The sequence below is a fragment of the Esox lucius genome, chromosome 10 (genome assembly GCF_011004845.1).
Source record: "Esox lucius isolate fEsoLuc1 chromosome 10, fEsoLuc1.pri, whole genome shotgun sequence".
NCBI classification, from domain to species: Eukaryota; Metazoa; Chordata; class Actinopteri; order Esociformes; family Esocidae; genus Esox; species Esox lucius.
The window spans coordinates 24,158,007-24,389,319 of NC_047578.1; the positions used below are offsets into that span (position 1 = coordinate 24,158,007).

Here is a 231,313-nt window from a genome sequence, read left to right on the forward strand (position 1 = left end):
AGATGTCATACAGTGTTGCTGTAACAAAAAAAGAAAAACCTTCAACTAAAATCATAGTCTTGAGGATAAAACCAGAAGATCTCTGTCACTGAAATATTTTGTTCTGTCTGAAAACATTTGTTGATTTGAGAAAGTGTCACTTTTCTTAACATTAATGAGTACTTTAAGGAAAAAATTATGGGTGCACTCACTTTTGTTGCCAGTGTTTTAGACATTAATGTGAGTTGTGTTATTTTGAGGGGACAGCAAATATACACTGTTATACAAGCTGTACAATCACTACTTTACTTTGTAGCAAAGTGTCATTTCTTCATTGTTGTCACAAGAAAAGATATAATCAAATATTTACAAAAATGTGTACTCAATTTTGTGAGATACCGTACACTCACCTAAAGGATTATTAGGAACACCTGTTCAATTTCTCATTAATGCAATTATCTTATCAACCAATCACATGGTAGTTGCTTGAATGCATTTAGGGGTGTGGTGCTGGTCAAGACAATCTCCTGAACTCCAAACTGAATGTCAGAATGGGAAAGAAAGGTGATTTAAGCAATTTTGAGCGTGGTATGGTTGTTGGTGCCAGACGGGCCGGTCTGAGTATTTCACAATTTGAAATTATTCGAGCTTTGTGACATGGTGTATTATCCTGCTGGAAGTAGCCATCAGAGGATGGGTACATGGTGGTCATAAAGGGATGGACATGGTCAGAAACAATGCTCAGGTAGGCCGTGGCATTTAAACTATGCCCAATTGGCACTAAGGGGCCTAAAGTGTGCCAAGAAAACATCCCCCACACCATTACACCACCACCAGCCTGCACAGTGGTAACAAGGCATGATGGATCCATGTTCTCATTCTGTTTACGCCAAATTCTGACTCTACCATCTGACTGTCTCAACAGAAATCGAGACCAGGCAACATTCTTCCAGTCTTCAACTGTCCAATTTTGGTGAGCTCGTGCAAATTGTAGCAGTAGGACTGCCGCATACTGGATGTTTTTCCCTTTTCACACCATTCTGTGTAAACCCTAGAAATGGTTGTGCATGAAAACCGCAGTAACTGAGCAGATTGTGAAATACTCAGACCGGCCCGTGCCACGCTCAAAATTGCTTAATTCACCTTTCTTTCCCATTCTGACATTCAGTTTGGAGTTCAGGAGATTGTCTTGACCAGGACCACACCCCTAAATGCATTGAAGCAACTGCCATGTGATTGGTTGATTAGATAATTGCATTAATGAGAAATTGAACAGGTGTTCCTAATAATCCTTTAGGTGAGTGTATGTATACAGGTGCTGGTCATAAAATTTGAATATCATCAAAAAGTTGATTTATTTCATGTCATCTGTTGGTGTTGTTTCACTGTGTTTTCTGAGGTCCAAAGTCAACGCAGCCGTCTACCAGGAAGTTTTAGAGCACTTCATGCTTCCTGCTGCTCACCAACTTTATGGAGATGCAGATTTCATTTTTCAACAGGACTTGGCACCTGCACACAGTGCCAAAGCTACCAGTACCTGGTTTAAGGACCATGGTATCCCTGTTCTTAATTGGCAAGCAAACTCGCCTGACCTTAACCCTATAGAAAATATTTGGGGTATTGTGAAGAGGATAATGCGATACGCCAAACCCAACAATGCAGAAGAGCTGAAGGCCACTATCAGAGCAACCTGGGCTCTCATTACACCTGAGCAGTGCCACTCCATGCCACGCCACATTGCTGCAGTAATCAGGGCAAAAGGAGCCCCAACTAAGTATTGTGTGCTGTACATGCTCATACTTTTCATGTTCATACTTTTCAGTTGGCCTACATTTCTAAAAATATTGTATTGTAATATTCAAATTTTCTGAGATACTGAATTTGGGATTTTCATTAGTTGTCAGTTATAATCATCACAATTAAAAGAAATAAACATTTGAAATATATCAGTCTGTGTGTAATGAATGAATATAATATGAAAGTTTCACTTTTTGAATGGAATTACTGAAATAAATCAACTTTTTGATGATATTCTAATTTTATGACCAGCACCTGTATATTACTCAGGTTTTGGTCACTTAATATTGATAGAAGGCATAGTTGGAATGTAAGAAAACATTTCATATTCTTACGTTCACTATGAATTGACACATGCACATGTATTCTCCCACTGAAAGTGCAAAAAAGAGAAAACGTGTAAACGTTGGCATATTAGGAGCAGGAAAACAAATTAGGCTCAAGGTTCTAAGAAAAAAAGAGTTAAAGGTTTTGTGCTTCAAGATTGTTAAAGGATGTTGAAAGTGACTGTGCTGCACAGTAATATCTCACAATACGCCACTCCCTTAATTCTTGTCCTTGCCCTTCTTAGGTCCCTGGTTCTTTTTGTTGAGGATTTTCATCAGGTTTTTGGACATGTAATATGGCTTCTGCACCGAACCGTCATGTCGCTCCAAGTCCTCCACTGTGAGAAAAGAATAAACGAGGGGATACAAAATCAAGGCAGGTGTGTTAATTTGAATGTGTGTAATGAATCGAGAACTGTAGCATTGTTAAGAACAAGTGTTCACTATATTCTGTATGGTCCGGTGTGTTGCTAATGCGTTAGTGTTTGCTATACACTTATGAATCAGACATAACATTATGACCACCTAATATTGTGTAGGTCCCCCTTTTACCGCCAAAACAGCCCTGACCGTCGAGGCATGGACTCCACTAGAGCTGAAGGTGTGCTGTGGTATCTGGCACCAAGACGTTAGCAGCAGATCCTATAAGTCCTGTAAGTTGCGAGGTGAGACCTCCATGGATCAGACCTGATTGTCTAGCACATCCCACAGATGCTCGATTGGATTGTGATCTGGGGAATTTGGAGGCCAAGTCAACACCTTGAACTCATTGTTGTGTTCCTCAAACCAATCCATGACCCATTTTTGCTTCATGGCAGGGCACATTATCCTGCTGAAAGAGGCCAATGCCATCAGGAAATACCGTTGCCATGAAAGGGTGCACATGGTCTGCAACAATGCTTAGGTAGGTGGTACGTGTCAAAGTAACATCCATATGAATGGCAGGACCCAAGGTTTCCCAGCAGAGAATTGCCTCCGCCGTCTTGCCTTCTTCCCATAGTGCATCCTGATGCCATGTGTTCTCCAGGTAAACGACGCACACGCACCTGGCCATCCATGTGATGTAAAAGGAAACATTATTCATCAGACCATTATTCTATTATTCCATTGCTCCATGGTCCAGTTCTGATGCTCATGTGCCCATTGTAGGCACTTTCGGCAGTGGACAGGGGTCAGCATGGGCACCCTGACTGGTCTGCGGCTACTCAGCCCCATACGCAACAAACCGATGCACTGTGTGTTCTGACACCTTTCTATCAGTACTAGCATGATATTTTTTTTAGCAATCTGAGCCACAGTAGCTTGTGTGTTGGATCGGACCACACGGGCCAGCCTTCATTCCCCATATGCATCAATAAGCCTTGGCCACCCATGACCCTGTTGCCAGTTCACCACTTTTCCTTCCTTGGACCACTTTTGATAGTTACTGACCACTGCAGACCAGGAACACCCCACAAGACCTGTAGTTTTGGAGATGCTCTGACCCAGTCGTCTAGCCATCACAATTTGGCCCTTGTCAAAGTCGCTCAGATCCTTACGTTTGCCCATTTTTTCTGCTTCTAACACATCAACTTTGAGGACAAAATGTTCACTTGCGGCCTAATATATCCCACCCACTGACAGGTGACACAATAACGAGATAATCAGTGTTATTCACTTCACCTGTCAGTGGTCATAATGTTATGGCTGATGGGTGTATCAGTGTTATTCACTTCACCTGTCAGTGGTCATAATGTTATGGCTGATGGGTGTATCAGTGTTATTCACTTCACCTGTCAGTGGTCATAATGTTACGGCTGATGGTGTATTCTCTATGCTACAGTGACGTGTGTTACTAATGCGTCAGTGTTCAGCGTGTTGTGTAATATAGTGGTGTATGTTGCTGGAGGGACCATACTCACAGAAGCAGAGGAAGAGCGTGTCCACACACATGTTGTACACACTGAAGAATCCATGAGCAATGAGGTACGCTCCCACAATAACAACCTGTCGTTACAAAGACATACACACACCACTATCAGTGTTGGCCTCCCCCCACACACACACACACATACAATTGTGGACAGCTTGGTATTCTCTTCCACTATGGAATGCCTGTATGTACACACACACACACACTTACAATAATGGGCATCCAGTAATAGTGAAGCATTTGCGGACGGAAACTGCTGCCAGGTAGAATTATTCTTCCCGAGAAGAAGAAGAAGGCCAGGACACCTGTGAGGTGGACCAGAATTGGATGTAGGTGAAATGCATTTAGACAGATAATCCAATCACACTTCTTGTCCACCAAATGCATGGCAGGAGCTGCCAATCCAAACTACGACAACACCTCCGCTGCCCTCTTACCGACTCCGCCCACCACTAGCAGCTTCCCGAAGAACAGCAGCAGGTCTGTGATTTTATCCAGGACCACCACCCTGAGGGGAGAAACATGGTCAGCGCGTCCCAGGGTCACACAGCGCACAATCAAATGCCACTTTCTAAATGGGTAAAAGCCTCCGTTTCCCAAGCTCAACAAACAGGCAATAGTGTACACACCTGACAATGTTCCTCATTAGAAGGAGGAAAGCATTTTTCGCAGAAACACAGAAGTTTTTCCCATAAACTGCAATCTGTGGGATTTTGAGGAATGTGTGTTAGATTATAGGAAAGTACGGCGCACTGGTCGAAACTGAGGGAGTTGGACTGACAGGGAGTTGTAGTTAACAGGACTTTGTGATGATGGCCGCGTAGCAGAGACTGACCATGATGTAAGCATTTCTGTTTAGGAACTTGATGAACTTCTCCAGGCACCAGAAGCAACACTTCAGACAGCAAAAAAGGAACCTAGCACAGGGGTTTTGAGCCGCTGGAGGAACAGAGACACAAGCCAAACATTACTGGTGTTCCTTCTGCACTGAATCAATTGAATTTGCCATAGGTGAACTGAAATCAAGTTTTAGAGAAATCTCACAGATGACCAAAGGCCACAGGATACATCAGAGCTCAATCTGGAGTGTAACTGGCAAAAGGGTCTGAATACTTGGAGTACAGTTAGAAGTCTGGACACACTTAACCATTCATGGAAATTATACATCAGTTTTGTTTTGACACATTTCTAAACCACATTTCTAAACCTAGTGAAAGCCATTATAGGGTATTTTGTACAGATTGATTGCAAAAAAAAAACATGAAACTTGCTTTGACAACTGGCATTCACTAGGAAATTAAAGTATTGGTTAAGACACCACATTAAGAGGTTCTGATGTTGTACTACAGGACAGTCAGCCTCACCTCTGGTCTTGTGGTCCAGGTACTCCAGGATGATACGGACCAGCTGGACAAGGGTTAGGATGAGCGCCCCGAACGCCAGGGAGCCGACATGATATCTAAAGGAAACAGACAGACAAGAGACAGACGAATGGAAAAGCTGCTTCAAACACGTTTTCATTAAAGCACAAACCGACAAATAGGCAGCACAGCACTTATCACGCAAACACACAAATGCGTTTGTCTAATGGAAACGCTAACAAAATACTAATTGCATTCTGGAATGATTAGTGCTTCCGGTACGTTGTTGGCGGACACTCTGGTGGGCATGGTTAGGGCACACATCCCCATCCCAACACGAAACCATCTCACCTTAGCGTGCGAATGAAGGCCTGCGACAGCGGGAAGGTGGGGATGTCCGAGGGCTTGCTGAAGGCCCAGTAGTAGGAGGCGAAGGCCCCGGCCAGGGTGCACTGACCCAGGGCGAGGACAAAGTTGATGCACCAGAGAAAGGCCACCACATTGTAGATCTGCAGGTTGAACATGTTCCTCTGCCATAGGCCCTGGGTGTTATACATGATGAAGACGCAGCGCGCTGATGGGCAACCCGGGTAGTCTGAAGAGTTGAACGTCTGAGGGGACGGTGAAAGAGGAAGGGAAGATTACAATTGAAATCACCATTATTTGCCAATTACGTTTAGACATACCTACAACTGCACTTGGTGGGAAGGTGCTGCGAGTAGACATCATATACACTCACCTAAAGGATTCTTAGGAACACCATACTAATACTGTGTTTGACCCCCTTTCGCCTTCAGAACTGCCTTAATTCTACGTGGCATTGATTCAACAAGGTGCTGAAAGCATTCTTTAGAAATGTTGGCCCATATTGATAGGATAGCATCTTGCAGTTGATGGAGATTTGTGGTATGCACATCCAGGGCACGAAGCTCCCATTCCACCACATCCTAAAGATGCTCTATTAGGTTGAGATCTGGTGACTGTGGGGGCCATTTCAGTACAGTGAACTCATTGTCATGTTCAAGAAACCAATTTGAAATGATTCGAGCTTTGTGACATGGTACATTATCCTGCTGGAAGTAGCCATCAGAGGATGGGTACATGGTGGTCATAAAGGGATGGACATGGTCAGAAACAATGCTCAGGTAGGCCGTGGCATTTAAACTATGCCCAAGGGGCCTAAAGTGTGCCAAGAAAACATCCCCCACACCATTACACCACCACCAGCAGCCTGCACAGTGGTAACAAGGCATGATGGATCCATGTTCTCATTCTGTTTACGCCAAATTCTGACTCTACCATCTGAATGTCAACAGAAATCGAGACTCATCAGACCAGGCAATATTCTTCCAGTCTTCAACTGTCCAATTTTGGTGAGCTCATGCAAATTGTAGCCTCTTTTTCCTATTTGTGGTGGAGATGAGTGGTACCCGGTGGGGTTTTATGCTGTTGTAGCCCATCCGCCTCAAGGTTGTCTGCTTGAATCAGTCGGCCCATTCTCCTCTGACCTCTAGCATCAACAAGGCATTTTTGCCCACAGGACTGCCGCATTCTGGATGTTTTTCCCTTTTCACACCATTCTTTGTGAACCCTAGAAATGGTTGTGCGTGAATATCCCAGTAACTGAGCAGATTGTGAAATACTCAGACCGGCCCGTCTGGCACCAACAACCATGCCACGCTCAAAATTGCTTAAATCACCTTTCTTTCCCATTCTGACAGTTCAGGAGATTGTCTTGACCAGGTCCACACCCCTAAATGCATTGAAGCAACTGCCATGTGATTGTTGATTAGATAATTGCATTAATGAGAAATTGAACAGGTGTTCCTAATAATCCTTTAGGTGAGTGTACATTGTACAGTACATACATAGTATAAAGAATAGTGTCTATATAAAATCGACTTGAGATCAACATATATGAACAATATGTTATGGATATGGACATTAGGTGTGAAGGAGATTTCAGAGCAGTGTACAGTTATTTCATTTGCAGTTAACAATTAGGACGTGTGTTGATGTGGCTAACTTTAGTCTTTGTGGGCCAGATAGCTGTTTGCTGAGAGACCACATCACAGGGGGAAAATACTGTTCAAGGGTTAATAAAATGTCCATGTTCTGTACAGGCCTGTACACAGGCTGGTGTAGGGGTTAACACTTCTGTGTCGCAGATACCCGTTCGATCCCTATATGTGCCTTAAGAGTCTTTGCTTCCTCTACTATGTCTCCCTGTTTCGCACTAGGGATGCAACGGTACAGTGGGCCCATGGTTCGGTAACCATCGTAGTTTGTGTGTCATGGTAACGGTACGGTTTCGTTATGAATGATGTCATCATGTTACAAGTGTTTCCACTCAAGTAGCCGACAGTGGCAAAGCAATGCTTGTAGACAGTAGTGGTTATGGTGTTCATATTGAACGCTGAATCCCAAATGTTCCCACAGAGCAAATTTGAAAGACGGCACTGCCTCTTCAAATTTGCTTTTCTTGGCCTCACTCGTGCTCAACATTGGAGCTGAGAGAATATTTGTTTTTAGTCTCCCCTGTCTTTATAGGGTGCATTTAGGGAGGTTTCCTACTGAGATGTCATTGTAAATCGTCCATTGGTTGTTTTAGGGGGAGGGGTTTGCCGTCACTGTGATTGCCACATTTTGAGACATTGCTGTGGAGTAAAGTTTCTCAGCCCTCAGGAGAGCTTCAACGGCCTGGGGTCCCAAGCAGTTGCCTGCCTTACCTGTTCACAAGCTGCTTGTCTGGTTCTGTGGATCTGAATCTACAACATGCTTGTAGTCTGCAGCGGAATATAAGCATGTTTAAGAAATTATAGGATAATTACCGACATTTTCGTAACTCTGCGGTTCAAGTGTGCGTATTGAACCATAGGGGGCATATCGAACGGTTCCATAACATACCATGTACCATTGTATCCCTAGTCCGCACATGTGCCTGTACTGTGCCTGAGTTTTAACGGAACTGCTCATTGGAAATTTGGTGGGGGTTTACCTGGGGGTCACAGGTCACGTTGCCCATGATTTGGCCACAGGTACCCTGAGTGGAGTTCAGGGCCACCACGTTGTACACCTGTGTGCCTGAAGTGGCAAGATACCTAAAGATTCTCTGTTAAGTGGAAATAACATAGTGTGGGGTCCAGAGAGTGCCGAGTACAAAACAGTACACAACAGCCAGAGATTTCTACACGACTGATAGAGGATACAGAGCAGTGATGCCCCAGTAGGCCACACACACCAGCAGGAGGATGAATGTGATGATGGGGTAGAACAGCGTAGACATCATGTGACTGATAGCCCTGGGGGAGAGGAAGTATTTCTCACAATACTGGTGTGTGTGTGTTTATGTAAAGGCCATGGTGTATGTATATTGGCTCATTTATTCCACTCACTTGCTCGACTCCTGGATGAGAGCGATGGCGATGAAGATTCTGGTCCGCAGAAAGATGAGGGTCAAGAGGAGAATGGCCTCCACCACAGATATTATTATCACTGAGATAGTGACAGAAACGAAACAGAACAGTGCAAAGTTGTCAGCAGAAAGGCTTGTGTGTCAGAGACTTTAAAGGAGCAGGCAGAATGTCACACTCACAGAAGGCCAGCCAGGTCTCCTTGACTTGCAGGTACACCCCGAAGTTGGTAGTGAAGCCTACAGTACTGATGGAGGCGTTCAACTTGTTGTAGTTGTCGTATTCCCACCAGCAGTGATATATTCCTACAAACAAAGACAGAAAGAGAGACATTTTCAACCACCTCGAAAAAGCTAAAACCAATGGCAACGTGTGAAAGAGAGAGAGAACTGCACACGTTAGTGGTGGACAGAAGTGGTAACAACGACTTACCATAGGCCCCTACTGCCAACACTCCCAGTATGAGGACCCAGACGATAACAGGAGCAATGAACCTCAACAGCAGGAGGAACAGAAAGCTGACCACCATGGCTATGACCAGAGCACTGAAGAGAGGAGTAAAAGACAGCCAATTAAAAGGCAGAAGAAAAGAGTGAGATTATAATTAAAAAGGTAGAGGAGAATGATACAAATGAATAGATAAAAAAATGAGACATCAATTAGAATTTAAATAGAAGGCGTGGAGGACAAGCCACCACAAGTGTCAGAGCCACAGATTCAAAAAAGATTTTAAGCAAAACACATACGCTATTGACACCAACCGGTTTGTCCTGATTTACAAAGAAGCTTGTAATTAAAAAAAATTATAGCATTCAGAGGTACGTCAGTCTCTTATGAATTAAACTGACTGTTTTAAAGTCCCCACGCAGTCTTTGGGATTGTATTTTTTTATAATTATTGTATGTCTAATATATTCCTGAGTGTTTATTGAATGAAATATGCTCAGAATACAGGGTATATGTACATTTGAACTCCACTGCAACCAAGTTGAAAGAGAATAATTGGCCAATACATGTACAACCCTCCTGAAATTGTGAACTGACAAGTAAGTGGCTGGTGTGATGTGAGCTGAGGCTGAGACAGAGAGACTCACGCGATAACCCACTGCCATGACGACGCAAAGTCCTCAAAGATTTTCACACCAATATCCCTGGCATTGAATCCATTAGTTATGTCACTACAAGGCACAGAGAGAAGACATTTTAACAAACCAAAGATTTTGAGAACACAGCAAGATAACCAAAGACTGTTACAGGATGAGAAAGCAGAGAAAATATAAGAGGGGATGAGAGGTACCAAGAGGGAAAGACATATGTGTTTTTAAATAATGGTAAAAATGCTGTGTTACACTTTTTAGTGCTCACTACAAAGGGTAATATTATGAGTTTGGGGTGACAACTGGTAGTGACTAGGAGATGTTACACAGATTATAGCGCAATGGTTCCCAGCCAGGGGTACTAGGATCCCAGCAGGTTCTTGGCCTATTCACTGAGGGTACTTGAGAAGACTTAATAGACCACAGGCTTACTGGTCAAGTGAACACATTGGTGTTTTTCAGGGGCATAGTTAAATTCAGTTGGTGCTACAGTGACAGAAAAAGGTTGGGAACCACTGAATTCTAGCGAAAGTTATTAAGAGATATTTAGCTTGTATAACAGTAGTACACAAACAGCTCCTTGGCTTATTTCTGTATCAAATACTAACAAGTGTCACTGATAAAACATGTGTTTTCTTTAGAGTACCTTTCAATGTTTTATTTGAAATAAAAAAAGATTGGAACCCTTTGTCTGGACTTCATTGTTATACATGTAAATAGTCTCCTCAAAATCAAACCAAGACTTTATTTACAAATTAATGCTGAAAGGAATGTTCTACTAGCCATGTGCCTGCTGAAGCTAGCCTCGTCTAAAACCAGCGTGACAATGACCTGTGTTTGTCAGTTACACAAGACACACACACACACACACATGTCTACCTGACATCAACAAATAAGCGCTAGTCTACTATATTGATAGGAGATCAATAACTCACTGAATTAGGGAGCTTCCACTAGCAGTGAAAGAGAGTGAGAAATATAGGTTATTAATATATGTATGTATGTATGTATGTGAGTGTGTGTGACAGAGTGTGCATTTAGGAACACCTCCTACCCAGTAGCATTCATGATGCCGCTGATTGTAACATTGATGTTTGATGGCAAGCCTGACACATTAGCAAAGGAAGGGGGAATGTCGTTGAAAGCCCCAACATCAGGCAAGCATCGTCCAAATACTAGAAAAAGGGAGAAATTACAAAAACCCAAGAAAAGCAAGTCATTTTAAGTGGTTTTGTAAAAGTTATAAATATCAATGCTCTGTATCAAGTAAACTCAGGAATGGCCCACTCACCAGAGACTGTAGGAGTGTAGAAGTACGGACATAGCTCCCGATCTACAATCTGTTTAACAGACTGAGACAGGCGAAGAACAAGAACTAACAGTGAATGTCAAACTTGGGCTACATGTCAAAACAATCAACCCTGTTGTTAAACCTAATGACAAAATACAGAATCCAAGGGCATTGAGGCATTGATAATAAAATAACCAAATAAAGAAAATACATTTAAAAAGCTCAATTTGGATGGGAGGGAACATACAAGATTAGTATTTTCCAGGTTTATTGTTGGCAAGCAGAGGGACTGGTTGAAGACATTTGCAGGTTTGACACCTGGAAGGTAGTCGGTAACACTCAAACCCCAGAATGTATTGGGGCACTGTTGTACACACACCTGCAGGGAGAACACATTTTCACTTTGTGACTCAAAACAGGACTGTTTCCCCAGATACACACCTACATATGAGATTTTATAAAATAGAGACCACGACAGAAAGGCCTCAAGGTAAAACCAAGACAGCTGGAATGAACCTCAACAGCCTGAAATTCAACACTACTGTTGTTTGCTCCTTGGGGTTTAAGGCTGGGTGTCTCTGTAAAGCACTTTGTGACAACTGCTGTTGTAAAAAGGGCTTTATAAATACATTTGATTGATTGATTGATTGGTGAAAACATTACGAATGCATTCAATTTGACTTAGGCACTAATTTGTCCATAAACACACCCTCCTACAAAGAATAGGACATTGAAGCTGTTCAAAAAGTTATAAATCTTAATGTTTAAAGGAAGTAGATATCTGGGATACACCTTTGGGTGGCCATACCTGTGTTGTGGGACATTGTAACCCGTTAAGTGTGGCAGCGATCACGTTTAAGGACGCGGCACATTTCAGTATGTTGTAGTAGAACACACTGGGTTGATCTCTGGGAAAAGGAAACGGCCACAGTTCAATGCCAGTGGTGAACTTGGAATGAGATGACAATTATAATTTATGTACACAGGTAAGCTAATTTAAAATGATCAACCCAAATTTGGCCAGATTTCTCAGTTGCGTCCATGGCCACAACCATATTATGTAGTCCTTAAGTGTCTAAACCAGATGAAAAAATGATATTAAATGATTGTTGCTCATTAGCGATTTAAACAAGACACAGAGACAGGCCCTTACTTATAAACGCCGATGCCACAGTACATTCCGGCAGAGTTCCGTGGGTAGAGGACCTGCCGGGGATCACCATAAAGCCAAGCTTGAGGAAATATGAAATGAAACCACGTCAACATCCAATGAAGACAGAATTTACCACATTTCAAGAAAACATGTATAACAAGTGACTCATATATTTAACATATAGAGCTTATGAACATGAAGTACTTAATTCGGTTTGTTTTGTATTCTACAGCCCACCGAACATTTAGTTTAAGATATTTATATTGGCTATACGTTAAATCTGGTTTATTATCAGGCTGCTGGATTGACTCTATATAAGTGATATGGGTTTTAAACTACAATAGTTCAATTTAGAAAAACGAAACTTGATGCCAGATTTGCATCAGAGAAACATTTGTTTACTGTGTAAACGGAAGAAAATGTAAATAGTCACGCGTCACCACCCCGCAGATACTGAAGTCTAAAGACGTTCCGCACAATGTGTTTTGCAGTCGGATGATCGGATGTAGGAAGTCTGGTTCTGTAAGTCCTTCCAGCTCCATAAAAATAATCGGATTTTGTTTGTTGGGAGGCAAATAAAAACCATCTCAAACTGGTGCCGAAAGAAGTCCACTATCACCAGTAAAAGCACTTGTTTGAAGGAGAGCGCCATGTTAGTTACCAGGAAACAACGTTGTGGTTGAGTTTGTACCTTCAGGTCAGTGTTCTGGACAAAGCTCTGCACGTTCATGTGTTTCACCTTACGATGCAGCGAGATAAACAAATTCCATTTACATTTGACGTTAACGTTATTTAAATGTGTTCATGACAATTGATATTGTCTATATAGCTGATGGAATTTACTTGATTAAAGCTAATGGTTGTCGAAGTCCTACTTTGTAACTGCTCTGGATTTGAGTCACACATGCAAGGTGGTCGCCCCGTTAATTACAGCAGCGGCAGTCTCCATCCCAATATAGTGCCGTTTTGACAAGCAGTTGAAATTGAGGCAGGGACAAGAGTGTTTATGTCATTGTTGTACTGTTCAGCCAGCATGGCCAGACAAGAGTTCTACCTGCTAGTACTACATTTGCATAAAGTATTATGGCAGGCTGTGGCATATCAAAGCATTAAAAAGGGATGTAGTCAGAGATTGACAGATAACCCCAGCAATCAAGCAGCATAACCTGGACAGAAAGAGACAAAAGCAATACACACACAACGAGCATGTGAGAGAAGGAGAAACAGGTATGTCCTCCCAGGCCTGTCTTACCCAAAATTCCAACCACCATGTAGCCAAGGATGACGAGCATGAACAGGACACAGCAGATGATGTCCGTGCAGCCTCTGCGGAAGAAGGGAGGGACAACATTACACAACCTGATATTGAGCATTGCTGTGTCAAAAATGGGCCCGGGCTAAGGAACCCAGTGGCACTACAGAAACCAAAGGCACTTAAGACATACAACTGCAACTATGCATACAGCAACAAGATGAAACTATGTTGAAGAGATAAGCTACCTTTTTCGAATGGGTCCATTAAAAGTGGGGTCATACTGAGCAGGTTCCCCTGAAAAGAGAAGGCGGAGAAGTGCATGGTCAATAAAATAATTCAAGAAGTATTTTCTAAAAGCATATTTCTTTCCAATTAATGTGTAACAATACACAACATGAACACAATTTTTTTTTTAAATGCTGATCTAATAAGTGCAGTTTAATATTTTTAGTCAGTCGCCTGTTTACATATAGTCAGATCAGGTAAGGTACATGGGGAAAAACAACACTTGGTGATGGTATTTTGGGTGGATCTCAACTGTAGGTGAGTCCATGGGGAGAAGAGGTTTGGTGTTGAGGACTGGAGTGTGTGTGTTGTTGCTTAGCACCGAGACTGGCCTTTGTTAGTAGGCAACTCATTGAGTTAATGAACAACAGTCTTCAACTCAAGGAGGAGGAAATGGAGCAAAACAATATGCTTTATAGGTCATATTACAGGCTGTACAGTATACTTAAACAGTGGAAAGGTATGTTCGTGACTGGAATTATATTGCTTCAAGTCACTTCCTGGAACACTAGAGCATCTCTTTGGAACTTTGTGAGAGATAGTTGTATATACAGTATCAGTAAAAATGATGGACACACCTACTCGTTCTAGGGTATTTATTAATTTTTATTGCTGTCCACATTGTAGAATAACAGTGAAGACATCAAAACTGAAATAATATGTACATGGAATCATGTAATAACCGTGTTAAATCAAAAATGCCTTGACAGCTCTGCACACTCTTGGCATTCTCTCAACCAGATTCATTCTCCTGCAGCAGAGTCCAAACATTTCTCAAAACATATCTCATCAGCCCTTCTACATTAAAAGTCTGTTTTCCAAAAGTTAATCTGGTGGTTTATGAAAATATTACTGAAATAAAGGTTGCCCCAATGATAAGGATCTGTATGTGAGAGAACAGAGAGTACTTTTTAAGGGAAGGCCCATTCAAGCTCTCACATTTGCCATTAGTAGTTTTAACTGAAAACATGCCGGTCATAGTCGCTCAGAATAGACAAGGTCCCTCTTAAGAACTTACCTTGGCTTGGCCAAAATCATGTTTGCAATTTAACTTCAGACAAATGAAAGTTATAGTTTTGATGACCAAAGAAGTGTCAATACAAGTCAAGATGTCCATCATGAGGAAGTTAAATCAGAACAAATCAAAGACATTAGCCAAAACATTATGACTGCCGAAATTAAGTGATAAGTATATTTTTTTTAAAAGTAAGCACTTGTGACCTCAGCAGTGGCAAACAACCTGGTAGAAGAAAGAAGACCTCTACAGTGGATTACCAAAAAATACAACCTTTCATGAGCTCAAATAAAATATCCCAGAAATGTTCTAGGACCTAATGGATTTATAAATTGACTGATTTCCTTACATTAACTGTAAAATCTCAGCCATTTCTGAATATTATGTTGATGTTTCTGTTAAGTGTAACCGCAGCAACAGGAGCTCTGAAGTGTACAGAAAACATAATGCCTCCTTAGATACAAGATTGCCTCCAAACTAATTTAATAGCAAAAGATCACGCAGCAACACAATGACCAAAACAATACTCCCACAGCTACAAATGATTTTTTTCAGGACTAAAAAGTGATTGACTGGCCAAGAAATGTACCCAATCCAAGTCCTATTTAGCATGCCTTTCACATGCTAAAGATATGAAGGGAAACAGGTCCAGAAACAAGCAGGAATATGAGATGGTTGCCATACAGGCTTTGCAGAGCATCACTAGGAAAGATATCTGGCATCTGGTGATGTCTGTGGTTCACAGACTTCAGGCGATCATTGCATGCAATGTATATACAAACAAGTACTAAACATTCTAACTTTATTATGCATTTTTGGATATGTATGTTTGGATGTGGCTACAAAATATACTGTATTATATTATACTGTATGTTTGGATTTGGCTACAAAATATGCTGTATTATATTATACTGTATGTTTGGATGTGGCTACAAAACAAGCCTTAGCCTGAAAGAAGTGAAGTGAGGCAGAATGTCTCATCCAACTAACAGAATACACATAACCTAATTATTTCATTACATATGCTCTAAATATGTTTTGTAAAAGCACTTTGTAAAAAGGGCTTTATAAATACATTTGATTGATTAAATCAGCTGTATAGTCTGTTAGGCTTAACCTGAGAGTATAGTCAGGTATAGTAAGAGAGAGAAGAAATGCAAGCACCAACCATAAAACCTGTTCCTCTGCCTCAGTGCCAGCTGTAAAGGAATATCAGATTGCAGTACACAAAGGGGACGGTTTTGAGCAAATAACACCCTGGAAATGGACTGGCAATGATTCTAACCAATGCTAGGTTTGTAGTGCCTGTATTCTCTCATAATGTCTGCTCTTAATCAGGATGTTTGGACACTACAAAACATTGACCCTATGATGTCAGGACACGTTTATTGCTTAAACAATGCATATTTCTTTAGCTTTAAGTCATCAGGCCTGACCTGGGACAGAGAGTGGTGTGAAGAGTTAACTATTAGAGGCATATAAGCAGAGGTATTTATTTATTTTGGGAGGGTATGTTAATCATTGTATACACAATAGGGAAGGTTGCATGCACATGTATTACAATACTTGTTAGAACCAGAAATCCTCAACAGTATAGTAGGATTAAACCAGCATGGTAATAAAGCAGTGGTTAGTTTAAAAATCAATTATGTAATTACATGATTTAACCATTATTTTAAAAATAAATAATTTCACTTGCACAAAAACATTTATAAAATTCTCAGCACATGCTATGGTTTCAAAATTAACTGTTATTAATAATTTGTTATTTATATTAAATAGATGTTAAAATGTGCTGCATGTTGTATCTAAAATTCTAAAGTTGAACAAAACGAATACATTTGAAATCATAAACCTATATGTGACCCCTATTCTAATCTGAAAGAAGGATTTGAATCCGGGTTTCACAATGGTTCAGCTAACTGGAAATACACTATATAAGTTGTTGCAAAAAGTATTGGCACCCATTCAAATAATGCACAATTTCTTCTAGAAACAGATGAAATTATGTTGGTATCCACAAAGTATTTTTTTGGTCTGCAGTGGAACAGAACCATAAAATCTATATAATTTCAATAATAAACGAATAGCTTATTCCACAAAGAAATCCTAAAATGGCCCATACAATATTATCGGCACCTTCTGGAAGATGTTCGAAATAATTAGATTTGAAGCAGGTTACTAATAATTAATCTTTCAATATTCTTTTAGCCATCTTAAATTTGATGTTTTTTATTTTATTTGCTTTGTCTTTAATGCTAAATGCAATTCTATTATTTCTGATGTAATGTGTTTTAACGTAAATCACTTTGAATTGTGCCTGTGTATGAAGTGTGAAATGAGATTCTCCATTACTTTGGAATTCAACTCACTTTTGGGAAGTTGCTGGTTCCAGACATATGAAAACGACAAATTCAACCCGTTTATATAGAAAGGAAGTCCCTCTCCTGATTTGTACCACTGTGTGAACCACAATGAGGGAAAATAAACCAGAGAACCGTCTGAAGAGGTCAGATACAAGCAAGAATAATCTCAAGGCTACATAATAAGACCACTATGATCTCCAGAGACCATAGTGGTCTTATTTTAATTATATTAATAATGTCACTGTAGCCTTGGACATGGCAGCAAGAGAAAACTTGATGGAAGAACACAGCAAAGGATTGAATGGTGGAAAAACCACCTTGATTGAATGCCAGACAGATTCAAGCTGACCTTCAAACAAAAGGTATGACAGTTTCAACTCACACAACCCATTGCCCAATCAATGAAAGTGTGTTGTATGGTAGGAAACCTACAGCGCTTTACCACTGCATGGTACCAGCTCGACTCAAGGGCAAATGTCTCTGAGTGAGTGAGTGAGTGAGTGAGTGAGTGAGTGAGTGAGTGAGTGAGTGAGTGAGTGAGTGAGTGAGTCAGACAGACAGACGTCAAATAGCGTAGTGGTTAGAGACGGGGGCTCTGGAACAACAGGTCCTGTGTTTGCCTCCCATAACACTCTAAATGCATTATGCAAATGTCTCTGAGTGAGTGAGTGACAGACGTCAAATAGCGTAGTGGTTAGAGACGGGGGCTCTGGAACAACAGGTCCCGTGTTCGCCTCCCATAACACTCTAAATGCATTATGCCTGAGGTTCAGGAAATAAAAAACTTCGCTGGTTACAACTTCACGTAGCTACGTAATAGGAAGCCTAAAATAAAACGGTTCTGGTGGATATTAGGATTTATTCTGGATAGACAAACATTTTGCTGGCTTCACGATTCTCTCGTCTTTTCACTTGACAAAAAAGTCAGTTATCGTTAGTGATGGCCATTCGAGGCTTCATTACCATTCTTCTGGCAGCAGGATATTATGCTAGCAATGCTAACTCAGATTTTCTTTTTCAAAATAAAAGCCATCATTGAACTATATAAGTTAATATACAGTATCTCACAAAAGTGAGTACACCCCTCACATTTTTGTAAATATTTGATTATATCTTTTCATGTGACAACACTGAAGAAATGACACTTTGCTACAATGTAAAGTAGTGAGTATAACAGTGTAAATTTGCTGTCCCCTTTAAATAACTCAACACACAGCCATTAATGTCTAAACTGCTGGCAACAAAAGTGAGTACACCCCTAAGTGAAAATGTCAAAAGTGTTAACTGTTTAACGCGAGTTAATGGTGCCTAACAAAATATTCTAACTTGCCGTGATGTTAATGAGTAATGGCGAACGACAATCCCTTTCACGTGGGCGACAGCAATGCAGACCAATTTGATGCAGTGTGCGGCGTATGGTCTGAGCACTGACAGGGTGACCCCCCCACCCCTACAACCTCTGCATCAATGCTGGCAGCACTCTTATGTCTATTTCCCAAAGACAACCCCTGGATATGACACTGAGCACGTGCACTCGACTTCTTTGGTCGACCATGGCGAGGCCTGTTCTGAGTGGAACCTGTCCTGTTAAACCGTTGTATGGTCTTGGCCACCATACTGCAGCTCAGTATCAGTGTCTTGGCAATCTTCTTATTGGCTAGGCCATTTTTATGTAGAGCAACAATTCTTTTTTTCAGATCCTCAGAGAGTTCTTTGCCATGAGGTGCCATGTTGAACTTCCAGTGACCAGTATGAGGGAGTGTGAGAGCGATGACACCAAATTTAACACACCTGAGACCTTGTAACACTAACGAGTCACATGACACCGGGGAGGGAAAATGGCAAATTGGGCCCAATATGGACATTTTCACTTAGGGGTGTACTCACTTTTGTTGCCAGCAGTTTAGACATTAATGGCTGTGTGTTGAGTTATTTTGAGGGGACAGCAAATTTACACTGTTATACAAGCTGTACACTCACTACTTTACATTGTAGCAAAGTGTAATTTCTTCAGTGTTTTCACATGAACAGATATAATCAAATATTTACATACTCACTTTTGTGATATACTGTAGTTAATCGTGCCTGCACATTTTATTTTTTTATGTTCCAATGTTATTCTTGTCTGTTCCTTTTCACAGACTAGATTGTTAACTATATTGCCTTATACATTTTTAATTATGGCTTTTATTGTGATAAAGAAAATCTAGGTGCTGCCAGCATAATATCCTGCTGCTAAAATAATGCTAATGAAGCCTCAAATGGCCATCACTGGTTATCGTCACCTATATTGATTGATACTGTATCTATGTCATTCACAAATGGCTAATTAGCTGTTAAAATGGCCAGGGATTTGTTCAGGATAGACAAAAACCTCGCTGGCTACAACCTTGAGTAGATACGTTATGGGAAGCCTAAAATGAAACGGTTTATTATATTGAGACTATTTCTGGTGGATTTACGAATTATGTCTCAGGATTTATTCAGGATAGACAAATACTTTGCTGGCTACACGATTCTCTCGTCTTTTCAATTGACAAAAAAGTAAGTTATCGTCACCTATATTGATAAAGTAGTTATTGTGTTAATGTCATTCACAAATGGCTAATAAGCTTTTAAAACAGCCAGTGGCAAAAGTCAAACAGTTCATATATACTATTTGTGGTGGAGGTAAACTTAATAAGAAACATTACACAGTTTAACGCCAGTTAATGGTGCCTAACAAAATATTCAAACTTGGTGTGATGTTAATGAGTAATGGTGAACGACAATCACTTTCACGTGGACAAACCGGGTTCGATTCTCGAGAGGGCAACCACGATTAATACATTTTATTGCGGTCCGGCTGAACTAGGCTTGCCTGGTTTCTTGTTTGTAAAGAACACCATCTCTATGTTTACAGAAAACAAACTGACGCCTTCAAAGAAAAGCACACCTTCCCTAGGGTCAAACTTGGAGGATGTTCAGTATTGTTTTAGGGTTGCTTTGCTGCCTCTGGTACTGGGTGCCTCAAATGTGTGCATGGCATCATTAATCAGTAGAATACCAAGCCATCTTGGACTGCAATGTTGAACTCAACAATTGTGGGGACCAAATACTTTGGTGAACAACTTCTTTTAAGAGACTATGTTTTTTTTGACATGAGTGCAAGGGTGCCAATACATATGCCCACAGCTATAAATAAGATTGTTGTGGTATCTCAAAAGAAATTTAATACATTTTGGTCCCGTGTGTGTGTGTGTGTCTCTGTGTGTGTGTGTGTGTGTGGACATGCGTTTACGTGTATAAGCATGTGTAGACCTGTGAGACCAGCAGAAGTAAACTAATTTAGTGGTAAATGTTTTACTACACCCTACCCTCTTACGAACTGCTGGCTTTTGTTTACTGGCATTGAGCCTTCAGAGGATAAGAGTGCAGGCGACCTAGGAGACATTTGTTGTTCCAGCAGCATCTCAAATGACTAAAAGCCAGGCCAAGACCAGAGCCAATTATGAGTAACAGAAAGCGTGTCAATGTCCAACAAGGCTGAGAAATCACTGTGATCCATTTTCAATGAAATCATTGGCTTTTAAACATGGTATTGCCATGATGTTCTACGGTGTTGGCCTAGCACATATAAATAGCTTAACAGGTCAATGATTAGCAGCATAGCGAAAGACTTTTCAGCTTTAACCCCAACACAATTATGTACCTCACATGACATCAGTTTACAAAAGCCTACTGACGTCAAGGGCTGCTGACCAGGAAGAACATCACTCAATAACATACAAATCTTTCACAAGGAAACAGACCAACGCAGCTATCAGAGGTTGTTCAGAACTTGTAGGGATACATGTTTGCTTTCTCATAAGAAAACAAAGGTACACAGGATCCTGGCCTAAACGGTAGGGAGAACCCCTGTGAATTTAGTTTCTTAATGGAAAACAAAATGGACAGATTGCCTCTGTCTGCTGATGCTCCCAACTGCAATATTTAAGTGATGGTTGAATTTTGGGGTTTGTTGAAGTCTACCAGGCTCGGGTTTTGGTGTAGCTGCTGTTAATTGTCTTATTACATTTAGATCCATGTCTCCTATTTGTCAATGCAGAATTTGTTTGCACTAGCATCCAGGTACAGTTTGAGAACTCCCATATTGTCAACAGACTCCACTCCACTCCACATGCAAACAAGCCTGTAGGTCCTGGTCAGAGTAGTGCCCTATATAGGAAATATCATGACACTGAGACTCATTCTTGAAAAAGGTGGGGAGGTAAGGCACACATTAAGACAGTAAGCCGGAACATACTACACAAGAACACCCAGAAATAGACATGCAAAACATGGCTCTGTAAGGACAATGTCCGTCAAACAACACAGCCTATTTTCCCAAAAATATACAGGCCTACATCCTCTTTCATCATTTGCCTTATGCTAAAACCTTAAAAAAATATACTTTAATGCTAAGTGAGAATGTGATATAACCTTACAGAGATTGAAATGGGATTGGAAGGCTTTTGTTGCATAAGTATAAATACACAAATAATATATTTATAGTTTAATTTATGCAATATCCTAATGTAGGTGTCTGTATTACCTTTGTCAAATACCTTTGTTATTTTTATATATATATATATTTATATATTTCATGAGGCATTTTCAGAGTCTGGCAAATTAAATGTTATCTTTGCCTTTGAATGTTATCTTTGACTGGTACTGGAAATGTAAAAATGATATTTACAGTACCAGCCAAAAGTTTGGACACACCCTTATTAATTGTATAATAACGAATAAAATAAAAAAAAATCACAAATTGTTACTATTAGACTACTGTACTTACATGTTGTCAAATTCGCACAATTGCCACAAATATAATAAGAACGCACCACTAATAAGGAACTGCCTGTGTTATCACTTGAAAAAGTAAGTAGTCTGGAGAATAACTGCAGAAACAGCACTCGGTTTCATAAAAACTGCCCAAGTAACAGGTGATGTAAAATAAACTCACCATATTCCGACTCCGCGACCGAGCTCTCTTCCTTTTTGTTACCCATTTCCTCTTTCATCCAATTATCCTAAGGCTATATTCGTCTAAAATAGGTTTAACGTTAATCAAATCGAAGTTAAAAAGCTGAAAACAAAAAAAAATACTTCATAAAAAGTGTCTCCACATCCGGCATAGACATTATAAGTAAAGTTCCTTGGAAGAAAATCTCTCTCTTGCGCTCCAGTAACCAGGGTGTGACGTCACGGGGCACCTGTTATGAGATGCGCACCTGCGTTACACCCTCTGCCTTCCACGCCCTTTGGCCTCCCTCTAATAAGTGCCCCCTGCTGTTTGAAAATTGAAATGCCAAATTTTTCCAGTAATTTTCTATTTGGCAAAAATTCATCACAAATTTGAGCTGAACAAAACAAGGAGGGGCATATCAAAATGTGTCCTGTAGAAAAAGTTGGACTAAACGTTTAAACCTAAAATAATTACTCTGCACAGCTCCAACACAGGCAACTCAAATCATCATGGACTTAAACCAGAGGCCATAGACTATTCACACTTCTACATTCCTGAAGTGATGCTTCAGGAGTACCTTGACCAGATCATAGACTTAAAAAAGGTTTTAAAAACCCAGACCATCAGTGTGATGTTGCCCCGCACCCTGATCTGCACATTTCCACACTCCACATACACAACTGCATATGCACAACGTCCTGTTGCACAATGTGCATACGGAACCCTGATCATTTTTTATTAATCTAGTTATGAATTTCTGCAAGTTGAATTCATTTTTCTTGATTTATACTGGATAACTTAAATCAAAACATGCATTTCAAAGGAGCAAGTGAAACAGTACATTCTTAGGCTGGGAAAAAAAGAGAAATCCATCAGAGAGATAGCAGGAACATTAGGAGTGTCAAACAAACAGTTACATTCTAAGAAAAAAGAATGCACTGATGTGCTCTGCAACACAAAAAAGACTGACGTCCACAGAAGACAACCCTGGTGGATAATCGTAGGATCCTTTCCATGGTAAAGAAAAGCCCCTTCACAACATCCAGCCAAGTGATCATCATCTGTAAAACACAGTGGAGGCAGTGTGATGGCATGGGCATGCATGGCTTCCAATGGCACTGGGTCACTAATGTTCATTGATGATGTGACAGAAGACAGAAGCAAATTCAGCGGAGTTGATTGGACAGCACTTCACTTTACATATGGACAATGACCCAAAACACACTGCGAAAGCAACCCAGGAGTTTTTTAAGGCAAAGTGGAATGTTCTGCAATGGCTGAGTCAATCAACTGATCTCAACTCACTCAAGCATGCATTTCACTTGCTGAAGACAAAACTTAATGCAGAAAGACCCACAAACAAATAACAACTGAAGACAGCTGCAGTGAAGGCCTGGCAAAGCATCACAATGGAGGAAACCCAGTGTTTGGTGATGTCCATTCGTTCCAGACTTCAAGCAGTCATTGCCTGCAAAGGATTCTCAGCAAAGTATTAAAAATGAACATTTTATTTATGATTGTGTTAATTTGTCCAATTACATTTGAGCCCCTGAAAAAAGGGAACCGTGTATGAAAATGGTTCTAATTCCTAAACGTTTCATGATATTTTTGTTCAACCCCTCGAATTAAAGCTGAATGTTTGCAATTCAATTGCATCTCAGTTGTTTCATTTCAAATCTATTGTGGTGGTGTACATTGCCAAAAATATGAAAATTGTGTCAGTGTGCAAACATTTCCAGACTTAACTGTATACATTTCCCAAGAACTCACGAATCAGTGGATCCAATAATACATTTTTTTAATCAAATTTGTGAAATGACAACCTAAAAAATGTACTTGTAGAAAAAAACTAAACATGAAACCAACTGACGTTGATACAACCGCAATACCACAGTATTTCAACATCAATGCTTCACGACAGAAGAAGGCCTCATCACGGCAGTGTAATCTGAAGTGAATTGAACAGTATATATTTGGAACAAGTGGAGAGCAACTACGATGTCACTGTGTGTTCTGGTGCCAGATGTGTGATCTCAGGGCAAACCAATATTATATATATATAAAAAAAAGGTATTTTATGAAAGGTCCTATGTAGAATTTTTTTTACCCCAGTCTGTAACAAGTAAAAGCATGAAATCTTGTCTGTCGCACTGAAACAATAACTCATAGCAAATTCAAAACCAAATTAAGGACAGAGACACATGCAAAAGCCCTCAGCGGAAGACTAGGAATTTCCTAGCAAGGCAAGTCCAGGATCAGTCCCTGATTCTGGACAGGCCTCCAGACGAGCGAGCCGGCTCTGCTCCAAGGCGATAGCCTCCGCGGAGTGTTTGCATTTTTCTGATCCACACTGGCAGGTGAAGTATTTACTCTTGATATCCCAGAAACGGTCTCCATAATCAAACCTGTACACACCGATAGAACATCTGTCAGATTTTCAGCATGGAACTCCACATCAACATCCTAATTATAGTGGTGTGAACAAACATGCCATATACATGCGTTACTCAAAAAGAGGTGCTCAAACTAAGGCAGTTAAACAAACGCTACACTGGTCGTTCACACTGTGTCGAAGGGTCTGTCTCTCACCCTAGCTCCTGTCCCGTGAGGATGTCTCGAGAACTGAAGAAGGCGATGCGTGGGAAGCGCAGGTCCTGGTGCAGCATGAACACACGCACAGGGATGATGTTGGGGTCGCACAGGTGGTTGATGAAGCGGCTGATGTTGCCATAGTAACGCGCGTCGATGCAGTACACCTCCCCGTCCTTTGGCAGGGGAAGAAAGCGACGGGAGAACACAAACATTTGAAATGGACCCAACCAACTATTAATGGAGTGAATTTCTTGTTATATTTCTTGTGGAATCCCTATGAGAAGAAAAACGATTTACCTTGTTGTCCAGGTCAAAAAGATAGGAGTCGTCTTCTCTTACGTCTGCCTCTGCATCAGAGATTAGTTCTCCTACGTATCTGTGACCATAGATTATCACACAATTATCAACTGACTAATGTGCTAATGGATACAACCACTTTAAGAATTTAAACAACCACAGACACTGGCATCAATTGTGAGGACCACAAGCTGATTTTATCCATTAAAATTACATGGCATATACACACATATATACACTGCGTGCACAATTATTAGGCAAATCGTACTCCTCAAGATTTATTTTATTGTTGAACAAACACAATGCTCTCAGTCAATCCAAAATATAATTGAACCTCAAACCTGAATGTTTAACAAAGGTAAAATGTGTTTTGATCTTTCTCAGGGGAATACATAAGTGTGCACAATTATTAGGCAACAATTAGTTTCTTGTTTATTCTCAATTTTTTGAGTAAGTGCAACAAAGAAGTAACACAAAGAAAATGAAATAAAATCTCCATCCATGCAGTCTGTCAGTTTCTTGATCTGTTCATGATCAACTTTCACTTAAGCAGCAATCACAGCTTCACAAATGCTGTTTAAAGAGGTGTATTGTCTTCCCTGACTGTAAATCTCACATTTGCAAAGGGTCCACAAGTTCTCATAAGGATTTAAGTCAGGTAAGGAAGGGGGCCAGGTCATTATTTGGGCATCTTTGAGGCCCTTGCTTGCTAGCCAAGCAGTGGAGTACTTGGATGCATGTGATGGAGCATTATCCTGCATAAAGAACATGTCTTTCTACTTCCTGTACCACTGCTTGAAGAAAGTATCTTCCAGAAACTGTCTTCAGGTATTTCTTTGCCCAATCTATATACTTCAACATGTCAATCTTATTCAGTCGTGGTCTTCTTTTAACCTTCTTGACCTTGGCCATGTCTCCGAGCACTTGACACATTTTACTTCTGGACACTCCAGGTAAGTTGCAATTCTGGAATATGGTGGCAATGGAGGATGATGGATTCCTAATGGGTAGCTTCACGTTTAATTCTTCTCAAGTCTTTTGCAGGTAATTTGCATCTTTTCTTCTCCATACATTTTTTGCACCCAAGTGTCCGGTGGTCACACTTCAATAGTTTTGCTATTTCAAGAGTGTTACATCAGTTTTAAAGGCATTTTACAATTTATGACTAAATACAATGAGCATTCAAGTTTATATGGTTTGGAGTTGGAAAATAATAAAACGATCAGAATACTCACTTGCCTAATAATTGTGCAACCACTGTGTATACACACACACACACACACACACACACACACACACACACACACACACACACACACACACACACACACACACACACACACACACACACACACACACACACACACACACACACACACACACACACACACACACACACACACACACACACACACACACACACACACACACACACACACACACACACACACACACACACACACACACACACACACACACACACACACAAAAGTTTGGAAACACCTACTCAATGGTATTTCATAATTTTCACTTATTTCCACATTGGAGAATAATGGTAAAGACATCAAAACTATGAAATAACATGTCGAATCATGAAGCAACTACAAAAGCTTTAAACAGAATAAAATACATAGCCAATTGTAGATTTTTCAAAGTAGCCACCCTTTGCCTTGTTGACAGCTTTGCATACTTCATATTCTCTCAAAATCATAATTAAAAGTATATTTGTGGAATTTCTTAATGCATTTCAGCTAATCAGTTGTGCTGTGACAAGGTAGGGTTGGTATACAGAAGATCATCATCATCATGTCTGTGCTGTAGTAGACCATATTATTGCAAGAACAGCTCAAAAAAACTAAGAGAAACAAAAATCCATCATTACGTTAATACATGAAGGTCAGTCAATACGGAAAATGTCAAGAACTTTGGATAAGTTGGAACGCAGAGTTAAGGAATAGCAGCCAAATACTCAGCCCATGTGGGAACTCTTTCAAGACTGTAGAAAAATCTTTCCAGGTTGCTACCTCATGAAGCTGGTTGAGAGAATGCCAAGAATGTGCAAAGCTGTCATCAAGGCTGAGGGTGGCTACTTTGACAGATCTAAAATATGCATATTTTTATTTGGTTACTGCATGGTTCCATGTGTTATTTCATTGTTTTGATGTCTTTATAATTCTCCAATGTGGAAAATTATGAAAATATAGATATCTTTGAATGAGAAGGTGTATCCAAACTTTTGATTGGTGCCGTGTATATTTTATATAATCTATATTTCCGCTTGGCCTCATCTCAAAACCTAATCCCTATTCCAAATTGTTAACTACTAAGCCTAAAATTGACTTTTTTGTAAAGAAAAGGGTCATTAATTTGCCTCATTTGCCTAAGTTGATTATCCTTGTGCAGTTTCTCACAAGTATTGAAAAAACACCCCCCCCCTCCAACCTACTCGCAGATGAAGCTCCCCTGGGGTATGTCTTGCAGGGCCCTCACTCCCCATCCCATCTTCTCTGTCCGGTACAGCTGGAGACGCACCCTGACAGAGAGACATTCAGCTGTTAGTCCAGCATTCTAGTAGTCGGATGTTAAACGTGCAACCGTGTTTTAGTGCACATGCGTGCATGCGCGTGGATCTCACTTGATGCCTGCCTGCACAACTCGATTCTTGCATGTGCGGTAGCAGGAGCACGCCAGGTTGCACTCGAAGATGAGAGGGGGTTCGATCTTATTGAACTCCTGCAGCAACCGGTGGTCCTGATCAACAAAGTGAACACAATGGAAAGTGGATGACAGGATAAGAGGATGTCCCTTTGTGAAGGAAGGTTAGGGTAAAGTCTATGTCTTTAGTTAACTTTGAAAAAAAATATCAAGGCTATGTTTCAAACTATTTTTACCTTTTTACAAATCTTTAGTTCTTCAGGCAAGAAACGGCTAACACCACAGAAGCGAACATTGTCCGAATACGTTCATATCAAAATTAAGTGCAAAGTCAAATGAATAGATACTAACCTTGTCGTACCAGCAACGTATACTTAGCTGTCCACACAGACAGTTGCTGGAGGAGCAGTCGTCCGTGCAGCTGCAGTGCTGAGGGCAGAGAGACGGGCACAGGTTGTTGGAAAAGGCCGGACATCCCTAGCTGGCTTGCCACTCCGTCCACTATCATTTTATTACCACAGGTGTAGGAATGCATGGCACAAGCTAAGGTACCCTCGGAAAAGTCTGTATTTACCTGTAAGTGTGTGATGTTGCGGTCGATGTTCATGGCTGACGTCTCACAGTTCTCCGAGACGTATTTGTAGTCAGAGGGACATCCCTCATCGTCCACGGCGTTCACACAGGGGATGGGCACGTTCTCATAGCCCTGGGCTACGTCACTGGACAACAGAAGCGGAGGGATAAAAGTAATAAGATGTTCTACTGGACACGGAGCACAAAGACCTCCAGTACAAAAAAGCAATAGTAAATGTTACGTAATATAAGTCTGAACCTGGAGATTATCTTTTCTGTCCGAAGAATGCGATTGGCTATCCCCCGCCGCAGCTTCCTGTTGATCTGGAGTGACACCCACACGGGCGAATCTGAACGTGCTAGAGAAAGAGGCGTGTCACCTTCCCTGTTCATGATGTCAATGTCCGCACCCCTGGAGAGGAACAGTCTATAGGGAGAGAAGGTGATAAGCAAACAAACAGGTGAACAGGTTGCCCATAGGCACAGACCGCCATTTCCTAATCATAAAGCAAAAACACCATACCTTTTCCAAACTAACAGCCAATAGCACAGCCTTATGTATATAGACGACAGAGGTTGGGGTGACTCACGTTACACACTCGAAGAAGCCCTCCCTGGCGGCGATGTGGAGGGGCGTGTCCCCGTGCATGTTAACAGAGGACAGGGGGCAGCCGGCGTTTAGCACCATCTCGGCAATCTCAGCGCAGCCAGCGAAAGATGCCCAATGAAGACAAACATTCATCTCCTAACAGACAGAGCAAATGAGAGAAAATAAATTAGCATGAAAACTTCACCATCCCAGAGGGATTCTGATCTCACAGCCATTTTGATTAACTACAACCAAAATGACCCCACTTTCTACAAGTAAATGTTGTCGATTTAATGGTTCGGAACAAGGTGGGCCTATGATTCTGAAGAAGGATGTGTGGGATTTAGTGTGGTCACAGCACGTCCAAATCTCGGACTGAAGGACTAACCTTGTCCTTGAGCGTGACGTCGGCCCCTCTGTTGAGCAGGGCTCTGATGACCTGTATGTGCTTGTGCTCTGCGGCCCAGATGATAGGAGTCCAGCCTCCACTATCCTGAGAGGAAGACACAGCACATAGGGTCAGAGGGTACGGCGGGGTGGGTTACACAACAGTAACCTAGGACTAGAGTTCGGTATATTACGTGGAACAGATTGACAGATTAAAGCAGGCTGCAGACTAATACAAACAATGGTTAACTCTGTTGATTGACTAGATACCGCTTATGAATTATAGTTAATTTACACTATCAAGTGACATGATACAGATAAGGTGTAGAATTGAAATCTAACATACAGTGGATATAAAAAGTCTACACAACCCTGTTAAAATGCCAGATTTTTGGTGATGTATAAGAATGAGAAAACGATAAATCATGTCCGAACTTTATCCAATTTTTATGTGACCTATAATGTCAACAATTCAATTGAAAAACAAACTGAAATCTTTGAGGGGGAAAAATGGAAAATAAAAACCTTATAATAACCTGGTTGCATAAGTGTGCACACCCTCTTATAACTGGGGATGTGGCTGAGTTCAGAATTAACCAATCACATTCAAATTCATGTTAAATAGAAGTCATTACACACACGCCATCATTTAAAGTGACTCTGATTAATCACAAATAAGGTAAAGCTGTTCTAGTAGGATTTTCCTGACATTTTCTTAGTCGCATCTCAGAGCAAAAGCCATGGACCGCAAAGAGCTTCCAAAGCATTAGAGGGATCTCATTGTTGAAAGATATCAGTCAGGAGAAGGGTACAAAAGAATTTCAACAAGCATTAGATATACCATGGAACAAAGTGAAGACAGTCATCATCAAGTGGATAAAATATGGCACAACAGAGACATTACCACAAACTGGACACCCTTCCAAAATTGATGAAAAGACGAGGAGAAAACTGGTCAGGTAGGCTCCCAAGAGGCCTACAGCAACATTAAAGGAACTGCAGGAATTTCTGGCAAGTACTGGCCGTGTGCTACACGTGACAACAATCTCCCGTATTCTACATATGAATGGCCTATAGGGTTGGGTGGTAAGATGGGAAGCCTTTTCTTACAAAGAAAAACATCCAAGCCCAGCTGAAGTTTGCAAAAACAAACATCAAGTCTCCCAAAAGCATGTGGGAAAATGTGCTATGGTCTGATGAAACCAAGGTTGAACTCTTTGGCCATAATTCCAAAAGGTATGTTTGGCGCAAAAACAAAAACTGCACATCACCCAAAGAACACCATACCCACAGTGAAGCATGGTGGTGGCAGCATCATGCTTTGGGGCTGTTTTCCTTCAGCTGGAACCGGGGCCTTATTCAGTCCCAAATACCAGGCAATTTTGGCACAAAAACTTTAAAAAATGAAGATGAACAGGAAGTTCACCTCTCAGCATGACAATGACACCCCAAAAGCATGTCTCCACCAGAAGAAGAATAATGTTTTGGAATGGCCCAGCCAGGGCCCAGACCTGAATCCAATTGAACATCTGTGGGGTGATCTGAAGAGGGCTGTGCACAGGAGATATCCTCGCAATCTGACAGATTTGGAGCGCTTTTGCAAAGAAGAGTGGGCAAATATTGCCATGTCAAGATGTGACATGCTAATAGACTCCTACCCAAAGACTGAGTGCTGTAATAAAATCAAAAGGTGCTTCAACAAAGTATTAGTTTAAGGGTGTGCACACTTATGCAACCAGGTTATTGTGAGTTTTTTATTTTTCGCCCTCAAAGATGTCATTTATTTTTTTCAATTGAATTGTTCACATTATAAGGTGGAAAAAGTTCTGGGTGGGGGGGGGGGGGGTATACTTCAAGTGAAAAAAAACCTAAAACATTGGTCTTCAAGCCAAATGCTTTATAAACAGCACTAGGCAGGAGTAAATGTATCCACAAAGCTACTTCCTCGTAAATTGTGACTTATCTAAGAGTGTTCTCAGACATGTTGTCATTGTAAATGATGCAGTGTGGAGCATACACAGTCTAGAGTACATTCACTAAGACCGTGAGAAAACACACACACTGACTTGTTGGTTGCTGCCACCCTGTCTAGAGCCCAAGAGTGTTCCTCTCTTGCTCTTCCCCACCTGTGCGTTGATGTCCACCTGTCCAGTCTCCAACAAAAGGGTGACAATTTCTAGGTTGCCCAGTTTGGACGCATGGTGGAGACCGGTGTAGCCATCTTCCTCCTGGATAAGCACAGGAGTGGGAGAGAGGAACAGAAAATGGATACAATATGTGGGGGGAAAACAGTATGGAGAAAGAAGACAAATGGACAGGGGCAGGGTTTATATTTTCATTAAGTTAGTTTAATTATTTAATATTGTTTTTAAATATCTTGGGGCATATTTATTATTTTGAGAAAAAGTGGGAATGACAGAGAGTTTGTGCTCAAACAGTTGTGGGCCAGAATCAAACCCATGCTGCCGCGGTATAGACTAGCATTCGAACTTGGACTAGCAAACGCAACGTGCCATTGGAACAAAGGACTGATGGGCCTCTGTATGCCTGTATTAGAGCTTTCTAAGTGACCTCAAATGTTTGAACGGTACTGTACGTGCACCAGAGACAGCAGCTTAGACCGCTAGACCACCACAGACCACGCATTTTCACATTTTTATACTGTCAGACATGAAGGTTTTATTACCACACAGGTTTTACTAATACACAGGTCTTAGCTAGTTTATTCTAGAAAATAATCGGTTGACTTTCCAAGTCTAATTCTTCAAGGTTCATATCCTTAAAATGCTTACATCATTAGAGCCGCTTACTAGTAGTATCCGTTAGCAACGTTAACAGGTCTGCTTTGCAATAAGACAGTTGACCAGACACTTACCGTTTGATAAACACAGGCTCCACTTTGGACCAGGTACTTGGTCACATCCACATGGTTGTTGACAATAGCCTCCAGGAGAGGAGTCCTCATTGATTTGTCTTGGACATCCAATTTAGCGCCTGCCTGAAAAATAATCAAGAAATGCAGTGCGGCACAGTGGTGAAAACCAGAAAAGGAAACAGGCAAGCCTAGTTCAGCCGGCCTGCAATTAAAAGTGATACATGTTGTTACCCTCACTGGATTCGAACCAGGGTCTGTGTCTTTAACTACTAACCATGGTGCTATAAGTTTGCCCAGTGTCGGTATAGCATCTCGACATTAGATCATTTTGTCACACATTAACATCACGCCAAGTTTGAATAATTCACTAGACACCATTAAGCATTGTATTAAACTGACTAACGCTTCTTATTAAGTTTACCTCCACCACAAATAGCATCTATGAACTCTATGGCTTTTGCCATTGGCCGTTTTAACAGCTTAATAGCCAGTAATAGGCTTACTTGTATCAAACTTACTACTTGGAATAGTCATAAGGATTGAGCAATTGCTAGCAAGATTGAATATGAACTTGACAAAGCCAAAGCTATTTCATGGCACAAAAACTTTTGTTTTTCTTTCATTCGTGAATGAAACTGATACAATAACTATCAATATAGGTGACAATAACTGACTTTTTTGTCAACTCTTCTACTGCCCAAGGGGTTTTGATCTAGCCTATATTACCCCAAAAATAATGCACGGATGCGTACTTTAAAAATCCACCAGAAATAGTTGCAATATAACCGTGATCAGTTTTATTTAAGGCTTACTATAACGCAGCTACCGGTTGCAGGTCCGTGTCTCTCAACACTACACCATTTAACAAGGCTTGCTCACATACTCACTCACTGTAAGAGACATTTGCACAAATGAGGGATCCATATTGGCGTTTTAAGGAGTCACTTCCATAATTTCATAGGCATATAGATCAAGAGACATCATTCACGAGGGTATAAAACATCGGAAATAAAGAAAACACATTTGCGATATAAACTGTCATTTGTCACTGGACCTATTCATCTAGTCCCTCACTGAGTTGGATTTTTTCTGTTGGCTGCCTAATGAATATCCTTTAGTAGTGAGGATTCAAGTGAAACTGGTTGTTCACCTGCACCAGCATGTAGCAGACCTCCAGCAGGCCTCTCTGGGCAGCAGCGTGAAGAGCACTCCGTCTGTTCTGGGATTCAGCCTGGTAGGTTGGGTCTATGCCCTCCACTGGGCCACGTGGGCAGAGAGAGTGGAACAGAGGGGTGAATATCAAGACCAATCACTTGCATTTATGTGAAATAGAAGAACATGAGCTTTTCAAGCAGAGGAATGACAAAAGATGCAATCAGATGAAGAATGTCCAGTTGTACTAAACAGTAAAACACAAACTCAAGTCCTAATAAGACTTACTGAGCATGAGCAGAACTCGCTGCACCTCGCCCTGCTTGGCGGCAGGGTAAAGCTGGCGGGGGTGGAACCTCAGCTTCTTCCTCCTGACCAATGAAGAATCCCCAATATTATTGCTGGCATGACTACAGGAAGATTGTATTCTCAGAACCCATTGGAGAAAGTGAAACAAGGATTTCTAATGCATCGGGTTTAGAGAAGGAGGCAAGGAGAGAGGATGCAAGGAGCATGAAACTGATCATCCCAGGCTGTGTGCAGCTTCCAAGGCCTTTTTAAATACCAATAAAATTAATCACAACGTCCTACATTCCTTGGAATAATATCATATCTGACACCCAAAAATGCATCTCCTTTCAGTAGCTTTCCCGAATTCGATCATCACATATTTTCGGTTAAGGAAATATTGTTGTATTTTCCAAGCAGCCAAACAGGGCCCATGTCTTCCAGTAAACAAATTCCTGTCAGTCTTTGATTTGCAGTAAAAAATCCCATTCTCTTAGACTCTGGTCTTGTACACTGTCTCACCTCTCAGTGTCCTGGGTGAGAATGGCCTTCTGCAACGCCACCCTGCTGGGCCCTGGGGGAAGCGCACTGGGGCTTATTGGCTTCCCATTGGGCAGGCAGAGGGAGGGGCCCACACTGTCCACACCCTCCTCCCCTGGGTGGGGTGTGTCGACAGGCGCTCCTACCACAGTGGCTTGGGGGGGCTGCTCGGCCTCCCTCTTCACCAACCCTCGCCCACGCATCCTCGCACTGATAAACAGAGAGAAGGCGGAAATTAGCAAAGCTTCGGCAATCACTATTCCATACAGCTCCAACCGTAAAGACAGGAACAGTAAGGATTTATTTTTATTTGGGCTCAATACTCCCAAGTTTGGATTTTCATCAAACAATTACAATAAGGTTAAAGTTTAGATTCTAATTTTATTTGAGGAGTTGTGTGTTCATGTTGATTTTAGCATTCACTTTTGAAACGCTTTTATACACAGTTCCCTTATTTCAGGGCACCAGAAATACTGGGACAGTTTAATATAATATTCAAATAAAGCTGTTACGTTTAGTATGTGGTCCCATATCCTTTGCATAAAACAAATGCCTGAAGTCCATGACACATTAACCCCAAGAGACACTGGCAGTCTTCTCTGGTGATGCTTGTCTGTTTTGATGTACTTTTGCCATAACTAAACTAAACTCAACTAAATCAAATGTAAGTAATTTCCAATTAGATATAGTTAATGTCTTATTTAATCTAGCCTAATAAACTGCATGCATTACTGTATTGTAGTGATTGAGCTGCAAAACAGATCATATGACTCCAGATTACATTCGATATGATGGTTACTCTATTAAGAGTTGTGGATCAGAATCACCTTTATTCAATGCCTTTTGACACTGCACTGTTCTTAGCCCAGGGCTATCTTAGACCCATGCGCATCCTGACACACACACAGATCACCTTTCGAGCTTGACCGGACCCTCTGGCTTCTTCCCGTTCTCCGGTGCCCCTGTGGAGGCCGCCTGGGAGGGGGGAGAGGGAACGGACGGGGGGAGAGACGGTGTGGTGGTCGAGGAGGCCGAAGTCGTGACCACGGTAGCTGTCGACGACGCCGAGGGTGGGATGGTGACCTCCTGGGCCTCCGAGGCGTCCTCGCCGCAGTGGGGGCAGAAAAGCAAGCCCCTGCCCCGCCCGGCCCCGAGCACTGTAACGCAGCCCCGGTGGAAACGGTGTGCGATGCGCTGGTCTGGACAGCACTCCAGAAAAGTGCCCTGGAAGAACAGAACGAGGGGCAGGTTTAGTGTCAAGACTCAGTCGGGTCTCCATCCATGTTTACAGACCAGTCGGGTCTCCTTCCATGTTTACAGACCAGTCGGGTCTCCATCCATGTTTACAGACCAGTCGGGTCTCCATCCATGTTTACAGACCAGTCGGGTCTCCATCCATGTTTACAGACCAGTCGGGTCTCCATCCATGTTTACAGACCAGTCGGGTCTCCATCCATGTTTACAGACCAGTCGGGTCTCCATCCATGTTTACAGACCAGTCGGGTCTCCATCCATGTTTACAGACCAGTCGGGTCTCCATCCATGTTTACAGACCAGTCGGGTCTCCATCCATGTTTACAGACCAGTCGGGTCTCCATCCATGTTTACAGACCAGTCGGGTCTCCATCCATGTTTACAGACCTGAGAACACAGGAACATGAAACCAACATGAGGGTTTTTTCCACTCCTAACAGGCGCTGCGCAAAACCTTACCGTGATACAGAAGTAACCACATCCAGGGCAGCAGTGATGTTTGACCATGTGGGAGCGATGGTTCTCACACAGCACCATGAGGGAAACCCGACTGGACGGCCGCATGGTCTCCCCCTTCTGAATGATACTGGTACAGCTCACCAACTGTGGGACAGAGAGAGAAAGAGGAAGAGCACAAAGTAAAACATTCAGACGGGTAAGGGAATGGCGATTCCAACCATAGGCTCTGTCGATTCCAGCCGAGACGCCCCACGGACGCGCACCTCTCCGTTGACGCTCTCGGTGGCCATGCACAGTCTGTCGGGACGTCCGCTGGCACTGTCCACCCGGGGCGCCTCCATCCGGCAGCTACACAGAGGCAGCTCCTCCAGGCGCTCCGTCTCGCCGGCGTCGCTGCCTTCTAAAGAGACATACAACATGCAGATCTCCTCGGGTTACATGGTGCTACCCACAATTGTTGTTTGCATTTTGTGCCTCTGGTTTTGGACCTCATTTCACAGTGTGTGGGTCTCTCTTCCTAATATAAGCCCAATTGTGACACCTGAAAGTGAAACTAGTTGTTAGAAAACAGGATCTTTCATAGCCTTGGTCTATTCCTATTGTCCACGGTAACACAATCAGTGCGGTTCATCCAGGAAAGGGCAGCTTCTGTGATCCACGCAAACTGTGTGTTTGCAAGACATCCATTGGAGTGAATGCTACAGGAAGCGTACACCAAGATAGCGTTTGAACCTTTTGACCATGAGAGACCTCAGAGAGGGACGGGGAGACATTTGTGTGAACACGCCATCTACACACCGTGTTGAGGTGACAGTGTCAAGCCGTCTGCAGCGGTGATGTCCAGGGAGCCCAAGGCCACTTCTGTGTATTCACTGGACCCGCCTTGAGGAGGTGCTGTCGACATGGCTGGGAATTTAGACAGAAAACAGTCCGTCAACCAATCAACAGCAGACATTTTTCAAAAGTTATTTCCGTGGATTTGGCTATCGTGAGAGGATTAATTAATGACACATGATCATTTGGCTGGGGATTGGAATCGGCTGATACTTGCTTCAAACAGGCGATGGGTAAATCAGCTGATCTCCTTTTCTAATGTCTAATTTGGAGAACTGATAGCTGACAGAAAGCAGGCAAAACTGTTGACTTTTTTCATATAAATGACTCAACCAAGTAAGGATGCCTAATTATTTTCCTGTGCCCACTTCATTATACAATTCTGTTTTTATACAGTAATGAATCTTCTCCCCCCACATTATTTCTTTATTTTTTAAGTTACTAATTATTATAAAAACAGTCAGATTTTGGCAACTAAAAATAGTTGAGTGCAGGTTATTCATTTATTTCTGCAGCAATCTGGGCAGGCAGAGATGCGCTTTAAGCACTATGTTCATCTGCAGCTATAGGTTGTGAAAGCGCCGGACCAACTTAAGTGCACAACACTTATTTTTATGGATAGATCTATCAAAGTTAGAAATACTCAAGTTCATGTTTATTTAGTCACAAATCGTCAATTCTCTACACCACAAAAAGTGACAAATAAAATTACATTATCAACTTCTATTCCATTAAATGTAGTTCTATGGATTGTTTCCAATCCGAAATGCATAATCCATGTGGACAAACCTTTAAAACCAGCCCCCAGCTGACACCGACAATAAAATGCTTTGTTTCCCCTTGGTCAGTTGGCCTCTCACCTCCACCTGCCTCCATGCCGTCAGCTTTCTCTCTCCCTTTCCCCCGCCCTGGGCGGGTCCAGGGCGACTCGTTCCTCCCTTTGCTCCGCTGGCCTGGCCTCTGTGGATCCGACTCAGAGCTCTGAGGTTAAAGGGGGCATAGAAATGTTCATACATAAAATGTTTTCCCATCCGGAGATTGACGCCTGGTGACCGATTTATCTTACAAGTTCTGACAAAAAAATAAAAATTACTCACGTTATCGGACATGTTGGCCGACTCTTCTGCATCTCTTTCATGAAGCCTATCCTCGATTCCACCATCTTCAGACTGCAACATTTTAAAAGGTTGGTATACATATGTTAAAGAGCAGCAACATAGATCCAATACTAACTGGATCTGTTTGTAAATAATACTCCAACCTTGCTGTCTGAATAGGCTGCGTCCGCTTCGTCCCTAGCATAGGGGTTGTAGAGCAGAAAATCGTCCTCGTCTGCACCCTCATCCAAATCCTTCAGCCAGCTGCTGCGCCTTTTTGCCTCCTCGAGGAGAATGCGATCCGTCTGAAATGAAAACAAGAAAAAGGATGAGTAACAACTAAAAGTCTATATAACTCAAAATCTTAATAACTCACTGTGCTATAACTCAATATCTCAACATGAGATTTGTTAGCAACTATAATCTCCATGGCACTAGTCATTTGTTTTATGTACAAAGACGGGCATTATAAAGAACTGACCAGGCCCGCTAAACCCAACGTACCTTCTTCTCTGCTCCTATCGTGCTCTCTGCCTTCTCAGGTGTAATGTCAAGGCCCAGCTTTCTCCGCTTTGCCACTACTGAGAAAGAGACACAAGCAATGAAATGGATCATAGTTCCCACTGAGGGGGAAATCTCATTTGCATTAAGTCGATCTAAACTGCGCGCGATATGCGGACACTGACCAGATTCGGCGTCTGTCGTGAAGGTTGCTGTGGCTTCTGTGGGTATGACTGGCACAATGGCCGACTCAATGCACCTCACCTGAAAGGCAAGTAGTGAATTGGCTAATTTAAAAAAAGAAAAACCAATATAAAGAAAGACGAGAGGTAAAACACTCTCTTGACATAATGGTCTATATACGTATAAAATAAAGACGTACAGTAATGTGATGTCATACCCATGGTATAACCTCACATCGGGTTTATAAGAGGCCGTATAGCACGAGTATGACATCACATCTATTTGTACTGCTCTGTTGGTAACTGGTTTGTAAGAGCAATAAGGCATCTCCACAATAGATGCGGTAGATTGGCCATAAACCACAGCCCCCCGTGCCATTACTTACAACCCTGTTTCCAAAAAAGTTGGGATGATGTGTAAAATGCTAATGAAAACAGAATGCCATGATGTGCCAATCATTTAAAACCTCCATTTAATAGAAAAAGTACAAAGTTCAAAGACAACATATTAAACTACTACGAGCCATTGTCTTAAGCAGACTCACCTGTGTTGGGGGCGGTCTGTTCATGGTCTTGCGAGCGCGATGTATCTTTACAGCCTGGCCAGGGATTGGATGGGAAGAGGATGGGGACAGAGGCGACATGTGAGGTTTGCTTCCTGGTCCAGAGACACTCATTTTTGCTCTTCCAGAAGGAGAGGAAGCAGAGGTAGAGGGGGGGGAGAGGGAAGGGGAGGACGTGTGTGGAAGGCTCTTGGCTGCATGTCCTGGTGGTCAGTGAAGGAATCACAGATTAAATGAGAGAATGAAAACCATACAGCAGAAAGAGAAGTGACAGTGAAATTGAGATGAACACGACATACATCAATTCGGTCTTGTAACCATAGATACTAAATTGAATAATCTTATGAACCTGTGAGGGCTCTGCCTGACACAGAGGAAGACGTTGTTGCGAGTCTTTCGGTTTCCTCTCTGTTTTTCAAACCATCCTTTGGAATCTGCTGGACTGGCTGTGACAGCATAGGCTCAGTGTCCTTAGTAACCACTGGTGTGGCAGGTCTCTCAGGACCTAGGTGATATTCAAAGCATTTGGATCAGAACCAAAACACATTTTCATAAAAGCTGTGCATACTGTGTATTTACTATCCACCTATATGTTGACACCTGCAATCTTCTTTGTTCTGTTTCACAAATAAAAAAGATCTTCTCTATTTGGTGCCACCTCAATTTATCATACAGCAGGATATGTTTTTACTGTTTTGACACGTCAAATAGGGAAAACGGTATGAATTCCAACAGAAAATGTTGTGATGAAACATAATTCCAAACAAAACTGGAAATAGTTACAGCTGGCACACTATTATAAGGGTCGGTCATATAATGGTCTCAATATTGTTTTATACATACAGTGCTTTGAAAGTATTCAGTCAATGGTTTTATGTTGGGAAATATTTGTAAGAAAAATAAACAAACTTTAATGAAAAAATTGGTATGTATACATTTGCAAGGCACTCTGTCTGCAGCTTGCACATTAACTGTTTTCTACATTTGTCATATGACAAAGCTTAAACTGAAGTTCACACTAATCCCACAGTAATATAAAATATTTGGTGTCCTATGGTGCAAATCAGTGTACAATTAAATGTTTTATATTATAAATGACAAGCCTAATAGTGGAGATTAAAGACACTGATAATGTTATCTAATTTGCATAGCGAGGTAAATAGAAGAGCAGTAATGAGAGACATTGTAAAATGTATAACAAACTGATATTTTGAGTTCTCCATAGGTACAACAGTTAAACTACGCCAATGAGAAATTTTAATAATTTACCTCAAGAATCAATGAATAAATATAATTATCGGTCCAAAAATGAATGTAGCAACTTCAGAATGCCCCTTACAATGTTCACTTATTAGCTGATATTTTCAAGCCAACCACTATATTCAGCATTCAGGATTTATTGGAGACGGTCACCATGGTTATGACATTACATAACTAATTACTGCTTCATTACGTTGGTAATCAGTTAATGCACACAATAATCTTGGATGTTTGTGATATATTATACCAGGGCTTAGTGCTTTGTCCAGGCAATCCGCCGTGCCTCATGCCTAAGAACAGCTCTTAGTCATGGTATTGGTCCCCAGGTGATTATCACAATAAGGCTCCTTACAATATGTAAATAATTTACATTTCTTCATGTGAATTATCAGGAATGTGTTTTGGGAGACATATTATAGATATAATAAAGCACATTATACTGGTTATTTAGGTATGAGGTACTCATTTAAACACAATTTCAAATGCCAACTGTCACTAGTTCACATACAAAATCTGGGAAAGGCTAAAAAAACTGTTTTAATTATTAAATTTTTACGCTGGTAAAACGTGTCAATTATCATACATACCGTCATCCGACTGGCTTGAGAGTCTCACTTCAAGATTCGTTTCCAATGCATCACTCTCAGACGCCTCCTAGAGCATCCAAAAAAAGTTGAGTTCTAAAACCAAATTGCCCTTTTGAAATCCAAATACCCAAGCACGGAATTCCTTAATGTAGGCAACAACTTGCCGTTCACTTCCCAAAACAAATGAATAAAAAAATATATGCATGAATGCAACTTAAACAGGCATACGATGGATCTATCTAGGACAACAATATCTAAATATTTTAACATTACAATAGCTGAGAAAATAACTTCAACAAGTATGTGAAGTATGCACCATTTAGACAAAGATTTTACCGAAAGGTGTTATGGAAAGGCTTGATTACATAATGTACAGGTAGAAATGCATTATAGTGACTTCATTTCACACAACTATTAAGTTTGCTTTGCTATCAAACTGATGCACACATTTCTTCGGATGTTGACATAGCGGAGTGACACTGAAAAACACAAACACGCGCAAAACCATTTCTATTTATACTGGGGCTCAGGGCAATTTCAAATAAAATAAAAAACGCGTAGTCTATACACATTCATTTCAGAATAAAGGCATAGTTGTTATTAACGTTTAATTAATCTTTTACTTATTTCTTCCAGATCCATATTCCAGCTATGTGGCTAGGTTGCTAGCCAATTGTTCACGGGGGCTGCCTTTATACTAGCAGAAACAAGACTGTGCAAGAAAACGACAATCAACTTGTGTAAAGATAAAATGTTTGGTATGCATGTTCGAAGTGTTGAATAACTTGTCTAATTTGCAATAAAGTGACCGTTGTAAACTAGCAAAATATAGCTAACAATTATTTACCTTGGTCGTTTTCTCAGATGCCGACATGATACCAATGACTAGTACTCTTCCAGCAGCACTAACGATGACGTCATACTCATATTGTAATTAGGAAATCTTCAGAATAAAAGCGCGAATTAAAATATATTGCAGTGTATAATTCGTTCTAAAGATGGTTAAGTGTAAAGATAGGACATTTTTGACAAGTTTTCTAATTAATGCAAAGAGAAAATAATAGAAGAATGACATAGGTTTATAATAAAATAATTTAAACCACAATATTATAGCTTAAACTGTGCAAGAGTCTTTATAATTGCCTTATAAAAAAAAACTGTGCCGTGGAATATGGCATTCAGGAACTACTCACGAGGGTATAAAGAATCCATATAGAGGGTCAATTCATGGGAGTAAATACAGGGTATAGCCAGCAGCACTTTCTTAGCCACCCAATCCATTGGCTCCAATTCAATACACTATACCTGAATTTGGCTTATGCAAATTACCTTATTAGAAAAACTAGACGTTGTGCACATTTAGAATTTAGTACTTGCTTTTCTTTTTTTCAGATGTTACACGCACATGCTCATTGCTGTAGTCTGTGCATTTCAGTTGCACAGACTACCTTACACCTCCAACTTGCTCAGTTGCATAGTCAGAATTGTCATTTGCCTCATCACACAACTATTAATTCCCACTTGTACATACATATGCAAAATACTTTAATAACTTAAATAATAATTTGTACATTTTCTGCCCTGACCTAATTTAGAATTGCCATTTTGAACTGTATTTCCCCTCATTGTACATCTATACATTCCACTTGTAAAATTTGCCTTGTAAATTGCCATGTAAATTGCCTTCGAATACAATTCACAATTTGTTTTACCGAATTAGCACATTGCAATGCATTTCAATTATGGATTTTATTTTGATAAAAGAAATCTGAGTATGTGTTGCCAGAATAATATCCTGCTGCTAGGAGAACGGTAATATTGCAATGAAAGCATACGTATTTGACTTGGTGTGCGTAAACTTGCATTCTCCGCCCCTTGGCTTTTTTCTGTATGATGTTCATCAGCGGTTGGCATCCGATGTTAATGCTTCGTGACCGTCCCCTACTGTACTGGAGTGTGATCACAAAAAAGTCATAACGCTTCCTGCAATGGCTACCCATTTTCATAACTACTGTTTCTCTTAAAAAATACAAACGCCCTTAGGCATTATTCATTGTTGCGAGGCAAAGTAGCTACGTCTCTGACTGAATTGCTTCCCAAATCAATTTGCAAGCTAGTAGTAGTTGTGTTGATTGTAGTGTAAGGAAAAACGAGTGGCACACCGATATAGCTAGGATATGTTCAATAAGCTAGCTAGTTAATTACAAAACGCCTTAAGAGCTAATGTAATTTTCGAAGAAACTGTCGGTTGTTTCATTAACAAATAATGTGACAACTGTATGTTGAGGATACAGATTAAGCCTTCTAGCCATTGACCACTTACTACGTTGGTTGGCCAGTTATTTCGGAACATGGCTGGTTGTAGACATCTATTATTGTGTCTTCCCCTTTAAAACATTGAGTGGTCACCTTGTTGTCACGGGAAGCAGTGGTCCACTCTCGTTGAAAACAAGCTAACGTTAGCTAGCTAGCGAAACATAGCTCGCTAGCTAGCAAATATATTAGCAATACATTGAGTTACAACGAATGGCCGGTTATTGGGATGTTTGTTACTCCACACCACTATAATATCAACAGGGAATAGTTTATAGAAGTAGCTAAAGTAGCAGGTAAGGTAACACTAAACTATCGTTGAATTCACTGACTCAGTATAGTGCTAGCAGCCAGGTTGTTAAGGAACGACGGCTTAATAACGTTAGCTAACATTAGTTCATAGTATTGGCCTAGACGGGCTAAGGGAGCAACGACATAGCTAGCTACGAGAGGTTGTCAAAATAAATGTACTCTATGTCTATCGTAAAACCACGTTGTTTAGCTAGCGACCATTTACATTAGCTAAGTAGCTAGTATAGTAACCATTGCTACTACGTTAACGTTTGAAGCTATATGGAATAATTAATCTAGCTTGCTAGTGAAGGCCTACTCCTGCCTAATAAGCCTGGAAAAGAAAACTAGTGAAGAATGACCTGACCTAGTCTGTCCAGCATGATCATCAATTAAAAATCACAGGAAAGGTTGGTTGTCGAGGTATGCTTTCTGCTATTGAAAAGAACAAGATAGAGACTACCATACTTTGTTTTGTACAGTATTGTAGACTGACACTTGGGTGGAGAGGACACCCTAGTGTCAGCCTGGCCAGTATGATTGCAGTTGGAACACTGTTCAGAGTATAAGTCTATACATTATAAAATGCCAAGTTTCCCATAAATGAATTGATCCGGAAGATGGATGCTTTATGTATACATAATTACAGAATTACAAGTGTCCTCTCCATGTCTCTCTTAGGCGACTTCCAAGACAGGTAAGATGGAAGTGCTGTGTTTCCGGTTGCCGGGTCATGGTGATGCAACCCTCAAAAGTATGAACTCCCTGAGGTCCAAGCAGCAGTTCTGTGACATCACCATTGTGGCCAGCGGCAGACAGACATTCCGGGGACACAAAGTTGTCCTGGCAGCCTGCTCCCCTTTTCTGAGAGACCAGTTCCTGCTCAACCCTTCTTCTGAACTGCAGGTGGGTGCCAGCGAACACCTCCATGTGGGTTATGTTTGCAAAATGTTGAGCCTCATCTCAGCAAAGCAACACACAGTAAGTCATACATCTGAGTATTTAACATGGAGATGGGTATAAATAGGGTAGTTAGCCTGTAATACAAGGGATGATTTTCAACATAGAAGGGAAAAAATGATTGCCCCCTTGAGTTTGTTGAGGGTATCACATTGTCAATCGGTCCGCTGATCCAAATATGAAATCATCATCATCATCTATGCATGAGAAGTGTAGACACCTTGATGGCTTACTTACCTATTCAATAATACATAACTGTTTGTAATGTGTGATGGCAATTTCATCAATCAGAACTCTTAAATGAGGAAGTACAGGGCCAAAATTCCCTTGGCACAATTTAATAGTGTATTTGTAAATAGAGAGCCGCGTCCAGCTCTTACAAACATAATAATCCGAGGAGTCTCTAACTTAATACATGAACAGTTCGTATTTAAAGAGGAAAAAGGGGTGTGGTAAGTTGCTGCCCATCTGTCTTGTCAATAAAACACATTCCCCTTGTTCCATCACATATCCTGGGCTTCAAAAAAGGGACAGGCTGTCCTCCCTCACATGGGTAACCTTCTCAATTCTTGAGGAGTCACAATGTCTGGACAAACAACAGATAGACACTAAGGGGTATACAGATTTACTGATATACGAGTAACCCTCTAATCTGCTGGTGCCCGTCAAGGATGCCCCCTAGGCAAACACCAGATCCCTCTCTACCACGTTCCTTTTCTTATCCAAACATGGGGGCTTGCCGTCTTTAACTAGTAACCCATTATACATGTATAGGACCAAGTATACATCAGTTCAAGAATTTCCACAACAAATGTTCTGTTCCTACTTTGCCACCTAGGTTTCGGTCCTTCACAGCTCCTCTGTGGTGTGTGAGCTTCTCCAGTCCTGTTACACCGGGGTGCTCCAGTTCAGTCCCAAGGAGATAGTGAATTACCTGACGGCCGCTAGCTACCTGCAGATGGAGCATGTTGTGGAGAAGTGCCGGGGAGCCCTGGGCAAGTACATGCAGCCAAGGAACCCCACTTCATCAAAGGTTGGTTACCTGTTCCTTGGAGGCCACCTATTGTGACGTTGATTTGTCCGACCGTTTATTATTTTTTTTAAAGGCAAATGTTTACAAAACCTGACAATGTGATTTCACCAAGGCTTCCAAGTGGACCAAGTCGTATTGTTCTTACGTTTTAACAAATTCAACCCGCCAGTCTTCATTGTTTGTCATTTTGCTGCTTGCTTTTAGATCAAGTCAGAGGAGAGCAACACGATGCCAGTGATAGTCAGCGGCAGCAGTCACTCACTCTTGTCATCCTCTGCGGACCATTCTCCCTCCCAGCAGCCTCCAAGCCCTGGACAATCACAAGATGACGACCAGACAGACTCAAACACACAGACGGACATACGGCACGATGACGACACACTGGACGAGATTAAGGTAAACGGATTGTGGGTCGACACCTACGGGTGCCTCCGTCTCTAGATGAATCAGCGGGAGAGAATCAAGCGCTCCACAACAGCAGTTTACTGGTTGTTTGTTTGAATTGCTGGCAAGGTAAAAGTCTGTTGATCTGTTCTTGAGAAATAAACATAACCAGCGTTTGCTCCAGGGTGCCTTGGGAAGTTGGTATATGAAACTATACCCCCCCCCCCCCCCCCATACTGAACCATACTGAATTTCAGCCTCAATGTTTTTCCAGGTGAAGGTCACAGAAGAGGACGAGGGCAGGGAGGATTATGACGTTTTCCGAATCTGCATTGAAGATGAACAGGAGCCGGCGGAGCGTCAAGAGGGAGAGGAGGGCGCTGAGGAAGCCACAGAGGGGCTCCAGGGAGGCCGTTACACAGGAACGGACAGTGTCATCGGGGTGGAGGGCGAGGGAGATGACGTGACCCCAGCCGAAATGGCCCAGCGAGTGGGTGGCTTTGAGAGGGAGGGGCTGCGCGCCTGGAGGCGGAGACTCACTGACTCACCCAAGGTGGGACGCGGGAGGGGTAGGGGGAGGGGCTTCAAGAGGAAGCGGGCCTCTTACCGCGAGAGGGAGAGGCGGCCTCTGGGCATGCAGTATCAGGAAGCGTGGCGCCTGCCCACTGGGGCAGAGCTGATGCAGGGATTCGGCCTGGACTTCGGCCAGGAAGCCATGAGGTCAGGGTTCCTTTCAGAGGGTGAGCTCCCAAGACTGGACTATGGGATGGGGATGGCGGAGGGCCAGGGAGATGACCTGGGCCCCAGGGATGGGAACAGTCTGCCCCATTACAGCCTGGATGACCCCAGTGGGGATGGAGGGGAGGGCAGTATGGGGATGGGGACTGTCCCAGCTGGGGTCGACGAGGCGGGGGATGAGTCGGTGGCGGTGGTGGGCTCAACCTCCAGCACATCAGGGCCGGTGGCGTGCGAGCACTGCGGCCTCTCTTTCCCCTCAGCCCAGTCCCTGGCAGTGCACTCGCGTGCCACCCACCTGCTATATGTGTGCCCCTGCTGCGGACAGCACTTCAACCACTCCAGCAACCTGAACCGCCACATGGCCGTGCACCGCGGCGCCAAAGTGCACAGCTGCCCATTGTGCCACAAGACGTTCACACAGAAGTCCACGCTGTGCGACCACATGAACCTGCACAGTGGCGAGCGGCCCCACTGCTGCGCCTACTGCCACTCGCGCTTCGCCCACAAGCCGGCGCTACGGCGCCACCTTAAGGAACAGCACGGTAAGACCACCGGTCAGAACAGTCTGGAGGCGCAGGCCAAGATGGAGAGAGCGGTTCCTGGGGGAGGAGAGGAAGGACCCACGGGACAAATTTGACTTTCGGCAGGAACACTAATACAAGGTGAAGGGTGAGGAGAATGTCTTCCTTTAACCCACCACTCGGCCAAAGTGTACACTCGTCGAATTTGGATCAAGTGTTACAGATTGCGGTTTGAGGTAAAGAAATTCAAATAAAATTAAAGTTACGATATGGGTCAAGCAAGTGGCTGTGTAACTGCTTTCCAATGAGTGGCATGGAGCATGCCTTCATATTTAAAGGTTGGAAAAAGACAGTGTGTGTACTGGATGGACTTGCTAAGGTGAAGGGAAAAGCACTTGTTTTAGATGTAAGGTGCACAGGTCCAGTTCTTTTTATGGGAGGTAGAGTGTGCTGCACTGGCTCTGACTGAAAATGTTAAGGTGCTCCTCCACAGAGATAACATTTTGCTGTTTGAACTTAGTATCTTTCTTAATATTTTTTTGGAGTGATGACATTGATCTAGCAACTGTATATTGGGGAAACACTGTGGACTGATAATTTATCTTTCAACAATTCAACACTTTGGGAAAGTGACTGACAATTGGACAGTATGACTGAAGTTCCATGTTCCAAGTTTAGAAATTGTTTAATTTTTAACTCACCGGCCAACCAATAAAACATTTTCATTTGTGTATTTATTTAACAGGATGACCTTAAAATCTGGTTGTTGACCGGTTGTGAAGTTCAGGTTCTTTGTGACATTGTGTGTCAACTACAATTCTTACACAGTCTACAGCATTTTTAGGGGATTCCAGAATAATTGGAAATAAAGTATTCAGATGCCTTTACTTTTTCATGTTGTTGTTACAGCCGTTTTCTAAAATGAATAGATCTTTTGTCTCAGCAATCTACTCAAAATACCTCAATGACCAGGTAAAACTGCTTTTTAGAAAGCTACAGAAAATACACTGGTGCTTCCTGTCTTGATTTCCATGATCAAGGCCCTTCTCTCCTAATTGGTAAGTTTGTCTGGACTGACTGCTCAAGGTAAAGCGTTGGTGGTTCCAAACCTCCATTTAAGAATGATTGTGTGCTAGGATCTTCAATGCTGCAGGAAGGTTTTGAAACCCTTCCCATAATCTGTGCCTTGACACAATCCAGTCTCAGAGCTCTATAGACAACTCCTTCGACCTCATGGCTTGGTTTTTGCTCTGACATGCACTTTCAACTATGGGATTTTCGATAGACAGGTGTGTTCTTTTCCAAATCACATCCAATCAATTGAATTTGCACAGGTGGACTCAAGTTGTAGAAACAGGTTAAGGATGATCAATAGAAACAGGATTCCTCAGAATTTCATGTCATAGCAAAGGGTTGAATACTTGTTATATTTCTGTTTTTCATAAATTGTCAAAAAACACATTTTGCTTTGTCATTCTGAGGTATTAACTGTAGATTGATGTGGAAAAAATTCAAATTAATAGATTTTAGAACAAGGCTGTAATGGAAAAGTTGTCGGAATACCTTTTGAATGTGCTGTATTAGTGTAGCATAATCATATTCAATACAAAGGAAACTTTGTAAGAAACTTACACCATGTGAGATAACTTTAACTTATGTACTCGTGCACAAAAATAACAAATTGACTTGTTATGCGCAGGTGAAATAAGTACCTTTCTATCTTGAGCTAGCTGCCACACTATTGTCATGTGCTATTTGAATGGAACCAGACAATGGATGCATGTGGGTTTCATCCTACGCCAGACTGAAGAAGAGATACTATTGTGCTTTTATATTGTGTTATTATATTAAGTTATTATTAAACAAAATGGGTCCCATTCTATTCAAAGCAAGGCCCCATCAAACCACAGGACGGGAAACATTGACATGGTTTCTTGTGCTCCAGAACAAAGCAACCAGGCCACCATACCAACACACACAACCACTGCTCACATGGTTGTTGCCATTTAAACTTTAATGGAAATGTAGCATCAACTTCCAACAATAATAAGTGACCGTGTCATATTAGGCATTGAAAAACAATACCCAAAACTACAGCATTGAAAACACACAAAGCTAACTCATTAATTCAGACTGTTTCAAATTAATTAATCTCCAATGCGGCGAGCATCTTGGCTCATAGGAAATCCTCACTGTACACCACCTGGTTCCTCTTGTCACGATACGAGCCTTTGGCGCTGTTCTGCACAGCTGTTAGAGGGACGAAGAGACAAATGAATTAGTAGAGAATTGATACTGTCAGATACTGCTTGCTAGTCTGAAGCTGTTTGACTATTTACCCAGAGTGGCCCAGACTGATTTGCCGGTGGCTGCCTCCAGCATGGGCTGCTTCCTGGCAATGCTGACTTTGATGGGGACATCTCCCACCGTAGTTTCATTTAACTAAGAGAAGGGAGCCAATACATTTACAGGTTTTGCATTTTAAGAAGTTTATCCGTATATCTCAGCACGGTTTTCAAAGTGGCGTTGACAGAGGTGGTTGGTCTGTTCCTCAGGAATTATTTTTGTGGCATAAAAAATTATATTTACCCCGAAACATCTTTGCTTGTAGTGATAATGTTATTTGGATAGTAAATTGGATTCACTCTGATATTTCTGGATTTCAATTTATTTGGAATTATTTTTAGGACATGCTACTGTACTGCTGGGAATTACTAAGATGAGCATTGGGTGGCTTCTGCTATAACATCTGCTCAAAAGTTTAGGCAACCAATTAACTTCAAAGTTTGATCGGGGGAATGAGAATTGAGCTGGAGCTAAACTTACCTCAGCTACAGCCTGGTCTGCAGATTCTATCTTCTCAAAAGTGATGAATGCGCAGCTAAAAACAAAGAGAGGGAGATGAGAAGTAAACAAACTAAAACAAGGCAGGGAAATAACAATAACACAGAGTCATTCCTTTAAATCTGAAATGCTGTAGTCACTTCGCCATACTTGCGTGGGCTGTCCATGGACAGGTCAATGATAGTGCCATGTTGGCTGAAGGCCGAGCGCAAGCTTTCCTCCACCAGGCCATTTCCATTCACATACACCGTGTTTCCCTTCCTCATACCCCTCCGCTCCGGATACGAGTCTGATCCTGAGGGAGCGAAGGTTGAAGAGATACCTGTCATCCCTACATGAGCCTGTATTTCGAGAGGTACCTTTAAAATGCCAGTGATGAAAGATGCATCAAAGACAGAGAAGTCTGATAAAAGAACACTGACGTCTGAAAGGACCGTCTCGCTCCCTCGACTCTCGGTCTCCTCCCCTGTCCCGGTCGCTATCTCCATCCCGACTCCTGTCTCGCTCGCTCCTGTCGCGGTCTCGCGGCTCTCTGTCTCTGCCCCGTTCTCTCTCCCTGTCCCGTTCTCGCTCTCTGTCGCGCTCCCTCTCTCTATCCATCTCTCGGTCGCCCCGGTCTCTCTCTCGCTCCGCATCTCTGCTGGTGGACAGGGCGCCTCCCCCCTCCTCCTCGTCACGAGCCGCCCGGTCGCCTGGTGTGACGAAGCTGAGTCACAAAGGGGGAGATTTTTAACTGCCGAACACAGTATATAAAACATGATTATAAATTAATTAAAAGCTTTTAGGCTTACCTCTCATACAGAGATTTCCTGTGGGCTCTTTTACCAGACTGGAGTGGAGATTGGAGTAGAGTACCAGAATCAGTTATACACAATTAAAATGTAGATTTTAAAGAGTAACATTTGAATGTTTCCTGTGATATTAGTAAAAGGATGCATTAGTAAAAGGATGCATTTTTTAAGGTAGAGATGTGGGACCTTAATTTGACCAAATATACACTGCTCAAAAAAATTAAGGGAACACTTAAATCACACATCAGGTCTCGATGAAGGAAATATATTAAAGATCAAAATCTTTACTGTACATTGTGTAATTCATTGAGAACAAAATGATGTAACAATGGTCAATGGAAACCAAAATCACCAACCGATTGAGGGCTGGATTCAAAGTCACACTGAAAATCTGAGTAAACAATTAAAATCACAGGCTGCTCATAATGTGACTCATTAGTATGGCCCCACGTGCCAGTATGCACTCCTGACAATATCTGGGCATGCTCCTGATGAGACGTCTGGGCATGCTCCTCTCAGATCTGAATCAGGGCATCAGTGACCTCTTGGACAGTATGTGGTGCTACTTGGCGGCATCAGATGCACTGATACATAACGTTCTCAATTGGATTCAGGGGAATGTGAGTGCCAGTCAAGGTCATCCATGAACTGCCTACACAAACTGGCCACATGAGGCCGGCCAATACTGGTGTTCTCTGGCAAATGCCAATCAAGCTGCATGGTGCTGGGCCCTCATGCCACCCTCATGAAGTCTGTTTCCGACAGTTTGGTCAGAAACATGCACAACTGTAGCCCGCTTTAGGTCATATTGTAGGTCTCTGGCAGTGTTCCTCCTCACGCAAAGGAGCATCTGCAAAACCATTCCCTTTTTGGGGGTTGTCTTGCTGTTGGCTCTCCAGTGCACCTGTTGTCACTTTCATTTGGACCAAAACTGGTGACATTGATACACAATCGCTTATGCTTCTTAACTGGACAGACTGATATCCCTGAAGTTTAACTGACTTGGTGTTAAACTGTGATGATTATGTGTTTCCTTAATTTTTCTGAGCAGTTTATATCAGCAACCTGTGTAAGACTTACAAGGTAGAACCAAATAACCTATGATATAAGCTGGAATTAGGTCCAAAAAGGGGCAGGATAGGCAGTTTGCAGACACAATAGAACCCACATCCGGGGCCCACCCTTGAGGTTTGTGAAGAATAGTGGGCGTAGTTAACCTGAAATATAAGTGTGCACCTAGCAAGAGGCTGTGTTTCTGTAACAAACATGCGTCGGAAGTCTATTTAAAAAATAAACAGGTGAAAAGTGATACAGCATTCTTGCCAAGCAAGCATAGGCTATTCTGATCAGCCAGGAGCACACATTATCTATCTCAGGGGTGTCCAAACTGTTCCACGGAGGGTCGACTCGGTCGAGTGTCTGCAGGTTTTTGGTTTTTCCTATAAATTGGTTCCCAGTTCACACCTAAACAACCAGGTGAAGGTAGAAACTAACCAATTAGTGACATAATCAATCAAAACCTGCAGACACTCGGCCCTCCATGGACCCGATTTGACACCCCTGATCTATCTGTAAAGCACATCTACATTAGCATCATTTCGACTCTGTTTATTTTTATATTTTTAATGCACACTTACAACTGCAAACCAACCCAGAACTACCATGGACAGCGCTGACCACTGCACCACGAGCCACAGAAGGCACCAGGACCCACAACCCAGGACAAATATATTAGGCTGTGAGTTGGTGGTAAGCCAGAGTAAAGGGGGACTCTAACTTGCCTAACCCTAACCCTTACCCTAACCCTAAACACTCTAACCCTGCAAAAATAAGCCTGTACCTTTGTTCCCTTGGACATCACAGGCCTGCATAGCAGTGTTCCTCCACATTAATATATTTCATTATATTAATCTTCTTTATCCTCCTGAGACCATTTGTCTGCATATGAGGACACTATGTTTAGGCTTCCTGCACCATGTACTTCATTCTGCTTCACTAAAACCTATTGTCCTTATTAGAGGAATGTGGTCTGCATCATGCTTAGATATTATACTTATCAGGTCCTACTAATCCCAAATAGCTAAGATAAATTAAAAATGCATACATTATCAAAGCTCAGGTCTTAGGAGGTTATTCATGGTCGTCTTTATTGATCACACTGTAGTTGTGTGTGTGCATACCTATGTACGTACAAATGTAGTTTGGCAAACCAGCCCTCTTCTCTGGGCACATTCCCAGCCCTGCATACGGGACTGTAGGAGGCCATGTTTCACCCCTTGAATCCTTAGGGACACCATTTCCACATCATTGTGTCATTTGATGCAAGGTCCTCCTGTGCTTGACATTGAATGGCCAACCAAGACCACAAAGCTACAGCCAGCACCATCCGTGAGCATACACGCACCCACACACACACACAGATGAGCCATAACATTATGACCACCGACAGGTGAAGTGAATAACACTGATAATCTTTTTATCATGGCACCTGTCAGTGGGTGGGATATGTTAGGCATCAAGTGAACACTCTGTCCTCAAAGTTGATGTGTTAGAAGCAGGAAAAATGCCCAAGTGTGAGGATCTGAGCGATTTTGACAAGGGCCAAACTGTGATGGCTAGAAGACATCTGAGCCAAGGCTCATTGATGCACGTTGGGAGCGAAGGCTGGCCTGTGAGTTCTGATCCAACTGACGAGCTACTGTAGCTCAAATTTATGAAAACGTTCATGCTGGAACTGATAGAAAGGTGTCAGAACACATAGTGCATCACTCTTTGTTGTGTATGGGGCTGTGTAGCCACAGACCAGTCAGGGTGCCCATGCCGACCTCAGTCCACTGCTGATAGCACCTACAATGGGCACTTGAGCATTAGAACTGGACCACGGAGCAATGGAAGAAGGTGGCCTGGTCTGATGAATCACATTTTCTTTTACATCACATGGATGGCCAGGTGCATGTGCATCGCTTACCTGGAGAACACACAGCACCAGGATGCACTATGGGAAGAAGGCAAGCCAGCGGAGGCAGCTTGATGCTTTGGGCAATGTTCTGCTGGGAAACCTTGGATCCTGCCATTCATGTGGATGTTACTTTGACACATACCACCTACTTCAGCATTGTTGCAGACCATGTGCACCCTTTCATGGCAACGATATTCCCTGATGGCATTGGCCTCTTTCAGTAGGATAATGCATCCTGCCACAAAGCAAAAAAGGTTCAGGAATGGTTTGAGGAACACAACAACGAGTTCAAGGTGTTGACTTGGCCTCCAAATTCCCCAGACCTCAATCCAATCAAGCATCTGTGGGATGTGCTGGACAAACAGGTCAGATCCATTGAGACTTATAGGATCTGCTGCTAACTTGGTGCCAGATACCACAGCACACCTTCACAGGTCTAGTGGAATCCATGCCTCGACAGGTCAGGGCTGTTTTAGTGGCAAAAGGGGGACCTACACAATATTAGGCAGGGGGTCAAATATATATAAAATATACACACCCAGATGACATACATATCCATACAATGATTTACATACAAGCATACTCAGTGTGAACTCAACCGCATCCCACATATTTGCATCGCACCAACGCCCCCAAAAGAAACAACTGCTACTTTCTGGAAAATTCCAGAAGCTACCGGCTGGACCAGCCCCGCTCCTACACACCTGCCTGCTCTTGGGACCTTGTCAGAGGAGGCATTCAAGGGCTCTAAGGGAGTAGTTCGGGCAGAGGGGGGTAGCAGAACAGCATGGAGAAGGATGGCCAGGAGATGCAGGGTACAGGAGCATTTACTTGAGCAACAGGGTTAAATTAAGATCTGACACATGTACAGTACATCATTTAATTGGATGATATAATGTTATTCACCTCAGAAAGCTCCTCATCAGTGGAGATGCTCCTCTGGAATGGTTGGAAAGCCACTGGGCCTGGGACTTTTTCTGGATCCTAGTAAATATAGACAAACAAAAATTCCAAGCATAGGCCAGCATTATATATATTACTATGATGTATTAAGAATGGATTCCCTGATCCATTTCCATTACTGTGGTGTACGTCCTTGCATGGTCATTCTTACCTTGAGTTTGATCTCTAGTGTTCTCGATCGTTTGAAGCCAGAGTTTTTGTTCTCTGACTTGATGGCACTAATGGCACCAGACTTGATAAGCATCTTCGCCTGCTCTGTGGCTGTCGCTGTGTCTAGCACAGGCTGGTCCGACAAAGCTAGGGAATGGAAAGAGTACATGTAACTGAAAACAAACATCTTATCAGTATTAGCTTCAAAGACTGAGCTTTTTAAAGTGATTACAATGCCACTTACTGCGTTTCAATCCACTCTGATTGGTCTGGCTGGTTGAACTCTGCTTCTTCAAAGCCATCAAGGCCTTTTTCTGGAGGTGTGAGAATGTGAAGTGGGTGAATAAGAATAGCAGTAGACAGTAATGACTGCATTTCCAGTTCATGCAATAATGACATTAACACTTCAATATTGTTAGTGTGAGAGTGATGGCAGAGAAAGTGGAAAACACAGGACAGTGTGATGGACAGAGTGTGGGGAATTCTAGTGGGCCAAAACCAATGCTGATTTGGTATGTGTACTGGAGGGAGCAGCTTAAACCTCCCTAGGCCACATAAAGGCTTACTTCTGAATGTTTATCTGTAAATGTGGGCAGTGGCACATTGTCGTCAGCTCCAAAGATAGCGATACACACAGTTGCTGGATATAGAGTTATCTCAAGTCAAGTGGAGAGTCAGGGGATTACCTTCTTTTTAAGTTTGGCATATTTCTTCTGCAGAGACTCCTCTTCCTCTGTCAACGAGTTTGGGAACATCACCATGTTGGACCCAACTGTAAAGAATTTGGAAAACTATTGATACAACGACAACATTGCAGTGGTCCCATTTACGCAACACAAGGTCAATATAAACTATTAGCTACACAGGGATTGTACTAGTAGACATGTCGCTATTGTAACGGCAAGGGCAATATATCTTTACGTTGACTAAATATATAGTATTCTGTTGTAACTGAATAGTACTTACCACACTAATAGCTAAGCGTTAGCTAGCTAACTATATACTATGCGCTACATATGTCAGTAAAAATAAACCCCTTAAAAGACATGTATCTTGCAGCTTTTAATATTTTGACTGACGCCACTGTATTTAGAAATGTAGATTTACCTGGCTTTATAGCTCGCTACAGTAGTTATCTACTGCTTTTAATTTATTTCAGTCACTCTTTCACGAACACAAAAACATAGACGCATGAATATGACGTATACTGTTGTTAGGTTGAATGAAAAAATAAATAAAAACGTATTTCTGTTAAAATTCTGAAGAATGTAAATTCTGAATAATGTATGCAATATGTATTTTTGTAAAATAAGAATTAATGTTAACATTAATTAATTTAATCTACTTCCGCCCTATCGATTTTAGCAATTTCCGAAGCGACGTGTTAAACAGTTGCCTGGACCAACTCCCAACTTTCATCTGCGGTAAAAATGGAAAGAATAGGTACCTAAGAAGATTAAAAACATTAAGATAATGTTTGCATGTGCGGTTAATATATTACGCATACATTTAATCACATTTTCGTAATTTTTGTGTAACTTGCATTAAACATGATAGCCTTAGCATGCAAGACAGACCGTTTACTTTCGAATAGCTGCAACAGTATTACAGTAATGATAACTTGGGACAGGTTATGTTTCCTACATTCTAAGGTTAAATAGACTGCTCTGCTGTCTTATAGGTTTGGTCTTGGCATATTTTGATGCGAGTTATTGGCAGAAGTCTATATGCTATTGCAAGAAATTATGACATAATTATATTGATTAATTCGATTTATTTATGTATGTTTATATGTATTTGTGTGCAGTGCTTTTCTTCTCAATCAGTCCCATGTCTTTCTGGCTAGATCTGCCCCCTGTGGGCCCCTCAGACCTCCCTTTGTCCCTGCTGGAGATGGGTTGCTCAGGCAGATTTGAGCTCATCACGCATCCACAGCCCAATGACCAGCCCCTGCCCCAACAAAGCACGGTCAGTATAACAGTCAGTGGTTAAATTGTTCTGAGAACTCAATCTCCATTTCCCAAATATACAAATGGAGTACTCAGATAATAAGAGCAATAGGATATTGCTCCATTTATCACTAATATCTTTCACTAAATCTTTTACCAGAGTTCTCACCTACCTACGTACCTACCTACACACACACATATCCGGGTCCTTTAGAGCCACAAAGTCCCTTGTCGTCACTTTAAGAGGAAAGGCTTTCAATTCCAGATATTTATACATCTCACTCTGATCTGTATAGCTTCCCCATGGACTCCCTCCCACCAGCGTGAGCCTGGAGACTGAGGTAGAGAACCAATTTCTACACGATCCGGCCTGGCTCCCCATACACGACCCCGACGCTGCCTTCCACAGGTTTCTCAAGTGAGTCTGCATACATTTTTTCTTTGTCCTCTTGTTTTGGCTTGGTTTGATGCGAGGTAAATCTATTGTAGAAACTATTGTTTATATAAATGTATTTCAGTGATTGATAGTAGAAATGTGGCTTTTCACCTGTACTGAACTTCTGCTGTTCTATTACATTGTCATGGAATGTCTTTGCATTGACATATTTGTTCTTCACCAGGCTGGCAGAGAGAGATGTTAATGTGGAGTCACTTCTCCATTGTGCTCTGTCTCCTCTGCACTCTGGCATTTCTGTAATCAGAGACCCAACCACAGGAATGCTCTTGGACTTCACTGAGGTATAAAACACTTCACACTGCTTAGACTTTGTATAACTTAATAGCCTATGTGCTTTGTTAACAGTGGTTTCAACTAAAGCTAGTCCAACTCAAGCCTGACTTGAACTTTATTGACTTAGACTGAGATTCACCTGTTATTTGTGATGCGGTCTGCTTGTGTATTTGAATTTGGACTGTATTAAACAGAATGCAAGCAGCATTCAGTGGATAGGCAATGCGGCTCATGTTATCTAGCTAGTACACCAGCCTATATCAGCTAGTGTGCTGTAGGAAAAAACAACTTTGGGGGAGGTGGGTAGGCAGGCTCATATCCACTTTGGGTCAGCCTCCGACTGGCTTCATATACACATCGCACAACACTTCCCCTTCATCACTAGTCACAAACATACTGTTTAATTTTGCTCAGGTAAGAAACACAAACTGCACTGCATATAGCCAAATACTAGTATTAATGTTTTTCTCTCACTTGGAACCTATAGAAAACTAAGCACTATTTGTAGTTGTCATTTTGCTCTCTAATTATACAGAAATTTTTAATTGCTTCAAAATGTAATTACTGAATGAACTATTGAACATTCCGTGTAAATACATACTTTATGTTGGTGAGTCCGTATATAAATTACCATTGTAATATCGCACAATTTATTGTATTCTATCAAATCACTCAGGCTAATAACTAACGGTGCAACTGCGCAAATAGTAAAGGACCAACATCAAGCATTCAAACAGTGGTAGCTAACAATGTTGGAAGAACCCAGAATCATTTGGATTGTTTTAGTTTTTCAGTAGATTGTGCATAGTGTCACACAATGTTGAGAATACATAAATACCAACAAGAATTCCCTGCCCACTTTCTTGTAGAGAGGTGCTGTCTGTGCCAACCTCCGGTGCCCCTCTTGAGAGGGTCTTTAGTCATGGGAGCATCGTTATGAGGGCTCACAGAGCCAGGCTAATGCAGAACAGTCTTATGTTTGGGACTGAAACCAATTTAATTGTTATTAAAATTATTGTCTGGGTAACAAATGTGCTGACTTTTGAAAGTTTTTCTATTTAATTTGTGGCTGTTTCAGATTCTAACAAAAAGATACTGGCCCAGATACTATAGTTCCTCTTAGAAAATAATGTAAGTGAGGAAACTAAATTCATGTGGAAACTAAATTCATTGCAAAAACAACATTCAAACCCTCTCTTCCCTATCCAGCAAGTATGTTTTATAAAGGACATTTGCGGGATATTTGGTTTCTCTGTTTATGGAAATTGACAAGAGAAACAATATATTCACTAAAGCTCCATTGTCAAATTAACTTGCAAATAAAGCAGTGGTAATGTGGTATACAGTAATTCTTTGGTAATCTCAGACTCTGTGACTAGACCTTTGGAACAGTGACTTGTCACTTACAAAAGGGTTCTCGGACTCCACTCAAACATAGCTGTAGTGACTTGTCTTGGGCTTCAGCACACAGTACTTGGGACACAACTCTGACTTTAGACTTATTGACTGGACTACAACAATGGTGTCTTCAAGTGGAATATATAAGCACTCTGCACTAATAATTAGGGCCCATACAATAACACTATTTCTCAAGTTATTAGTATTGTGTCAAGCAAACAAACAATTGTTTTGTTCTCCAGTCACATGAGTCTGTTTTCCAAGCTATAGCACATATATGTTACACACTGCAGGTTTAAAAAAAAAAAAAGCCTGAATTGGGTCTGCTTATTCTTTGTTTTATTGGATATTGAGATATTGGTATCACTATCAACCATTGTGGTGGTATCCTATTCAAAATTCCTCCCACTTTGTCCAGGTGTTGCTTGAGGACACAGGCATCTCTGCTAAGAATTCTATGTCTCTGCAACGCCCACCTAACCCTAACCCCTCTGAGAGCCTCAGAGGAAGCAACACCAACTACCCCTTTTTGCCTGGTGAGTCAGACACACACACATTCACAAGCCAAGTGTTATTCATTGTGTTGAATTAAAGTTTTTTTTACCTTATATATTTCTTATACAGGAGGCATGGAGGAGCTGACACTAGAGCAAATCAAAGAGAAATCAGATCTGGAGGAGGACATAGACTTTGAGAATGGTGATTTGACTTTTATTTTACAGATTTGAGGTGCGGGGGGGCAGTGGTATTTGATTAAAACGCAGTAAGCGGGGGTTATTGTTAGGGGAGTGCTTTCCCTACAGTAAAATTCAAACCGAGATGACATTTGAACTAACGTCTTCCCCTTTACCGCAGGGTTACTTACAGTGCCACCTGGTCTTAAAGTTGGGATGGACTTCAGTGACAAAGGTTTGAGTGGAAAAACTCCCTAATGGTTACAATTTTGGCTTGGGCTTATTAACCCAATGAGTTCAATACATAATCAGTGGGCCTCCTCTTCAAACTTTTTCTCCCAAGATGCCAAAACCACAAAAAGAGAAGTCAACCTCATGTCCCTCCTGTCCACCTTTGATGACATTATTGACTGCCGGGCTGAGATAGAGGAGGAGAAAGGCCAGGGAGGTGGAGATGCTCCCAAACTACCCAGGACTAACAGCCTAGAAGACCTTGGCATCAAGGTATCAAAGAAAGGCTTTTTATTTCATTTGTGGAAGCATAACCTTAAAATCAAACAACATTTACGTCATAACTTTTGTGGACATTCACGTTCGTATCACGTTCATATCATGTTCATATCGGATGACAGGTTGTTTAATTCCTCCTGTAGGATTCCCCCTCTACGCCTGCAACCACTTCAGCAGATAAAAAAGATGGTAAGACGTCCAAACCAGTAGAGGGCCAGGAGGAAAAAAAGAGATGGGCTATTCCAGTAGACATCACCTCCCCCTGTGATGACTTCTACAAGCGCATCCCCAACCCAGCCTTTAAGGTAGTGCACTGTAATGACAAGCTAGCATGTTGGTTTGATAAATTATGTAGAGAAAATCGCTGCCAACAATTGGGTTATAAATGGCCTACTTCCCTGACTTTTGACAATGAACAAATCCAAACAAACAACAATAAAATACATTTTCCTCACAGAACCCAGTTCATTGTGCAGTATTAATGATTTCCCCCAAATCTTCCTCATCTCTGGTAGTATCCCTTTGAGCTGGACGTCTTCCAGAAGCAGGCGGTGTTGAGGCTGGAGGCCCACGAGTCGGTGTTTGTGGCGGCTCACACTTCAGCCGGCAAAACTGTGGTGGCCGAATATGCCATTGCACTTTCACAGAAACACATGACACGGTATTATTTAAACTGGTTCCTTAAAATCAAAAATCCAACAAGTTAAAATAAAACAATTGTTCATCCAAAAGTATTTGTGAAATGTACAGCTCCGGAAAAAATTAAGAGGACATTGCACTTTTTTCTTTCCCAAAAAAGTTGAAAAGGAATGTTTTGAGTGAGGAACAGAAGCGTTCTATTTGCAGTGGACTCATAATTTTAACTCTTCTGTTCCTCACTCAAAACCTTCCTTTTCGACTTAATTGGAAAGGAACAGAAAGGAAAGAAAAACGTGCAGTGGTCTCTTAATTGTTTCCGGAGCTGTATTATTAACATTGACTGCTTGTTTAATTTTTTCCTGTTATGCCAATCATCAATACGAGTGTGGTGTAACCCAACCTCTTCACCCTGATAGGACCATTTACACATCCCCGATCAAAGCGCTGTCCAATCAGAAGTTCCGTGACTTCAAGACCACCTTTGGGGATGTGGGGCTGCTTACTGGGGACGTTCAGCTGAGTCCTGAAGCCTCCTGTCTCATCATGACCACTGAGATATTGAGGTGACATAACATTTGCGTTCCATATCCATTTTGTTATAAGATTACACATCACATTCTAACTCCACACTCCCAGTACCTATGGAACACTGCTTATACTGTCTAACACTCAGGAGCACATACTGATGTTTATAACTAAAAACTTTTATTAAATGCTTTAATTATATTGCCCCCTGTGCATTTTAATAGGCAGCTTAGTTTTTGCAAGTCTCGTCTGCAATGGATTTGTTATCATAATTTTTTTACATAAAGAAAATAGAAGCCTGGCTCGTGAAAGAAAATAGAAGCCTGGCTCGTGTCACACGTGTACACTGTCTCAAACAAATAAAGGCCTGGGTTTTTATAGACATTTTGTGGAATGACAAACATTTATGCTTATAAGCCTCCACATCCTTTTACGAAATTAATGGAACTCTGACTGATGCTTCGTGTTTACTGGCTGACTGAGACATTCTCTCTGTGTCTGTCTGCCTGTGTCTCTCTGTGTGTCTGTCTGTCTGTCTGTCTGTCTGTCTGCCTGTGTCTGTCTGTCTGTCTGCCTGTGTCTGTCTGCCTGTGTCTCTGTCTGTCTGCCTGTGTCTCTCTGTCTGTCTGTCTGTCTGCCTGTGTCTCTCTCTCTGTCTGTCTGTCTGTCTGCCTGTGTCTCTGTCTATCTGTCTGCCTGTGTCTCTGTCTATCTGTCTGCCTGTGTCTCTGTCTATCTGTCTGCCTGTGTCTCTGTCTGTCTGCCTGTGTCTCTGTCTGTCTGTCTGCCTGTGTCTCTGTCTGTCTGTCTGCCTGTGTCTCTGTCTGTCTGTCTGCCTGTGTCTCTGTCTGTCTGCCTGTGTCTCTGTCTCTGTCTCTCTCATAGGTCCATGCTCTATAACGGTTCAGAGGTCATACGTGATTTAGAGTGGGTGATCTTTGACGAAGTTCACTACATCAATGACGCTGAGGTAAGGGGTTGGCATCTCTTCAAAGTTTCTCACCTCACCGTTGTCAGAAAACATGTTTCTGAATCCCCTCCTGTGTTTTTATATGTAGAGAGGAGTGGTGTGGGAGGAGGTTCTCATCATGTTGCCTGATCACGTCAGCATTATTCTGCTGAGTGCCACTGTTCCCAATTCCGTGGAGTTCAGCGAGTGGATCGGGTACATTGTTTACTTTTGACCAGAGTTCTTCTGTTTTTCCTGAAAATCTTTTGTTTAACCTATTCTGACCCTTTGAATATCTGGCCTTTCTTATGACCATGTGACATGTGAAGGAATCACTCTTGGCCCTGTGACGAACACAATTTCACCTTTTTATTTTTCATTTTTACTTTGTATTATAAGACTTAGTTTTTCAGGCAGTTTTGCTTTATTGGACAGAAAAGTGGTGATAGATTGCGAGAGCGTTTGCTGAAAGAGCAGTAGGTCGGCCTCAAACCCACGCCACAGCAGTACTTCAGAACAGCAGTCTAGACGGGCAACTTCTTTTGTCTTTTTACTAACCTGGTTAGGAGAAAAGCATTCTCCTAACCAGCGTTATCAATTCTGTTTGAAGCTTCGTGACAAATTCTCATCCTTATTCTAGGTAGAGTATTACCTGGTCAAGTCACACCATTCGGAAAACCTCAACTTAGTTGCAACGCATAATAACCATTGCTTAAGGCTGTCATTTCTGATATGTTGAACTTGTCCTCTGGTAGCTTAAGAATGGATGACTGTCTTTGACGTGTGACTGGTTTGCTTCAGTTCCTCTCGTCCTCTCCCCTGTCCAGGCGCATCAAGAAGAAGCACATCTATGTGATCAGCACGGTGAAGAGGCCTGTCCCTCTGGAACACTATCTGTACACGGGAAACAGCACCAAGACTCAGAAAGAGATGTTTCTATTGCTGGACGCTGCCGGCAACTTACAAACCAAAGGGTACCTGCTATCACATATTCTCCCATTCCCCCTAAACATTGTCCTTGTGTGGTGATGTAGTGATCTTTGTATCTATTTTGTTTTTAAGGTATTATGCTGCAATAGATGCCAAAAAGGAACGTACCAGTAAGCACGCCCAGTCCTTTGGGACAAAAAATGCATCGCAGAACACTACACCAAACCAGGTAGAAACAATTTATTTTGTGCTATCTTTCTTTCCACCTTTTTTTGCTCTTTCATTCTTTCCTTTATTCACTGACTCACTCGCTCAGGGAACAGTAATGAGGGTTTGGTTTTAATGATGGACGTTTTTGGAAACTTTGAGCGTTAAAGGATAATTCTAGGGTCTTTATATTTCAATTTTACTGTCAATTCACAAGGTAGATGTGCCTGAGCATTGTTATTTGTAAAACCAACTGGACCGATTTGCAGGTTTTTTTTTGTAAAGATGGTTGACTCAAACCAGCCTCTTGCTGCTCTCTCACCATCACTGAAGCTTGCTTATTCCCATGGCAACAAAAGACTGTAAGAACATCTCTTTTCTGCATTGCTTTGTGGATGGAGTGTTTTGTGAGAGAGAAAGAAAAACAAAATCTAATCTCTGTAATATTATATTTTTCTCCCCTACACACTTTCTCCTCCATCTCTGCACCAGGACCGGGCAGTGTGGCTTTCGCTCCTCCACTTCCTGTCCCAGCGCCAGCTGACCCCTGTGGTGGCATTCACTTTCTCCAGGACGCGCTGTGATGACAATGCTCGTTCATTGGCCACCATGGACCTGACCAGCTCGACCGAGAAGAGCGAGATCCACTCCTTCTTCCAGAAAAGCCTGAGCCGGCTCAGGGGAGGGGACCGCCAGTTGCCCCAGGTAGGGTGCACTCTGGTTGGGTCTAGTTCAGTTGCACTGTCTGGGAGAAATAACACAGTATAAACAGTTGGACATCTAGCCAAGAAATGGTTGTCAGCAGTCTGATTTCTGATGTAGATCGTGTTGATGAGGGACCTGCTGAAGAGGGGGATCGGCGTACATCACAGCGGCATCCTGCCAATCCTGAAGGAGGTCATTGAGATGCTGTTCTCCCGGGGGCTAGTAAAGGTGACTCAATGTGGCAATTGATCAGTATCCTGAAACAAAAATGCTAATTCATGTTCTCTACCTCTTTCATCAAAGGAAACCTTAATTTATTTAAAGTGCTTTTAACTTTTTAACACACATTGATTCTTTATAAAACCTGGACAAAAATTTCAACCAAATGTAGTCCAAATAAGTGTTTAGAGTAAGGATCTAGGGGAATATAGTATCTGACCAGTAACCAAAATGTTGCTTCAATGAACCACACATCCTGGAAACATCTCCTGTTCTATCCTTGAGCAAAACCCTTGACCCGTAATTGCTTTTGTAAATTGGTGTAGATTAGTGTGTTTACAAATTTCTTTAACGTATTTTATTTTTATTTTATTCTTAACATTAACTGGACACTTATCTAAAAGCATATTCATTTTGGACTTCCCAGACCTCTTTTCAGACCTCTTCATATTTTATTGTGTTATATTTAAAATAAGTTTAAAATATTGTGTTTATTGTGTTATATTTAAAAATAAGACTGAGTTGTATTTAAAATAAGTATATATACACTACCATTCAAAAGTTTGGGGTCACTTTAGAGATGTCCTTGTTTTCAAAAGATAAGCAAAACAGTGGGGAGAACAAGTATCTGATTCAGTGCTGATTTTGCAGGTTTTCCCACTTACAAAGCATGTAGGAGTCATAGGTACTCTTCAACTGTGAGTGACGGAATCTAAAACAAAAATCCAGAAAATCACATTGTATGATTTTTAAGTAATTAATTTGTCTTTTATTGCATGACATAAGTAGAAAAACCAGAACTTAATATTTGGTACAGAAACCTCTGTTTTCAATTACAGAGATCATATACATTTCCTGTAGTTCTTGACCAGGTTTGCACACACTACAGCAAGGATTTTGGCCCACTCCTCCATACAGACGACCTCTAGATTCTTCAGGTTTCGGGGCTGTCGCTGGGCAATACAGACTTTCAGCTCCCTCCAAAGATTTTCTATTGGGTTCAGGTCTGGAGACTGGCTAGGCCACTCCAGGACCTTGAGATGCTTCTTACGGAGCCACTCCTTGGTTGCCCTGGCTGTGTGTTTTGGGTCGTAGTCATGCTGGAAGACCCAGCCACGACCCATCTTCAATGCTCTTACTGAGAAAAGGAGGTTGTTGGCCAAGATCTCGCGATACAAGGCCCCATCCATCCTCCCCTCAATATGGTGCAGTCGTCCTGTCCCCTTTGCAGAAAAGCATCCCCAAAAAGGATGTTTCCAACTCCATGCTTCACGGTTGGGATAGTGTTCTTGGGGTTGTACTCATCCTTCTTCTTCCTCCAAACAGAGCGAGTGGAGTTTAGACCAAAAAGCTCTATTTTTGTCTCATCAGACCACATGACCTTCTCCCATTCCTCCTCTGGATCATCCAGATGGTCATTGGCAAACTTCAGACAGGCCTGGACATGCGCAGGCTTGAGCTGGGGGACCTTGGTGCGCTGCAGGATTTTTTAATCCATGTTACTAATGGTTTTCTTTGAGACTATGGTCCCAGCTCTCTTCAGGTCATTGACCAGGTCCTGCCATGTAGTTATGGGCTGATCCTTCACCTTCCTCATGATCATTGATACCCCACGAGGTGAGATCTTGCATGGAGCCCCAGACCAAGGGAGATTGACCATCATCTTGAACTTCTTCCATTTTCTAACAATTGCGCCAACAGTTGTTGCCTTCTCACCAAGGTGCTTGCCTATTGTCCTGTAGCCCATCCCAGCCTTGTGCAGGTCTACAATTTGATCCCTGATGTTCTTACACAGCTCTCTGGTCTTGGCCATTGTGGAGAGGTTGGAGTCTGTTTGATTGTGTGTGGCAGGTGTCTCTTATACAGGTAACGAGTTCAAACAGGGGCAGTTAATACAGGTAATGAGTGGAGAACAGGAGGGCTTCTTAAAGAAAAACTAACAGGTCTGTGAGTGCCAGAATTCTTGCAAAATGCAAAGAAATTATTAAAAAATGTGAAATTCTGGATTTTTGTTTTAGATTCTGCCTCTCACAGTTGAAGTGTACCTATGATACAAATTACAGACTTCTACATGCTTTGTAAATGGGAAATCCTGCAAAATCGGCAGTGTATCAAATACTTGTTCTCTCCACTGTAACATCAAATTGTTTAGAAATACAGTGTAGACATTGTTAATGTTGTAAATTACTATTGTACCTGGAAACGGCAGATTATTTATGGAATATCTACATAGCCATACAGAGGCCCATTACCAGCAACCATCACTCCTGTGTTCTAATGGCACTTTGCAATTATGTTAGTCCAGCTGAAAACTGTTGTGCTGATTAAAAAAGCTATAAAACTGGCTTCCTTTAGACTAGTTCAGTATCTGAAGCATTAGCAATTGTGTGTTAGATTACAGGCTCAAAAATGACAGAAACAAAGAACTTTCTTCTGAAACTAGCTAGTCTATTCCTGTTCTGAGATATGAAGGCTATTCTATGCGAGTAATTACCAAGAAACTGAAGATCAGTCGTCCAACATTGTGTACTACTCCCTTTACAGAACAGCGCAAACTGGCTCTAACCAGAATAGAAAGAGGAGTTGGATGCCCCTGTGCACAACTGAGCAAGAGGACAAATACATTAGAGTGTCAGGTCCTCAACAGACAGCTTCATTTTATAGTACCCGCAAAACACCGGTCTCAAGGTCAACAGTGAAGAAGCGACTCCAGGTGCCAGCGTTCTAGATAGAGTTCTTTCTCTGTCCACTGTCTGTGTTCTTTTGCCCATCTTAAACTTTTCTTTTTATTGGCAAGTCTGAGATGGCAAGGCTTTTTCTTTGCAACTTTGCCTAGAAGGCCAGCATCCCAGAGTCACCTATTCACTGTTGATGGGGGTGCTTCACAGCATCACAGACTGAGAGACTTGTCAGGATTGAGGGAAAGATGAACAGAGCAATATACAAAGACCTGATCCAGAGCGCACAGAACCTCAGACTTGGTGGAATTTCAATCTTTCAGCATGACAATGACTGAAGTACACAGCCAAGACATTCTTGATTGGCTTTGGAACTAATCTGCGAATGTCCTTGAATGGCCCTGCCAAAGCCTGGAGTTAAATCAACTTGAACATTTGTTGGGGACCTGGATATTGTAGTTCACTGATGCTCCCATTCAATCTGATGGAGCCCCAGCAGATCCGCAATGAAGGAATCCAGTCGTGCAAAGCTAGTAGGGGTGTTTCCAAGAAGACTCAAAGCTAGTAGAGATGTATCCAAGAAGACTCAAAGCTAGTAGAGGTGTACCCAAGAAGACTCAAAGCTAGTGAAGGTGTACCCAAGAAGACTCAAAGCTAGTGAAGGTGTACCCAAGAAGACTCAAAGCTAGTAAAGGTGTACCCAAGAAGACTCAAAGCTAGTAAAGGTGTACCCAAGAAGACTCAAAGCTAGTAGAGGTGTACCCAAGAAGACTCAAAGCTGTGATCACTGCAAAAAGTGTGATGGACATTCCATGTATCGTCACTCTTAAAGGAGTAAGAAACAGAGACAAAGTTCTCTTGGAACAGTTTTATTAACTATTATACAAATATGAGAGACGCGTCAATCATCCGAGGAGTCTCTAACTCCATACATGAACAATCCGTATTTATTACATAGAAAAAGGGGTGTGGTAAGATGCTGCCATCGGTCTTGTCACAAGAGTTTACCCAAAGGGCGGGCTGTCCCCCCACCTTATCCTTCTCAACACCTGAGGAGACACAATGTCTGAATAGTCAACAGAGACACTAAAGGGTTATACAGATTTACGAGTACCCCTCTAATCCACCTGTGCCGGTCAAGGATGTCTCCTATTCAAACACCAGACCCCTCTCGGCATCTTTAACTAGTAACTCATTCATACATGTATATGGCGACAAAGAATACATCCTTCTTCTAGGCAGGAGGACATGGCCCAAATACCTAATAATCCTCTGATATTATACAGACATGTGTGTCACAATCAAAGTACAGATTTACATATCAGCCAATGGAAATACAGACATTTCTCAAATGCACCTTAGTTCAAAATTTCCATAACAAAAGTCATTCTACAAAGTACTGAAGAAAAGGTCTGAATACTTATGTACATTACATATTTCAGTTTTTTTATTTTCAGTAAATTGTTACCAAGTTCTAATAACAGTTTTCACTTTTTCATTATGGGGTATTTTGTGTGAGCTGATGGCAAAATAATAAATCAGTCTGTAAGACAACAAAATGTGGCACTCAGGCACTAAGTCATATTCATATTTTTTTTGCTCTGTCTTTTTTCTTGCTCTATGGATTTGATTTAGTAAAAATCCCATATCTTTTTGTCCTGGTTTGTTATAGAACCATTCCTGACATATTCCTTGTCTTTTAGGTTCTGTTTGCCACTGAGACATTTGCAATGGGAGTGAACATGCCAGCCAGGACAGTAGTGTTTGACAGCATTCGGAAACACGATGGCACTGGCTTTAGAAACCTGCTGCCCGGTAGGTTCCTTTGCTCCACTCCCTTTCTTTTTCCGTGCAAACATTGTCAAACGTGATCCATTTCATTTAAAGGAGTTTCAGTCTTAGTCATCAATCTGAAACCTCCTTCCCTCTAAAAAGACTTACCTTCCCAAAAAATAATTGGTCTTCGAAGACAAATTGAGACAGACCATTGATTCTGGCACATTGAAGCAGACTGGGCAGTGCATTCCCCTCCTCAAATGACCTGCTGCTCACCTGCACCTCATCCTGATTGGGATTACTAATTAGTAGGCATTTATCTGATTGTTACACAAGGTGAGATCTTTTTTTAAGGATAGAAGGAGTTTGTGGCAGAGCTGGGCCATTTGATTGAGGTAATCATGTGTGTCTGTATCACTTTCACTGTCTCTGTCTGTATCGCTGTATATCTTTTTGTATTCATTTCTTACCTTCAGTGGAAGCAAACCGTAAACCAACACTTATTACAGCAAAAGGAATTTCAAAGAAATACCCACAGGCTTTGTAGTATTGTAGGCATTCTTGAATTAGAGAGGCAGTCTGTGTTTCTTGCCACTCTTTGCAGAATTGGCATTGTTAAAGGTGTCAAGCATCCCAGACATTTCATCTATGTGCCAATTTGTGCCCCATGTCATCTTAACCACTTGCTTTAAAATTTGGAATTTCATGGCTCACTGAGAATATGATAGTGATTCAAATGATAAATTATGCACATATAAACAACATATTACACATCCAGTCCATTTTTATAATTGCAAAGGTCCCAGACTGCATCTTTAACAGCCAATTCACACATACATTCAAATGAGGAGAATTTGAAATGGATAGAAAAGGACAGCATGGGAACTTACAGGAAGTCTTTGAATCTGATGTCACTTCAATTTCTCTCATCTCAATTTTTCTCTTTGATGTTTTAGAGGAGACAAGAAAATCGTTTTTTGGCTTGGGTTCTGACAATTTCTTTTCTCTGTCTGTCTCTCCCTGGCTGTCTATCTCTCTGTGTTTTTCTGTCTGTCTGTCTCTCCCTGGCTGTCTGTCTCTCTGTGTTTCTCTGTCTGTCTGTCTCTCCCTGGCTGTCTGTCTCTCTGTGTTTCTCTGTCTGTCTGTCTCTCCCTGGCTGTCTATCTCTCTGTGTTTCTCTCTTTCTCTTTTCCTCTCCCCCTCCTCCCTCAGGTGAATACATCCAAATGGCTGGTAGAGCGGGGAGGAGAGGTCTAGACGCCACAGGCACCGTCATCATCCTCTGCAAGTCCGGTGTGCATAACATGGGGGACCTTCACGTCATGATGCTGGTGAGAATTTCACTGCTTCGTAGAGTTCTCATTCTACTCAATATGCAAATCACAACTTGGGAACTATCTTTTTACAAGGGTGTTACTTGGCTTACCTTTCTCAAGGGTGAGAGGATAACTCATCAAATTAAAAAGGGGTCTCTGTTCTACCAAGGGTATAATTATGAAAATCCCATATTTTCGTATTTCAATTTCAAAGTCCCTAAACAGGCTGCTTCCAGCTCACTCTCTCAGTGCTCCTTCATCGTGACGAGCCTATTGTGTTTCCTGAATGGAGCCCTATTCCCACACTACACTGAATCTCAATAGTCTACATCGTTATTGAAAATGTAGCTTTCGTTGATGTAAAGAATAAAATCAAGACAAATTATGTTTGACCTTCTTTCGCCTTCAATAAGATCTTGTGACCAGCAATGATTAAATGAAAAACAAGTGGATCATTTGTCAATGACTTGGTTTCCATAAGTGTGCACACCCAACAACTTCCATTTTGTGGAAAGCACCTTTTGCTTGGGTTATAGCTGTATGTCTGTTTGAATAGTTCTCTATTAACAAAGCACACATGGATTATTTCAGTGAAATGGTTAGGGGATATCCAGTGCATAGACCTCTAGGTCAGTGCACAGATCTTCTGTAGAATTGAGGTCCAGCCATTGACCTTGTGTACTTGGGGTTATGGACTGTTTTCTCATTACTTCAAACATGCGAAACATCCTTTGGAATTAAGGCCAAAAGTTTTTTGGTCTCATCAGACCACATGGAAATGTATACAGGCTTGGATGTTCTTTATTGTGAATAATGGCTTCTGTCCTGACATCTACCTCACTGCACAGCTTAAACTTGTGGTGAATATTCCTTTGGCCTCTTGGGAGCTTCCCTGATGAGCTTTCTTCTTAGCCTGTCATAAATTTTGGTGTGACGTCTTGATCTATACAATCTTCACTAATGATAGTCTTGAGTGTTCCCTGGGTGTGAAGACTAATGCACCAATCTTTCAGCTAAATGATCCATTGTTTTTTCACCAAAATATTGTTGGCTACAAGGTCTTATTGAAGGGAAGAAAAAAGGTCTGACGTGATTTTTCTTGAGTTCAGCCTTTTTATCATCATAAAATGCTTTCTCAATAAGGGATTGAGAATAGGGTTCAGTTTAAGAAATTGACCACCTAGGTTGCCTTGTTAAATGGATGAGGGCCTTGTCTTATTTTTAACCAACCTCTTTAATATGGCACTTTATGGTGGACTATTCCATACAAAACCCTTCCTGGATCAAGAGAAGAATCTTCTATACTGTGGGGTACAAAAGCAGATCATCTCTCTGCTCACTGCCATTTTGGATCAGTTGTTTTTCGTTCAAGCAGTTCTTTGAGCCGAACACTAACTGCCATTGCTCAATAGCAGTTTTAGGCAATGGCTGTTCCTATATAACTGTGGTCCAGGGTTTGGAAGGGTTAATAATGGAATACGGTTGGCTTCCCTCACTGAAAAGCCACTGTTTTGAATCCCCAAGCTTTGGATTAGGCCATCTGCAAAATTTCTAAAATGTACATTTTGAATGACCCTTCCAGGGGAAACCCACACTGCTACAGTCCCAGTTCAGGCTGACCTACACCATGATCCTCAACCTGCTGCGTGTGGAGGCCCTCCAAGTCACCGACATGATGAGGAGGAGCTTCTCAGAGAGCCACAGGGACACACAGGTACCATACTACATTACCCATGAGCACCTGGGACACAAGACGAGAGATGGATGACACAGCAGCAATTGATTACGTTTTCCAACTTTTGGTTTTCCAAGTCTAGCGCCTTCACCTAACCCCAACTTAGATTTGGCTCATAATTTCAGGAGCAACTTTGGGACTGTGGTGAGCTGCATTGTGGGCTAACTGTGTCAGCTAGTTTATTAAAAAAAATCTAAATTACTGTGTAACATGTCAAATGTGCTCATGCTTTCTGATCCTCTACATTCATCTCCATTTCTTTCCTGGATAATGACCTAAGTTTTTCTTTCTATTTCTATGTCTCTCTTTCTATTTGTTGCTTTCTGTCTTTTTCTGTTGGTCTCTCTGTCTCTCAGGCTCATGAGAAGCAGATAAGTCGTCTGAAACAGACTCTGTCTTCCCTCCCTCCCCTGGACACTGAGGGTCAGCTGTCTGATCTGCTGCCATACTACTACATCGTCACGGAGCTCCGCATCACCACAGAGGCCCTGCAGGTATACACACACGCACATTTGCGCCATATCCGAAGTATATTGTCTGATATTCACACAGCTGGAATGTGGCTTCATCCAATCAGCATTAAGTACCTTAACTATGTTATTTTTTATATTTATAAATATGCAGGGGCGTGTGTACAGACACATGATTTCAGACACAACCACAACAATGGGACTAAAACACAGGCCATATACACTACATATACCTACAATGGAACTCACAACAGTTGATTCCACATGGATTCCACAAGTGTTATGTTTTTGGTATACCATTACTGAGACTATCTCTCAATTGTCTGTCTTGTTTTTAGTGTGCAGTGCTGGGGTCAGTGAATGGCTTGAAAGCTCTGTCTGTGGGACGAGTGGTGGTGGTCAACAACAAACAGCACTTCAACGCCCTTGGAGTCATCTTGCAGGTGTGTGTGGGCTTGCGCACATTTGGGCTTCAGAATGTTTTTGGATGTAAGACAGAATTTTCCAACGCACAACTCAGATGTATATTATGTTATTTGACTATTTCAGTCAGATACTGTTTTCTGATATGTATGTTAAATGTCTGGGAGTCTGTTTGAAATACGCTGTAAATGTTTTTACAAAAATACATTCCAATATTCAGCTATCTGTCTTTTAAACAGAATAGTCACTGCGGATCCAACTTTCTTTTTTAATGTTTAGTCCACCAGACCAAGACATCCGCTGCTTCCTGTGTTTTAATATTTTTTATTCTTTCGGGCTCTCGTTTTCAAATTGTGCTTTTTAAATAAAGTTAGATCAAATCTTAATCAATGTCTTCTACACCATATTCTTCATAACAGAACTGAATATATTAAGAAAATATTCAGAATCCTTTAAAATGTATGTGAAAGAGTTTGAGATTGAAATTGTATTTGTGGCTTGGCGTGTCTTACACACTCCATATGTAAATCTTTCTCGTTTTCACTCCTTTCATTTTTCTCTTAGGTGTCGAATGATTCAGTAAATCGTACTTTTACAACTCTAATAATCTGTGAGAAGAACAACGAGGAAGGAGGAGGAGATGGCCCCAACGCCAGTGCTTTCCCTCACCTCTACAACACTGCCCTCTTCATACCCGAGGGTCAGTTGGTGCACAGATTGTTTCATGTAAACACACGCACACACGTCTCTTTAAATGCACATTTTTGCACAGAATCAATGTACACTGCTCTAAAAAGAATGAAGGGAACACTTAAATCACACATTGGGTCTCAATGAACTAAATATATTAAAGATCTAAATCTTTACGGTACATTGTGTAATTGTTTTAGCACAAAATGACATAACAGCGATCAATGGAAACCAAATTCACCAACTGATTGAGGGATGGATTCAAACTCACACCGAAAATCAAAGTATACAGTTGAAATCAGTCTGTTCCAACTTGTGTGAATTTCATCACAGCAACTCATAATGTGACTCAGTAGTGTGTATGGCCCCCACGTGCCTGTATGCACTACCGACAATGTCTGGGCATGCTTCTGATGAGACGGCAGAAGGTGTCCTGGGGGTTCTCCTCCCAGACCTGGATCAAGGCATCAGTGAACCTGGACAGTCTGTGGCACTACTTGGCGGCGTCTGATCCACCAATACATAACGTCCCAGAGGTTCTCAATTGGATTCAGGTCTGTGGAACGTGAGCACCAGTCAATGTCATCAATGCCTTCATCATCCTGGAACTGCCTACACACTCTGGCCACATGAGGCCAGGCATTGTCCTGCACCAGGAGGAAACCAGGGCCAATGCACCAGCGTTGGGTCTGACCATGAGAATTTCATCCCGGTACCTAACAGCAGTCAGGGTACCATTGACTAGCACGTGAATGTCTGTGCGACCTTCCAAGGATATGCCTCCCCAGACCATCACTGACCCACTGCCAAAACCGGTCATGCTGGATGATGTTGCAGGCAGCATAACATTCACCATGACATCTCCAGACTCTTTCACATCTGTCACGTGCTCAGCGTTAACCTGCTCTCATCTGTGAAGAGAACGGGGCGCCAGTGGCGGACCTGCCAATTCTGGTGTTCTCTGGCGAATGCCAGTTGTGCTGCATAGTGCAGGGCTGTGAGGACAGGTCCCACTAGAGGATGTCAGGCACTCATGCCACCCTCATGGAGTCTGTTTCTGACAGTTGGGTCAGAAACACACACACCAGTAGCCCGCTGGAGGTAATTTTGTAGGGCTCTTGCAGTGCTCCTCCTGTTCCTCCTTGCGCAAAGGAGCAGATACCGGTCCTGCTGCTGGGTTGATGCCCTTCTATGGCCCTGTCCAGTTCTCCTCGTGTAACGGCCCATCTCCTGGTATCTCCTCCATGCTCTTGAGACTGTTCTGGGAGACACAGCAAACATTTTGATGGCACGTATGGATGTACCATCCTGGAGGAGCTGGATTGCCTGTGCAACCTGAATGGGTTGCAGGTAACAAGGACACTAGCAAAAGGACACTAGCAAAATGCAAATCTAGAGAAGAATCAGTCAGTAAGGATAAGGAGAGCGCAATTGTCTTTGGACACCACCTGCAAAACCATTCCCTTTTTGGGGGTTGTCTTGCAGTTGCCTCTCCAGTGCAGTTGTTGTCACTTTCATTTGCAACAAACTGGTGACATTGATTCACAATCGCTTATTCTTCCTTACTAGACAGATCCCTGGAGTTGAATTGAGTTGGTGTTGTACTTTGACGATTATGTGATCCCTTAATTTTTTGGAGCAATGTATAATTGATGGATTACATACAATTTTGTCCTATACAAGCAGAGAGAAATTTTATATTAAACCATTCTGGGGTTAGTATTGGAATGTTTTCGCCTTGCCTCCTCGAGTTCTGTCTACTCCTTGTGGTTTCTTGCCATCCTTTGAGGCCAATAAAGTTGAAGGCAGAAGTGTGCGTTTCTTGAGGAGCGTAAAGGATTCCGGTATAGATTCATGGTTGGACAGGCATCAGATGTGCTTCAGGTGACACGTCAACATCGATTGTCCTGAGTCAGCTGGCAGAGCAGAGCCTCTATCACAAATTAGATGCTGTGAAAAATAAACCATATATAGAAATAACCAATAAGGGTTGTGTTTGTTGTGTACGATCCAATAGGTCCCTGCAGTCACACAGTCCAGAAGCTAAAGCTACAGGACATATCTGCCATCACAGTCAAGACGCTGAAGGTCATCCCAGAACGAATCATCGACAACTACAACAAGAGGCAGCAGCCACGCTTTAGGTGTGTGGGCAACTTTGTTTGACTGTTCTTGTCAGTTTTCTGTTTTATTCATTGTTTTGCATGGTCCCCGGGAAGTCTAGCTGATGCTTCGACAAGAACGAATAGTTAACCAAATGAATAAATAAATACAATTTAGACAAAGCCAATGATCGTACGTGCGCAATGTCTCCATGACCACAAAAATGTCCATACACCAAGTTACCTGAATTGCAGAAATATCATTTGACGCAAAGAGAAAATGTACTCGTAACAATTTTTTTATTATAATATTTGTTATTCTTTTTATATATATATGCATATGCATGCACCGGTCAGCAATAACATTATGACCACTGACAGGTGAAGTGAATAACACTGATGATATCATTATCATGGCACCTGTCACTGGGTGGGATATATTAGGCAACAAGTGGACATTCTGTTCTCAAAGTTGATGTGTTTGAAGCTGGAAAAATGGGCGAGCGTCAGTATCTGAGCGACTTTGACAAGGGCCAAATTGTGATGGCTAGAAGACTGGGTCAGAGCATCTCCAAAACTTCCGACCTTGTGGTGTTTTCCCAGTCTGCAGTGGCCAGTACCTATCAAAAGTGGTCCAAGGAAGGAAAAGCGGTAAACTGGGTCATGGCGGCACAGCTCATTGATGCACGTAGGGGTGGTCCGATCCAACAGATGATCTACTGTAGCTGAAATTGCTGGAAAAGTTAATGCTGGTACTGATAGAAAGGTGTCAGAAAACACAGTGCTTCACAGTTTGTTGCGTGTGGGGCTGCGTAGCCATAGACCAGTCAGGATTCCCATGCGGACCCCTGTTGCCGAGATTGCCTACAATGGGCACATGAGCATCAGAACTGGACCACGGAGCAATGGAAGAAGGTGGCCTGGTCTGATGAATCACATTTTCTTTCGGGTGTGTGTGCGCGTCGCGTACCTGGAGAACACATGGCACCAGAATGCGCTATGGGAAGAAGGCAAGCTGGCGGAGGCAGTGTGATGCTTTGGACAATGTTCTGCTGGGAAACCTTGGGTCCTGCCATTCATGCGGATGTTACTTTGACACGTACGACCTACCTGAGCATTGTTGCAAACCATGTGCACCCTTTCATGGCAACGGTATTCCCTGATGGCATTGGCCTGTCTCAGCAGGATAATACGCCCTGCCACAAAGCAAAAATGTCCTCTATGGTTTGAGGAAAACAACAACGAGATCAAGGTGTTGATTTGGCCTCCAAATTCCACAGATCTCAGTCCAATCAAGCATCTGTGGGATGTGCTGGACAAACAGGTCCGATCCATGGAGGCCACACCTCGCAACTTACAGGACTTCATCTGCTGCTAACTTGGTGCCAGATGCCACAGCACACCTTCAGAGGTCTAGTGGAGTCCATGCCTCGACGGGTCAGGGCTGTTTTGGTGGCAAAAGGGGGACCTTCACAATATAATACAATAGGTGGTCATAATGTTACGGCTGATCGGTGTAAATTTATATTTAGATTCCTTATCCCGTTCTAACTCCTTTTCCTTCTGTCAGGCTTGATCCACCAGGCCAAGCCATCTCCACGGCGACACAGGAGCTTCTGCGATTAGCGGAGGCCAACCCGGACGGGGTTGCAAGCCTCGACCCGGTGAACGACCTCCAGCTGAAGAGCGTAGACGTGGTGGAGGGCACCATGAGGGTGCGCGCGTTGAAGGACACCCTCAAAGACTTCAGCTGCAGCCACTCACCAACCTTCTCAGAACAGGTGTGGGACATGGGCTTGGAGAGTGTGTGGTTCACTGAACTGACCGTGGAGTAATGATGTTGGAGCACTTGTTTAACAAACAGGAATGTCTGACAGACTCTCACCACACACACCCCACACCTGGGTTCTGCTCCGTCCTCTTTTCTCTCCCTCATTTATTTTCCACTAAGGTTTCTTTAACTTTCTTTTTTTGTTTCAGTCTTTCCTTCGGGACCTGTATTAACAAGAGCGGTATTGAGCTAGGATCTGTTGGCTTCTATATAACAATTGAGGTTATATGGAGAGGCTCCAACTGATTCTAGATCAACACTGCTTCTGAGAGATGCTTAGTGATTAATATCTTTTTCCACTTTCTATGGGGATTTGTCACAGTAACGTGTCAGACTAGAATTTTTGGCATTCTTAAGTCAGCCTTATTGCCTAGTTTTAAGTTTGTCTTAGTAGGATTAATCGCTACTTTGGACATACAGTATGTAGTTTTAAGATAGTCTTTGTAGGTTTAACCTTGTGGCGTGCGTTATGCAGTATTCATGATCATGTTTATTTTGCTGTTGGGTCATTTGTTTGTTACTATATTTCAATACAATCTAATCATGTTAAACCCTATTACTCAACTTATGTTGATAAAGGAAGAAAAATATACAATATGTCTTATTTTAAGTATACTTACGTGTCAACTGTAATTTATAATACTCGTTCCACCAGAAAGATTAGTTCTTAACCGTTCTAGAACTGTGCTGCGTTAAAATTTCTTTTTCTCAGGAATTGTTTTCATGTGCCTCATGAAAATGTATACATTTTCCTGTCATTATCTATTTAGGGTGGAATCTACATTTAATTCTACTAGCCTATTTAGCCCAGTCATAACTTACCCCTTTAATGTACTTTAAAAGCCTACCGGTATTTAGTGTCAAGCCCATTTCCAATCCTTGTTAGATATTTAGTTTCCTTGTTCGAGAGGCAGGATGAGAGGAGAACAGCAGAGCAGGCGGGTTCTATAATTACCCGTGCAAAGAGAGCAGAGTCACACATCACCGCTGTGTGGCTCGTCAAGGGGATGCATTAGGACTGCATATCATTAAATCCATCAGTCAGAACGACAGTGGGCTCTGTTCTGCTGCTGGGTTATAATTGCTTTGGGAGATAGTGATTGAATGAGTGCGAGCAAGGCCCTTCTTTCTGTGAACATAGTGCCTAAGTTGTGCCTTTTGTAAACTGAGACAACAAAGTTTGATGGTTGTTGTTAGTTATTTAAAAGGTTATTAATGGTTGTTCCAATGGTTATTTAAATCACGTCTGTTTTCTTTTGTTGCATACATAGTTTAGCTGATGTTTTTACAGGTGCAGAGTATTGTTGGTATTCACATATCCCTTGGCGCAGAGAAAATGAAGAGGCAACATTGTTCACTTGACCTCTATCTACATCTATCTGGCCTGGATATGTTATATGTGGGAAGTGATGGCTGGGTGGAGCAAGTGTCTAGTTCAAGTCTTCACCCTTTCACACAAGATTTCTTTCTACTAAAAAAATCCTTGCCCAACCTAGCCAGCATTTCCAAAGTTAAAGAAAATGTAATTGATGGACAGCAATATTCAAAGCTTGCAACTCTGATTTTAAGATTATCCAAAATAGAGGGACTTTGTTCAAAACATAATGTTATTTCTAAATGGTTAATCCAATATGGATAAAAAATACCCACAGTCTGTAATTGTACCCCTTCTGCATTATATAATTTAAAATTGAATGTGCTGGAGTACAGGTCCAAAACAACAGAACTGTCCAAATGATTAATAATTATGCATTGCACTATTGCTGCCAACTGAGCTTGTAGCCTTTTTAGAAAAACTGGTTTTAAAAAATGATGCAGTGTATCTGCATTGACTTTCTCCAATTTTCTTCCTCTGTAAGTTTTTACGGGTGCAGGAGAGGATGAAGGTTCAGGAGGAATTGGACCAACTGCTCTACCTCACCTCGGACCAGTCCCTGTCTTTGCTACCAGAGTACAATCAGAGAATCAAGGTATATTTTTAACTCCTGTTGTCTCCAATGTGCATCCAGTGCCTGTCCCCCCATAGCTCTGTTTGTTGCCCATGGTGTTCACAAGCCTTGGCTAGTATGTGCAATTCATGGGACCTGTTATTGTCTCAGGGTTCATACAGAATTGACTAAATCCAATTCAAAATATTTTCAAGGCACCATTCTCTTATTTTTAAGGACTTCACCTAACCGGAGTAATATCACCAGATATTGTTTATTAACTTTAAAACATTGATATTAACCACATACTATATATCAAGTATTATCTCTGTACTTAAGTATCCAGAAAGTAAACCAGACCCATGTATTCACACACTCATGTGCTGAAGTTCTCTTTCATTGCTTTTACTTCACCCATTAAACTATACATTTATTTAAAGTTAATGAAGATAGCCTAATTCAATAGAGGATTGCATCAGAAAAACAACAGTCCAAAACGTCTCTACCATACATAGTTTAAAAGCTGTAGACTATTTACTATGATAATTTAGCAGTATTAGAGTGACAACAATGTCGTTATTGCCATGACAAAAAAGTGGTAACCCCTCAATGGAATTCTGTAGTATAAGTTAGCCTTTCCTCTCGGTGGAACTAGAATACATGTGAATGAATGAAAAAAAATGGTCATGAGATATGGTCAAGAGATATCAATGGGTCTTTGTAGAAAATTAGAGGAATTCCCCATGCAACGCTATCTTTGTTATGGCCAAGTATATATGATTTGGAACATAGGGTGTTGTTTTTGGCTGAATATAGAAATCAACTGCTGCCTTACCTGCTTTGAGCCAGAACACTTTCAGGTACTTTAATTTTAGGAAAAACATTTGGCAAAGTTATAAATAGAAAAAAAACGACATGTTGTCCTTTAGAAATGTCCTGGATTAATAACTTTGTTAAAAGTCAAACATGGGTCAGTCAAGGAATAATATCAGAAGACAGACAGCTAGCTGGCTAACAAATATATGCTATTTAAAGATAATTGTACATAATAGTTATTGGTAGGTAAACAAAAACCAAGATGTGCAGTACAGTAGCACCCCTGAAGTGAATTGAAAAGACCAGTGTGTTTTCAGCTTCTAAACTAGGAACGGTCACAACAAACAAACGTTTGTTGTCGATATGAATATGGAGTCAATAATAATATTATTCACCTTTAGCGAAACCTAGTACTTGTAAATATGAATTTCCATTGCTGGATTAACCTTCACCTGCGTTTTTGACAGAGTAATTGCTGCAGTGAGGGAGGGAGAACATGACAACGGGAGACAAGTGGCTAAATCACTTTGAGATTTAGAGCAAGGGAGGAAATTATGCTCTGATAAGAGATATATTAATTTCAATGCCTTTTCAAGCACTTTGTCAAAAAAAAAAGGCTAATTTCCCAGGTAATCCAGTATTGAAATGACTGAGACAGCAGTGATTGGAATAGAGAGCATTTTTATTGAGCCTGATCCTGAGCACATTTCTGTTTACTGTGAAGACTGAGACTTTAATTTAGCATTTTAGACCGTAACAAATAGGCTATTGTGGTTATTTAATCATTATGTAGGCATATCAGAGTGCTCTACCAACAAACCTATGGAGCTTATTCTGTTTATTTTTACATAGAAATAGCTTTTGATTACTAGGACATTCAGTGCCCATTCAGGTCTCCATTCCATGTGAGCTTGGAATTTTCACTTGGTCTGGCTCTGCTTAAATCTAAATCTGTTATAATTTGTTTTGCTTTGTTTGTTTTGAAAAAGGACTGATACTAAACAATCTGTTACATATAGTGCAGACTAATAAGGCAAATTGATTAATCTTGTGCTTCTGTGTGACAGTCCTGGAGGAGGTGCGTTTCTGTGAATGTGCACAGTTCATAGGGAACATTCCCCAAAGTGCCTAAAGATCTACCCTAAATCATGGTTAAATCAAGCAACCTCTAATATAACGCCTTAAAAGGTACTTGCCATTATTTCAGATTACAAACATTTACCTGAACAAATTATGAGAAGGCCTGGGATAAAAAGTAACCTAAACAAAATGCATGGCATGTGGACCAGAATAACTTTCTAAGACCTGAGCTTTGATAGTGTGTGCAGTTTGTGAAAAACCCATCACCAACTGCAGTAATACAGTCAATGTACTCCAATCCCAGGTGCTTGAGGAACTGAAGTATGTGGACAAGAGCCGCGCGGTGCAGCTGAAAGGTCGCGTGGCCTGCCAGATCAGTAGCCATGAGCTGCTCCTCACTGAGCTGCTGTTCGAGAACGCACTGAGTCCCCTGGCCCCGGAGGAAAGCGCTGCGCTGCTGTCCTGTCTGGTCTTTCAACAGAAGACCCAGGTGGAGCCCCACATTACCAACACCCTGCAGGAGGTATGAGAATAGAGGGCTGGGGGCAGGGAATGTGTGTGGACTCCACAAAGATAGTAAAACCTGACAAGTTGGTGCCCACAAGTTGTTTTGTTTTTAGGCAGTCCTAATAGGAGAAAAAAAAGCTATTTCTGTGGTGTGCATTTGTGGTTAGTATTACAAATATTAATTTTTGGTTTAAGTATTACAGCGTTATAAAGCGTTAGGGCTAGGTTATTTTCCGGCATAAAGGTTTGGTTACTGATGTTAATTTAGGTTAAGGGTTAGGGGATTGGTAATATATGTTTCTGGTTTTCTGGTACCAACAAGGATGGTAAAACAAATATGTTTTTGTTTGTGTTTGTGTTTTGCATCTGTTCCCTATGTCAGATTGGTGGAATTATGCAAGAACTCTTAATATGTCACTGGATATAGACTGGACGTGAGACAGGCATACTAGAAATTAAATACAAATATACATTGAATAACACATACAGTTAAGTGTGTCACAGGATTGTGGCATGATTATGTTAATTCACTGGTTAACCAAACTTTTTGCGAACTGCCTTGTTCCTCTGTCTGCTCTGGGATTTGATCTAGCAGGCTTTCAGTTCCTGGCCAAATGTTTCTAACTGCTAGGCTACCTGGCACCATAACCACTGAGCTAGACACCTGCGGCTATTTTACCCTCCTGCAAGGACACGCACCGGACATAAATGTGTCTTGTTGAGCAGCCATGAAACATAAAAGTGCTCTAAAGAGGCCTGAATTAGTGATGACCGTGGAAGAGAGTCCTGTCTGGAGTGTTTTGTAGGGGTGCCATCCCAGGTGCAAGTGGCACCGAACAGAGAAACAATGACGTGGAACATGTTCGCCGAACGCAGGTGACAGTGCATTCTGGGTAGGATTTCTGACAACGTGCAGCTCTACACTTGAGAGTTGCTGAGGTTTGAGTCGGGGGGAAAAGTAGGACAGATGTGATTGGAATGGGTTATGTGTATGAGGGCTCTTTGTAAATCTGATTTGTGTCTGTCTGCCTTTCGTCTGTCCTTTCACAATCTCTCTTTCCTGCTGTCATCCTTTTTTTTTTTCTTCTGTCGCCAATCTTTTTCTCTTTTTCTTTCCCTCTCCCCTTTTCTGTTTTTCCCTCTCTTCCCTTGTCCTCTCTCTTTTCCCCCTTTTATCATTCTTCTCTATTTATATCCATTTCCCTCTCATTCATCACGCCGGCCCTCCTTCTCTTCATCTTCTTTCTTCTGCCCCTACATATATTACCCAACTCAGTGACTTCCTTCAATCAATTCATCCCTACTTCTCTTACACACAGGGCATCGAGAGAGTGCTAGCGGTGGCTCAGCGTATTGGCGAGCTCCAGAGGGAATGTGGGATAGCACAGACGGCTGAGGAGTTTGTGAGCCAATTCAAGTTTGGTCTCACCGAGGTGGTCTACTGCTGGGCCAGAGGCATGGTGAGTGACGTGTTAGGAAACCCATATTAATGCCGCTCCAATCATTCTATGTGCCAAGCTATTTTCAATCATCTTTTCCGGACACAGATTGAGCATGTTTATTTAGAAGTTCTTCGACGACCGGAATTAGGTCTATCACATAATGCTTTCTCTCAAGCGTCTCACTGTCTCTCGAGTTCACGCTAACTGACACTTTTGCTTTAGTTAAGTAGAAGGGACCACGGCCTCTACTGTCCTTTCCCACCATGGAACTGTGACTGAACTAACTGGTCTCCCTACTTCCTTTCCCAGCCATTTGCGGAGATCGCCCAGCTGACAGACGTCCAGGAGGGGACCGTGGTGCGTTGCATCCAGAGGCTGGACGAGGTGCTGAAGGAGGTACGCCAGGCGGCCCGCATCGTGGGCGACTCTGTCCTGGGCAGCAAGATGGAGAAGGCCTCCCTGGCCATCCGCAGGGACATCGTGTTCACCGCCTCGCTGTACACACATTGAGATGGGGCGTAGCGTTCATGTAGCAGGTCGAGAGGGGACGTGCCGTCCTAGTGGATGGCTGGAACGGAAGGGGACGTAGATTGCTTTTGTACTGCAGGCGAGATTGAAAGGTGCCCCGCTGCCTAAGCCAAGTGAGATGCTGGAACGTTCTGTGTGGTGTTTGAGGGTGTGTCTGCGTGAGGGTATGGGTATGAATGCACATGCTATTGTTTACAGTCTTGATGAAATTCCTGGACATGGGCTGCTCTTAAACAATATAGACCAAAGGGGAATTGCTAGATGTGGACATGAACTGTTGATTGTAATTTATTGTACAGTAATAAAACATAGCCTGTACAAAGTTGGAGTGCCTTTGCTTTTTGTTCCCTAAGGTTTTTGGTGTGGATGAGACTTAGTGCTTTTATACATGGTACAGTAAAATATATAATTTACGTTTATACCTGATCAAAATCAACAACCTTGCTACAGTCATGCTCATGTCCAGCAAAGTGTTAATCTACATCACCACATCAAGCTGCTTCACACTGAGTGAATGACTGTCAGCTTTCAAATCCAATGTTGGTGTCCCTTTTTATTCGGTTTGTTGCAGGCGTTCCACACCATATTTCCCAGTCTCGGCTGTCTCTTTAAGACAACGATAGCTGTGTCTGATTAATTCAATGTAACCGGATTCGTTAGTGGAGAACCTATTTTCCACTGTTGGATTTAGGCTACCAGCTAGAGAGGGCAAAAACGTAAATTCTTTCGTAATTTGACTTTATTATTGGATAATCCAATTGGCAGTTATATAATAAAGTTATCAGGTGTTTCTATTTTTAGGCCACCGATGCAGAGATAAAAAAAAAATATGGATTTTAATTAGCTGGAATTATCTTTTCGTGAGATCATTTATCAAAAGTCGTATTTTCGGAATACGAATATTTACATTCAATTGTAAAGAGGGGAGTTTTTTCTTACTATACGAAATGTCGGAAAAACACGGTAAGCAATTTTTCTTCTTGTTCTGTTGCGTCTTTTATGTTACCACAGTAATTGATAAATGAACCTATTCTTCCCCCTCCCCCTCTTTTAGGTCTTATTTGCTATGGCTTTGTGTGAAATGTGTACATTTTGAACAACTGTGTAGTATTATGGTGTTTTGGTGGTGCATTACAACACTAACCATTTGCTACGTGACGCACGATATCTGTTTTCATCTCAATTTAACTCCCGATGTCAATCTGCGACAAACTCATCCATTATATTTATCTGCATCTGGTAAGCAGTTTTTTTTAATTGCCTACGCAAACGGAACCGCACCTTTTAATCTGCTACCATGCACAATTAATTTGTAAGACTAAATTAAATAATGTGCGCGCGCGTCTGTTTTCTCAGTGCGCAGATGTGTTTGTACAGTAGGGTATCAAGTCGAATGGACTAGAATTGTGCGCTCGGTTGTGATATTCTCATAATATGCTTTTCTTCATTTTTCCCTTAAACTTCCGTGGATTCACTATATGATAGGAGGTTACCAAGGTAAGCGAGATGGTACTGAGCGATGCCTTCCTTGCTCTGAAAAAAAGGTTAGAAAAGCCCTGCTTGTATAGGCCTACAGTGCATGTGCTCAAATAGTTCAGCTAAATGAATGACAGTTACAGGCTTGTACTGCCTGAGAATGTGTTGGACTCACACACCCAAGGCCATATCTAGCACACCAGAAATCCTGAGGTCTAAGTCCACAGCCTCCAACCCCCCAGAGAGCAAATCAGTTTAGGGTTTTATAATCAATTTGAAAGTATTTTAGTTGAAAATATATTTTAATGAAAGATTATCTATAATGCTTTATAGACTTTATTAGATTAGATTCAACTTACAGTACAAGTACAGCACAACGAAATGCAGTTAGCATCTAACCAGAAGTGCAAATAGAGGGCAGAAAAGTATTTACAAGTATTTAGTATATGTATATTACAAGTGGGGTTGCAATGAAGGCAAATACAGTGCAAATAGCAATACTAAATGTGCAATTAAGGCAAAAAGAAGAGGGCAGAAAGTTTAGTATTAGGTATAGTGTATGTTACAAGTGGGATAACAGTTTGGGTACGAATCACAGTTTCTAAATGGCATTCTAGATGTGCAAACGAGCCAAATAAAGGAGTAATGTAGTAGGGTAGCAAGGGCAACCCTACTATGCTTTGCCTGTTAAATTTAGACCCTGAAAATATACTTCTGTTCTTTGATCCCTTGAATTAATACAAAAAACAACCAAGATAAACATTGAATTGTTCATCACAATGGTGAGATATACACACAAGTATACTGATATTTCAAAGCTATGGCACCCTTTGTCTATAAAGCCCTTTCCCCCAAATTCCCATACTAATACCTCTTTATATAAAAGCAGTTCCAACCAAGATCATTGTATTTGCAAAACCTAGTGGTCTCTTCATTTTCCACTGATCTTCCTTGGCAGTATCTGCTATTTCTCTATCCTCCATGACCTTCCCTTATCTCCTTCTTTTTCTGTGTCTGTCCTGTGTGTCTTGCTTTACCAAAGTTTTGGTGTATCGTTCCATTTTCTTTTGTGTATTCAGTGTGTGGTCAGTCACTGTATTGATATAAAGGGAGGTATTTCAAAAGATATAATTTTACCTATGTAATCTACTGGCATACAGTCAATAACAGGAGCAGGGGTAGCTGGGAGGGGAGTGTCGGAGGCATGTCCCCAAATGAAGACGGTAAATTGGTTCCCCCAATAGTAACAATCATTTGCAAAACAAATTGAATTTTCCCCCTCCCAATATCAAACTTACTATTAAGTAAGTGCATTAAACAGTAATGCATTTGATTAAGGCTCAATGTAAATATAAATGTGTTTACACTAAAAGGTAGCTAGTTTATTAGCACCACTATCAACTCTAGCTAGATTTGGGCTGCTTAGATATTGGCCAGGGTCTTAATCACTTTGATATTAGCACATTAGCGTGTTTTCAATAAAACCAATTGTGTTCAAGGTGTTACTGTACAATTGGCACATCAGCTACCCAGCAAACCAGTCTGCCAAGTAAGTTTAGATTATATCTACAGATGAATGATATTTGGCTGGTTACACCACAGTTATTGTGAAATAAGTAAAAGTCTTAGATTTCTCAAACTGCTACACAACGTCTGCATACAGCAGCTACAACTCTTCGTCACCAAGGGAAACATTGGTAAGGACCTTTATGCGACCCCTTTGCTAAAGGAAAGATTTTATGAAACTATGACCACTAGTTATCTGCCTGGCTTCACTTATAACAGTCGTCATGGCAATCCAGTGGTAATCATGCAACCAGGTGGTGAACAAAATACTTGCTTTAAAATTTATTTTTTAATTCACTGTTTTTATTCTGTATGTTAAAAAAAAACATTGAAAAAAATACTGAGGACATAACCTCAGTGTCCTCAGTGCTAGATATGGGCCTGCACACACCTCCATGATGTCTGAGGTTAAGTTGTGTATCATTCAGAAGCAGAATAACCTTGTTATCAAATATGTAGGACCAGATGAAAACAAGTGTTTTTATCACAGAGATATGGTAACAGGTCTACAGCCCTAATCGTTCTTTGAATGAAACCTAACCATCTTTTTTGTAGGCATGTCCAATGGAATCATATCACGATTTGCCAATAGATATATTGAAACAAGGTCACCATTACAATACAGAGTAGCATAGAGGATACAGTACAAATCCAAAGGAGTGGATACACAAACTGGCTGAAATTCCGCTTTTGTTGTTTAAAAAGGCAGAAAAACCTCCAATAAGATATTGTAGCCAGTAATATTTCACAAATGGATTATTTCTCTGAAGAAAATCTTAATGCCTTGGTTCAGACGGAAGACGCGTCCAAATGACACACCCCACAAATAATAATTTCTGGAAGTGTCTTTTGCTTGCATAAAAGTAGTAAGTCTGTTAAATCTATCATCTAGCATACTTGGATTTTGCCATTTCTTCAGAAGCATTCAAATTCAGTCAAATTACTAGGGGATTTCTTGCATGTCCAATTAACCTATGAGCACAGATTTTCTGTGCAATTCAATGTTTCTTGTGAGTAATGGCTTCCATATTGCCTCCTTACCCACAGCTGCAAAATGGTTCCCAGTTCCTGACAGAAATTCCTGCAGCTTCTAAATGGTTGCAGTTGGCCTATTGCTAGCCTCCATAAGGAGCTTTCACCTTCCCTGTCATTATTTTTGGAGGAACTTCCTGATCTTTTCAATGTCCTGATGGTGCCATCTTACCTTCACTTCTTAATGATGGTCTTCAGTGTTCCATGATATGTGAAACCTTAGAAATTATTGCGATCACTCCCCTGATCTTTAACTTTCAATAATTAGATCCCATAGATCTTTTGTTAGCTACTTGTGAACCATGGCTATCTCTGCAGTATGCATCAATGAAACCTTAAAGGAAATTCTACAGAAATACCTGGTTTTATTTAGGGCTAATCACTTCAGTTGATATCAGGTGACAGTAAGTTACCTTTCTACATAATTTAGAATGTAATTGGTTAACCTTGACATTGAACACAGCAACCTCGGCATTTACTTTTTTTAATCTTAATTTCCGGAGAAATTATCCATTTGTTTTCTGCTTACACTCAACTGAAGAAGTATTGACATCATTCATGAAATGGAGCAAAGTGAATGCAAATAATACCCAGAAACAACACCAACAATAAATCATATTCTGGACTCAAATTTAAGGGAAAGCTGTATACTTTCATTACGACACAATCATTCTGTAACACCAACATTTTGAAGGATCTTTGACCCTCTATGCAGGACATTTAAGGCTCCTTGATAGTCTTAGGTTTGCACTTGTGGACTGCCCTTTTCAATTCAGACCACAGGTTTCCAATTTGATTAAAGTCCAGGGAATGATATGGCCATTGAAAACATAACCATTTCTATGTGAGAATTTCTGTGGGAATGAGGACATAACCTCGGTGTCCTCAGTGGTAGATATGGGCCTGCACACCTGCAAATATTGCTGGTTACAAGACATTATTCAAACTGAAAAAAGGTCTGACATGATCTATCTTAATATGATGGGGCATTTACATTAACAAAAGCTGCATTTACAAGGATGTGTAAATATCTGCTGTATCTCACTAAATGCACAGCAGCCATGTTTGCCCTTGTCTTGTTCATCCAGACAATGAAATATCTGGCTTATGTAATCTCTCACAGGGAGACTACATAACAATTAAGACATCAGACCGTTGCGCACGGTTTTGGTCAACCAAGAAAGTGTGCTCCTTGAATATGACTTCATTCAGACAGGATATTGGTTGGACCTGATATCCTCCATCTATTCACTATTCCCTTTGTTGTCTTCACTCTTTTCCCCTCTCCTTCCCAAATTGACACCCTCCCACCGCATCCTATCAATCACGTCTCCATCCTCTCATTCTGTGCCAGTTGTGTGTCATGTATCCTTTAATAAAAGCTGTCCCTCCCTTGTCAGTGTCAGCGTCCAATCCCCTTTCTCTGTGTCTGAGTGGTCTTTACTCCGGCGGCCGTCATGATGTATGTTATGCAATGCATGTGTGTTAGTCCCCGGGCGCTGCTCGTCCCTCGTCACTCACACACCACGCTTCTGTCTGCCTCGTCGTTGGCTGTACAGTGCCAGTCAGCATGACGTGTATTACTGTACTTTGTCAACCTGGTTACTGTGCGAGCGTGACAGTATAATCAGTGTGATTATTAGCTTTCTGGGCCTGGGTTTCATGTTGTTTTCAGATGTTTTGGCCATGCTACGTTGTGAGTTCATAATGTTGTCGTGTGTGGGGTATACATGCCGTTCGGCGTCGACTCGGTGGTGCTTTTAACACGTAGGCCGACCACAGTATGTTGGAGAGTGAAAAGGCTGATTAGATAACGTGTCTGCCTACTCTCTCTCTCCCTCCTTCTTTCTCTCTATCCCTTCCTCCCTCGCTTGACCCCCCTCCCCCGCCCCACGAACACACCACCTACACACGTGCCTCAGGTCTTGAGGATTCCAACCGTCAGACAATGTCCCAACCACAGCAAATGCAGCCCCCTCCGTACCTCCCCTCCCAGGAAGCCAACATGGGCCAGCATCCCAACATGAGCCAGCATCCCAACATGGGCCAGCATCCCAACATGGGCCAGCATCCCAACATGGGCCAGCACCCCAACCTGCAGCACCCCAATATGGCCCCGCCGCCCGGTTGTGGCCCCCAGCCCAACTACCCCCCACCACCCCCACCCCCTGGTACCGAAGGCTACCAGGAGACCCAGTTCCACAACGGCACTTACGGACACCCAGGGCAGGGCTACACGGTGCAGACCCAGGGCCAGGGAGGGGGAGTCCCGCATGCGCCTGTGGGCTACTTCCAACCAGGATATCCACTCCAGCTCCAGCCCTGCACCGCCTATGTGCCGGTCTACCCCGTGGCATCCGTGAGTCAGCGTCTTCAATAAAACATGTTTCCATTGCTGCATGATTGGTGATAGACGCTTGACGTCATCGCACTGCACACCGTTTTGTGTTTGCCGAGAAGCTTACTAGGGTGACATGAATTTCGAAGCCGTAATAAAGCTGGTGTTGGGTGGGCAAAAATGGTGCAAGAATGGAAAAACCTGCATTTGCGTATAATGATGCTCACCAGTGATTTGCTCCTGCATTGTGATACATTACCTTTATTATCATCATGCAGTAAGAAACACTGACTGCACAGCAATATAATCTACAGGCGTTGCCTTTCTAAAAGGGGCAATCTGCATTTGCCTCATCCATTTTGGGGCTTCATTCTTTTTGATACATTTTTAAGTTATTTAACCAGGCATGTGTTAGAAAGACAACGTTTTTACCTTGGGTGATTTGGGACACTAGTAAGATGCCCTAACCACTAGGCCACCTTGCCACCCCCAAAAGGAAATGAAGAATAAAATTGAAGAATTATTGAAGAATAAAATATGAAAATGTCTCATGAACTTAGTTCAGCTATCAAACCTCATCTGAACCCCCAATATAAGCTTCTTTCACTCCAATGTGTGTTGACAAAGTAAATCCATAGTTCTGTCTATGAATTTCAGAATGGTTCCATTTCTCCATCTACCATTCAGTTTTTGACCTAGACAGGAATGGGAGAGCTCTATTCATTTTAATGCCAATTCTTGCCATCTTTAATAGAATACAGAAAAAGCCACAACCACTAAGCCAGTTTCAAAACATTGGTTTTATAACTTGAGGTACAGGTGCCTGGAGACATCTTAATTGGGGAAGAAAGGCCAACTGTAATGGATTAACAAATGACTTTAAAAAAATATTACATTCCATTTACACCATTACAGCTAATGTGATGAGTCGTCCTCCCCACACCACCTTTCTTGAGGGTACAGGGAAATCTGAAAGGCTTTTCCTAGGTACAGTAGCAAACCAGCCAGAGAGATCAGTCTTCTTAATGTAGGAATGTTCATTCTGGATCGCTTTTGGTTTCTAGATCACAGTAATAAGGTGACGTGAACATGGTGGGACCTGATTCTACACTGCTAGAAAAAAAGGGAACACATAATTATCACAGTATAACACCAAGTCAATTAAACTTCAGGGATATCAATCTGTCCAGCTAGGAAGCATAAGTGATTGTGAGTCAATGTCACCTGTTTTGGTACAAATGAAAGTGATAACAGGTGCACTGAAGAGGCAACAGCAAGACAACCCCCAAAAAGGGAATGGTTTTGGAGGTGGTGGCCACAGTTATTTGCTCTCTCCTTATCCTTCCTGACTAATTCTTCTCTAGTTTTGCATTTTGCTAGTGTCCTTGTCGCTACTGGTAGCATGAGGCGATACCTGCAGCCCATTCAGGTTGCACACATAGTCCAGCTCCTCCAGGATGGCACATCCATACATGCCATCGTAAGGTTTTCTGTGTCTCCCAGTATAGTCTCAAGAGCATGGAGGAGATACCTGGAGACGGGCTGTTACACAAGGAGAGCTGGACAGGGCCGTAGAAGGGCATCAACCCAGCAGAAGGATTAGTTTCTGCTCCTTTGTGCGAGGAGGAGCACTGTCAGAGCCCTACAAAATGACCTAAAGCAGGCTACTGGTGTGCATGTTTCTGACCAAACTGTCAGAAACAGACTCCATGAGGGTGGCATTGAAATCCTCTAGTGGGACTTTTCCTCACAGCCCTGTACTATGCAGCTCAAATGGTATTCGCCAGAGAACACCAGAAGTGGCACGTCCGCCATTGGCTCTGCAATCTCTTCACAGATGAGAGCAGGTTCACACTGGGCACATGTGACGGACGTTGAAGAGTCATGCTGCCTGCAACATCATCCAGCATGACCGGTTTGGCGGTGGGTCAGTGATGGTCTTTGGAGTCATATACTTGGAGGGGTGCAACGGTACACTGACTGCCATTAGGTACCGGGATGAAATCCTCAGACCCATCGTCAGACCTCATGCTGGTGTACTGGTCCCTGGGTTCCTCCTGGTGTAGGACAATACCCAGCCTCATGTGGTCAGTTGTGTAGGCAGTTCCAGGATGATGAAGGCATTAATGCTATTGACTGGCCCTCAAGTTCCCCAGACCTGAATCCAGTTGGGAACCTCTGGGACGTTATGTATCAGTGCATCTGACGCCGCCATGTAGGGCCACAGACTGTCCAGGAGCTCACTGATGCCCTGATCCAGGTCTGGGAGGAGAACCCCCAGGACACAATCCGCCGTCTCATCAGAAGCATGCCCAGACGTTGTCGAGAGTGCATACAGGCACATGGGGGCCATACACACTACTGAGTTACATTTTGAGTTGCTGTGATGAAATTCACATTGGAACAGCCTGTGATTTCAATTGTTTACTTTGATTTTGGGTGTGAGTTTGAATCCAGCCCTGAATCGGTTGGTGATTTTGGTTTCCATTGACCGTTGTTAGGTGATTTACACAATGTACAGTAAAGATTTTGATCTGTAATATATTTTATTCATCAAGACCCGATGTGTGATTTGAGTGTTCCTTACATTTTTTGGAGCAGTGTTTATCAGCACTCCGACTCTCAAGACGCTTGTTACCTGCAGCCACAGGGATCAGAAAACATCTGGGAAAGTAATGTGTAATGCAATACCTCTGTGTCCCTCACTCTTCTCAGGGACAGCCCTACCAGGGCATGTCTCAGGGCCAGATGGGCATGCAGATTCCCCATGGCATCGCCCTAATGGAACCCAGACGTCCACCTCACGACTATCTGCCCATCGCCGTGCTCACCACTGTCTGCTGCTTCTGGCCCACAGGAATCATAGCCATCATAAAGGCAGTACAGGTTGGTATCAGACCATTACTTCATTATTTAGATCAGCAGAAGGGGCATTGGCATCCTGGGAACCAGATGTCCCGTCCGACTTTGCCATTTACTTAAAGGAACTCCACAAAAGGATGCAGTTTTGTTTATTTGAATTAAATCTATGAACGATCTATAGACATGGACCAGAAAAATCACTCACTGTGTTAGTTCATTAAGTACTCCAAAAATAATGGCCATGCTAAAACAAATCAATGTTAGCTAAGTTCCTCCCAGTTAGACATGTGTTAACAATGTATCCAATTTTGGTTTATCCTTGTTGGTTTAGATATTTGTTTTGTTATTATTTTACACCAATTTTCAACCCTCGGCATGATGTCCAAATTAGCAATACCTTTAGCTATGATTTTCAGCTATGATTTCGAATATTTGAGGTGTGGTTACTCAGATCCAGTGTGCTCCTAGAATCAAGCACTGATGTCTGTTGTTTATTTGTATGCTTTTTTCGGATAGCCTGTTCCCCATGTACAACACCCTACATTATGTAATTGCACCATTGTTTACACAGTCTCAAATTGATTTTTGCTCTAGGCTCGCTTCAATGTGTTTGAGTTGAGCCAAGCTGACAACTAGGCTTAGAACTTAAAGGGGAACTTTCATTTGTCTAAAATTAGTCACTGCAAAGGTGTCTAGAATTGGTTCAGGTTTTGTTTAGTCTGGACATCAGTGAATGAAGAATTACTGGGATCAATGTTTTTTCTGTTGGCAACAGAGCAGAGTGTCCTTAAATAGACCACAATGTACCACATTGGGTCAATCATTATGATCATAAAACATTAAATTATTCTATTTGGTATGTAATAAATATGTTATTATCCATTTATTATCCATTTACTGTAGGTGAAATGTTTGTATACATAAATTTTGCGCAACAAATATAGGTTTCATGTATGGGATATGGCTTACATGCAATTTGTTTAGGCTACAAAGAAAGACAGTGAAAGAGAAAAATGACTAATGATACAAGGTCTAATGTTGCTTTGGCTGATGTGTCAGACATATTTAGACAACTGCTGCTGTGTTTGGGAGCAGTTTCAATGATCTGTGTTGTTGCCATCAGTAAGGAGGACATCACGCATGACCCATGTTGCTTCACGGACAGAAAGAAAATCAATTTTTTTTTATGAATGTTGTATTCCACAACATGTGGGACGGAGGGGTGCCTAGCCTGTTGATGCAGCTCGCACTTCACCTTGCAATCTCTAAATGTGTCAGGGTCACACTTCTGAGAAATAAGGTTGTTCCTCTGTCAACCATCAATATGGTTGATTAAAAGAAAGCCTTATATTGTGTATACGGGCTTTTTGTGTTATGGGCTGTTGTTTGCACTGCACTGCATCTTTCTCTCAATTTACTTAAGTTCCAGGGTAGCCTGCTTCATTGACATGATGCATATTTTGTTAAGACTCTGATAGCAACATAGTATGAGGCGTAAGACTTCTGTTTCCCTCCCTCCGTCAGGTGCGTACAGCAGTGGCCAGGGGGGACATGGTGATGGCAGAGATAGCGTCCCGTGAGGCTCGTAACTTCTCCTTCATCAGCCTAGCGGTGGGAATTGCCTCCATCGTCCTGTGTACAATCCTCACCGTGGTGGTCATAATAGCCTCCCAGCACCACGACGACGACTGGGAACCTTAATATCTGCAGGGTGGGATCCTGGGATAAGTAGTTTTATGTGGAGACACTCTAATACCGGTATGTTATATTGGGAGTATATATGTGTACAAATATGAACCCTGAGTTTATACTGCTCTATTGGGGTTTATATACACCCTGTGAACTGTATATACAGTTTTGACCTACTGACAACTAATGGGTTGACAACCAATCACAGCTAATATTCAAACACCAAAACAAATAGCAACTCATTATGGGCTAGTATTACTTACCAATGTAACCATTTACACTCTGATATAATAGCGCTCCATAGCGCTCATAGGGAAAATGCATTCACAGAAGCATTAAATATTAAGAATGAATGAATTACTGACTCATTTTTGATCCCTTCAAACCTAGCAAGACCAAAAATGGTTCATATTTAAGCCTTCACAAAACTGCCAAATAGATCACAAATCATAACGAACATTATTTAAATATGTAATTTATATATAACCTGCCCAATAAAGTTGATTTAGATTATTTCTAATATAAAATACTTTTATTCAATTTTGTCATCATTCATAGGTTTCGATGTTTTGTGATGTTCAAAAACACCTGCCATGTAATGATAGTATTTTTTTGATTTACTTGAAAGGGAGGATTTATTACAGAATAACAGAAATAGATAAAAGGGGAGTCCGATTGTTACTGCGTTGGGTCAGTACCTTCAAATCCCTAAACTGAGGTGGATATGTAAATTTGTAATTCAGTATAGTATTTCATCTTAATTGCTCATGATCTGGATAAGAGCATTTGCTAAAGGATTAAGATGTACATCTAAATTACATGTATACATTTTACACAACCTCAAATGTAAGTCAGTGAAGTTATGAAATAGGATCTATGTAAAGTTGTATTGATGCAGGAATACATCATAGGATATAATGTGTACCTTTTCCCCATGCCTTTTTAGCTGCTGATAACTTTGAGTTACACAGATTCATTGTTGCACTAGACTGTTTATATGTGTTGGCCTCTTTCATCTATATGCATTGATTTGTCTATATCTTTTTATTTATTTTGTATTCATGTACTATGTTTTAGCTTTATAGCATGTCACTGTTATGTTTTAGTTGATATCAATAGTTTATCAGCCTACACACCCTGAAACTATGTTTTTGATGATTTGCACTTACCAGCATTGACATAGCACAGAAGCTGATATTGTTGCTTTGTCCACTATTGCTAGTATCAGTAGATTTCTTATGGTTCCTACTTAGGTTTTTATAAAATTCAAAGAACATTTTAGACATAGACACATTTAGAACAAACATTGTTTGACTAATTGAAGTGGTTGACCCATTTCTATTGTCATTGGGTATTGTACTACTGTACTACAACAACAATAAAAATACATTTGATGCAAAATGCTTGGAAAGGCTCAAGATTAAAAAGGGTATTATACTGTACGTATAGGCCAAGAGTAGTGTAAATCTGAGAAATTGCTGCTTTTTCAAATGTTGGTTTTGCAAGTCCTGAATAAAGACTTCAGAATTATCTTAGAATTGTATTTCTTCTGTTGAGAATTTTTATTCTAGGCAAATAATTTATGCAATAGACAAATCTCTGTAGTGCATGCCATTGCCAATGTGAGCCATTATTTTAGTTCTGTCAGCTCAGGTTCTCTAATTGTCTTGGTTGATAATAAAGGTTGTGCCAAACGAATTTTGTCTCTAATCAAGTCTAGTGATATAAACTGAAGTGACCTGAGATGGAATCAGTGGAGCAGAACGACTGATGGTAGCACTAAAATAAAACAAATGTCTCTGAAGAGAGTGAGTGAGAAAAAACAATGCTTAATATATTTTATATTGTAGCATTTTCCAACAGTTGTCAACAAATACCTTTTATTACCCTAAGCCGCTACTCTATCTCTGTCATTCTTCTGCTGACATTCTTTCTGCTGTCCAACATTGGGACCATGATTGTTGACATATCTCTATTTTCTTTCCTATTTTCAATTCTTAAAATACCGATTTGAAAATTTAAAATTTTTTTAAAAATGTATTGTTTCTCACAAAGGACCATGATTACGGATTTTGTACAAGGGTGTATACAGTTTCATTCAGAAAGTGTTATTATTGCATCGTTAGTATTTCTATGGTGATTCATATTCTGTTTGGTGGTAATCACTTTTGCATTTGATTATCACTGTTGTATTTATAATGTACATACATTGTATTTGAAGAATGTGTTCTTACTGTACTTTGATGACAGTATTGTAGAAATATGTTGAAAGAAAAGTCAGCACAGTATCGGTAGTGCTACAAACCTCTTTAAGAGAAGTATTGGTATGGAATGTGTGTGTATGCTTTTTAGACTTACTCCTAGCATATCTAGTTGTTTTTAGATCCACACGTGAATCACATCCTTGTTTTCTAAGATTCTACGTTATTGCAAATTACTAAAGCTGGGCAAATGCAAATGCTTCTTTGCAGTAATAAATTACCTTTCTGTAAGCTTGAGCCTGTAAATGTGAACCTAATTGCCGTGTTCAAGGTGGCTGGCAACATCACAGTGTATATATGTGCTTTTGGGGATTATTTCTGTTCATGGATGTTACACATGCATTTGTTGTGTATGAATTCCTTGGTTTGAATAAAATCTGTTTTGATTGTGCAAGACTAGGTGATATTGACTGTATTCATCTCTTTCTCACTGTCTTGTTTCTGTCTTTCTCTCTAGTGTTCTCTCTGGCCTTTCCTCTCCATTCGTCTCTCAGGTGCTATTTATAGTTGGCCCGGATTTCTCCATCCCTGTATCTCTCTTTCACTCCCTGTCAGAAAATGAAGTATCTTTCAATATCTAGGGCTTAATCACATACCCTTAATGATATTGCCCTCTGTCTGGGTGTCAGTGTCACCCCGTTTAAAAAATATATATTTATTTTCATTTCTTTTCATTTTTTAATCATATGACTGAACCTCATTATAATATATGACAACAAATCTCAACCACGCCAACAATCCAGTATTACACTGGCTGACTGCACATTCAAAGTGTGTGTGTGTGTGCGTGCGTGTGTGTGTCTAGGCCAGACTGTGTCTGCGTGATCACAGATGGTCGTTTAGCCTCCCAGAGAGAGACCCGGCATCGCTGCGATCGTGAAACTCGGACTGGCACGGCGTGCTTCACGTGTTCCACTACACATCCCCTCCTCCCGTGAGCTGACCTGCGCCGTTTCTGCGTGTATTTGTGTCGTCGCACCGAGCATGTTGAGACTGATTAACGACCCGTTGGTGATGAACGAATCTGTGTACCACGTGCACCTTCCAGTACAGCCAGCCAAGACTAACAATTCAGGTCCGCCAATGAACTTAATCCATCAGTGAATTAGTCCTCTTCTGCTCCTTTTATCTATTATATTCTCCCCTTCTCTAAATCCCGTCATACTCCCCCCTACAGTACCTTTCAACATAACTAATTAAGACTAGGACACAGCTCTAAAATAAGAAATATTTATTTTCTACAGTTCAATTGTAATTTACACAAAATAATGTTTTATACATTAATCTTTACATTATCAGTTCTATTATAACATTTTCTACAGCAACACGTTTATAATGAAATAAATGAGCTTTTCTGTGTTCCAGCCCTATGATTGTAAAACCTTAGTTCCGACGTACTGACAGAGGCACAGGGAGGCAGCGGTGCAGTGATTCCTTCTCAGTCGTAGGTGTTGGGTGCAGTTCGGCAGCTTTTCAGACATTAACAGCTTGACATACACAGCACCATATGTCAGTAAAAGTTGGAGTGCTTTGGTCTGCAAAAAGGATCATTTTGGAAAATATGAACAATAAAAGAAAAGTTGTGACACAGCATTAAATACATGTCAACTAATCTGTATCTAAAACAGTTCTGTCTGAAGTCCGTAGTTCTTTTTTCTGAAAGAAACAAAGTATGTGTTTCGGAAAATATTAGTGATATGGTGTATTTAAGCAGTAAGGCAGGAGAGTGTGGGGTGTTGTTATATAGCCAATATACCATGGCTTACCACAATGCAAATTACAGAGTTTTTTGACACAGCACTTATACATGGATTGGCAATATTCCATAAACTCCCGAGATTCCTTTTATAATTACATACCATTCACCAACGCAAATATAGCAGTGCAAGGTTGTGATATCACACCCAGAGTACACAGTCTCATATACCACAGCTGTCAATCAATCAGAATTCAAGATTCAAACTAACTGGTTTGTAATTCTAGTTAATAGTGTATATGAATCATCCATATACTAGTAATTATATTATACACTGCGTGCACAATTATTAGGCAAATCGAATTCCTCCAGATTTATTTTATTGTTGAACAAACTCAATGCTCTCAGTCAATCCAAAATATAAGTGAACCTCAAACCTGAATGTTTAACAAAGTTTAATATATATATATATATTTATATCTTTCTCAGGGGAATACATAAGTGGGCACAATTATTAGGCTAAATTAAAAGAAACTGAGTAACTGCAACAAATAAGTAACATTTCTGGCCTTTCAAAAATATGCAGTGACCGATATTGCCACCCTTCTTTTCAATAACTGCCATGAGCCTTCCATCCATGGAGTCTGTCAGTTTCTTGATCTGTCCACGATCAACTTTCACTGAAGCAGCAACCACAGCCTCCCTAATGCTGTTCAAAGAGATGTATTGTATTCTCTGACTGTAAATCTCACATTTGAGAAGATCCACAAGTTCTCAATAGGATTTGAGTCAGGAAAGGAAGAGGGCCAAGTCATTATTCGGGCATCTTTGAGGCCCTTTCTTGCGAGCCAAGCAGTGGAGTACTTGGATGCATGTTATGGAGCATTGTCCTGACTAAAGAACATGGCCTTCTTGAATGCTGAGGACCGCTTCCTGCTTGAAGAAAGTGTCTGCCAGAAACTAGCAGTAGGTATGGGAGTTGAGTTGGACCTTTTTAACACGAAAGGGTCCAACTACCTCATTTACGTCTTTTCTTCCCCATACATTTTTTGTATGGAGACTATTCGCAAAAAAGTATTTGATTGTCCGGTGGTCACGCCTCATTAGTTTAGTTATTTCAAGAGTGTTGCATCCGTCTGAAAAGCATTTTACAATTTATGACTTTTCAGTGTCAGTAAAATTAATTTTATGGCTCATTTTACCTGAGGTCATGAAGCTGCCTAATAATTATGCACACCTTGATATAAGGTGTTATTCACTGTTGCCACACCCTCCCTCATTACACAAATACAAATCACCTGAACATGATTCAATCCAATGAGGATTCAAGTTTATATGGTTTGGAGTTGGAAAATGTGCATGGAAATAATAATATGATCAGAATACTCACTTGCCTTGTGCACACAGTGTATAAATATTATCAATAGACCACATATATAATACAGTACGTTCCTATGGCAGGACATCCAGAAAAATTCCACAATTATCTGATCATCTGAAATAAACATTATTATTTGCTTAAAGGGTGATTTTGTTCAACATAGTGCGCTATAGGAAAATACTGTACTTAGGACAGCAGTCCACAGAAGCTAAGATTAAAAATGTTACTGAAAATTTTCTCTGACCTCTACTGGTAATATTTGATCTGGTACCAGATTGTAGTTAGTAGTGAGTTTGGTATCCTCCCTCTGGCTGGTTGTGGTACTGCCCGCAGTCTCTTCATTGTTCACCAACAAGGGCCTTTCCTCATCCGAACCTTCATTAACACTTGACCCCAACACAACAGGTTCGAAGGTCATGGCCTCTGCGACCAAGATAAGGTGGGACATTCTCTTTTTGAGTCTCTTCTAGAGAGGGAGTGACAAGTGACCTGTTAGATGGCATTATCTGGTAGCATGACACAGAACTGCTGCAGGGTAGTCGTCAATACAAATCAGTATATCATATTCATATTAGGGCAAACATGGTGACATCATTCATAATGTCCCTACCTGAGCCGCATCTCCAGCAAAGCTCCTCTCCTCTAGAGTTTCAGTCAGTGCCTTCACACAGTGGGCTATGTCCCAGTACACAATGAATAGCTGAGAATATGTGTGTGTGTGTGTGTGTGTGTGTGTATGTGAGAGGAGAGAGAGAGGAGAAAGTCAAAGAGATCAACTGAAATGCCCTTACATACATGCTTGGAGGAAACCCCTGACTTAAGCCAATTTGTCCCACCCTCTGCAGAGCTCTTGGCCACAGTGACGCAGCTGTACTAGGAGGCAGAAACTATTGATGAAATGGTTGGAAACAAAATATCTGCCCTCTTTCAAATTATGCTCACTACATGCGCAGGTTACGGTACCCTACCTGCAGTGTTCCAGTGCAGTTCTGCACCCAATCAGCCACACCCACTAACAGCTTGTGTCTGCTCAGCCTCTCATTCACCTGAATGAGTCGCACATCTATGTTCATGTTTATCTAAGGGAAGACATTTAATGATTCAGGCTCTTTAAAGTGGTTGCAGTAGCAATAGCTAAAATATTATTAACTAAAACATTAAATTATTCTATTAAACATTCAATTATTGGCTTTCAGCAAGAAATCACATTGGATTTAAAATGACTACAATATCACATCAAATCACTTGTGTAGCGAACCTATGTACAGTATCTCACAAAATTGAGTAATTGATATTTGATTATATATTTTCATGTGACTGAAGAAATGACACTTTGCTACAACGTAAACTAGTGAGTGTACAGCTTGTATAACAGTGTAAATTTGCTGTCCCCTCAAAATAACTCAACACACAGCCATTAATGTCTAAACTGCTGGCAACAAAAGTGAGTACACCCCTAAGTAAAAATTTCCAAAGTTCATCAGAGCTTCACAGGTTGCCACTGGAGTCCTCTTCCACATCTCCATGACGACATCATGGGGCTGGTGGAAGTTAGAGACCTTGCGCTCCTCCACCTTCCGTTTGAGGATGCCCCACAGATGCTCAATGGGTTTTAGGTCTGGAGACATACTTGGCCAGTCCATCACCTTTACCCTCAGCTTCTTTAGTAAGGCAGTGGTCGTCTTGTAGGTGTGTTTGTGGTTGTTATCATGTTGGAATACTGCCCTGTGGCAGTCGTCCCAGAAGAGGCTTCCTTCTGGGACGACAGCCATGCAGACCAATTTGATGCAGTGTATGGCATATGGTCTGAGCACTGACAGGCTGACCCCCCACCTCTTCAACTTTTGCAGCAAGGCTGGCAGCACTCATACGTCTATATCCCAAAGACAACCTCTGGATGTGACGCTGAGCACATGCACTCAACTTCTTTGGTCGACCATGGCGAGGCCTGTTCTGAGTGGAACATGTCCTGTTAAACTGCTGTATGGTCTTGGCCACCGTGCTGCAGCTCAGTTTCAGGGTCTTGGCAATCTTCTTATAGCCTAGGCCATCTTTAGGTAGAGCAACAATTCTTTTTTTCAGATCCTCATAGAGTTCTTTGCCATGAGGAGCCATGTTGAACTTCCAGTGACCAGTATGAGGGAGTGTGAGAGCGATAACACCAAATTTAACACACATGCTCCCCATTCACACCTGAAACCTTAACGAGTAACACTAATGAGTCACATGACACTGGGGAGGGAAAATGGCAAATTGGGCACAATTTGGACATTTTCACTTAGGGGTGTACTCACCACTACTTTACACTGTAGCAACGTGTCATTTCTTCACTGTTGTCACATGAAAAAATATAATCAAATAATTGCAAAAATGTGGGGGGTGTACTCACTTTTGTGAGATACTGTATATTACTATTCTCTTTCAACGTCATTTTAACCACCGGAAAGGCATATTTTCAATGTCTTTTCAACTTTTCTTGCTCATAGGGAAGTGCTCTAAGACTGATAAACACCCACCTCCTTGTTACTGTAGTTAAGGATGACGAGGATGGCTGTGGTGAGAAAGATAGAGACCAGACTGACAGAGAGGCATAGCAACCAGTATTCAGTAACGAAGAGGTAGAGGTGAAGAGTCGAGAATCCGGCACACCATATCACTATGTATATAATCTGAGGGATAAAAAGATGCCCTGTGTAAATTTACATATAACATACAAATACAGTGAGTGAAAAAATCCCCTGCTGCTTTTGTACGTTTGCCCACTGACAAAGAAATGATCAGTCTACAATTTTAATGGTAGGTTTATTTGAACAGTGAGAGACAGAATAACATTAGCAGCACTCTTAAAGGGAGTGGTCCTAATCTCAGCTTGTTACCTGTATAAAAGACACCTGTCCACAAAAGCAATCAATCAATCAGATTCCAAACTCTTCACCATGGCCAAGACCAAAGAGCTGTCCAAGGATGTCAGGGACAAGATTGTAGACCTACACAAGGCCATCTACACAAGACCATCTACACAAGACCATTGCAAAGCAGCTTAGTGAGAAGGTGACAACAGTTGGTGCGATTATTCGCAAATGGAAGAAACACAAAATAACTGTAAATATCCTGGGTCTTGGGCTCCATGCAAGATCTCACCTTGTGGAGTTGCAATGATCATGAGAACGGTGAGGAAATAGCCCAGAACTACACGGGTGGATCTTGTCAATGATCTCAAGGCAGCTGGGTATTCCAGCATGACAATGACCCAAAACACACGCCAAAGGCAACAAAGGGGTGGCTCAAGAAGAAGCACATTAAGGCCCTGTAGTGGCCTAGCCAGTCCCCAGACCTTAATCCCATAGAAAATCTGTGGAGGGAGCTGAAGGTTCGAGTTGTCAAACATCAGCCTCGAAACCTTAATGACTTGGAGAAGATCTGCAAAGAGGAGTGGGACAAAGTCCCTCCTGAGATGTGTGAAAACCTGGTGGTCAACTACAAGAAACGTCTGACCTCTGTGATTGCCAACAAGGGTTTTGCAACGAAGTACTAAGTCATGTTTTGCAGAGGGGTCGAATACTTATTTCACTCATTAAAATGCAAATCAATTTATAAAATTTTTGACATGCAAAAATGATCATTTCATTTCTTTGTCTGTGGGCAAACGTACAAAATCAGCAGGGGATCAAATAATTTAACTCTTCACACGGATTTGTAATTTATGTTTTGGGTTTTCTGTGGACCCCAGGAAGAGTAGCTACTGCTTCAGCAGGAACTAATGAGAATCCAAATAACCAAATAGCTACCAAATCTATTAATACACTAATGAGCCAAAACATTATGACCACCTGCCTTATATGTTGTTGGTGCTCCACGTGGCGCAAAAACAACACCGACTCGCCAAGGCATGGACTCTACAAGACACCTGAAGGTGTCCTGTGGTATCTGGAATCCAGAAATTAGCAGCAGATCCTTCAAGTCCTGTAAGTTGCGTGTTGGAGCTGCCGTGGATCAGACTTGTCGGTCCAGCACATCCAACAGATGCTCAAATGGATTGAAATCTGGGGAATAAGGAGGCCAGGGCAACACCCTGAACTCTTCAACATGTTCCTCAAACCATTCCAGCACAATGTGTGCAGTGTGGCAGGGCGCATTATGCCACTGAAACAGGCCATTGCTTTTAGGGAATACCATTCATATGAAGAGGTGTACATGGTCTACAATGATGTTTACGTAGGTGGAACGTTGCATCATTGCATTGCATTGCATCATCTTCCGCTTATCCAGGGCCGGGTCGCGGGGGCAGCAGTCTAAGCAGGGATGCCCAGACTTCCCTCTCCCCAGACACTTCCTCCAGCTCTTCCGGGGGGACACCGAGGCGTTCCCAGGCCAGCCGGGAGACATAGTCCCTCCAGCGTGTCCTAGGTCTTCCCCGGGGTCTCTTCCCGGTGGGACGGGACCGGAACACCTTCCCAGGAAGGCGTTCCGGAGGCATCCGAAACAGATGCCCAAGCCACCTCAGCTGACCCCTCTCGATGTGGAGGAGCAGCGGCTCTACTCTGAGCTCCTCCCGGGTGACCGAGCTTCTCACCCTATCTCTAAGGGATCGCCCAGCCACCCTGCGGAGAAAGCTCATTTCGGCCGCCTGTATCCGGGATCTTGTCCTTTCGGTCATGACCCAAAGCTCATGACCATAGGTGAGAGTAGGAACGTAGATTGACCGGTAAATCGAGAGCTTCGCCTTGCGGCTCAGCTCTTTCTTCACCACGACAGACCGATACATCGACCGCATTACTGCAGAAGCTGCACCGATCCGTCTGTCAATCTCCCGTTCCATCCTTCCCTCACTCGTGAACAGGATCCCTAGATACTTAAACTCCTCCACTTGAGGCAGGCACTCTCCACCAACCTGAAGTGGGCAAGCCACCCTTTTCCGACTGAGGACCATGGCCTCGGATTTGGAGGTACTGATTTTCATCCCCACCGCTTCACACTCGGCTGCAAACCGTCCAAGTGCATGCTGAAGGTCCTGGCTTGAAGGGGCCAACACGACAACATCATCCGCAAAGAGCAGAGACGAAATCGTGTGGTCCCCAAACCTGACACCCTCCGGCCCCTGGCTGCGCCTAGAAATTCTGTCCATAAAAATTACGAACAGAACCGGTGACAAAGGGCAGCCCTGCCGGAGTCCAACATGCACAGGGAACAAGTCTGACTTACTGCCGGCAATGCGGACCAAGCTCCTGCTTCGGTCGTACAGGGACCTGACAGCCCTTAGCAAAGGACCCAGGACCCCATATTCCCGAAGCACTCTCCACAGGATGCCGCGAGGGACACAGTCGAATGCCTTCTCCAAATCCACAAAACACATGTGGACTGGTTGGGCAAACTCCCATGAACCCTCCATCACCCTGTAGAGGGTATAGAGCTGGTCCAGTGTTCCACGGCCTGGACGAAAACCACACTGTTCCTCCTGAATCCGAGGTTCTACTATCGGCCGTATTCTCCTCTCCAGAACCCTGGCATAGACTTTCCCGGGGAGGCTGAGAAGTGTGATCCCCCTATAGTTGGAACACACCCTCCGGTCCCCCTTCTTATAAAGAGGGACCACCACCCCGGTCTGCCATCCCAGAGGCACTGTCCCCGACTGCCACGCGATGTTGCACAGGCGTGTCAGCCAAGACAGCCCCACAACATCCAGAGACTTGAGGTACTCAGGGCGGATCTCATCCACCCCCGGTGCCTTGCCACCGAGGAGTTTCTTGACCACCTCTGTGACTTCAGCCCGGGTGATGGACGAGTCCACCTCTGAGCCTTCATCCTCTGCTTCCTCAATGGAAGACGTGACGGCGGGATTGAGGAGATCCTCGAAGTACTCCTTCCACCGCCCGACGACATCCCCAGTTGAGGTCAACAGCTGCCCACCTCTACTGTAAACAGCGTTGGTAGGGCACTGTTTCCCTCTCCTGAGGCGCCGGATGGTTTGCCAGAATCTCTTCGAGGCCAGCCGATAGTCCTTCTCCATGGCCTCACCGAACTCCTCCCAGGCCCGAGTTTTTGCCTCCACAACCACCCGGGCTGCAGTCCGCTTGGCCTGTCGGTACCCGTCAGCTGCCTCTGGAGTCCCACAAGCCAACCAGGCCTGATAGGACTCCTTCTTCAGCTTGACAGCATCCCTTACTTCCGGTGTCCACCACCGGGTTCGGGGATTGCCGCCTCGACAGGCACCGGAGACCTTACGGCCACAGCTCCGAGCGGCCGCTTCAACAATGGCGGTGGAGAACATGGTCCACTCGGACTCAATATCTCCAACCTCCCTCGGGATCCAGTCAAAGCTCTGCCGGAGGTGGGAGTTAAAGATCTCTCTGACAGGAGACTCGGCCAGACGTTCCCAGCAGACCCTTACAGTACGCTTGGGCCTGCCGAGTCTGTCCAGCTTCCTCCCCCGCCATCGGATCCAACTCACAACCAGGTGGTGATCAGTTGACAGCTCCGCCCCTCTCTTCACCCGAGTGTCCAAGACATATGGCCGCAGGTCAGATGAAACGACAACAAAGTTGATCATCGACCTGCGGCCTAGGGTGTCCTGGTGCCACGTGCACTGATGGACACCCTTATGCTTGAACATGGTGTTCGTTATGGACAAACTGTGACTAGCACAGAAGTCCAATAACTGAACACCGCTCGGGTTCAGATCAGGGGGGCCGTTCCTCCCAATCACGCCCCTCCAGGTGTCACTGTCGTTGCCCACGTGGGCGTTGAAGTCCCCCAGTAGAACGATAGAGTCCCCAGTCGGAGCACTTTCCAGCACCCCTCCCAGAGACTCCAAGAAGGTCGGGTACTCTACACTGCCGTTCGGCCCGTAGGCACAAACAACAGTGAGAGACCTATCCCCGACCCGTAGGCGCAGGGAAACGACCCTCTCGTTCACCGGGGTAAACTCCAACACATGGCGGCAGAGCTGGGGAGCTATAAGCAAACCCACACCAGCCCGCCGCCTCTCACCATGGGCAACTCCAGAGTGGTGAAGAGTCCATCCTCTCTCAAGGAGTGTGGTTCCAGAGCCCAAGCCGTGCGTAGAGGTGATACCAACTACCTATAGTCGGAACCTCTCAACCTCACGCACCATCTCAGGCTCCTTCCCCGCCAGCGAGGTGACATTCCACGTCCCTAGAGCTAGTTTCCGTGTCCGGGGATCGGGTTGTCTAGGCCCCCGCCTTCGACTGCCGCCCGATCCTCTCTGCACCGGCCCCTTATGGTCCCTCCTAGGTGGAACGTGTCAAATTGATGTCCACATGAATGCCCAGAGTTTCACAGCAGAACATTACCCAGAGCATCACACTCCCTCCACCGGCATGTTGTCTTCCCACAGTGCATCCTGGTGCCATCACGTCCCCAGGAAAATGGTGTACACGTACACGGCCATCCACGTAATGTAAAAGAAAATGTGACTCATTGGAATAGAGGTCCAGTTCTGATGCTCGTGTGTCCATTGCAGGTGTTTCAACAGTGGACAGAGGTCATCATGGGCACTCTGACCGGTCTGTGGCTACGCAGCCCCATATGCAGCAGGGTGTGATGCACTGTGTGACACATTCCTCCCGTAACCATCATTGACATTTTCTGTGACTTGTTGGAGGGTGATGTCCAAATAAGGCTTCATCAGCGTTATTTTAGCAGCATGATATTATGCTGGGACCACGCAGATTTTCTTTATGTCAATAAAAGCCATCATTGAAATGTATTCGGCAATATAGGTAACAATATATTTTGTAAAAAAGAACAGACACGAACAATACTGGAATGGACATTAAACATAAAATGTACAGACTAGATTGCTAACTATATTGCCTTATACATTTCAATGATGGCTTTTATTTTGAAATAGAAAATCTGAGTTAGCACTGCTAGCATAATATCCTGCTGCTAGCAGGAGGCACATGCCTTCAACACTTTGAGTACGAGAGCTGATTGTTTGCTTACCATCTAATCTATTAAGACCTTGACATGTGCCCTTGTTAGGAGACGATCAACATTATTCGCTTCACCTGTGAGTGGTCATGTTTTGGCTCATCAGTGTATGTTAATAAGACATACAATAACATTGCGAATTTGGTTGATACTGTATAAAAATTACAGATATATAATATATCCTAGATTAAATGTATACAGTGGATATAAAAAGTCTACACACCCCTGTGAAAATGCCAGCTTTTTGTGATGTAAAAGAATGAGACAAAGATAAATCATGTCAGACCTTTTTCCACTTTTAATGTGACCTATAATGTGAACAATCTAATTGAAAAACAAACTGAAATTTTCAAGGGGGAAAAATGAAAAAATCAAAATTTTACAATAACCTGGTTACACAAGTGTGCACACCCTCTTATAACTGGCGATGTGGCTGTGTTCAGAATTAACCAATCACATTCAACTAAATTTAATTCATTACACACTTGCCATCATTTAAAGTGACTCTGATTAATCAGAAATAAAGTTCAGCGGTTCTACTAAGATTTTCCTGACATTTTCTCAGAGCAAAAACCATGGTCCGCAGAAATCTTCCAAAGCATCAAAGGGATCTCATTGTTGAAAGATATTAGTCAGATGAAGGGTACAAAATAATTCCCAAAGCATTAGATATACCATGGAACACAGTGAAGACATTCCTCATCAAGTGGAGAAAATATGGCACAACATAAACATTCCCAAGAACTGGACATCCCTCCAAAATGTATGAAAAGACAAAAAGAAAACTGGTCAGGGAGGCTTCCAAGAGTCCTACAGCAACATTAAAGGAATTTGTGGCAAGTACTGTCTGTGTGCAACATGTGACAACAATCACCCATATTCTTCATATGAATGGGCTATGGGGTAGGGTGGTAAGACGGAGAAAAACATCCAAGCCCGGAAAAAGTCCCACGAAAGCACGTTGGAATATGTGTTATGGTCTGATGAAACCGAGGTTTAACTTTTTGGCCATAACTCCAAAAGGTATGTTTGGCGCAAAAACAACACTGCACATCACCCAGAGAACACCATACCCACAGTGAAGCATGGTGGTGGCAGCCTCATGCTTTGGGGCTGTTTTTCTTCAGCTGGAACCGGGGCCTTAGTCAGGGTGGAGGGAATTATGAACAGTTCCAAATACCAGGCTATTTTGAAAGTCCGTTAGAAAGCTGAAGATGAAGAGGAAGTTCACCTTTCAGCACGACAACAACCAAAAGCACACATCCAAATCCACAAAAGCATGGCTTCACCAGAAGAATATTAACATTTTGGAATGACCCAGCCAAAGCCCTGACCTGAATCCAATTGAACATCCAATTTAATCCAAATGAACAGAACCTGGTTGCACTTGCGAGTGCAACCAGGTTATTGTGAGTTTTCTTTTGTGTGTAGACTTATATCCACTGTTGATATTAAACAAAACCAGCCTACCGGTGCCATGATGAAGTGGAAAAGGGAGGAGTTGAACAAAAGGTATCTCCTGACAGAGGGAACATCCAATGCTATTTCCAGAGGGTCCTCGAATTCTGCTACAGGAATCTATAATAGGGAAACCATAAGAACCAGATAAGAAACCTGAATCGATTGTGTTCAAGGAGATCACTAAAATGATTGAAATGCTAGATTTTATAGATATTTGCAGGAATTAATATCTGAATGGAGCTTGGATACATCCCTTTAGGAAGGCTAATGAAGCTAGCAGGATTTTACCATTTTCTGATATCAGTCTTTGCCTCACCAAGAGATCTAGTGAAATATTTTCAAGAAATATTATCTTGGTATGATCTTCCAACCTCACTTAAAAACTATTTAGGTGATTTCAGTCTACCAAAACATTGTATTATACTATCAGAGGCACAACAAATAGTCAAGTGTAGGCATAATCACACAGCAGGAACTGCTGCTTGCAAATGACACCTTTGAGACCAGAAAAACCCTTAATTGTATTCCAATAGAAGTTCTGTATATCTGGCTATTTATTTTCATAAACAGCAAACCACCTGACACGCAAAGAGAGCATCTGATCTCCTTCCTATTGAAGCTGGAGCCTGGGGGGACAGTATAAAGTGGAGGCCTTTCACCCTTCAATATTGTGCAAAGATATCTAGATATTTTGACCTAATATTAATAAGGTCATACCAGACATTATTCATTAATCAATCAAACAGGCTTTTCTACAAAAAAAACAATACAGTAGTTAACACTGGTGTGAGTAAACATGACACAAGCTACACTACAAACTAAAGAAAATTAACAGCATACAGTCAAACCAGTTAAAACCTTAATAGCACATGTTGAAACAGCCTTGGATAAGGTGGATAAAAGTAATGTACAGCATGCCACTATCTAAAAACTTTGAACTATCAAGGGATATAAAACAAGGATGACCCTTAATACTATACCACCAACAACCAAAACTATTTATTATGACTAGCCATAAAGGAGAAAGCTGTCAATTGGTAACTTGCAACACATTTTTTAGTATCTCAATGAGCTATTCAATGTTAAAATGTGTATTACAGCATTTTTAACATTTATTTGAAAGAAACAGTGGGGACAGATACGGTGTTGTAGAGCAGGATTATTTATTATCACATACTGTATATTGTCAGTGGTTCACTAGAAGTTTATAATACATATATGCAGTGCATATCATATGAGACAATAAACATAAATGTGATTAAAAAGATAGATTTAAAATTGTATTTTTTATGAATTTGGTGTCCAGCCCAAATTAACAATTTTTGTGAGGAATGACCTGATGCGGATTTTACGTAATGTTTAGTAAAGTACACTAGAATGTCAAGAAAATAACTCAAATTATTCAGTTTAAAAATATCATACTCTTTTATTTATATTCATGATTGTTTCTCTTAACACAATTGCACCGAGGAGTTTCCAGTTTACACACCTACTTTTACCACCACACATTGTTAAATATATGCGGATTCTCCTATATTTGTTTTTAACTAAAATATACACTAACGGTCAGTAGCTTTAGAACAACCCCAAATAATGTGCATGTCAGAGTCATAGATTTTATATTTCTGGGAACCAAGAAGGGGTTAACAACTTACATCTGTTCTGTAGCAATGGAAGTATATTTAGCCTTGAAAGTGGATACTAACAATTCCTACACATTCCAAATTTTACTGATTACTTACAAACACTCTGTCTCTATAAAAGCGGTGTTGGAACAGACTGTGTTACTGTGTAACCCTCTTGCGCATTATTTTGGACAGTGTTGTACTGCAGGAAGTAGTATATTGATATCATAATAGCACGAAAAAAGGCAATTAACAAAGGAAGACAGACCCTACAAATTGTATGTCTTTCCTTCAGAGAAATTGCAAAAAAAGCCTTCAGTGAGTACATTTTTTTACACCATTCAAAAGGAACTTGGAAACAGGAGGAATCTCTGACAGGTCTGGCAGTAAGAAAGGTCTGGCAGATCAGAATACATTTTTCTGAGAGTCAATAGGTTGTGTGATAGATGGCTCACAGGACATTTGTTTCAAGCACCGCTTAACACTGGTCAAAGTAAGCAAGTCTCAGTTTGATTTGCAAGTTTGACAGGTTGAGTGGCATGTAAGAAAGGCATTACTAAGATGGTTCATTAAAACTTTGGTTCATCACACAGGGTTTTTGTACACCACTGAGTAGGCAAAAGGATGGTTCCTCAGTGTGTGACACCAACAATCAAACATGGAGGAGTGTGATGGCCTGGGGCTCTTTTCTGGATATGGAGACTAAAACTTGCACAGAGTGAGTGGCACCCTGAACCAAAATTGCTAACACACCATTATGCAGCACCATATAATACCCTCTGGTTTCCGTCTAGTTGGTCAGAGTTTCATCCTACAGCAAGATATTGACCTAAAAAATACTTCCAGGCTATGTCAGAACTATATTAGAAGAAAAAAGCAAGACATATGCCTCAAATCATGGAATGGCCAGCACAGTTTCCAGACATAAACACAATGCAGCTGGTTTGGGATGAACTTCATAAAATTTCGTTGATTTCTTTCAATTCCATGATTTCTTTTTTGTCTCCAATTGTTTATCCAGAGTACATTAAGACATTAAACTGTGTGAATTTCAACAGAAACTGGAACAAAGGTAGGTGTTACAAATGTAACCGTTGACAGGTTGTGTATATCATTCAGATTTTTGCCTCCAGTATTTTACTGCAAGTGCTACAAGGAATACTGAATGAAGAGGTTCTCCATCTCTTGAGCCTGTCTAGAAATGCATCTTAAAGAGGACTCAATTATTTTGTTTTATTCAGTTTTGTTTATGGTTTTGAATAGAGTAATTTTTTTAAGTAAATGGTAATTAAGGTCCTCCCAGATTAAATGTATTACAGGAGGAAATAAACAAGATTTACAGGAGAATGTTGTTGTGGATGCACTGACTACTAAAATCCTGGATCATTTCCAGACCATGGATAGTGGTTAGTATCAAGCATTGTTTCAATGCTTTAAAGATGTACTTTTGTATATCCTGGATTCAAGTCTGTTTAATTTAAATTCTACCCTTCTACAGAATGTAATTTGACAGATGTATGTGCACATAGTAAATGGAATTGTGTACTACTTCTGTATGTTCCCTTTTTCCCCTCTTCCTAATAGCTTATGTGGAAAAACTCTACCCGGTGGGTGCCTACTGGTAAATCATAGCAGAGCTGGCACCAATGGTAGCAAATATTCTTTAGAGAGCACACTAGAGGGAAATGAAGCAGCACTGCCAAAATATTCAAGCACTCTACCTGTAGAGGTTTATGAAGAATGTTTTTAGGATAAAGGAGTTATTAGTAGAACCCTTTAGAGAAAATTCAAACCCATCATTGTTGAAGCAGTTCCTTGAAGTACCCTATGTAGAGGGTTCTAGAAAGAACCCTTCAATCAGGGTTCTATGTAAACGTTTTTAAGAATGAAAGGGTTCTTGTTGCACCCATCAGACATGTCATCAGAGGTAAACTACCGCCACCATATCAGTGAACAATGGATGTTAAAATAGTGGTTAACTACTGATACCATACCAGAGAATAATGGATGTCAGAGGTTAACTACTGTCACCGTACCAGACAACAATGGATGTCAACAGAGGATAACTACTGACACCGCACCAGACAACAATGGATGTCAACAGAGGTTAACTACTGACACCGCACCAGACAATAATGAACTTCAACTGAGATTAACTACTGACACCGTACCAGACAACAATGGATGTCAACAGATGTTAACAACTGTCACCGTACCAGACAATAACAGATGTCAACAGAGGTTACCTACTGACACCATACCAGACAATAATGGATGTCAACAGAGGTTAACTACTGACACCGTACCAGACAATAATGGACGTCAACAGAGGATAACTACTGACACCGTACCAGACAATAATGGACGTCAACAGAGGTTAATTTAACTACTGACACCGTACTAGACAACAATGGATGTCAACAGAAGTTAACAACTGTCACCGTACCAGACAATAACAGATGTCAACAGAGGTTACCTACTGACACCACACCAGACAATAATGGATGTCAACAGAGGTTAACTACTGACACCGTACCAGACAATAATGGACGTCAACAGAGGATAACTACTGACACCGTACCAGACAATAATGGACGTCAACAGAGGTTAATTTAACTACTGTCACTGTACCAGACAATAATGGATGTCAACAGAAGTTAACTACTGACACTGTACCAGACAATAATGGATGTCAACAGAGGTTAACTACTGACACTGTACCAGACAATAATGGATGTCAACAGAGGTTAACTACTGACACCGTACCAAACAACAATGGACATCAACAGAGGTTAACTACTGACACCGTACCAGACAATAATGGATGTCAACAGAGGTTAACTACTGACACCGTACCAAACAACAATGGACATCAACAGAGGTTAACTACTGACACCGTACCAGACAATAATGGATGTCAACAGAGGTTAACTACTGACACCGCACCAGACAATAATGAACGTCAACAGAGATTAACTACTGACACCGTACCAGACAACAATGGATGTCAACAAAAGTTAACAACTGTCACCGTACCAGACAATAACAGATGTCAACAGAGGTTACCTACTGACACCATACCAGACAATAATGGATGTCAACAGAGGGTTAACTACTGACACCGTACCAGACAATAATGGACGTCAACAGAGGATAACTACTGACACCATACCAGACAATAATGGACGTCAACAGAGGTTAATTTAACTACTGACACCGTACTAGACAACAATGGATGTCAACAGAAGTTAACAACTGTCACCGTACCAGACAATAACAGATGTCAACAGAGGTTACCTACTGACACCATACCAGACAATAATGGATGTCAACAGAGGTTAACTACTGACACCGTACCAGACAATAATGGACGTCAACAGAGGATAACTACTGACACCGTACCAGACAATAATGGACGTCAACAGAGGTTAATTTAACTACTGACACCGTACTAGACAACAATGGATGTCAACAGAAGTTAACAACTGTCACTGTACCAGACAATAATGGATGTCAACAGAAGTTAACTACTGACACTGCACCAGACAATAATGGATGTCAACAGAGGTTAACTACTGACACTGTACCAGACAATAATGGATGTCAACAGAGGTTAACTACTGACACCGTACCAAACAACAATGGACATCAACAGAGGTTAACTACTGACACCATACCAGACAATAATGGATGTCAACAGAGGTTAACTACTGACACCGTACCAAACAACAATGGACATCAACAGAGGTTAACTACTGACACCGTACCAGACAATAATGGATGTCAACAGAGGTTAACTACTGACACCGTACCAGACAATAATGGATGTCAACAGAGGTTAACAACTGTCACTGTACCAGACAATAATGGACGTCAACAGAGATTAACTACAGACACCGTACCAGACAATAATGGACGTCAACAGAGGTTAACTACTGACACCGTACCAGACAATAATGGATGTCAACAGAGGTTAACTACTGACACCGTACCTGATAATAATGGACGTCAACAGAGGTTAACTACTGACACCGTACCAGACAATAAGGGATGTCAACAGAGGTTAACAACTGTCACTGTACCAGACAATAACGGATGTTAACAGAGATTAACTACTGACACCATACCAGACAATAATGGATGTCAACAGAGGTTAACTACTGACACCGTACCAGACAATAATGGACGTCAACAGAGGATAACTACTGACACCGTACCAGACAATAATGGATGTCAACAGAAGTTAACTACTGACACTGCACCAGACAATAATGGATGTCAACAGAGGTTAACTACTGACACTGTACCAGACAATAATGGATGTCAACAGAGGTTAACTACTGACACCGTACCAAACAACAATGGACATCAACAGAGGTTAACTACTGACACCATACCAGACAATAATGGATGTCAACAGAGGTTAACTACTGACACCGTACCAAACAACAATGGACATCAACAGAGGTTAACTACTGACACCGTACCAGACAATAATGGATGTCAACAGAGGTTAACTACTGACACCGTACCAGACAATAATGGATGTCAACAGAGGTTAACAACTGTCACTGTACCAGACAATAATGGACGTCAACAGAGATTAACTACAGACACCGTACCAGACAATAATGGACGTCAACAGAGGTTAACTACTGACACCGTACCAGACAATAATGGATGTCAACAGAGGTTAACTACTGACACCGTACCTGAAAATAATGGACGTCAACAGAGGTTAACTACTGACACCGTACCAGACAATAAGGGATGTCAACAGAGGTTAACAACTGTCACTGTACCAGACAATAACGGATGTTAACAGAGATTAACTACTGACACCATACCAGACAATAATGGATGTCAACAGAGGTTAACTACTGACACCGTACCAGACAATAATGGACGTCAACAGAGGATAACTACTGACACCGTACCAGACAATAATGGACGTCAACAGAGGTTAATTTAACTACTGACACCGTACTAGACAACAATGGATGTCAACAGAAGTTAACAACTGTCACCGTACCAGACAATAACAGATGTCAACAGAGGTTACCTACTGACACCACACCAGACAATAATGGATGTCAACAGAGGTTAACTACTGACACCGTACCAGACAATAATGGACGTCAACAGAGGATAACTACTGACACCGTACCAGACAATAATGGACGTCAACAGAGGTTAATTTAACTACTGACACCGTACTAGACAACAATGGATGTCAACAGAGGTTAACAACTGTCACTGTACCAGACAATAATGGATGTCAACAGAAGTTAACTACTGACACTGTACCAGACAATAATGGATGTCAACAGAGGTTAACTACTGACACTGTACCAGACAATAATGGATGTCAACAGAGGTTAACTACTGACACCGTACCAAACAACAATGGACATCAACAGAGGTTAACTACTGACACCGTACCAGACAATAATGGATGTCAACAGAGGTTAACTACTGACACCGTACCAAACAACAATGGACATCAACAGAGGTTAACTACTGACACCGTACCAGACAATAATGGATGTCAACAGAGGTTAACTACTGACACCGCACCAGACAATAATGAACGTCTACAGAGATTAACTACTGACACCGTACCAGACAACAATGGATGTCAACAGAAGTTAACAACTGTCACCGTACCAGACAATAACAGATGTCAACAGAGGTTACCTACTGACACCATACCAGACAATAATGGATGTCAACAGAGGTTAACTACTGACACCGTACCAGACAATAATGGACGTCAACAAAGGATAACTACTGACACCGTACCAGACAATAATGGACGTCAACAGAGGTTAATTTAACTACTGACACCGTACTAGACAACAATGGATGTCAACAGAAGTTAACAACTGTCACCGTACCAGACAATAACAGATGTCAACAGAGGTTACCTACTGACACCATACCAGACAATAATGGATGTCAACAGAGGTTAACTACTGACACCGTACCAGACAATAATGGACGTCAACAGAGGATAACTACTGACACCGTACCAGACAATAATGGACGTCAACAGAGGTTAATTTAACTACTGACACCGTACTAGACAACAATGGATGTCAACAGAAGTTAACAACTGTCACTGTACCAGACAATAATGGATGTCAACAGAAGTTAACTACTGACACTGCACCAGACAATAATGGATGTCAACAGAGGTTAACTACTGACACTGTACCAGACAATAATGGATGTCAACAGAGGTTAACTACTGACACCGTACCAAACAACAATGGACATCAACAGAGGTTAACTACTGACACCGTACCAGACAATAATGGATGTCAACAGAGGTTAACTACTGACACCGTACCAGACAATAATGGATGTCAACAGAGGTTAACAACTGTCACTGTACCAGACAATAATGGACGTCAACAGAGATTAACTACAGACACCGTACCAGACAATAATGGATGTAAACAGAGGTTAACAACTGTCACTGTACCAGACAATAATGGACGTCAACAGAGGTTAACTACTGACACCGTACCAGACAATAATGGATGTCAACAGAGGTTAACTACTAACACCGTACCTGATAATAATGGACGTCAACAGAGGTTAACAACTGTCACCGTACCAGACAATAATGGATGTCAACAGAAGTTAACAACTGTCACCGTACCAGACAATAACGGATGTCAACAGAGGTTAACTACTGACACCGTACCAAACAACAATGGACATCAACAGAGGTTAACTACTGACACCGTACCAGACAATAATGGATGTCAACAGAGGTTAACTACTGACACCGTACCAAACAACAATGGACATCAACAGAGGTTAACTACTGACACCGTACCAGATAATAATGGATGTCAACAGAGGTTAACTACTGACACCGTACCAGACAATAATGGATGTCAACAGAGGTTAACAACTGTCACTGTACCAGACAATAATGGACGTCAACAGAGATTAACTACAGACACCGTACCAGACAATAATGGATGTAAACAGAGGTTAACAACTGTCACTGTACCAGACAATAATGGACGTCAACAGAGGTTAACAACTGACACCGTACCAGACAATAATGGATGTCAACAGAGGTTAACTACTGACACCGTACCTGATAATAATGGACGTCAACAGAGGTTAACTACTGTCACCGTACCAGACAATAATGGATGTCAACAGAAGTTAACAACTGTCACCGTACCAGACAATAACGGATGTTAACAGAGATTAACTACTGACACCGTACCAGACAATAAGGGATGTCAACAGAGGTTAACAACTGTCACTGTACCAGACAATAACGGATGTTAACAGAGATTAACTACTGACACCATACCAGACAATAATGGATGTCAACAGAGGTTAACTACTGACACCGTACCAGACAATAATGGACGTCAACAGAGGATAACTACTGACACCGTACCAGACAATAATGGACGTCAACAGAGGTTAATTTAACTACTGACACCGTACTAGACAACAATGGATGTCAACAGAAGTTAACAACTGTCACTGTACCAGACAATAATGGATGTCAACAGAAGTTAACTACTGACACTGTACCAGACAATAATGGATGTCAACAGAGGTTAACTACTGACACTGTACCAGACAATAATGGATGTCAACAGAGGTTAACTACTGACACCGTACCAAACAACAATGGACATCAACAGAGGTTAACTACTGACACCGTACCAGACAATAATGGATGTCAACAGAGGTTAACTACTGACACCGTACCAAACAACAATGGACATCAACAGAGGTTAACTACTGACACCGTACCAGACAATAATGGATGTCAACAGAGGTTAACTACTGACACCGCACCAGACAATAATGAACGTCAACAGAGATTAACTACTGACACCGTACCAGACAACAATGGATGTCAACAGAAGTTAACAACTGTCACCGTACCAGACAATAACAGATGTCAACAGAGGTTACCTACTGACACCATACCAGACAATAATGGATGTCAACAGAGGTTAACTACTGACACCGTACCAGACAATAATGGACGTCAACAGAGGATAACTACTGACACCGTACCAGACAATAATGGACGTCAACAGAGGTTAATTTAACTACTGACACCGTACTAGACAACAATGGATGTCAACAGAAGTTAACAACTGTCACCGTACCAGACAATAACAGATGTCAACAGAGGTTACCTACTGACACCATACCAGACAATAATGGATGTCAACAGAGGTTAACTACTGACACCGTACCAGACAATAATGGACGTCAACAGAGGATAACTACTGACACCGTACCAGACAATAATGGACGTCAACAGAGGTTAATTTAACTACTGACACCGTACTAGACAACAATGGATGTCAACAGAAGTTAACAACTGTCACTGTACCAGACAATAATGGATGTCAACAGAAGTTAACTACTGACACTGCACCAGACAATAATGGACGTCAACAGAGGATAACTACTGACACCGTACCAGACAATAATGGACGTCAACAGAGGTTAATTTAACTACTGACACCGTACTAGACAACAATGGATGTCAACAGAAGTTAACAACTGTCACCGTACCAGACAATAACAGATGTCAACAGAGGTTACCTACTGACACCATACCAGACAATAATGGATGTCAACAGAGGTTAACTACTGACACCGTACCAGACAATAATGGACGTCAACAGAGGATAACTACTGACACCGTACCAGACAATAATGGACGTCAACAGAGGTTAATTTAACTACTGACACCGTACTAGACAACAATGGATGTCAACAGAAGTTAACAACTGTCACCGTACCAGACAATAACAGATGTCAACAGAGGTTACCTACTGACACCGTACTAGACAACAATGGATGTCAACAGAGGTTAACTACTGTCACCGTACCAGACAATAATGGACGTCAACAGAGGATAACTACTGACACCGTACCAGACAATAATGGACGTCAACAGAGGTTAATTTAACTACTGACACCGTACTAGACAACAATGGATGTCAACAGAAGTTAACAACTGTCACTGTACCAGACAATAATGGATGTCAACAGAAGTTAACTACTGACACTGCACCAGACAATAATGGATGTCAACAGAGGTTAACTACTGACACTGTACCAGACAATAATGGATGTCAACAGAGGTTAACTACTGACACCGTACCAAACAACAATGGACATCAACAGAGGTTAACTACTGACACCGTACCAGACAATAATGGATGTCAACAGAGGTTAACTACTGACACCGTACCAAACAACAATGGACATCAACAGAGGTTAACGACTGACACCGTACCAGACAATAATGGATGTCAACAGAGGTTAACTACTGACACCGTACCAGACAATAATGGATGTCAACAGAGGTTAACAACTGTCACTGTACCAGACAATAATGGACGTCAACAGAGATTAACTACAGACACCGTACCAGACAATAATGGATGTAAACAGAGGTTAACAACTGTCACTGTACCAGACAATAATGGACGTCAACAGAGGTTAACTACTGACACCGTACCAGACAATAATGGATGTCAACAGAGGTTAACTACTGACACCGTACCTGATAATAATGGACGTCAACAGAGGTTAACAACTGTCACCGTACCAGACAATAATGGATGTCAACAGAAGTTAACAACTGTCACCGTACCAGACAATAACGGATGTTAACAGAGATTAACTACTGACACCGTACCAGACAATAAGGGATGTCAACAGAGGTTAACAACTGTCACTGTACCAGACAATAACGGATGTTAACAGAGATTAACTACTGACACCATACCAGACAATAATGGATGTCAACAGAGGTTAACTACTGACACCGTACCAGACAATAATGGACGTCAACAGAGGTTAACTTAACTACTGACACCGTACCAGACAACAATGGATGTCAACAGAAGTTAACAACTGTCACTGTACCAGACAATAATGGATGTCAACAGAGGTTAACTACTGACACTGTACCAGACAATAATGGATGTCAACAGAGGTTAACTACTGACACCGTACCAAACAACAATGGACATCAACAGAGGTTAACTACTGACACCGTACCAGACAATAATGGATGTCAACAGAGGTTAACTACTGACACCGTACCAGACAATAATGGATGTCAACAGAGGTTAACAACTGTCACTGTACCAGACAATAATGGACGTCAACAGAGATTAACTACAGACACCGTACCAGACAATAATGGATGTAAACAGAGGTTAACAACTGTCACTGTACCAGACAATAATGGACGTCAACAGAGGTTAACTACTGACACCGTACCAGACAATAATGGATGTCAACAGAGGTTAACTACTGATACCATACTAGTGAACAATGGCTTTTTGACAGTTCAGCTACTGACACCAGTGTTAACTACTGACACCAGTGAACAATGGCTGTCAACAGAGGTTAACTACTAGCACCATAAAAACACTGAAAAACACTGGTTAGAGAGGTTTTGTTCTAATAAGGCAGCATAGTATTACAGATTTTTGTAAAAAATACATACATTTCTTATTCTTCAAAACCCAACAGACCCAGTTTCTTATTAGAAATCTGAGACATGCACATGAATAAAATATACTTTTTTATGCACAGGACACAATAATTTTCAGATGTTGGAAAAAAAATAGCATTCAACTGGTTGACTCAATTTACATTTCCAACCAGTAAGTGGGCCGAGGTGCATTGCAAATGGGCTATCCTTGGGCTCATGTGGAAAAATGCAGAGTAACCGCTGCACTAATCCACAGCCTTTGACTACTGTAGGATTGTTGGTTAAAGTTTTGACTCGCTCCACCATCAGGGTCGGACCCATACCAGTCGGTTTAGTACACCTCCTCCTCCCCTTCAGACAACCCAGTGCAGTTGTCTGTCTCTGCACGGTCAAAAGTCTTGAACAGAGAGAGGTTTCAGAGGAAGGTTTGCTCTCTGAGACACACTGTACCGTTCGTTACCGTTCACTTGCATTACTGACTTGTTTAAAGTTTCCCAAGTTGATTATCCAGGACCTACACTACTGCCTAACGTTGGAGTTGGTGGTCAAGTCTGATTTTGACCAGTCGCTGAAAACTCCCACTTTGTAAACCACTTTGCAAAATCGCTGAACTAGACGTCATTAAGAGAGACAACAAATTCTAGTCTACTGAAACATAGAGAGACATTCATTTGACTGGAGTGACTGTTCAAAAGTCATCCAGGCCCAAGGGGCGAGAGTTTTTTAAAAAGCTCTTCAGCCTGTTAATGTATGGGAGTGTTGTGTTCAAATTCCAACAGACCCACAATAACCAACATTTCGTCTGTAAACAAAAACCATACTTAAACAAAAAAAGGGGCAAAAGAAGATGTAATTTCTCTTGTAAGTAACTCTGGATAAGAACATATGCTAAATGACTATCATGTAAAGACAATGAAATTAGGAAATGATAAAGATTCTGAAAGTTCTTACTTCCCTTGCTGACTCCTGCTCTTCCAGATTAAGGGAAGTTCCACATACAACAGTGGTCATGTTTAATCTGCAACTGTATTATTTTAGCAGACAACTTGTTTTCTAACTTAAAAGTTGCGATATCTGCTATAGTTCAAATTCTTTATATACAGTTATATACGCATATTTATTTTAATATAACTTATTATCAAAATACATAGTAGTCTAAACTCGTCATAACCCTACTTATAAACATTGTTAATGTTGTTTTGTAATTTAAGTGTTTGTAAATGAACAATGTAGGCTAGTCAGTGTCTTCAAAATGTGAAATGTTTGTTTCATGGCCTTTTATTCAAATATCTTGAAAGCAGCTTAGACAGTGAAACAATCTGTAGGTACGTTTCAATAAGGTAGTTTACCTCCACAGAAATGCGTACAATGGACAGCTTAAAATATTCAGGCACAACTGATTTGCCAATGGGCACTCAGAGACAAAGTTGATGTGTGAGTTTTTGTGTGTGTATGAGCGTATCTGCATACAGGCTGGCATGCTGCGTACTCACCTGGAAGCCTTCCCTCTCCAACAGCGCCCTGCAGACCGACAAATCAAAACTGGGGTTCAGCATGGAGGAGGTGGGTACTGCTAGCACACACTGACCTGGAGAACACAGAACAGCAGAGTGAGAGAGAAATTGAGGTAGAAGATGGGAGGGAGAGGCAGAGAGGAGAGGGGAGTGTTAGAAGGAGAGACAGGAAGAATTTATATTGTAAGAGGGAGAAAGGAAAGGGAGGGGGAATGGGAAAAGTGTTAAGCTTGACAATAACACATTCTGACAGAGAAACACCCCATGAAGTAAAGAGGGAGACAGTTCAAACACACAATAAAAAAGGTACGGAGGGAAAAACAAAGGTGAAAGCAGGACATCACAAAAACTGTTTGTTTACCTGCTCTGAAAAAGCCAAAAGATAAGAAAATGAAGAGAAACCAAACAAGAACAGTGATTTGCAAAGAACAGGTCACGTGATCTGGCTTTCACCCACATTTTGAAAGCGGCATTGCTACGCACCATTCTTCCATCTTGATGTTCTTCTGTTTTCTATTTGGCCTTTAGATGATCGTCTTAGATCCACTTCCACATCACTCTCGTCTGAAAACACAGAAGTCTTATCTTCCACCTGATCCATGATGTCAAGACCCTAAATGAGCAGACACATATCGTTGGATCCAAATTCCTATAACCATAATTTCCAGAAAATGAGGAGGAGTGTTTATATTTAGCCCTAGCTGTCAAGAGTGGTAAACCACAGCAATGCAGTTCTGTTAGCCTGGTCCCAGATCTGTTTGTGCTTTTTTGCAAACATAAAGAATGACTTTAGGAGTTTTCAAGACAGCACAATAGACCAGGGACCAGGCTGTAATTCTATAGCTGAAGCAAAGAGTTGAGTGGTCAGATAATACAACACCACTTCCCTCAAATCTACCATAGGTTTTTATATACTGTGTTTGAGTAATGTTGTATTATAAAGGGAGCAACACTGCAGCAAGAAAATAGGTTGAAGCAAAGAGATTGAAATGAGCAAAAATTAAACAAACATTACCTCTGTAGACCGTGTTGTGGCTTGTTCTATGACTCTACTAGAGAAAACATATCCAATCACTGGCTGAAGCTTCCTTCAACAGGCCCCATCCTTCTGAGAAATAAACTTTATCTAGCAATGGCATCAGACGGCAAAGCTCAATATGTCCTGTGTTTCAAAAAAGCAAACAGGAAACCACTTTACTTCTCCTTTTAGAACAGATTATTTTAGTTCCGCTGCATAGCATTTGAAGGAACCAAGTAGATAACTCTGCTGTACTGCTAAGATTTTCAGATTCAGCATTTTCGAGCAATCATTTAAGGTATAGCCTGAGCATATCATAAAGTCGACTGTCCTACTGTTATCGTACTGTCACAAACCAACACGTGACCTTCTACACTATCTTTCAAAAAAAAATTCTCTGTGCTGAGGTTACACATTTGACAGATGTCTGTTAAAACTGTCACTTCTACAAAATAGTGCAGTCTCCAAAGCACCATACACAGCCAGGTTATCACTCTCCTTTTAATAGTTCCAAACTCTGTGACAGAGAAAGTGAGACAATAGAAAAGAAAGGGAGAGCAGGGCTACATCCTTTCACCACTGTTGATGTCCTATCTTGCCTTCTCCCCCACCCTCCCGTTAGCTTGATAAAGGAGGCACATTTTAGCACAAACCTGTGAAAATGCTGTAGGCAAGCAGGGTGTTTCCTTTCTATATTCCTAACTTAAGTTCTTTCTGTCTGTCGTCCTTTGGCTCCTTGTCTATTTCTCCCTTCAAGCCTAGATTTTTTAACTCTATTGCCAACTTTGAAACAGTTGGTCTCTGTAAGTTTCAAAGTGAAAATAAAACTATTTTAGACCATCGCCATTCAGCACATCTGAGCATTTTCCTGGCGTTTTCTTCTGTGTACTCTGAATTCTAAGTATTGTTTCTACAGGTAAAACAATGTTTAGCAGTGACAGTGAGGTGCTGAACATGAAAAAAGACCCATGCCTAAAAATAGGACAACACTCCAAAGATTACAGAATGTCCAGACTATGACATGATCAAGAGATTCCTACCCACATTTTGCAGATGATAGTCCAACTCACTCTAATACAGGTATAGCAGTTGTTCCCGGGAGCCTTCAAACTCTTTCCTTCACAGTGCACAGCCCTCTTCCCAACTACTGTATAGCTACTTCGATGTGTCTGAAATGACATAAGCAGACTCCGTCCATCCTCCATTTACTACCCACTTTTTCTAGCCCCCCGCCCCCCACCCGCCCAAAACGATTTCTCTCTCTTTCTCTTTCAGCTTGTGACTCACATCAGCCTAACCGCATGACTGGTGGAATGCCGTCTATGGTTCTCAGCCGTTCTCAGCGTAGAAAAAAGCTATTTATCGTGAATGAGAAAGAGTCCCAATGGAGTACGCTATTGTATAAATGTCCTATCCGTATACGGGCGGTTAAATTACATTTACGGGCATGGCGAAGAAACACAAGCTACCTAAAATATGAGGCGTCAAAGCATGCGCATTTAGCCTCAGACAGTAACATGAAACAACTGTTATTTTACCTTCCTTAGCCGGTTGCCGTTGTCTTAGACAGTGTGCGTGCTCCTCAGGATGCTTGGGGGGGGGGGGGGGGGGGGGGGGGTGTTCAGAAACTGTTCTCCAGGCTTTCATGACTCGGGTCTGGTGGATGGAGGTGTGTGTGTGCGTGTATGTGTGCGTGGCGGTGTGGGTGGTTGGTTGGAACCTTTCGCTGTTTTCCTGGGCAATAACATAAAATGTTGTTGAATTTATATTACTGAGGTTGTACAAAGTAAATGCAATAAAATTGGTTCAAAGTAAGTGTTTTGATTTATATTTGTAAATGTATACTTTTTAACAAGATCAGTTTTACAAAGGAATGGTTGTATGGTCTCAGTTGCCATGCTGTGTTCTCCCACCACATACTATGTTGGCAAGGGGAGGTCGAACAAAGTAATAAATGCAGGGCTGTCAAAAGTCAGGAAACCGTGTTGATAAAAATTTCTTGGTTAAGTATCTTATTCTCTGAATAATTGTACCTAAACAGAACATTAGGATATATGTCAGATTTTCAGTATAAGAAGGGTATAAACTGATAAACAAAAAATTTCATAGCCTTTTTTTGCTCTTATTTGTATAAGAAATTATCTCCCAATTTGGTTTATTAATTTTAAGTGTACAAAAATTTAGTATTGTGGGATGTCGATGAAGGAACCAGTGTCATTTTTTATTGGTAAATGGTGGGTTTCATCAGATAATGGGCATGGCCTTAGACTCTGTCGACTTTTCTCATCTCTGACAAGCTATGTATAATGTCCAGCAGTCAGCTCTTTTGGCTGACTGCTAGCAACCCATGCCCCTTCCATCATACTTAGAACATACTGGAATGTTTTTCACTTCAGGTTACTTGACCTACCATTGATAAAAGCATTATATACAGTGCCATTTCAAAGTATGTGAACCCTTTAGAGATGGTCATTATTTTAGCATAAAATATGTATATAAACTCATAAAATCCTTATCTAAACCCCAATTTGTAATAGGAACTGTCAGAATAAGATCCAAAACAAAACATATAATATATTTTCATTGTTAATTTTACAAAAATACTTTTTTAGTTTGTTTTGCCAACTAAAGAACTCCAACAGTTGAGTGAGTAGATTTGGTAGATTTGCTTGATAGTTGAGATTGTTGTTTTGTTGGAAGACCAATTTCCAGACCACCTTTAGCTCCTTGACTGATTGGCTCCTGATGTTCTGTTAAAAAATATCCTAGTATACCTCAGAATTCATGGTTCCTTTGATGATTTACAGTTGACCAGGTCCAGAAAAGGAGAATAAACCCCCAGATCTTGACATTCCCACCACATGCTTGAAGGTTAGGAAGGTTATTTTGGTGGTAGGCAGTGTTGGTTTTGACAAACATAACAGTTTTGCACAGCCGAGTCTATACTATTTCAGCTTTTTTTATCAACCCAACCAACATAGTTACCTGAAACCAAATCATTATGAAAATCGAAAATAACTAGACCTAGCTGACGGTCATAGTTTTCATCATAGGTACTGTCGGCTATAGCTATTTGCTAGCCATCTAGAGTAGCCTAATTCAATTCTTATTTAATGCGTTACATTTTAAAAAAGTATATGCAAATGGTGTTCCATACACTCGATTTCTGGTTTGCACAGGAACAGAGTATTGGCCACTTGTCACAACAATGCTGGCACTGGCCCATAAATACAGTGGGGAGAACATGTATTTGATACACTGCTGATTTTGCAGGTTTTCCTACTTACAAAGCATGTAAAGGTCTGTAATTTTTTTATCATAGGTACACTTCAACTAAAACCAAAATCCAGAGAATCACATTGTATGATTTTTTATAATATATTTGCATTTTATTGCATAAGTATTTGATCACCTACCAACCAGTATGAATTCAGGCTCTCACAGACCTGTTAGTTTTTCTTTAAGAAGCCCCCCTGTTCTCCACTCATTAGCTGTATTAACTGCACCTGTTTGAACTTGTTACCTGTATAAAAGACGCCTGTCCACACACTCAATCAAACAGACTCCAACCTCTCCACAATGGCCAAGACCAGAGATCTGTGTAAGGACATCAGGGATAAAATTGTAGATCTTCACAAGGCGGGGATGGGCTACAGGACAATAGGCAAGCAGCTTGGTGAAAAGGCAAGAACTGTTGGCGCAATTATTAGAAAATGGAAGAGGTTCAAAATGACGGTCAATCTCCCTCAGTCTGGGACTCCATGCAAGATTTCACCTCGTGAGGCATCAAGTTCAAGTTCATTTATTTATATAGCACATTTAAACAGCCGCTAGACAGACCAAAGTGCTTTACAGAACAAACATATAAAAAATAAAAGCAGCAAAACAACCCATAAACATATAGAGAACATCTAAACTAAGATTAACTTTAAAACAAAGACACAAATGTAAAATAGTAAAAACAGCCCAAGAAAAATCATCAATATGCTAAAGAGAACAGGTATGTTTTAACCAAAGACTTAAAAGCAGAGAGGTTTGGAGCCGTTCTGATCTCTAGAGGGTTGATTTTAGAAAGTCTACTACCTTTTTTTTCCTAATTTAATGTGTTCTTTCACCTTTCACATATTGGAAAAGGGAATTTAGCCTGTCACCTGATACTTATACCCCAGCGAAACAGAATGTCATGCATCATCACTTGAGTTCCCAAAGATTTAAATTAACCTTAAATCTTGATCAAAATACACAATTTACATTTTGCATGCCAATGATTGTGGCATGTATGTTTCTGAATGGTTTTTTTTCTTTGAACAATTTTCAATTAAAGGTTAGATTCGTAGGCGGTAAATTAAGTTGATAAGCAATTGTATTTTTTCACAGACTTTTTTGTTTAGAATTACCTAGAGTGCCAATTATACAAGGGCACTGTACATTCAGAGAATTTGATACCTGGAAGAACAATCAACACACATTTGAGAAGACCTGGCAACCCCTCCAGAATATTAAATTCTATGTTAAAAGGCAAATAAACTCTGGTCCTGGATCAACACATTTCTGATATTCATCCTCTACTAATCAGAACCATATTAAGACCTGGTGACACTGGTTCTAGACTCTAGAGTTCTAACTACCAGTTAGAATAAAAACCACAAACCCTTTTTACCTTCCAGAACCCTAGTTGCTGACCCCTGCAGTGTTACGGTAATGGAGATTTTGTCTGCAATGTCACCTTTGTGTGTGGTTTGGGGCTTTGGTTAAAAATGTAGTAATACCCTGAGTGTATTCCATAAAAAAGAAAATGAAAACTACCCTTGGTTTTGATGACCGTGAACAGAAATCAGATTCCAACTCAGTACTTTATTGGAAGAAACATTTAACAAGCAACTACATTCAATATGTTGACCAATGACGGTTCCTAATGGCATTCAGCTGCAGAGGCTTAGTGTTTGCACATCATGGTGATGCCAGAGTTGGAGATGACCCAAAGATGGCCCAGGTCATAGGTCACATGCTTAATGCGCATGCACATTGGGATTTGTCTCCATCCTGTGCCTTCGGGTTTACTGGCTGAGATGCCGTGTCTGTTAGAAAAATGTGTGGATTTCACATGTTTACAGCTCATCTATTGTTTTTTGAAATATAAAGTCCAGGGCCACACACACACACGCCTCAGGGGATCTTACAGAAGATTAAGCTAAAAGTATGCTTACACTACATTGTATACAGTGGATGTACAAACCCGATTCCAAATAAATTGGGACACTGTACAAATTGTGAGTAAAAAAGGAATGGAATAATTTACAAATCTCATTAACTTATATTTAATTTACAAAAGAATATAGATAATATATCGAATGTTGAAAGTGAGACATTTTGTAATGTCATGCCAAATATTGGCTCATTTTGGATTTCATGAGAGCTACACATTCCAAAAAAGTTGGGACAGGTAGCAATAAGAGGCCGGAAAAGTTAAATGTACAGATAAGGAACAGCTGGAGGACCAATTTGCAACTTATTATGTCAATTGGCAACATGATTGGGTATAAAAAGAGCCTCTCAGAGTGGGAGTGTCTCTCAGAAGTAAAGATGGGCAGAGGATCACCAATTCCCCCAATGCTGCGGCGAAGAATAGTGGAGCAATATCAGAAAGGAGTTTCTCAGAGAAAAAATGCAAAGAGTTTGAAGTTATCCTCATCTACAGTGCATACTATCATCCAAAGATTCAGAGAACCTGGAACAATCTCTGTGCATATGGGTCAAGGCCGGACAACCATACTGGATGCCTGTGATCTTCGGGCCCTCAGACAGCACTGCATCACATACAGGAATTATACTGTAATGGAAATCACAACATGGGCTCTGGAATACTTCCAGAAAACATTGTCGGTGAACACAATTCACTGTGCCATTCGCCGTTGCCGGCTAAAACTCTATAGGACAAAAAAGAAGCCATTTCTAAACAGGATCTAGAAGCGCAGGTGTTTTCTCTGGGCCAAGGATAATTTAAAATGGACTGTGGCAAAGTGGAAACATGTTCTGGACTAAAGAGAACAAGGACAACCCAAGTTGTTATCAGCGCTCAGTTCAGAAGCCTGCATCTGTGATGGTATGGGGTTGCATGAGTGCGTGTGGCACGGGCAGCCTACACATCTGGAAGGGCACCATCAATGCTGACAGTTATATCCAAGTTCTAGAACAACACATGCCCCCATCCAGACGTTGTCTCTTTCAGGGAAGACCTTGCATTTTCCAACATGACAATGCCAGACCACATACTGCATCAAGTACAATATCATGGCTGCATAGAAGAAGGATCCGGGTACTGAAATGGCCAGACTGCAGTCCAGATCTTTCACCCATAGAAAACATTTGGCGCATCATAAAGACGAAGGTGCGGCAAAGAAGACCTAAGACAGTTGAGCAACTAGAAGCCTGTATAAGACAAGAATGGGACAACATTCCTATTCATAAACTTGAGCAACTTGTCTCCTCAGTCCCCAGACATTTGCAGTCTGTTATAAAAAGAAGAGGGGATGCCACACAGTGGTAAACATGGCCTTGTCCCAACTTTTTTGAGATGTGTTGATGCCATGAAATTTAAAATCAACTTATTTTTCCCTTATAGTGATAGATTTTCTCAGTTTAAACATTTGATATATCATCTATGTTGTATACTGAATAAAATATTGAAATTTGAAACTTCCACATCATTGCATTCTGTTTTTATTCACAATTGTACAGTGTCCCAACTTTTTTGGAATCGGTTTGTAAAAAAATAGATATATTTAACTAATGCTCTTATCTAGTGTAAGTAACATCAATGGAAGCATACATAATACATTACAGTGGGGGTGAATGAGAAACCGGAAACAGGAGATGATGCATCTGTTATTGCATAATTGATTGGCATGGATGTGCTTCTTCTAGTAAATTGAAAACTTCCATAAAGGGAAACATAAGTCTTCTATGAAAAGCTATGTCATGTAAAGCTACACGACAAAGCAAAACATTTATTCAAATATATGCAATCACACATCATGTTCATATTAAAAAAACTGTCAACTCTGGCTGCATTTATACCTTATTTGGATCTTTGGCAAAATAGTTGGTGTTAACTGAATATGGATCAGAATCAGTCTGCCTGTGTAAATTTATCCTTTTGAGAAAAAGCATGTATCAATAAGTGACCTGAGTTGAATGCAACCAATGGCATACGTTCAGCCCCTGTTTAACTCCTGCGCATACCAGAGTGGTTTACAAACAAAAAACCAGGCAAGTCTAGATCAGCCGCCCTGCAAAAAAAGGTGTTGGTTGTTGTTGCCCTCCTGAGATTCGAACCCGGGTGAAAGGCTGTGACTTCAACCACTACGCCACAGAACTAAACATTTGCCGGGTGTCAGTATAGCATATATCATATAATTTTGTCACGCATTAACATCACACCAGGTTTGAATATTTAGTTAGACACCAATTACCATTAAATTGAGCAACGTTTCTTAAGTTTACCTCCACCACAAATAGCATCTATGAATATTATGACTTTTGCCACTGGCCATTTTAAAAGCTTATTAGCCATTCGTGAATGACACTGATACAATAACTGCTGTATCAATATAGATGACGAGAACAGACTTTTTCGTCAAATGAAAAAACTAGAGAATCGTGTAGTCAGCAAAGTTTTTGTCTATCCTGAACAAATCCGAAGACATAAATCGAAAATCCACCAGAAATAGTCACAATATAGGCTTCATTTTCATTTTAGGCTCCCTATAACGTAGCTACTGAAGGTTGCAGCCAGTGACGTTTTTGTCTATCCTGAACAAATCCTCTTTTGCCACTGACTGTTGTAACAGCTAATTAGCCATTTGTGAATGACACTAATACATCCATCCATCATCTTCCGCTTATCCGGGGCCGGTTCGCGGGGACAGCAGTCTAGGCAGGGATGCCCAGACTTCCCTCTCCCCAGACACTTCCTCCAGCTCTTCCGGGGGGACACAGAGGCGTTCCCAGGCCAGCCGGGAGACATAGTCCCTCCAGCGTGTCCTAGGTTTTCCCCAGGGTCTCCTCCCGGTGGGACGGGACCGGAACACCTTCCCAGGAAGGCGTTCCGGAGGCATCGGAAACAGATGCCCAAGCCACCTCAGCTGACCCCTCTCGATGTGGAGGAGCAGCGGCTCTACTCTGAGCTCCTCCTGGGTGACCGAGCTTCTCACCCTATCTCTAAGGGATCGCCCAGCAACCCTGCGGAGAAAGCTCATTTCGGCCGCCTGTATCCGGGATCTTGTCCTTTCAGTCATGACCCAAAGCTCATGACCATAGGTGAGAGTAGGAATGTAGATTGACCGGTAAATCGAGGGCTTCGACCTTGAGGCTCAGCACTTTCTTCACCACGACAGACCGATACATCGACCGCATTACTGCAGAAGCTGCATCGATCCGTCTGTCAATCTCCCGTTCCATCCTTCCCTCACTCGTGAACAAGACCCCTAGATACTTAAACTCCTCCACTTGAGGCAGGCACTCTCCACCAACCTGAAGTGGGCAAGCCACCCTTTTCCGACTGAGGACCATGGCCTCGGGTTTGGAGGTACTGATTTTCATCCCCACCGCTTCACACTCGGCTGCAAACCGTCCCAGTGCATGATGAAGGTCCTGGTTTGAAGGGGCCAACACGACAACATCATCCGCAAAGAGCAGAGACGAAATCGTGTGGTCTCCAAACCTGACACCCTCCGGCCACTGGCTGGGCCTAGAAATTCTGTCCATAAAAATTATGAACAGAACCGGTGACAAAGTGCAGCCCTGCCAGAGTCCAATATGCACTGGGAACAAGTCTGACTTTCTGCCGGCAATGCGGACCAAGCTCCTGCTTCGGTCGTACAGGGACCTGACAGCCATTAGCAAAGGACCCAGGACCCATATTCCCGAAGCACTCTCCACAGGATGCCACGAGGGACACAGTCGAATACCTTCTCCAAATCCACAAAACACATGTGGATTGGTTGGGCAAACTCCCATGAACCCTCCAACACCCCGTAGAGGGTATAGAGCTGGTCCAGTGTTCCACGGCCCGGACGAAAACCACACTGTTCCTCCTGAATCCGAGGTTCTACTATCGGCCGTATTCTCCTCTCCAGAACCCTGGCATAGACTTTCCCGGGGAGGCTGAGAAGTGTGATCCCCCTATAGTTGGAACACACCCTCCGGTCCCCCTTCTTAAAAAGAGGGACCACCACCCCGGTCTGCCATCCCAGAGGCACTGTCCCCGACCGCCACGCGATGTTGCACAGGCGTGTCAACCAAGACAGCCCCACAACATCCAGAGACTTGAGGTACTCAGGGCGCATCTCATCCACCCCCGGTGCCTTGCCACCGAGGAGTTTCTTGACCACCTCTGTGACTTCAGCCCGGGTGATGGACGAGTCCACCTCTTAGCCCTCATCCTCTGCTTCCTCAATGGAAGACGTGATGGCGGGATTGAGGAGATCCTCAAAGTACTCCTTCCACCGCCCGACGACATCCCCAGTTGAGGTCAACAGCTGCCCACCTCTACTGTAAACAGCGTTGGTAGGGCACTGTTTCCCTCTCCTGAGGCACCGGATGGTTTGCCAGCGGGAAGGCGGCCCCACATCGCTCCTTCGGGCTAAGCCCGTCACGGAACTTAAAATTATACTCATCATTAAGGGGTTTTGAACTGCTAGTCTGACCCGTCGCCTAGGACCTGTTTGCCTTGGGAGACCCTACCAGGGGCATATAGCCCCAGACAACATAGCTCCTAGGGTCACTCGGGTACTCAAACCCCTCCACCACGTTAAGGTGGTAGTTCATGGAGAGGGACACTGATACAGCATCTATCAATATAAGTGACGATAACTGACTTTTTCGTCAAGTGAAAAGACGAGAGAATCGTGTAGCCAGCAAAGCTTGTGTCTTTCCTGAATAAATCCTAAGGCATAATGTGTTTTGACTGCGATGGGAGTCGAAAGCGAGACCTGTTGTTCTATAGTCTGCATTTCTTTGAAAGGGTATAGGTTATTACACTTACCTGGTATAAACATCCCCTTTCGAGTTAGCTCCAAAGACACTACCATCAGTTCCCACCTCAATCATGGAAAGCTTGCCTTCAATTTGAATCCACCCATTGTTTTGGCAGTCTTGCTTTAGCTGGAACCCAAATCTTGGTTAAGTAACATTAATTAGGCTTAGGATAACTGACACACACAACTCTTTGATTAATTCCCATATCTTACATTCATTATATAGATATTGTCATCGTTGTTGACAGCCCAGCACCCAAAGGGTCCGCAACTGTAGTACTTCACTAATCCTGGCAATGCAGTCCATGGAAGGTGTGTGACTGGACCCTTGTAGCCAACTGTGACACTACTTTCCAGACAGAATGGTGCATCATGCATGTTGGCCCCAACAATAAAAGGGTCACCCCCAGCATCCACCTGTTTCAGAAGGCCTGCAGAAAATCAGACAGACAAGGCAAAAAGCTTACTGCCAAATTATTTACAAGGCATAACGTTAAACTTAAAGAAAATGTAGACTCTTTCAAAACCAGTCATATCTGGACTAATATAACACAGATGCCCTCTGGCTTCATAATTGACCAATGCTCTTCACTTACCTTGAACTTGCACCCAATTGCCAGCCACATACTTGTAAATTGCATATGCCTCATTGACACCCCAGATTCCTGCTGGCCCCACAGTGATGTGTGACAGAGAACCAGGCAGGCGGATCCATTCATCACCTACCAGGTAGTAGGGAATTTGACTTGCGTCGGTAGCAACCACTTGTCCAATTCCTGCATCAATCTGTACCAGATTCTTGATCATTGATATCTGGCATTCCCATGCTATAGAGACACCAAACAAACATGATAACTGGTAATGGGTGCTGGCAAAACAGGTATCCAAATGCTCCGAAACCTTTGCAACACTGCAGTGCCAAAACAGTGTTGAAGCTTGTTTCAAATTGGCCAAGTCACGTGATCTAAGCAAACAAAGTGTTGGTTATGTCATACTGTTTCGATCAGGTTTCGATCACCCTGTCCCTGAAAATAGTCCCTGAAATAAAAGCGAATGCAATGGACAGATTGTTTGATTTAGGAGAGACAGACAGACATTATTATCAGAACGATTCAGTTTATTTGGAGAAAAGGAGGAAGCACAGAAAATAACAACTGTGTGGAAACATTTTCAAGTTGTTGAACCTAGCCTTGTGAAATGCTTGATTTGTGAGTAACAACTGGCTACTACCGTACAACTTTCATACAGAGATTTACGTATAAGCATACGTATAAGCATATGTCTCATATGTGAAAGTCTACAAATACAACATCAGTATTTTATATGGCCTGTACTATTGCCACATATAGGCTGACTTTATAAACAAGTGTCAGTTATCAAAATACGACCCTGTTTCCAAAAAGGTTGGGATGCTATGTGAAATGTAAATAAAAACTGAATGCAATGAAGTGCAAATCATTTAAACCCTGTGTTCAATAGTAAATAGTACCAAGACATCAAACATTTGAAACTGAGACTTATTTCTTGAAAAATATATGCCCACTTTGATGCCAGGAACACGTTTCAGAAAAGTTGGGACGGAGGCAACAAGAGACTAGAAAAGTAGTGTAATGCAAAAAACTAAACCTGGTGGAATACCACACAACTAACTAGGTCAATGGGCAACCGGTCAGTAACATGATTGGGTATTAAAAGATCATTCCAGAAAGGATGGGTCTGTCAGAATGAGGATGGGGAGGTGACAAATAGTGCAACAATTTACAAATAACATTTCTCAACGAAAAATTGTTGTTGAGTTTGGCGATCTAATCATCCATGGTACATAACATTATTTAAAGATTCAGAGAATCCAGAGAAATCTCTGATTGCAAGGGACAAGGCTGAAAACCAATATTGGATGGCTGTGATCTTTGGGCCCTCAGGCGGCACTGCATTAAAAACAGACACACGTTTCTGTAGTGGAAATCACTGCATGGGCTTAGAAACATTTCCAAAAACCATTGTCTGTGAACACAGTTCGTTGGAGAATCCACAAATTCAAGTTAAAACCCGTGAAAAGTAGGAACCATATATAAACAAGATCAAGAACCGCTGATGTCTTCTCTGGGCCCAATCTCATTTAAGATTGACTGAGGCAAAGTGGAAAACTGTCCTGTGGTCTGACGAATCAAAATCAGAAATTATTTTGGGGAATCATGGACATTCAAAAAAACCCTATGCACAAAGGATGAAGAGAAGGAATTACCCTGGAGCCAGGCCCAGAGGGAGGGCTCGCCGGCGAGCGCCTGGTGGCCGGGTTTGCCACAGAGCCCGGTCGGGCATAGCCCGAAAAAGCAACGTGGCACCCCCCTCTCCATCCTATGGGCCCACCACTCATGGGAGGGACCACTGGGGTCGGATGCACTGCCATGGATGGCAGTGAAGGCCAGGGGCCTCGATGGACCAGACCCAGGCGGCAGGGGCTGGTGTGGGAGGAGTTTGGGGTAGCCATGGAGAAGGACTTTCGGTCGGCACCAAGGTGCTTCTGGAAAACCGTCCGCCACCTCAGGATGGGAAAACGGGGAACTATCCAAGCTGTGTACAGTAAGGATGGGACACTGTTGACTTCAACTGAGGAGGTAATTGGGCGATGGAAGGAACACTTTGAGGAACTCCTAAATCCCACTAACATGCCCTCTATAGTGGAGGCAGAGCTGGAGGCTGATGGGGAAGCATTGTCAATCTCCATGGCAGAAGTCACTGAGGTAGTCAAACAACTCCACAAAGGCAAAGCTCCGGAGATTGAATAGATCTGTCCAGAAATGTTTAAAGCTTTGGGTGTGGAGGTGATGTCTTGGATGACACGCCTCTTCAACATTGCGTGGGAGTCGGGGACAGTGCAAAAGGAGTGGCGGACCGGGGTGGTTCAAAGGTACTGGAAAGGAGGATTCGGCAGATAGTCGAACCTCAGATTGAAGAGGAACAATGCAGATTCCGTCCTGGTCGGTTGTCCAGCTCTTTACTCTTGCAAGGATCCTGGAGGGGGCCTGGGAATATGCCCATCCAGTCTACATGTGTTTTGTGGATCTGGAGAAGGCGTATGACCGGGTCCCCCGGGAGATACTGTGGGAAGTGCTGCTTGAGTATGGGGTGAGGAGGTCCCTTCTGAGGGCTATCCAATCCTTGTACGTCCAAAGTGAGAACTGTGTTCGGGTTCTCTGTAGTAAGTCGGACTCGTTCCAGGTGGGGGTGGGCCTCTGCCAGGGCTGCGCTTTGTCACCAATCCTATTTGTAACTTTTATGGACAGTTTATTGAGGCATAGTCGGGGTGAGGAGGGGTTGCAATTCGGTGGTCTGGGGATCTCATCGCTGCTTTTTGCGGATGATGTGGTTCTGATGGCATCATCGGTCTGTGACCTTCAGCACTCACTGAACCGGTTCGCAGCCGAATGCGAAGTGGTTGGGATGAGGATTAACACCTCTAAATCTGAGGCCATGGTTCTCAGCAGGAAACGGATGGAGTGCCTTCTCCGGGTAGGGAATGAGGCGTTACCCTAAGTAAAGGAGTTCAAGTATCTCAGGGTCTTGTTCGCGAGTGAGGGGACAATGGAGCGGGAGATATACCGGAGAATCGGAGCAGCAGGGCCGTATTGCATTCGCTTTACCGCGCCATTGTGACGAAAAGAAAGCTGAGCCGGAAGGCAAAGCTCTCGATATACCAGTCAATTTTCATTCCTACCTTCACCTATGGTCATGAAGGCAGGGTCATGACCGAAAGAACTACATTGCGCGTGCAAGCGGCTGAAATTGGTTTTCTCAGAAGGGTGGCAGGCTTCTCCCTTAGAGATAGGGTGAGAAGCTCAGTCATCCGTGAGGTACTTGGAGTAGAGCTGCTGCTCCTTTGCATCGAAAGGAGCCAGTTGAGGGTAGGGTAGGCCCAGGACTAGGTGGAGAGATTATATTTCAACACTGGCCTGGGAACGCCTCGGGATCCTGCAGTCAGAGCTGGCAAATGTGGCTCGGGAAAGGGAAGTTTGGGGTCCCCTGCTGGAGCTGCTGTCCCTGCAACCCGATACCGGATAAGCGGATGAAGATGAGATGGAGATGAATCATGGACGCTGTGTCCTCCGGACTAAAGAGGAGAGGGACCATCCAGCATGTTATCAGCTCATTGTCTGAAAGACAGCATCTGTGATGGTATGGGGGTGCATTACTGCACATGGCATGGGTGACATGCACATCTGTGAAGGCACAAATAATGCTGAACAATATATACAGGTTTTGGAGGAACATATGCTACCACCCAGAAGACAAAGGCCTTGCTTATTTATTTATTGCTTATTTCAGCAAAACGATGCCAAACCACACTCTGCCCATATTACAGCAGCATGGCTCTGTAGTAAAAGAGACTGCGTGCTAAACTGGCCTGCCTGCAGTCCAAACCTTAATAAATGATTTTAACATCATTGCATTCTGATTTTATTTGCATTTTACCCAGCGTCCCAACATTTTGGAAACAGAGTTGTATAACCCAGCGTCAAACCCCCCTTAATGAAGAACAACATTATGAGTACCGTGACGTCGCCCGGTATGGCGCAGCCGGGGCCCCACCCTGGAGCCAGGCCCGGGGTTGGGGCTCGTATGCGAGCGCCTGGTGGCCGGGCCTTCCCCCATGGGGCCCGGCCGGGCTCAGCCCGAACGGGTGACGTGGGGCCGCCCTCCCGTGGGCTCACCACCCACAGGAGGGACCATAAGGGGCCGGTGCGAAGAGGATCGGGCGGCAGTCGAAGGCAGGGGCCTAGACAACCCGATCTCTGGACACGGAAACTAGCTCTAGGGACGTGGAATGTCACCTTGCTGGCGGGGAAGGAGCCTGAGCTAGTGCGTGAGGTTGAGAGGTTCCGATTAGAGGTAGTCGGGATCACCTCTACGCACGGCTTGGGCTCTGGAACCACACTCCTTGAGAGAGGATGGACTCTTCACCACTCTGGAGTTGCCCATGGTGAGAGGCGGCGGGCTGGTGTGGGTTTGCTTATAGCTCCCCAGCTCTGCCGCCATGTGTTGGAGTTTACCCCGGTGAACGAGAGGGTCGTTTCCCTGCGCCTACGGGTCGGGGATAGGTCTCTCACTGTTGTTTGTGCCTACGGGCCGAACGGCAGTGCAGAGTACCCGACCTTCTTGGAGTCTCTGGGAGGGGTGCTGGAAAGTGCTCCGACTGGGGACTCTATTGTTCTACTGGGGGACTTCAACGCCCACGTGGGCAACGTTAAGTGACACCTGGAGGGGCGTGATTGGGAGGAACGGCCCCCCTGATCTGAACCCGAGTGGTGTTCAGTTATTGGACTTCTGTGCTAGTCACAGTTTGTCCATAACGAACACCATGTTCAAGCATAAGGGTGTCCATCAGTGCACGTGGCACCAGGACACCCTAGGCCGCAGGTCGATGATCGACTTTGTTGTCGTCTCATCTGACCTGCGGCCGTATGTCTTGGACACTCGGGTGAAGAGAGGGGCGGAGCTGTCAACTGATCACCACCTGGTGGTGAGTTGGATCCGATGGCGGGGGAGGAAGCTGGACAGACTCGGCAGGCCCAAGCGTACTGTAAGGGTCTGCTGGGAACGTCTGGCCGAGTCTCCTGTCAGAGAGATCTTTAACTCCCACCTCCGGCAGAGCTTCGACTGGATCCCGAGGGAGGTTGGAGATATTGAGTCCGAGTGGACCATGTTCTCCACCGCCATTGTCGAAGCGGCCGCTCGGAGCTGTGGCCGTAAGGTCTCCGGTGCCTGTCGAGGCGGCAATCCCCGAACCCGGTGGTGGACACCGGAAGTAAGGGATGCCGTCAAGCTGAAGAAGGAGTCCTATCAGGCCTGGTTGGCTTGTGGGACTCCTGACGCAGCTGACGGGTACCGACAGGCCAAGCGGGCTGCAGCCCGGGTGGTTGTGGAGGCAAAAACTCGGGCCTGGGAGGAGTTCGGTGAGGCCATGGAGAAGGACTATCGGCTGGCCTCGAAGAGATTCTGGCAAACCATCCGGCGCCTCAGGAGAGGGAAACAGTGCCCTACCAACGCTGTTTACAGTAGAGGTGGGCAGCTGTTGACCTCAACTGAGGATGTCGTCGGGCGGTGGAAGGAATACTTCGAGGATCTCCTCAATCCCGCTGTCACTTCTTCCATTGAGGAAGCAGAGGATGAGGGCTCAGAGGTGGACTCGTCCATCACCCGGGCTGAAGTCACTGAGGTGGTCAAGAAACTCCTCGGTGGCAAGGCACCGGGGGTGGATGAGATCCGCCCTGAGTACCTCAAGTGTCTGGATGTTGTGGGGCTGTCTTGGTTGACACGCCTGTGCAACATCGCGTGGCGGTCGGGGACAGTGCCTCTGGGATGGCAGACCGGGGTGGTGGTCCCTCTTTTTAAGAAGGGGGACCGGAGGGTGTGTTCCAACTATAGGGGGATCACACTTCTCAGCCTCCCCGGGAAAGTCTATGCCAGGGTACTGGAGAGGAGAATACGGCCGATAGTAGAACCTCGGATTCAGGAGGAACAGTGTGGTTTTCGTCCGGGCCGTGGAACACTGGACCAGCTCTATACCCTCTACGGGGTGTTGGAGGGTTCATGGGAGTTTGCCCAACCAATCCACATGTGTTTTGTGGATTTGGAGAAGGCATTCGACTGTGTCCCTCGCGGCATCTTGTGGAGGGTGCTTGGGGAATATGGGGTCCTGGGTCCTTTGCTAAGGGCTGTCAGGTCCCTGTACAACCGAAGCAGGAGCTTGGTCCGCATTGCCGGCAGTAAGTCAGACTTGTTCCCAGTGCATGTTGGACTCCGGCAGGGCTGCCCTTTGTCACCGGTTCTGTTCGTAATTTTTATGGACAGAATTTCTAGGCGCAGCCAGGGGCCGGAGGGTGTCAGGTTTGGGGACCACACAATTTCGTCTCTGCTTTTTGCAGATGATGTTGTCGTGTTGGCCCCTTCTAACCAGGACCTTCAGCATGCGCTGGGACGGTTTGCAGCCGAGTGTGAAGCGGTGGGGATGAAAATCAGTACCTCCAAATCCGAGGCCATGGTCCTCAGTCGGAAAGGTGTGACTTGCCCGCTTCAGGTTGGTGGAGAGTGCCTGCCTCAAGTGGAGGAGTTTAAGTATCTAGGGGTCTTGTTCACGAGTGAGGGAAGGATGGAACGGGAGATTGACAGACGGATCGGTGCAGCTTCTGCAGTAATGCAGTCGATGTATCGGTCTGTCGTGGTGAAGAAAGAGCTGAGCCGCAAGGCGAAGCTCTCGATTTACCAGTCAATCTACGTTCCTACTCTCACCTATGGTCATGAGCTTTGGGTCATGACCGAAAGGACAAGATCCCGGATACAGGCGGCCGAAATGAGCTTTCTCCGCAGGGTGGCCGGGCGATCCCTTAGAGATAGGGTGAGAAGCTCGGTCACCCGGGAGGAGCTCAGAGTAGAGCCGCTGCTGCTACACATCGAGAGGGGTCAGCTGAGGTGGCTTGGGCATCTTTTTCGGATGCCTCTGGAACGCCTTCCTGGGAAGGTGTTCCGGTCCCGTCCCACCGGGAGGAGACCCCGGGGAAGACCTAGGACACGCTGGAGGGACTATGTCTCCCGGCTGGCCTGGGAACGCCTCGGTGTCCCCCCGGAAGAGCTAGAGGAAGTGTCTGGGGAGAGGGAAGTCTGGGCATCCCTGCTTAGACTGCTGCCCCCGCGACCCGGCCCCGGATAAGCGGAAGAAGATGGTATGGTATGGTATGGAGTTGTATAACCCTATAAATAGGGCTTAAATAGGCAAGCATCAAAGGACATTACTCCTAACATCGTTGATATAATCATGTTGCATCGTTAATGGATATTTCCATATCTGTCTGTGAAAACAGCGCTCGCATGAAAAAGTTGCAAGGCAGATTTTGCAACATTTGCGCGCATATTCCACCGCGCACTGCGCTTAAAATATTACAACACCTTTATTAACATTTTAAGCTAAACATTCGGGATATGTTCAATGAGCAGATACCGCGTCTAGGTCCACTTAACTGTCTATTTATCAATTTACTATTCAGAGTTTAGGCCTATATGCAATTCCAGCGAATTGGGTGTCGACAGATGATATTGGGGGGTCCCGAGATTATTTTTAGAATACATTTTAATAAAAAAGTGCTATTTTTAATGAACCTGAAAATACTGTACAAAATATACTGTACATTAAATGGGAATACAACTAGAATAGGCTAAATATGTAAAATTTTATATTTTTAAATTAACATCGTCGTCAGAGAACGAAAACTGGTTGATTGAGTCATTGCGCGGGTTAATAGCCTATCTACAAGCAGCCACACTTAAACATTTCCGGCTGTGTGCACGCTTTCGTTTATTTGGCAAATAAACAGCCTAAAACATGGATGGCTTATCCTTAGCTCTACAAACGTAAAGACATTACATGACAACAGTCTCTCTCAAACAGCTGATGAAAGCATTCCTTCAGAAATGCAATCAACTTCCAATGAAATAAGGGAAATGAGAAACGCAAGGATAAGGCCCTCCAGCCCGATAAGCCATTCATAAATGTCAAGAGGAATTCATAGTTTGGATTCATAGCTTCATCATTCAATATGTGCATCATCCTCAAAGCGTTCTTTGCTCAGAGGTTCTCCTGTCGTCCGACCCGGAGGACGCGCTGATGAAGCTGTCCAGTGATCGGACTTAAAGGCAATATTTGCCATGATACTTGCTGAATTCTGGATATCAGTTGCACAGGAAAACCCATGACTATCCTAACCAAAGCAGCGATGAATGTTCTGATTCCGTTTGGATCAACCTACTTATGTTAGGCAACATTTTCCACATTGACATAGATTTAAAACAAATGCACATCACTTCTCAACGTGGAGGATGATCTACGAGTTGCCATTTCGAGGATGCAGCGGTTGTGCTCCAAAAAGCTGTTCCACCCATCTCATTAAATTAATAAATTGCTCGATTTCACTTACCAATTAATAAACATAACAGAGAGCTAGATTATACGGGTTCTTTTTAGTTATCTTTATACGATCTAATGAACGTGTCTACGTGTATGGCGTAGTGTGAGGTATTCTGTGCGCGTGCATGTGCTGCAATTTCTGAAACATTTGTTTTTGTAAAAAGTTTTATGAACCCTCGCACTAACACCACTTAGTGGTCTTTTTTTTCTGGGAGTCTTCCAGTTGAATTAAACGTATTTGACCAGCAGATGTCGCCGTCGTGCGATGTTTCGAGTGTCTCGAAACAGTGAATCCTTTTTCGATGCAATTGTTTCAATTGGCTCGAGGTTTCGGAAAGCTTTGTTTCTCCCATCACTTATGATAACTGCACACAGATTAGACAAAATCATTGACATTACTAAGCAACATTGATACATTTTGGTGACATATGATTAAGATTACAGTTACTTACCATGACCGACAACCAGAAGAGAGTAGACCAGAAGGATCACTGCAGTAGCTCTCATGATGTCTTAGTGGGGTTGGGTACCAAAGCTCAATTGTCCCATTGCAGACCTTTGTGCTTTTATAGCCTTGAACACAGCTTCCTGTTACACCTGTTCAACAAGGACAGGTGTAACAGGGTTACATCCAGCCAGAGTTCAGAGCGGTTCCCATAAATTAACTAGTTACATTACTTAGTTACTCTATATTCATGTGTTGGGCACTTATGCCCAGAAGGCAACAACCTTAAACTACATAGTAAACTACACTGCTCCAAAAAATTGCGGGCATATGTGACGGAGAAGACGTCACTGGCTGCTGGCTGCAAATGGTGATATTATCCCACTCACACGGACACCACCCATCCAATCAGTCCAGAACACACAAGTTAGCCTCTGCCTATTACAGAAGTACATTCCTCTCTCTCCTTCGTTCTAGTCCAAATCCAAAATACACACACAGGAGTTCAGTTTGCACAACATCACAGTTTATTGTTACTTATCTTTTGTTCGGAGTGCTCTGTCATTTTGGATGTTGTTTCCTTGTTTCCTGTGGTCTGGTAAAGGCTGGCAGGCTGGTAAAGGTCCCAATTACCAGGCATGGGTGGGCTTTATAGCGCCTGTTTCAAATGATTACATTGTAGGCCCAGTGTAGGGGTGGGGTAAAGAAGTGCATGTTAAACAGGGGAAGATGTGGCTTGGAGAGGTCATGGTAAAGTGTCCCTTGATGATTATTGTTTGTTATGGTATAGAAGAATGTATGCTGTATTTGTGATGATCTGGTTGTTACATCTTGATTGATTGTGACATAAACAATGACATGTTCTGAGGGGAGGGGCTTCAACTATAAAAGTTGTCTTTATCGCAGTACTGGGGGCCATTTTTGTTATATTGTACTTTGAGGTTTGACACTTTAAACTCTGTTTAATTGTGTGCCGATGGTTTTTCTTTGGTTGGTGATCCCATTGTAAAATAAATACCTCTGCATTGGTGAATTTGCAGTCTCGCCATCTATTCATTTTTCCAACTCTTTATGGAGTAGTGACAGTAAGAGTATCTTGAAGGTCTGTAGACCAGTATGGCCTGCGCTTCACAACTTAAATCACAAATCGGGTCTCGATGAACTAAATATATTACAGATCAAAACATTTTCTGTACATTGTGTAATTCGTTGAGAACAACGATCAATGGAAACCAAAATCACCAACCGATTGAAGGCTGCATTCAAACTCACAGCGAAAATAAAATCAACAACTTGAAATCACAGGCTGTTCCAACTTGCATGAATTTCATCACAGCAAATCATAATGTGACTGTAGAGTGCCTATACGCACTCCCAACAACATCTGGGCATGCTCCTGATGAGACGACGGATGGTGTTCTGGGGGATCCTCCCAGATCTGGATCAGGGCATCAGTGAGTTCCTGGACAGTCTGTGGTGCTACATTAACGTCCCAGAGGTCTTCAGTTGGATTCAGGTCTGGGGAATGTGAGGGCCAGTCAACGGCATCAATGAAATTATCATCCAGCAACTGCCTACACTCTATGGTCACATGAGGCCATGCATTAGAATTGCCTACAAACAAAAGATTATTTCAACTCAGGGTATAGAATTTTCAAAATAAAAAGAACATCACACTTAACTACAGATAAATCCATTTGAATTTAGTTTTTATCTTAATCCTTCTGGCCCACAGTCATCACACAGCTTTATGTGTGTCACGACTCCCGGGACTCAGGACAGAGGTAAGATCCAGAAGCAGATACAGACACCGGGGTAAAAGGACAATGATGATGGTTATTGTAGTAGTCTGAGATGATAGTGGAGATACGTAAGAATTACGTAGGTGGGTATGAATGTATTGTTGGAGGGTGGATAGTGGATAACAGTGGTACGAAGTCCGGGAGGCAAGAATGGTAAGAAGGTCAGGCAGGATTCGGTCAACAGAGCGGGGAGTCAGTCCAGGCGAAGATCGACAACGGGAAGGCAGGAAGGTGGTTGGGAGGGAGGTACAGGACGGGTCTCGGAACAAGGGGCTGGAAACGAACGGGGGGAAAAACACGGTGAGCAGAAGATAACAAAAATAGGATACTCGGGAAATAGGATAGCTTGCTTAATTAGGTAGAGAACACTGTAATAATTACAGGGCTGTACAATAATCCGGCAGGGACTGAAAGCAGAACTCTCCTATTTATAGGGAGAGTGGCAATCAGCCCCCCAGGTGTGTAGACTGGTGCAGGTGCTAAGGATCAGTGGTGATTATGGGTGCCTTCGTGGAGTGCCGGGAACAAGGAGACTGGTACTTGGGGAGATGTAATGACAGACAAACAGCTCAGGAGGGCTGAGTCCTGACAATGTGAGCAAGTTTGGCAAATGAAACGTTTGCACTGCATACACATTAATAATTATTCAGTGTATCTTCAGTAAAATAATCAGCCAAATTCATAGACAGATGATAGGATTTGGGAACATGCTTGTTTTAAAAGAAAAGGCGCTTACCAACTAGTAGGGCGTTCCGAGCCTTTTCAGCAAGCATGGTGGTTGTAGGTGAACAGAGCCAAACTAACCTGCTTCCCGCTTCCTTGTCTTATGCAATGTTGGGGAGATTGTGGGTGTTGCTTTAAATATGATTAACCTTCAAATCACAAGGATTTAAATTGATCAAAAACAAGGCATGATTCATTCACAATATTGAAAGTTGAGTAAGCTATGTAATATACTGAAAGAAATTAAATGACAGAAATCACACAGAATCGTTAAACAAATTTCTTAGCGAACAGCTACTAGAAGTGTCTGCGTCTTCTAATTGAGACATCTCTTTTGATTGTGTTCACTTAAAAGACAGCTAATATATTAAACTTTAATAAAATATACTGTAGCTTCTCAGATTGGGATAATTAGCATGGAAATACGCAAAACAAATGTGCATATGGAAATAGAATACTATGGAAGATGGAAAATGTTTGCGATTTATACAAATAAGCACTTCTCAGAGTCTGGTATAACAGTTGATTATTTAAGTTTAATTACTTGGCACCACGGGAACAACCATCATAATACTGACAGAGAATGTGTACAGAGACTAGCAGATTATGCATTTCAAGTTTCAAGCTTATATCGTCCTCCAACAGTACAGATGACGGAATTAGCATTTGCAGAATGTACATACAAGGCATAATAGCTACTACGGTGTAGTCTAAAAATGCAAGGTTGCACAAATGGCTCCAGGAGACAGAAAATCATAGAATGTCGGTTACCCAGACAGCCTGGTCAAAGACTGAGATATAAAGTAGGGAGAACAAGTATTTGATACATTGCCGATTTTGCAGGTTTTCCCAGTTACAAAGCATGTAGAAGTCTGTAATTTTTATCATAGTGTTAGATTCTGTCCATGTTTGATCCATGAACAAAATAAATGCAACCGGAAGTCAGGGGAGAGCCATCTTTATTCAGCATGAGGCTACGATTTTAACCTTCCAACTCTCTAATTTTTCTCGCCAATGATTACAAAGTGGACACAGTATTTATGCCCCAGCACATCCCCTCCAATATCTGGCTGTCTTCCAATCACATATGTGTATTTTATATCCTAACCTTACGTGGCCTAATAGTGTCCCCTCTTAAGTTTCTTGGCTCCACAGCTTATCAGGTTGTGTGGGGCCCCTCAGTAGTAGATACCAACTGCTTGTGATACGGTACCTCATATAGCACAAGATAACGAACCACTTCTTCTAACAGAACTAAAATACATGAGAATAGAACTAAAATAGAACTAAAATACATGCATATCATCAGGTAAAGACAGGTTTCCCCACATTGGTATGTGCGGTCCATGGGTCTATTCATAGAGTCTATGACAGTCAGATGGAAAACTCCTATCAGGAGGTATGGACAGGATGTGTGGAACCCATCAGAAATGGGGCCCACTCCTCCATACAGACCTTCTCCAGATCCTTCAGGTTTCAGGGCTGTCGCTGGGCAATACAGACTTTCCGCTCCCTCCAAAGATTTTCTATTGGGTTCAGGTCTGGAGACTGGCTAGGCCACTCCAGGACCTTGAGATGCTTCTTACGGAGCCACTCCTTAGTTGCCCTGGCTGTGTGTTTCGGGTCGTTGTCATGCTGGAAGACCCAGCCACAACCCATCTTCAGTGCTCTTACTGAGGGAAGGAGGTTGTTGGCCAAGATCTCGCGATACATGGCCCCATCCATCCTCCCCTCAATACGGTTCAGTCGTCCTGTCCCCTTTGCAGAAAAGCATCCCCAAAGAATGATGTTTCCACCTCTATGCTTCACGGTTGGGATGGTGTTCTCGGGGTTGTTCTCATCCTTCTTCTTCCTCCAAACACGGCGAGTGGAGTTCTATTTTTGTCTCATCAGACCACATCACCTTCTCCCATTCCTCCTCTGGATCAGCCAGATGGTCATTGGAAAACTTCAGACGAGCCTGGACATGCGCTGGCTTGAGCAGGGGGACCTTGCGTGCGCTGCAGGATTTTAATCCATGACGGTATAGTGTGTTACTAATGGTTTTCTTTGAGACTGTGGTCCCAGCTCTCTTAAAGTCATTGACCAGGTCCTGCCTTGTAGTTCTGGGCTGATTCCTCACCTTCCTCATGATCAAACTCCAACACTTTTTGTCAAATAACTGTATATATGAGGTTTTTCAATCTGGGTTTAGAACTGCCCACAGCACTGAGTCCGCTCTCCTGCGAGTGCTAAACGACATTTATATCTCTACTGACTCTGGAGACACTGTGGTTTTAGTTCTCTTAGATCTTTCGGTGGCTTTTGACACCGTTGACCACCCAACTCTGTTAACTAGACTGGAGACATGGGTGGGCATAAAAGGCTCTGTTTTGTCATGGTACCAGTCTTACCTTTCTGACAGAAAGTTTTTAGTAAAGATGGGCAACTTCTCCAGCTCCATGGCACCTCTGAGCTGTGGTCTTCCACAGGGCTCCATTTTGGCTCCCTTTCTATTTTCTCTCTACATGCTACCGCTGGGCGCAATTTTTAGGAAACACTGTGTATCATTTCACTTTTATGCGGACGACACTCAAATTTACATTCCAATTAAGCGAAATAATCCTGCAGCATTAAATTCTCTTCTGCTATGCTTAGAGGAGGTGAAGGCATGGCTGGCTCAAAATTCCCTCTCTCTAAATGATGATAAGACCGAGGTAATTGTTTTTTGCATTTATGTCATGCAATAAAATGTAAATTAATTATTTAAAAATCATACAATGTGATTTTCTGGATTTCTGTTAGTAGGAAAACCTGAAAAATCGGCAGTGCATCAAATACTTGTTTTCCCCACTGTACAGCCCGCCTGTTCTCCACTCATTAACTGTATTAACTGCACCTGTTTGAACTCGTTACCTGTATAACGAGTTTTATAGGTAACGGCCTGCACAGGCAAAGGCATGTTTCTCTTACTGCTTAAAGGACCCAAGGCCCTGCTCAGCCGACATTCCATCCCTGCCCCTGACTACAAGACACTGGCCTTATAAGTTGGAGACAGAGAGAGAGACTAGCTTTTCAGTGTGCGTAATTGATCAAACATACTGAGTACAAATCCCTTCTAATAAGATAATGAATAAATAAGAATACAATTCCTCCCTTTTAATTTGGTACAACCCCAATGAAAACTTGTATAATGTATACATTCATTCCACACAGACTGATATATTTCAAGTGTTTATTTCTTTTAATTTTGATGATTATAACTGACAACTAATGAAAACCCCAAATTCAGTATCTCGGAAAATTTGAATATTCTGAAAAGGTTCAATATTGAAGACACCTGGTGCCACACTCTAATCAGCTAATAAACCCAAAACACCTTCAAAGGTCTTTAAATGGTCTCTCAGTCTAGTTCTGTAGGCAACACAATCATGGGAAAGCCTGCTGACTTGACATGTCCAAAAGACGACCATTGACACCTTGCACAAGGAGGGCAAGACACAAAAGGTAATAGCTAAAGAGGCTGGCTGTTCAGGCCCCCCTGATCTGAAACCGAGCGGTGTTCAGTTATTGGACTTCTGTGCTAGTCACAATTTGTCCATAACGAACACCATTTTCAAGCATAAGGGTGTCCATCAGTGCACGTGGCACCAGGACACCCTAGGCCGCAGGTCGATGATCGACTTTGTTGTCGTTTCATCTGACCGGCGGCCGTATGTCTTGGACACTCGGGTGAACAGAGGGGCGGAGCTGTCAACTGATCACCACCTGGTGGTGAGTTGGATCCGATGGCAGGGGAGGAAGCTGGACAGACTCGGCAGACCCAAGCGTACTGTAAGGGTCTGCTGGGAACGTCTGGCCGAGTCACCTGTCAGAGAGATCTTTAACTCCCACCTCCGGCAGAGCTCGGAGCTGTGGCCGTAAGGTCTCCGGTGCCTGTCGAGGCGGCAATCCCCGAACCCGGTGGTGGACACCGGAAGTAAGGGATGCCTCCAAGCTGAAGAAGGAGTCCTATCAGGCCTGGTTGGCTTGTGGGACTCCTGAGGCAACTGACAGACACCGGCAGGCCAAGCGGACTGCAGTCCGGGTGGTTGTGGAGGCAAAAACTCAGGCCTGGGAGGAGTTCGGTGAGGCCATGGAGAAGGATTATTGACTGGCCTCAAAGAGATTCTGGCAAACCATCCGGCGCCTCAGGAGAGGGAAACAGTGCCCTACCAACGCTGTTTACAGTAGAGGTGGGCAGCTGTTGACCTCAACTGGGGATGTTGTCGGGTGGTGGAAGGAGTACTTCGAGGATCTCCTCAATCCCGCCGTCACGTCTTCCATTGAGGAAGCAGAGGATGAGGGCTCAGAGGTGGACTCGTCCATCACCCGGGCTGAAGTCACAGAGGTAGTCAAGATACAAGGCACCGGGGGTGGATGAGATCCGCCCTGAGTACCTCAAGTCTCTGGATGTTGTGGGGCTGTCTTGGTTGACACGCCTGTGCAACATCGCATGGCTCAAAATTCCCTCTCTCTAAATGATGATAAGACCTAGGTCATTGTTTTCAGCCCGAGTGAGAGGTCCCAGTGTACGAGCCCAGACTTGGGGAGTCTATCTCCCTTTAAATCTACCTGAGTGCAGAACTTAGGTGTTCTTGTTGACCAGTCCTTAAAGTTTGATAAACACATTTCATCTGTAATCAGTTCCGGTTTCTACCAACTTCGTTTACTATCTAAAATCAAAGGCTTTCTCACTCCAATAACTCTGGAAATGGCGGTTCATGCTTTCATCACGTGTCGGCTGGACTATTGCAACTCACTATATTGCGGTATATCAGATTCTCAAATTTCCCGTCTTCAGTTAGTCCAAAATGCTGCAGCCAGACTTATCCTTAATTGTCGCAAATATGATCATATCTCTCCTATCCTCAGATCTTTACACTGGCTACCAGTTCGGCATAGAATAGATTTTAAAATCCTCCTCTTTGTCTACAAATCTTTACACAACATAGCTCTGGTTTATCTCTCTGAACTTATTCATCCGTATATTCCGTCCAGAAGTCTCAGATCACACGACCAGGCGCTGCTGGTAGTCCCTCGTGTCAGACTAAAGCGTAGAGGGGAGCGTGCTTTTGCGGTGGCAGGGCCTCGTCTGTGGAACACCCTCCCTCTAGAGATCAGAAAGGCTCCAAACCTCTCTGCTTTTAAGTCTTTGGTTAAAACATACCTGTTCTCTTTAGCATATTGATGATTTTTCTTGGGCTGTTTTTACTATTTTACATTTGTGTCTTTGTTTTAAAGTTAATCTTAGTTTAGATGTTCTATATATGTTTATGGGTTGTTTTGCGGCTTTTATATTTAATATGTTTGTTCTGTAAAACACTTGGGTCTGTCTAGCGGCTGTTTAAATGTGCTATATAAATAAATGAACTTGAACTTGAAGCCTCACGAGGTGAGATCTTTGCATGGAGTCCCAGACTGAGGGATATTGACCGTCATTTTTAACCTCTTCCATTTTCTAATACTTGCACCAACAGTTCTTGCCTTTTCACCAAGCTGCTTGCCTATTATCCTGTAGCCCATCCCCGCCTTGTGCAGGTCTACAATTTTATTCCTGATGTCCTTACACAGCTCTCTGGTCTTGGCCATTGTGGAGAGGTTGGAGTCTGTTTGATTGAGTGTGGACAGGTGTCTTTTATACAGGTAACGAGTTCATACAGGTGCAGTTAATACTGGTAATGAGTGGAGAACAGGAGGGCTACTTAAAGACAAACTAACAGGTCTGTGAGAGCTGGAATTCTTACTGGTTGGTAGGTGATCAAATATTTATGTCATGCAATAAAATGCAAATTCATTATTTAAAAATCATACAATGTGATTTTCAGGATTTTTGTATGTAGGAAAACCTGCAAAATCGGCAGTGTATCAAATACTTGTTCTCCCCACTGTACAGCCCTCCTGTTCTTCACTCATTAACTGTATTAACTGCACCTGTTTGAACTCGTTACCTGTATAACAAGTTTTATAGGTAACGGCCTGCACAGGCAAAGGCATGTTTCTCTTACTGCTTAAAGGAGCCAAGGTCCTGCTCAGCCGACATTCCATCCCTGCCCCTGACTACAAGACACTGGCCTTATAAGTTGGAGACAGAGAGAGAGACTAGCTTTTCAGTGTGTGTAATTGATCAAACATACTGAGTACAAATCCCTTCTAATAAGATAATGAATAAATAAGAATACAATTCTTCCCTTTTAATTTGGTACAACCCCAATGAAAACTTGTATAATGTATACATTCATTCCACACAGACTGATATATTTCAAGTGTTTATTTCTTTTAATTTTGATGATTATAACTGACAACTAATGAAAACCCCAAATTCAGTATCTCGGAAAATTTGAATATTCTGAAAAGGTTCAATATTGAAGACACCTGGTGCCACACTCTAATCAGCTAATAAACCCAAAACACCTTCAAAGGTCTTTAAATGGTCTCTCAGTCTAGTTCTGTAGGCAACACAATCATGGGAAAGCCTGCTGACTTGACATGTCCAAAAGACGACCATTGACACCTTGCACAAGGAGGGCAAGACACAAAAGGTAATAGCTAAAGAGGCTGGCTGTTCAGGCCCCCCTGATCTGAAACCGAGCGGTGTTCAGTTATTGGACTTCTGTGCTAGTCACAATTTGTCCATAACGAACACCATTTTCAAGCATAAGGGTGTCCATCAGTGCACGTGGCACCAGGACACCCTAGGCCGCAGGTCGATGATCGACTTTGTTGTCGTTTCATCTGACCGGCGGCCGTATGTCTTGGACACTCAGGTGAACAGAGGGGCGGAGCTGTCAACTGATCACCACCTGGTGGTGAGTTGGATCCGATGGCAGGGGAGGAAGCTGGACAGACTCGGCAGACCCAAGCGTACTGTAAGGGTCTGCTGGGAACGTCTGGCCATGGAACACTGGACCAGCTCTATACCCTCTACGGGGTGCTGGAGGGTTCATGGGAGTTTGCCCAACCAATCCACATGTGTTTTGTGGATTTGGAGAAGGCATTTGACTGTGTCCCTCACGGCATCCTGTGGAGGGTGCTTCGGGAATATGGGGTCCTGGGTCCTTTGCTAAGGGCTATCAGGTCCCTGTACGACCGAAGCAGGAGCTTGGTCCGCATTGCCGGCAGTAAGTCAGACTTGTTCCTAGTGCATGTTGGACTCTGGCAGGGCTGCCCTTTGTCACCGGTTCTGTTCGTAATTTTTATTGACAGAATTTCTAGGCGCAGCCAGGGGCCGGAGGGTGTCAGGTTTGGGGACCACACGATTTCGTCTCTGCTCTTTGTGGATGATGTTGTCGTGTTGGCCCCTTCAAACCAGGACCTTCAGCATGCACTGGGATGGTTTGCAGCCGAGTGTGAAGAGGTGGGGATGAAAATCAGTACCTCCAAATCCGAGGCCATGGCCCTCAATCGGAAAAGGGTGACTTGCCCACTTCAGGTTGGTGGAGAGTGCCTGCCTCAAGTGGAGGAGTTTTATCTAGGGGTCTTGTTCACGAGTGAGGGAAGGATGGAACGGGAGATTGACAGACGGATCGGTGCAGCTTCTGCAGTAATGCCGTCGATGTATCGGTCTGTCGTGGTAAAGAAAGTCGATTTACCGGTCAATCTACATTCCTACTCTCACCTATGGTCATGAGCTTTGTGTCATGATCGAAAGGACAAGATCCCGAATACAGGCGGCCAAAATGAGCTTTCTCCGCAGGGTGGCTGGGCGATCCCTTAGAGATAGGGTGAGAAGCTCGGTCACCCAGGAGGAGCTCAGAGTAGAGCCGCTGCTCCTCCACATCGAGAGGGGTCAGCTGAGGTGGCTTGGGCATCTGTTTCAGATGCCTCCGGAACGCCTTCCTGGGAAGGTGTTCCGGTCCCGTCCCACCGGGAGGAGACCCTGGGGAAGACCTAGGACACGTTGGAGGGACTATGTCTCCTGGCTGGCCTGGGAACGCCTCGGTGTCCCCCGGAAGAGCTGGAGGAAGTGTCTAGGGAGAGGGAAGTCTGGGCATCTCTGCTTAGACTGCTGCCCCTGCGACCCGGCCCCGGATAAGCGGAAGAAGATGGATGGATGGCTGTTCACAGAGCTCTGTGTCCAAGCACATTAATAGAGAGGCGAAGCGAAGGAAAAGATGTGGTAGAAAAAAGTGTACAAGCAATAGGGATAACCGCACCCTGGAGAGGATTGTGAAACAAAACCCATTGAAAAATGTGGGGGAGATTAACAAAGAGTGGACTGCAGCTGGAGTCAGTGCCTCAAGAACCACCACGCACAGACGTATGCAAGACATGGGTTTCAGCTGTCGCATTCCTTGTGTCAAGCAAATCTTGAACAATAAACAGCGTCAGAACCATCTCACCTGGGCTAAAGACAAAAAGGACTGGACTGCTGCTGAGTTATGTTCTCTGATGAAAGTAAATTTAGCATTTTAAATCAAGGTCCCAGAGTCTGGAGGAAGAGAGGAGAAGCACATAATCCACGTTGCTTGAAGTCCAGTGTAAAGTTTCCACAGTCAGTGATGGTTTGGGGTGCCATGTCATCTGCTGGTGTTGGTCCACTGTGTTTTCTGAGGTCCAAGAGCAACCGTCTACCAGGATGTTTTAGAGCACTTCATGCTTCCTGCTTTTGACCAACTTTATGGAGATGCAGATTTCATTTTCCAACAGTGCTTGGCACCTGCACACAGTGCCAAAGCTACCAGTACCTGGTTTAAGGACCATGGTATCCCTGTTCTTAATTGGCCAGCAAACTCACCTGACCTTAACCCTATAGAAAATCTATGGGGTATTGTGAAGAGGATGATGCGATAAGCCAGACCCAACAATGCAGAAGAGCTGAAGGCCACTATCAGAGCAACCTGGGCTCTCATAACACCTGAGGAGTGCCACAGACTGATCGACTCCATGCCACGCCACATTACTGCAGCAATTCAGGCAAAAGGAGCCCCAACTAAGTATTGAGTGCTGTACATTCTCATACTTTTCATGTTCATACTTTTCAGTTGGCCAACATTTCTAAAAATATTTGTTTTGTATTGGTCTTAAGTAATATTCTAATTTTCGTAGATACTGAATTTGGGATTTTCATTAGTTGTCAGTTATAATCATCACAATTAAAAGAAATAAACGTTTGAAATATATCAGTCTGTGTGTAATGAATTAATATAATATAAAAGTTTCACTTTTTGAATGGAATTACTGAAATAAATCAACTTTTGATGATCAGCACCTGTATACCATCGTGACAACTCGGAAAAACAGTTCTCAGATTTGAAATCCCCTGCAACCCCCAAAACACCAACTGGGTGTTCCGTCTGCTGTTTGATAATGGCAGCCTGCCTGCAGTTCTTTCATTGCTAGTTTAGCATTAGCATCACAGCCCAACTCCTCGTCTTGCCTGAGTCCTCTACTGTCCAATTCAGCTCTGTTGACATCACGCCCTTTCAGCTCAATTACGTTGTGGGGTATGTTAGGCCACATTTCCAAGAAAATCATGATGCTGCAATCCATAATGCATTTTTGTGAGATGATTCTCAGTCATCTTTTGTCCATTTTGTTTGCCATGGACCGTACGTTAGCGAGGAAATGGCTAGGTGGTGAAACATCACCTGGCCGTTGGTTTAACGTGTAATACTGTGGGAGGCTATGTAGTTATTTTATTCAGCCTGTTTCGAGTCCCCAATGATTACTTTTTCATATATGGTTTTGATGATAACTCTGGCAACACTGCATTTGTGATAACCCTTGATGATAACCCTTGTCAGGAATATTTGCTCGTCAGTTTTTAATATTACGTCTTAAATCAAGCATTGGCTCCACCATATTTTATGTATGTTTTAACTCCAGCGTTTCTCTCATACAGATGTATCATTCAGATGTAAGATCACAAGGTGATTAATGACTTCCAAAATGTGTTTGATCTCTACTGACAGGCATCAGGCTTTCCTCCATGGCCAGTTCTTTACAAGTGCTTCCCATATATTGGATAGCTAAGTGGCCTATGTAAAGTAGGTCATTTGGTAATAATGTGACATCACTGTCACAGTTTTGAATCCAGTTTTAGTTTAGGTTTTATGCGCCAGCACACTTACTGAAATTATTATATTTATTATCTTTTGAGTTCTGTTAATATTTTCTTTTCCACAGCCAATAATACCAAGGATGCAAAAAAATTTTTATTATTATTGATCAGGAGATTGAACCAAATTCTCCGATCGAGGCTTGCATTGAAATGTCAACCCATTCTAATCCACCCGAAAGGGCCGAGGTTTGCATCGGGGTAATACCACGTGATTGATGACGTCCGAAGCCTCGTTTAATCACGTTTTTCCAAAGCCTTTTTGCTTGCGCTGAAGGTCCACAATGGCTGGGAGCTGGGCACCAGTGATGTGCTGGGCGCTTTTCACTACCCGTTGTAGGGCCTTCTGGTCAGCCATGGAGCATCTGCCAAACCAGGGTTGAGGTGCTGAGGGTCCAGGAGAGGTCCTTGGAGATGTGGACACCCAGGAATTTGAAGCTGTTGGTTCGGACCATAGGGGCCGAACCAACAAGATCACACTTTGACTGTCCTTACTTACGCGTTTAATTAGGGATAATTTCTTCAAGAGTAGGAACAGTGAAAGGTGATTCCTTCTGTCTCAGGTGGGGGAAGGGAATGGATTTTTAAGCCTCCGGAATGTTTATATACACAAGGTCTAGTCTATTGTTCCTCTGGTGGGGCAGGATACATTTTGGTGGAATTTCGGAAAAACAGTTATCAGATTTGAAATCCCCTGCAACCCCCAAAACACCAACTGGGTGTTCCGTCTGCTGTTTGCTAATGGCAGCCTGCCTGCAGTTCTTTCATTGCTAGTTTAGCACTAGCATCACAGCCCAACTCCTCGTCTTGCCTGAGTCCTCTACTGTCCAATTCAGCTCTGTTGACATCACGCCCTTCCAGCTCAATTACGTTGTGGGGTATGTTAGGCCACATTTCCAAGAAAATCATGATGCTGCAATCCATAATGCATTTTTGTGAGATGATTCTCAGTCATATTTTGTCCATTTTGTTTGCCATGGACCGTACGTTAGCGAGGAAATGGCTAGGTGGTGAAAGCTGATGGGGGCTAGCATTAGCCTTGCTTCCCACGCCGCCTCCAGGGACTTCCAGTCCGTGTTGTGAATAGCGTCACTTGGGGCACCTTCACGATCTCCAGTGGAAGTTAGAAGTTGTCAAAAACTATTTCTGTGCATTGTGTTCCAATGTCCAGGAGGGTATACTATGCTGTACTGAGTGAATAAACTAAGAAATAGTAAGTAAATGACTGCTACTTTGCAAAAACTGGGTAAACACTGGGCCTCGTGATGTGCACGCGCCGTCATCCTGGTCAATAGTGCAAAGCCTACATTAAAAATAGGTTTCTAAAAGAACTGTGTACTCCTACTCTGAAATGATGGAAAGTATGTCATCTGCCATCCGAAAATAGCAGAGTGAAACAAGTTGATTTCCCTCTGGCAGAAAGTTTGTCTCAAAACTATGTGTGTAAATGGCAATCTGTACACTGAGTGTTTTTATTTGTATGTGCAGAATTGAGATCCACAAATGTTTTTCACGTATTTGTGGATAAAATGCAATCTGTGTGCGTATAATTTAAATTTGTACATGCAGAATTGAGGTCCACAATTTTTTTTTTATGTGTTTGTAAATCTTAGTTATTTGTGGGATATGAATGTATATTTCTTGTGTTCACAGATGGCAAATTTACGTACGGATTGTGAATTTGTTCACATGGATTGTCACTCTCGTCATTCAGATTACACATTTATGCACTGATTGTATATCTGTTAACACCAATAATTTTGAGACATATCTAATGCCATACCAGTAAATCATAACAGCAACCTGGTGATTGGTTATGGATGAGGGTAATAAGTATGTAGTCGAAATAGTATACTGCTTCCCAAGCCTGAATCACACAGCTCAGCCTTCCACAGCACAAATCGCTAGCCGAAGCTACATATCGATTTGAAATTATTTGGGAGATGGGCGCATGGCTTTCGTGGGTGTATCGTGAACTTTACCGGGAAGTGCTGGTGCTGTCATCTTTGAATCCTTTTGTTGCCACTTGCTACTGGAGAAAATATATGCTACGTAAAGCTACATTGGTTGCACTGAGGGAAATTGAGCAGCGCTTCATTTATTTGACTAGTAAGGCATTACTTAAATTAAATATCTAACGCGTTACATTGGGTCAGGACCGAAAGGACAAGATCCCGGAGAGGGGTCAGCTGAGGTGGCTTGGGCATCTGTTCCAGATGCATCCGGAACGCCTTCCCGGGAAGGTGTTCCGGGCCCGTCCCACCGGGAGGAGACCCCGGGGAAGACCTAGGACACGCTGGAGGGACTATGTCTCCCGGCTGGCCAGGGAACGCCTCGGTGTCCCCCCGGAAGAGCTGGAGGAAGTGTCTAGGGAGAGGGAAGTCTGGGCATCTCTGCTTAGACTGCTGCCCCCGCGGTCTGGCCCCGGATAAGCGGAAGAAGATGGATGGAACGCATTACATTGCTTGTTACCGTTAAAAAGTACTGACTACTGTTACTTTGTACTTTGTAACACGTTATCCCAACACTGTTGGAGACGCAGCTCCCTCATCGCCCGTCCGTCCCGCTCAACATCCCGCCCAATGTCACTCGTCCGTCCTGCTAAACATCTGTTCGAGGGCTCCCTCTAGCGAGGACCTCCATGTGACCGTGGTGGACGTCCACATCGCTATTAGGGATTCAGTTGCCTCTCCCGTCCGTCCCGCTCAACATCCCGCTCAGTGTTACTCGTCGCTTGTCCGTCCTGCTAAACATCCACTCCCCCTAGCGAGGACGTCCAAGTGACCGTGGTGGAGGACCACGCGGCTCTGAGGGATGTAGCCCCTGCTGGACTTTTGATCATTGATATTTAGCGTTTGCATGCTATGGAGACCAAACACAAAAAAGACATCAAAGGATGACATCATGGAGCAAACCTATGATACATACGTTAAAATGATACAATCAGGTTTGTTGATGCGTGTTTCAGATGAGGGCTTCTTACCATATCCGACGGCTGGGAGACAAGAGAAGGATAGCTGCAGTAGTTCTCATGATGTAGATCGGCAAGTCTTGTTGTATACCAAAGACTAAGGCAGAATCTCAAATCGCATACTACATACTATGAACTACTAGTACGTACTTTGTGGATGGTAAAATGATGGTTTAGTCGGTTGGTATTGGGACCGTTTGGGATATACTACCTCGTCATTCAGTTGCGTCTCAACATTAGATGATTTTGTGGTGCATTAACATCACACCATATTTGAGTATTTAACTAACGTTTCTTATGAAGTTTACTTCCACCACAAATAGCATCTATGAACTGTATGGCTTCGCCACTGGCCATTTTAATAGCTTATTAGCCAGTTAGGCCTAATAGTATCTTACTAGGAATAGTCATAAGAATTGAGCAATTGCTAGTGAAACTAAAGACGAGATTTACACTGACAAAACAATTTAATTGCATGGCACAATGTTCGTTTTTCTTTAATTTGTGAATGACATTGATACAATAACTATCCTATCAATATCAGTTACAATAACTGGTGAAAAGACAAAGGAATCGTGGAAACCCTTCCCCTTTTACTGCACGCAAGGGGTTGTGGTCTATATTACCCCAAAAATCATGCAAGGACGCATACTTTGAAAATCCACTATGCGTTTCAGCGTACTATGGGTTGAGACATACTCATCTTCTAGTATACTAATATGGCATATTATATAGTATGCAAATTTGAGCCTAATTGTTTCATTGCAGTGCTTTGCGCTTTTATAGCCCTGAATACATCTTCGTGTTACCATGGAGCTGACAGTGCCAGATGGAGAATTTGGGTAATGTTTCCTATTACATAATGCTGATTACATTTGCTGCATTTATATTCTGAAATGTTTGCTGTGTCAAAAACTGCTCTCTGTATACACAAAGACTCAATACATCCCTAATTGTCTAATACAACCGTGAAAATAGCGCACCTATAGCCTGATATCAGGTCATAAACCTGCATACTCAGTGACGCTCACAGAATACAACAAAGTATATTAAAGGTTTTTAAATGGCTAGCCCCAATATGGAATTTACCCATTGTATTAAGCATACATATTGGACTGTACAGCGTAAACCAGAGATTGTGCACCCATAAAACAATGTTGTCCAGTGTAGAATGGAGTTAGTATTAGCTAAGGGACCAGGGTTCAAATCCTTCTCGCAGATTAACCCAGGGTGTCCCATGGAGTGTGGTGCAATTTTTCAGGACCATCAAGTTTTGTGGGTTAGAAACTGAAGATGGTTGCCTTGCCTCAATAATGCCTAGATTTACCCCCTTTCTATCATACTTTGCAACATTTTGGTTCAACTTGGGAAACTTGATTTCATTTTTAGTTGCTGTAGCTTACAGACATCATTTACATTTCATTTTATGGATGCTACTATTATTCAGCTTATAGTTAGTCAAACTAGTTAGTCAAATCAATTCATATCTGACATTTTGGTGATTTTTCTTGATTTATTTCCTAAAGCAAAATATTAATAATTCTCAGTGAACAAGCAGCAAGCAACATAAAAACATTTCTGATGGCTAGAACGGACTGTTGCCTAGAAAGTCTTAATCGGTGGAAATAGCTGAACTTTAGTCTAGCTAATAGGCTCTGTGCACCAGCGCAGTGACGAACTTCTGCTTTTGTCTAGAAGTCGGTATTGCAGTTTCCGGTTTACTTACTAATACTCATCCGCATTAGTAAACACCTAAACTCACAACAAGATGAGTGATGCTGTTGTACGGGTAAAAAAGAAATATAATGTACGTGACTCATTCAAGTTTCAAGGTACAAGTGGGGCATCATTTTAATCTGGAGAATGTCCTCTATTTACTTCAAACGCTAGACTAGAAATAGTCAGAACAGGAAATTTTTTTATATACTTCCATGTAACGCAGGTTTAAGCGCAATTAATACCATATAGGACCAGATGTTTACTTCCTATGCCAGTTGATATTTTTTAGTTTCGTTGTGAAATGAGGTTACAGTAGTAAAATAAAAGAGGAGACCTTTTTTGGTGCTTTTTTGAGGCTATGGAATTTTAAGCTTCATTCAGGTTAGAAGAGGCTGAACGAAGGTTCGTTTCAATTCACTTGCTATGGGCACGCGCTAGCGTTCCAGCTCAGCCAGCGTTCTTATGCCGTTTTTGAGGCTAGGGTGAATTTTTATGCGTTCTATTGTCCTGCCTAATACTACACTAAAAAGGAACACGTCGCGAACTAGCTTAGCCGTAAGCTAGTTCGCGACGTAAACTATTTACCCTCGTAGTTGTGCAGATAACTCGATACGTAGAGTTTGAATCCCTTGTTCCGCTTGCTTGTTGGAGCAGGGGACCAGGCATCAACAATTCAATGGACATCACTAATGTTTATTTAAGGCAGGTATTGGAGACATCTACTAAAAATTGAAAGTAAACCAGAAACTGATATGCCGACATCTGGCTAAAGCGTAAGTTCGTCCATACGCTTGTGCACAGAGCCTATTATATTAAAGGAAGTCAAAGAACAGTAAAAACTACAAGTATTAATTTGAGTTGAACCAATTGCATTGTGGGATCGTTGACGTGCTGTACGCTGCTTGCTGTTACCTACCTGGCTATAATTTACTCTATATAAACTAATTAGTCAAATTCTACTTTAAGAGTTTACCAACGCCATATTTTTAATCTGTTGACCTCTTACCCAACTTTACTACACAGGGACTCTTTTTGGACATAATTAACAGAACCACTCACCCCTGAACACCCAACGCTAAGTATCATTAAAATGCCTTATCACTGGCTCGGCTTCTGACGCAAATGTCAGGCAATGATTATGTTAGTGTAGAAATAGAAAAAACTGCGTCTGTGCCACCAGGAAGAAACGACAGTGTTGTTAGCCACCCGGCACAGCTCCTGCAGCGGGGCAAGAACATTCTCTCGGTCACTGGGAAGAAATGCTGTCGACCAGTTAAACCTGAGTCATTGCTAAATCCAACTGAGACTTTCAACAGGTTTTCCCCACTAGAGTCGGAGTCAAGGCCCAAGCCGTCTTCGGAGAGGAAAGATCGGCAGGCATGTTCTGTCGGTGGCCTTGAAAAACTGAAAACTTTAGTCATCGGCAATTCCATTACCCGCAATATCAGACAAAAAAATCAGCCAGTGATCGTAAACTGTTTACCAGGAGGTAGCCACAAATTTTGGGCTGGTGCTAGCGAGGTCTGGAACCGGCAAGTATAGAGAGTACAGAGATATTGTTATTCACATTGGCACCAATGACGTTACGATGAAACAGTTACAAAGCAGAACATATTTCTAACAGTAAACTAGTTAGAAATATGTGTCGGCATCAAGTAGTTGTCTCTGGCCCCCTCCCAGCTAGGGGTGGTGACAAGCTCTACAGCAGACTTGCGCAACTCAATCGCTGGCTGTAAACGGAGTTCTGCCCGTCGCAGGAGGTAGAGTTTGTAGATAACTGGCTCTCTTTTTGGGACTCTCCCAGAAATAGGGCCAGGCCTGATCTGCTGAGGGGCGGCGTACTCCATCCTAGCTGGAGTGGCGCTCTTCTTTTATCTAGGAATATTGACTGGAGTCTCACTCCTATAGCCTCACCATGAGATAGGGTGTAGGTCAGGCCGCAGGCTGTTAGCCAGCCTGCTAGCATAGTGGAGTCTGTCGATAGCATAGCCAGAGTAGTTAGTACAGTTTTACCTATTGCCACTGTGACTCATTCCAGGCTGAGAAAAGTTAAACAAGGTAGTGCTAAAAAAACAACTTTATTAAGATAAAGCCTTCCTCCACCTTGGTCATAAATAAAAATATAAATGACTATCACCTCGCATCTCAAAATGAGACTCCTAAATGATAGATCCCTTGCTCCAAAGGCAGTTGCAGTAAATTGATTAATCTCTGATCATAAACTAGATGTTATTGGTTTATGTGAAACATGGCTAAAGCCTGATGAATTCATTGCCTTAAATGAGGCCTCTCCTCCTGGCTGTACTAGTGATCATATCCCTCGTGCATCCTGAAAAGGAGGGGGTGTTGCTAATATTTATGACAGTAAATATAAATTTACTCTCAAACACATCACTGATGTTCATTCTTTTGAGTTTTACTCATGAAAGTTAACCAGGCCGATAAATCGTTTTACATAGCTACTATTTATAGGCCCCCCGGGCCATACACAATGTTCCTCAATGAGTTTCCAGAATTCTTGTCTAACCTTGTAGTCATGGCAGATAGTATTCAAATTTTTGGTGATTTCAATATTCATATGGAAAAGTCCAATGATCCTCTCCAAAAGTCTTTGAAGCCATAATTGACTCAATGGGTTTAATCCATGTCTCAGGTCCAACACATTGCCACAATCACACCTTAGATTTAGTCCTGTCACGAGAAATAGATATTGTACTAAAAGCCTTACTATAAATTCTCGGACTATAAATAAATTCCTTGATATTCTTACAAGTTCGCTCATTAACAACAGAGTAAATAAATCTGTAAACGATCAAATCGAGGATCTAAACTCAACACTGTGAAATACATTAGATACGGTTGCACCATTAAAAACTAAAGAAATACGCAACAAGAAACTTGCTCCCTGGTAAATAGACAATACTAGAGCACTTAAGCAAGCCCCCAGAAAATTGGAGCGAAAGTGGCGCTCCACCAAGTTGGAAGTATTTAGACTAGCCTGGATAGTCAGTACACTACAATACCGAAAATCACTCACGTCTGCTCAATCAGCTTATTTCTCCAACCTGATTGAGGTGGACAAAAATTATAAAAAATGTCTCTTCGATACAGTTAAAAAGTTAACAAAAAAGCAAAGCTCAACAAGTGAAGTGGGTCTTCACTTTAGCTGTAATGAATACATGACCTACTTTGATGAAAAGATCATCACCATTATAAAACAAATCCTTCCTTAAATAGTTATGGTCCTCAAAATCTCAGTTGTCCTGAGAATGCCCTGAACCTCCCTGAACAGGTGTCAATGGGGACACTTGAATTTTTTGATACCGTATCGCTCGACACATTCACCAAATTTGTAAAGAGTTCTAAACCCACAATCTGTCAGCTAGACCCGATTCCAACAAAACTACTTTTTGGAGTAGGAGCTATTTCCTGTGCTAGGTCAGCCAATGTTGAACATAATAAATTGCTCCTTTTCCTCCGGATGTGTACCAAACTCACTAAAAATAGGTGGGAATTATGCCGTTCCTCTCAAAAATCTTAGAAATATTTGTTTCCCAACAACTGAATGCCTTCCTGAAGACAAATAACATTTATGAAATGCTCACAGCACACAGTTATATATTTCAATGAAGCATGGAGAAGCCCCAAAATTAGCTACTTTGGAAGCATGCGTTTCAGATATTAGGAAGTGGATGACAGAGAACGTCTTGCTCTTAAACTCAAGAAAAACAGAAATGCTCGTTTTAGGACCCAAGAAACAAAGAGCGTTCTTAGCAGATCTCACTGTGAACCTCAACGGCTGCATGGTCGTATCTCAAAAAACTGTAAGAAACCTCGGCATTACCCTTGACCCTGACCTCGGCATTACCCTTGACCCTGACCATATAAAATATGTCTCAAGAGTTGCTTATTTTCATCTTCGAAACATTGCAAAAATCTGAAACTTTCTATCAAAAACTGATGCAGAAAAACGAATCCATGTTTCGTTACTTCTAGACTAGATTACTGCAACGCTCTTCTTTCCGGTTACCCTGACAAATCAATAAATAAACTTCAATTAGTGTCTTGCCCCGGCTGCTAGAATCCTAACTACAAAAAAATTTGTACTAGCGTCCTTACACTGGCTGCCTGTTCGGGTTTGGGCTGATTTTAAGGTTTTATTGTTAACCTATAAATCAATACATGGACTTACTTACCTACTTACCTTGCTGAAATGATCCAGCCATACATACCTACACATAACCTACAATTGCAAGATGCAGGCCTTTTAATTGTACCTAGAATTTCTAAACAAACAGCCGGAGGCAGGGCCTTTTCTCATAGAGCTCCACTACTGTGGAATGATCTGCCAATTAAGGTTAGAAATGCAAACTTTCAAGTGTCTACTAAAAACCCATCTCTACAGCACAGTTTATGATTAGGTGTAGCCTGGCCCGGTGAAGGTGACCAGTAGGCTTGATACTGTCCACCCTTGATGTCTTGTCAGGGCGGCTCTCGTCGCCACTGGGATGCCCTCCCTCCAATGCCTTTTGGGGGAAGAGTCACTGGCTTGTTGTTATCCCTCTGTTGTGCCCTTTACAATTGGGTTGTACTCTGCTGGCAATACTCGGCCCTCATTCAGGGTGGTTGCGGTTGGTGGGTGTCCCTTTGGTTGATGCTTGGCAATGTGGGTGAATTGATTTCCTGCCTGTTGGGCACTGTCCGGGGCCTCCCCCAGGTAGAGCCACAGTGTAGCCGGACCCCACGTCTCAGTCCCAAGGACTTACGCTGCTATACTGTTGTGCTGGGGGATTGGGTCAGTTCTCCTTCCCCACTAAGTTCTCCTTCTCCACTATAAATCTTTCCCAGTCTCCTCCCGTTTTAAACTTTAGGAGGACATGAGGTCCTGGTCCACACCTGCGGAGTACCTGGTTTGGGCGGCCTGTTCCTGTCCTTGTCCATCTGGTCATGTTTCTGACCTAGTCTACATTTAAATAGACTCTGGATTGGCTACTGCTCCAGCAATGTGCAATGTGATGAAAATGGCCATCTTAGTAACATTGTAGCTAGATGGCCAGGATCCACCCATGACAGCAGAATGTGGGATAACAGTCATCTGTATGAAATGCCATAACCTATGGCTCCCTGTTTGTATCCCCAGACACCTGAAGAGAGAGTATACAACTCACATCCTGACAAGTCTTATAGAAAGAGTTTTTGGAGTGTGGATAAATAGATTTCCATACCTACAGAAGGGGCTACGCACAGTGATGACACCACACTACACTGACCATAATTGTTGTAGCGGGAGTTTTTTATAACTTTGGCAAGAGAAATGGAGATGAAATACCTGAGGAGGCTGAAGAGCACCCACCTCTGATTAGAGATGACCAGGTGCACAACGCAACCTATGCCAATTGGAATGCAGTGGGAAGAACCTTGATTGAGATCCATTTTGCAACCTAAGGTGTGCATATATCATTGTTAATATGTAAAACATATTATGTTTGGGACTGCTATCTGTTGTTATTTTCAACACTATACAGGTAGGAACTGGAAGCATGAGATCAGAAGAGTCTAGAAAAAGGAAGTTTCAGCAACCACACTCTGCTCCACGTCTCCTGCTGGTGACAGGAGGACACTATTGCTTGGAAAATTATTGTTTTAATAAATATTTTAGGCCTACATGCCGTGCCGGATCTAGCCTTTTAGCGGCCCTAACGGTCGGGGGCTCCCTAGCAGTTGGAGGCCCCCTAGCGGTCGAGCCCTAAGCAACCGCTTATGTTGGTTATGCCTGGAGTCAGCCACGCCTAAATGGATTCAAATTAATGAATCAATAAGAATATATATATATACATTTACTGTAAATATGATCATCCTAATAGAAGAACCTCTTTTTGTAATTTCAAGACCTCAGTCAGCAGTTCATTTTTCTCTCTCTCTAGCCGCAATACATCCATTGGATTCATGTCTGTTTTGGGGCTGCTGCATTAATTTGCAGTAATTTGTGCAACATCCTCATATTGCCCGTCCTCTATCCCACAGGGTGTAAGCTCCACTGGGGGAAGGAAAGGTAGATTAAATAAATAAAACAAGGTTTGAATTATCTGTCGTCATCGTAGGGGTTAGGTAGAGGGTCAGTCTGCTGGAGAATCAATTCCGATATCTTCTGGGTGAGAGGATAAATTTCTTTGGATGGTGGCCCAACTCCAGTCTGAAATAGCCATCTTGTCTCCTCTTCCATCCTTTTTAGCCTTCGCTTTCACGTCTTTCCAGCAATACTTGTTTGTGTCCTTTTTTGCGCTAATCCCTGTCGATCTGTAGAATCACTCACATAAAATTGGCCAGCTCGTCTCTTTATTTTTGACGGTCATGTCTTTTTATCCTCCAGTATGATACTAAAGTCCTCCATCAGTTTAGATAGTACTGTAGATTGTTTTTGTAAGAGGCAAAATAAGGGATTTCTTGAAACATGGATTTTCAGATTAAAACTAAGTGGTGCAACACAAAACGTGTATTAGACATTACAAAACATGTGTATTAGACATTACAAAACATGTGTATTAGACATTACAAAACATGTGTATTCAAGTATTTGTTTCTCAAATGTTGAAGATTTAGTAATGCAAGACCTAGAGCATCTGGGAGGTGACAAGGGTTCCAAAAATCTAGACATAGATGTAAAAGAGACTAACACCAATAATATAGCCTAATGCAAGACATGGATCACCTGGGAAGTGGGAAAAATAATTTTTTAGTTGGGAAAAAAATATTATTAAGGAACAAGCAAGAAAAGGAAGGTTACGAAAGGTGGTCCAAAGGAACAAAGTAATAAAAAGTTATACACACAAATGAAAGGTAATGACAGGGATTGGTTAATGCAATATCTTAGAAGTGGGGCTGATGAGGGAATGATCAGGGGATATTAGATGATAAAGCAAAGAAAGGAATAATAAAGAAACTAAACACCAGAAGACATGCTAAATGAGTGGAGAAGAAATTTGGTGGTGAGGACCCATAATTCAAGAGCTAGACCTACTGAGATGTGGTATAGATGTAACAAAAATTATCTTTTGGTCTAGAGAATATAAAGCCCATAAGACATACAGCAACCCATCCTGCCTCGTTTCCACTGGTGCCAAACACTGTTGTTTTACCCTAAATTCCTGATATGTTTCTGTTTCCATTGACACGGGCTAGCGCCAGTCGGCCACTAGGCCATGGCCGAGTGGCCCGTCTCTCACTTGGTTATAAGCCCCGGACTTTAGGACTTAGGGTGGGGTTTGTGGATTGACCCTTGACGTAGTGTGAAAACGCAGCATGTTGTTCTACACAAATGGCGATGTGTATGATTTGCTTTGAGCTTCTCTTAATGGTTTTCATCCGATCCAACAAACAGATCCCATATAAAATAAAGAACGGGAAGAGTTGGAACAACCGAATGTGGTACGATGCCACTGACTCAATAGAAAAACGGAGCGCTGAAACTGAGTCGTAGCCTACAGACCCTTTTACAACATAACATTACATAAGAATTCTCCCAAATCCTTCTATTAAAGGTAGATAGTTTTGACAAAATACTAAATAATGAATACACTGGCTTACAGTTACGAGTATAAGTGGAGAAGGAGCCGGTCGCAGGACTGGCTCCTTTGAGGAATTTTGTTGAGGAAGAAATTAGTTTTATTACTCAAGTTCAAACGCCATAAACAAACTGAGCATGGCATTATTGTTTATTTTATTTTACTACCCGAAAAATTTGAGAAAACGAAATTGCATTGATAGTTTACTCCTCCACTTGAGCCCCTCCTTAAGTCCTTGGTAGCAAATGTATAGTGGAACAGGCAAGTCTGGAGGCAACATTAGCAAAAATCACGGGTGTGACCCTGGTGCCGGGGTAAAGCACCAGTGGAAACGCGGCTTGGAGGGGCCCCACTGATCTTAATAATATCTATGTCATCCATGATGGGGCCCAGGCATGTGTCTTTTCAGGGGGCCTAGGATTCCTGGTAATGTCCCTGCTGGTAGTAGGTGCAGGGCTCATTTTCTCCATGTTCAATACCAACATATTTTCTCTCTTTTTTTTTTATTCTGTATACTAAAGCACACGGAAATGTGCCATGTGGTTCTATTCATTGATGTACAACATAAAATAAACATAGTTTGTTGTCCACAGGTATTACTGCAAGGATTTAGCACTCAACTTTGTTTGAGAAAGAATGTGTGAGCATGTTGTCATTCGGTGTACAAAATCATTTTGTAATATCATTGTATGTAAATTCCAAACAATAACATTCGAAAACGTATATTACCCGTTTATACAACGGCACGAGAAAGTACTAATTCCAACATGTTTTTGGTGAGTGGGTCCAGTCCGCAATTTTTGCAACCTAACAATGTTTGTTTCTATTTTATAAAAAATATATATACTCAGAATAGTCTCTAATGAAGTGTAGGGGGTCATTTCGTTTAAATAATACATTTTTAAAGTAATGTGTTCAAATCGATATGTAAGCCTATCGTCGACTAGCGATTTGTGCAGCGGAAGGCTGAGTTCGGCTGAGCTACGTGACTTAGGATTGGGAAGAAGTTTACTATTTTGACTACATCATTTTTACCCTTGCATATAACCAATCACAGAGGTTGCTGTTTTGCTGGGATCTCTTGCCTGTTGGACAACCAAAGTATTTGTATTGTATGGGAGGTGTTAATAGTGGTTTAACAATGGTCGTTCCAATTAGTGGCAGCTCGGACTTTGCAGAGGCTTACCCACAAGGCTGGAGATTGAGGCCCCTCCCCCAAATCCCTCAAAATATAGCTTATACCACAGCCTCCTACATCAACAGACTGATGGCTTTCTACCTTTAAAAGGATAGCTCATCCAAAATTGATATTCTTCTCAAAGTTCACTTACCAAGAGATAGGTCAAAAGGCCCATAATGTAATCTTTTAGGAAAGTCCATTATTCAGCTCTGTCCAAATCTGTAATTAACATAATTAGCATCGTCCAAATTCATGAATGGAAACGTTTCATACCGCTATCACAAAGCTGCATTGCAAGCGGAAAACTACTCCAAAACACTTCAAACTACATTCTGTAATCTGTCATGGTAGCATTGATTTAAAAAAAACTAAAATGCATAGTTTTCAGACCTGGAATAATGCAAAGAAAATAAATTCATATTCATTTTGCAACAACAAAATAATAATAATGTTTTAACTTAGGAAGATGTTCAGAACAATGTTCAGAAATCTTATATATTTGGTGGAATAACTCTGATTTTTAATCACAGCATTCATGCGTCTTGGCATGCTCTCCACCAGTCTGTCACATTGCTGTTGGGTGACTTTATGCCACTCCTGGCACGAAGCATCTCGGCTTTGTTTGATGGCTTGTGACCATCCATCTTCCTCTTGATCAAATTCCAGAGGTTTTCAATGGGGTTCAGGTCTGGAGATTGGGCTGGCCATGACTGGGTCTTGATCTGGTGGTCCTCCATCCACACCTTGATTGACCTGGCTGTGTGTCATGGAGCATTGTCCTGCTGGAAAAAACAATTCTCCAGGATTGGGGAACATTGTCAGAGCAAAAGGAATCAGGTGTTCTTCCAGGATAACCATGTACTTGACTTGATTCTTGTGTCCTTCACAAAGACATCTGCCTGATTCCAGCCTTGCTGAAACATCCCCAGATCATCACTTATCCTCCACCAAATTTCACAGTGGGTATGAGACACTGTGGCTTATAGGCCTCTCCATGTCTCTATCTAACCATTAGACGACCAGGTGTTGGGCAAAGCTGAAAATCTGACTCGTCAGAGAAGATGACCTTACTCCATTCCTATACGGTCCAATCCTTAAGGACTTTTGCAAACTTCAGCCTTTTTTCTAGCTTTGCACAACTTCAGTCCTGCCCCTAGGAGCCTGTTTCGGACCATCCTCACCGTGCACTTCACCCCAGCTGCTGTTTGCCATTCTTTTTGTAGGTCACTTTATGTCATCCTACGGTTGTTGAGTGACATTTGAATGAGTCGTTTTCGACATCTGAAAGTGCATCATGAAAAAACCCCACTTAGACTATCGAAGTTATATTTGACTATTGTAACAAACATAATTTAATGTAGTCTGTTTTTTGTCAACCAAACTGAAAAGTATTTTCATTTTTTTCTGTTTATATTTAGTCAGTTATCTTCTCATCAATTATTTAACAATTTTTGTTGACAAAATTAACACTGACATCGCTTTGGGAAGGCTGGTTGCTGGTGAAGATGGGATGCTGCTTGCTACCGGCAGTGCCAGTTTCATTTGTGGATGTGCTAATGGTAGCTTCCTCCTGCTTGTCTAAAAAAGGACGTAATCTTTGGGTGTTTTATGCGAGCTTGTTCAGACAAGACCTGCTGCATTTTTTAGCACAGCTTGCATATTCTTTTACTCATGTCTACCGTCATCTATCAAAACATAATGATTAGCAATTCTGAAAGCACTGTAATGCACGTAAGATACGCAAAGGCCATTGTTGCCAGATTCAGGGATTTAGAGACTATTTAGCCCACTTTTTGGACTGGAAGGGGGAGGACTCAGGCAGTCAACTCAGGGGCTCTCAACAAGTGGAGTTTTCACACCCTCAAAGTTTTTTGCTTTAAATTTTTTTTATATATGCCTGGCTTATTTTTTGTTTTGCAGGGTGGGGCCCTTGGGGTGTGGGGGCCCTCCCACCTCGTGGTTGCTGCAGGGGTTTCCCAACTGCCAGTGGTTCCAATATATAAGCAAAGCAACATTCTCTTTTGTCAACTACTGTATAATTTATAGTAAATTAACATGTAAATACATGTTCCATTTCTAAAAGATGCTAAGAAAAATATATATTTTGAGCCTTTAAAATAAATTCGAGCCAACTCAAAAATACAATAAATTAAAATACAAACATGACATATTTTGTTTGCTGCAGTAGGCAATACCACCATAAAGTCACTAGAGGGCAAACATCTACCATGTTTTTATAGTACCCTCATGCATGCCCCTTGTATGTACAGGTGCATTAAAAAAAATTATAGTGGAAAAGTAAATTGTTTTACTTTATTCTAATCAAAAGGTGACACCTTCATGTATTCTAGATTCATTACACAGAGTGAAACATTTCAAGCATTTTTTGTTTCAATCTTGATGATTACGGCTTACAGCTCATGTAAATCAAAATATTTGAATAAAAAATGTATAATACAGAAATGCTGACCTGAGAAGAGCTGTGATGAGGACTTTCCAGTGCTCCTAAGCTAAATTGCAAATGTGCTTGCTGTACTGCAAGACTTTTGGGTTGGCCCGTTCTATTTCCACTGCTGCTATTTTCGGGCAGTCATCTCGGAAGGCTGGTCAATGCTTTGTGCATTGTGTGCAATATTTCATGGATGGAACAAGCGTCCTCAGATTATTATTTTTTTACCTGGATACAGTACTATTATGGCAATACATGGATTGTGAATGATACTGCCAAAGATATTTGTAGCGGTTTCCTCCCCCGTTTCCGATTGACTCAGAGGTCAGAATTAGTATTTAATGATTGAGCAGGGCTAGAGTTTTGGCTAAGTGCTAGTCGTTGGTGGTCACCTAACAGCATGAGCACAGCTGGAGCTGAGTGAGTGATCAAAGGGAAGGCGAACGCCAAGTGATCATAAGATGTACAGTCTCTGCAATGTCCACCAAACCTATAAGTAAAACTGCTTTTGAGTATTATGTCCCCACTCCATTATAATCCCACTTAACTCCAGGATGCTGCCCTTCTAGGCAGAGTTGCAAAGAAAAAAAACATCTCAGTCTGGCCAATAAAAAGAAACGATTTAGACAAAAGAACACTGGACAGAAGAAGATTGGGGGGAAAGGCCAGCATCCCAGAGTCCCCTCTTCGCTGTTGACGTTGACACTGGTGTTTTGAAGGTACTATTTAATGAAGCTGCCAGTTGAGGACCTGTGTATGTTTCTCAAACTAGACTAATGTATTTTTCTGGCAGTTAGAGGCCCTGGTATTGGCTGTGGCGGGACTGTTGGCCCTTGTATAGGTTGTGAAGGGACCCTGGTGTGGATTGTGAAGAAGGGGCCTTAATATGGTTTATGGAGGAGTCATGGTTAGAGGTGAGGTGGAGCTCGGGGGTCCAGGCCTGTTATGGGTTGAGGTGGAGCCAATGGGCCCAGGTATGTGTTGTGGAAGGACCCTGGAATGGGTTGAGGTGGAGCTCAGGTAGGGGGCACTTGATGGGCTGAAGGGTCCATATATTCAAGTATTTGCATTCACAGCTGATTGTCCCAAGGGTCATGGACCATTATTGGCCATTGTGGTGCCTTCTAGCTCAAGGCCCCTAATGGACAGATTCCCCTGGGCCCAGGCCTAATATGTCCAGGCCATAATACGGCCCTGGATCCAACCCAGCATTGCAGGAATTATGTAAATATATAACTATAACGCAATTACATACAGTATGAACATATCAGCAGTGCTATTATGTTCAGATCGTGTTGCATAAAAATGTGCTTTTCCATAAATAGCTATGCTCCCAACTTTGGTTAGTCAGTTAGTACAAATCACATTATACCCCCTCACAGAGATTTTGTTATCCGTTACTGATTTAACAATGTTTCAGACAAAACTATATAACCTGTATCTTTTGTGATTGAGTGAGAGGGTGGGTGTGCAACAGTTGGTACATCGCAGCTCATTGGCTACATCTCCTGGCCAGGAGGTGTAATGGTCCAGGAGGACAAGGGCCTAATTAACACACCTGCCACCCATTAACGGGGGAGCAGGGTAATGTATTCAACCTGGTGTTTTCTCACTGTTTGTATAATTCAACTAAAATGATCCACTGTGCAAATTTTATGGTTAGCTATGCCAAGCTAATTTAGCAAATGTTAGACGTTAGTCAAGTAATTTAGCCAACGTTAGCCAGCAATGATGAAGGCATACAGTAATTTTGCTCTAACTGGCTACAGCTGAACATGATTGGACAAAATTTGAAATGTTCACATATCCTGCAGTTAATTGAGATACTCTGCTGTGTTGCCATATAGCTACATTACGTTTTTAACCACAAAAACAGGGCTAATGGTTCGATTTTAAACTGTAGTAACAGATTTGTCCAATGTCATGATGTTAGCTACCTAACGTTAAATGGGGACATTGGGGAATTTACACACATATTATCAAAGTTTCAAAGGTGCATTTGATGACTTGAGTTTGACTTTATACATTGGTCCTTGTGACATATACATGAATAATTCCAAGGCTCTGCACAGGTATGAATGTTTTGTGCTAGTCAGCCAAAGCCAAAGTGTGCATATAGTGGTGTAATCATACTCGTGTCCATCATGCAAAAAATGACTCACAACAGGTAGAGCTAATACTAGGTATTCTGGTTGTTTTTTGTTTTAGTGACATGCATACACAGACTGTAGTAATAAACCTGAAATGTACAGATGAATAATGTAATTACCTCACCAAATCATAGGGGAATTTACCATGTAATAGTCAAAGTAAATGTAGATCGATGCAAAGAGTATTGGGGTGTGATTTGTTTGAATATTTGCACTTGGGTAGTTTGCTACGGACACATGGGTACAAATTGTCTGCCATTATATACACCTGGGTGTAAATAGATACATGGGCTTTTTCCACACTGGGTGCAAATATTGTTGGCTACGGACACCTGGGTGCAAATAGCATTGTTGGCTATGGACACCTGGGTGCAAATAGCATTGTTGGCTATGAACACCTGGGTGCAAATAGCATCTGCCATATTTAATCTGTATAAATTCTATCAGTTTAACTCTGTTATGCTCCCAGACAGATCCAGACATAAATGCTAGAATAATTTTTAGAATACTTTTTGCAGAAAAATACTTAATTCTGAACCTACTTAGCTTGTTCTAAAAGTAAGGGATGGTGATGCAAAAATTTTACCACCGTCAAATATAGATAAGATATACACAGACACACACAGTGCTGGAAAGGGTCAAGGGAGACCCTGTCGCAAGCTGATGTGACACACACTAGTCAGGGTTTATGAAGAGCAAAGGATGATTGTCATCTTGGAAGCCCTCTTCCCCTACAGATATTCTACTGTGTGATTTGTTAGACAGGCAGTTAAAGGGACTACATAAATACAACCCAATATGATTATCCAACAATTTGGAAACGTCTTGTCTCTGGAGGCAAAAGCTGAATCCTTCTCTTCTTTCCAACCCATGCAGACAAGACTCAAGGTTTTCCTTCATGGACTTCTCCCTCAGGCCTACCCTGAGCTCTGGACTTTCTGGAGGAAACTTCTGCTCCTGTCCCATAGACAAGCAACAGTTGAGGGGGCTTTTCCGTGAACAAGGAGTTGGAGGCTGATAACATGCACTGTTGTTGCTCAGTGAATGATCTGTGACTATGTTTCTGTCTGTGTGGGGGTTCTCAAAGTACCTCTGACGAAGGAGCTCCTGGCAGCTGCAGCAGGGTCTCAGTATTGGCTACACCTTGACCAGGAAAAGAGAAAGCAGGAGAGCAATGCACAAAGAAAAGAGAAAAGTTGCAGAGGACAACTTTGAGCAGCTAAAAAAGAAGAGGATAATACTGAGTGAGGTAGCAAACAGCCAGTGTTGCCAACTTAGTGACGTTGTCACTATATTTAGCAAGTATTCAGACCCCATTAGCAACTCAAAAAAGTGACTAGCGACAAATCTAGCAACTTTTTCAGGTGTTATTGGAGACATTTGGAGACTGGTCGTTCTTACTCTTCTCAACGAGCAGTGGGTGTTGCTGTTGGCCCCTCCCCTGTCCCAAAACACTCACAGGCAGCCCTGTCCTCGCGCAGCAGTCCCTCCCAGCTGCAGACAGAGTAGGAGATGTTCACCCCTCCGCGTCCAGAGACTGCAAATGAATTGCGCATGTGGGAAGCCACCGCTGGCTGATCATTCAGCGCGGGATGTACATTTTCTCTTTCTAAAATATATCACTACACAAAAATAAATTACTGCATTTGACTCACACAGCCTCAGTCACTTACTCACCTCATCCACTGTCCAGGAATTGTGACATAAAAAACAAAACAAGAATCGACAAAAGAAAGTTAATTTGTAGTTCTAAACATATTTAGGGTGTTTTTTTACTCACTTTTTGTCTCTCCCACAACTTTATTCCTCTCTTACAGCGTCCATCACAATTTTCATGCACATGGCCAATTATGCAAATTAAGTGATTAAGCCATTTTGCGCCTTTTAGGACAGCCAATAGCAAGCTAATGTTAATTAAGTTAAGGTGTGGAGGTTAATGCCTTTGTTGAAAGGTTAGGTACTTAAATATAACCTAGCAATGTGCAGGTTGATGGCAAGTATATTATTTACTTCAAACTAGGTAGTGTGCCATGGTATTTGACAGAGGCATAATGTATTGCTTTCACTGCTGGACCTGTTAGGCTCCAAATTCAAGATTACATTAGCTAATGTTAGCTAAAAGCACATGACATCTGAATTGTATTGACAGGATCTTGTCAATATGCTTATTTAAATAAACGTGCATATTCTTTCTGTTTCCTTTTTAACGTGGAGGACGAACATGCCCAGCATGCAACATGCCAGCGGCCCACTAGCTTTCTGCTGCTACAGCTGCCGAGCGTTTCCGCAAAGCGTCTGGCCACCGGTGGGCCGCTTTCATTACACTGCCTTCCAACAATACCTTGAACAGCGGCTCACCAGTGGCTCGATGGCGGCTAGCCACTTTTATGCACTAAACCCAGCGAGATGACTCTCACCCCAATATTAGGTTTTATTTATAGTAATCCTTTACAATAATTTTGGTCATATCACAAATGAGAATGAAAGATCCATCCATCCATCAACTTCCGCTTATCCGGGGCCGGGTCGCGGGGGCAGCAGTCTAAGCAGAGATGCCCAGACTTCCCTCTCCCCAGAAACTTCCTCCAGCTCTTCCGGGGGGACACTGAGGCGTTCCCAGGCCAGCCGGGAGACATAGTCCCTCCAGCGTGTCCTAGGTCTTCCCCAGGGTCTCCTCCCGGTGGGAGGGGACTGGAACACCTTCCCAGGAAGGCGTTCCGGAGGCATCTGAAACAGATGCCCAAGCCACCTCAGCTGACCCCTCTCGATGTGGAGGAGCAGCAGCTCTACTCTGAGCTCCTCCCGGGTGACCGAGCTTCTCACCCTCTCTCTAAGGGATCGCCCAACCACCCTGCGGAGAAAGCTCATTTTGGCCACCTGTATCCGGGATCTTGTCCTTTCGGTCATGACCCAAAGCTCATGACCATAGGTGAGAGTAGGAACGTAGATTGACCGGTAAATCGAGAGCTTCGCCTTGCGGCTCAGCTCTTTCTTCACCACGACAGACCGATACATCGACCGGATTACTGCAGAAGCTGCACCGATCTGTCTGTCAATCTCCCGTTCCATCCTTCCCTCACTCATGAACAAGACCCCTAGATACTTAAACTCCTCCACTTGAGGCAGGCACTCTCCACCAACCTGAAGTGGGCAAGCCACCCTTTTCCGACTGAGGACCATGGCCTCGGATTTGGAGGTACTGATTCTCATCCCCACCGCTTCACACTCGGCTGCAAACCGTCCCAGTGCATGCTGAAGGTTCTGGCTTGAAGGGGCCAACACGACAACATCATCCGCAAAAAGCAGAGACGAAATCGTGTGGTCCCCAAACCTGACACCCTCCGGCCCCTGGCTGCGCCTACAAATTCTGTCCATAAAAATTAGTGCAAGTTGCATACAAAAAAACATGCATCATACAGCAAGCGTACAAAATAAACCTGTGCAAATGAATTGAAATACATTAAAAAAAAAAATAGTGCAAGAAAACGTGTCCAGCAATACATATAGTAAAATTACAGTATTTGAATGTGAAAAAGTACAAATAAACATAATACAATACAAAATAAACAAGGGCTAGAATGGCAGTAACATACAGTGGATACAAAGTCTACACACCCCTGTGAAAATACCAGGTTTTTGTTATTGTGACTTTTTTATTTTTCCCCCTCAAAGATTTCAGTTGGTTTTTCAATTGAATTGTTCCCGTTATAGGTCACACTAAAGGTGGAAAAAGTTCTGACATGATTTCTCTTTGTCTCATTCTTTTACATCACAAGAACCTGGCATTTTAACAGGGGGGGGTGTAGACTTTTTATATCCACTGTAAGTGTGACCTAGCAGCAATCGATAGTTATTGAATATTATAGATACCGTGCAATAAGCTTATGAATGGTGGCATAGCACACTACAAATACAGTCAGAATCAAGAACATTCACACACAGCTTTAAATATACAAAGAGGAAAATGTGATCATATACATAACAATGTACATAGCAGCAGTTAAAAAAAAGATGTGGATAACGTTACACAAAGAAACACGATTTAGCGTTACATATAAGTTGATAAAAAGTTGCAAGGAATAAGCACATAACATTCTAACTTGTTGATACACTACAAAACACGATTTAGACAAGTTAGCTATGTAGGTGACTTAGCATTTAATAATTTTCAGTCCGATGTCCAAAAATAATCTTGATCTTCATTTGTTTCGGGAGTTCATCAAATTGTAGTAAAACAATGTCATAATCCACATGTTGTATATTTTCCAATTCAGAGCATATAGCTTATACCTTACACCCCTTGAAAAAGAGGTGTTCCTTTTCCTGAACGAGACTTAAAGAACCAAGTCACTAAAATGATCCCGTTTTTACATTACTAGAACGTGGGATTCCTAGCTTGCAAAATGGCGATTGTCTTGCCTTACGAGCCATCTACGGACACAGCGACGTTAAAACACAGTAAAGAACTGTCCCCAATGAAGCGATTAAAGTCGAGGCTATAGGCGAGTAGTTGAGCCGGTACCATGCAGTGGAAAATGGCCAATAATGATGGTAAGCAATGGCGAGAGACGACTGTTTCTATGTGTTTACTGTACATGTCTACACACAGGTCCTTTACACAAGCAATAGTGCAAATGTAAAATACTATTTTATTTATAAACTACCAATGTTTACCAAGATTATGTACACTAAGAATAAAAGGGGTTCAATAGCATCTCTGCTGGAAGAAAATAGCAACACAAGCAGATACAGTAAATCACAGCGCACACCCCCTCTGGGGCGGCTAGCCGCCAGCGCAACGCAGTCGGGCCGCCAGTGGAAATCCGCATTGAGATGCAAATGAGCTTATGCAAATTGAGATCAGGACAAAAGCATCAAAAGCTGGTGGGCCGCTGGCTGTAGGACATTATAGCCTCCTGCGGCCCGCCAGCAGCAAAACGCCAGTGGGCCGCCATCGAATGCTCACTGGGAAGCCAACATGTGTGATAAAACTGTAGCTCATTCAAAAACACTAAGCACCTCTAGGTCGTAAAAGTGAGCATCTTTAAATTAATCGCACATGCGTTGCTCTCAAACTGTATGCACATGCCCACTGAAAGGGCTACGTTTAACAACCTATTAGTTAGAATCGTTTTGGATCAGCTACAGTAGGGTAGGGTTTTGACGCTTGCTACATCTGTGTCCTATAAGCCTACGATGTTGCAGGAAACAGCAGTTTGCGCATTCCTGTAAGCAATTCATATTTCTAATGATAAGACTTTCCCCATGTGTTTCAGTTGACATTCCTCTACCAGCTTTTCCGAAATAGCTTAGCATTTCTTCAATTCAACTGCTAGGCTGTGCATGGGTTGAAATTTGCCTAGAGATACTCACACTTTATCCCGTCCAGTTCAACATTGATAAATGCCAACTTTTGCATCAAAACTGGCGTACGCATGGTTTACGCACATATTTGTGCATACGCACGATTGATACACGAGGCCCCAGGTGAACAAGAGACAGAAAGACATAATGAAAGACCTAATATAGGTCTAACAGTACAAATATCCTTTCTAAATTTCTAAATATCCTAATTTGCTATGAGCTGGACTTTACCAGAGATGTCAGTGACCTCTTCCTCTCCATCCATCTCTACCTACATATACAAAATATATAACAATATACTGTAATTAGTTGTATTGTTTCATAAATCCATAACACATAATATAAAACAAAAGGACTTACAGAACAATCTTTCCCATGTTGCTTGTGTCTAGATAGGCACGTCTATTACATGGACACAAGCATCAGGGAAAGTGATATAGTAGTGGTCACAAATATAATATGACATCCTTATAGGCACAATTTGGATTTAGTAATGAATAAACTAAACTAAGACCTCAAGTAAAGTGGTACAAATTGGACTTGTCATAAAGATGTCATGACGTGTTATAACACTGTCAAATGCATTCATAACAGTGTCATGAATATTTTTCTTGAGCTCAAGTTGAGTGGTACAATTTGGACTTAAAGATGTCATGACGTGTTATAACACCGTCAAATGCATTAATAAAAAAACGACTTTAAACAATCCCACTTTGGTAACACTTTCTGTTAAGTGTACATGAACAAACATTAACAAATGTAGTAGTTACCTTGAATGAACATTGATGAAGAATGATGAACAAGACATGAACAAACGGTTAACAATGATAACCTTTACTTGATTAATGGTTTACAAATGCATTAAATAACAAGAGTGTAGTGTCATTTGTTCATATTGTTTTTTGCAAGAACACAGTTTGTACTGTAATTTTTTAAGGTTGATACAGGACATCCACTCATGAAGAGTACCTAGTTCTTTGCATGAACAATATCCAAAGTAATATAAACTATTTGTAATATAATCACATTGTTAATAAAGTACTTTATTAATAATTATAAAAACATTATTAATAAAGTAGGCTAGATAGTGATGGTTTAAAAAATGACATTCATGTTAACAAAAATATAACATGGCTGAGCAAGTTAGCAAAGTGCTACCCCGAACTGACAAACACTTCACTGGAGCTAGCATACAGCTAACTGGAGCCAGCTAATAATCAACCTAAGCCAGCTAACAAGGAACTAGCTAATCGCTAATCCTTACAGTGCAAAGATTGCAAAGATCCTAAACAATACAGTTACAAAATGCAATTATATTAATCTTAGGGATATTGTCAGGAGTGTTGTTTTCGAAAAAATAACAATTCAGTACAGTACAGTAACAAATGTGTTTTTTTAATGCACCACCATTTTTGGCATTTTACATAGACATGGGTCTGTCATAGTCATAACATTACCTTGCTTTTCCAACCCTCTACATACACTTTAACAGGCAAGTTATCAAACTGTATCTAAATGTACAGTGTACTTTTGTACTTTACCAACCTAGAAAACAGGATAAATGATGAGAAAGACATGGCTTTTCTTTGAACGCGCAAGTGTTTTGAACAGTCCCAACGCAACACAACCACGTCAAACCTCCCCATATAGGCCAACCGTAGTAAGTGTCCTTCATTATAAAAGTGTTGATACATTTTGTATGCGTCACACCTATTTGAAGACGCAAGTAGCCAGCCTACCTTATTAATAATGGTTACCGCACTGTAAACATATTAACAAATTGGATTATTGATATTATCTCTTGAATAATGTATATTACTCAAACCACTAATTACATGAATGGTGTGTCCTGCATCATTAACACAATTACAGTAAAAACTATGTTCCTGCAAAAAACTTTGATATTAACTTGACTCAATTTTTCACATCATGGAAAAGTCTGCCCAAGACACCATTATAATGGTGTATGGCTAACCAGTGGTGCCACTCCATCATTTTGAGGTGAATCTTCAGTGACTCACGAGTGCAATTACCTCTATGACTCCATATTTTCAATTTGTATTTCTGCCATGCATGCTCAATGTGCTGAGAATGAGCACCAATCTCAGGATCAGCAAAGTTCCTTTGCTGATTGAGCAACATGAGGTGACATTGAGTTAGTCTCTGGCCACCCATCAGTCTCACTTGAATGCTTATTTTCCTAGCCAATCTCCAAACTATTTAACATTTCTGCAATATGGATGCAAAATACTTATCTGTTAAGCTAAAAGAAAAATCCTGAGAATCACTAACAAGCAGTTTTACAAAAAAAAGGCTACTACAAACAAATTCAGATTGCCTTATATCCAAAGGTCTAACTTTGCAACTTTGTGATTTTTGTCTCTACGAATAAATGACTGTGTGCCAAATTTGTTTAAATGTTAAATTTTCTAAATAACTTAACATGAATGTAAAAGCCTTATAAAGCATGGCCTCTCTGGCTTTATTGCTTAAATATTAAATGTCTCACCTTTCATCACGGCAGTTATTTTTAAGGTTGAGAATGGACTCTTCCTTCCTCTTCCAGCCCAGTTGAAGCCCAGAGCGCTCATCAGAGATGACATGAAGAAGTATTCTCCTTACCACGTCACTATTATTCATCCCTCTGATAGATGATTTTTTGAATTTTTCGAATTTACTCTATATAAACTAATTGGTCATATTCTGCTTTAAGAGTTTACCAACGCCATATTTTCATCTGTTGACCTTACCCAACTTTACTACACCGGGACTCTTTTTGGACATAATTATCACCAGGCCCGCCTTAACCTGCCATTAGGTCCCGGGGCTGAAAGGTTTTTGTAGGCCCCCCCAACTCACACTAAAAATAATAAAAATTGTAAAATCCACGCTTGTCTATACAGCGCAAAATGTGTTAGTTTCTTTAGGGGGATACAACAGTGACCAAATCACTTGAGCCTACTTGACCATAAACACAAAAGTCAGTGTAGAATATATGTGTGACGTCGGACACTATGTCTATGTTCAGGTGGAATTGTGGTAAAAAGGAGATATAGTCCAGGGGCCTGTTGCACAAAAGTAGAATGAAGAAATCCAGGATCACTGAAAAAGCGCAGTTTGACTTGACAGTGTGATCCGCTCATCGCGGCTTTATCGGTTTCACGTTTGCCGAGCCAGGATGAGAAGGTGAAGCTATGTCAATCCAGGTGTAGATAGTCGGGATAGGTGTACGTCCACGGCTTTCTTAAACAGACCACGGTATCGATCACAGATTCACTGATGCAGAGATGGAGAAGACGCGTGCGGAATATTTTTCACCCGCTGAGCAGCAACTAATTATTAATGTTCCTCGGGAAGTTTACCCTAAAGACTAGGCTTAATTTCAAACCCTTATTAACAATGCGAGAATGTTTTACAGCCATGTGCACAAATCTCTAGAAGCTATGTCTAATTCTAAATATCTTCCTACAATTAATGTTCATACAGAGAAAATGTGACTGGGCAAAAAAGAACCTGGCAACCTGTGCAAATGGTATGTAGAAATTACTTACAAGATGCCTGCTCACATTTTATCTAAATGGATTTTAGCAGTTAAGAAGACTCATTTGTCTGGTACTGGGGGGTGGCCACCAGCTCCAGACTTCACCCCAGCTGAGGAAATGGCCCTAGATTTAAACCGAGGAAGGCCTGTGATGGAAGGGATTCCAGGTTGGGACAGCTACAGGCTCTGATCCACCTGCAGAAACTGCCCTTTTATACATGGTACATTTTCCAGTACTGCACATCAAACACAACCATTTGTGGACTGTCTGACCTTGTGTCTTGCAGTGTCCGGTGACACAGTCTCTCTCCTGCCACCAGACGATGATCCAGTGAGTATTATTTATTAAAAGCATATGGCTTGGCACATCCTGTCAATACAAATTCTATTTAATATGGCAGGGGGAAGGGGCTTCTGCAGCATGGGAAGGGGCTCCTGCAGCTGACGATGAGAAGACTGTCACTGGACTCCAGAAGGCCTGAGGTATGTAATAGGATCCAGACACAGTACAGTCTGACAGCCAGCCTGACAACATAGTAAGTATGGGCTAATGGAAATCTAAATTATGCACAATTTCTGCTGTGTTAATCAATGGGTGGTTTACAGAATTCACTAACTGTTAGATGTCAGTATACATGACATCTGAAAAAGCAAATAGAGCTGGCAGATGCACAGATTGCTGTAAGCAAAAGGACTCCCAAGGATCTGGACTAGAAAAAGAAGTTAGTGACTTAAATCCACACTGTAAGCATAACTGTAAAACAACGTATTGATCATGTTTTTCTTTCTCTCTCCCAAGCTCCAAACTGACAAGTGACAGCACTAAAATAAAAAGCTTAAGAACAATTGTGGTGTTCCCTGTGTGATGAATGTACACTACACTATGCAAAGTGATTGATTCAGTGAGGTGAGATGAAAATTGAGGTTATGAAACCAAAGTAAGCTACCATATCATCGATTAAAACATTAGGCCTAATTAAGGAGTAACACAAACTATCCTTTATTAGAGAAGGACAAGACAATGAAATAACTCATCTGAAATATTTAATGTATTGGTCTCTGACCAACCATTAATGTCATCTGGGAATATAGCTGCATTGTCCCACTCAATCTCCGGTGCCACTGCTGGACCCCTTTCCTTCTTCAGACAGGCAATATTATATGGACTGTGCAGGTTACAGTAATGTCACAGGGCCTGTCTGGGGTGACCCTCAGGTGGTGGAGACACTGAACTCGTGATTTGAGAAGGCCAAATGCCATCTCAATTCGGGCCCTTGTTCTTGCATGGGCAAGATTGTATCCTTGCTGTGCTGCTGTCTGAGGGTTTGCAAGGGGAGTGAGAAGGTATGTCTCAAAGGCATAACCCTTGTCTCCCAGCAAAACGCCAGAGAATTCCCCTGAGAATACAAAATGTAAACATTACAGCTACACAATGCAATGTTTCCTATTCAGTATACATTTCATGCACAGAATACATTTGGGCTAGTTGACAGTAACTAAATAATCTTTACCTGAACATTGATACCGTGGAAGGATTTTCTGTTGACATAATCTCCCTTGTGGGCCCCTGAGGGGCGTTTAATGTGGATCTGTGTGCAGTCCAGCGCACCAATGACATTAGGGAAAGCTGTAACACAAAATAGTCTGAGTATATCCTGTGACTGTTGTAATGTAACATGTTTTTGTAATCTGTAATTCATGTTACCTGCCATCTTGTAGAAATCCTCTTTGATGAAGCATATTCTTCTGTGGCCAGGGAAGGTAATAAAGATGTGTGCCAAGGACTTCAGTGCCAAACACACGCTTCTTTTTTTTTTAGAAAAAACGCTGTGCCACACAGACCCTCTGTGGGATGGTGAGAGCATGGCTTCGTGCGGTGCGGTGCGGTGCTGAATTTTGGGACCAAGCAGGATTAATTTTAGCCTGGCTGTTAGCCTGCTCTGGAGCAGGCTAGCTGCAAAGAATAAATCTCCATGGTTACTTGTCTGGGTTTAATTCAACCTGCTTTTGTGCAACCAAGTCAAAGCTAAATTAATCCAGGATAACTTGAATATCCCGGCTTAATCCCTTATCCTGGTTTTGTGCAACAGGCCCTAGGTCTATGGTTTAGACTGTTTATCTATGTGTATGTGGTTCTGTAACAACAAAGCACAACAGTACAGACAGATTATGAACAAATAATAAGGAAAACACATTACCATGGGAAGGTGAGCAACATAGCCACACCCTGGGCAGGTCCATCTCCGGTTGGCTCTACGCTAATCCAATCCTTGTCCTCTTCAGCTTCTCCTGGTAACGTTAGCGGTCCTCCATGTCGCTGCACCGCTCGTTAATGAGCTTGTCTCTTCATTTTTATCAGGTTTAAATAATCCTGTTGGCTTTTAATGTGCTTAAACAATTCCTTCTCCCTGTTTTCTTTTTGCCGTAACATTTTTCATTTTTGAGCACTGCTCTCAAACTTTTTCCTTTCTGACATTTTGACCTAGCTAGCCACAACTTCTCACTAGCATTATACGGTACCATGACAACGGCCTAATGCTAACATATGGTAAAGTAGCGTCATTGGTCACGTCAAAATTAGATCAATCAGCAGCCAGAATCATGACTATCAAGTGATCAAGTGAATTACAAAACAATGTGATTTTTTTATTGGCTCATGATAGGCCCCTCGTCTTCATAGGCCCCTGGGCTTAAGCCCCGGTAAGACCGTACATTAAGGTGGCCCTGAGCTTCGTGGTTTAGTGGTTAAAGTAACAGTCTTGCCTGTGGGAGACCCACGTTTGAATCCAGGGTGGGCGTCAACAATCAGTACGTTTTTATTGCGGACCGACTAAACTAGGCTTGCCTAGTTTCTTGTTTGTGGTTATTTTTGTTTTTTCATTGACAGGACAATAGGAAGCAGAAGCTAGTGAGACAGGCATGTAGAGAGAAACAGACAGAAAGGGCCATGACATTTTGGCAGAGCAGTGTCTCAAACCCCTGTTGCCAGAGACGTGTGTTCCTGAGACGTGAACTTAGATCATTACACCAAACAGTGTTTTTTTGTTGTTTTTTTTACATACCAGTGCCGTTTCAGTCCCCTTTTCACTCAGCTCAGTTTCCAGCCTTAAAAGGTCCCCATGGTTTCTCAAAGGGAACTGAACATTGAGACCCTCTGTCTCTTCAGCAGGCTTTTTAGTCAATGCTTGGAGGAGCAAAGTGTGCTGGCGGAGCTGCTCCTTTAACTCCTCCAAAGCAACCAGGATCCTATGGTCCCGTTCTAAAAATGACAGAATGGGAATTTGAGGTTTTGATACTTGCCTGGCAGCAGAATTGGATGGCCCAGGTGATGAGGTACGGCCAGAGGTATAGCTGTAAGGTATGTGTGCTCTCTTTCCAGATTCCCTAAAATGAGAATGACGTTAAGTATATTTTTAAAGTTAGATATTACATCTTTAGGAGAGGTGACACTTGCCTGGCAGCAGAATTGGATGGCCCAGGTGATGAGGTGCAGTTAGAGGTGTAACTGAAAGGCACGGAAGACATTAAAGCATCTAGGCCTTTTGCTGTTGGCCTTGAAAAAGTATAGTATTCAATGTCCGCGGTGGATGGGATTGGTAGACCTCTTGAATTTACCTTTGTTTCCTCCTGGCCTCCTCATCGGTTGTTTCAAGGTCCGACTTTTCTGTGGCTTTTTTCAATTTCTGTTGTGCATTTTCATACGTGTCTTTGAAATTAAACAAAAACTCAGTGGTCACAACAGAACAAAATATAATAAGAAACACCATAATATTACACATGACAAAGTATTTAAAAAAGTATACATACCAAATTATTCCCACAAATTATTATCATCCCACTCCTCATCAGGGTCCTCCTGGTCTATGGCGGCTTTATGGACCCTTTCATCAGTTTTGTAAGGAGGCCAGAAACATGGTTTTATCAAGCCCTAGCCAACTACTGGCAACAATGCCGATACTATTTTCTTCAATGAACTTGACGAGTGCAAACATTGTTGAACTGAAGTTTGAGAACAAAAAATTAAGCATTAGTTATTCTGAAATATATAAAATGAAAATAATCAAATATTTACAAGCCAAATTAAAAAGGTATATGCAGCACACTTCAGTAGGCATGTACTAATGGACTTGCCACATAACGGTTTTTGTGTGGCTAAATAACAATTTTGGTGTATTTGTCTTTGCTCTGTATTAGAGTTAGTTGGTGATCCAGGTCTGCAACTACAGCGATTTTAAGGATGGTAGAATCCAGAGGGAATTTGTAGAGTGGTTGTTGGGAAAGGAGCTACGTCATCATCCAAAGAGACAATGTTCTTTACTAAATTGCCATCCCTCATTAAAGCATTGTCTCTGTGACTTGGTGGAAATTATGAATGTTTTGCTATGCCATTGGTAAAACTGCATGGTCACAGGTGGATGTTGAGGAGGAAGAGGGCCTTCAGAGTGTTCTACATTTCAGCCACGCTTCACCTTTCTGCCTTTGGTTATCCCATTCATTTCATGTATCCGGCTTATGGCTGGTGGTAAAGGAATCCTTGGGGACTTTATCATCCTCTTGATGGACTGGAGATGGTTCTCAAAAGGGAATGCTGAGAAGTTGTACAGAGGTCCAAAGTGTTTCATATCATCCGCTAGGTGTATCAGTGAATGGATGTTGTACACTATGTTGTCTCCATAGATGTCAGTAAAACGGTGGACAAACGCAATGAGAAGGTCGTTTGGTGGTGATGGCAGGATGGTGATGGCAACATGAAGGATGAGAAAATGGTGATAAAGGGTTTCAGGAATCTGACCCCTCAGAGCTAATGGCCCGGTATATAACAAGAATGTTCTGAACTCAGTGGCCTTCTAACTATCCACTTCTGCCAGGGCTCTGCCACGTCAAACAAACTCCTTTGGCACCCAGTTCATGTAAAATACAAGGCATATTGATATGTTGGTAATAGCCTGTGCACCCACTCTAGTTGTTAGAGAGCCCTTCATCCAGAACCAGAGTAGTTTTGTCATCACCCCTAGACAGACTAAATGCATGAAATCTAGTGCAAACTGTGAGACCATGCCAATGCGGAGGTCTTGAAGGGGATGTATTCCTTTGTGGTGTGAATCTTCTTGCTGCTATTCAAAAGATTTGTCAGTTCTCAACAGAGACTCAGTGCCTGGGAACATCATTCTATTGTTTTCCCAAACTCCCTCCTCCCAGCATGGCCTGCAGACCATGTCTTCTTCTATCAGGCCAAGAATGGGCCAGCACTGGTTACTGCTACTCTTAAACAGAGGTAATCCATCAATGTTGATTTGCAGTGTGATTTTCTCTGGTGCACTCTTCATGTCTTCCAACTGCAACACTAAATACCTCTAATACCCCAAGATAACCCCCCCCCTTACTTTACAGGGACTATATAGTTATGAGGCATCCCAAGAAGTGTCCTTGCATCTTTAGGCAAGTCAGGAATGTGCTTTCTTAATATCACAAGTAAACTGGATAGATGGCTTAAAGGTACATTGTTCTCTAGTCCCCATTTCATAAGCTCTTCTCTTATCGGGGTAGAGTCTTGTTCATTATCTGATTCATTATCTGATCTGAATTCTGAGTTTTCATCAATATAAAAGAAGGACATGTCAGGGCTCTCCTCTGTAGACTTCTGAAGTGACCCATCACGGTTCTATCTGTAAGTATTTAAGGGAGGGTTTTGGTAAATTGATTCTAGCGGCACTTGGTTGATAGACGCAGTTGCAAAGACATTCACTTCAACATTACTACTTCCATTCTTTAAAGCAATCTCTGAGAGTATTTTTTTTGCAACAGTTCTTCTGGAATACAGCTTGGATTCTCCCATTTTAAGAAAAGTACATGTTCTCTAAATGTATAGAATACACTACCTTGCCATGTCATCTGTGCTTTCAATGTACTGTACAGTGGATATAAAATGCCAGGTTTATGTGATGTATAAGAATGAGACAAAGACAAATCATGTCAGAACTTTTTCCACTTGTGACCTATAATGTGACCTATAATGTGAACAATTCAGTTGAAAAACAAACTGAAATCTTTGAGGGAGAAAAATGAAAAATAAAAACCTTACAATAACCTGGTTGCATAAGTGTGCATAACCTCTTATAACTGGGGATGTGGCTGTGTTCAGAATTAACCAATCACATTCAAACTCATTTTAAATAGAAGTCATTACACACCTGCCATCATTTAAAGTGACTCTGATTAAACACAAATAAAGTTCAGCTGTTTTAGTAGGAATTTCCTGACATTTTCTTAGTTGCACCTCAGAGCAAAAGCCATGGTCCGCAGAGCGCTTCCAAAGCATCAGAGGGATCTCATTGTTGAAAGATATCAGTCAGGAGAAGGGTACAAAATAATTTCCAAAGCATTAGATATACTATGGAACACAGTGAAGACAGTCATCATCAAGTGGAGAAAATATGGCACAACAGAGATATTAACAAGAACTGGACGTCCCTCCAAAATTGATGAAAAGACGAGAAGAAAACTGGTCAGGGAGGCTTCCAAGAGGCCTACAGTAACATTAAAGGAACTGCAGGAATTTCTGGCAAGTAGTGGCTGTGTGCTACATCCGACAGCAATCTCCTTCTTCATTTGAAGGGGCTGGGGGTAGGGTGGCAAGACGGAAGCCTTTCCTTACAAAAACAAACATCAAGTCTCCCAAAAGCATGTGGGAAAATGTGTTATGGTCAAGGTTGAACTCTTTGGCCATAATTCCAAAAGGTATGTTTGGTGCAAAAACAACACTGCACATTACCCAAAGAACACCATACCCACAGTGAAGCATGGTGGTGGCAGCATCATGCTTTGGGGCTGTTTTCCTTCAGCTGGAACCGGGGCCTTAGTCAGTTCCAAATACCTGGCAATTTTGGCACAAAAACTTCAGGCATCCGTTAGAAAGCAATCAATCAATCAATCAAAATGTTTTTATAAAGCGCTTTTTACAACAGCAGTTGTCACAAAGTGCTTTACAGAGACACCCGACCTTAAACCCCAAGGAGCAAACAACAGTAGTGTTGAATTTCAGTGGCTAGGAAAACTCCCTAAGAAGGTAGAATTTTAGAGAGGACCCAGGCACAGAGGGGTGACCAGGTGACCAGGTCCCCCCAAACCAGGTATTCCGCAGGTGTGGACCAGGACCTCATCTCCTTCTAAAATTTAAAATTGGAGGAAACTGAGAAAAGTTAGTAGTACATCCCTCATGTCCCCCAGCACAATAATATAGCAGCGTAACACCTTGGAAACTGAGACGGGGGGGTCCGGTGACACTGTGGCCCTACCCGGGGGAGGCCCTGGACAGGGCCCAACAGGCAGGAAATCAATCCAACCACATTGCCAGGCATCAACCAAAGGGACACCCACCAACCGCAACCCCCCTGAATGAGGGCCGAGTATTGCTAGCAGCGTACAGCCCAACTGCACAAGTGCGCAATAGAGAGTCAACAACAAGCCAGTGACTCTTCCCCCGAAGGGCATTGGAGGGAGGGCATCCCAGTGGCGACGAGAGCCCACCTGGCAAGACAGCAAGGGTGGACAGTATCAAGCCTACTGGTCACCTTCACGCCCCCGGGCCAGGCTACACCTAATTATAAACCGTGCTGTAGAGATTAGTTTTTAGTAGACACTTGAAAGTTTGCACTGAGTTTGCATTTCTAACCTTAATTGGCAGATCATTCCACAGGAGTGGAGCTCTATGAGAAAAGGCCCTGCCGCCAACTCTTTGTTTAGAAATTCTAGGTACAATTAAAAGGCCTGCATCTTGCGATCTAAGGTTACGTGTAGGTATGTATGGCTGGATCATTTCAGCAAGGTAAGTAGGAGCAAGTCCATGTATTGATTTATAGGTTAAGAGTAAAACCTTAAAATCAGCCCTAACCCTAACAGGCAGCCAATGTAAGGATGCCAGGACAGGAGTAATGTGTTCAAATTTTTTTGTTCTAGTTAGGATTCTAGCAGCTGTGTGCAGCACTAATTGAAGTATATTTATTAATTTGTCTGGATAACCAGAGAGAAGAGCATTGCAGTAATCTAATCTAGAAGGAACGAAAGCATGGATTAATTTTTCTGCATCAGTTTTTGATAGAAAGTTTCTAATTTTTGTGATGTTTCGAAGATGAAAATAAGCAACTCTTGAGACATATTTTATATGTTCTTCAAAGGAGAGGTCAGGGTCAAGGGTAACGCTTAAGGTTTTTTACATTTTTTGGGATACGACCATGCAGCCGTCGAGGTTCACAGTGAGATCTGCTAACAACGCTCTTTGTTTTTTGGGTCCTAAAAGGAGCATTTCTGTTTTATTTGAGTTTACGAGCAAGAAATTCTCTGTCATCCACTTCCTAATATCTGAAACGCATGCTTCCAAAATAGCTAATTTAGGGGCTTCTCCATGCTTCATTGAAATACATAACTGTGTGTCATCAGCATAACAGTGAAAGTTAATATTGTGATTTCGGATTACATCGCCCAGAGGGAGCATGTATAGTGAGAAAAGTAATGGGCCCAGAACCGAGCCTTGAGGAACTCCAAAGCATACCTTTGACTTGTCAGAGGATATGCCATCCACACTAACGAACTGATATCTTTCAGATAAATAAGATTTAAACCAGGCTAGAACATGTCCACGTAGCCCAATATTGGTTTCCAGTCTCTCTAAGAGAAGGGAGTGATCAATAGTGTCAAAAGCAGCACTAAGATCAAGAAGCAACAGGATGGATGCGGAACCTTTGTCTGAGGCCATTAGAAGGTCATTTGTTACTTTCACAAGTGCAGTCTCAGTACTATGATGGGATCTAAAACCAGACTGGAATATTTCATAAATGTTTTTTGTCTTTAGGAAGGCATTCAGTTGTTGGGAAACACATTTTTCTAAGATTTTTGAGAGGAACGGGAGGTTCGATATTGGCCTATAATTGTTTAATATGTCGGGATCCAGATTAGATTTTTTTAGAAGAGGCTTAATTTCCGCAATTTTTAGTGAGTTTGGTACGCATCCGGAGGAAAGGGAGCAATTTATTATGTTCAGCATTGGCTGACCTAGCACAAGTAATTTTGTAGGAATCGGGTCTAGCTGAGAGTTTGTGGGTTTAGAACTCATTACACATTTTGTAAATGTGTCGAGCGATACGGTATCAAAAAACTCAAGTGTCCCCATTGACACCTGATCAGGGAGGTTCCAGAAATTTTTGGGACAACTGAGATTTTTAGGACCATAACTATTTAAGGATTCAGTTATTTGTTTTCTAATGGTGACGATCTTTTCATCAAAGTAGTTCATGTATTCATTACAACTAAAGTGAAGACCCACTTCACTTGCTAAGCTTTGCTTTTTTGTTAACTTTGCAACTGTATCAAAGAGAAATTTTGGATTGTTTTTGTTCGCCTCAATCAGGTTGGAGAAATAAGCTGATCGAGCAGACGTGAGTGATTTTCGGTATTGTACTGTACTGTCTATCCAGGCTAGTCTAAATACTTCCAACTTGGTGGAGCGCCACTTTCGCTCCAATTTTCTGGAGGCTTGCTTAAGTGCTCTAGTATTGTCGGTGTACCAAGGAGCAAGTTTCTTGTTGCGTATTTCTTTAGTTTTTAGTGGTGCAACTATGTCTAATGTATTTCGCAGTATTGAGTTTAGATCCTCGATTTGATCGTTTACAGATTTATTTACTCTGTCATTTATGAGCGAACTAGTAAGAATATCAAGGAATTTATTTGTAATCCGAGAATTTATAGTACGGCTTTTGAAACTCATTGTTTGGGGGGCAAGTGGATTTCTTGTTTTAACGGTAAATGTAATAAGACAGTGATCCGATAATCCAGGATTTTGGGGGTAAATTATTAGATCTACAATATCTATTTCTCGTGACAGGACTAAATCTAAGGTATGATTGTGGCAATGTGTTGGACCTGAGACATGTTGGATGAAACCCATTGAGTCGATTATGGCTTGAAAGGCTTATTGAAGAGGATCATTGGGGTTTTCCATATGGATATTGAAATCGCCAAAAATTAGAATACTATCTGCCATGACCACAAGGTTAGACAAGAATTCTGGAAACTCATTGAGGAACAATGTGTATGGCCCGGGGGGCCTATAAATAGTAGCTATGTAAAATGATTTATTGGCCTGGTTAACTTTCATGAGTAAAACTTCGAAAGAATGAAACTCTGTGATATGTTTGAGAGTAAGTTTATATTTACTGTCATAAATATTAGCGACACCCCCTCCTTTTCGGGACGCACGAGGGATATGATCACTAGTATAGCCAGGAGGAGAGGCCTCATTTAAGGCAGTGAATTCATTAGGCTTTAGCCACGTTTCACATAAACCAATAGCATCTAGTTTATGATCAGAGATTAATTCATTTACTGCAACTGCCTTTGGAGCAAGAGATCTAATATTTAGGAGTCCCATTTTGAGATGCGAAGTGATACAATTATTTTTATTTTTGACCGAGGTGGAGGAAGGCTTTATCTTAATAAGGTTGTTTTTGTTAGCACTACCTTGTTTAACTTTTCTCAGCCTGGAACAAGTCACAGTGACAATAGGTAAAGCTGTACTAACTACTCTGGCTATGCTATTGACAGACTCCACTATGCTAGCAGGCTGGCTAACAGCCTGCAGCCTGACCTGCACCCTATCTCATGTTAAAGCTATAGGAGTGAGACTCCTGTCAATGTTCCTAGACAAAAGAAGAGCACCACTCCAGCTAGGATGGAGTCCGTCGCTCCTCAGCAGATCAGGCCTGGCCCTATTTCTGGGAGAGTCCCAAAAAGAAGGCCAGTTATCTACAAACTCTACCTCCTGCGACGGGCAGAACTCCGTTTTCAGCCAGCGATTGAGTTGCGCAAGTCTGCTGTAGAGCTCGTCACCACCCCTAGCTGGGAGGGGGCCAGAGACAATTACTCGATGCCGACACATCTTTCTAGCTAATTTACACGCTGATGCTATGTTCTGCTTCGTAACCTCTGACTGTTTCATCCTAACATCGTTGGTGCCAACGTGGATAACAATATCTCTGTACTCTCTATACTTGCCAGTTTTAGACTTCGCTAGCACCAACCCCAGATTTGCGGCTACGTCGGTGGCTCTGCCCCCCGGTAAACAATGTACGATCGCCGGCTGATTCTTTAGTCTAATACTGCGTGTGATGGAATCGCCAATGACTAAAGTTTTCAGTTTTTCAAGTCCACCGGTAGAACATGCCTGCCGACCATTCCCCTCCGAAGACGGCTCGGGCCTTGACTCCGACTCCAGTGGGGAAAACCTGTTCAAAGTCTCAGTTGGTTTTAGCAACGATTCAGGTTTAACTGGTCGACGGCATTTCTTCCCAGTGACCAAGAGAAAGTTATTGCCCGGCTGCAGGAGCTGTGCCGGGGGGCTAACAAAACTATCGTTTCTACCTTGTGGCACTGACGCAGATTTTTCTATTTCTACACTAGCATAATCCTTGCCTGGCATTTGCGTCAGAAGCCGAGCCTCTAACTCTGCTATCTTTAACTTAAGACGAACATTCTCCTCCGTGTTGTTGCTACAACAATTACAGTGAAAAGGCATTGTAATGATACTTAGCCTCGGGTGTTCAGGGGTGAGTAGTTCTGTTAATTATGTGCAAAAAGAGTCCCGGTGTAGAAAAGTTGGGTAAGAGGTCAACAGATAAATATTGCGTTGGTAAACTCTAAAATAGAATTTTGACCAATTAGTTTATATCGAGTAAAGTTTGGCAGGTAGCCAGGTAGGTAACAGCAGGCAGAGTACAGCACGTCAACAATCCCACAATGCAGTTCGTCTCCAAATGCAGTTCGTATCTTCAGAAAGCTGAAGATGAACAGGAAGTTTACCTTTCAGCATGACAATGACCCAAAGCACACATCCAAATCCCCAAAAGCATGTCTCCACCAGAAGAAAATTTACGTTTTGGAATGGCCCAGCCAGAGCCCAGACCTGATCCAATTGAACATCTGTGGGGTGATCTGAAGAGGGCTGTTTACAGAGGTAATTTGCTTAACAGATGCCATGATCAGAATGCAACCCAGATAGCACAGAGCTGGCGTTGCACAGGCGGACCAGGTGCGGCAGAGATTGCCACCCACCAGCAGTTAAAGCTAGCGGTGCGCTAGCGTTTCGCTCATTGTTTAACGAGCGGTCCACCAGAGGTGAGCAGCGTTTTAGACAGAGGTCTGCTGGTAATCCGACGGACTCCCGCTGTTGTTCCAGTCGGTCCACCAGCTGCATATAGGCAATATCTTAGACCTAGGCTTGTTCTTAATTTTGAAATGAATTTAGAAAATTGGTTAAAAATTACCTTCAAATATAATACAAAGCACATTTGAGTTTATTTAAATAAAATATAAAGTTCTAAAATATTTTTTTTGTTGTTCTATTGTACCTTTTCAATTTTCTGCTCTGGGCTCCCCCTGCCTCTGGCGCTGTCTTCTTCCCCCATCTCAGTCTGATGCCCCCTTTAGTAATCGGCTCACTTCTTTCTGGAGAGCCTCTTCGGTTGTCTCCCTTGTTGCAGGTTCTTCCTTACCGCTCCTAAGTCAGAAGATTATAGAAGTTAGCCCTTATAGAAGAAGCGGCATAGAGTGCAATTTAATGCTGAGAATTTGTTCAATTTAGTCCTACTTTAAAGTTTAGTCCTACTTTTAAAGTTGTTTATCAAATTTCTCACTCCTACATTTCCAGATACATGCGTCCTCTCGAGCTAGCTAGTCTGAGGTCAAAAGTATGAAGGGGCTGCTGTCCCCCAATTCATATGATTTATTTCACAGAGAGAGATCAGTTTGAAATGTAACTTACTGTGGATGACTCTCTTCAGGTGGAGGCTGTTGAAGGACACCTTCTGTACCGACCCTGTCCAGTTCATCCCGGTGGCGAGGTTGTTAGTTAAAAGGTCCTGAAATATTATTTTTATGGAGTCCATTAGGTTCTAGCTTCCTCTTGAGGCTAAGTAAGGAACCTGTAGAATATAAAATATTTAAAAAACTGTCAGTTCTGTAATTTGCACAGGAAAGTGTTACTTTTTGTTGGCAGCATGCCAGGTTAACTAAAGCATGTAAAACTAAGAATCTGACGTTTTTGTTACAATTGAAAGTAGCCTGCTGATTAGTTTGCTGAAACTAAATCACACTTAACCAATTGCTACCTCCATGCTTTTATGATTAATAAGCCAATGACAAAGCTATTGCCTGTCACCCCATCTTGTCTTCAAGCTCTTCAAAGGGCCTCTTCAAAGTGAGGGATGCGCAGATTTCAAACACTGCATTAGGTATAAGGGTATCTAAATTGGTCATTTTTTAAATGACCAATTTCTCAGTTAATTACGGATTTTGTCCAAGCCCTCTCTCAATGTCCTCCAGCATGTTTCTATGCTCCAGAGGAAGGGTGACGTCTGGTTGGATGGACATGTCCACGTGGGTTTCAGCTGTCAGGCTCTGTAATATGGCTGTTTTTAATGAAACCTTCTGTTTCACATCCCTCAGTTCTTTGGCCAAATCCCTCAGATAATGCAGTATTCATCTGTAGAAGTCTAAAAATACAACAAAGATAAAAACTTTATGCTGTGACACATGTCCTCTGATGATAATGTTTGACATTTCCAGTAAAGCTGCATCTTAATACAATTCATATCAACTTTGGACACCAATGATTCTGTTAATGAAGTAATGATGAATCTGTATTTACTTTCAGGGTGCTGAAAAGCAGACCCCAATGATGAGCATCCATAGCCTGCTTAAAATCATAAGAAACATCACATTTCCATAAGACTATAGTGATTGTTCGAACTCTGGTTCGAGGACAAGTAAAGATGATTGCAAGAATTATGTTACAGTCTTGATCTAGGCATTTTAGTGCTTTAATAGTCTGGAAGTAAGACTGAATTTGTAAAATTTGGCCGATTTGGTCCTTTTTAAAAATTATTATTATATTGAAGAGAGCAACTTTGACTAGTATTTAGCACTGTCTGTGGGCAACCTATATCCTCTTTGTCCTTTTATATTATTATAGAGAGACATGCATTAGATTTCATATTTACAGTGTGGAGAACAAGTATTTGATACACTGCCGATTCTGCAGGTTTTTCTACTTACAAAGCATGTAGAGGTCTGTAATTTTTATCATTGGTACATTTCAGCTGTGAGAGATGGAATCTAAAAAAAAATACAGAAAATCACATTGTATGATTTTTAAATAATTAATTTGCATTTTATTGCATAAGTATTTGATCACATACCAACCAGTATGAATTCCGGCTCTCACAGACCTGTTAGTTTTTCTTTAAGAAGCCCTCCTGTTCTCCACTCATTACCTCCTGTATTAACTGCACCTGTTTGAACTCGTTACCTCTATAAAAGACACCTGTCCACACACTCAATCAAACAGACTCCAACCTTTCCACAATGTCCAAGACCAGAGAGCTGTGTAAGGACATCAGGGACAAAATTGTAGACCTGCACAAGTTTGGGATGGACTACAGGACAATAGGCAAGAAGCTTGGTGAGAAGGCAACAACTGTTGGCGCAATTATTAGAAAATGGAAGAAGTTCAAGATGACGGTCAATCTCATCAATGATCATGAGGAAGGTGAGGGATCAGCCCAGAACTACACGGCAGGACCTGGTCAATGACCTGAAGAGAGCTGGGACCACAGTCTCAAAGAAAACCATTAGTTACACACTACACCCTCATGGATTAAAATCCTGCAGGGCACGCAAGGTCCCCCTGCTCAAGCCAGCGCATGTCCCCCTGCTCAAGCCCAGGCCCGTCTGAAGTTTGCCAATGACCATCTGGATGATCCGGAGGAGGAATGGGAGAAGGTCATGTGGTCTGATGAGACAAAAATAGAGCTTTTTGGTCTAAACTCCACTTGCCGTGTTTGGAGGAAGAAGAAGGATGAGTACAACCCCAAGAACACCATCCCAACCATGAAGCATGGAGGTGGAAACATAATTCTTTGGGGATGCTTTCTGCAAAGGGGACAGGACGACTGCACCGTATTGAGGGGAGGATGGATGTGGTCATGTATCGCAAGATCTTGACCAACAACCTCCTTCCCTCTGTAAGAGCATTGAAGATGGGTCGTGGCTGGGTCTTCCAGCATGACAACAACCCGAAACACAGTCAGGGCAACTAAGGAGTGGCTCCGTAAGAAGCATCTCAAGGTGCTGGAGTGGCCTAGTCAGTCTCCAGACCTGAACCCAATAGAAAATCTTTGGAGGGAGCTGAAAGTCTGTATTGTTCCGTTGGACATTGGTGACTGGGGTTTACTGTACATCATCCCTCAAACCGGACAGGTGGAAAATGTCCAAGTTTGATGATAACAAGTGTTAAGAGTAAATATCTGCCTTGTTCCTAAATGTTTTGTAAGCTATAAAAGCATGTCCGTGGTTATCCATTAGGATGTTCAGCACACGGACCACCTCCATGTTCTTCAGTTGCATGTTATCATTTCCATTTAAAAGTTGCACTGAGAAATGGCGGAAGTTCATTTTCTTATACTGCTTTACTCTGGATGCTGTTGCTGGAACAGGGCCATCACTGTGTGCCTTTTCACATGAAAATGTCTCGTCCTTGGTGGCCTGTATTGCTCTGCGTTCATTCTCAGAAAGGCGGCGCAACACCTGCTCAAGAGGCTGGTTAGGTTTGCGGACCATCTTCTTCAGTTGTCCTAGAAAGTTCTCAAATGGGAAGCATGAGATGTTATCCAGAACACCATATGTTCGAGCATCATCACAGAGGTGGAGTAGGCCATGCATGTTATACGTAATGCACTCTCTGCCGTACAATTTCCTGAAGTGGTCCACAAATAAAACTAGCAGGCTATGAGCGTAGTCTATATGATGTCTACAGAGAGATACTCAGGAGGATGGTCATAGCAGCAGATAGGAGTATGAAGTTTTGATATTTCTCCATGGGGATGCGACCTTTCAAACAAACTGGCCCTGTGTAGAGTAAGAATGACCTCAATTCTGTTGCCTTCCACCTTTCATACTCGGAAAGGGGTCTGGGACTCTAGTTTAACTCGGGTGACATTTGAGGTGCATACTTTGTTAGCTCTGAAGATATTTCCCTCACTGCTGCTTGTCCTATTCTGGTTCTGAGAGGTCCTTTCACCCAGAAATACACTAACTTCTTAGTGACACCCAAACACCCAACGTGCATGTAGTCTAAGGGAAACTGTGTCACCAGGCCTATCAAAAGCAAGGATACTGCTGGTCTTCTTCTCCATCGATAAACTTGGTCACATCTCGGAGCTGCTGTACCTTGAGGGAACGTTGCCTGACACAACGTTGCCTGTACCTTGAGGGAACGTTGCCTGGCACAGGCTGGGGCATCGCACACAATTGCAGAAATTGCCACATCATGTGTTTGTCCTGAAAATGAATGCCTTCTGCTTCAGGCTGAAGAGATTCCTCAACTAATCATGGAGAAAAGATTCTCTGGTTTCTTCTTGCCAAAAAATATCCCATTTACAAATGGTGACTTTTTCCATTGGTACTCATTTTCTTAGTTTTCTATGAGACCAAAAATAGTCAAAAACGGTGCATTGGAACTTTTATGTAAGGAAAGACCATCAATGTTAATTTGCAGCGTCACCTTCTCCAGCACAGGTTTTCAGAGTTGGCAAGTTAATTTAAGAGCCCATGTTTCATTCCTGAGTGGAAATAGTCAGATTGGTTTTTGTTCCAAGCAACATTCTTGGATCTTTTGGTAGTTCAGGGAGTATTCTGGAGAAAATATTTAGGAGTTCAGCCAATGTTGAGTGTGGGACTTGTTTTTTAACTGCCCTGTTAGAGAAAAGCACTTTAAAATCTTCCTGTTCTACACTGTCCTCCAAGCTGTCCAGTGGTTCAAATTCCGCCTCAGTATCATCTGCCACTTTATCAAAATCTGATTCATCTTGAGGGGAAGTCTCTGCCAGTTCAGCAAAATGTAAAAAGGGATGAAAAACTTCCCTCTCTTCCTCCCTCTCCACAGGTCCTGACACTATTTTGTTTAAATCCTGACCCACCCCTTGCTGAATTCTCAGACGTTTACTCTAGTAACTGGACATCTCATTACAAAATAAAAAACAGAAAGACAAGGTATTACCTGGTAATTTTATTCCAGCAACAGCAAGATAGGTCCAGTATGGGAGAAGATCGACCAGTCCATTTATGGTGAACTGTACTATTAAACAAAAACGGACTAAACCGCCCTAAGTCAATGATATTGAAACCTCCAGTGCTTAATTTGTGCCGGATCCAGATCTGGCGACTCTTATCCTGTACCTATTGGGACATGTAGCTACATTAATTGACAGATAAGGTTTTCTGCCGGAATAAGTATAAAACATAAGAGTTTGACTAAAAAAAGTTGTCAAATATAACTAAAATAAACGTAGTGAAAAAAACGCACTTCCTATTGACTAGTCACGTAATCGCGAATGTGGCAATAGGGCCATCAAAACGGGCAAGTTTTACCGACTGCGGTGGAATATTGATAGTGAACTAACGTTAGAAATAATGTCTAAAAGCCAGATAGACTTTCATTTTTTAAACCAACAGGTCAGTTGACACCTAAACAGCCCTGAGAGGAGAGGTCCTATGGCTGTTATGTGGAGTGTTTTTGACCATTAAACAGTTACTAGTTGAGGGGACTGTGGAACTTGCACATTATGAGCGAGAAGGTGAGTATGAGGGACAGTTTAAGAGAGTATGGTACTCAGAAGATTAGTGTGAACAACTTATTAGTTTTAGCGTATTGTTAATTTACTTGAAGGCTACGGGGCTGATGGTTGGACGGATAGGTCTGTCGTGTCTCTGACCCACACTCCAGTACTGACAACTGTTATCTGAAAGGGAAAAGATGATTGTCCAGTTTTTGCGCCATAATATCTGGGGGTGAGATTATTTTAGTTAAATATTAATATAATTTTTGACAATAGATTTTTACCACAAATGCCAACTTAGATGGTTTAAATTCAATGCTACAATATAATAAAATGATCGTATATTATAATATGTCATGCTATGTCTACACATTTTGGGGGATAGTTGGTTAAGTCCATACTGTATGTCACTTCATTCTCCCTCACAGGCCTCAGATCGTTGAAAGCCTTATCAACTGATGGTAAGTTGGTAACTGATGGTGGTTGTTTTTTAAATTCGGGCCAATGATGGCAAAACCACGACTACAAACAATGCCAAAGAGAGCCAACACATTACAACTGATTAATGAAATGCTAACTTTAAAGGTCACCATTAAATCAATGACAATAAAATGACTGTAATAATGCAAATAATTAATCAACATGTTTGTTGACACTAAGTCAACATAACTTAAACGTTATACTGCCAACCGATCTTTAGGTCAACACATGAACTACAACGCTGCGACTTACACTCAGTCGGGCCAACGATGGCAAGACAGTGGATTTTAAACTGCAACTCTTACAACCAGTGCCAACTTACAGCAAACGTTGGGTCAACACATCATTGCTAGGGAGTAGATGAGTAGGCTTACTTAGTCTGTTGACTATCAGGCCCTCAGCTGAGAAAACACTTTCAGTCGGGAACAGATGTTGCCAGGATGCAGAGATAGGCTTTCGCTAGCTGTGATAATTTCCTTTACTTGTCCATTAGCCAGATTTGTCTAGTCTATAAGAAATAACCAGTCATTACTGCCACCAAGTGAGTCAATTGGTAGTGCAGTTTTTTTCTTGTATCTTTCGAAAATTAGATTAACTTCGATAAATGCCATCCGTGTCGAAATGTCGACAATTCTACTATGTGTTCTCACCCCTATCTGCGTCCAGCCCTTTTCCAACTGTTGTGCTCAGATGACTGGACTGGGGGGTTCTGGTCCAGTGGTGTTTTTGTCTTCCAGAGTGCTCTATAGGTGATGTTTCGATTTGTGGCATGTTTGTCTTTTTGGGTTGCCACCTCTCAGTGTGCACTCCACCAGGTGTTAGCGGGCCCCGTATGTGCTTGGTGGGTTTCTCTATGGCTGAGACTGGCATGGCGTTGGTGTGTTTTTTTGTGCTCCTTTTCTGTCGCTTCCCCTGGCCTGGTGCCTTAGGTGCTTTTGGCTTGGGCGGTAGATGGCATGGCAGCCTTGCCCATCGGGCCTATTTTCCTGTGGGCCGTGTTTTTGGGCAGGGTGTTCTCGACCCCTCACGTTAGTATTCTGCATCTCCTGCTTGGCAGTACTGCTTATTGTCCCCATTGTGGCACCGAAGTGACCTACCGAAAGGGATATTTGGATTATGTCTATAAACTTAGTTCTCTGAGGGAGGGTACATTCACCTTTTGGGTCCCATGCTGTTTGATTCCCTGTGAAGAGCAAATCAGTGAATACAGGTGTAGCTGTATAATTTATAACTTATAAATTATATAATTTATAGCATGGGAGGCAAGGCTCCCAGTTGCTACACACCTGTAGGGCCTTATCAGGCGTGCCTGTATTTGTATTCATGGACATGTCCATTGTGGCACCTTGTTCATGCCCTCAGGAAACAACTGTATAGACTTACCCAAAGATTTAAATTCAGTTGAACATGCATTTCACTTGCTGAAGAGGAGACTGAAGTCAGAATCTCCCCAAAACAAACAACAGCTCAAATTGGCTGTAGTAAAGGCTTGTCAAAAAGCATCTCAAAGGCTGATACCAAGAGTTTGATGTCAATGGGTCGCAGACTTCCTGCTGTTATTGCATGCAGGGGATTAGCAACTGAACACTAGCTTTAATAAGGTGATTTGTACCAATACTTGTGGGGGTGGATTTCAGAAAGTCCTGTTATTCTTAGTTGGTAAAACATACACTGAATAAAATTATAAACGCAACACTTGTTTTTGCCCCCATTTATCATGAGCTGAACTCAAAGATCTGAGACTTTCATAATGTACACAAAAGGCCTATTTCTCTCAAATTTTGTTCACAGATCTGTCTAAATCTGTGTTAGTGAGCACTTCTCCTTTGCCGAGATAATCCATCCACCTCACAGGTGTGGCATATCAAGATGCTGATTTTACAGCATGATAATTGAACAGGTGTGCCTTAGGCTGGCCACAATAAAAAGCCACTCTAAAATGTGCAGTTCCATCAAACAGCACAATGCCACAGATGTTGCAAGTTTTGAGGGAGCGTCCAATTGGCATGCTGACTGCAGGAATGTCCACCAGAGCTGTTGCCAGTGAATCGAATGTTAATTTGAATGTTAATTACGTATAAGCCATCTCTTAAGGCGTTTCAGAGAATTTGGCAGTACATCCAACCAGCCTGTTACGTTTATAATTTTGTTCAGTGTATATACAGTGTTATGATTCGTTCAGGTTAGACAAAAACTACGCAGGCTACACGATTCTCTCGTCTTTTCACTTGACGAAAAGTCAACTATATTGTTAGTTATTGTATCAATGTCATTCATGAATGGCTAATAAGCAGTTAAAATGGCCAGTGGAAAAAGCCAAAATAACGGGTCATCCTCCGGGGCCGACCCGGAGGACGCCGCGCAGGACGATCAGGGTGCCGATGATGGAAGTCGGCGAGGAGCTCCGGATCAAGAACATCCACCGCCGGCACCCAGCAACGCTCCTCCGGGCCGTACCCCTCCCACTCCACCAGGTACCAGGCGCCTCGAGTCAAGGATGGAACGGACCGAATACGCCGGGCCCCCCTCAATGTCCAGAGGGGGCGGAGGGACCTCCCGCACCTCAGGTTGCTGGAGGGGACCAGCCACCACCGGCCTGAGGAGAGACACATGGAACGAGGCATTAATCCTGTAATCAGGGGGAAGTTGTAACTTATAGGTTACCTCGTTCACTCTCCTCAGGACTTTGAACGGCCCCACAAACCGCGGGCCCAGCTTCCGGCAGGGCAGGCGGAGAGGGAGGTTCCGGGTCGAGAGCCAGACCCGGTCGCCCACTGTGTAGACCGGGGCGTCGCTGCGCCGGCGGTCGGCAGCAGACTTCTGGCGAGCCCCGGCGCGCCGGATGTGCCGATGAGCTACGGACCAGGTGTCCTCGGCGCGCCGGAACCAGTCGTCCACCGCCGGAGCCCCGGTCTCGGGCTGGCTCTGCAAGGGTGCCAAGACCGGCTGGTACCCCAGGACACACTGGAAGGGGGTCAAGGACGTGGAGGAGTGGCGGAGCGAATTCTGGGCATACTCTGCCCAGGGCAGGAACTCCGACCACTCCCCCGGCCGGTCCTGCAATAGGACCGCAGGAACCTCCCCAGGTCTTGGTTCACACGCTCCACCTGCCCATTGGAACCCGGAGGTGAGGCTGACCGAGACCCCCAATCGGCCCATAAAGGCCTTCCAGACCCGAGACGTGAACTGAGGGCCCTGGTCAGATACAATGTCCTCCGGCACCCCGTAGTGCCTGAAGACATGGGTGAAAAGAGCCTCCGCGGTCTGCAGGGCCGTCGGGAGACCAGGGAGAGGAAGGAACCGGCAGGCCTTTGAGAACCGGTCCACTACAACCAGGATCGTGGTGTTGCCTAGTGAGGGGGGTAGATCAGTCAAAAAGTCAATGGACAGGTGAGACCATGGTCGTTGTGGAACGGGCAAAGGATGTAACTTACCTGCCGGAAGGTGTCTAGGTGCCTTACACTGAGCGCACACCGAACAGGAGGACACGTACACTCTCACATCCTTGGCCAGACCAGGCCACCAGTACTTGTCGGTAAGGCAGCGCACAGTACTGTCTATGCCCGGGTGACCCGTGGAAGGGGACGTGTGGGCCCAGTAAATGAGACGGTCACGGACATCCAGCGGGACGTACTGACGACCCGCAGGAGGCCCAGGATCGCCACGCAATGCCCGCTGAAGGTCCGCGTCCACGTCCCACAGAACCGGCGCCACAATGCACAAGGCGGGCAGAATCGGTGTCTCATATACCCGCCTCACACAACCGAGACAGTGCGTCTGCCTTGGCGTTTTTCGTACCCGGCACGTATGACAGTGTGAAATCAAACCGGGCAAAAAACAACGCCCCCCTGGCCTGACGAGGGTTCAGTCTCCTCGCCGCCCGGATATACTGCAGGTTTCGGTGGTCGGTCCAGACTACAAACGGGTGTCTCGCTCCTTCGAGCCAATGTCTCCAAACAGTCAAGGCGCTAAACACAGCCAACAGCTCCCTATCACCGACGCCATAGTTGCGCTCCGCTTCACTGAGCTTCCGCGAGTAAAAAGCGCAGGGGCGACGCTTAGGAGGGGTACCTGATAGTTGGGACAACACAGCACCTATCCCAACCTCAGAGGCATCCACCTCCACTATGAACGGCAGTGACGGGTCGGGGTGAGCCAAAACCGGGGCAGAGGTGAACATTCTCTTAAGGGTGCGAAATGCCTCGTCTGCCTCGGCCGTCCAGGTGATCTGGCTCGGCCCACCCTTCAATAAAGAAGTGATAGGAGCTGCTACCTTGCCGAAGCCCCGTATAAACCTACGGTAGAAATTGGCAAACCCAATGAACCGCTGCACCGCCTTAACCGTGGTACGGGCCAATTACGCACGGCTGACACACGATCAACTTCCATTTCCACCCCATCGGCGGAAATACGAAACCCGAGGAAGGAGACGGCTCGCTGGAAGAACGCGCACTTCTCTGCTTTAGCGTACAAGCCATGCTCCAACAGCCGCCTCAGCACCCTGCGAACGAGAGACACATGCTCAGCACGCGTAGTGGAATACACGAGGATGTCGTCAATGTAAACCACAACTCCGCGCCCCAGCATGTCCCTAAACACATCGTTCACAAAGGACTGAAACACTGCCGGGGCATTCATCAACCCATACGGCATCACCAGGTATTCGTAGTGACCCGTGGTGGTGCTGAAGGCGGTTTTCCACTCGTCTCCCTCTCGGATTCTCACCAAGTTATACGCACTCCGGAGGTCCAGTTTCGTGAAGAAGCGCGCCCCATGCATTGACTCAATATATTGGGAAATCAGGGGGATAGGATATGAGTACCGGATCGTCAGTTTGTTTAACGCCCTGTATTCAATGCACGGACGCAAACCCCCATCCTTCTTCCTCACAAAAAAGAAACTTGAGGAGGCGGGCAAGGTGGAACGGCGGATCTGCCCCTGCCGCAGGGATTCGGCTACATAGGTCTCCATCGCTGCGGTTTCTGCCTGCGACAGGGGATACACATGACAATAAGGCGGCACAGCATCTCCCTTTAGGTTTATAGCACAATCCCCGGACCGATGTGGTGGCAAACGACTAGCCATGGTCTTCGAAAAGACCAGTGCTAAATCGGCATATTCCGGGGGAATGTGCACTGCGGAGACACTGTCTGGACTTTCCACTGAGGTCGCACCAACGGAAACACCTAGACACCTCTCCTGACACCCCTGAGACCACCCCGTCAATACTCTCTGCGACCAGGAAATAGTCGGGTTGTGTACCGACAACCAGGGAAGACCCAGCACCACAGGGAAAGCAGGTGAGTGGATAACATGGAATTCGATGAGTTCAGTGTGGACGTGCTGTACGGTCATCGTGATAGGGACCGTGGCGTGCTCAACGAGACCAGTGCCTAGTGGTTTGCTGTCTAAGCCCGTAATGGACCTAGGCTGAGACAATGGCACCAGCGGAATGCGCAGTTTCCGTGCGTAACCGCTGTCCATAAAATTCCCAGCTGCGCCTGAGTCTACGAGCGCCTTACACTGAGAGTTAGCAGGAAAATCAGGAAAGGCCACCAAAAGTGTAATGTGCTTCGCAGAGAGCCCTGACAGTGTGTGTGGTCTACTCACCTGACTCAGTGTAGGGGTGTCAGGCTTCCTCCGCTCGACCCTCTCACGCTGGAAACAGTGGGAGGCAGAGTGTCCCTTCCTCCCACAAAAGGAACACTCCCTAGGCCGCACCGTCTCCCTTCGTGCGGCGCCTCCCACTTCCATGGGTTCAGGTCCGGCGACGGGGTGTACCGGAGGGGGCTGATCATTCCCGGTGCGTCCGCGGGTGGCTAGCAGATTGTCCAGCCGGATCGCCATGTCGACGAGTTGGTCGAATGTCAACATGGCGTCCCGGCATGCCAGCTCCCTACGGACGTCAGACCGTAAGTGGCACCGGAAATGATCGATAAGTGCCCTGTCGTTCCAGCCCGACCCCGCCGCCAGGGTCCTGAACTCCAGGGCGAAGGCCTGTACGCTCCTTGTCCCCTGCCTCAGGTGCACGAGACGCTCGCCGACCTCCCTGCCGTCGGGCGGGTGATCGAACACGGCCCGGAAGAGGCCGACGAACGCCCCGTAATGGGCCAAGTCCAACGCCTTGCCCCTCAGGCAGGAGACAAGGGCCGAGACCTTCTCCCTATCCCCCGGGTGAGGGCTAAGGGAGGCAAAGTAGTCCAATTGGAGCAGGAACCCAGAGCACTCCAGCCGGGTCTTGTGTCGGGGGTTGCTGCTCAGGTGGCAGCCTCGCCTCCAACCGCCGCATAGCGTGGACCATCTCCGTCACGGCCTCCCCCAGGGACGCGATCATGTTCCCATGTTGGAGAACCAGGTCGCTTCCCGCTGACTCCATTTGCTTAGGTGTGGTATTCTGTAACAGTGTGTCTAGAGGTGTGTTGAAAAAAGGAGTCGAATGCAGGGATGCAGGGAAAGTAATTGTATTGCGTTCTTCAGAAAACTCAAAATAACGCACAAGCGCAAAACCCACAGCACAAGGCAATTACAGAACACTGAACATAGAACAATACCACACAAAGACGCCCAGAAACAAGGTAACTAATATAGGCAACCTAATGAGGGAATGGACACCAGGTGTGTGCAATAACAAGACATGACAGTGCCGTGGGAGGAGGAGCGGCGTGGCTAGAAGGCCGGCGATGACGCGCGCCGAACACCACGTCAGGAGGGGTGGCGCGCGTCCTCGTTACACATATATGCTATTTGTGGTGGAGGTAAACTTAACAAGAAACGTTACTCAGTTTAACACAATGCCTAATGGTGTCTTGCTAAATATTCAAACTGTGTGATGTTACTGCATGACAAAATTATATAATGTTAGGAGGCTATATCGACACCCGGCAAATATATTGTTCTGTGGCGTAGTGGTAAAATACACAGCCTCTCACATGGGAGACCTGGGTTTGCCTTCAGCGAGAGCAACAACGATCATCTCTTTTTATTGCGGGCCGGCTGAACTAGGCTGTCCTGGTTTCTTGTTCTTATTTTGCCATCTTAGCAATAGCTTTCTAACTTCCACTCAACCTGTCAATGCCTCAAAGTCTTCTCTTCACAGTTGAAACTGAGACTTGGTTACTTTGACCAGTGTTAAGCTGTGCTTGAAGTGGTTGTCCTGTGATCCACCTAGAGTGCAAGTTGTTGACTCTCAGAAACTTGTCTTTTGATTCTGTTGTGGCTTTGGGTCTGCCAGACCTGTTCTATGCCTTTTGATGGTGCAGGAAACTATAATCACTGACACCTTCGCTTTCTTTGTAATTTCTCTAAAGGAAAGACCTACACATTTAAGGGTTAAGGGTTAAGAGGATGTAGTACCAAAGTCTGTTCCAACACTGCTTTTATACAGACTGAGGATTTGTAAGTAATCAACAAATGTTGGGACATCTGTAGGTATTGTTAGCATCAACTATCAAGGCTCTGTTTACTTCCATTGCATTAGAATAGCTGTAAGTTGTTAACCCATTACTTGTTCCCTGAAAATTGCCTTTTTGATGAATCTGAAATCTTTTTCAGTTTTTGGTAACCTAAACTTTATTTATGAATTCATTAATTTATTATTATTATTATTATTTATTTACTCTGGCAGATATCTTTGTTCCATTTCAGGTCATTCATTGGACTTGGACTGCTTACATTTCAATAAGAACAATTTTTGTTTTCTAAAACTTTTGACCGATAATTTATATCTTGAGTGTACAACACTTTCCCAATACTTATGGAAGGCAGTGTACATTAAAACTGAATCTATGAAAGGAAATGCAAATTACAATACAATTAATGTAATTAAGTGTATAACACAAATTGATTGTTTCAAAAGAAGGATTTCAACAAAAGTGAAATCATCTTTACATTGTGGCAGCGCATATGGTGATATATATTTCATAGATTAGCAGTTTAGCAAGATTCACTTTTCTGTTTTAAACATATGTAATAATGTTTTAAATAATATTTTTCATTTAAACAGGAAAGCGCAGAAACAAATGATATTCTACAAAACTAATAGCATATTTTATAGTGGACCATTCGCAAATATAAAAAAATGCTATTTCTTTAGAGAAATTAAACAATATACTCTCAGGCCCTTTTGGACTGATGTGGCATAAACATGCCGGCCAACACCAACAGTGTTATTTCCTGATGGCCAACTTAGACTCACAATAATCCAATTATTAATTGCCCCAGTAGACTATACATTCTGTACACCGATTTAGCTCTGGCGTACACGTTGAGCATCATCATTATCATGAAGCTGATGACTTCAGCGTGGCTGATGTCCGGTGTTCTCAACATGGGAACCAACACGTAGGAGCAGTAGTCCTGTATTACGATAATACGGTACATGACACCTCAACCACGCAGCGCAACCCGTGTGGTTACTGACTCGTGTTTTTCCTTGTTGACTACTGTAGTATATTGCCACAGCCCTCCACACTTCAGACATGTGCGATGCGAGAGGCATGCCCAATAAGAGTTAATGGCCAATCAGTATTGAGGGTGTCACTGAGTGGTTATACGCCCCACCAATGAGTACACTTTGTGCCAGTGGTGCTAACCAATCATTGCCGAGCACACAGTACAGCACGTGTAGCTCAGGGTAGCAATTCACATGTTGCTCCTCGACGTACTGAGGACAGTGAAAGGTAAACGGAATCTGAAGCGAGGGAGCAGTACAAGACGTTGAGCTGGAGAACTGGTTAAACTGTAGTGTAACATCAACATTAGTATTTGTGATTGTTTAAAAAAAAAAAAAGAATTGAAACTGGATAAGCAAATAGCAGCAAATAGTTATTCAACTATTATTTTTACTGTTTTATTGGACTGTCTTCGCACCGGATTTTCCTAAAAGGTAAGCAATACATCATGCTCTAGTATAACTTCCCGAACGCTAGCTTTGCCTTATGTATGTAGTTTTAATGTAGTGTTTTTCAATATCTATTTTAACTATCTTTAAGGTGTCAAATGCACGGTTGTAGGTATCAATGTTAAGTGATTTCAGTATAATGTGCTGATTAAGATTGACTTAATCTATAGTTTTTAAAGCAGCGTAGGTAATTTAGTTCAAGATGTTCTGTTACATAGTTGCATGTTGAAATGGCCAAATGTTGTTTCAAATGTAATTGTTGACAGTCCTAAAGTATGGACAATCGTTTTAGTCATAATTCAACTATCGAAATCACACATCATTAATTGAAATGTTGTTACTAAGTAATCGGCAAATAGGAGTAACAAATAATTTATTACTTACTAAAATGTTAAAATTGCACTTGCAGTTGTAATGTCAATGGTATGGATGTCTATGGTAAAGTGAAAGGCCATCATATTTTATGCCCTAACGTTTTAGTTTCTGAGGGACATCTCAATTCTAGAGCTGTACTTTTCATTCCGTGGAGCATACAGAATGTCAGTCATAAGCCCCTCCCCTGCCACCAATCAATGAATCCGCAGTCGATCGCCTTGGCTGTTTTCGAAGCATTTTATGAGCATCTGTAAATTGACAATAGTGCTACCGCTATTCGGCCACTGTGTAGAGTCTCTTTCGGGATAACTTTCGGTCGACTGGCAAATTCGATGAAGTTGCCTCTACCTAGTTAACCTTTTCCCAATCCGAGGCTCGGATAGCTGAAGACCCAGCGTATCATAGGCAGGTTTGCTAGCAACTGCCAGGTGAGTGTAATTTGAGTTCGTGTTCGTGGGAAGAAATGCTAGTTAAGTAGGAAGTTGATGTACAGCTAACACATAGGGCTAGTTACGTTAACTGGCTAGTTAGCAGATTAAGTAAATAACGTTACCATTTGCAGCGAGCCAACTAACAACGTTAACTAGGACCTGTAGGCATGCTGGTTTGTTATTTACCAGCGTCGGTCAGTGAATGGTTTTGTTTGGGTTTGAAAAATTAAGCTAATTCGGCCTTTCTGTTTATACGTGTTGATATTAGTTTGATAGTCACTTGAGTGTTTGTGACAGAAGAACTGAAGCTCTTAGAGCAGCCAACGAGATCATAGAGAGGGTCTCCTTAGTTTGTGTTGACCCACATACACTCACTGATGTCTCGCTTTCCTACTGCTAAACTGGTGGTGACACCCCTACAATCAACTTTTCGCACCTCTAATAAATCCTCTATGCCCAGTTCCAGGTGGCCGGTGCAATATGGTGGTGTTAACCAGGCTGTCATGCTACCTCAGGGCCTGTATCCCTAACCTGTACCTGTGTGTAGTTCCATGGCAGGCTGGCAGAGAGCAGAACTGTAGCTCTCAGGCAAGCTAGCAGGGCATCAAACACAGCCATGATAATCACCTTAGGCATGGCAGACAAGGTGATGTACGACATACATCATTGAAAGACATTTATGTGGTAGTGATTCTGTACATGCTAATCCAGCATGAGTACACCAGCCTAAATACAGTAATATTTGCATCACAGTGATCTTGAGTCATCAGTTGGACATTATGACTCATGAAGTGAATATAATCTACACACATCTATAACACTGGTTCTGACCTTTGTTACATACTAGGATCATGTAGGTATGGTGATGTTAAAAAGTATTTTTCAGATGCGGTTGAATGTTTTTGTCACTGAATATTTTCATATTTGAAAATCATATTTAATAAAGAAAATCTGAGTGAACAAAAAATGAGTGTGTCTTTTTTATGAACACAGTAATGCAACAATCAGTGCACCAGTAACTGTATGTCCAAAAAAATACCAGTAACTGTATACCCAAAAAAATACACTTATTATTAAAACACACTTCCATGCAGAGCCATTTTAACACACATATTTTTGAACACAGCTTGTTTTGTGTCATGCCGCATCTGCATTAGGTTAAAATGTATTGTTTTTTGGTGGATATATGCAATATTTACATTAAACTATGGCTGTCAAACTTGGCACTGTGTAACAAAAGCAATGGCTATGTTGATCCTGGTTAGTAGTGGTTTATGCCAGCTGTAAAATAAAGGCTAAATAAAAAATTACAAAATGCACAAACATTTACTATTTACACTTAATCTAAATCAAATGAACGCACAGTTTTCTGCAAGTGTCCTGCTAATATAAAACATAACGAGCAAGAAATGTAAACAGAGATTGGAGGCAGGGAGGGGCTTGTGATTGACAAACTGTGCTCTGAGGAACGAAAAGTACAACTCATGAAACTGAAACGTCACTCGCAAATTGAATGGTAGGGCATAAAATAGGCTATTATGGGCTTTAATTTAATGGTTGTCATCCATTGTAACAGCAAGTGCAAATTTCACGTTTTAGTTTGTTATATGTTATTTGTATGCTAGTCGTATTTAACCATTCATTTTAACATTTAAATTTATGGTAACCGGAACAAAGCTGATAATATAGTGAGACCTCCATCCAAGTGCTGTTGACAGAAATAGCACTTTACCCAAACAAACACTTTGGAGGAGTTGAAACCTCTGGCTAATCCTTAAACATTTTATTAACACACCTAGTAGTTTTCTCGATCATGCTGTGAAATCCTTGAATATGCATAGTTGCTGTTTTTAGTTGTTGCTATTCATTTATTACATTGAAGATAGTCCCGTATGTTAATGTTGCCATTGTATTTAAGTGAGGTTTCCTATGAAGCACTTGTTTTTATATCTCACGTTATCACTGTTAGCGCTACTTCGGTTTCTCTGATATATGATTGCTATATTCCTGGCTGACTTGGCCTCTTATCTCTCTACAGGAATGAATTCATTGGCTATGTCCACCAAATGGCCTTCCTACGATTCCCTCCCCGATACCCCCAGCTTCCTGCTCAGTGAGAGTGACGTGACCGAGGACGAGGCAGAAATCGATGTCTTCACCTCAGAAAGTGAGGGAGATGGCGCAGGGAGCTCGGGGTGTGGCAAGACCTGCTCAGTACCCTTCTCTGGGGCCAACAAGGCATCCCCTCGGTTACGCTGGTCCATGGTTGGCAGTGGACAAGTGGAGTGCTTCCCTCACACAGCCACCTACCCAACTAGAATTACTTCTCCAGGATGTGCTGCTTTAAGCACAGAGGAGACCTCACAAGGAGACCGGGCCTTCGCTCAGAAAGTGAGTTTTATATTGTTTTGAGTGCATTAACTGATTTGAAAATGCAATTTTTGGCATTCCAGGACCATTATCAGACAGTGGATATTGATGTTTTCGGTTTTTCCTTGTCACTCCTAGTGTTCAGAGCTGCAAAGGTTTATCCGCCCCCTGTTAGACCTTCTGAATGGACTCAAGAAGGGGCGGTTTGAGAGAGGTCTCAGCAGTTTCCAGTCAAGCGTTGCAATTGACAGACTCCAGAGGATCTTGGGTATTCTTCAGAAACCTGACATGGGGTAAGAGAACCCAACCCTCTACTTCATATTAAGGATTCTCAGCTATAAGTGTGCGTGCCCTGAGTACTGCTGGTTTCCTGTTTTACCTGCTAGTTAATTGCACTCACTATGTCCCAGGTCTAATCAGTCCCTGATTAGAGGGCTAGAAAAAACACACCCTCTCCTCCACCTTTTATTCCTTGCTCAACAAAAAGAAAAAGCATAGCTTGCAAAAAATATGACTTAGATTTTTTCCTGTGTCGACAGATTCACTTTAAATGACAATTCCACTAAAACATTCAATTTGCATGTTACTAATGACAGGATCCCTCTCTTTCCACAGAGAAAAATTCCTCCACACCCTACTGCAGGTAGAGATGATGCTAAAGATGTGGTTTCCCAATGTGACCCCTGTTGCTGCTACCAAGAACCCCACACCCAGTCTTCCTCCAAGATGGCACAAAAACCAGCTGTGCATGCCAGTTAAGGTGGGTCTTATACCATCTTGCTATCATTTTTTTATATTTCAATGTTCTAATCATTCTGACCAAAATATATGATATCTATAAAACTGTACCCAATTGATATATGTCTTTACTCCTTCATCAGAAGCGGAAGCTAAGCTGGTTGGACTCCGACTTCCCCAGTGCTCCCCCGCCCAGTTGCAAGCGTCTGCAGCTGCAGAACTACCATGAAGTTACCACTCAAGACTCTAGCCCTTCAAGCACATATGTGGGACCGAGAGAACATGAGGTTTCCTTTGCCTCAGAAATGTATACCCCATCAAGTCTGACTGTCAGCAGGAGGAGAAGGGGAAACAAGAGGCTTGAGGATGCACCTCGCTCTGCGTTCGGTAGAGCAGCCACACAAGACTGCTGCATCTCCTCCACCCTCACTGTCTGTCCCTCACCTCAGCTTTCACTACATGGACATCAGCCACAGAGGTGCCACAGTGGGCTTGGCACCATTAAGACCGAGACAGATGTTACAACTGTGGAAAGCCAGAGAAGGAGTCACTCTAACCCTACAATATCAAATTCTGTGAAACAAGAGCCGGAGTGGAGCACAGGCACATAGAAGCAGAGAGAAAACTGAACTCAGTGCACCATTTTATCATCTTTCAGTCACATTTGTCTGTGTTGAAGTAATTTTTTTTTACCTAAATGTATTTTCAATTATTTTTTTAATGGTAATGTGATAAAGCTGTACTTTTGCAAAGTCGTTTTTTTGGTTATACTGATTGAAAGAAGAGGTGTGTATTTTAGACTCGCCAACACAAATACACATACATTTACATGAAATACTCTATGCAGTAAAAAATACTTCTAACCTAACATCAACTTAAAGTTTGTTATGATATAGTTTACAATGGTTGTAATGACGAAAATATGGACAGTACAATGGGAAAAACATTAACAACCTGTTAATTCTTAAGATGGTACAGCTCAGAACAGGACCATGAGGCAGCTGAAGGTAAAAGTCTCTACGAACTAATTGATTGTAGACCATGTAATACAGCTGGCATAAACCACTACTAACCAGTGTCAACATAGCCATTGCTTTTGTTACACAGTGCCAAGTTTGTTAGCCATAGTTTAATGTAAATATTGCATATGTCCACCTCAGTGTGAATACTGCTTATGCTCGAAGCACCCAAATGGAATGACATCAACCACTTGGAACTAGAGAGAACGACAACAGTATGTTTTAATATTAAGTGGGTTTTTTGTACACAGATTAAGCCTAGTCCAGGACTAAAATGAAATTCCCATTAAGATTTTCCACTGAGCTTGATATTTAGTCCAGGACTAGGCTTCGTTTTTGACTGGGAAACTAGGTTAAAGTATAATGCAAAATAGGACTTACTTGACAAACTTAGGTGGAGACTACATTGAAATAGGCATTATACTTTATAACTGGATTTATTTGATAATTCCATTAATCATTCTTGATACATTTGTTGTCATGTTTTTGTTGATAACAAAACATTTTTAGAAGTATCTCATTGCCAAATATCTAAAATATTAATATTTTTTAGATTTGCTATCAAAGAAAATTAGACCTTATCTCCAATCTTCTGGGAAGGTTTGAAAAAAAGGTGTTAACACCTTCTTTAGGCCACTGAGTATTTAAACCACCATATCTGCGTAAATTTCATTCATGTTGAATGGCATTGTAGAGAGAGTACGTTTCAGATAGTCTCTCATGAGGTGATACCTACCTCGATGGGTGTAGGCAGGAAGCCAAGGATAACGCTGACTTATATGAACATTTTGGGGGGGGAAATAATAGTTAACAATTACAGGACAGCTGAGAAGCACTGTGATTGCCCATACTCGTAGTCTGAGCTAACCATGTAAGGGGCAGGTCAGGTCAATGATAGAATAAGGAATGGGTCGCTTCAGTAGTAAATGTCTGTAATGTGGGTTGTGAGACAAGATGTCCCTTCAAACATCAGGCCCCCGTTTCCCAAAAGTTAACTGAACAGATTTAGGTAATTGGACAGGATTAAATGCATGGAAATGTAATTAATTTAACAAGCATAGCAGTGACTTAAATTTAGATGCACATGTTATACATTATAATTATAAATTTGATCATATAACAGAAATACTATCCCTGTCCATTTTGGAGTTCTTTACTTTGATACTTGCCTTGAGGAAATATTGCCATTTCATGTGATGTTTTTGGTGTATGTTCCCTAATACTTAGGGTTGTTTTCATAGCCGAATTGTTTCTGTTTATTGAAAGACGACAAATGGTTCAGCTGAGATGGATACATCGCTCTTTGACATTGTCTTCCATTATTCAATACATTTTCATTGCCTCTTCCTAACTTTTACCCAAAACTCTCCATTATATGTTTGGGTTGGACAGAACAATTGTTACACACAATGTACATTTGCTTCAAATTTTATGATTAGCCTATTTATTAAAATAAAGCAAAAAAAAAAGAAAGTAATGTGTATCACTGACTGATATAAAATTGAGTGTGGCCATGCTACATGAAAGTTCACCCAAGCCTCCGGCCCTGAAGAAATAAACTAGAAGGAAGCAGTGCTTTCCAGAACACACCAAAATAATAATAACTTCGGAGCACTCAACAAAAGGCTAACTTTAACTTGTTACTTATCTGTTCACAAGGTTTACCGTGAATATCAATCCTGCACACTTTTATCAAAATGCTGAGTTCAAGACAAATCACTTCAGAAATGTTTTCACCTTCAACACGATTGTGTAACCATCAAATATTTCAGTGAAATACAAATGCATACTTTTTTTTTTAAACATAAAAAACTGTAAATGTCTTAGTTGCATAAGTCTACACACCCAACAACTCATACTTAGTGTGAAGCAGCTTTTACTTTAGTTACAGCAGTAGGTTTATTTGGATTAGTCTTTATCAACCTAGCACACCTGGGTATTCACCTGTATCCCTCTCCTTTTCAGAAGAGTTCAGGTTCAGTCAAATTGTGAGGACATCTTTAGTGCACAGCCCTATTTAGATCAGCCCGCAGCATTTCTACAGTATTCAGATCCACACTCTGACAGGCCCATTCCAGATAGCTGTGGGGTTGGAGCCTAAATATTTTGGGGATTTGAAGCCATTTATTGTCCCCTCTATGTTGAACAGAGCCCCTTGAGCCTGCTAAGAGAAGCAGATGCTGGACAGTAGGTACTGTGGGTGATGAGCTGTATTGCTTTTGCATCCAACGTATTTTGAAATTAGGGCCAAGAAAATTCCAGCCTGGTCTCATCAGAAAATAACACATTTTCCCACATGATTTTGGGAGACTAAATTTGTTCTTGCAAAATGTATCCAGGCTTGGATGTTCTTTTGTTAAGAGAAATCGTTTCTTGTAACCTTACCATACTGCTCAGGCAGAGCTGGTTGAGAGCAGCGTGACAAGAACCAGAACCAGAGGGGGCTGGTCCATAGAGGCAGAGGAGGTTGCTCCTCTATTTTTGAGATGCAAAAGGGAGATCAAATTATCAAAGAGTAATTGGTTGAAATAAACCATTAGCAAATCTCAGTATCATTTATAAAATAATTTTTCTCTTAGGAAATAATTCATTATTGAGCAAATCTTACATACTTACATAATCTTACATAAGATTCCCTGTGCCTGTAGAGCTCCCCCCCCAAAAAAAATACAATAAAATAACATCACTTAGCCACCACCATGCTTCACAGTGGGGATGGTATTCTGTTCACTATAGGCCTTGTTGACCCCTCTCCAAACATAACGCTTGTGGTTGTGACCATAAAGCTCTATTTTGGTCTTGTCACTCCAAATTACAATATGCCAGAAGCTGTGAGGCGTGTCAAGGTGTTGTCGGGCATACAGTATTGTAACCAAGCTTTTTTGTGCCATTGGCGCAGTAAAGGCTTGTTTCTGGTAACTTGACCATGCAGCAAGTTTTTGTTCATTTATCGTCATATTGTGCTCCTTGAAACAACCAAGAGCAGCCTGTATTTCCCCTGAGGTTACCTGTGGGTTTTTCTTTGTATCCTGAACAATACTTCTGGCAGTTTTGGCTGAAATCTATATTAGTCTACCTGACCTTGGCTTGGTATCAAGATATCCCCCAATTTTCCATTTCTTAATAAGTGATTGAACAGTACTGACTGGCATTTGCAAGGCTTTGGATATCTTTTTATATATTTTCCATCTTTATATAGTTACATTACCTTGTTACGCATGTCTTTTGACAGTTATTTTCTGCTCCCCATGGCTCAGTATCTAGCCTGCTCAGTGTATCCACGTGAGAGCTAACAAACTCATTGACTATTCATACACAGACACTAACTGCAATTTAAAAAGCTACAGGTGTGGGAAATTCACCTTTAATTGCCATTTTGACCTATGTGTGTCACCTTGTGTGTCTGTAACAAGGCCAAACATTCAAGGATATGTAAACTCTTGATCAGGGTCATTTGGGTGATTTCTGTTATCATTATGATCTAAAAAGGAGCCAAGCAACTATGTGATAATAAATGGCTTCATATGATCACTATCCTTTTGCAAAATCAATGCCAAAATTTCACAGTTTCTGCCAGGGTATGCAAACTTATGAGCACAACTGTAACTATGGCCATTTCTTTGACTTGGCAAAACTTAAGTCAGAGTTGCATGTGTTTTTATTGTACGGTCTTATCTCTCTCATTGCCACAATCAGGGTTACATTTGTTGTGGTTGAGAGGAGTTTCTCCTGACTGAAAAGACTGAAAAGTAACTCAAGGAACACAATAGGACAAAAACGACTGAGGAACACAATGGGACAAGAACTACTGAGGAACAAGAACAATGGGACAGGAATGACTGAGGAACAAGAACAATTGGACAGGAACGACTGAGGAGCAAGAACAATGGGACAAGAACGATTGAGGAACACAATGGGACAAGAACTACTGAGGAACAAGAACAATGGGACAGGAATGACTGAGGAACAAGAACAATGTGACAAGAACGACTGAGGAACAAGAACAATGGAACAAGAACAACTGAGGAACAAGAACAATGGGACAGGAACGACTGAGGAACAAGAACAATGGGACAGGAATGATTGAGGAACAAGAACAATGTGACAAGAACGACTGAGAAACAAGAACAATGGGACAAGAACGACTGAGGAACAAGAACAATGGGACAGGAACGACTGAGGAACAAGAACAATGGGACAGGAACGCCGTAGGAACAAGATCAATCGGACAAGAACGACTGAGGAACAAGAACAATGGGAAAAGAACGACTGAGAAACAAGAACAATGGGACAGGAATAACCAGAGGAACTTGGCAATCCTTGCAATTGAGAGGAAGATTGCAAAATCTCTTAGAAAGAATCCTGACTGGCATTAGAAGACCGTAGACATCTTTGCCACACAGACTTCTAGAATAATTAACTTCTCTTTTAAGTAAATATATCACTCTGCCCGTCTCTCATGGTCCTGATTACAATAGCCTGATGACACCAGCAACTCAGCCTCCTTCTCTATTGGTCCTGATGACAACAGCCACTCTGCCTCCTTCTCTATTGGTCCTGATGACAACAGCCACTCTGCCTCCTTCTCCATTGGTCCTGATGACAACAGCCACTCTGCCTCCTTCTCTATTGGTCCTGATGACAACAGCCACTCTGCCTTCTTCTCCATTGGTCCTAATGACAACAGCCACTCTGCCTTCTTCTCCATTGGTCCTAATGACAACAGCCACTCTGCCTCCTTCTCCATTGGTCCTGATGACAACAGCCACTCTGCCTCCTTCTCCATTGGTCCTGATGACAACAGCCACTCTGCCTTCTTCTCCATTGGTCCTAATGACAACAGCCACTCTGCCTTCTTCTCCATTGGTCCTAATGACAACAGCCACTCTGCCTTCTTCTCCATTGGTCCTAATGACAACAGCCACTCTGCCTCCTTCTCTATTGGTCCTGATGACAACAGCCACTCTGCCTCCTTCTCTATTGGTCCTGATGACAACAGCCACTCTGCCTCCTTCTCTATTGGTCCTGATGACAACAGCCACTCTGCCTCCTTCTCCATTGGTCCTGATGACAACAGCCACTCTGCCTCCTTCTCTATTGTTCCTGATGACAACAGCCACTCTGCCTTGTAACCTTACAAGGTCCTAAGAAAAGGTATTCATAGCTCAATAATTTTCTTCCCCTATTGCTTTTTCAATTATTATTAAACTGCCAAAGCTTGATTTGTGTTGATATTTTACTGGCTTGACTTCTGACCTTACAAGATCCAAAGACGGACAGCTTTTACTTCTCTCTTGCTCTTGGAAGACTGGATGCAACATCAGGCCAGCTGTGAAAATAATCTTCCAACATGTAAAGTGAGTGGAACCCTCCCACAGGCAGAAGAACTCATTACACACTTGATTTTTGCTCTGTTTTTAATAATTTCAGATTTTCATGGTTTTTGTTTTTCCTTTTTAAATCAGACGGTGTTGTGTAAAATTTCCATCGTAACGTACTGGGTGTTGCGTCACCCCTAATTGGACTGACATGCTTCTTGTGACATATTATGCAAACAAGGGTTTCATTCTCATCCAGAGCACACAGGGATAAGATGTGTCTATCCCTCTCGTTCACCCGGCCCTTTTTATGTTGTAATATGATATACATGGATCAGCCATAACATTATGACCACTGACAGGTGAAGTGAATAACACTGATAATCTTGTCATTATGACACCTGTCAGTGGGTGGGATATATTAGGCAACAAGTAAACATTCTGTCCTCAAAGTTGATGCATTAGAAACAGGAAAAATGGGCAAGCGTAAGAGCCTGAGCGACTCTAAAAGAGCCAAATTGTGATGGCTAGATGACTGGGTCAGAGTATCTCCAAACCTGCGGGGTGATGTGGGGTGTTCCCAGTCAGTGTGATGCTTTGGGCAATGTTCTCCTGGGAAACCTTGGGTCCTGCCATTCATGTGGATGTTACTTTGACACGTACAACCTACCTAAGCATTGATGCAGACCATGTGCATCCTTTGATAGCAACGGTATTCCCTGAGGGCATTGGCCTTTTTCAGCAGGATAATGCGCACTGCCACCAAGCTAAAATGGTTCAGGAATGGTTTGAGGAACACAACAACGAGTTCAAGGTGTTGACATGGCCTCCAAATTCCCCAGATCTCAATCCAATTGAGCATTTGTGGGATGTGCTGGACAAACAGGTCCTCGGAATTGACAGGAAGACTTAAAGGATCTGCTCCTAACGTCTTAGAGCCAGATACCACAGCACACCCACACACATGGGTCAGGGCTGTTTTGGTAGCAAAAGGGGGACCTACACAATATTAGGCAGGTGGTTATAATGTTATGGCTTATCAGTGTATGATAATATTATATTTAAGATGGGGATAAACTTTGGGTGCAATACCTTACCAAAGTTGTTTAGTAAGTTTGGATTTGGATTATTGCTACATTTGAACTTAACATAACTTAAGAAAGTAGAAATAAAGTTACAAAATACTGTTTGAATATCCCAGTAATCACAATTGGATAATTGCATAACACACCACAGGCACTGCCTAGAGGCCCTCCCTCAAACATCTCTCAAGCAAGAAGCCACAGAGAGTCCAACAATTACTGTGAAGCAGCTACAAGATTTGATGGCTGGGAGTGGATTAATGGTGCACCAGTCAACCATAATTAAGATATCTGTATAACAGTGGCCTGCATGGTAGGGTGGCAAGAATTAAGCTATTTCTCAAAACTTCTGCAAGCACATCTGGAGTTTGCCAGAAAACATGAGAGACAGCTGCAATGTGGAGAAGGTTTTGTGGTCAGATGGGGACGAGTTAGATATTATTTGCTTTTTGAGTGGCAAAAAAGCTGCTAACACTGTCTATGCCCTAAGACTAGACATTCCTCCATTTCTTCTTAAGTGTTTTGGATCATTGTTATCTTGCAAGATCCATGTTCAGTTGTTAAGCTTGTTGCCAGATAGCCTCACATTTTCCTCAGTAATTCTCTTGTATAATATAGAATTCATGGTTGACTCAATGATGGCATGTTGGCCAGGCCCTGTGACGGCAAAGCAGCCCCAGACCATAATACAACTATGTCCATATTTTCCATTTGGAATGTGGATTTTTAGATCAAAGGCTGTGTTTTGTTTTATCCAATACACACATCTGGCATTGTGGCCAAACAACAAAATGTTTCATTTATTTGTCCAGAGCTCATTGTTATGGTCTTTACCCTGGTGTTGTCTGACAAACTGTTGTATATTGATTAAAAAAAAGTAGAGGAGAGACTTCTTCCTTCCTGGCTTCCCATATCGGGCAAGTTTGTGCAGTCTCTTTCTGACAATTGAGTTATGCACTTCAACATTGATTGTGTCAAGGGAGGCCGGTAGATACCTTGATGTTACTCTGGGGTTCTTAGAGACTTCTATGAGTACCTTTCGGTCCACTCTATGTCTGAATTTGGTGGGATGGCCTGTCCTATCAAAATTGCTGTTAGTCTGAACTTTTCCCCATTTGTAGATTATCTATTGGACTTTGGAATGCAATACATCAAATTGCTTGAAAATGGTTTTGTAAACCTTCTCAGATTCATGGGCGTCAATAATCTTTCTTTTGAGGGCATCGAAAAGGAATTTATTCTTACGATGTGTTACCGCACATTCTTATGGTTCAGACCAAACCAGTTTGTTTTTAAACTTTATTGACAGCCAGACATTCCCAAGTTCCCACATTCCCAAGTTACCAAGTAATCCAAGTTACTCTCTAATGAATAATTTTCATCTAGTGCATTGTAGTTATTTACTGTTTATGTGATGGTATATACACTCACCTAAAGGATTATTAGGAACACCATACTAATACTGTGTTTGACCCCCTTTCACCTTCAGAACTGCCTTAATTCTACGTGGCATTGATTCAACAAGGTGCTGAAAGCATTCTTTAGAAATGTTGGCCCATATTGATAGGATAGCATCTTGCAGTTGATGGAGATTTGTGGGATGCACATCCAGGGCACGAAGCTCCTGTTCCACCACATCCCAAAGATGCTCTATTGGGTTGAGATCTGGTGACTGTGGGGACCAATTTCAGTGCAGTGAACTCATTGTCATGTTCAAGAAACCAATTTGAAATGATTCGAGCTTTGTGACATGGTGCATTATCCTGCTGGAAGTAGCCATCAGAGGATGGGTACATGGTGGTCATAAAGGGATGGACATGGTCAGAAATAATGCTCAGGTAGGCTGTGGCATTTAAACGAGGCCTAAAGGGGCCTAAAGTGTGCCAAGAAAACATCCCCCACACCATTACATCACCACCACCAGCCTGCACAGTGGTAACAAGGCATGATGGATCCATGTTCTCATTCTGTTTACGCCAAATTCTGACTCTACCATCTGAATGTCTCAACAGAAATCGATGTGATTGGTTGATTAGATAATAGCATTAATGAGAAATTGAACAGGTGTTTCTAATAATCCTTTAGGTGAGTGTATGCTCTGATGTCTTTCCATGTACATTGAATATACATTAAAAAATTATTTTGTACCATTCATAGTGTAGGGATATTTTCATAAAATGTTATTTCACATTAACCTGATGAAGAGTAGACAGAACGTCTCATGTGATCACCTGTATATTAATTGAGTGTTAATTGATAAAACATTTAACCAGGGCTCATATTATTTTCCCAAACAGTTTAATTGTTAAGAGAGAGTGATGAACTATTGTTCCCATGGTCAGTGCAATGAGTGGTTGTTGCTCATATTGAGGACAGAAGGACATGTAGCTTGTCCTTGACTGTCTTGGCAAAATCTTGGGAGGATGAGTGAGCCCATAGATAAGGAAATCTTTCTATTTCAGAGAATATGCTGAGTCATGATGAGTAGTGGCTGGGGGAGCGAATCCCAGAGGGTTGTGAAAAACATTGATGGAAGATTCGAGAAGGATCCATCCAGAAATTAGCATAATGGGAGGACCTAATATCATTGTATAACCATACTGTATAAAAATGTGTGTTTAAGGTTTGGAAGTCGGTTGTTCTGAAGACCAACATGGCTTGGTTGCTCTGCAGATCAGCTTTATGACGTCAATAAAGTCTACTTTTGGATTCGAAGGCTCCTGAGTCTTTGCATCTTTTTTTGTCTAGAAATCTGAAGTGTTTTCCACGACAATAGGCATATCACACTCATTATATTTTATAATATTAAACGCTTCTACCCATATTAATATTCCCCATTCTAGAATATTTAAAATTGCTGCTAGTTTACATTGTTTTGTATGTTATACTTTTGCTTTAGATATTTCTTAATTCTTACTATGTCATATCACAAGAATTTCATTGCTCAGAATGACTGTTAATCGGTGCATTTGGTAAATAAAACTTTGAACTTTGAATAAGACTATCCAACTAAGAATAATGATAAACACTGATGGTCAATTAAAACATTTGAACACTGTTTAATATCAACTGAAAATTTGCCATTACATTTGTATATTGGCTAGAAAACTGCTCTACCACAGATGATTCAGTAGATGGGGCTGTTTGGCAGGATAGTTTGGAGCTAGTGGGCCTGCCTTCCACAAAAGGGGCAAGGAACCCCATCACAGCCATGAACTTCCATGGCCTGTGTGATGCGGCCCCAGCCCCACTCCTGTTCCTCTGCTTCTCTTTTTTTCCCTACGTTTTGTAGGTGTCCCTAAGGCTTTTCCACCTGCTAAGTTCCAATGATAAAAGTATTATGAGAAAAATAAACATTAAAACAAATTCACAAAATTGCAGTTCAATGGGAAAGCAGGTTTCTGGCCTAGGAGTTCTATCATTTTTCAAGAAATGATCTGCTCATTTAAATTAATCTAGCTGAGCAATCCCTTTTCTCAATCATGGGCAAAATAGAAACACACATTATTATGTGCACTATGCTAGCAGTCAACAGGTTTCTGTGGTGCTGACATATAAAACAAAAACCTCTATATAAATAAACACAGCACATTTTATTAACACAGTGCTAACTTATAAAACCCACCTGAGATCACCATCCTCCAAGCATTATTGCTAAGGTCAGTGTCTCTGTAGGATTACAAGGAAGGGTCACGTGAAAGAGGAATCCCTGTGACCTCTATAATTAGCTTTTCCTCCATGTGCTAGCAAAAGGTTTCACAAATTAAACGTAAAATGTCCTTTTTTTTATCTTTAACTTTTCAGATATCCAATTCCATTCTTTAAGACCTTGTGTCACTGCTAAAGCCGTTGTACAGGCTCAGGAGAGTCATAATTCACCATAGGTTTCTCCCCAGAACTATCAGCAGCTGGTCTGCTATATTACATTCCCTCCCTTAACCAGGAAATCAATCCAAGCCAACTCCTCATGGAAACCTTGACCTTTTGCTCATCGCAGAGTCACAAGGAAATGCCCAAAGTCGATTTGACAATAAAGCAATCTAAACACCAGCATTCGATTCATATACCACTGAGCCACTACATTGGCCAATTGTTGTATTTTGTAATTGAAAAAGAAGAGTATCAATCAAGAGTAGGATGACACGATTTGGAATGAATTTCTCAAAATTGGAAAATTTCAAAAGGAAACTATATGAAACTATATGCTTGATAATTTGTGATAATTTTAAGTTGAGGCTCTTAGGGAATGTCATGAAGAATATTCTGATGCGATTTTGGATGAATATCTAAAAATTTGAATAAGCTATTTCAAAAGGCAACTTTAAAATATTAGTAAAACCTCTACACTTCATTATATGTGAAAAATCTAAATTGACGCTCTTAGACAATGTCATTTAGACTATACTGATGCGACTTGAGATGAAAATCTCCAAATTTGAAAACGTTATTTCAAAGTGAAACTTTAAAACATTGGTAAAAAATCTATGGTTCATTAGTTGTGGAAAAACAAAGTTGAAGATCTTAGATAATGCCATCTTCACTTGCATTGTTCACTGATAACTAACTCAAATATTCTATATTAAGTTGGACAACTTTTACAGGCCTTGATTTGATCAAACAATCAAACCTATATTTAATACATATTTAGCAAACATCGAAAAAAACATTATTATATCGCAATAAATATTTCAGAAATATACATAAAAACTTGATTCCAAGGTCAGAATATTCAATCCAAAGTTGGACAACTTTTACAACCATTGATTTGATCCACAAATTACACCCAGAGCCTTCAGAATTCCGCAACCTTTGAAAAACACAGTATTATTGCAATAACTTTTTCAAAAGGTATCATAGAAACTTTCTAATTTCACAATATTTGACAGTAGGCTGGACAACCTTTCCAACCTTACATTTGATTGAAAAATCCCACCTAGATTTTATACAAATGTTCAAACATTGAAAAATGCAATCATATCGCAATAACATTTTCAAAAATGTAGCCAGATTTCCATACAAGAACTTAATTCCATGGCAACTTCTACAACCTTTGATTTGAGAGAAAAAAAAATCACACCTATATTCTTCAACATCCTGCAAATGAAAACACAATTATATTGTTAAAACCTTTTTTTAACTGTTCAGCATTACTGGTGCCTTCAAAGGTGCGCAAGTCACCCATGCCCTGTGCACTAATGCACCCCACACCATCACGGATGTTGGCTTTTGAACTATGCACTGATAACAAGCTGGATGGGCCCTTTCATTTTTAACGCGGAAGACCCGGCGTCCTTGATTCCCAAAAATAATTTCAAATTTTGATTTGTGAAACTACAGGACAGTTTTCCACTTTGGCTCAGTCCATCTTAAATGAGCTTAGGCCCAGAGAACGCGACAGCTTTTCTGGATCTTGTTCATCATCAGGTTTCTTCTGTGCATGGTAGAGTTTTAATTGCATTTGTGGGTGCAGCGACAGTGTTCACATACAATGATTTTCAGAAGTGTTCTTGAGCCCACACAATGATTCCCACTACAGAATTGTGTCTGTTTTTAATGCAGCGCCAACTGAGGGCCCAAAGATCACAGCCATCCAGTTTTGGTTTTCGGCCTTGTCCCTTGTGCAGAGAGATTTCTCTGGATTCTCTGAATCTTTTAATGATTTAATGTACCATAGATTATGAGATGCCCAAAGTCTTGGCAATTTTAATTTGAGAAACATTATATTTGCCCGCACAGTCTTTCACAGAGTGGTGTACCCCTCCACATCTTAACTTCTGAATGACTCATCCTCTCTGGGAAGCTCTTTTTATACCCAATCATTTTACTGACATGTTGCCAAGTAACCTAATTAGTTGTGAGATGTTCCACCAGGTTCTAGTTTTGTGTTACACAACCTTTCCAGTCATTTGTTGCCCCTGTCCCATTTTTTTATAAATGTGTTGCTGGTTTCAAATTTAAAGTAAGCATTAATTATATTCAAAGTATAATTGTATTAATCAAAGTTTGAGAAGTTTGGACAATCTTGGTGTGATTTTTGGATCAAATCAAAGGTTGTATAAGTTGTCCAGCTTAGTATAGAATATTGTGACTTTGAAATTAAGTATTTATGTACATTTATGAAACAGTTATTGCAATGTCATGCAGTTTTTCAATGTTTGAAAATGTGTATAAAATCTAAGTGTGATTTATCAATCACACAAAAGGTTGGTAAAGTTGTCCAGCCTAGTATAGAAAATGTTGACCTTTGAATTAAGATTCTAAGATACTTTTTGAAAAAGCTATTGCGATATAACGGTGTTTTTCAAAATTTGTTCAGTAGTTGTGTCTTTTTGGATCAAATCAAAGGTTGTAAAAGTTATTCAGCCAAGGACAAAATATTAGGACCTTGAAATTATGTTTTTATGTCAATTTTCTAAAATGTTATTGCAATGTCTTTTATGTTTGAAAATGTGTATAAACTCTAAGTATAATTTTTTATACTTGTAAGAGTTGTCCAGCCTACTTGGAATGCAGTTTCTGTGATACTTGTTGAAAAGGTTTATTGTGATATTATCGTGTTTTTCAATGTCTGAAAATATGTATAAAAGCTAGGTGTGATTTTTCCAAACAATCAATGGTTGTACAAGTTGCCCAGCCTAGTACGGAGTACTTTGAACTTGAATTGAAGTATACATGTGAGTTTTTGTAAACGTTATTGTAATGAAATTTTTTTGAAATGGATGTAATAGCGTTAGAATTTTTTTGTTAAATCTAGGTGAGATTTTTTTCTGAAAATCAATAAGTTGTCCAGCCTAATATAGAATATTTTGGACTTGGATTGAAGTTTCAATGATACTTCTTGAAAAAGGCATTATGATATATTTATGATCATAAAATTAGAATATCATCAAAAAGTTGATTTATTTCAGTAATTCCATTCAAAAAGTGAAACTTGTATATTATATTCATTCATTACACACAGACTGATATATTTCAAATTTATATTTCTTTTAATTGTGATTATTATAACTGACAACTAATGAAAATCCCAAATTCAGTATCTCTGAAAATTAGAATATTACTAAAGACCAATACAAATAAAAAATCATGTTGGCCAACTGAAAAGTATGAACATGAAAAATATGAGCATGTACAGAACTCCATATTTAGTTGGGGCTCCTTTTGCCTGAATTACTGCAGCAATGCAGTAATAGCGGCCTTCAGCTCTTCTGCATTGTTGGGTCTGGCGTATTGCATCTTCCTCTTCACAATACCCCATAGATTTTCTATAGGGTTAAGGTCAGGCGAGTTTGCTGGCCAATTAAGAACAGGGATACCATGGTCCTTAAACCAGGTACTGGTAGCTTTGGCACTGTGCAGGTGCCAAGTCCTGTTGGAAAAGGAAATCTGCATCTCCATAATGTTGATCAGCAGCAGGAAGTAGGAGGTGCTCTAAAACTTCCTGGTAGACAGCTGTGTTGACCTTGGACCTCAGAAAACACAGTGGACCAACACCAGCAGATGACATGGCACCCCAAACCATCACTGACTGTGGACACCTTACACTGGACTTCAAGCAACGTGAATTATGTGCCTCTCCTCTCTTCCTCCAGACTCTGGGACCTTGATTTCCAAAGGAAATGCAAAATTTACTTTCATCAGAGAACATAACTCAGCAGCAGTCCAGTCCTTTTTGTCTTTAGCCCAGGTGAGATGGTTCTGACGCTGTGTTTTGTTCAAGAGTGGCTTGACACAAGGAATGCGACAGCTGAAACCCATGTCTTGCATATGTCTGTGCGTGGTGGTTCTTGAGGCACTGACTCCAGCTGCAGTCCACTCTTTGTGAATCTCCCCCACATTTTTCAATGGGTTTTGTTTCACAATCCTCTCCAGGGTGCGGTTATCCCTATTGCTTGTACACTTTTTTCTACCACATCTTTTCCTTCCCTTCGCCTCTCTATTAATGTACTTGGACACAGAGCTCTGTGAACAGCCAGCCACTTTAGCTATGACCTTTTGTGTCTTGCCCTCCTTGTGCAAGGTGTCAATGGTCGTCTTTTGGACAGCTGTCAAGTCAGCAGTCTTCCCCATGATTGTGTTGCCTACAGACTGAGAGACCATTTAAAGGCCTTTGCAGGTTTTTTGGGTTAATTAGTTGATTAGAGTGTGGCACCAGGTGTCTTCAATATTGAACCTTTTCACAATTTTCTGAGATAATGAATTTGGGTGTTTCATTAGTTTTCAGTTATAATCATCAAAATTAAAATAAATAAACACTTGAAATATATCAGTCTGTGTGGAATGAATGTATACATTATACAAGTTTCACTTTGTAAACAGAATGCAATGATGTGGAAGTTTCAAATTTCAATATTTTATTCAGAATACAACATAGATGACATATCAAATGTTTAAACTGAGAAAATGTAGCACTTTAAGGGACAAATAAGTTGATTTTAAATTTCATGGCATCAACACATCTCCAAAAAGTTGGGACAACTGATGCCACTGTGTGGCATCCCCTCTTCTTTTTATAACGGACTGCAAACGTCTGGGAACTGAGGAGACAAGATGCTCAAGTTTATGAATAGGAATGTTGTCCCATTCTTGTCTAATACAGGCTTCTAGTTGCTCAACTTAGGTCTTCTTTGTCGCACCTTCCTCTTTATGATGCGCCAAATGTTTTCTATGGGTGAAAGATCTGGACTGCAGGCTGGCCATTTCAGGACCTGGATCCTTCTTCTATGCAGCCATGACAGTGTAATTGATGCAGTACGTGGTCTGACATTGTCATGTTGGAAAATGCAAGGTCTTCCCTGAAAGAGATGACGTCTGGATGGGAGCATATGTTGTTCTAGAACTTGGATATAACTGTCAGCATTGATGGTGCCTTTCCAGATGTGTAGGCTGCCCATGCCACACGCACTCATGCAACCTCATACCATCAGAGATGCAGGCTTCTGAACTGAGCGCTGATAACAACTTGGGTTGTCCTTGTCCTCTTTAGTCCGGATGACATGGCGTCCCAGTTTTCCAAAATGAACTTCAAATTTTGATTAGTCTGACCACAGAACACTTTTCCACTTTGCCACAGTCCATTTTAAATGATCCTTGGCCCAGAGAAAATTCCTGCACTTCTGGATCCTGTTTAGATACGGCCTCTTTTTTGACCTATAGAGTTTTAGCCGGCAACGGCGAATGGCACAGTGGATTGTGTTCACCGACAATGTTTTCTGGAAGTATTCCTGAGCCCATGTCGTGATTTCCATTACAGTATCATTCCTGTATGTGATGCAGTGCTGTCTGAGGGCCCAAAGATCACGGGCATCCAGTATGGTTTTCCGGCCTTGACCCTTACGCACAGAGATTGTTCCAGATTCTCTGAATCTTTGGATGATATTATGCACTGTAGATGATGATAACTTCAAACTCTGCAATTTTTTTGAGAAACTCCTTTCTGATATTGCTCCACTATTTTTTGCCGCAGCATTGGGGGAATTGGTGATCCTCTGCCCATCACACTGCCACTCTGATAGGCTCTTTTTATACCCAATCATGTTGCCAATTGACATAATAAGTTGCAAATTGGTCCTCCAGCTGTTCCTTATCTGTACATTTTACTTTTCCGGCCTCTTATTGCTACCTGTCCCAACTTTTTTGGAATGTGTAGCTCTCATGAAATCCAAAATGAGCCAATATTTGGCATGACATTAAAAAATGTCTCACTTTCAACATTCGATATGTTATCTATATTATATTGTGAATTAAATATAAGTTAATGAGATTTGTAAATTATTCCATTCCTTTTGTACTCACAATTTGTACAGTGTCCCAACTTTTTTGGAATCGGGTTTGTATTAAATCTAGGTTCGATTTTTTTATCATCGCTTGTTAAAGTCGACCAACCTAATATAGAATATTTTGAAAGGTCAGTCAGTTAATCAATGAATAATGCAAGTAGTT

The 231,313-nt window shown here is 42.3% G+C and overlaps 9 protein-coding genes across 23 annotated transcripts; 4 read left to right on the forward strand and 5 right to left on the reverse strand.

The window, feature by feature from the left end:
* Positions 1-1,968: 1,968 nt before the first annotated feature.
* Positions 1,969-22,450, reverse strand: slc44a4 (solute carrier family 44 member 4). Its single transcript, XM_010900186.4, has 22 exons — positions 22,234-22,450; positions 13,829-13,877; positions 13,581-13,654; positions 12,329-12,407; positions 11,984-12,083; positions 11,423-11,554; positions 11,176-11,236; positions 10,939-11,059; positions 9,882-9,965; positions 9,221-9,333; positions 8,971-9,093; positions 8,771-8,870; positions 8,585-8,677; positions 8,374-8,476; positions 5,727-5,986; positions 5,379-5,473; positions 4,850-4,953; positions 4,644-4,717; positions 4,452-4,522; positions 4,225-4,319; positions 4,004-4,088; positions 1,969-2,440 (listed from the first exon to the last, which is right to left on the reverse strand). The coding sequence occupies exons 1-22, from the start codon at positions 22,289-22,291 to the stop codon at positions 2,322-2,324; spliced, it is 2,193 nt and encodes a 730-aa protein (XP_010898488.2). The 5' UTR covers positions 22,292-22,450; the 3' UTR covers positions 1,969-2,321.
* Positions 22,451-24,017: 1,567 nt separating this feature from the next.
* On the reverse strand, positions 24,018-41,852 carry ehmt2 (euchromatic histone-lysine N-methyltransferase 2). 4 transcript variants are annotated; one of them, XM_010900184.3, is made up of 28 exons: positions 41,769-41,852; positions 40,922-40,988; positions 39,424-39,579; positions 39,057-39,277; positions 38,515-38,593; positions 38,333-38,406; positions 37,993-38,133; positions 37,829-37,900; positions 37,592-37,712; positions 36,696-36,803; positions 36,161-36,297; positions 35,898-36,041; positions 35,098-35,408; positions 34,167-34,394; positions 33,645-33,727; positions 33,355-33,461; positions 32,205-32,327; positions 31,396-31,557; positions 29,331-29,435; positions 28,944-29,098; positions 28,613-28,780; positions 28,355-28,499; positions 28,132-28,209; positions 27,761-27,876; positions 27,572-27,658; positions 25,126-25,204; positions 24,826-25,001; positions 24,018-24,641 (listed from the first exon to the last, which is right to left on the reverse strand). In XM_010900184.3, the coding sequence occupies exons 1-28, from the start codon at positions 41,793-41,795 to the stop codon at positions 24,461-24,463; spliced, it is 3,651 nt and encodes a 1,216-aa protein (XP_010898486.2). In that variant the 5' UTR covers positions 41,796-41,852; the 3' UTR covers positions 24,018-24,460. The 4 variants fall into 4 exon arrangements, with proteins under 4 accessions (XP_010898486.2, XP_010898485.2, XP_010898484.2 ...); XM_010900183.3 differs by having other exon boundaries at positions 36,161-36,294; positions 38,333-38,409; XM_010900182.3 differs by having other exon boundaries at positions 38,333-38,409.
* Positions 41,853-42,961: 1,109 nt separating this feature from the next.
* LOC105027857 (zinc finger and BTB domain-containing protein 12) lies at positions 42,962-48,048 on the forward strand. Of its 3 annotated transcripts, none has more exons than XM_010900179.4 (5): positions 42,962-43,948; positions 44,207-44,431; positions 45,324-45,518; positions 45,723-45,914; positions 46,177-48,048. In XM_010900179.4, exons 2-5 carry the CDS (start codon positions 44,228-44,230, stop codon positions 47,275-47,277), a joined length of 1,692 nt encoding a protein of 563 aa, XP_010898481.1. In that variant the 5' UTR covers positions 42,962-43,948; positions 44,207-44,227; the 3' UTR covers positions 47,278-48,048. The 3 variants fall into 3 exon arrangements, with proteins under 3 accessions (XP_010898481.1, XP_010898482.1, XP_010898480.1); XM_010900180.4 differs by having other exon boundaries at positions 42,962-43,935; XM_010900178.4 differs by having other exon boundaries at positions 42,962-43,530.
* A 1,108-nt stretch (positions 48,049-49,156) lies between these two features.
* nelfe (negative elongation factor complex member E) lies at positions 49,157-56,085 on the reverse strand. Its single transcript, XM_010900175.4, has 11 exons — positions 55,976-56,085; positions 55,555-55,640; positions 55,113-55,182; positions 54,870-55,015; positions 54,662-54,739; positions 50,797-50,834; positions 50,428-50,711; positions 50,156-50,300; positions 49,988-50,042; positions 49,501-49,603; positions 49,157-49,411 (listed from the first exon to the last, which is right to left on the reverse strand). The coding sequence occupies exons 2-11, from the start codon at positions 55,627-55,629 to the stop codon at positions 49,338-49,340; spliced, it is 1,068 nt and encodes a 355-aa protein (XP_010898477.1). The 5' UTR covers positions 55,630-55,640; positions 55,976-56,085; the 3' UTR covers positions 49,157-49,337.
* Positions 55,608-83,948, forward strand: skiv2l (SKI2 homolog, superkiller viralicidic activity 2-like). Its single transcript, XM_010900176.5, has 30 exons — positions 55,608-55,708; positions 56,234-56,311; positions 56,715-56,836; positions 57,114-57,235; positions 57,438-57,555; positions 59,364-59,481; positions 59,570-59,644; positions 59,801-59,854; positions 59,963-60,123; positions 60,273-60,434; positions 60,645-60,790; positions 61,185-61,331; positions 62,179-62,263; positions 62,352-62,458; positions 63,070-63,216; positions 63,305-63,401; positions 63,872-64,084; positions 64,202-64,312; positions 68,685-68,796; positions 69,970-70,088; positions 71,656-71,787; positions 72,165-72,302; positions 72,617-72,721; positions 73,266-73,401; positions 75,409-75,535; positions 77,064-77,274; positions 79,184-79,294; positions 81,453-81,671; positions 82,975-83,115; positions 83,407-83,948. The coding sequence occupies exons 2-30, from the start codon at positions 56,299-56,301 to the stop codon at positions 83,605-83,607; spliced, it is 3,750 nt and encodes a 1,249-aa protein (XP_010898478.1). The 5' UTR covers positions 55,608-55,708; positions 56,234-56,298; the 3' UTR covers positions 83,608-83,948.
* Positions 83,949-84,200: 252 nt separating this feature from the next.
* prrt1 (proline-rich transmembrane protein 1) lies at positions 84,201-97,245 on the forward strand. 4 transcript variants are annotated; one of them, XM_010900171.5, is made up of 5 exons: positions 84,201-84,588; positions 85,111-85,122; positions 89,622-90,058; positions 92,753-92,923; positions 94,424-97,245. In XM_010900171.5, exons 1-5 carry the CDS (start codon positions 84,573-84,575, stop codon positions 94,598-94,600), a joined length of 813 nt encoding a protein of 270 aa, XP_010898473.4. In that variant the 5' UTR covers positions 84,201-84,572; the 3' UTR covers positions 94,601-97,245. The 4 variants fall into 4 exon arrangements, with proteins under 4 accessions (XP_010898473.4, XP_010898474.4, XP_010898475.4 ...); XM_010900172.5 differs by lacking the exon at positions 85,111-85,122; XM_010900173.5 differs by lacking the exon at positions 84,201-84,588 and having other exon boundaries at positions 85,114-85,169.
* Positions 97,246-98,065: 820 nt separating this feature from the next.
* On the reverse strand, positions 98,066-125,572 carry tmem268 (transmembrane protein 268). Of its 6 annotated transcripts, XM_013135655.4 has the most exons (11): positions 125,555-125,572; positions 125,061-125,185; positions 124,014-124,160; positions 123,482-123,611; positions 122,978-123,072; positions 109,350-109,457; positions 102,443-102,595; positions 100,895-101,005; positions 100,537-100,626; positions 100,171-100,392; positions 98,066-98,384 (listed from the first exon to the last, which is right to left on the reverse strand). In XM_013135655.4, the coding sequence occupies exons 4-11, from the start codon at positions 123,597-123,599 to the stop codon at positions 98,217-98,219; spliced, it is 1,065 nt and encodes a 354-aa protein (XP_012991109.2). In that variant the 5' UTR covers positions 123,600-123,611; positions 124,014-124,160; positions 125,061-125,185; positions 125,555-125,572; the 3' UTR covers positions 98,066-98,216.
* Positions 125,573-128,850: 3,278 nt separating this feature from the next.
* LOC105008677 (fish-egg lectin) lies at positions 128,851-143,636 on the reverse strand. Its single transcript, XM_010868029.4, has 5 exons — positions 143,465-143,636; positions 134,650-134,880; positions 134,267-134,484; positions 134,062-134,180; positions 128,851-129,094 (listed from the first exon to the last, which is right to left on the reverse strand). The coding sequence occupies exons 1-5, from the start codon at positions 143,517-143,519 to the stop codon at positions 128,953-128,955; spliced, it is 765 nt and encodes a 254-aa protein (XP_010866331.1). The 5' UTR covers positions 143,520-143,636; the 3' UTR covers positions 128,851-128,952.
* A 66,148-nt stretch (positions 143,637-209,784) lies between these two features.
* On the forward strand, positions 209,785-214,707 carry LOC105006814. 2 transcript variants are annotated; one of them, XM_010865510.3, is made up of 5 exons: positions 209,785-210,023; positions 212,883-213,235; positions 213,353-213,507; positions 213,830-213,974; positions 214,096-214,707. In XM_010865510.3, the coding sequence occupies exons 2-5, from the start codon at positions 212,885-212,887 to the stop codon at positions 214,561-214,563; spliced, it is 1,119 nt and encodes a 372-aa protein (XP_010863812.1). In that variant the 5' UTR covers positions 209,785-210,023; positions 212,883-212,884; the 3' UTR covers positions 214,564-214,707. The 2 variants fall into 2 exon arrangements, with proteins under 2 accessions (XP_010863812.1, XP_010863813.1); XM_010865511.4 differs by lacking the exon at positions 209,785-210,023 and adding an exon at positions 210,408-210,841.
* The last annotated feature ends 16,606 nt before the right edge of the window (positions 214,708-231,313 follow it).

Bases quoted from the DNA above. Each gene is read 5' to 3' on its own strand.
- skiv2l (XM_010900176.5), top strand. The intron at 59,482-59,569 runs GTGAGTCAGACA...TTTCTTATACAG, and splicing joins CAACTACCCCTTTTTGCCTG to GAGGCATGGAGGAGCTGACA. The intron at 59,855-59,962 runs GTTTGAGTGGAA...TTTTCTCCCAAG, and splicing joins GATGGACTTCAGTGACAAAG to ATGCCAAAACCACAAAAAGA.
- tmem268 (XM_013135655.4), bottom strand. From the start codon at position 123,599: ATGGATCAGGTGGAAGATAAGACTTCTGTGTTTTCAGACGAGAGTGAT. The intron at 102,596-109,349 runs GTAGGCTGGTTT...TTTATCCCTCAG, and splicing joins TCCACTTCATCATGGCACCG to ATTATATACATAGTGATATG. The intron at 100,627-100,894 runs GTAGGGTACCGT...ACATATTCTCAG, and splicing joins ACTGCACTGGAACACTGCAG to CTATTCATTGTGTACTGGGA.
- LOC105027857 (XM_010900179.4), top strand. From the start codon at position 44,228: ATGGAAGTGCTGTGTTTCCGGTTGCCGGGTCATGGTGATGCAACCCTC. The intron at 45,519-45,722 runs GTTGGTTACCTG...GCTTGCTTTTAG, and splicing joins GGAACCCCACTTCATCAAAG to ATCAAGTCAGAGGAGAGCAA. The intron at 45,915-46,176 runs GTAAACGGATTG...ATGTTTTTCCAG, and splicing joins ACACACTGGACGAGATTAAG to GTGAAGGTCACAGAAGAGGA.
- nelfe (XM_010900175.4), bottom strand. From the start codon at position 55,629: ATGGTGATGTTCCCAAACTCGTTGACAGAGGAAGAGGAGTCTCTGCAG. The intron at 55,183-55,554 runs GTAATCCCCTGA...TCACACCTCCAG, and splicing joins ATGCCAAACTTAAAAAGAAG to AAAAAGGCCTTGATGGCTTT. The intron at 55,016-55,112 runs GTAAGTGGCATT...TCCATTCCCTAG, and splicing joins TCAGAGTGGATTGAAACGCA to CTTTGTCGGACCAGCCTGTG.
- ehmt2 (XM_010900182.3), bottom strand. From the start codon at position 41,795: ATGTCGGCATCTGAGAAAACGACCAAG. The intron at 37,713-37,828 runs GTGAGTAATTTT...CTTTAACCTCAG, and splicing joins CGGCCAACATGTCCGATAAC to AGCTCTGAGTCGGATCCACA. The intron at 32,328-33,354 runs GTGAACAACCAG...ATTATTTTTCAG, and splicing joins TCTGCTACATGCTGGTGCAG to GCAGGCGCTAAATTGGATGT.
- LOC105006814 (XM_010865510.3), top strand. From the start codon at position 212,885: ATGAATTCATTGGCTATGTCCACCAAATGGCCTTCCTACGATTCCCTC. The intron at 213,508-213,829 runs GTAAGAGAACCC...CTCTTTCCACAG, and splicing joins CTTCAGAAACCTGACATGGG to AGAAAAATTCCTCCACACCC. The intron at 213,975-214,095 runs GTGGGTCTTATA...CTCCTTCATCAG, and splicing joins AGCTGTGCATGCCAGTTAAG to AAGCGGAAGCTAAGCTGGTT.
- prrt1 (XM_010900171.5), top strand. The intron at 90,059-92,752 runs GTGAGTCAGCGT...CACTCTTCTCAG, and splicing joins CGGTCTACCCCGTGGCATCC to GGACAGCCCTACCAGGGCAT. The intron at 92,924-94,423 runs GTTGGTATCAGA...TCCCTCCGTCAG, and splicing joins CCATCATAAAGGCAGTACAG to GTGCGTACAGCAGTGGCCAG.
- LOC105008677 (XM_010868029.4), bottom strand. From the start codon at position 143,519: ATGAGAGCTACTGCAGTGATCCTTCTGGTCTACTCTCTTCTGGTTGTC. The intron at 134,881-143,464 runs GTAAGTAACTGT...GTGTCTCTATAG, and splicing joins TCTTCTGGTTGTCGGTCATG to CATGGGAATGCCAGATATCA. The intron at 134,485-134,649 runs GTAAGTGAAGAG...GATTTTCTGCAG, and splicing joins CAATTGGGTGCAAGTTCAAG to GCCTTCTGAAACAGGTGGAT.
- slc44a4 (XM_010900186.4), bottom strand. From the start codon at position 22,291: ATGAAAGAGGAAATGGGTAACAAAAAGGAAGAGAGCTCGGTCGCGGAG. The intron at 12,084-12,328 runs GTAAGGGCCTGT...TCCTTTTCCCAG, and splicing joins TGTGGCATCGGCGTTTATAA to AGATCAACCCAGTGTGTTCT. The intron at 9,094-9,220 runs GTAAGTCGTTGT...CTTTGTTTGTAG, and splicing joins GTTGGCAGTAGGGGCCTATG to GAATATATCACTGCTGGTGG.